At 44.2% G+C, this 288,358-nt stretch overlaps 3 protein-coding genes and 3 long non-coding RNA genes across 10 annotated transcripts; 2 read left to right on the top strand and 4 right to left on the bottom strand.

Annotated features, from left to right (window-relative positions):
- Positions 1 to 34,378: 34,378 nt before the first annotated feature.
- LOC112907149 (uncharacterized) lies at positions 34,379 to 51,932 on the bottom strand. Its single transcript, XR_003232718.2, has 5 exons — positions 49,448 to 51,932; positions 48,693 to 49,299; positions 45,114 to 45,397; positions 42,394 to 42,499; positions 34,379 to 39,569 (listed from the first exon to the last, which is right to left on the bottom strand). It is a non-coding gene; the product is annotated as an uncharacterized lncRNA (long non-coding RNA).
- A 33,439-nt stretch (positions 51,933 to 85,371) lies between these two features.
- LOC112907157 (uncharacterized) lies at positions 85,372 to 125,147 on the bottom strand. Its single transcript, XR_011996386.1, has 4 exons — positions 124,978 to 125,147; positions 92,390 to 92,583; positions 90,236 to 90,457; positions 85,372 to 89,431 (listed from the first exon to the last, which is right to left on the bottom strand). It is a non-coding gene; the product is annotated as an uncharacterized lncRNA (long non-coding RNA).
- Positions 124,360 to 189,090, top strand: PPP2R5A (protein phosphatase 2 regulatory subunit B'alpha). Its single transcript, XM_026001077.2, has 13 exons — positions 124,360 to 124,832; positions 153,700 to 153,896; positions 156,931 to 157,032; positions 171,272 to 171,364; positions 175,260 to 175,390; positions 176,449 to 176,508; positions 177,442 to 177,550; positions 178,238 to 178,291; positions 184,983 to 185,033; positions 185,329 to 185,448; positions 185,530 to 185,657; positions 186,303 to 186,404; positions 187,879 to 189,090. The coding sequence occupies exons 1-13, from the start codon at positions 124,634 to 124,636 to the stop codon at positions 188,009 to 188,011; spliced, it is 1,479 nt and encodes a 492-aa protein (XP_025856862.2). The 5' UTR covers positions 124,360 to 124,633; the 3' UTR covers positions 188,012 to 189,090.
- A 979-nt stretch (positions 189,091 to 190,069) lies between these two features.
- Positions 190,070 to 227,957, bottom strand: PACC1 (proton activated chloride channel 1). 3 transcript variants are annotated; one of them, XM_026001078.2, is made up of 8 exons: positions 227,754 to 227,957; positions 223,423 to 223,519; positions 202,734 to 202,943; positions 201,226 to 201,377; positions 196,416 to 196,558; positions 195,079 to 195,223; positions 192,716 to 192,823; positions 190,070 to 191,033 (listed from the first exon to the last, which is right to left on the bottom strand). In XM_026001078.2, exons 1-8 carry the CDS (start codon positions 227,787 to 227,789, stop codon positions 190,872 to 190,874), a joined length of 1,053 nt encoding a protein of 350 aa, XP_025856863.1. In that variant the 5' UTR covers positions 227,790 to 227,957; the 3' UTR covers positions 190,070 to 190,871. The 3 variants fall into 3 exon arrangements, with proteins under 3 accessions (XP_025856863.1, XP_072589418.1, XP_072589420.1); XM_072733317.1 differs by lacking the exon at positions 227,754 to 227,957 and adding an exon at positions 226,987 to 227,188; XM_072733319.1 differs by lacking the exons at positions 190,070 to 191,033; positions 195,079 to 195,223 and having other exon boundaries at positions 192,712 to 192,823; positions 227,754 to 227,948.
- Positions 227,958 to 234,013: 6,056 nt separating this feature from the next.
- Positions 234,014 to 244,579, top strand: NENF (neudesin neurotrophic factor). The gene is made up of 4 exons (XM_072733316.1): positions 234,014 to 234,230; positions 242,475 to 242,535; positions 243,300 to 243,403; positions 244,265 to 244,579. Exons 1-4 carry the CDS (start codon positions 234,048 to 234,050, stop codon positions 244,439 to 244,441), a joined length of 525 nt encoding a protein of 174 aa, XP_072589417.1. The 5' UTR covers positions 234,014 to 234,047; the 3' UTR covers positions 244,442 to 244,579.
- Positions 244,580 to 244,815: 236 nt separating this feature from the next.
- Positions 244,816 to 269,991, bottom strand: LOC112921768 (uncharacterized). Of its 3 annotated transcripts, none has more exons than XR_011996385.1 (5): positions 269,770 to 269,991; positions 268,626 to 268,669; positions 266,761 to 266,961; positions 247,996 to 249,376; positions 244,816 to 246,053 (listed from the first exon to the last, which is right to left on the bottom strand). It is a non-coding gene; the product is annotated as an uncharacterized lncRNA (long non-coding RNA). The 3 variants fall into 3 exon arrangements; XR_003235308.2 differs by having other exon boundaries at positions 244,816 to 248,244; positions 248,558 to 249,376; XR_003235306.2 differs by having other exon boundaries at positions 244,816 to 249,376.
- Positions 269,992 to 288,358: the final 18,367 nt, after the last annotated feature.

Genomic DNA, 288,358 nt, shown 5'->3' with positions numbered 1-288,358 from the left:
ACCAACTCTGCAGAGTTTATAAAATCATCCCATGAAGAGACACAATATAATGTTTCACCCAGCCAGATTCCCTAATCTTGACCCTGTCACTTGCTAATTCTCTGACCTTCTGCAATTTATCAAATCTTTCTGAGCCCCAGTTTCCCCGCCAAGTAAGAGAAGTATTCACAGTATTTTCCTCATTGTCGTTGGGTAGGGGTCAAATGAACTAGCATGTATAAAGTGCCTAGACAAGTGCCAGGTGTATGTAAAGTTTTTTAACTTTCTGGGGTGCCAAAAATTCCACCTTGAAGAACAAATGGGGAAGAGAGACACCTGATCTTAACAGGATGGTTTGTTGAGGGCTCAGGCAGCATAGAAATTATAAATTTTCAGCAGAGCTCAGCAGTCTGGGAGCAGAGGCGAAGAAAGCGGAGTTAGAAAGTAGCCAAGATAGGAAGTCAGCAAGGAAGAACCCAGGGAAGAATAAAGAAAGGGATCCATGGGAACGGACCAGCAGGTCCAGGCTGGATATGAAGGAAGTGAGAGTTTCCAGGGAGGATGAGCAGATGAAGAAATACTTTGACAGGTAGAAAGATGCTAAAGAAGTTAAATAGGTTGTGGTCCACACGGGGCTATGAGAACTTGAGGTGACAAGCCATTACTGATGCCGGTGTCGAAATTATGTTCATCACAGTGAATGATGGGTTGGGCAGAATTTAGTCATTTGTAGTTTTCAAAGTGATGGTGAATCTAGGGTGTCTGAAGGGTCCCCTCACCTCTCAGGAATAAAATGGCTGGGAAAGCTGTGAGGCAGGATAGGAGGATAGGAAAGTGCCAAAAATCAGTAAACAGTTGGAGAAGGTGGCCTATAAGATGGGACGGCGTGCCCAAGAGACATAGTCTGGAGAAACAACAGGAACTCCGAACCTGGGAAAAAAACAGGTTTTTCTCCAAACTTCAAAACCAGGGGAGGTAAGAAGCGACCCCTTCTGGAGACGACAGGGAAACAAGGCAGATCAGGTTTTCATTTAGGATAAGAAGGTGGAAAGAGTATGTGTTGAAAAGGTGGGGAAGGTAAGGAAACATGTTCACCATTAATGTGCTGTACAGTCCAGGGGCAAGGAGTTAGATGTTCAGTGGCCTAGAAGCAGTTAAGTAGAGCCCAGGCCTGTGGTAGGATTACTGCCTGACAGGAAGGGAGAGTGGGAGGCCAAGTCACGTCCGCACACAGCCCTGCCTGGGCCCACCATCTCAGGACAGGACCCTGCCAGAGGAAAGAACCGTGGCCTGCTGGGTCAGTGCACTAGGCCTATTTCTGTACATTTGGGCTGCTGAGTAATGGCTCCAAAGGCAGTGCCAGCATCTCACAGGGCACAAGGGGAAAGTGAGAAGTAGGGCTTGGCACCTTATTTTGGGACCTGCCGTCACAGGCCCAGCCCTCCAGTTCTGCGTGCCTGACGCTCAGCTGTAGCTCTGACTGTGAGCCTGGATGACCAGCCCCACAGGTCTGGTTGAGATGCCCAGAGAGCCCTCAAGAAAGGAGAGCTCTGTGGTTTCCTCATAGATCAAGAATTCTGAGTCCATATTTCCTGAAGGAGGATTGCCAGTCAGGCCAGTTGGTCAACCCACTAGGCTAGTGCCTCAGCTTAATGGCCCTCAAAAGTGAATCCTGTCTTCTCTTGCTATTCACACATTCTTTTAAAATTACTATGAAATAACAGTGACATGCAGGATACCTACAAACACTGCTCCAAACCTGAGGTATCAAGGTATGCAGTTTGAGCTGGAATATACTTTGAGCTAGATTCCACAGGTGAAGATCCACCTGTACTCTCTCCCAGCCAGTCCCCTGTGTGTCCGTGGTGAGTACATGTGTGACTGCTGGCTGGGGCTCAGTCTAATGTGGAAACAGTCACATACACACAGGTCAAACCTGTGATCCCATGAGCACAGGGCTCTAGCAACTCGCGCTAATTTGCCCTTAGAGGCCTTAGGACAAGCCTTTGAGTTAGTTGCTACTGAACAGATAGATCCAAAGACTGCCCTGGCAATGCTTGTGGCTCTTTAATTGTAAGTCTGGTTGCCTTAAACCTTCCAGCCTCCCTTAGATCCATCCATGGCCTCCCAAGGTGAATTCCCATTAATACCTTGACTTCCTCTAAACTTAACCCCTTTTCTTAAAAAATAAACCTTGTTAATTTCCTGGGATTTCTTAGGAATTCAAGTTTTCTCTTATATTAAATACCTATAAGGAATAAAGAAATTGGGATCCAACAGGTTTGAGTGGTTTGTAGTGAACTCCAGAACTCTACAGCAAAGCAGTGATTAGAGCCCAATGGGAGCTCTGCCTCTTTCACTTGACCCACCTCTGCCTGCTTGCCTCTGGTTTGTACCAGTCTAAGAACCAAACCATTGATGACTACAGGTATGGGATCCTTCTCCATCACTGCCACCTATCTCTCTGACAGTCTTGGGCATCACTGCATCAGGTAGACATTATCATTACACTAGGGGGAACTTTTTTGACACAGACCTCTGGCAATCACTTTTCTACTTTGTTTTTATAAGTTTGGCTTTTTTTTTTCTTTTTCTAGTTTTTAGATTCCATGTGTAGCATTCTCTATTTCACTTTTTTCCCTTAGCAAAATGCCCTCAAGATCCATCCATGTTGCAGGATTTTCTTTTTCCTTATGACCAAATAATATTCCTCTGTGTGTGTGTGTGTGTGTGTGTGTGTGTGTGTGTGTGTGTGTGTCTCATATCTTTATCCATTCATCTATTGATACTTTTATCATTTCCGTACCTTGACTATTGTGAATAATGCTGCAATGAACACGGGAGTGCAGATACTGCTTCAAGATCCTGTTTTCATTTCTTTTGGATAAATACTCAGCAGTGGAATTGCTGGATCAAATGGGAGTTCTATTTTTAAATTTTTTGAGGAACTTGCATATTGTTTCCCATAGTGGCTACAATTTGCATTCCCACCAACAGTGTACAGGGTTCCCTTTTCCCTACCTCCCCACCAGCACTTGTTACCTCTTGTCTTTTTGATGATAGCTGTTCTAACAGTAACAGGTGTGAGGTGATAGTTCACTGTGGTTTTTATTTGCATTTCTCTGATAGTGATGTTGAGTACATTCTCATGTACCTATTGGCCATCTGTATACCTTCTTTTGGGAAAATGTCTATTCAGTTCCTCTGACCATTTTTTAATTGAATTGTTTTGGGACTTTTGTTTCTTTCTGAGTTATAGGAGTTCTTTATGTATTTTAGATATAACCCCTTATATATGACTTGCAAATATTTTCTAACATTTAGTAGGTTGCCTTTTCATTTTGCTGATTATTTCCTTTGCTATTCGGAAGCTTTTAGTTTGATGTAGTCCCACTTATTTTTGCTTTTGTTGTCTTTGCTTTTGTTGTAAAATCCAAAAAAAATCATTGCCAAGACTGATACAAAGGAGCTTAACTCCTGTTTTCTTGCAGCATTGTTATGGTTTCAGGTTTTATGTTTAAGTCTCTAATCTATTTGAGTTGATCTTTGTGTATGGTGTAAGACAGGAAGTCTGGTTTCTTTGTTTTGCATTTGGTTGCCCAGTTTTCCTGGTGCTATTTATTGAAGAGACTGTCCTTTCCCCCACTATAGATTCTTGGGTGGTTAAAAAGTAATTGACCATATATGCATGGGTCTATCCTGTTACCATTGAAGTGTGTCAATACTATACTGTTTTAATTACTATAACTTTGTGATATAGTTTGAAATCAGGAAGTGTGATACTTCCAGCTTTGTTTTTCTCTTACAACATTTCTTTAGCTATTTGGGGTCTTCTGTGATTCCATACAAATTTTAGGATTGTTTGTTCTATTTTTGTGAAATATTCCATTGGAATTTTGATAGAGATTGCAATGAATCTGTAGCTTGCCTTGGGTACTATGGAGATTTAATAATATTAATTCTTTTTTTAAAAAAAAAGATTTTATTTATGTATTTATGAGAGACACAGAGAGAGGCAGAGACATAGGCAGAGGGAAAAGCAGGCTTCACGCAGGGAGCCTGATGTGGGACTGAATCCTGGGACTCTAGGATCATGACTTGGGCCGAAGGCAGCGCTAAACTGCTGAGCCATTCAGGAATCCCCAATATTAATTCTTCTAATCCATGAACATGGAATATCTTTCCATATATTTATGTCTTCTTTGATTTCTTTCATTGGTGTCTTATAGTTTACAGCATACAGATCATTTACCTCCTTGGTTAACTTTATTCCTGGGTATTTTATTATTTCGATGCAACTGTAAATGGGGTTCTTAATTTCCCTGTGATCGTTATTAGTGCATAGAAACACAACTGATTTTTGTAAATTGATTTTGTGTCCTACATCTTTATTGAATTTGTTTGTTACAGTTTTTTGGTGGAGTCCTTGGGGTTTTTATATATAATAATCACGTCATCTGCAAATAGAGACAGTTTTACTCCTTTCTTTCTGATTCAGATGTCTGTTTATTTCTTTTTCTCACCTACTTGCTCTGGCTGGGACTTCTAACACTATACTAAATTAAAGTAGTGAGAGGGCATCCTTGTCTTGTTTCTCATCTTTAAGGAAACACTTTCAGCTTTTCACTGTTGAATATATTAGCTGTCATATATGGCCTTTATTATGTTGAGGTACATTTTCATTATATTACATTCTCATTACATTCTATATTATGTGCTTGTCATATATGGCCTTTATTATGTTGAGGTACATTCTCTGTATACCAAGTTATTGAGAACTCACATAATCTTTACAACAGCCTGCCAAGGGAATCCTTTTATTAACCTCATCTTAAAGATCAGGAAATTGGCCTTACAGCTTACAGAAAGTTAAGTAATTTCCCCAAAGTTTGCAAGTGACAAAGCCAGAACTGGACCCAGCAGTCTGACCCCTCCAAATCCCCTTTTGAGAGCTGAAGTAGAAGGCCATGGTGGAAGCAAGCTTTAATTGTCGCTCCTCCAGCCTGCAGCATGCCCGGAGAAAGCTGTCCTGTGGTGTCTGTGTTATTCATTTAGCCATGGATGATATTGCATGTTATACTATACTTTCCTATGTGTGTGGCTTAGTATTTTTATTTATTTTTTTAATTTATTTTATTTTATTTTTTAAGTTTGATTTATTTAGTCATGAGAGACACAGAGAGAGGCAGAGACATAGGCAGAGGGAAAAGCAGGCTCCTCGCAAGGAGCTCCATGCAGAACTCAATCCCAGGACCCTGGGATCGTGACCTGAGCCGAAGGCAGACACTCAACCACTGAGCCACCCAGGTGCCCAGTATTTTTAAAAATACATTGTGAGCTCCTTGAGATAGGGATCATGTTCCACTATAGCCCTGCACACGTGCCAAGCAAACTGTTCAGTAAGCACACTGTATTTGTCTATTGGGGCTCAGAATTACCCGAGGACAGACACATGCAACACAGAAAATCAGAGCTGTATCTTAAAGATCTTCTAGGCTTAGAGTCTCATTTTACAGTTGACAAAACCAAGGCCTAAAAAGTAGAGTCAGAGGGGATCCCTGGGTGGCGCAGCGGTTTAGTGCCTGCCTTTGGCCCAGGGCATGATCCTGGAGACCCAGGATCGAAACCCACGTCGGGCTCCTGGTGCATGGAGCCTGCTTCTCTCTCTGCCTCTCTCTTTCTCTCTCTCTCTCTGTGACTATCATAAATAAATTAAAAAAAAAAAAAAAAGTAGAGTCAGAGCCATGGGATTCAACACGTTCCTCTGGGTGGAGCCATCCTAAATTATTCTGTCTCCCTTGACCCCTTCCTCTGGGACCGTGCTGGGATTCTGTGTATATCATCTGTGTTAAACCCTCAGAATCCAGTGTCTGTAAAACAGCTAAAGTCTGGTGTTAACACCAGTTTAATCAGATTTATACCCAGAATATATCAGCCTTATAGTCAAAAAGAGCCTTAGAAATCATTTCCATTCAACTCTCAGGTTATAGATGAAGTAACAGGCCCAGAAATGGCAGGCAACCTCCCAGTTCATCAGCTGGCCGGTACTTATCATTTAAATGAGGCTCCTCTACCCAGAGGGAGCAAAGATACATAGGAAATATACATTGGCCTTCTTCTGGTTGGAGCATATGTGTCAGGTGAGGGTGGAGTGTGACTGTCTTCCCAAGCCAGTGTGCTTGGGGAACATTGTCCACTCTTCAGAGTCAACAGTAGCTCACCCTGTGCTAACCCTCTCTGCGCTGTTCTCTAAGCAATAGAAGTCACAGTTTAGGCCTGTGGGGGAGCTGGAACTTGATTCCCCCACTCTTTCCATTTCTCCAGCCCTTCCTTTCCCAGTGCCAACGCTGGCCCAGCCACCAGGTTAGGAATGTCACACATGTACAAATCATTAACTTCTCTGCCCTGTTTCTTCTCCTTGGGTAAAAAGCCTAGACCTAAGGAAAGTAAGTGGCTCCATTCTGTTTTGCTTTTCACAGAAGCAAAGGGCCAGAGGAAAGAGAAGCCCCACTGCTTCTTATAGGAAGTGTTGGCACCAGAGTATCAAGTGGGTAGAGCATTAAAGAAGGCTGTTTTGTCCTCACTAGAGCTTACCAGTGACCTTCCTTGGGAGTCAAGCCCTGCCCCTCCCATGCACTCACAAGCACAGTATGGATCAAGAAGCAGCACATATAAAAAGACCTTTTCTGAAAACTGAAAGGGATTGTTCCTGACAAGCCTGCAGAAACAGCAAAGAGCATATGGGAGGCTGAGCTCTACATGGGGAAATCTGTCAGACTAACAAAAGACCAGCTTTCCTAGGGACAGGAAGTTTGGAAGGTGGACTTCAGAGAAACTCTTTCAGTGGGGACAGAGGAACCATCCTCTTCCCAATTCCCTCCAGCTGTTCTTGGGCAGCTGGCTCATGCCCACCCACCCAGGCCCGCAAGCAGGTGAGAGACATTTTCATCTCCTGTATGGCTAAATTGCAACCACAAATGAAACATTCTGTCTGTTTCCTTCTTGCCTGCACCCAAATATTACTGAAGACAGTCTCACTGTCAGGCAGATGGGTTACTACATCAGGATCACCAGCCCTACATGGGACGAAAGGGTGGATGAAAGCTTATTACTTGTCTCTGGTCAGGTCACACTCCTATCGACAACTTTTTCAAACCTTCCCCACTCCCCTGCCCTTCTGATACCCTCTGCATCAACAAGTCAACATTGAGTCTTTCCTTTGTGTTACCAAATGTTTAAACCTACCCACATATTCACCGTTCCTTCTTGCTTCCTCTTACAATTGAAAAGTTTTTCTTTCTAACTAACCAAGAGCAGTTCCACTACTTGTATAGCCCATCTTTCACCCACATTTTCATGAACCTCATCTGTAATTTATCCAGTCTTGCTCTTGTGTATCTAGTCTTTCCCTCTCTAATAGATCCATCTTATGGTTACTTAAACTCATATCTTTCTCAACAAAAAAAGAATCTCTGAACATAACATCCTCTGTCTGTGGCCTTCTGTCTCTCTTTCTCTACACAATCTAATTCCTCAGAGTAGTTCCACTTTCTCACCTCCCATTTACCGTTCAGCCCACTCCAGCCTGGCTTTTGCTGTTGTTATTCTGCTAAAATAGCTCTGGCAGTGGCCATCAGTAATATCCATGGTCAATACAGTGGTCATCTTCCAATAGTCATCTTGCCTTTTCAGCATTTGACTCTATTGAATTGTTGAATGACCATTGCTTTTTTCTTAAAAAACAAAGCAAACAAAACTTTGCCTGCCTTCTTCTATGACACAATGCTTTTCTTATATCTTTGACCTGATCTTTGACCCTGATCTTGCTAAATCTCCCTTGCATTCTTCTCTACCTAGCCATTAGTTGTTTGAGTTCAAGCTATGGAGCTATCTTTATATCTGTTTATTTGAAAGTGCTTTTAAACATCACACCTTACTGCCTTATTAAAATGTTTAAATCAGGGGCACCTGGGTGGCTCAGTTAATTAAGTGTCCAATTCTTGATTTGGGTTCAGGTCATGATCTCAGGGTCGTGGGATGGAGCCCTGCATCAGGCCCTGTGCTGGGGGTGGAGCCTCCTTAGGATTGTCTCATGCCCTCTCCCCCTTTCCTCTTCTTCCTCTCTTAAAAAAAAAAGAAGTTAAAATCAATGTATTATAAACATCTTCCCATATTTGCAAAATTATTTCTATGAGTGCTTATTGTGGTTGTACCACAACTTACTTATTTTGTCTCCTGTTGTTAGTCATGTAGGTCATTTCTAATATTTTTACTTTTATAAATAGTACTATGATAAAATTCCTCGTCTAATCCTTTCACATGTGGCTAGACAAATGATATTAATATTGATTACTACCATCCAGTCAATAATAAGTTGCTATGGAGAAGTTGGGATATTTGGAAAATATACACTTAGTGTTTTGAAGCCAGTGACATAGAGTACAACTAACCAAGTTTGCCCACACAGCAAGTGCCCACACAGCAGGACAGAATCTTTGACAAAAGAAACTGGCTTGGTCTAGGATAATATATCTGCTATTTCTCTGTTCTTCTGAGCTTTCAACATGGGAGGTACTATCACAGATGATAAGGAGTTCTGGCCAAGGAACTGCTCACTCTGAAAGTCATGAGCTATGTGCCTTATTCCCACCCTATACTTTGGCAGGAGTTAGTCCTTATGGAGCCAGTTGGATCTCAAATGACTCCAGAGTAGTCTGAGGACATGGATTGACTAGAGCAGTTTCTGAGGCCCCGTATCAATCCTGGAACTGATCTGTCAGGCCCAGACTGGGATGGCCACAGGACCAAATAGGTCAGCAGAAGTCAGAGCCAGAAAATCAGCAAGACAGAATGAGGCACAGTCATGGGAGTGAGAGAGAATGGGGATGGAGGAGAAGGAGAGTTAGCACAAACAACCCCAGGGTTCCTCTTTCGTCTCCCAAATATTTAATATTGAAGTGTCCCAGGTCTTAGTCCTTGGACTTCTCTTTTCTACCTATACTTTCTTCCTTGGTGATATCATTCAGACTCATGGCTTCTAATACCATCTATAGAGACTGTTCCCAATTGCATATTTCTAGCCTGATCTCCAACCTGAACACCTGACTCTTATATCCACCTGAAAAGTTGACAGCCCCACTTGAATGTTTAACAGGTATTCAGACTTAACATTTTTAAAACTAAACTCCTAATTTTACTCTCCCCACCCCAATTCTGGTCAAACCTCAGGTAATAGCAATGTCACCCTTCTAGTTTCAGACCCAAAAACTTGAAATCATCCTTGATTGACATCTCTTTTTCTTACAACCTATATCCAACTTAGAATCAAATCCCATTGGCTTTATCTTCAAAATATAATCAGACTCTGCTTCCATCCATGAAAAAAATGGGAAGTACTCTCTCACCATAACCAACTGAAAAACTGGATCAAGGATATGAAGCAACTATCTTTAGACATTGGACAAGAGGCAGAACAGGACTGTTCTGATCCCTAAGGGAAGAGAAATAAATGAGATGAACCCTCAGATGTGGAGGAAATTTTCAGATTACTCAGCCTCCATTACGGCACCATTGCACAAATTTTTATAGATTGGAAAAACCCTAACAGAGCCCAGTGATCTTGCTGAACTGAGAAGGCAAGTGAGAATTTGAGGAAGCTGAGTCAGCTAAAATTTGCTAGATAAATGTCAAAAAGAAAGGAGCTACATGAAGAAAGAGCTCTATATAAGAAGTTTACTCTTTGAATGAACACCAGTCTGTGTGCAAAGGGTGATACTTCACAACTCTAGGCCAAAGAAAAACTGCTGGAAAAAGACTGATTCCTGAGAGCCAAAGGCTGAAAAATTCTTAAGACTTATGTAGGGCTGGGAATCATTCAAATTCTTACCAGCCGGAGTAGAGAGGCCTTATTGTGGCAGATTGTATTTTCCAGTATCTCCCACACCACATACTCTTCTACAACGTGAGTTGCTATACCCACATCAAGAAGTAGAGTCTTTTTTTTTTTTTTTTTTTTGGTCCTTTAATCTGGGAAGGTTTGTGACTGTTTGTACCAATTGAACAAGGTAGTGATACAGTATTGACTTTGAGGCTAGTTTGGAAAGGCAGTATAGCTTCCAGACCAGAGTCAACTACCACATTCCCTCAGCTCCTACTTGGAGACATGAGGTAGGGCTCTTATGATCATCTGATAGAAGAGGAAGAAGCTAAGCTTAGGTCACAGTTGGGTCACACCACAAGTGGACTGGTGCTGCTTTACAGCCCATCCAGGGGCAGCCCTGAAAAACAGTGCTCAGAGGAAACTTTCATAATAGAACTTCCGCCCACTTGTCATTCTCTTGTAAGAAAAGATAAATAGCCTAAGGCAAAGAATATATAGGTAGCGATGAATAGCTTAGCTGTATTGGTCAGGGGCCTGGAAAGGACAAAGCTTGGAAGATAAGGGGCAGGGAGGTCTGAGAAAGAGGCATGTGGCTAGACCTATGGAAGTAGGCTTGAAGTATGATGTATTTTGCCACATATTAATGGCCACCAGAAAGCAACTGCCACCAAACACAAGTAGACGAAATGACTCAGCCAGTTGATCTCAGATAGCTTCTGTCACTGGCTACCTCTGTGCAAACTCCCAGTCGCAAAGGCTAGTCTAGCTACTGCTTCCACAAATGACCAGCCTGCCAGGAACAGAATCTGATGCTCAGCTCTCAATACAGCACCATCCTTCAAGGACATAAGCCAGACACTTATGGCAAGTTGATAACACTGGAACTTTTTCATTTTGAAAGAGGAAACACCAGTTGACTAGCATTAAGACATATTTCATTAACTCAAATGCATATGCATAACCTCATGCATTAACTCAAAATGGATCACAGGCTTACGTGTAAAATATAAAGCTACAAAACTAACAACAACAAAATAACAGGAGAAAATGTTTGGGATCTAGAGCTAGGCCAAGAGTGATCCACAAGGAAAAATGGATAAATTTTACCTTATCAAAGTGTAAAATTTTTGTTCTGTGAAAGATCCTATAAAGAGGATTTTAGACAGTAATTGGGAGAAAACGTTTGCAAAACATACAGCTGACAGAGAACTAGTATCTAAAAATATACATAGAAAAATCTTAAAACTCAACAGTTAAAAAAATCCAGTTATAAAATGAGCAAACACATGAACAGGTATTTCACCAAAGAAGGTATACAGATGGCAGATAAGCACATGGAAGGATGTTCAATATTCTTGCCATTCGAGAAATATAAATTAAAGCCACAGTGAGGTATCACTACATACTTAAATAAGTAAGAAATATGACCTCAAATGCTGGTGAGGATGTAGAAAAACTGGATCACTCACACATTCCTGGTGGGAATGTAAAATAGTCCAGCTGCACTGGAAAACAGTTTGGTCATTTTTTTACAAAACTAAACATAAAATTACCATATGACCCAACAATTACACTCTTGGCCATTTATCCCAGAGAAATTAAGACTTATGTTCACACAAACATCTGTACACAAATATTTGAAGAAGCTTTTATTCATTACAGCTAAAAAACTGAAAACAGCTCAAATGTCTTCCAGGGAATAAATGGCTAAACAAACTGTAGTATATTCATACCATGGAATACTCAGCAACTGAGAATGAACTATTGATGAACCAGACTTGGATGAATCTTCAGGGAATTATGCTGAGTGATAAAAAGCTAATTCCCAAAACTTATGTCCTGTATGATTCTGTTTATAAAACATTTCAAAATGACAAAATTTTAGAAATGGAGAATAGATCAATGGTTGTCAGGCATCAGGGATGGAAGAACAAAAGGAAAGGCAGCTGTGGTTATAAAAGACCAATATAGGGATCCTTGTGGGGATAGAACTGTTCTAGATCCTGACTGGTGGTAGATATTCTAACCCACATGGGTGATAAAATGATACAGAACTAAGTGCATGTGTACAACCACACACACACACACACACACACACACACACGAGTACAAGTAAAATTGGGGCAATCTGAGTTGTACCAATGTTGATATCCGAGTTGTAACATTGTGCTATAGTTTTGCGAGATGTACCATTAAGGGAAACTGGATAAAAGAGTACATGGGATCTCTGTTTTAATTTTTACAACTTCATGTGCATTTACAATTATCAAATAAAGGTTTCATTTAAAAACAACATATTCCTGGTTGATATTCCATATTTGGATTCTTTGGATCCATTCTTGCCCGTGGAGCCTTCGCCAACACCACAGTCCAAAGGCTTACGGAACACTAGATCCACTGACATGGGATCAAGCGTGACCTTGCCTCAGACGGTGGGCCTCACCTTTCTGCAAAGGAGATGTGGGAGTGGACACATGACCATCCCCTAGTTCTATCTCATACCCAGAAGTTACTGGCCTGATGGAGGGGTGAAGTGGCTGCTTAAAGATGCAGCTGAGGCACCAATTTGGAATTGATAACCTGCAAAGTTGGGGTGTTGTCCCCCAGGATGTGATCTCCTCCCAATCAACAATCATTATACAGTACTGTGTCTCCCAATAGGCAGAATGCATAAGTCCAGGAACCAAGAGGAAGAACCATTCACCATCACTCCAGTGGCCTCCTCGGGAAGTCTCTGCTTCCAGTCCTAGCAACTTGTGGCTTTATGGGTCTAGAGGTCCCGGTTCCCAAAGGGAGAATGCTTCTACCAGGAGGAGCTATAGTAGGAGTTCCAGTAAGCTTTAAGTCACAGCTGCTGCCTGGTCACTTCAGGCTCCTCATCCCAAGAGACTGGCAGACAGAAAAGGATCACCACATTGCCCAAGGTCATCAGGATGCTGTGTTACAGGATGCTGGGAGCAAGGAAGACTGTCTTGGGCACTCAAGTAATCTACTGGAGTGTCTCCTGATACTCCCTCTCCCAAGTATAAAGGTAAATGGAAATGTGCAGCAGCCTTAATCTGGGAAGGCATGGTGACCCACTGCTCAGATCAATAAAGGTCTGGGTCACAACACCAGATTAGCCCCTTGGAACAGGGGAGATGCCAGCCAGGGATGAGGAGACTCTAGAATGGGTAGTACAGAAAGGAGATAATGAGTATTGGTTGTGGCCTCAAGACTAGCTGCAGTAGCAGTAGTGGAGACAGGGAGAGGTATGGCTAGTTCATCCCACTAACCTTCCTTAAGTTCCCCAAGGAAGCAGACCAACTATAGTTTCAGAGAAGCTGTTCCCAGATGGAGTGGATTTGAACAGCACAAGAAGTTGTTTGTAGTGGATACTATGAGGCAGCATCCAGATTCCCTCAGCACCCATGAGTGTTGCCTGTTGATGGCTCATAGCTCTGTCGCTCTCTGGACAATGTTGTCAGCTAAAGGGAGCTTCCTTGGTTCATTTCTACACGCCCTTCTAGGAGGCAGCCCACATCTGAAGCCTGGTCACTGGGGCTAGAAAGCCCTGGCCAGTGCTTCAGTTTGGGAATCTTTATCTAAGAAGCATTTCAAAATTAATTCATTCAAAACAAAACTCTTACCGTCCTCTCTGAATCTTTTCCCTTTCCCCATTTCAGTAAATGCCAATTCCCTGCTTCCAGTTTTGAGAGCTTTCCTTTAACTCCTCTTTTTCTGGTTCCCCAGATGTCTTAATATACCAGCAAATCTTGTTGGCTTTACCTTCATATCCCCACTTTGACCACATCCCAGCATCACCCATTGCTAACCCTCTGGTCCAAATCTGTATAAATTCTCTCCTAACCAGCCTCCCTGCGTTTGTGTTTGCCTCCTGCCATCTAGTCTATGCAGCAACCAAAGTGAATATTAAGAGCTAAGTCAGATCATGATACTCCTCTAGCAAATTCTTCTAGTGGCTTATCACACTTGGACTACAAGCTAGAATCTTTACAACAGCCAAGAAGCCCTACATGGTCTGGCCCTGTGCCATCTGTCTTAACTTCATCTGCCACACTGCTCCAGACTCTGGCCTTCATTCTGTTCCTCAAGCTTGCTGAGAAGGCTCTTGCTACAGGGTCTTTGTACTTGCCTTTCTTTCTTTCTTTTTTTTTCTTAAGGTTTATTTATTTATTTGAGAGAGAGAGAGAGAGAGCATGAGCAGGAAGGGCAGAAGGAGAAGGAGAGAATCCCAGGCAGATTCTAAGCTTAGTGCAAAGTGGATGTGGGTCTCTGGAACTCACAACCATGAGACTACAACCTGAGCAAAACCAAGAGTCATTCACTTAACCAACTGCACCATCCAGGTGCCCTGTACTTGCCTTTCATTCTGTCTGGAATGCTCTTCCCCCCAGATAGCCACATGGCTCCATCCCTCACTTCCTTTGGGGTTCTGCTCCAATATTACCTTATCAAAGACGTGTTTCCTGATCATCTTCTATGTAATAGAAACTCCACTCTCACCTTACCACTACCGGCTCTCCCTACCCACCTTTGCTTAACACTTACACCTGACAGAATTTTTTGGTTTGTCTATTTCCCTTCACTAGAAGGTAAGCTGCATGAGGACAGGGATTTGACTTTTTCGTTCATTGCACTATATCTCCAGTTCCTATAACAAGGCTTGGCATGTGGTAAATACTCAAAAAAAATAATAATAATTATTGGATGAACCAACAAAGTTTCAGGTACTTTATAATTTAGGCTTTCACACTGCCCTGGCTCCACTCCAAAACCACCATACCCTGAAGTACAGATACAGAGACCACCACAGAAATAGCCATAGTCACGTGCAACACACAGCCTTCACTGACCCAATAAATATCTTAGGAGAAAAATATCTCTTTGATTGTGAATTCCCTGGCCTGAACCATTTTGACTGCAATGGGACTCAAAGATTCAGGAAAAAGGAAGAGACCCAAACCTGCAGGAATGACTCATGGCATGACACCAGAGCCAATGTATCTATCAGGCACAGCGTTGAGGTCCCATGATACTTTTATGGCCCACAAAAAATATAATGTTAATTTCTGTTGAAATCAGAAGAAAAATGAGTATAATAATAATAATAACGAATAGATGATAATAAACCTAGCTTGGATTATATTTTTTTTTTAAGATTTTATTTATTTATTCATGAGAGGCACAGGGAGAGAGAAGCAGAGACCCAGGCAGAGGGAGAAGCAGGCTCCATGCAGGGAGCCCCACGTGGGACTTGATCCCGGGTCTCCAGGATCATGCCCTGGGTGGAAGGCAGTGCTAAACCGCTGAGCCACCCAGGCTGCCCAGATTATATCAATCTTTATGCCAATGTAGTCATAAAATAGAATTTTTAATATTTTTTATGGACGAAGCAGCCCAGGAAGGCAAAAGGGACACATGAGAGTCATAATGTGGCCCTGTCTGACACAGCTCACCTTTAAGGCTCTGGGGAATATCAAGGGCCAGAAGGATGGAGAGAAGGAAGGGAACTGAGGTTCAGCATACTTTCCCACTTATTTGTCACCCAACCTAGCATTTTAGTCCCATGCTATCAAAGGGGAAACTGAAGCCCTGAAAACTTAAATGTTTTTGCCAAGGCCATTGGGAGAGTAAATGACTGCGCTGGGATTGGCACCTAGACCATTGGAGACCAGGCCACAGGTCAACTTATTGCACTGCAGCTGACAAATGGTGCCTGCAAACCCACAGATACGGAAATGTGGTTAGACACTGCTCAGATCTGCCCTTGCCTGCCAAAGGCTGCCCTACACTGGGTCCTGCCCCCTGAGTCACCCCAGCTCCACCCTGCTCTTTGGGAGCCCGAATTTCCCTCATCAATTTCATCCCCAACGCCAAGCCCCTGCCCCACCCCGAGTTCCCCATCTTAATCACAAAACTTGGGGAGAAATAGGATCAAGTTGAAATGCCCCACCCTATGAATAGGCACGTCTGGCTGCTCCCTCCTGCGTGTCAGTCCTTCCAGAGAACAGTAACTTGGTCCTGAAGGAGAAAAGAACAGCCTGGGAGGGATTCATTCTTATTCCCACCACTGGCTGAGTGCCAACTCCTTCCTTGAGCCCATGGAAAGGTCTTCAAAGACTCTGAGGGCATCTTCTGTCTGCACCTAATCCTCCTCAGCACATGCTTGGGGGTAAGTGAGCTCTTTCCTGAGGCCCAAGCAAAGGTTCTCTAAGGAAGCCCCCCTGTCTGTCTGTCCTCCGTCTCTCTCCCCATTTGGTGAACCCTCAGGTAGGAGTGGCTGGGTAGTATTCAACCATCCAGGAGAACTAGGAAGTGAAGCATGCCTCAGGAACAGAGGGCCCAGTTGAATTCCAGCTATGGATAAATAATTTAACCCCTCCAGGTGTCACTGTAACTTGCTAAACACTAAGAGTGAACAAAAGATTCATCGCATGCTTAATAATACAGATTCTGGAATAGAAATACACCAATAAATGTTAGTAATCTTTTATGCCTGTTGTATCTTCCACTCTAATTTGCCTGGTTTGGGGGTTGTCATATTCCTGGGTTTCTCATTAATTCATGACACATTTATTGAACACTTGCTATCTGTCAATCAGTATGTAAGCATTGGAAACACAACACTGAACAGAAGAAATCTTTGTCTTTGAGGATCTCCTGCTCTAGTAGGGATTGCAGAGAAGAGAACAGTCAACTACAACATAGTGTGATCATTGTCGAACTCTGGATCTCAGGCAATGGTGTTGCCATCAGGGAACCAGAAGCTCAGCTGGCAGAGAAAACTATAAGCCTTCAAAAAGTAGGTAATACGTAGATAAACAAGAAATCAAATCATTAGTACACAAGATGGACCAGGATGAATAATAACAGGACCCTGAAACCTTGAATTTGGCCATTTTATAAAATAAGCAGTGTAAACCTAAGTGTTCCTGGCTATTCCCAAGAGAGAAGCTCCTATTAGGGTTCTGGGGATTTAGCCTTAGGAGTTTTCTAAATTGATAATAGATTATTTTTATCAGGGGTGGCTTCATGAGTAAGTGGAGTAGGTTGCCACCCACGTGTATGTTCTGAGAGAAACGGGAGGCTGCCTCAGCCACATACTAAAATGCCTCCTTACGTCACCATTCCTGGAAGTCCATCATTAGAGTCAGTCCTTAGGGATACTTTTAGCGCTCAGAGTCTTCTTTTAGAGGCATGTAGTCCAGAGAGAGATGAGTCTTTGCTCTCACTGTTTGTTTGCGTAGGTTGCTCTTTTCCACATATTCAAATCCTGTCTGGCATTCAGGCCCAGAACACTTCCTCAGTGGTTTTGTTCCAACCTTGCCTACCCTTGTCTTTGGTACAAGTCTTTGATCCAGCAGGTATGGCCTTGTGCATCTTCTTGGTTGTGTGTGTACACTCTTCCTAATTAGTGTCTATCGATTATCAACTAATGTGTCTATTGTTGCATTACAAACCACACCAAAACTTAGTAACTTAAATGATTATTACTCACAACTCTATAATATGAGCTGGGATCAGTTGAGTGGTATTTTGGCCAGTTGGCTAAGTGTCTCTCATGCAGCCGCAGTCATCTGAAGGCTCAATTGTGATGGGAGATCTAAGAAGGCTTCACTCACATGTCTAATACTTCAGCTGAGGAGATTAGAACCACTGGGGCTGGCTGACCCTACTCTCCATATGATGCCTCATTCTCGGGGGCCTCTCCAGGTAGTCTCCTCTCTAGCAGGTTATCCTGGGCTTCTTTACAGCATGGCACCTAAGTTCTAAAAGGGAGCATTTCAAGAAGTAGAGCTCCAGTATGCAAGTACTTACCTACCTGCTTCATGTGTGTTAATAGTTCTTTGGCTGAGGAAGCCACCCAGCCAACCCAAGAAGCAATGTGGGAAAGGACTTCAAAAGGTACATGTGGTTTATGGTGTGCCACCAATAGCCACAGTTTATAAACACCTAGAGTAGGCATCACATCTTTAAAAAAAAAAAAAAAAAAAAGAGTATACTGGTAGGTGCTAAATAGATATTTATTGACTGACAGGTATTGAATATAGTTAACTGCCAGCAAAGCTCTATAGGATGGGCCTTGCAGGCAAGAGCTGGAGGTTGCTCCATTAGGAAAGCAGAAGCCTAAAAGGAAAGGTTATTGAACATCAAATACAAATTGGTAGATTTTAGTGAATTTAACTAAGGCCTTCCCCATTGATTTCAAGGCCAGAAAAATGTAAGCAATAAATATCATTAGAAGCCAAAGTATACTCAGTTCAGTACTATGTTACACCTCATGAAGAACACAGAAGAAAGCAGAGCCTGTGATGCCACTGAAGAAACAAGCAAAAATAGGAAAACTTAAATATTATAAGACCTAATAATGTCCCTAACAGTATTTAGCACATAATAGACACTCAAGAAATGTTCTGGAAAGAAGGAATGGGATGTGGTCAGAAAGAGAAAGATAGGGTAGTCCAGGTTTGGCAAACTACAGCCCACAGGCCAAATCTGGGCCTCCATCTGTTTTTGTAAATAAAGTTTTACTGAAACATAGGCATGGCCATTTTTTTACATAATACTCATGACTGCTTTTGCACTATCACAGTAGAACAAAGACTCTAAGGCCTGCAAAGCCTAAAATATGTACTAGCTGGCCCTTTACAGAAGTTTGCCAACCCACAAGTGAGTCTAGTGACTCAGTGAATGCTTCCTAGTCAGTAAAACTGATACAACTTTCCTTGATGGAGGAGCAGGTAGTTAAGCACTAGGATAGATGGAAGGTGAAATACTTTGTGCTCAAAACCATGAATAGTTCTGGCCCCAGTGAAAAATGTTTTTTGGGACCCTCCGCAAGGAAGGAATTGTGTTGATGTACAATAATCTCAGGCCCCAGCCCCCTGTTTAGACTTCCACGTAATTCCTTCTGGCTTTCTCCCCTTCTCATCACCCTGTTTTGCATATCTACCTCTACATTTTTGACCTATGGTGAGGCAAGGTATCCAGGTATCCAGATATCAAACTTGGATAGGAGGGAACCACTAACAAGGTAGATGTACTTTCCATTTGGATATATATCTGGGTTCAAAGAAGGAAAGAGAGAACCAAACTCTAAGGAGAAAGGGCTTGGTACCTTAATCCTTATTCCTTCAGCTTACATGGGCCTCAAGAAGTCATCTTGGTCATTCCTCTGTGGTCAGACTTGATGGATTTTAAATCATCTCCTAAATCTAAATCACACTCTCACACACACACACACACACACACACACACACACACACAGGGATACAGACACACACCCCTCACTGTTCCCATGCCCACATGCTTAAAAAGAGCATAGTCTCTCGCCAGAGCTGACTTATCCATAGGCACAGTAGCCACAGTGCCAAGGGTCCCATGAGATTTTTAAGGACCAATAAAAATGTTTCAATTTTAATTTCTTTTAAAACCAGAAGGAAGACTGTATGTAATATCAATGGATATATAATAAGCATCCAGACTGAATTATGCTAATCTTTATACGAATTATATAAAACATAATTTTTAATATTTTTGTATGGAGGGAGAAGCCCACAAAGGCAAAAGTACTGAGGGCCAGCAAAAGCCAGAATGCAGCCCTGTCATCCTCAAGGAACATGTCTCAGGGTTCACAGACTTGAGAGAGAGAGAATGCTTTGCAAGATCTGAGCAGAATTCCTTGTGACCATGTCCTTCTTTGGCCCAGTCCTTGGGAGAATTGAATACAGCTGCCTTTGACCTTTGAGTCAGAAGAAAAAAAAAAACAAAAAACCTCTCTGGGAAGGAAGCGGAGGCTTGCAGCTAGACAAGAAGAGTGCTGGTGTTGATTCAACTGGCCCCAGGGCCTGGCGAGACCAGACTGCCCAGCAATGCCCCCGCCACCAGTGTGTCCACTCCTGGCAGAGCAGAACCCAGCTCAGACCCTTCATAAACAAATATTGCTTCAGGCCCAAGTGTGTTGACTTAAGAAAGCTTCACCTCTCTCTGGCAATGCAGATTGTTCTAGGGGAGCAGCGCTCTGGCTAAGAGTTCTCCAAGGAGTGAGCGCAGCCTGGAATTTGCTTTCAAGCTTGGTCAAGTTTTTAGAGCCATAAGTGCTGCATCTCAGGAGCCAAGGATTCTGTTTGTTGATTAACCAACTGCTTTAATTTTCTTCCGCCCCCGGCCTCCCCACTTCTCGTTTTTTGCCTCATACTGGTCCTTTTTGGAAGAGTAGGGTAACTGAAATTTGCTTTCCTTGGAGTCAGAGCAGCTGATGCCACTTAAAACTCAACTTAAGATTTACCTGGATGATCTTTGTAATGGGTTGAGTTGTGTGTCCCTCCCCCCTCCCCCTGCCACTGCAAAGATGTGTTGAAACCCTAACCCCTAGTACCTTGGAACATGACTTTGTTTGGAAAGAGGCTCATTGCAGGTGAAATCACATTTGGATGCAGTCGTATTAATTTGACATGGTTGGTTTCCTCATGAAAAGAGCACTACTGTGTGGAGAAACAGAGTCACAGAGACAGAAGATGATCAAGGAAAACCAGAAGCAGAGAAAGGAGTTCTGCTGTAAGAAGCCAAAGAAACTGGGGCTACCAGAAGTGTACAAAGCAAGGAGGGAGAGTCTCCTAGAGCCTTCAGAGGAAGTATGATCCTGCCAGTACCTTGATATCAGATCTCTAGCCTCCAGAACTGTGACAGAATAAATTTCTATTGTTCTAAGCCACTGATTTGTGGTACTTTGTTCTCGAAGCCCTAGGAAACTAGTACAGTCTTCAGAGCAAATAATCCACACAGCGAGAGCCTCAGGAATCAGTTGACTGACTTATGGAGCCCTTGGTCAGTGTAAAAACCTTACCTCTCAGAGTTTTTCTTTCTCCATTACCTCATTTTTACCTCATGAATACTTGGTGACCCAGGGCAGATTTTATTATCACTCATTTTACAGATGGCAAAATCTGGAGCTCAGGATGTAAATCATTTACCCCAGGTCATTTGTTAAGTGTCTCTGTAGCTTAGAAGAAAACAGTGAGTAATAGAAATTCAAAGTCAGTTCTGCCCCTGACTAGATGTATAGGGCCTTTGGTGAGTTACCCAATCCCCAAGGGATCTGAACTTCGGAATTTCAAGTATAGTTACATTTGTTTAAAGAATATTAAAAATTACCTTAAATCCTAAAAAAAAAAAAAAGAAGAAGAAGAAGACCATAATTTCAGAATTAAAGGCACGTCTTTTAAATAGAGTACATCTAGTTAATTTTTTTTTAACTCACTACATTGTCCTTCCTTCCATCCCCACCCCCATCCCCCAGAAAACAGATATAAGGATTGGCATTTGGGAACCACTTCTGAAATCTCTCTAGGCCTCATTTAGCTTATCAGAGAGTGTTGGATTTCTCCTTGATTCCCTTCTACCACTTAACATTTTATGATTCTCTGACCCAAGCCCAGATTCTCTTTCTACTAACAAATCTGGAAACAGGAACCCCTGTGTCTGGATGGCGACGACAGCCAGAATGCTCTGGTCAGAGGAATGTCCAGGTCGTCCTGGTTGAATGAGTGTCCCAGGTTCTGTGCTGAGACCACACTATACCCTGCTGTATTCTGAGAGAGAGCAACCAAGAGTTGTTTTGGTGGCGTGTCAGGTAAGCCGTGAGAAGAACTGACTCCCTCTTAGGAAGTGACCCCTTCATATTTGAAGCAAAACAGTGTGGGATTTGATGTGCAAACGGCAGCCTGATTTCTCCCTGCCCCTCCTGCCAGCAGGCTGGTTCTGGCTGGCTTCTCTCTCACCCTGAGCTAGAGGTCTCCTTGGCCCTGCAGGCCATCAGTTCCCCTTGCTGCTCTAGGTCACCTGTTTGGAAAAGCCAACCTGGAGAATCCATGCTTCCACACACAGGCTGCCACCGTGCTAAGCCTGAAGCTTGAATGTGCCTCTTAGGTAAGATCATCAGTGATAATAATAATAATAATCTTCTGCACAGTTTTTGAAGGATTTTTAAATCCGCTTTTTTAAAGATTTTATTTATTCATGAGAGACACAGAGAGAGGCAGAGACATAGACAGAGGGAGAAGCGGGCTCCCTGCAGGGATCCCAATGCGGGACTCGATCCCAGGGCCCCAGGATCGAGACCTGAGCGGAAGGCAGATGCTCAACCACTGAGCCACCCAGGTGCCCCAAAATCCAGTATCGTCTTTCCATGATATCAGTGCTCAGGGAGATCTTCATGAAAGAAATGGGGCCGGAAGGGTACCCTGCAAAGGCAGGCGGTATTTGAACCAGGAGTTAGGGATGGGAAGGATGGGAATGGGATGTGGGGTGGCTGGAGGACAGAAGGAGCTGTGCTTACAGCTGGGAAAAGCCCTGCCTGAAGGAGGCACTGAACTCCCCCAGGGACAAGAGGAGATGAGCCCAGAGTGTGGAGATATCACAGGCTTTGGAGGCAGCCTCATTGGGGGTCAGACCCCCATTGGGTTGCTTACAGGACTGCTTTGGAGGCAGCCTCATTGGGGGTCAGACCCTCATTGGGTTGCTTACGGGAGTGCTTCCCCCTATCTCCTGCCCCCTCGCTGTGAGGAAAAGCTCCCCAAGGCCAGAAAAGTTAACTAATCCTGAAAGGTCAGGAAAGGGCAGGAACAGAATGAGTCTGATAGGGATTCTCTGTATTAAAAAGTTGTTTAGGGCAGCGGTCACACTGACTCCACCCTCTCAATCTTCTGACCTGTTTGGGTCCCTCCATCCCCCCCTTCCCGGCCCCCCAAGGAGAAGTTCCAGAGTAGCAAAAATCCAAGGAAATCAACAGACAAACTTGACCCCTCCAAGGCCATTTGACCAAACCACCAAGCCAAAGAATAGTCCTGCCGCCCCCCCTCCATGATCTCAGGCGGGGTCCACAATAAGGACTGAGGAAGTGACCTGCTCTCAGGAAGCGGGTGGACAAGTGACCTAAGAGTCAGCCCTTCCCTTCTTGGAAGGAACTTATCATCTAAAGAAGGAAAGCTTTAAAATGCACTCCTTTTTCAGTGCAGAAGGAAAAGGAGTGGAGGAAGAATTTAGTGTCCTACAATAGTTTCTAGAATATAGAGGAAAAACTTTTTCTACAAATGGATACCTGCTCCCCACAATCTGAGCGGAGATTCTGCAGCTTTAAAGAGACCTTTCTCTAGGGGCACCTGGGTGGCTCAGTCAGTCCAGCATCCGAGCATCTGAGCCTCCAATTTCTTGGTTTTCAGTCAGGTCTTGATCTCAGTGTCACGGGATCAGGTTCCACATCAAGCCTCGCAGAGCCTGCTGGAGATTCTTCTCTCTCTTGCTCTCCCTCCATCCCTCCCGACCTCTCTCAAAATTAAAAAAAAAAAAAAAAAAAAAAAATTAACAGAGATCTTTCTCTAGAAAATTTACCTTCTACTTTTATAATTGTCCCAATTGAAACCTAGAGGAATTTTTTATCATATATGATGTTGATATGTTTATTTCTTCATCTGTTTTGTTGCCCATCATCTCCTGTTGCAGCTGTTGAGATTCAGACTTGGCAGTATGTGTCGAGATGAGGCGTGTCACCCTAGGAACCAGAGGAAGATTGGGAGCAAACTCCTAATTAATATGTATTTGGTTTGCCATGACTTTATTTGAATTTGCATTTCTTTTGTGAAAGTAATATTTATATGTATACCCCTTTCAACTTTGTGTTTTGATTATGAAAGTAACTTAAGTACCCATTGGAGAGTTTAAAATGAATACAGGTTCAAAATAAAATAATAAAGTAAAATAAAAACTTCCTAGTATGGTCTTGTTCTCCTCCCCAGATACACTCATGGTAATTAGCTCCTTATACATTCTTTTATAAAAAAAAGCATTTATGTAACTATGAGAGTATATCCTTTCTCAAAAACACACACAAATGGAATCGTACTATGCAGATTTTTATACATCTTGCTTTTTTTCACCTAAAAATCGTCCCTGGTGATTATTGTTTATTGATAGTGTGATCATATGTCCTAGTTTGTTTGCCTGGGACAGTCCTAGGTTACACCTGCTGTCCCAGCATACTTATCAATAGAATCCTTTCTACTCTCAAAAGAGATTTTGGTTTGGATAAAGCTTCTGGTCACTCTGCTTATCAGGCCAAATGGATCTTTTTTGCTTTCCGTAAGTTCATGGAATGTTACACCATGGATAGCTCAAATGTAATGAATCACCCATCTGTGGAAACTTAAGTTATTTCTTGTTTTTAATGACTAGAAGCCATTCAGCAGAGAGCCTTCTGTATACTTACCTTCAAACTCTTGTGAAGGCACAAGTGCAAGATAAGTTCTTAGCAGTGAAAATTGCAGGGGCTCAAGGATTTGTGCCTTTTATATATTTTTCTGTGAAAATATTTTTTTTCCTTTCTAAGTGTGGTATTATACTCTGTTATATAAATATATCACAATTTCTTTATCCACTTTTTACATTTTGGACATTCTAGCTAAATACCTCTCCAAAAAGGAGGAACTGCAGGCAGAAAAACCAGCCCAGAGTCACCCAGATCCTCCCACACGTCTTCACTGGACTTCTGACCAACCAGATCATGATCCCCCCTCACCTGATTACAGCAGGCTCTCATCTGACCCATCCTCTCCTCCTGCAAGTACCCAGTACACTTCCTCCAGGAAGCACTGCCTGGCTCCCCAGCTGTGCTCACTGAGACTGGGATGGGGCCCCTTGTACTCCCCAGCATCCACTACTTCTCCAATCACCACACTCATCACATTGAACTATAATTTCTCCTTTAAAAAAAAAAAAGAAGATTTATTTATTTAAGAGAGAAAGGGGTAGGGCAAAGGGAAAGAGAGAAAGAATCTCGAAGAGACTCCCTACTGAGCCTGGAGCCCTACATAGGGCTCGATCTCAGAACCCTGAGATCATGACCTGAGCTGAAATCAAAAGTCAGATGCTTAACCAACTGAGCCACCCAGGCATCCCCATAATTTCTTAATTCCCATCTTCCCACTTGAACTCTGTGTTAGTTTCCTATTGCTACCATTGCAAATGACCACAAACTTAATGGCTTAAAACAACACAAATGTATTATCTTGCAGTTCTAGAGGTCAGAAGTCTGAAATAGGTCTCACTTGGGTAAAAAGAAGGTGTGAGGTGTTCCTTCTGAAGATTCTAGATAGAATCTGTTTTCTTTTTTCCAGCATCTAGATAGTGCTCTTATTCTTTGGATCATGGCTCCTTCCACCTTCAAAGGCAGCAATGACCAGTTAAGTCTCCCTTACATCACATCACTCTGACACTGACTCTCTGTCTCCTTCTACATTTAAAGATCCTGTGATCACATTAGGCCCACCTAAATAATCCAGATTACCCTCTCTATTTTTTTGTTTTAAATAATCTCTTCTCCCAGTGTGGGGCTTGAACTCATGATGTCAAGATCAAGAGTCACATGTTCTACCAACTGAGTCAGCTAGGTGCCTTATACTCTATTTTGAAGTCACTTGATTAGCAATTTTAATCTCCTCTGCAGCCTTAATTCACTTTGCTGTGTTGCATAGTATATTCAAAGTATTCAAGGATTAAGACATGGACATCTTTGGGGGCCATTATTTTGCCTACCACAAACTCCAAGCTCTGCAAAGACAGAAAACATTTCATAGTCTCTGTTGCATCCCCAGTACCTGGAGCAGGTTAAGTATTGAATAACTGTTTCTCAATTCACTGCTTCCTGCCCTGTGTGATTCTTGAGGGTCTAGTCAAGAGAGGTGGCTCTAGGAGTGCCTGGGTAGCTCAGTTGGTTGGGCATCTGCCTTCAACTCAGGTCATGATCCCAGGGTCCTGGAATTGGCCCCACATTGGGCTCCCTGCTCACCAGGGAGTCTGCTCCTCCCTCTCCCTTTTACCCTCCCCCCTGCTCATGTTGCTCACTTGCTCTCTCCCAAATAAATAAATAAATAAATCTAAAAAAAAAGAGAGAGAGCTGGCTCTAGGGCTCCTCTCAAAGTGGGCAAGAAAACCTTGTAGAAGCTGGACAATACTTTTACAAAAGACAGGGGGGCCATCATAGGTGTCGTTCAAGGCAGGGACCTTGTCTTTCATCTCTGTGTTCCCTAGCACAGAGAACCTGGCACACTTTGCAAACTCAATGTGTGTTTGTTGAGTGGGTCAGGGTGGGACAAGTCCAGTTGGGGAAGAAAAGCTAGCAGCAAGGTGTCCACTAGGGCACAGAGTCAAGGTGAGAGAGTTAGAAGTCAGTTGGGGGTCCCTCCTATGTGACCACAGGTTTCTGAGGCAGACAGTGCTATATCAGTGAGGCCCTGAGAGCCACTGGACAGTCAGGTCAGCAGCCAACAGACGAGGGAGTACAATCGTGGTTAGCAAGAGAAGAGACAGGGGCTGAGTTCAAGAACCTGGGCATGAATGTTGGTTAAAATGGAGGGAGCACGTCAGAAGCCTGCAGGCGGGTAGGAGCAAGCCCAACCATGCCAGATTCCTGCTCCATGCCCCCAGGTATGTATACTGTTGTTCTGTGCTGGGAACCAACTCCACCTAGCCACAAGCCCCTGGACGGTGCCCATGACACGGGAGCAGTAGCAGCTGCTGAGGGACTCTAACGCAGACCTGACCTGGGGGCAACACAGCAAGCAGCAGCAATAGTAGATACAAAGCTGAGTATGACAGAGTCATGGCCCTTGCAAAGTCACAGTCTGGGACAGCAGCCAGGCACTAACCCACTATTATGCAAGGTATTAGATTAGAATAAAAGGGGACTAAACTAAAGGTCTTTACAAAAAAACAAACAAAAAGGGTGTCATTTACTCTTCCCAGTAATGCATGTGGTAGATATTATTTCTTCCATCTTGTAGATGAGAAATGTGCAGCTCAGAGAGGGAGGGTAATTTGCCCAAGGTCACATAGCTGGTAAATAAGTGGTAGAACCAAGATACAACCTCCAATTTTTCTTACTCTTAAGCCTACACTTTTAAACTCTGTTCCATAAAAGCAGAGACTGTTTTGCTGTATTGCGGAGCATAGCACCAAACATACCATTCTTATGCCCCAGTACTTGGCACACATTCCTTTTATAGCTCTATTTTAGCTAAGCTCTTGGTAGAATAAGCACATTTCACTCATGCCAAACAGGACTTGAAACAGGATAGCTTTATGTTTCTGAGCTTCCTTTCCTACCAAACTATGAGCTTCTGGGAGAAGGAACTACGGTAGTCCCCCCCACACACACACACCCCTTTTACTGCTTTTTTGCTTTTCCAAGGTTTTAGTTACCCACAGGCAACTGTGGTCTGGAAGTAGATGATCCTCCTTCTGATATATCATCAGGAGGTCAGTAGTAGCCTAATGCTACATCACAATGCCTACGTCATTTATCTTGTTTCATCTTACCACGTAGGCATCTTATCATCTCATGTCATCAGAGGAAGGGTGAGTATGATACAATAAGGCAGTTAGAAAGAGAGAGACCACATTCACATTGATTTTAGTTATACTGTTATAATTGTTCTATTTTATTATTGGGTAGGTTGTTAATCTCTTGTGCCTAATTTATAAACTAAACTTTATCATAGGTGTGTATGTATAGAAAAAACAGTATATACAGAATTCGATAATATCCACATTTTCAAGCATCCACCAGGTGTCTTGGAACATATCCTAAATGGATAAAAGCAAGCTACTGTATATCGTCTTAACCTTTTAGCCTAGCACACAGTAAGTGTTCAGTAACTGAGTATGAGTAAGTGGAGTTTAACCTGATAGTGTTGTAAATCTGTGGACAGGAGGGGTACAAAGGGGATCTGGGCTGGAATGATGGGGCCCCTCTTTTTCTTGTCAGTGTTAGTACAGTGTCTGGCACTTTAAAAGTACTAGTAAACATCAGCTACAAAAATGAACAGATGAGTGAATCCTGAATGTACCCTAGTTCTAGTTTATAACAGTAGAATCCTATCCACTCTGGGTAGTTCTAGAACCAATAGAGATACTGTTTTACATTCTGGGGACCCTCCCCAGCCCAAAGAATTTCACACTGTGTCTATAGAATCCCCCCACCTCCAAAGAAACTACATTTCAGTTCCAAGTAGTTGTACCACAATCATAAACATAACCACAAAGAATGGAAACAAACCACCAAAACACTACAAGTGGGAGGCCCAACTCCTCCCAACCAACCAGTCAAGAGTGTTTCCAAACAAACACAAAGGGGTTTACACCTGCTTCAGATCCTGCCAAGAGAATAGAAAGGAAACCCAAGAAAGTCAGACTGGCACCAAGTGAGAACCCAAACAGGATGTTTCCTAGAAGAGGAGAGATTCCAGGGATTAATAGTAGTAGGATATTGACCTAATTCTACAATCTTTAAGGGATATAATTGCATAGTCCAATGAATCATACAATTCAGGCACATCGTACAAGCAGAGATGATAATAACAACGGACTTTTATTGAGTGAATATGAGGTTCAATGCTAAGCACTCTTTAACATTAGCTCACTCTTCACGGCAGCCCAGAGACCTGCTAAGACTGGGCATTGAGGTAATTAAATCATGTGAACCAGCAAGGTAGGTGAGAGAAAAGTGAAGGTGAGCACAGTGCCACAGCTGATGGCAGGAAGTCCAGATGTCCACAGACGAGAGACCCAGTACCAGTATCTGCCAGACCTCCAACACTTTAAGCTGATGACTCCCAGACACCAGAGTCCTCTGGGGAAGTTTTCGAAAGACAGCTTTCTGGGTCCCTCTCAGACTGACTCAATCTGCATCTCTAAGCAGGGCTTAGAAATATATATATTTTAACCTATATTTTTAAAATCTATATTTAAAAATCTCTATTTTTAAAACAGCCACCCTGAATTCACTCTCATTCGTGTGTATGTTTGCAATATGCATGGGCCCTTAAGGAAAGTGCGAATGTTAAAGTAGTTCAGGACCCTGGACTGGCTTATTCCCAACTACTTTCCCTTAATATACCAGTTTTACCTGGTCCTGTGGCCCCTGGCTCTGAAACCCCAGCATTTGGGGTCCTATGGAGTTGGCGTTTCTCTGGGCTATACTGAGTTTTTGAATTTGAGTCAATTTGAAACTCCCTGGGACTAACTTGGCTCCCTTTGACATTTACTGCTACTCGGGTGGCTACGTCCTCCCACCCAGCTTTTGCATCCAGCCAAAGCAGTGCTGAGCCCTGTTAGTGAGGATGAGGGAAGGGACAATTTGAATTCAGAGTAACAACAATCAGAACGTCTCATAGTAAGACGAGGCCAACCAGTAAGAACTGGCCCAACCAAAGGCTTGAGATCTACTTTCTATTAGGAGAGGAATGAGTGCAGTCCTGAGCCTACAGAGAAGAGGATGCAAGTGAGGAGGACAATGAGAGGCCTGAACTTGAAGGTGGAGCTAGGACCATCTCGACAACACTCCCAGGTTCTGAGTCCTGTTCATGAGCCTTCATTTTGTATCAGTAACCATCTCCACCAACCCCTGTGTCTGGTCTTTACTACAGGTAAACCCCTCTGCTCGTTGTTGGCAACCAACCATGACCCACAGACAAAAATAGACTAGCTGGCCTCTACAAGCACTTTGCCTTCACTGATGAGAAACAAACGCCCATTTGGTTTACTTTCCCTTCAAAAGTCCAGGAAGCCTCTTGACAGAAGGTACTGGGAAGGTTTAGTGAAGGCCAAGGGTTTAAGTTTTGAAATCTAAACCATTTGACAGGTTCTGTAAAGGTGATGAAAGCCAAGAAACTTATGGTCAAATTGAAACCCTCCTACTTTATGTCTCACTAGATGTGGTAAGACATTCATCAAGAATGCTTACATGCAGAAAAATTCATGTGCAGTGAAGCAGGCTTGTGCTCCACAGAAAAAAAAAAGAGCTTTCTAATAGAGCCTTCTATCAGATGAAGAGTCAGCACTGGCAGGTGTGAAGTCATTTTTATTGGATATAACTCCAACTCATATCTGTCAGCCATGCCACAGGTAAGAGGTTGGAACAAGATGACATTTTGAGATATCTTCCAATCCCTACATCCATGACTCCGTGATCATTATCACCATAAACCTTGAAGGCTTGCCTGAGTACCTTTCCCAAATGGGCCTTGCACCAGAATACAGAGAATAAGTGGCTCAGGAAAGGCCTGGTTGAGAAGCAGAACTAGTCATATTTTAAGGAATATTTCTGCAAAATGCTAAGCCTATGATAACTTACCAATATATAATCCTAGGAATATTTCTGGATTTCAGTTATTGAGAATCCAAGTAGCCTCAGCTCTGAGCAATGTCTGCTCATCAGCTCTTTTTTGAGAAGAGTATCTGTCTTGTACATGTTCTTCTCCCTGTCTGCAAACACTTGGACCCTAGTTATCTGCATGTCTTGCTCCCTCTTTTCCTTCAAGTATTTGTTCAGTTGTCACCTTTGTAGTGAGGCCTTCCTAGACCATCCTATTTATCAGACTATCTTTTAATGGTAGTATTTAGACCACTTATATTTAGTGTAATTTTTGATACAACTGGGTTTAAGTCCAATCTGTTGCTACTTATTTTTAATTTATCCCATCTGTTCTCTGTTCCTTTTCATCTTCCTTCCTGCTTCTTTTATATATAGAAAAACATATTTTGTGTTCCATTATAAGTATTTCTCATGGGGTCTTGTTTATTTTAGTGGTTGCTCTAGAAATTACGATATACATTCATAACTTATCATAGGCATATTTTTGAAATAACATTATAATATTAAATCACTTCATGAATAAGATAAAAAAATACATAATAATACTTATTCCATTTCTGGCTTTCATATTATTATAGTATATATAGTACTATATTATAGTAGAGTATAGTTATTTCTACATATGTTATAAGCCCCACAAATTGTTAATATTTGGTTAAATGTCAATTGCATAGACTCATTGAATTTATACTCAATGACTTATAATCTATTATTATTATTATTATTATTATTATTATTATTATTTTGATCTTAAAATTGTCCCCCATTTGGTCAGTAGAAATCCCTTCAAGTTATCTCTTGTGTCCTTTTGGTATGTTAGTACTTTGTTACTTTTGGTAATAGGCCCTAGGATCATCTTATACTTCTCTGCCCTTACCCTGAAATTAGCCAATTCCCTTGATTCATTTTAATGCAAGGTGATATTCAAAAACCAGGATCTGGGTGTTCACTGTGCTCCTTCCTACTAGAGTCTCATTCATTGCTTCTAGGCCCCTGTACTCTCAGTGGACAGAACTAGGAAATATAAATATAATTATAAATATAAAGAAAAAACCACACATCTATATCTATTTCTATCTATTAAAAACCTTGAGATTTCACCAATACCTCCAATTCCAATCCAACATTGCAGGATTGATCTCAGCTTTCCCTTTTCCATACCTGTAACTCCCTTCACTAATAGCGAGAAATTGGCTTTCATTATCCTCAATATATTACATATATGCATAATCCACCAAATGTAACCAGTATCCTGGCTACTTTGGGGCCAGTCCTTGGTCCTGCAGTCCCACTGATTCCCACCAGTGACATCCTTGTTCTTGAGCTGCTCTAATCCCTGTTGGTCATGTTGGGGCAAAAACCTGTGCCCTATGAAGGGCTCAATAGCCCTGACATAGAACAAAAGAGATGGTTGCATTGTTTGAGACTGACGACCTGTAAAGAAGATGCACTGGGAAAATCAGGGACCTTGGATGCTAAGAATGCCAGAGCATATGCCATCATATACATGCAGGATGTAAAAGAAAAATATGTTAGGAGGTGTGCTGCATTGGTAGAAATGGAGGGGTGGAAGCACTGGAGATCCTGATAAAAATTAAGTTCTCTAGAGAACCCAGTCATTTCCAACTAGCTAGCCAAATGTCTGATTATATCTACACATGAACTGGGCTACAGTGATTCCACTGGAACTTTTACTGTCAAGTGGGTCACATCCGGGAGAATTGCCATTACACATTTTTCCAAACGGGCTACAGGTGCTTCCCCTCCAGTAAATTAAATCCTTAATAGCAGAACTAAAGGAAGCACATGTACACTCATACACAGACTGAATATAATACTGGCCCCCAATCAAAAATCATCAGGAAGTCAGACTTCAAGGCAAGCTCCTGTCCTGAAATGACTCTTTCATGATCAGATAGTGCAGGTATCAAAGAGAAAAGGCATAGATGGAGCTTTTGCAAGTGCCTGAACCCAGAAGGGATGAGGTTCTGAGAGACCAACTGGAAATCAGATCTGTTAATACCTGAATAAGTAAGTAAATGAGCTGGGCCTTGCAGACTAGGATTTCTGTAAATGAGAAGGAAAAGGAGTAGAATTCACATGTGAAGCAACTAAATCATGGATCCAGAGCAAGCCACAAACACACCAGAACTGTGTGACAGAAGGGTGGATGTATCTGCTACCCTAGAGGCAACATAGGTCAGGGCCTTGGCAAAGTCACATCTCTATCCGAAGCTAGTGTTTGGTACCGCTTGGTAGTAGCTGTGTTGTTAGTTTCCTTCTTCATTCCATATGGTGGCTAGTCGATATCTCCTCTCTCAGAAGACATGAACGTCCTCAATCTCCTGCCTCTGCACCTACAGAGTGTTGCATTTTTAAAACTATTTATTTATTTATTTATTTATTTATTTATTTATTTATTTATTTATTTTAAGTGATCTCTACACCCAACATGGGGTTCAAGCTCACAACGCTGGATTAAGAGTTGCATATTCTAGGTGGCTCCGTCAGTTAAGCATCTAACTCTTGGTCTCAGCTTGGATTGTGATCTTGGGGTCGTGGAATTGAGCCCTGAGTTGGGCTTTGTGCTCGGGACAGAGTCTGCTTGAGATTCTCTCTCTCCCTCTGCCCCTACCCCAGCTTGCCCTCTCGCTCTAAAATAAAAAATAAATAAATAAAAGCTTTAAAAAATGTGTGAGATGCATGCTCTACTGGCTGAGGCAAGCAGGTACCCCTGAATTATTGCATTTATACCTACTCACAACGTTTTTCCTTCCTTTTTTTTTTTTTTTAGAAGATTTTACTTATTTATTCCCGAGAGACACAGAGAAAGAGAGGGGCAGAGACACAGGCAGAGGGAGAAGCAGACTCCATGCAGGGAGCCTGATGCGGGACTCAATCCTGAGACTCCAGGATCACGCCCTGAGCCAGAGGCATATGCTAAACCGCTGAGCCACCCAGGGATCCCCAACTTTTTTCCTTCTTAATCACAGGAAGACATATCCTGTCCAAGGCTGATTCTTCAAACTGCACTCAGGCTCCCTTCCCATCTCCCCCACCCCCACCCCCCCACACACAATTATCACACTCAACCCTTTTAGGCTTTTTCAAAAGTCATGAAAGGCCAAATGTCTGTCCCATAAGGAGCACATGAAATATCAATCTTCTACAGTTTAGCACTTGCCCTTTTTAAAAATCTTTTCTTGAACAGCAAAACTTGTGTTGTTCTTGTTGTTAAATATCATCTTACATGTTTCTCTAATTATAAAGGTAGTTCATGTTCATTATAGAGTATTTGCACAAAACTGTACTGAAAAGAACCTTTGTAATCTTGCCACTCATTGGTGGATTTCCATGTGTATAGATCTATGTCTAACACTTAATAGCTGACATTTCCCTGAGTGCTTTCTGTGTGCCAGGCTCACCAGGATCCAGTGAGAGACATGCCCCCAGTTGTACATCGAGTCAGTGGCATAGTCTAGACTCAGTCCTAGGAAGTCTGGCTCCAGAGCATAAGCTCTTAAATTAGCTCCTTATGCCTCTACTTTTCACCCGAATCAGAATCATATTATTATAAGTAGAGGGAACATTATTCTGTATCACAAAATGTTTTAGAAATGTGATTTCTAAAGCATAACCAAGATTTTTTATATAATAGCTGGTCAGTTTCCATTCAGTCGTCAACCCACTGCACTTTTGCTCCCAGTCCTCACCACTCAACAATATAAACTGACCTCACAAGTGTTAAAGGTAACTTCTTTGATGCCATGTCCAATGGACAAGTTAAAACCATTCCCTTTCTTGACTCCCTGACAATATTTGACACCTTTATCCCTTCCTTCCTTCTGTAATTTAGTCAATAAGTATTTACTGAGCACCAATTATGCTCCAAGCACAGTGCTAAGTATCAGAAACCTCCTTCTCTATTGATTTCTGGGATATGTTCTCTTTTGCTTTCCTTCTCCTTCTCTGACAATGTTTTTCTTAGTCTCAAACTTCTTGGTCCTCTGGTCCTCAGCCCTGTGTTGGAGTCTTCACTAGTGTCTCTCAGCCCTGGCTGTGCCTTAAAATCACCTGTAACATGTGCCTGGAGATTCTGGCTCAGGGTACAGCCTAGGCATCAATATTTGAAGATGCAACATGTCCTTTACTCAATGGTTGCTCTTCCTCCTGTGTTCCTCATCCCAGGAAATGGCCATACCTCTCCATCCACTTATTGAAAGCTAGAAAACTTGCTTTCCCCTCCTGTTCCTTTTTTTTTTTTAATTTTTATTTATTTATGATAGTCACAGAGAGAGAAAGGGGGGGGGCAGAGACACAGGCAGAGGGAGAAGGCAGGCTCCATGCACCGGGAGCCTGATGTGGGATTCGATCCGGGGTCTCCAGGATCGCGCCCTGGGCCAAAGGCCGGCGCCAAACTGCTGCGCCACCCAGGGATCCCTCCCCTCCTGTTCCAATCAGTCACTATGTCCTGTTGATCCTACCCACATTCCACATCTCTCCATCTCCTTTGTCATTACTTGTATTCAGCCCACCATCATCTCTTGCCTGGATTATTAAAATGCCTTCCCAGGTGATCTTGTCTGCAACTTCACCTTACCCCAATCTCTGTCATTTTTTGTTGTTTCGAAATGAAGACAGCTTTGCTGTTTTTTTTTCCTGATTATATAAATAATACAGCATTAATATAAAAGTAATACAGTCATAGAAAAATAAGGATAAAAGAAATGATCACCTGAAATCTCACTACCCTGAGATACTTCTACTCCTCCATCAACTTTTGAATGTTGCTCAACCATATGAGAGAAGATTCTGAATTTGTTCCTTGCTGGGATTCAGATGCCACAGAGTGGAAAGAGTGACCATCTAACTGTAAATAAATGGGATAATATCATAGTGCTATTTTGTTTTGAATAGAGGGCACTTTTTAAAAAAAAAAATACTCTTTTCCATACCTTCCCTCCTCTCTTTCTCTACTTCCTGCACCCCACCCCCACCCCACTTAATCAAAGCTAAGAACTTGGTAGGTGAAAAAAAAAAAAAAAAGAACTTGGTAGGTGTACTTTCATACCTTTTCCTCATGCTCACCTAATCGTATACTGTGCTGGGCTTCTCATAATAGTGACCCAACTACAGAGGTTTAATCTCTTGAGAGTTTATTCTAGGTATGAAGTCCATGGCTCCATAATGTGATCAGGGAGCCAGGTTCCTTCAAACTATTTGCCTTGCAATCTTTCACGAGTCATATCTTCAAACCCATAAAATAGCTGTCAAAGCGGCAGCTCTCATATACCCCTCTCAGATAAGAAAAGGGGAAGGCCGCTTTCCAGCTACATCACTCCCTATGGTATGTGCACTTTAATTTATTCAGTCATTCCCCTAATGGTGGGCATTCACTTTATTTTCAGTATTTTGCCAACCACAAACAACACAGCAATAAACACCTTTGTACATGTATCCTTGGTACCATGATTTATTTCTACAGACGAGATGGCCAGCAGTGGGATTGCTGGGTTGAAGGACATAAGTATTAAAATTGTTATGGTCTTTCTCTGATTGCCAAAAAGTTTTGTAGCAATTCACATTTCATCCAGCAATGTTATAAGTATATGTTTCCTCTTCATTTTCACCTGTAGTATGTGTTATCACTGTTCCTAATTTTTACCAATCCAGAGGGTTTAAAGTGACATCACTTTACTACTTTAATTTTAATAAGCATTTTAAGTGTATTTATTGGACATTTGGATTTTCTCTTTCATGAATTGCATGTTCAGATTATTTGCCCATTTCTATCAGATTTGCCTTTTCTAAGCAGTTTCTGAGAGCTCTTCGTATATTACGGATATTAATCATTAATTAGTATAGTGCACTTTGTATACTAATATACTATATAAAAACTTTATTGGATTCTCTTTGCCTATAGAATTAAATCTAAGTGGTTTAACAAAGCCAGGTGTGTTGCCTGAGTGGGAGATGGTATTTAGATGCCTTTGATAAGAACATTTGGGCAACTCCTTTCTCTCTATGTATATATTTGCATCCTCTGATTTACACAGAAGTTGAACAGTTCAGCTGATGAGGAAGGGTCTGAAGCTTGTTCTTGGCTGGATTTCAGTCATCCAATGGACTGGGGTGGGGAAGGGGTAGTGCCTGAGAGAGGCATGATGATAAGTAGCAGAGGCCCCAAGAGTACTAAGTCATCATAGAGAAGAAGGCATCTGGCTCCTTGAATCAAATGCAGCATTTGGGCCAGAGTGCCCAAGGGGAATGGTATTCTGGGTTCAGGGTGGACGCTAGCACTGGAACTTGTCTCACTAACCACTTTGGCAGCAAGTGTGGCTCCTGGAAGAAAGGCAGCTCATGTGGAATTTTCAAAAGCTATTACAGTGCAGTCAAGCAGCCTCACTGTGGAAGCTTTATTTGACCTGTACCCAATAGAAGCATTTCCCCAGAGCAGTGGCAATACTTTCGGGTCCTCCCATGCAGCAGTGATGCTCCAATGTCAACACTACAAAGCTCAACAGACTGCTAGGTATTTGTACCAATGACAACATGAGTCTTCCAGCCTTAGGTTGGCACTCTTGTTGAAGCATGAAGGCCTGGGACTGCAGAATTGTAGCCTGGCTAGCCATGGGCAAGTGATAACCTAGACTATTTCATCAAAACAGAGAAGTACTCCCTAATGAGTTCCCTAAATACGTGGTGAAAAAGACCCTGAAAATATCTTTGATTTTCTGCCATGATTTTGACTTCCTTTAGTCAAGCTGGCAGGATGCAGAGCTTGGGAGAGCGTGATATTGATGGTGGGGTTGCCCTTCCACACACTGACTGGTGGGAGCCTGAAACTGGTCACCTTCATTCTTATTGTACATCTCATGGCCCCTGCCAACTCTCTGGCCTTACCTCCTGCAGTTTCTCTGTCCTTCTCTGAGTTCTGAATGTGCTAAACCAGGAGAAAACTCCTCCAAGCACCACACTTTCTTTGTCTGACAAAACTTTGCAATTGCAACTCTCTGCCCCTGAAACACTTCAGTCAGATTATTTATTGGCTAACTCCTGCCAGCCACTATCTCCTTCAGGAAGCCCTCCTTGATTCTTCCCATTTGGGCCTCAGGTCTCTCCGAAATGTCCTCAGAATATCCTGCATGTTCCCATACCCCATGCCTTCTATCAGACTGTGAGCTACTTTCTTCAGCATTGAGTACAGTGCTTGACCCATGATGAATGCTCAGTAATGTTTGTTACCTGAATGAGTTAACTAATAAAAAATTAAATGTCCACATGTGCTCAACATTGTACTCATCTCTTCTAAGAGAAATAAAGGGCATGTCCCCTGCGCTCAAGTGACTGATAACTCAATTGAGGAGACAGGTTTTTTTTGTTTATATGTTTTTGCTTTTTTCTCCCCAAAATTAGTAAATAATTATATGTATTTAATATTAAATGTTTAGGAGCAATGAGGGCTGGGAAACTGGGACATAATGGAGCCATATACATGAGGAAAGGAAGGAACACCCTATTCTGTTAGGGAACATCTCTTTATGGTTCAAAAATAGCCCCCAAATGTGTCAAATATTGACTATGTGAAGCCCACTGTACCAATCACAGAAGCTACAAAGAGGGAAAATTACTGCCCTTGCAGACTAGTTGGAACCACCTCAGATTTTGTTTGGAAGTAGGCAGGGTGAACACAGGAATGAAACAGATAACAAACAAGTGCCATAGCTAGAAAGACAGGACAAAATAGTTACATAAAAATAAAGAAAATCCATTTTCACTTATTTAGAGAGCAAAGATAAGGGGCACCTGAGTGGCTCAGTTAGTTAAGTGTCTTCCTTCAGCTCAGGTCCTGGTCCTAGTGTCTTGGGATGAGGCTCTCTGCTCAGTGGGGAATCTTTTCCCGCCCTCTGCTCTTACACTCTTACTGTCTCACGCTCTCTATACCCCTCTCGAATAAATAAATAAATAAAATCTTTTTTTAATAAAAGAGCAAAGATTAAAACAGAGATTAAAAAATTTAAAAATTAAATAATCATAAAAATAAAACAGATAATATGCAGCCTTGGTGGTGGTATGGTGAAATGAGTACTATTGCACACTATTCGTGGGAGGGCAAATTGGTACATATTTTCTGGAGGGCAATTTGGCACCATATATCAAGACTTTCAAAAATACTCCTACTCTTTTGACCTACTGGTTCTATTTCTAGTAATTTATGTTAAGGAAATAATCAGAGGCATGGACACTTATGTACCAAGGATATTAATAGCCGTGTTATTTTTAATGGAAAAAATAAAAACAGTCTAAATGTTGAACAATAGAGAATCAGTTAAGTAACTTATGATTCATCTGTGTGATAGACATTTTACAGCCATTAAAATCCATGTTTTTCCCAGAATTTCAGCATTACGGGAAATTTCTCATGGCATAACATTAAGTGAAAAAGCACACAAAACTATATACATATCATCACCCACATTTTGTGGTTGTGAAAAGAGATACACCCAAAATGTTAGCAGTGGTGGAATTATAATCTTTTTTTTCTTCTTTGCATTTATTTTATGTTTTCTGTATGTATTATTTTATAGGTAGAAAATGGTTTTAATCTTTTAATGAAAGAAAATTGGTAGGTAATTTATGCTAAAAGCAAGATAAACAAGTGACCATAAAGTCACATTCACACAGAATGGCCAGGAATTGCACCCACTCTTGGTTTTCATGCCATGTAGCTATAGCCTTGTACTCTACAACCTTTGTAGTGTTTGAGAGGGGAATGCATGATGAACAAAGCAGAGAAGGGACTTGAGAGATTCTCCATGAAACACTTGTCATATTCAAGGGCAACTCAGAGGCCGTGCAGTTAACATCCCATACCCCGTGCCCCTGTGTCCCCTTTTCTTTTATCTTGTTTTCTTTTTCTTTTCCTTTCTTTTCTTTTCTCTCTTCACCCCTGTTGAAGAAAAGGCTGGAACAACCCAGAAAATTGAGAGGGTTTGCAAGGTAAGGAGAAAAGACTCTCACACTCACACCAGCGAGTTGGGATCCTCATGTCTGTCCCCAGGAGTCCATAATGACCATTCAGGAATATCTGACCTGCCCCAGGCATAATGAGGTCAACAGTGTCTCAGTTCTCTTGACTGATGGAGGAGGGAGACTGAGGTAGAGATTGAGGAGCAAAGAAGAAGGAACAGGTTCAGATGTTAGTGCAGGAGGTCAACCTGATAATTACAGACGCTTCAAGCAGATGATCAATGTATGTTTGGCAAGCAAAAGCTAGCTTCCATTTGTGTCACTTTGGCCCCTGGTTCATTAAGGGCTTTCAACATTCCTTATTTTATGGATCCTAACCACAACCCTGTGAGGCACTAGTCCCCTTATTTTGCAGATGAGATCACTGAGGTTCAACAAGATGAAAGGATCTGCCCAAGGTCTCTCTTGGTTAATAGCACTGGAGCTGGACACTGGGACTTCAGATTCCTCTTTCTTGTTTGACACACTAGGCTGTGTGAGACACATTTTCATATAAGAACACACAAGTAATATTGAACAATAAGAAGAAAAATGAAAGTGTTGCTAAAAGTTCGTGCTTGTGATCTTTGAAATTATTTTTCATTTCTCAGCCTCTCTCATGAATGCAAAGGAGACACACCACAGACAGGCCCAAGACACCGCCTCTGGTACTTAATGCCATTTTGTGTTGTGTTGTCCAAGCACAGCTGCAGAGCCTGGGCTTAGGGGGAGTTTCTGGGGATGGCCCTGTTTGCCCAAGGCACTGCTGAAACACTGGCCATATGGCTCGTGTGTGGTGGGCTCAACATTGGTTCTATGCAGAAGAGTCTCTGGACAAGCTACCATCTTGGATAGGCACCCTGGGTTCAGGTTTTCGTCCCTCCAAATGGCACCTCATTAGAGGAAAGCACAGTTAAGGCCCCACATTGGGCACACCTGTTTATCCAGCTCCATCTCAGGTCATGCCCTCCCACTGTGTTTGCTTCTGACATGCACAGAAATGAAACACCTGGAGCTACTTTTGGCCTCGTGCTGCATATTGTCACATTTAATTCTCAGGCCCATCCAATGGAGTCTCCATTTTATAATTAAAGATCTTGTGGAATCAGAGAGGTCAAACAACTTATTCAAGGAAACATGACTAATAAGTGGCCCAGATAGGACTGGAGCCCAGTTCTTTCTGTCAACAGAACCCAGGCACATTTCAGTGTGTGACCCAGCCTCCTCGGACAATGGGCGCTCTCTCACCTCAGCTCACTGTGATCTATCAAAGGAGATTCGACCAACTTGAATGTTTAAAAGCTGTACTACCACTGTCCATCAGGCGAGTGCACATGAAGAAGCATTTGCAGATCATGCATGAGACAGAATAGAGCTTTTTTTTTTTCCCCATCAAGGAGATTCGGAATCCCTGTTTTCTGGAAAACCTTCCTGGCCCTACCCGAATCTGCTTAACTTTAGAACACCATACCTCCCTTCTTCCCTGTCTTAACCTCCAAATGATTTTCCCCTGAGACAGTTATGGAGCAGTTGCAGAAACATTTCGGACCAGTCACACGGCAGCTGCCTGCATGTTTGCATGGGGGAAACTGTCACAGGATTTGGGCCCACAGAAGGCAGGGGCCTGAGCTTCCTGCATCACTCTAGGTAAGGCAGTGAATCCCAAATCAGCCCTGAACCATCTGCATCTACCCACCCCTCCCTGCCAGCTACCTTTCCAGGGGGCACAACTGAGTCATCTTCTCAGACTTCAGCAAGTTCACATCTTGACCAAAACAATAGCAGAGTCTCTCCTCGGGAGATTTTCAGCCTCAGGTGAGAAAAGAAGAGTTCTTTTCATAGAATTTTCTCCTTCCGATCTGCTCTATAACCAGCTTTTTGGACTTTGGATTAGAATTGCCTGCCTGCCTTCTCCCACATGTGCTCAACACTTGCCCTCTGTGAACTGTGTGCAGTCTTCAGCCCTCCTGTCAGTGGTTCGGGGCTTGACCAAGGTCTGCGATGATCACACATAAGGCAGAAAGTGGAGGCTTGACTCCATCACTACTTTTCCTGTTGCTTAGCATTTGTACATTTTCAACGCATGCTAATCCAGTCTCCTCCAATAAACCGGAAGAGCAGAATGTTAGAGATGGGAGGAACCCTAGTTCACAAAGCACCTCCACAGCCTGCCTGCTCCTAGACACCTCCTGGGTCTTTGGCATTTGACCCAGAACTCTCCCCAATCACTGCAGCAGTTCCTAGGGGAGATGCCTCTTCTTTTCCCTTTGCCTCCCAAACTGTGGCAGGTCTCTCACTCCCAAATCAGTGCTCAGTGTTCATGACCAGAGAAGCAGAATCTTATGGCTCTAATTACCCTCAAGGGACCTCTCAGGTTAGCCAACAGAACTGCAGGTGTGGGCATGGCTGCTTGACTTGATTTTGCAGTGCCAAGGAAGGGCAGGCGTGATTTCTCTCTGGGGCTACAAGCCACTCGTCCTCCTCTAGCTGCCACTCCTCTGCCACCATCACAGCCTCCCCCCTGCCCTCCCTGGACTAAGCTGCCTCTGTTCTTGGGAGCAGGGGAGTGGGCCTCCAGCCTAGAGGCTCCTCTATATCCTTTTCTGGACAAATCTTGCCTGCACCCGCCAGTGCCCCATCCCAGCCTGGGAATCCCAGCAGTGCATTTGTGCTCACTGATGGCTGGGGTTGGCTATGGTACTGACGCCCTGAAGAGGATTAACGAGCTTCCCGGGCCTGTTGGTCGACTCTGCCTTGGGAAGCCGTCCAATCCAGAGCAGGGTCTATCCCCACAGCACAGCATGCTTTTCTATGACTCAGAACTTGCAAATGCTGAAAATACTACCACCATGTTCCTTGGGATGACAAATTCTCCCAATTGCCATCACTACGGACTTCCTTCCATGGCAAGCTTCACACTTGGTCTGCAAATCAACATAAGCCCTAAGACTCTGAGCATCAGGTGAGTCCATTTGTTGTTGTTGTTGTTGTTGTTGTTGTTGTTGTTACTTCCCAGTTATTCCTGCTAGGGAAATCGCCAGTGGTGTGGATAATCCAAAGAGACAGATTATCTAGAAATAATTTAATTCTCTCCCTGGAGTGTGTTAGGTGATTTATTTGTTTTAGGCAGAGCATTTACCTTTGTAATGATACTTAAAGTAGGGTAATGAGGGAAAGAAATGGCATTCCATCATCCCAGATTAGTTAGATAGGCAGCTCTGGAGGTGTGGGAGAAAGGGGAACCAGTGGGGCAGGGTTATAAAACAATGTGTTCAACATCCACCATGGCCAGAGGAACCCCCCACTCACTTCTTACCTAGGCTGTTACATGGGCTCACTGTTTTTGCTCCCAGGGATATGTCCACACATCTTGCCATCTTCCCATTTTGCCATCTTCCCATCAGCGTGGAGAGGCCTGCCATCTTGGGAGCCACAGAGGAGCAAATCAGGGAGGGAAAGAAATGCTTCTTATGTCCAAGAAGTTGGGAGCTGTACCCCCAAATAAAAAAGAGTAGGCTGGAATGTTCCTTGTCCAGTAAATATGGGAATATACCCTTGAGAGAGTGAGAGAAAGAGAGCAGGCTCTGGAGTTCATGGATGGCTGACTCCCTATTGCTTATTCTAGGATCTCAGAACTCTTGGCCCTGAACATCAGGACACCAAAAGACTCCAGTGAGCAGAGAGGGGGGAGGGAAGGCAGCTAGAGTGAGAACTATACAGAATTCAGATTCAGAAGAAAAGGGTTGCCTCTTGTTGGCTATGGGATCTTAGGCAAGTTATTAACTGTTCTGACCCTCCATACGCTCATCTACAGAAATTAAAACAACAACAATAATCAGAGTTAGAGCTTACAGATGAGAGGTAACTAAATAATAATGTTTATGAAAGTATTTTGGAGCTGTAAAGTCCTGTGCCAATTTCAGTTATTACCATTCCTTTGACTTGCTCAGTGAGATCTATCCACAGACCTGGATATGCAACTCAAGGAACATGCCACATTAGAGTGTGAAGGACTGTGTTCAGCACATAGGGGCATATTCAGCACATAAGGGGCATATTCAGGTGTGTTCAACAGTCCTCTCTTATTCATGGGAGATTTGTTCCAAAGACCCCCCCAGTGGACACTAGCAAGCCAAACCCTCCATGTACTGTTTCTTTTCTACACATACCTACCTATACTGAAGTTTATAAATTAGGCACGGAAAGAGATGAACAACAATAACTAATAATAAAACAGAACAATTATAATAATATATCATCATGAAAGTTGTATGGATGTGATCTTCCTCTCGGAATCTCTCATTGTACTGTGCTCACACTTCTTGTGATGATGTGAAATGAAAAAATTTCTCTGAGATGAGAAGTGAGGGGAATGACAGACATTGCAACGTAGCACTAGGCCACAACCAACCTTCTGATGACGCATCAGAAGGAGGATCATCTGCTCCTGGCCCACAGTTGGCAAAGGATAACTGAAACTGTGGAGAGCAAAACCATGGATAATAGGGGGACTACTGCCCTTAATCACTGCTGTTCTCACTCTGACGTAGGTAGAGATAGCACAAGAATCCAGCCTTCCTGCACGTAGTCTTTTCTCAGTTTCCTGACATTTGGATGAATTTGTTAATGATTCTAGATCTCAGCCTCTTCAGAAATGCTTGGCAGTAGAATTACCATCTACTTTGGGAGCCAGGCTGGAACCTGCCCGGACTGTCAATAAGAGGGTACTTCTAAACACTCTGTGTGGGGTCCTTTGTGCAAGATCCTTTCTTCAAAGGATGGGGAGGTGGTAGGGAGATGGGGGGAATGGGCAAGAGTAGCAGGAGGTAGGGAGGGGGTTGGGGGAGTGATAGCCACTGCTGGCCTGAAGGTTTCCCATGGATGTCATCTTTTCCCATAGAGGAAAGAGAAAAAAGAATCATGACTGAAGGGTCAATATGCCTGTGATTTCCTTCCTGGTCTGAACCCTCATTCCCCTCTCTTATTTTGTCTCCTTCTTTCTTCTGACTGTTGCCCCCACCCCTGGCCTTAATGTTTCTGTTCTCTTGTCCTGTTAAAGCCACAGGGCCTCTGGGCTCAAATGGCAGACTCCTTCAGAGGAAAATATGAGATGTGCTCTGGGACCAGCGAGGTAACCTGTAGGCTCTCATTGTCGCTGAGAACAGGGGCAACAACTTCACGTGGATATTGTCAAACGGGCTACTCTGATTTAGGTGAAGTCTGGCTATTCCTAAATCTTCACAGACTTGTGTTCCTTACCTGTCCAAAGCTGATGGAATGTTAATCCTCCTTCTATGTGTGGTCATCAGCGACAACTAATCCTTCACCTCAGGACCTTTAGTTATCCTTCAACCACTTACCCACCACCTCCCAGTGCTTTCTACCCTTCACGGTAACTTGGCAAATTTCAGATTGTCTTCAGTAAACATAGTGTTTCTATAAATAGAGTTCTATTTTTCTTAGGTTTATTTATTTATGTTAGTAATCTACATTCAGTATGGGACTTGAACCCATGACCCCGAGATCAAGAGTCACATGCTCTTCTGACTGACCCAGCTGGGCACCCCTTTACAAATAGAATTCTTAATTAGAATTTAGTAAGTCAGAAACTTTCAGAAGGTTCATATCCTGTTGTAGGCTGACCTAATGTGGAGATTCTTTTGCAGGTGACTTTTGGGGAGAGTGCTCTAGAAGAATCATGAAAGGAGAGGGGGGAGCAGGATAGAGAAGGAGAGAAGTTATACAGGAATGTGGTTTCAGGAGAAATGTGGTCTCAAACTGGTTCTTCTGGGAGCTTTGGAGTATAAATGGCAGCACAGCTTGTCCTGCACTGAGGCAAGGAGGTGGGTGCCTTTGTATCCCCTCACCAGTCAGCCACTGGCTGGTAGGCTGTGGAGAGGTGTCATTCTCAGGCACACGGGGAGATGGTTCTGGTGGGTCAAGGTGTGAGTTGTCAGCAGCAGTGCAGGGGTTGGAAGAAGGACAACTCTTACTGTAAAAGGGATCCCAGGGGTACCAACAGCCTCTGCTACATACCCTCTGACTCTTTAATTCCAGTTCTGGAACTCTGCCATATTGAAATAATTCTAAGTATAGAAGATAAAAAGAGAAAACAAAAATGTTTAATGCAGTGTCATTGATGATAAAGCATTTCAAAATGCAAAAACCTGGGATCCCTGGGTGGCGCAGCGGTTTGGCACCTGCTTTTGGCCCAGGGCGCGATCCTGGAGACCCGGGATCGAATCCCACGTCGGGCTCCCGGTGCATGGAGCCTGCTTCTCCCTCTGCCTGTGTCTCTGCCTCTCTCTCTCTCTCTGTGACTATCATAAAAAAAAAAAAAAAAGAAACACAAAATGCAAAAACCTAAGTTTCAATAGGACAAGAATAAGTTAATTTATATAGTGGTATAATTAAGTAAATAAATAACACACTTGCGTGGTATACTTTGCCACCACAAAGCCTCTGCCCCTATCTCTCTCCCTGATTTTATCTGGTACTAGTCTTCCCCCTTGCTCACTGTACTCTAACCAAGCAGATCTCCTCTGTTCTTGTGGTACGCTGGGCTTGCTATGTCACTGGGGCTCCTGCACCTGCGTTCCCTCCACCTAGAACACTCTGTGCACAGCTGCTCCTAAATCAGTCAGAGTTTAGATTCCAGATCTCGGAGATGACTTCCCTAAACACCCATCTTTAATAGCTATCCTTGTCACTCTCTAACATATTGCCCTGTTTTATAGCTCTTATTACTCTGTGGTTTGCGCATTTATTTCTTATCTCTTACCTGTTTTCCCTCCACTAGAGTAAAACCTCTGTGAAAGTGGCAATCTTGCCTGTTTGGTTCAGAGCCTGAAGCATAGGAGTTACTCAACAGGTAGCTGTTTGATAAGTAAACAAGTGTATACACAGTTTAAAACAATGTTTACCAGAATCATACAATGAAATGGAAAAATGGCCAAGATCTACTGTTAAGTGAAAACATAATGATTTAAAATGTCATATATTATATCATTATATCTGCATGGAGAGAACTTCTGCTTTCTGACTGTAATGGAGTAACAGGAACTCCAAGAATTTACTTAACTTCAACAACTAAAAATCTGGACAAGCTATGACACAATGGTTTGGACAATAGTCAGCACATGACTGTGGTCCCTTAGAGAAGGGAAAAACAAAAAACCAAGGTCAGTTCCACGACTGCTTCAGCCTACTAGCTGGAGACTGTTCCCAAGCTGCAGTGTCAGGAGAAGAACCCAAGCGCCTGGGGGTCTTACTGAACTGAGAGATTGGAGTTCAAGGAAACCAAGATGGCTTGGGAATCTTGGGGGAATTCGTAGTTTGGGAGGCAGCATATCAGAGAGGACAGACCTCCCTGAGTGAGAGCGCTGAAGGTCTGTAGATCAAGTCTTTTGCTGAGTACTGATTCACACATGTATGAGAGAATCCTACATGAAGCTAATGGGGGAATGGTTGGAGAGGGGGGCCCAACAGTGGAAAGCAAGAGCCCCCCAAATTCCTGGAGCCCACAGAATTCTATTCCCCTTAGCCAGAATTGATATACCTCATAATACACACAGTGTCAGGGAAAGTCCTCAGAAAGGCATTGTCATACCAGTGGTGCTAAATCAGCTCCAAACTCACTGTCACTGAGGATCCACCCCTAACAGAACTTAAAGCAAGCCTTGCAGGAATCAACTGATTCTAAGTAACTTAACTGAATGTGTACAAGAACAAGATGTGTACCATTTCAAGGATTAGAACAAAACCCAATGCCCAACAATGTAAAATTCACTGTATCCCACAACCAAGCAAAACTTACCACATATGCATCAAAGTAGGAAAATACTATCTGTAACCAGGAGAAAATCCAGGAGAAAAATCCATTAGTAGAAAAAGACCCAGAAATGACAGAGATGATGGATTTAGCAGACAAGAACATTAACACAGCTGAGGAAGATAGAGAGAAACATAAACACAATGAAGGGGAAAATAGAAGATGCAAAAAGGGCCTAAATAAAATTTCTAGAGAAGGAAGGTGCAATATCTAAAATATACTGAATAGGATTAAAAACAAATCAGATAATATAAAAAAATCAATTAATTAAAGACATAGTAATAGAAACAGTCCAAAGGAAAAAAGACTGGGAAAAAAAAAGAGCTTCAATTACCTGTGAGTCAGTATTAAGTGATGTAATGTATCTATAATTGTATCTATAATTTGAGTTCAAGGAGAGGAAGGAGAATAGAAAAAAGTTTTTGAAAAAATTACAGTTGAAATTGTCCCCAAATTGATGAAAACTATAAACTCACAGATACAAACAGCTCAATAAATCCCAAGCAGAATAAACAAAAAACTGTATCAAGACACACCATAATCAAATTGCTAAAAGCTGGTGATAAAAATTAAAATCCTAAAATAAATAAATAAATAGATAGATAAATAAAATCCTAAAAGTAGAGGGGAAAAGGATGTACAGAGGAGCAAAAGACAAGAATGATAGCACTCTTCTTATCAGAAACTTTGCAAGTTCAAGACAGCAGAACCTCCTTAGGATGCTAAAAATAAAAATATCTACCTCAGCAAGAGGTAGAATTCAACTTAGAATTCTATACTTGATGAAAATATCTTTTCAGAAACAAAAACAAAAATAAATGCTCTTTAAGACAAAGAAAAGCCAAAAGAATCTTTTGCCAGAAGACTTCCACAAGAAGAAATGTTAAGGGAGTTTTTCAGGTGGAAGGTGATGGAAATTTGGATCTACACAAAGGAATAAAGGGCACCAGATGTGTCAAATAGTAGGGCAACTATAGAAGAAAATTTCTTTTGAATATCTTTAAAAGATAATTGATTCATGTAAAAATAATTACAATGTATCTTGGGGTTTAGCCTATGTTGGAGTAAAATGTATGGCAATAGCACAAAAGATAGGAGGGAAGAAATGGAAGTAAACTGTTGTCAGTTGCTTTCACTATACATGAAATGATATAAAATTATAAAATTATTTGAAGGTAGACTGATAAGATGCATGTTGAAAACCATAGAGAGCAACCACCAAAAAAAAAAAAAATTTAAGAGCTACAGCTAATAATCCAATAGTAGAAATAGAATCATTAAAAAATCAACCCAAGAGAGGACAAAGAGGAGAAAAGAAACAAAGAATAAATGGGACATGTGGAAAATAATAGGTTGAACTTTGCAACCAACACAGGAGAATGATATCTCTCCCAACCTCTTGATTTGGGGGAAGGAAAGCCACTTGGTTCAGCCTGAGCCACACTTGAGGCTCTCAAGTGGAAAGGGAGTTATGGTGTGAATCACGGCTATACCAGACCCCCACCCTGGCCACCTTCCTGAACACCATCCTAAAGGATACCACGAAGGAAAACAACCTTGGACCTTCATTTGTCAGCCAGAAAAGTCTGTCCATCAGCCACCCCATCAGGCAAATAGCTGCAGTGAGCACTGCTTGTACAGAGAGAATAGCCAGCGTGCCTGGACAGACCAAGAAGGTCCAAACCACTCATGTGCAGAAGTATCTGCTCCAACAAGGTTTCCTCATGTGTCAGTCTTCTAACTTCATAGGCACTAGAGGGGTATGGTAAGAGGGATGTACTTACCAGTAAGTTTTCTGTGTTGCCAGGAAGCCAACAATTGTGGGCAAGAAGGTTACAGCAGGAAGAGGAAATTATACCCTGAAGACCAACACTCTTGTTTCAATTTGCTCTTGGGGCTAGTCCTGTTGAGGTTTTAATGATAGTAGTGTGGTGGTTCGTAGTCTTTTTCAGCTGGAGGCATGTCATTGACTACTAGAACTTGGAGTGAAATATTTGGGAAAAAATAAGACTCAATATGACACCAAAGTCAGCAGTGATTTTTACCTTCGGTCATTTCTAGAACACAGCAAGCCCTCACAGCATCTCCGACAACCATAGACAGAGCACTCATGTTTGACCCTTTGGTCCCCTTTACATCATCATGTCGCTGAAAAGAGCCTGTTTATACCATGTCTTACATAATCCTGAGATGAAGTTCTCATATGTTCCAGTCAACACTGTAGATTTTCTTGGTTGTTGGTGTTTCATGGGTTTTCTGGGAGTAGGGTGGGAGGGTAGTCTCTGGCTCCATGTCATGCCATTCCTCTTTCTAAAAGAAAGTCTGCATCCCTCTCCATACCCTGTGCACGATCTGCTTGACTCAGCATTCTGACGTATGCTGAATCCTCAGCTGTAGCCAAAAAGAAAAAAAAAGAACTTTATGCATTAACCAACATTTGGCAGCACCCTAGGAAAAGATCAAGAGGAGCAGAGAGAGTAAATAGGAAACAGAGTTCCAGCCCCAGGAAGTACGACTTGATTCGGGCAAGGCTACCCACCTGCCACAGCCAAGGCCTCGAGCCTGAATGGGTCACACGGGATGGGCTTCTGTCACTGGCAAGAGCTCTTCAGCCTTGAGGCCTATCGCTGGGCTGGGGCACAGCCAGTTGCAAGAAAGGAAATCATTTATGTACGTCAGGGATGTGTTTTCTCTTTCTCCCCGCTTTGCGGAGATGTTCTTGGGAATTCTTTGCCAGGAAGTTGGTCACTTCCTGCCCCAATGATGAGATTTCCGAGAGGCATAAATAGCTTCTCTTCTGTGGCCCCAGCAGCTGGCTGCAGACGCCTCCACAGTCCCGAAGGCGGGCCTCAGGGAGGGCGCTTCCCAGCGGTGGGAAAGGTGAGCAACTCGGGAGCACGTGAGTGGGAGTTGCAGGCCCGGCCTTGAGGACTGAGGAAATTGCCAGAAGTGTGGGGAAACACATGAGAAGAAAGAAGAAAAGATGAGGAAGAGTAAGACCATGTGTTTGTAAGGAAGGGTCTCAGGAGACACAGCCAAGTCCCAACAGGCGTGTCAGGAACCGGTGGGTGAGGGCCACAGGGGGAGCCACACGCAGGGAGGGTTCGAGTGCTCAAAAAGGTCTAGAAAACAATAGCTGCTAGGACAGAAAGCTGTGACACTCGCCTGTCATGATACCTGGTCAGACCAGATGGAAGAACTCCCCAAGTGTGGGCTGGACACCACGTTGAAATTTGTCTTACACATACGTTATTTTTGTGCAACCTAAATGTGTGCTAAAGTTCCACTGGAAGTTTATCCATGTCGATGATTAAATTATTATAAAATACATCTTATTTCTCCCAAAGTGTTAGCCTACCTCGGCAAGAGGAACCCCTGCCTTGGGTCTATGCTTTCGAATTTTTCCTCTTCAAAGTATGGTCTTGTATCGGGAGGGTTGGCATCACCTAGGAGCGTTTAGAAATGCAGAATCTCAGGCCCTACCCAGACCTACTAAATAAGATGAGTCACATGCACATTAATGTCTGAGAAACATGCTTCCTCCAGGCACATCTCTCCTCACTGGACGGGGAGTCCTCAGGGCTAAGGAGATCTGGCCACCCAGAGCCTACCTCCTCTTTTAGACCCTGCTCCTGACAGAGGGGAGGCCAGAATCCTTTGCACAAATAGCCCTGCCCAATCCTGCCTCCAGGATGTGCGAGGCTTTCCCCCAGACCCATCCTCCTGGGGTCCACCTCCCTGCCAGCGTGAGATCACCTGAAGGGGTGGCCTTGGAGCAGCTGCTTGCAGGGATGGGTTGCAAGCTGGTGTACACACAGGCTTGCACATGAGGTACCTGAGAGAGAGCCAGGAACAGGAAGAGAGAGAAGCAGGGACAGATGGGATGGGGAGGGAGACGGGAGTCATCATTCCCTGTGCCGCCCCACTCCAGAGCAGAACTCCAAGGAGTTCAAGCATTCCAAATTTGAAATTGTCCTCCTCCATCATTATAAAGGTATATTTGTCAAAGTAGGAGGATGAAACATACCTTACTCAGCAGTTTATTCTCTCGATGCATCACTTAAATATTTAGGTTTACGTATATGGGACTCCATGTCTGGTTTTGCTTGTGCCCCACCAATGTTTTTGTTGTACCCAAAACGCACAAATCTGGGAAGAGCCAAATGACCATGCTCACGTTAACTGGTCCCCAGGCAGGATGGGACCGTCCCTGAACAGATCTGTCTATAGGCCACCTACCTGGCTGGTGATAAAGGCAGAAAGTATGCTTCAGAAGGTGAATAAGGGTGTTATAAAGCAAAATCTGGAATTTAAAAAAGATTTTATTTATTCATGAGAGACACACAGAGAGAGGCAGAGGGAAAAGCAGGCTCCATGCAAGGAGCCCAACGTGGGACTCGATCCCAGGACTCCAGGATCATGCCCTGGGCTGAAGGCAGATGCTTAACCGCTGAGCCACCCAGGTGTCCTGCAAAATATGGATTCTTGAAGGTAGAACAAAAACAGAGCAAGAATCAACCATCAACAGAAGTATAAATAGAATATCCTTTTAGCCCAGAGGAAAATGAGATTATTTCAGCCAGAGATGTTTCTATTGTGAAAGCTGGAATGTCTGAGATGAATTAGGAGTAGTAATTCTGGTGGAAACAAGGTAAGAAAGGGCAGCCTGTAGCTCGGTCCAGCTAGAGAACTGAACATATATAGAAAGTCCCAAGGACTAAGTCTGCCACAGTGAGAGGGACCAGGCCGTAGAGGCTCTTGATTTAAAAGATCAAGGGTTCCCAAACTGCTCTGCAGCCATCTTCATGCTTTGAGAGGTTACTAGGATGTTACCAATATTTTTCTTACAAAATTTCTTTAAATATATATATTAAAAAGATACTATGTAGGACAACTCTGAATCTACCTGTGAAAAAAATTTTAATTTAGACACTGACCTTATACTTTTCACAAAAATATCATAGAACTAGGGACGCCTGGGTGGCTCAGCGGTTTAGCACCTACCTTCAGCCCAGGACGTGATCCTCGAGTCCCTCACCAGCCTCCCTGCATGGAACCTGCTTCTCCCTCTGCCTGTGTCTCCGACTCTCTCTCTCTCTCTCTGTGTCTCTCATGAATAAATAAATAAAATCTTTAAATAAATACATCAAAGAACTAAAGGTAAGACCCAAAACTGTAATATTCCTAGAAGATAACATACAAGAAAACCTGGATGAGCTTGGGTACGGCAATGGTTTTTTAAAATACACCACCAAAGACACAATTTATGAAACAAATAACTGATGAGCTGGACTTTGTCACAATTCACAACTTCTGCAAAAGACAATATCAAAAGAATGATCCAGAATGATCCAAGTCACAGACTGGGAGAAAATATTTGCAAAAGACATCTGATGAAGGACTCTTATCCACAATACACAAAGAACTCTTGAAACTCAACAATAAGAAAACAAAACTCAACAATAAGAAAACAACCCAATTTTTTAAATGGGCAAAAAAATGTGAACACAAGCACTTCACCAAAGAAGATACACAGATGGCAAGTAAGCATATGTAAAGATGTTCAGCATCATATGTCATTAACAAATTACAAACTAAACAATGAGATACCACTATACCCCTATTAGAATGGCCAAAATCCAGAACGCTGGTAACACCAGATGCTGGCAAGGAGGTGGAGCAACGAGAATTCTCATTCAGTGCTGGTGGGAATGTAAAAATGGTATTATCACTTTGGGAGGCAGTTTGACAGTTCCTTCAAAAACTGGGGCAGCCCCGGTGGCTCAGCGGTTTAGGGCCACCTTCAGCCCAGGGTCTGATCCTGGAGTCCCGGGATCGAGTCCCGCATCGGGCTCCCTGCGTGGAGCCTGCTTCTCCCTCTGCCTGTGTCCCTGCCTCTCTCTCTCTCTCTCCCTCTCTGTCTCTCATGAATAAATAAATAAAATCTTAAAAAAAAAAATACATATACTCTTACCATAGGATCCAGCCATTGTACTCCGTAGCATTTATCCAAATGAATTGAAAAGTTATGTCCACACAAAAACCTGCACACAAAGGCTCATAGCAACTTGATTCATAATTTCCAAAATTTGAAAGGAACCGAGGTTTCCTTCAGTAAGTCAATGGGTAAATTGTGGTACATCAAACAATGGAATACTATTCAGCACTAAAAAGAAATGAGCTATATAAAGCCATAAAAAGACATGAAGAAATCATAAATGCATATTACTAAGTGAAAGGAGCCAATGTGAAGAGGCTACGTAGTATACAATTCCAGTTATATGACATTCTGGAAAAGACAAAACTGTAGACAGTAGGAAGATTAGTGGTTGCCAGGGTTTGGGGGAAAAGAGATAAATAGGCAGAGCAAGAGGATTTTTAGGGCACTGAAAATATTCTGTATAGGTCCACAGTGGTGGAGGATACATTTCATTATACATTTATCAAAATCCATAGAATGTACAACACTAGCTCTATGACCTTGAACCGTTTAGTCCATGCCAGTCTGTGCCTCTGTTTCCTCGTCTGTAAAATGCGAGACATTTATAATATCTATTTTTCAGGTTGCTTTGAGGATAAATGTCAGTATATATGAAATTTGTTTATTTATTTTAGAGAGAGAGGGAGAGTGCACAGGCGGGGAGGGGGGATCAAAGGGAAAGGGAGAGGAGCAGAATTCTGTGCTCAGCGGGGAGCCTGATGTGGAGCTGGATCCCAAGACCCTGAGATCATGACCTGAGCCGAAGCCAAGAGTCGGAGGCTTACTGACTGTGCCCCCCAGGAGCCCCAAAGCCAGTATATAGGAAGTGCTTAGAACAGTATTGGCAAGTAAGTATCAGCAAGTGCTTGCTATTATCTCCAGTATTATGATGTTGTTCAGGAGCTGCTTCTGGGATTTTTCTCAATATCTTATATATAAAAAGTGTTCTGAAGTCAGATGATGTCGGAGAGATGCTGCCACAATGGGGAAGCTTTTTTAAAAATGTCTCGAGCAGGGAGGGTCTGCCTCTAGAGTTCAACTACCTCTGCAGATGTGCCCATCAAAGACACCCGGCCCGAGTGACCATTTCCTTCCTTTGTTCCTTACCTCATTTGTCTGGCTGGAATTTTATGTTCTTGGCACGTTGTGACTTTTAACTTAGAGAGAAAAGAATGAAGTCACATAGTCAACTGCGTAATATTATCATCCTCGGCTCCGCCTCATATTCTCTTTCAAAGGCAGAGAATTACAAATAAAAACAGACATCCAGTGAATCTAGCACTTAGTTATGCATTCGATCCCATTGGAATTCCAAGTACAATTTTCGTTTCTTAACAAATGCCTAACTTTAAACCATACTTAATTTTAGTGGTTATTCTTCCTCCTGACCTAACTTGTGGTGTAGCACAGTTACCGGCTCCCCTTGCCCTTCAATTAGGCTGAAATAGCTTCAACCATCTTCCACCCTAAGTCTGTTCGCTCACATTTTCCATTTTCAACTTGCTGCTCTTATTTTAATGCTTGATACTGTAAACAGACTGAATTTTTTTAAGTTTTTAATTATAAAAATGCACGTAATGAAAAATGTATCATCTTAACCAAGTGTACGGTTCAGCCCAGACTGCATTTTTTCAAAGGTTTTATTTATTTATTTATTTGAGAGCCAGGTGGAAAGGAGAGAGAACTGGGGGTGGGGGGGGGTAGAGGGGAGGGAGAGGGAAAGAATCTCAAGCAGCCTCCATGCTGAGCACAGGGCCCACTGTGGGGCTTAGTTCCAGGACCCTGAGATCATGACCTGAGTTTGAAACAAGAGTCAGACCCTTAACCGCCTAAGCCGCCCACGCACCCCAGCCTGGACTGTATTTTTATTGTTAATGCTTGTTTTTTGTGTGTGTGTGTGGTTTTTTTTTTTTTTTTTTTTTTTTTTTTTTTTGTTAATGCTTGTTTTATGAACCTACCTCATTTAACTTGTGGACTGTACAAACACAAGGTATACGTAGTTTTGGGGGTTTTGTTTTTTTAAGTCCTCAGATGTCTGGTAACTAACACCTCTAGAAGAAAGCTGTGGAAGGTTTTTCTTTATTTCCTGGGTTGGTTTTTGTTTTTGTTTCTGTTTTTGCTATTATTACTATTTTTTTTAAACAGTCCAGCTCTGTTCAGCAAGAAAAGGTTTGGTTTTCTAAGAAAATCTTGGTAATCTGGATAATGTAATTGCTATCATGAACCTCCCTAAACAGCTGATAATAGTTTGTTTCCCTTATACCTTATCTCTTAAATAAAATGATAAACATCTCTTTCTCAGCCTTCTGGTGAGGGAAAAAGCAGGACAGGTGAATGTGGCTCCTGTCTGGCTGCAAAGGAGGGAGGCAGGTGTGGAGTCAGAGAAGTGCGGTGTCCCAGGCTGCGCACACTGGGCAGGGAAAGCCCCGGGCCACAGCCAGTGGAGAGCCCGCTGAGCTGATTTCTTCTAGAGAGCTCTGTGCTCCGCTCAGCTGGACACATCACGCACACTCCACCCAGCCTGTGCAGGGTCTCCAGCCAAGCCAGGAAGGTAAGGTGCACATGTATAAATATAGTAAGAAGCAGCTCGAGGCCATATTTAAGTGACAAATGAACAGTACAGATGGTAACGGCAGAAACTCTGTGTGTTGGAGGCACAGAGAAAGCTTCTTTGGAGAAATTGGCTTTTGCCATTTGCAAAGGCTGTTTTTTGCTTCCACCTGTCCTTGAAACCCTCCGGCAACCTCCAGCATGTACCTTTTTACATTTTTGTGGACAAAATAACCAGATCTTTTTGGACATTGGCTTCCTGAGGGTAGAGGTCATGGTCATGATGTGTGTTGTGGCTGGGAGAAAAAAAAAAACAACACACAAGGATCTGCTCTTTGCATCCAGCCATGCACTGAAGATTAGACTTCCCTCCTGGTAGGAGATGCCTGGGAGTAGTACTGAGGGGTGATCATACCTGCAGACACTTCTGTAGATGGCCCATTACTAGCTAATCTTGGGGAGAATGTCTTCCAGCACTGACTTTGAGCTTCTCCATACAGAGATCATGCGTAGTGTCCGTGACTGTGTTTATTCAACAGCAGCACTGACCAGTCTGGCCTCAGAGTCAGGACTGGCTCAAGTCTGGACCCTGGAGGCATTGATCAACTTTGTGGTCTCTCTTGACCCTCTCGGATCTCAGTCTGGTTACTCAACGTATCCTGGTCATGTGGGTCAGCCAAGAAGAAAGGGCTTCTGGGCAGAATGCCATGAGGAAGATTGTCCCTCAGGAAACAACACACCCTTTTATTTATGGTCTTTTACTAATCCCCCATCAAATCAGATTTTGCTTTCTCACACTGCTGAGGTGAAAGAGACAAAGACTTGTATTTAATATGCAAAAGCAGTAGCTCACATCCAAATTGCTATTATTCCTGCAAAAAGGCTTCTTTCAGGGCTTTACAATCCTTTTGCTATTTACTTGCATTGCATGGGTTACATTTACCTATTTTTTTTGTTGTTGCAAGTTTTATATAGCATAATCCCAAGGGAAGGGAAGCAGTTCTAGACTATTTCTTTTCCTAGCCAGCCATCCCATTGAAGTTTTATTTAAAAAGAAGGAGAAGGAGGAAGAGAAGAAGGAGAAAATTTTACCTGGATTTCATGTAAAAGAATTGCATAATATTTGAATTAAAAATAATTATTTTTTTCTTATTTTTTATCTTATTTTTTTATCTTACTTGCCAAGACAGACAAGAAAGTTAATGACACATGCAAATGTCAAAGCACTATAATGCCTTCAATTTCTTTTGGTTTCCTCCTCTATAAAATGAAAGGTTTGCCCTGAATAAATTATTTTTAAGTTTCCTTCTAGGTTAGTATTTATGATTCTACAGGAGGATATAATGCTGTTTTTAGAAATTCTTTAGAAATTCAAGATGGTAATGTCATTTTTTAAAACACACAAAAACTAGCAGGAGAGAACAAAATTTGACCTGGAGTAGACTGGTGACCATTACTTAAGGCCACCCAGATCTACAAATGGTTGGCATTAGCATGGACAGAAGGGTCAGCAGTCCTTCCATGGAGTCCTTCCACCTGGAGTTTAAAATTTGCAGCTAAGGGGTGCCTGGGTGGCTCAGTCGGTTAAATGTCCGACTCTTGATTTCAGCTCAGTAGTGGTCTCAGTACTGTGGGATGGAGCCCTGCATCAGGCTCTGCACTCAGCGTAGAGCCTGCTTGAAATTCTCTCCCTCTCCCTCTGCCCCCACCTGGCTCTTGCACACACCCATGCTCTCTCACTTGCACGCTCTCTCTCTCAATAAAATCTAAAAAAAAAAAACAAAACAGAAAAACTTTGCACCAAGGGTTGCAAAATGCCTCCTGGGTTTTGAGGCAGGTAATAAAAGTAATGGAGTGTGAATCCAAGAGGAATGGTCAGAGCCCCAGTCAGTAGGATCACCTGACCTGCTACCTAAGAGTATGTAAATATATAAATTCCATAACGCTGTGCTGCCAAAAGACACAAGCAAATCTGTGCCTATATCTGGCCTATAGGCTAGTAGTTTCCCGTTCTTGAATTCTAATTTAGCCAATCTCTTTATTTTTTAAGTAAAACCTGAGGTCCAGAGAGGGGCAGTAATTTGCTGGAAGTCAGGTTTGATTCCCCCAACTCAGTGTTCTTCCATCTGATTATCCCCTAGCTTAGATCTGCTCCAACCAAGCAAGTTTACTGATCATCCAAACAGAGAATGGATTGTGGTCTTGCTGCCCTTATCTGAAAATTTGTTATAATAATATCTACTTCATAAAGGTAAAAGGAGATCTATGTTAAAGTCACTTTTTAAAAATTCTGGCATGTTATTAGTCATTATTAAGTTATGAACAGCACCATCTACCACTCACATAGGTAATTTTATTTTGTTTTAGCTTAAATATTTTATTTATTTATTCATGAGAGACAGAGAGAGAGAGAGAGAGGCAGAGATACAGGCAGAGGGAGAAGCAGGCTCCATGCAGAGAGCCCGGTGCGGGACTCGATCCAGGGACTCCCCTCACATAGGTCATTTTAAATTGTCTGGTTGGGGATCCCTGGATGGCTCAGTGGTTGAGCACCTGCCTTCAGCCCAGGGCATGATCCTAGAGTCCCTGGATCGAGTCCCGCATCGGGCTCCCTGCATGGAGCCTGCTTCTCCCTCTGCCTGTGTCTCTGCCTCTCTCTGTGTGTCTCTCATGAATGAATAAATAAAATCTTTAAAATTGTCTGGTAACCACATTAAAATAAGTAAAGCCAATATATCAAAATATTATCATTTCAACTTGAAACACATATAAAAATTATTGAGAAATTTACATTCTTTTTTTCATACAAATCTTCAAAATCTGCTATGTATTTCATGCTTACAGCACATCTCAATTTGAACAATCACGTTTCAAGTGCTCAGTAGCTACTGTGGCTACCATATTGGACAGTGAAGTTCTGGAAGTTTCCTTGTTCCATTCTTACCCTGCTCACAGCCAACCAAAGAAGAGCAAAAGTCCCCAGAGGTTTATCTGTTTCAAGCCTCTTATTGCTGGTTAATTAAATCTCTAAGCAACGACTGAGTCACTTGCAAGTGCAGAACACAATTTAAGAATCTGTCTCAAAGCCAAGAACATAGCTCCCCACACACACACAAGGAGGGGAAGGCAAGGCCTTTGGGCTAGATGCCTTGAAGGAGGAAGAGTCTGCATTGAATCAGGTGCTCCTGCAGGAGAGGAGAAGATGTCATTGAGAAGGGGAGAGGAAAGCAGGGAAGAGAAACGGGTCTTATTTAGGTCATCATTTCCCTCCAGTCCACTATAAAGGAGAGTCTGCTGTGCTTTCCTCGCTCAGTCCTCATAATGGTCCATGAGGCAAGTACTATATTATTCCCATGTTATAGAAGAGGAAACGGAATCATAAAAAAGATCAAATAGCTAGTAATCAGCAGAGCTAGTGTTCAATCCCAAGTTCTTAACCATGAAGGCTATGCTTACGGTGTTCTCACACCATCTCCAAATACACACGGGGCATGTGAACATTGATTGACAAGTTCACAAGATGTGCATGAGTGTTTGGTGTTCACATATAATTTATTATTGTCTACATGACTAAATGGTCTATTTTCAGACACATTTCAAACTAAAACAGCACACTGCTTCCTAATAAAAGTGGTTGTTTCTTAATTTTTCTCTTTGCTATTCCTTTTCCCTCACCCACTGTTTCTGGTGGACTCCTGGGAGCAAAATTGTATGAGGGGGCGACACACAGAGCAAAGAGGAAGGAGGTGAATGCCAAGAACCAGCAGAGCTGGCTATCAGCAGAGGAGCTGGCATATCTATAGCATCGGAGAAGAGGACAATGTCAAAAATCTTGTTTATTAATTTTCCCTCCCGTGATATTTACCGTTAGAATGGACACTGATACTTGAAATCACACAGTGTCTATGATCCATATGTGGCTTCAGCAGAGATTATACTTGGTTATTTTTCAACATGGGTCGTCCTCAATTTAAGATGGTTCAATTTAGGATTTTTCGACTTTATCACAGATGAGAAAGTAATAAGCATTCAGTAGAAATCACACTTTGAATTTTGATCTTTCCCCCGGGCTAGCAATATTCAGTGTGATACTCTCTTATAATGTTAACATTGCCACAATCACGAGAGTAAACAACCGGTACACTTAACCATTCTATTCCCACACAATTATCCTGTTACTCATTTTCAGTAAAGTATTCAATCAATTACATGAGATATTCATCACTTTATCACATAATAGGCTTTGTGCCAGCTGATATTGCCCAACCATAGGCTAATGGAAGCTTCTGGGCATGCTTAAGGTAGGCTGGGCTAAGTGATGATGTCCAGAAGATTAGGTATATATTAAATGCATTTTCAACATATGATGTTTTCAACTTACAATGGGTTTATTAAGGTGTAACCCCATCCTAAGTCAAGGAAAATTTGTATTCCCAGAGATGGTGGCCAGCTCTGGCGTAAAGAAGGGAACCATTCACAGACTCAGCCTGGGGGTGTCCTGAAGCAAAATGGGAATGACTTGGGTGTTATTTATAGCTTCAGACTCCACAGGATGAAAGGCTATGGGGTGCTTTAGCAGCAGAAACATCCAGGACACCCCCAGACTGGGTGTGGTCTGTGAATGGCTCATTTCTTTGAATGCCTTCAATGTATTCTTTTCACCTCTCAGTTATGAACTTATTGAAACCCCTGGCATATAGTGGGCATCTAATACCTTTGAATCATGACACTTGGAAGCCACTAGTGAAATCACTTTATAAAAAAATAACAGTTGTCATTCATATACTTCATATATATTTGTGTATTTATATATATATATATATATATAGGCTATATATATATAGGCTTCACACCCAATGTGGGGCTCGAACTCATGACCCTGAGATCAAGACCTGAGCTGAGATCAAGAGTCAGACATTCAGTTCAGGGACGCTTGGGTGGCTCAGTGGTTGAGCATCTACCTTCTGCTCAGGTCATGATCCCGGGGTCCTAGGATCGAGACTTGAATTGGGCTTCCCGTGAGTAGCCTGCTTCTCCCTCTGTCTATGTCTCTGCCTCTCTGTGTGTGTGTCTCTCATGAAAAAATAAATTAAAAAAAATAAAAACCAGAGTCAGACACTCAACTGACTGAGTCACCCAGGAGCCCTCATACACTTCTTGATAGAGCATTTTCATAAACCCTATTTGTGTAATTGTCACAACTTCTCTGATTATGAAACAGGAAAGAAAAATCTTATTATATTTTCCTGTAAACAAGTAAATAATCAAGCTGGAGTTCAGAAGGCTTAACAAAATGGCCCAAGGTTCATGCAGTTAGTAAGTAGAAAGTCTCTTTTGAATTTGGGTTTCAGGTTCCAAGTCCTAAGTGTTTCAGTTGCCTGGAAGCTGGAGGCCATGGAGACCATGGTTTCAAGCTGGAAACCACCTCTTGTTTGCCACTTGCCCAGTTAAGCCAGAGATGGACAGAACCACCTTTTAGAGAAACCTTAACAGAGCTGTCCCTCTCTAAGTGAGTCTTGCTTCCAGAGCAGTACCAAGCCACCCCACTTGTTCAGCACCCATAACTAAAGATGGTTCTGGTGCCAAGTACTATGCTAAGTGTTGGGAATGTGAAGAGGAATAAAGCAGGTGAGAAGCTCACATTCCAGAAGCGGTTCCTCGATGTTTCTGGGGCACATCTGACACAGAGATGGGTGTGTCGGCCTTGGAAACAGGGCAAGAGGCATCAATCATCAGAATAAAGGCAAAATATCAATAAAAGCACCAAAGCAAGAAAAGTTATAATGTGAATAACAAAGAGACAACAGCAAAGAAACTGATACTGACTTCCGAGCTACTCCTCTTCCCATCCTTGTTCCCAGTATCTCCTGTTAGAATGTCCTGTGGCTAGAAACATATTGGTAAAGACTGGCCATATCTTGAGCTGATTGACAGGAGAAGTGGGGGAGATTTCTCCTTTGAAGGCTTCATCCTTGCCTGGACAAATGGGGGCATTACTGCTGGAGTGTTGAGGCAGGATCTGGGAAATGGGGAGGGGAGGATTGCTTGGTCTTTCATCTCCATGAGGCCAAAGAAGCCTCAGACCCTCTCTTCTTCTGGCTGTGTGTTACTGGTTTTGCATCATAATGTGTGTGAAATCTGTTTGTGCATTTAATGCTGAGAATGAGATATCTCATGACAAGACTGTAACTCAAGGAGTGAGTGGAGGGAGACATCACAGGGACTCTTCCCCTGTTTTTTTTTTTTAAGATTTTTATTTTATTTATTCATGAGAGACATGGGGGGCGGGGGTGCGGCAGAGACACAGGCAGAGGGAGAAGCAAGCTCCTTGCAGGGAGCCTGACGTGGGACTCGATCCTGGGTCTCCAGGATCTGGCCCTGAGCTGAAGGCGGCACTAAACCACTGAGCCACCCAGACTGCCCTTTATTATTATTATTATTATTATTATTATTATTATTATTATTCCCCTGGTTGAGTAGAAGGGAACACCATCCACCACCAGCGACAACCACAGAGCTCACTTCTCTCTTCAGCAGGGTTCAGCCCAGATGGTGCTTTGTAGGGAGGGAATGCCTAATATGAAGCTCTTTGCTTCTAGAAATGGACCGGAGCTTATTTTTTAGTAATGTAGAAACTAATGAACCTCTCCCCACTGCCTGTCACTGCCCACCCGCTAGCTTCCCTATTGCTGGCACCAATCCTCGGTGACCCACATGCCAGGAACTCTGACCAGCAACGGGCAGCTCTTCCTCCTGAAGAAGAAAATTCAGTTTCCTTCAATGCCTAAAGGTCAGCTACATGCCTAAAGGAACAGCTCAATAGCTGCCAGAGATGCTCCCAGAAGCTCCATTTTCCATCTTCTCAGAGGGCGTTGGTGTTGAATAAGTCAGGGCTCCATCCTGAAAAGACAAGTGATGCTAACATTGGCTGACCACCAGTCACTGCTGGGCCTACATTAATCCTCACCAAAGATATAATGATCTCTACTACACAGACGGGGAAACTGAGGCTCAGAGAGATGAAGTGCCTTCCCCAAAGTCACACAGCCAGAAAGCGACTGGGCCTAATTTCATCACAGATCTGTCTGGCTTCAAAGCCCACACCTTTCCCACCAAACTGCCTGGTGCTATGGGATTTGGGGCACCCCACAGGTAACTTAATATTCTGGTGCACCAGGGCCAGCCAAGACAGGGGACAATTGTGGCTTGTCTATTACCCCTTGTGTCTTGAGAAAATAAGTCTGTCCAACCTCTAGCGTTTTCCATTCGGTGCAAGGCCTGTGCCCTTGTTTTTTAACAAACTTCGCCAGTTCCAACGTGAAAGCCTGGTCAAGGACCACTTAAAGAGGCATTCTCTAACCCCACACTGCGTGCATCGTTGGACTGTTGAGTGCTGAGGGTCCAGGCACTCTATGTTCCTCATCTCATTTAATCTTCCTGAAAAACAGGTAAAGAGTTTCCCAATCAGGTACATTTCAGTAACCTGCACAGGTGCCACAGCTGGAAAGTGGTAGGCTAAGGCCTCAAGCACAGGCAGTCTAGCATGAGAGGCTGCAGGCTTAGCCGCTACCCCGTGTGGCTTCCCCACTTGTCCTGCTACATTTTAATGGGGAAAAAGGAATTGACTAGTGGGAATAACTCACTATCCACAGGGCTGAGGTTGATAGGACATTTTGAGACAAACTAAATTTTCAACATTTTCTTTCTCTCCGCCCCCAAGTCAGATGCCGAAGATGTACCAACTCCTCTGCTGGGAGTCAAGCCCTCTGATTCTTGGCATTCACCTTCTCCTTTGCTCTCTCTGTCTTCCCACCATACAGTTTTGTTTCCAGGGGTTCAGCAGAAAAAGTGAGCAAGTGAAAAGGAACAGCAAAGAGAAAGGTTAAGAAAATACTGGTTTATTGGGGAACGGTGATATTGTTTTATTTTTATATTTTTAATAAGATTCTATTTATTCATGAGAGGCAGAGACATAGGCAGAGGGAGAAGCAGACTCCCTACGGGGGAGCCTGATGTGGAACTCGATCCCAGGACCCTGGGATCATGACCTGAGCCAAAGGCAGACACACAACCACTGAACCACCCAGGTGCCCCGGTATTGTTTTAGATTGAAATCTGCCTGAAAATAGACCATTCAGTCATGCAGACAGTGATAAATCCTGCTAGCTAAGACTTGCCTTTGCCAATGGGCCAGGCATTCTTTCAAGTGGTTTACAAATCTTAACTCATCTAATCTTTACAAGAGCCCCACCAGGTAGGTTTTGTTACTAGCTTCATTTTCCATAAAGGGACACAGGAGCACAGCATGTTTGAGTAACTTGCCCCATGTCTCTCAGATTTGGGAGATGGAGCCATGACTTGAAGCCAGGTAGTCCTGCCCTAAAGAAAACTGAGCAAGCCTCTACGTCTGGAAACAGCCTCTTGGACAGTGGTGGACCTGTGCCCAGAAGGAGGGACAGCCCTCTGAGTAACAGCTCATGGATCACCACCTCTTCTCCAACTTGCTCTCCGGGATTACCTGGTTGTTAGCGGTTTTCCAAGGGTTGGAAAGGAAACTTTCCATTTTTTTGTTCTATTTTGTTACACTTCTTCTTCTTCTTCTTCTTCTTTTTTTTTTTTTTTTAGATTTTATTTATTTACTCATGGGAGACACAGAGAGAGAGAGAGGCAGAGACACAGGGAGAGTGAGAAGCAGGCTCCCTGCAGGGAGCCCAATGTGGGACTCGATCCAGGGACCCCAGGACCATGACCTGAGCCAAAGGCAGACACTTAACTGACTGAGCTACCCAGGTGTTCTGATACTAAATATATTTAATTTATATTCTGCTTGGATGATTCCAATATCTAGAGTCTTTGTAACATGATTCTTCTGTTGACTCTCACTCACAGCATTTTATTTCCTTGTGTGTTTTGCGATTTGTTTTTTGAAAACTGCAAGTTTGCATTTATTAGATCTTTACCCGATGGAATTCTCTGAGGCCTGGTTGAGGGTGGTGTCTTCCTCCATAGAGGATTTGCCTTTGCTTCTTCTGGGCACTCAGAATCACTACTTAGGATCCATGTGTTTGTTTATTTTTAAAGATTTTATTTATTTAGTTGAGAGAGAGAGAGAGAGCACAAGTAGGGAGCGGGGTAGGGAAGAAGCAGGCTTCCCACTGAGCAGGGAGCCCGACCAACGACCTAGACCTACCGATGGTGGTGGTGGTGCGGGGAAGGCTTGATCCCAGGCCCCCAGGATCATGGCCTGAGCTGAAGGCAGACACTTAACTAACTGAGCCACCCAGGTGCCCCTGCCCACGATCAATTTAAATGAAATCCTCAATTGGAGGTTTTCAGCATATGCAAGTAGAGAGAATCTGGACCTCAAACTGAATTGAGGGCTGCTTTATGGTGACTCATATCTCAAGGAGACATTTTTTTCTCTCAAACTGAGAGCAAAAGCCAAGACAAGTGATTCTTTGTGAAGTCCCTTTGTAGGTACGCCACTCACACTGGTTCAGCCCTTCAGAAGCCCAGTCTCTGCTCTGATCCTTCAGCTTGCGTGGGCTCTGTGGTTGCTAGAAATTGAGAGATTTCCCTCAGGGTGCTTCTGGCTTTAGTACTCACTTACCTCTTTAAATTTGCTATTGCTTTGATTTTTTTTTTTTTTTTTTTTTGCCTTTCAGTTTTTCCTTTTCTTGCTGTGCACCATGTGCACACACACACACACCAAAGCATATCAGCTCAGCAGTACATTTTCAAAATTTAAAATTGGGGCACCTGGGTGGCTCAGTTGGTTAAGTGTCTGCCTTCAGCTCAGGTCACCATCTCCAGGTCCTGAGATCAAGCCCCACATTGGGCTCCTTGCTCACTGGGGAGTCTGCTTCTTCCTCTCCCTCTCCTTCTGTCCCTCCCCACCTCTTGTACTCCCTCCTTCTCTCTCAAATAAATAAATTTTAAAAATAATAACAGTTTAAAAATGTTTTAAGTATTTTTTGATATTTTAGGTATTTGGTAGTGATGGGATTTTTAAGACTATCTGGCCTACCTACAGCAGGAAATGGAAGTTACCTGTTTTTTTCCTAACGTAGTAGCATAAGATAATAAACTAAACCTGGAATCTGGGCTAATTTATTCAAAATGGCTACTATGTGCCAAGCACTGTACTAGACACTGGCAAACAAAGTTCTGCCCTTGCCATCAGAGTGCTGGCTGGTTCCATCTTCTTCATGAAGTCAGAACCAGATTAAATTTGGGCTAAGCTAATACCAGCTAGATTTCCTTAAATGCACTTCTTAACCTATAAAAAAAAAGGAGAGAGATACCTCATGGGCAGTGCTGAAGACTAAGTGAACTCACCTATAAACACCAGTTGGGATGACTTCTGACAGAATTGAATCACATGACCTTGCCCAAGCCAGTCATTGTCAAGGAAAGTGGAAATATCATAATTAGCTTAGACCAATTAATATCTAGCTTTGGAATTGGAGATGGGTCATCTTTCTTTGACCCTCAGAAGGAAAGAATTGATGAACAAAATTGGGGGTCAGCTAGCAAGGAAGAAAGGGAGAACTGGAAGTTGAGTAGGCCGGCCACCAACATGTCCTGCTACAGTCTGCAAATGCCCAGGACAATGGTGACTACCCCGCAGTTAAACGTCCAAAAAATGTTAGTTACCAGTTCTCTCAACTGCACCCAAAACTAACTTATCCAAACTGGTTTGAGGTCAATACCTTAAGACAATTCTTCACCCAGAAATTAAGTTACTTGACAGGTGCCAATGAAAATCTCTTCAGAAGCTTGAGACTGACCGCCTCTGGTAGCGGATGCCAGCTCCTCACACCGTGCTCCATGCTTCACAGCACATTGCCCAGCAGGTGTTCTCGGGTTGGCCGGTTGCCTCTTCGGCTCTCCTCTGGGTTGGTGGATCCCTTGAACTTCTATACAGCCTTCCTTCTGCAACTGGCAAAAAACGTCTCCTCTGGGATAGAGGCCCCACCACACACACACACACACGCCTGCGAGGGATGACTTCCAGCCCTGTCCTTTCACTTCAAATAAAATATAATAAAGTAAAACAAAAGAGAGAGACAAAAAGCAGAGCAGACTTGGAAAGACAGAATAAGGAAAACATATACTTTCAGAAAAGCAAGAGAGAAGAAAAGGAAGCAGAGAGGGAAATATCTGTGTCCACTTGAGCTGTGGGGAAACCAGATTTTTAAAACTATTTTTTAGATTTAAAGATTTATTATTAATCATTCCCTTCCTAGTAACCCTCTTTTCAGCAGTTTCTTTATTCTTCTGGAAGCAGAGAGAATGAATAAAGGATCTTTCCTTCTCAAGAAACACTCCCCCCGCCTTCCTTGTCTCCACACCCCTGCCCTAGGAATCCATGATTCCAGGAAACGTTTTCAGATAAAACAATTCCAGTTACTGGAAAAATCTTAAGGCTTTCCTCTGTGGGTTTATAACGGCCTGGTCTCTGACTCACAAATAAAAGAGATTTACTGAGTTAGTAACACCTTTTATGTAGGCTCAAGTCGCTTTATCTTTCCCAGATTCACTCCTTGATCACACAATGATGAAGATAGATGAATGAGTTAGTGGTTTTCAAACTGCACATGTGTGCGTGTGTGTGCATGTGCGTTCATGCATGCGTGTGTGTGCGAGTACATGTTTACTTAACAGAACATCTTTTGGGATGATGATATCTTGTGTAAAACGCCACCATAAAAATCAGATAAAAACAGATGTGCTTTGGTTGAAGGGAGGGTGGGAGGGATAAGGGTGGAGAAGGAGAAAGAGGGGGTTTTATTTTGTTTGTTTATTTATTTATTTATTTATTTATTTATTTATTTATTTATTTTTAAGAAGGGGCCTTTAAAGGCCCCAGCAGCACCATGAAGTACTGCCCAGGTGAGGCCTTCCTGGGGCTGTGAGACAATCACTGGCCTAGCTCTTCTCTACGGCCCCTTGGTCTGGTCTGACTCCACTATTCCTTCTTTCCTTCCCTCCTTCCTGCCTTCTTTTCTTTTCCTTTCTTTCCTTCTTTCTTCTTCTTTTCAAGGGTGTGGAGACAAGGAAGGCGGGGGAGTGTTTCTTGAGGAGGAAAGATCCTTTATTCATCTATCTTTCTTTCTTTCTTTCTTTCTTTCTTTCTTTCTTTCTTTCTTTCTTTCTTTCTTTCTCTTTTCATTTCTTTCTTGATTCTTCCCTTTATAAATTCACCCAGTAGCACAGCACACCTTTCATAGCTATGAAGTAGGAGAAAATACATTCCCTTCCTAACCTTTCCCTTTTTTTTGGTAATTTTGAAAAAAAAATTAATAGAAGGAATAGTATATATGCAGGGAATAACGTAATTAACACTTACCATCCACTGAGCTGATCCCCTCAGTGGAATGAGTGTTCTCTGATTATATTGCCATGGTCCCCACCCTACTCTAATGAGAAAATTACAATTTGATATATTTGTCTCAAAAAGACTTTTTTAAAGCAAAGAAAGAAAACCTGGCAGACAAAGGTGAGGTTCTCTTATTTGTCTCTGCAATCCTCCTTTCTCCCTCTCCTTAGATGAACTCCATCATAACTGAATAATGCCCCCCGCCAAAGCTATCCTTGTGCTTAACTGTGGATATATTACCTTACATGGCAAATGGGAATTTGCAGATGTAATTAAATTAAGGTTTTTGAGATGGATTATTCTGGATTATCCATCTGAGCCCAATGTAATCACAAGTGTCTTTATTAGAGGGTGTGTCAGAATCAGAGAGACCTGATGGTGGAAGCACAGGTTGGTGGGATGTGGCCAAGAGCCAAGGAATGTGGGCAGTGTCTAGAAGCTGGGACAGGCAAGGGTTCTCTCCTAGAGTGCTCAGAAGGAACACAGCCCTGCAGACCCTGTGTAGACTTCTGAGCTCAGGAACTGTAGGATAATAGAGTGGTGTTCTTTCAGGTTTTTAAGTTTGTGCCAATGAGTTAGAGCTGCAATAGGAAACTGTTACAATGAATTAGACAGGTTTCCATCTGGTCAGTGTTTTTATACTTGGACTAGATAGATGGATGGATAGATAGATAGATAGATAGATAGATAGATAGATAGATAGAAATAGAGAAATTTTGTGTAATGTATTCTTTATATTCACCTAATGTTTTTGAGGATCTGTCCATTTGATACATGAACAGCAACTTAATCCAGTTCAACTGCTGTATAGTATTTTGTCATGAATATATCACAATCTACCTATATAATCCTTCAATATGGGAATTAGGATATTTTAAGTTTTTCATAGCCATAAACATCCTTGTGTTTATCATAAACATCCTGACACACGTACCTCTTTGTACACAGACACAAAAGTTCTGCTAGAACACGAACCTAGCATTTGTGATTCTGTCTTCACCCCAGCTTCCAGATTATAAAGTTCAAAATCTTTAGCATATGTTCCCAGACAGTAGACAGGATTACCTCCTGGAAAACAAATAGGATTTGAAGAAAAGAGAGGGACAAAAGTTTTCACATTCGCCTTAATGTTTTGATGTTTGACTTTTTTACAGGCATGTATCACCTCAGTAAAAAGCAAGCAAACAAACAAAAATCTAGGTATTTGAGACTTAAAATAGAGTTTGAAAACAGAGGTCCTCAGACTAGATACAGCTGCCAGACATGTTTTGTTTGGCCCACACTGGTTTTTAAAAATATGGCGATATTCATTTATGTGAAATAATGAGGAGATTTCACAAAGAAATGCAAAGTTTCAACTTTGGAAACATTGGACCTGCATGTTCACATAGCAAAAATTGGCACCAGCAAAGTTGAGCTGATCCCCTCAGTGGAATGAGTGTTCTCTGATTATTTTGCCATGGTCCCCACCCTACTCTATTGCCTTACACCTGCCCGTGTTACTAATTCATTTTATCTCCTAGTCTTCTAGAGGCAGTTGAGTTTGCCACCCTAGCTAGAGTTGCCAGATAAAAACCAGAACTTCCAGTTAAATTTGAACTTCAAATAAGCAACAAGTAATTTTTTTAGTGTAAGTAGGTCCCAAATGTTGTTGAGCACCCTGTAATTTCATTTGCTTAATCTATCAACTCTAACCCCAGGTTTCCAGCTCTCAATAGCCTGGCCTCCCCCCACCGTTCCAACTTTATCTCTCATTGATTTCCTTTATGCTCTGGCCAAACCAGACAGCTCGTCAGTTTCCTGAACATGTTGTTTGCATTCTTCTTCTGTCTTGGAGATCACCCCTCTTCCTCTCCAGCTACCTAAGATTAAATCAGTGCCCTTTAAGACCAAGTTGAAGGTCCAGCTCCTACAGAAATTTTCTCTGCCTTGGGGATCACTTCTTCCGCCTTATTCCCATGGATAGAACTCACCTCGCATTTTTCATTTTGAACTGCAGTGTTACTTACCTTTTTACAGGAAGGTATATACCTAGATTATAATCTTTGAATTTTTATTTTTATTGTACACCTAACAAATGCTTTGATTGTAAGAGACTGTTGGTTGATAGGAATATATAAGATCTGAGATGTAAGGATAATGTATCAGTTAGCTTTTCATACCAACTACTCCAAAACTTAGTGACTTAAAATAACAAATATATATAACAAATATATATTATAGTTTATGATTCTGTGGGTCAGTTGGGTGGTTCTTCTGGTCTGGGCTGGTTTTTTGGGGGTTAGGTGGTCTGGGATGGCCTCACTTATATATCTGGGAGCTTGAGTGGAATGCTGGACCAAGGGTGTGGCTAGAGCCTCTTTCCATGGGGTGCCTCTCATCCTCAATGAGGCAGGACCAGGCTTGTCCACATGGTGATATAGAGTTGCCATCAGCAAGCGCCTCTACAGCGTCAAATTTGCTATTGTCCCATTTGCCAAATAAAGTCATACCGCCAAGCCCAGATTCAACAGATAGAGAAACAGACTCTGCTGCTCATGGGAAGAGGGATAGAGTCACATTGCAGTGGCATGCATTCAGGGAGACAAGAACACATGGGAGGCTATTATCATGATAATCTACCTCACATGATAATAAGAACCCAGTTCCAATGTGCTTAGAAATTCATCTCAATTAAAGAAGTATGCTTATTTTCTTTTATTTTTTTTAAGTATGCTTATTTTCAATCTTGGTCTCTGCATATCAGTAAAACTGGACTTCTAGAATGCCAAACTCCCCTACCCCCGTCCCTGGGGCATCTCCTATGCTGTTTCCTCTGCCTGGAATGCTCCTCCCCACCTCCTTGCCAGGCTAATTACTACATTTCCTTCAAGTCCTTTCCTAAAGTCACTTCCTTATCAGGAGCCTCCCCTGACTCTTCCGACCAGTCCAGGTCTCCTGTTCTGTGCACTCAGAGAGCACCATGGGTGCTGCTTTCACAGCACTCACTGCCACTGTTATGAATTACTTTGTTGTGTACTTATCTAATGCTATCTCTCCCTCTCAACAGAAAGAGCTCCTGGCCTATCTTGTTCGATGTTGAATCCCTGGCTTCCAACACCATGCCTAGCATATAGTAGCTGCTCAGTAGTGGAAGAATAAATGAATAAACATACAAACACATGGCCTACAATTTGCTCAGAGTGGAATAGAGCTGTTCAGAGCACCCTGAACTCTGTCAGAGTGGAAGGCAGGGGAAACTGCTGTCAATTGGGGAGATAAGAATGGGTTGCACAAAATTATCCAAGAACGACTCAAGACTAAATAGAGGGTTAAATGCCAGGTGCTGGACTGTAGTTGCTATGGGAGATGAAGACGGAGAGATCATGACAGGCCAGGTGGTTACAGAAGGTTTCATATAGGAGGTAGCATGGGAACTAGGTCCAGGGAAGGAACAGGATTTAGATGTGATGAAATTAAGGAAGGAGTCTAATAAGTCAAGGTCATGAGTTTGAGCTTCTGTAGCTCCAGTTAGACTGGTATCATCATAAGCAATTACTCACAAGAAGGAACAGGCAGGAGCACGAGTGAGGATGGTTAGGCGGAGCCATTCCCACAATCACTGCACCGGCTCTAGAAGATGATGTTTCAGAGAACGTTGCAAAGTTGAAAGCCGTCTACACACATAAGAAAACAGCTCATTCAGAGATCAGACTCCTCTGAGCCAGTAAAGAGAACAACAGTAAACATCTGCTTCTGTTCTTCTGGAAACATTGTGGTCTAGATGCTCTCTCTCTTTCTCTCTCTCGCTCACTCTCTTATGCGTGGGCTCCCTCGCTTTTCCTCTCTTTCATGTTTGACTATTTATTATGACAACTTCCAAACATAAACAAAGAAAAGAGTACAAGAAACCCCATCCCAACTTCAACAAGCATCAATACTTTGCCATATTTCTTTCATCTCCCTTCCTCTCCAACCTTTTTTCTTCCCTAAAGCATTCTAAAGCAAATCCTAGATACTGTGTCATAACACTTCTAAATAATTCAGTATGCATCTCTGAAAGAAATCAGGGTATTTTCTTACATCACCACAATGCCTTTTACACACCCAGCAAAACAAAGCATGATTCCTCAGTATCATTTAATACCCAGTCTATAGTCAATGTTTCTTGGTTATCTAAGATGCATCTTTTTACAGTTGGTTTATTTGAATCATGATCTAAACAAAGTCCACACATTAATTTGGTCAACATGTCTCTTAAATCTCTTTTAATCTAGACTACTGTCAAATTAATTAAACAAGGAGGCCATTAGACTTACGTGGCTCAAGTGCCCTGGCAGCCTAGGAAAGCAAACCAAAATCTAAGCCTGTAAATACCTCAAGGTTATGAAATCAAAACCCTAAGGACAACCAATTACAAACAGCCAACTAGGCCTTAAGCTATGGACAATCAAATAATTTTCTTTGTTTTTGTACTTTTACATATAAATCCTTCCTCCGGCTCCTGTTGGTGGAGCACTCCTAACCACTTCTAGTTTGCCGCTGCCTAATCCAAATTGATCTTTGTTTAAATAAACTCCTAAACATTTTAATATGCCTCAGTTTATCTTGTAACACTATGGATGTTCCCCTTTTCATTGAGGCATCTCTTTGCCCACCTCAGCCTCACTGCCTTTTTCTCTCTCCTGGATGGGCAGGGAGTGGAAAGATTAAGATCTCAGTTTGAGAAGAGGATGGGAGGGATGGAGTGAATATCAGAGTCAAAGGCCTTATGAAAAAAATTCTAATTGGCTTCAGGGGAAGCAGATTAAGATAAGAGACTCAAAAACTGGAGTTGACCTGCATGTTTTTTTACCACCTGAGAATGAGCGGAATTTACAGAAATATTTTTTAGATTTTATTTGTGTATGTATATATGTATGTATGTATTTAGAGCATGCAGGCAGAGGGAGAGAGAGAAAGAATCTCAAGCATGCTTCACGTTCAGTGCAGAGCCTAACCTAGGGCTTGATCCCAGGACCCTGAGATCATGACCTGAGCAAAATTAAGAGTTGGACACTCAACTGACTGAGCCACCGAGGAGCCCTGAATTTACAGAGATAGGAGTCTGATTCAGCTGCAGGCAAGAAAGGGAGGGTGAGTAAAGGGAAATCCAGTTGAATCTGATGGACAACATAGAAACACAGGCAGGATCAGCTACATCATTTGTAGGGCTCTGTGCAAAGCAAAGATCCCAGAACTCTTGTTCACAAATTATTAGTAATTCCGAGATGGCTGCAGAAGAGCATTAAACCAAGCACAGGACTTGTGTGACTGCATAGCCACATGCCCCCATGATGCTGGCCCTGACATAGTCCAGGCCCAGGGAGGAGTTCTACAAGGCAATGCTTTATCAAGTTTTGTCTCATTTGTATTTAAGAAATGTGCAAGGGTAGTAGGAATCATTTTCACATCTGGTAGCCACTGCCAGCATCTCAGACTTACCAGGATGCCTCAGAGTAGTGAATGACTTCTGGAAGGTCATAGAGATCAGTGCTACATAGCTCTCAAATCATGGATAGTGATGGGTCTGGATCCCCTAGAGGCTACTCCAATGAGCATAAGCTCTAGAGCCAGAATGCCTTTTTTTTTTTTTAACCAGACTTTATCATTTATTGGTTAGTATGAAACCTTGGTCAAGTTACTTGACTTCTCTATGCTTCTGTCTCCTCATGTATAAAATAGGGCCAATAAAAGGACCCATCTTATAGAGTTGTTTGAGAATTAAATTAGTTCATTCTGCTGGACCTGTTTATTGAAATAAATCCAGAGACTAGAGCTGGAAGGGTCCAGACAGAGCTCTGGTAACAGTGCTACCTGCAGGACAAGGACTGACTCTGCTCTTCTATAGAAGAAGGCATCCTCATTGTTCTCCCTAAGATTTTACACAAGGGTAATTAGCTAAACAAGTATTCAGCACCTCCTGTGTGTCAGGCACTTGCTGAGTGGAGAGCAAGCCGCATGTGGTCCTTGTCCTTCTGATGCTGGTTGTCTAGAATAGGGAGGGCTCCACCTGCAGAGTCAAGGCCTGCCCAGGTCTGTCACCAGGCCTTGCTCTAGATTCTCCACTTGTAGCCCACCACCAAGGCAGTTCTGCAGCTAGTGAGCAAGATTGAATTTCAGTATCCTGATTCCATGTTATCAATCTGCTTTGTAACATTCTGTTTTCACCAAGCACAAATTCAGCATTCTGAATTTGTGATATCTAGTAGTTGATCTCCTGCCCCAGAACCTAGACCCCTAGCTTGAGGTCCCATACTTGTTAAAACCCCAAGATGCTGTTAGCCTCCTGGCTGACTGCCTAAGAGAAGCTCCTGGATTCTTGGACGAGGTTGAGCCCACCTTTGGTTAAAGTTAACCATCATCATGTCACATTGGCCTTTGTAGGCTGGCCTGGACCCATGTGTGTCCATCTATCAAGCAAGTAGTCCCAGACCTCACCCTCTTATTCTCAACTCCTCACCACAGCATGACTCTGAACAGATGTGTGGATTTGGATTCCCATCTCACCAACACTCAATTCTAGGATGTGAAGAATATGGGCAAGAGAGGCTGTGGGAGGGAGCCTTAACAATGTCAGTCTGACATTGAAACCAGACTCCTTCCCATCATACGTGGCCCTCTACCAAAGCCTTTGAGGGGCAGTTTGTGTCTGGATGGCTACAGAGCATAAGTCAGGGTGGTAGAGGTGCAGGGAGAGTGGTGATAGAGACCAGCTGCTTTCCCTCTTGCCAGCTCCAACCCCTAGGCCACTTTGATCTTTTCTAGCTGGCAGTCCAGGATCACTGTCTAGGATACCACCATCCTGACTGAAGGCTTCCAAGCAGCTGGACTCTTCAGGTAACTGGTGATACAAAGAAGTGGCAAGTGGAACCTAAGGGAGAGTTTTTCTATATATCCTTCTCCTTCCCCAGATCTGCATTTTAGGATTTCTGAAATGGTGAGACTAAAACAAAACAAAACAAAATAGTTTCCCCGGGGTCACTTTGAAAGAAGTCATGTATATGAATTTCCCGCCTGAGGGCCGTAGGGCCGTGGTAAAGTTGAGAGCTACCAGTCTTATCGATGAAGTATTATTGGAACAGCAGAGAACCAGACACTGAAAGGATTATCCCCAGAAAAATCAAAGAGGACTTCAATGTGTAAATCTGAATCCTTTGGCCCTGGGAAGGGAAACAGCCCAGGCTGGGAAGGGGCCAAGCAAAAGGACAGACAATGGAGAAGGTGGCCAGGGCACAGGGCCAGGACTTCTATCCTATTAGCCCATAGCTTCCCTGAGATTTCTGAATATAAAGCATTCATCGTACAGAACACTGGGCTTCTTAACAGAGGATAAATAAAGAGAGTCTTTTGGCTACATTTTCTCTATAAACTAAGAGACTTTAAAGAATTAGTATTGATGTCTTAAAGCACCAGTTGACAAATTAATTAACAATATTTCCTAAACAAAACCAAAGGCTGGTTGGGAAAGAGAGGAAGTCAAAAGTGTTACTTCCTGAAAGTATATGATAGTTTAGAAAGATAATGTTTTCAATCCTACAAAATACCAAAAAAAAATTTTTTTTACGAAGAGAGAAGTAACGATTTACCGACAAATAAAGGATACAGCATTCTGAGGTGGCAGGAACGTTTCCTGTCAGGCAGGTATATCTCAGAAGACTTAGGAAAGGCGGAATTTGAGCCTGGCCTTGCTGGCTGGGGAGGATCCAGATTCCTTCCACATGATGAAGCACCTACTGGGTGCCAGGCACTGTGCTAAGAACCAGAAGCACAAAGACGAGCACTGTGTGGACTCTGGCCTCAAGGAAGGGTTCATAGTCTATGTGGGCAGCAGATGTATGAACAGAGGGCAAAGCCAAGCCCTGGAAAAAGGTGTGATGTTTGGGTGGCTGGGAAAGGAAGCCATGGAGAGAAAGTGTGTGTGTGTGTGTGTGTGCATGTGTGCGCACACGCACGCAGGGTATCTAGTGTGTGGAGAGAGAAAGAAAGAGGGAAAGAGGGAAAGAAGGTAGCTCTGGATGGGCTCCATTGAGGATGTAACATTTGAGCTGAGTCTCGAAGCTTCAGTGTAGTCTGTGGACTCAGAAGGGAGCAGTGAGTGAGAAGGCATGGACGGACACCACTCATTAGAGACAGGGAGAGAATTTAGAGCAGTCTGTGTAACTGGAACAAAAGAGGTGTGGGGGGGTGTAATAGCAGGTGAGTCTGGGAAAAGAGGGCAGGAGAAAGATCCTGAAGGCCTTCAGTGCCAAATTGTGTGTGATTTGATCATGTAGGGGGATCTGGGGCCAGCCACAAGTTTTAAGTAGGAGAGGAATGGGCCCATGCTTACCATTAGAAAGATCACTGAGAGAAAGGAGTCTGGGAGCTCAGAGAAGCCAGAGGAAGGCGACCAGTGTTGGGGGTTGGTGGGTGGGGTGGGGGGCACTGAGCAGCTGCTCATGGGATGCTCACAGCTGGGCAGCAGGCAACAGGGGTTCAAGGCAAGAGAACTAGCTACGTTGAGGGAGACTTTTAGGGGCAACGCCTAGTGAAAGCCATTTGTTGGAACAAATAGTTTTCCATTGTTCCATTTCTTCCCCCAGGAGCACCTTTCATTTTGGAATTGTTGAAATAGCTGTCAGTTCTGTCGTTTTCTGAAGTTTCGGGAACGGTTTCCTTTTTGTCTCCGTTGAAATGGAATCTGCCTCACAGAAATATCAGAGTTGACCTCAACGTTTTGTCTGCCAAGGGCTGTTTCAGAATGTGTCACCCTTGTTCTGGGGCTGAGGGAAGGTCTGTGATTGTCACACTGCTCTGAAGTTTCTGGAAACATGTACTGAAATCAGTTGGCACAATTGTGTGTGCCGAACAACGATACATTGCCCAGAGACAGGCCCCAAATTCTGTACAAGGAGCCCCTTTGCCCCCCTGCATAAACAGTGGGTCCTGAGTTGCTCAGGACACCCACCAGACAGAGGTTTTCTGAGGGTAGCTCTGTCCTCACCTCTGTCCTCCAAGCTGGGCGGCGTGAAAAGGGCACTGGAGGAAGTGACTTTTGTTCTAATGCCAAATCCCTGGGAGACTGGTGTTTGCAGAGTTTACATTCCTTTTGACTTTTTACATGATTTCTCTAACTCTTATATTTCATACACCAAGAGCAAAATAGAACTTGACCCCCAATTTACTACACGGTCAGTCTACCAGCCTGGCCTGGGGCCTGCGGCTTTGCCGTGCGCAGGGCCTGGTCAGGAGACTGGAGCAGAGGGCAGGTAAGGTCAAAGTCATGGTGGAAATTCCTGTAGAGGCCAGTAGGCTGTGCCTAGCCTGCCCTTCACTCTCTCTGGCTCTGCTCATAAGGCGGTAAGGGGGTAACAATGACTCAACCCAGCCCAGCCTCGCTCTCTTAAATCACATTGTGTGCCCTGGATAGTGGGTCAGTAATAGGAACTTCAGATATAATTAGACCTTGATTCAGAAATTCTTAGGGAAGGGACACCTGGTGGCTCAGTTGGTTAAGCATCTGCCTTTGGCTTAGGTCACGATCTTGGATTCATGGGATCGAGACCCACGTTGGCCTCCCTGCTCAGTGGAGACTCTGCTTCTCCCTCCCCCTCTGTGGCTCCACTATACTCTTGTTCTATGTCTTTCTCTCTCCCAAATAAATAAAATCTTTAAAGAAAGAAACCGGGATCCCTGGGTGGCGCAGCGGTTTGGTGCCTGCCTTTGGCCCAGGGCGCGATCCTGGAGACCCAGGATCGAATCCCACATCAGGCTCCCGGTGCATGGAGCCTGCTTCTTCCTCCGCCTGTGTCTCTGCCTCTGTCTCTCTCTCTCTGTGACTATCATAAAAAAAATAAAAATAAAAATAAAGAAAGAAACCATTAGGGAAGAAAACACCATTTTATATCTCCCCTCTGATATTTTTTCCAACCTTCAGTAGTAATGTAGAACGCCATTGATTGTGGCAACTGTTCCACCGAACAGAAAATACTTTGTTGCTCCAGACAGAAATACCTGCCCAACAGCTTGAATTTGCCCCTAAACAGTTGTGGGTACACAGGGTTAGGCCATGCTTCCGCTCCCCACTTCCTCTTTCTCTGCCCTTTGCTCCCTCACCAATGGCCTCTCTTCCCCTGGCAGCCCCTGGAGGCCCTTCTTCTCTCTAACAAAGCAGGAAAGGCTCTTACAATGGTTGTTTGTACTCATGGGTTGACAGATCGCCCTTCACGGCAATGATTTCTGTCGCTATTACTTCAACCCGACATTGCATTTCAAGGTGTTCCCGGGAGGCCGTGGGTGGAGAGCAGCAGGGAAGAGTGGGTAGTCTGGACCCAGATCAAAGCCAGGTCGGGATCTGGTGCTGACAGTCACCAGCTGTGTGACGTGGGACAAGTACTTCACCTTGCCAAGCCTCGGTTCCCCTCCCTGTAAAGAGAAACCCTGTCATGCAGTGTCGCTGTGCAGACTCAGGGAGAAGACCTGTGTCAACTCAGAATTTCCTGGCACGCGGGAAATGTGAGCTAGGGTTTATTTTTTGGCTAATTGACACACAAATGACTTTATTCTACTGAAGTCCTTAGTATAACAGCCAGCAGGTGCTGAGAGTCGTCTCAATTGTTTTTGCCACGAAAAGCTTCGAATGTGTAGAAAAGTTGAAAGACTAGCACAGTTGACGCTCCCATCCATCTCCTCAAGGCTACGATTGTTTATTCTACAATTGTTTACATTTTGCCATACATCTATATTTTTGTCTTAACCGTTTCAAAGTAAGGTGTAGACATGACTCCTAAATACTTCAACGCCTATCTCTTGAAAAATAAGGGCATTGTCCTACATATTCACAATGATCTTTACTAAAGAAAATTGGTGATAATGGCCTAAATCGCGTTAATTCCCAGTCCATATTAAATTTTCCCAGAGGTTATAGGTCTTCTAATAGATTCTTTTTCCAAAGAAGATCCAAATCAAAAGTCTTACACTGAGTTTGGTTGAAATGTCCCGTTGTCTTTTAATGTAGAGCGGTAGGTGTGCAGAAATTCGAGAATCACCTTGTTACTGAAACCAGCTATGTGAAGGGTTGGCTGCCAGGTGGAAAGGGCCACGGCTCCCCGTGAAGTCTGCTGGCCCTGGCAGGTGTAGTGACACAGGCCCTGTGATGCAACACCATTGTTGGTTTATTGGATGCGTAGGTTACTAGTTTTCCTACTCAGTCACTTGAAGTTAGTGACTTCTATTTTCGTCGTATTCCCTTTACCTGCTCTGTACCTGATACTCTGTACCTGATGGTCAGTAAAAGCGGATTGGCAGGAAAAGAGGCAGGGAAGGAAAGAGGAAAAAGGGGGAGAGTGGGCAAGAGGCTGGCCCAGGTAGGCATCTGCATCCGTGCCTGCAAGGTGCCCGAGGGAGAACAATCTGATCTCCTAGAAGCACCCATTCTCCTTTGAGTCCCTTCTTCCTTCTTCTGCTCCTTTTCTCCTTTTCCTGCCTTTCTCACCTGAGAGCTGGGTGGGCTCCCGAGAGACACCCTGCTAACTAGTTTGGTTTCTTCCTCTCTTTCCAGGAACTAGACTAACAGTGGACAGTATTCTAAAAAGTAATCTGTAGTGGGACACCTGGGTGGCTCAGTGGTTGTGCATCTTGCCTTTGGCTCAGATTGTGATCCTGGGGTCCTGGGATCGAGTCCTGCTTCTCCCTCCGCCTATGTCTCTGTCTCTTTCTCTGTGTCTCTCATGAATAAATTAACAAAATCTGTATTTAAAAAGTAATCTATAATAACTTATCTTTTTTTTTCTTTTTTTATATATGTTTTCATTGGAATTCAATTTGCCAACATATAGCATAACACCCAGTGCCCCCCTCAGTGCCCGCCACCCAGTCACCCCAACCCCCCGCCCACCTCCCTTTCCACTTTTTCATTTCCCAGAGTTAGATGTCTCTCATGTTTCATTTCCCAGAGTTAGATGTCTCTCATGTTTCATTTCCCAGAGTTAGGTGTCTCATGTTTTGTCACCCTCAATGATATTTTCACTCATTTTCTCTCCTTTCCCCTTTATTCCCTTTCACTATTTTTATATTCCCCAAATGAATGAGACCATATAATGTTTGTCCTTCTCCGATTGACTTATTTCACTCAGCATAATACCCTCCAGTTCCATCCACGTCGAAGCAAATGGTGGGTATTTGTCATTTCTAATGGCTGAGTAATATTCCATTGTATACATAAACCACAGCTTCTTCATCCATTCATCTTTCAATGGACACCGAGGCTCCTTCCACAGTTTGGCTATTGTGGACATTGCTGCTGTAAACATCGGGGTGCAGGTGTCCTGGCGTTTCATTGCATCTGTATCTTTGGGGTAAATCCCCAGCAGTGCAATTGCTGGGTCGTAGGGCAGGTCTATTTTTAACTCTTTGAAGAACCTCCACACAGTTCTCCAGAGTGGCTGCACCAGTTCACATTCCCACCAACAGTGCAAGAGGGTTATAGTAATTTACCTTTTCCTACAACTACATTCATTTTTCCAATGCTCCCCTCCTATGTGATTTTACCCTCAGTAATGAAATTCCTGCCCACAAAGCGAATCGTGGACAAAGCCCATTCTTTGTTCAGAGAGATCTCATGGTGTTACTAAGAAGTCATGCTCTGATGAAAGGAGAGGACACATGGATTCGCTCCCAAGCCAAGTGGAATGGTCCTCCAAACACAACCAGCAAAGTTTAGTTCAGATTTCAGGGTCAAACTATTACTTCTCTTCAGTAGAGAAGAGAACAATGACCACAATGAGTGGAATATTCCCAAGTTTGTGGAGCGAACTTTCTCCCAAACTCACCTCTAATCCATCTCTAAAATTCTAAGATAGACAAAGGCAGACAAGATATAGAAAATTAATGCGAGAAACTCAAATTATCTGCGTGGCGGACCGACTAATCTTCATTCCGGGCTGATCGTGTCGATATGCTTCTCTGTCACCTCTCTTTGCTGAGCAGTTGGCTTCTATTCAAGGTACACAGGGCCATTTAATTATTAATCGGAGCAAAACAGTATTGGGAAAGTTAAACTTTCTTGAGTGTGTCTGTGTGTGTACATATGTGGATACTTTTTATGATTAGCTGGCTGTTTTGTTTTGTTGTTTACCTCTCTGGGCCCCTGCTTTTCTCCATTTGTGGCAATATCTATAAAGTTATGACCAACAGGGAATTCCTAAAGGCTTGTTGGTCCTCCCCGCTCCCCGGGATGTGCGTGGAAATGTTTGTCAGCTGTGGAGGGCTCACGTACACAAAAAGTGGCTGACCTTGACCTTTGAATGGACTGTGTGTCTGTGACCAGGAAAAAGTGCAGTGTTTGTGTTTGATGATGGTTTTATGCCCTGCTGTCAGTAGAGAGTCCTTTACAGGGCTTGCTGATGGCCAAGGGCTCCAGGAACCATCATGATTATTTAGCCAACTATTTTAATGAGTGTATATAAACTCATTCTATTTTTATGTTAACAGGGAGGGAAATGTTGGAAGATTAAATATGGGGGAGGATGGGTTTTAGCTTCCCTGCTCAGGGCCCCTGGGGATTCTACAGATTTCAATCCAGCCTGTTCTTACCATTTTCTTATTCCAATGTCTATCATCCTTTCTTCTTCTTCCTTTCTTCTTCTTTCATGCTTTCTGTCTTTTCCTCCCCTCCTCCTTCTTTCTTTCTTCAACATTTATTGCATGCTTACTATGTATTAGACACAATGCTAAATGCTGGGGATACACATGCCCTGGCCCTCCTGGAACTTGGTTTAATGGGAGAGGCAGACAGGGACACAAATCATTCCAATGCAATGGGTAATGATAGAGGTAAATTCAAGGGAGAGGTCCTTGGCTTGGGGAAGAAGGCAGAAAGCTTCCTGAAAGAGATAATTGGGTGATTGATTGAGGGAGGGAGGAGCAGGGTCCAAGGCCAAGCTGTACAACATATTTTGATGTCACTGGGTGTGGTTAGGACCACACAGGAAGGGTGGAAATGATTCCTGCTTCTACTCTGGTAATATACAGGTGACCCCCCATGAACTAATGGGAATGTATGTTCCAAGGTGCCTGCTCAGATGGCTGGCCCCAGGGAATCCTGGCAGAAATGAAAGCTAAAATGAAGGAAAGATCACCTTGAAGGCCAGTGCATGACGTGTGCTCAGGGATGAAGAGTTATGTAAGGGGAAGCCGGCAGGTACTGATAAAGAGGTATGGATGAGGATCAGTCCTCACCAGGGTGGAACAATGGGGGTTGGTGAGGTGGGGGAGATGTCCTGGCCTCCTAGCAAACAAAGCCTACCTCATGCTGCCAGCTTTATGGGGAGCTCAGGATTCAGGAGGAGTCCTTCCAGCCAGTAGTCAGACACGTGGCCACATTAGTTCCTAGACTCTCCAAGGGCAGAGCCCTATATTGGCTGCTCCATGAGACACAGGAAGCAGGAGACCTTTTATAAACTCAGGAAGGTAAGAGGGAGTTTATTGAGGGAAACTTAATTCCTGCTTCTTAGAGATCTCAATCTAATGGTAGAAAGAGCACATATGAGGCAAAAAGACCTTAGTATCATGTCTAATATTAGCAACTGCAGCAAAATAGTAATAGCCATTTTATATTTAGCATCTACTCTGCAGCAGGGCATTGCATGTATTATTTAATTTAATTTTCACATGACTATAAAATGATATATAACGATAGAAGTTATTATCATTCCCTCCATGTTATAGATGAGGAAATCAAAGCTTGGAGAGGTCATAGGTAGGAAGCCCTAGAATCGCATTTGAACTCAGATCATTCTAATTCTAGAACCTCTGATCTCAACTGCTTTCTTGAAAATAGTATGGCTCATTTTTGACCGGAAATAGTGGAATGGAGAGACGTTAGGGACCGATGAACAGCATTTCTATAGCTCTACTAGTTGTTAGGAAGATGCACAACTTTTAATTTTTTATTTCTCTAATTAGTATAGTCTCAGTATACTTAAAAGTATTAGTATTAACCAAAAACATATCATTCAAGGGAAAAAATGCAGATTTGAAAATAGGTTCTCTGAAGACTGTTGCATTGGTAGATGTTATGGACTGAATGTCTATGTCCCCCCACCAAATTCATATGCTGAAGTCCTAATCCCCAGTGTGATGGTATTTGGAGGTGGGGCTTTTGAGAGGTCATTAGATTTAGATGAGGTCATGATGGTGGGGCCCCATGATGGGATTGGTGGCTTTACAAGAAGAGAAAAAAGACACCAAAGCTCTTTCTTGACATACACACTCTGAGGAATGGCCATGGGAGGAATAGTGAAGAAGTAGCTATCTATAGAATGACCTCACCAAGAACTGAATATTGCCAGCACCTTGGTCTTGGACTTCCTAGCCTCTAGAACTGTGAGAAGATAGATGTCTGTTAGGTATCCCCCCTGATCTGTATTATTTTGTTGCAGCAGCCCAAATGGATCAAATCAGTAGTTGATATCAGCACCTGGTGTAGACATGCTCCTCATGTGTGTGTTCATGAACTAGATCCTCACAGTCAGGAGGATGTTCATCATATTTAGAGACCCTTCGCTCCCCATCTGAGGTTTGGGTGTTCTTTTTCTTATTGACATTTATGAATAATTTAAGCAATAATGACTTCTGTAGATCCTTCTAGGAAAAATATATGAGTTGCCCTATAACCCTACAACAAAGGAGATGTTGGGTGCTACCTGCTGTCTATAGCCCCAAGATGAATGAACAGGGAGAAATGTAGGCGGTTCTACGGAGGGAAGAGGGCTAGGATCTATACAACCCATGGACTGCCTGCCTCACTGCTTGCTCTGGGTGTGTCTTTGATGGCCTGAGGGAAACACACCAAGGGGACTGCAGCTGCAATCCCTCTGAACATGCACCAGATCCCCAGGAGACCACCCAGCTTGAGAGTCTGGTGTGTGTTCAGAGGGACTGCAGCTGCAGTGTCTTGAGGTGGAGAAACACATCCTCTAGAAACAGACAAGTGGAACGCTGTGGCTTGGGAGGGAGCATCAGCATGCCTCAGACTTCCTTAGTAACCAGGTCCCCCTTGGGATGGGGGGGCCCACTGCTTCCCAACTGGAGCTGGCCCATGAAATCCTCAAGCAGAAGGAATCTGCAAAGGTCTTTTAGTAGAGGGCTTCTCTGTCCGTTAGGTACCTGTGTTTCCCCTGGAAACTTTGTGAGAGGGGAGATTCTTATTCAGCAGGTCGAGGACGGGACCTCTGAGTCTGCATCTTCAACTGGCTCCCCGGTGAAGCTGATGGTTCTGTCTGGGGACCACACTTTGAATGCCAACGAGTTACTCTATCCCTCTGTGTCAAGGTAGGCTGAATTTCAGTGACCATCTCAGCCAAATAAGAACCCACACAGCTGCAGAGAAGGAAATTGTCCTGTTTAGCAGCTCTCTGACCTTTTAGAATTTCCTACTCGGCCAGGCCAAGTCCCTTCATTCAAGTGGATGGAGGCCATTTTGTCAAGCTCTGTTCTTGCTAGAGATGGAAATCCAAAGGAGCCCTCTCTCATATCACAATCCTCGGTTATTTAAAGACTACTAAGTCAGATCTATTTTTAAAAGCACTGCTTCTCCCTCCGTTCTTACACCTGCATTATCCCGAGTGGTTAGGAGGAGGGAAGCTATTGGGGCACGGTTGTCAGAGGAATTGGCAGTTGGGAGTATCGTGGGGCTGCTCATCCAGCCAGCGTGTCCTCACACACCCAGATGCTATCTATCCTCCATTCTCTATAATAAAGGAGAGGGTGGAGTTATGAAAGTTAAAATCTGAGGAGAAAAATGAAAATCTCGGTTTAACTTTTAGCCTCATCGCTTATGAACTTGATCATATTGTTCACAGGTCACAAGTGATCTAGTCCAGCCAAAGACCTTTTCTCTCCCCACCCCCACCTCCTGCCCCGGCTTTGTATTTCTCCCCTTGAGAGACTTGGAAGCAAGGATTCAGTCATCTACCCCAGCCACACAAAGGAGCCCGAATAATCCACAACGTGAATGAGAGTCAGTAGGTTGTATTTTAAGTACCCAACAATCTGCGGTAGATGCCAAACCTCTTCTGCCCCTGTTTTGATTTCCCTGATTTCTGTCCTGTTTCTGTCCCAGGAAGGTCTGCCAACAGCTTTTTGCAACTTTGTGTGACTTTAAATCAACGTATTTCCTCTCTTGGGGGCACCTGTATTTTTAGACTCTTCTCTCTGAGTAAGGGATGAGAAAAATCCTTTGTTACAGAGGCTAACAGTCTCCTAGTGACAGGTTATGCTGTGCACCTGCCTGGATGGCATAGTGGGGCTCCTGCACACATTGCCTACGGTAAAGACACCTTGGCCACTTCAGGTTCACACTGATCTCCTGGGTGGGGCGGCGGGGGGACACAGACTCTTCCAGTAGAATGTGAGGCTTCCAGCAGAGCCTGCACAATTTCAGGTTTCCAGAGAGCAAGAGTATCCAGAAGTCTACTGTTACCCTGGCTCCACCCTCTGCAGAACATCCTTCGTCATTTCAAGAAGGTAAAATGAGACAGGCAGAGCGGGGGACGAGATGGCAACTTCTGGTTTATTCTGACAGCCAGTGTGTAGGGTGCTCTGTGTGGGAAATATGACTCACCAGCCTTGGTCATGACTCCAGGCCCAGGATTCACAAGTGTTCCAAAATTAGCCACCAACCTTGTACACCCACAGAGTAGTAAGACACTTCCCATTGAAAACAATCAATGGGTAAATACATGGAGAAAGAGAAGCTTAAAAGAGCTGTGGATTATTGTAGTTCTTTTGGTTAGTCTAAAGCATTTTCCTAGAGAGTATGGTCTTCTCTGCTTCACCATTTGTTACCTATTCATTCACCCATTCAAAAACTTTTTACTGAACACCTCCCCTAATGCCTAGCACTGTTGCGGGGCCGAGGGAGGCAGCAATAATAAGGCAATCCTTTCTCTCGTGGAGATCACAGTACAAAGGGGAAACCTTGGGAGAATGACCTAATCTCTTATAGTTTCTTCACCTGCAAAATGGGAATAATAATGTACTGATTCATTGGAGAAGGTGTGTAAACAAATCATCAGAGTGACACTTAGCAGACATTTATCTAATGCTGGCTGTTAGCTTCCGTTGAGAAACAACTGACATGTGATTAAGATCATCCGTGTCCTGGGGCACCTGGGTGGTTCAGTGGTTGAGCGTCTGCCTTTGGCTCCGGTCGTGATCTCTGGGTCCTGGGATCAAGTCCCGCATCAGGGACTCACCACAGGGAGCCTGCTTCTCCCTCTGCCTATGTCTCTGCTTCTCTCTGTGTCTCTCATGAATGAATAAATAAAATCCTAAAAAAAAAAAAAAAAAAAAGATCGTCCGTGTTCTGACGTGCCATAGTTCAATCTCCCCGCTGGGAGCCCAGGGCCTCACAATGCCATAGCTGTGGCCCCACTGTGGATGGGACTCAGCTTTGCTGAGCTCAACATAAGCCTCCAGTCCACTGAACCAACCTTCTCCTCGCTCTCTCTGAAAAGTGCTGGGTAATCAATTAGTGCTTGCTGCTGGTAATAGCAACAGTGATGATAAGAATCTGTGAAGTATAACTCCATTTTATAGTCACCACTCATTTCCTCTTCAGTGGGGGAACCTCCCAATCAGATGACTGCACGTGAGAATAAAGTCTTACAATGCCAAGGTGTGTCACTGGTTATGTTCCCCCAGCCAGAAAGGGGAAAGTGGGATTGCAAAACCAGTGTCACCTGCCCTCAGCTGATAAGCCCTACTGCCTTCCAGGCCTGCAGTTTCTCTAGGTCTCACTTCTTTTCCCCGGGGGGTCAGGTGTCTGGGAGCCTGCAGGCACTGATAGTTTCTGGTTTGAGTGTTCCCATAAAACCGTGCACAGGTATCTGTTAATACAATTTCATGGTATTACCATGATGTATTTGTGAATTTTGTAATAGAGTCTATCATTTCTGTGTTCCTGGTGACCTTCCCAGACCTCCCTCTGATTTGGAAAACGTGGGTTAGACCCTTTGGCCTTCCCCAGTGAGGACCTGGCCGCCGCTGGTGGCGGTGGTAGGAATTGACAGGCAAAGCCAAGTCTCCAGAGGCATCTGTCCCTTCAGCCTCCTTTATCCAATTCCAGGCAAGCGCCTGAAATAGCTCTGCCATTAGCCAGTTCCTCAGTCCCTTTAACAAGGGGGCAAGTCTTCTTCCTCAGGGAGAAATGGTTTCGACATACAATGAGAAGCAACCGTTGCTTTAAATAGCCTTAACAAGGGGCATCAGATCACCACTAAGGTTCCCTCCAGTTCTGTGGTTCTAGAATCTTAATGATCATGAGCCAGACACAGTTTGAAGGGAGACTGAAAAAACTCAGTGGGGAGAGAAAAAAAAGTTAGATGGCTTAGAACATGAGCGTGGAGAGTGAGAGCAGCTTTGAAATTTTTCCACTTGGAGTTGTGGCTGCGTTTCGAGCCAGTTTTCGGCTCTGCTGGGTTCTCCTTCCTAAAAGGCACGTCACTGTGGGACTTCAATCAGCCCACCCAGCTAGCTCGCTGGTATGCCCTGAAACCAGCAAAGAACCAGGCAGTCAGAGGTGTGGCTCCTTTGCCGTGCCTGATGCTACTCCCAGCAGACCCGACCTGCAGTCGGTGGTGCTCTGGGGTCTCCAGGGGCTTCCTTCCCAAGCCCACTGAGCGGTCTCCAGTCCTTTTACCTGGTCTTGTCTGTGTTGAGGTGCCACACAGCCAGACAGGCCTGGTGGCAAAAATCCAGCCCCTGTGACTTATGTGACCTGAACATGTTTCACCTCTCTGGCCTTCAATTTTCTCCTCCATAAAATGGGCCCACGCTAACCTACGAGCTATTACGAGTTCCTGTGAGAACTAGACGTGCACATGCATACATGGCCATACTTCACTGTCAGTCAAAAAGCTTTAGGAGTAGCGATGAAGTACGTGCCCAGGTGGGCCCCTGGGTGGCTATGGGAACTTAGGGAAGTTACTTGACTTCTCTGTGCCTCAGTTTCCTTGCCTGTGAAATGGAGATAATAGTACTATCTACTCCAATGACTTGGGGTTAATGGTTATTAAATGAGAAAACACATGTAAGATGCTTAGGATAGTAATTGGCAGATGGTATGAGTGTGTGTTAGCTATTACTATTATTGTTATTAGTACTACACAGCACACCCAGCCTAATGCTGGCACAGGGAAGTGCTCAATAATCCCTGACACCTTTATACTAAACTTGCTGCCTGTCCTCTGGAATTCCTGACTTTCTAGTCACCCGGCTCAGTTGAGCCTCTCTCCAGCTAATATCAATCCAGGGCTTCAGGGGCTGCTCAGCAATCGGACATTAAAGGCCCACATTTGGTGGCCTCCATGGGTGAGCAGGTGGGGCTGGAGACCAAAGAGGTGAGAAGGACCAGCAGTACTCCAAGAATAAACTAATAATAGCAGGATATTTGAAGTCCCCAGTGTGTCCTTGCTGATATCGGTGACCTGGAAGCCTCCTGAGATTCCTGAGACTGTAGGTAGGGCAAACCGTACTGGCAGAGCCATAATCATAATGGCATCTGCTGTGTACCAGGCACGCTTCTAAAGGCTCTGACATCTATTACCTCATGTAGTTTTCACAGGAACCTTTAGTAGTAGGCCTTGTCGTCCTTATTGTCACATGAGGAAATCCAGGAACAAGAAGACTAAGTAGCCTAAGATCGCACAGGTAAGAAGTACAGAGCCAGGATCCGAACCCAGGCTCCAGAGACCACAGCTTTATCCTCCTTGCTACACTACCTGGAGTCAGGGAGGGGGAACCCTGGGAATCATGCAGGAAGAGATTTCTTCTTCCCCCAGGTGGTAGGAAACCCACTGGTTACTTCAGTGCATGGGGTTTTACCCCACAGATCCATCCCCGTGCCTGCCCCTCCTACGGAGGTCACCTGCCTGTCATGCATTCAACACCCGGAGGGAGAGTCTGCTCAGTTAGCTCAGCACCACCCAGGAAAGGAATCCCTCTCCAGGGCGCAGGACTCCTGCCAGGCCCCTCATAGGCTTTTGGCTAGCCTCCAGATGGCTGCCTTTGCAGAGGAGAGGATGCCAGTCCAATCAGTTGTGACCAGGGTGGTGGGAGGTCATGTGGTACAGAGGAATTAAATGCTTCCCTGCGACCCGAAAGAGCTTGACTAAGACGGGAACCCACAAGGAAGAGTGTGGCTGCTTTGCATCCCTAATCATATTGAATTGTACTGTCTGTTCACTTAGGAGTCTTAAAATAAAAAAAAAGTAAAAAAATTATACACACATACAAAGTGTATATATACATACATATATATGATTGCTTAATAATAATGAAAAATAAAACTATCCAGTCGTAGAAGATTGATTGAATAAATTAAGATCCACCCAAACAGCAGATTGCTATACAGCTATTAAAATCAATAGCTGTATAGCTATTGAATAGCCTGGGTGGCTCAGCGGTTGAGGGTCTGCCTTTGGCTCAGGGTGTGATCCTGGGGTCCTGGGATTGAGTCCCACGTTGGGCTCCCTGCATGGAGCCTGCTTCTCCCTCTGCCTGTGTCTCTGCCTCTCTCTCTCTCTCTTTCTCACATGAATAAATAAAACCTTTAAAAAGAAAAAGAAAATCAATGCTATGTAAGTGTATTTATTAGCACAGAAGGATGTTTTCAATATGTCAAGACCAGCTTGAAAAACAAAATGGATATTCTGATCCTGTTTTCATAAAAAGTGTATATATGTGTACAGAAAAATTTCTCATTTACACACACAAAATGTTGAGGCTATCTTTGATAGGAAGTATGATAACCTGAGTTGCTTCCTTTTTACTTACTTATATCTACATTTTCTATAGTGAACATGTGTTTCTTGCGTAATAAACTCGGTATTTTAAAAATCTAATAGTATGTTGAAATAGCCTTAATTTTGTCAAAAGATCCATCTCTCCTTAAACGTGAGAAAACAAAATTTTCTGAATTTCTTGTTCTTTTTCATTTGTCACTCCTGCTTTTGGTGGAAAGCAAACAGTATTCACTGTGGAGAATGACTCGAGGCCAGGAACTTGCCTTGAAGTAATGGCTTATGAGAGAGAGGGGACAGTTTAGAGATTTATCTAACCCAATTCCTTATTTAACAGATAAGGAAACTGGACCCACGGACTTAGCTAGTCTTCCAAGTGCCTAGTAGCAAAAGCTCAGCTGCAATGCAGGTCCTCAGATGCCTAGCCCAGGGCATACTCTGCACCACCATGACAGGCCATGACATCGGCCCTCTTGATGCTGAGAGGAGACCAAAGTCACTTATCATGGAGATGATGACTCTCAGTATAGGAAGAACTATTATGCTGACCACGATCAGTCACAGTTCTTCGGCTCTACAAAGAGGCAGACGTGGAAGTTGGGTTTAACTTACTATAGATACCATGGTGAGAGTTAAGACATTGTGGTGGGTGATAGGAAGATAATTCTGGTACTTCCTTCTGGAAATCTCCTATCTGGAAAGGTTTTGTGTGATTGCACACGAAGGCAGAGGCCCGGACACAAGTCTGGTCCCCAGATTCCTTCCTCTTCTTCAGTAGCTAGGTCATAAATGCTGCTTGGGATATTTTCATTCCCCTTCCCAATGCTCATCTTTCTGGAAAGTAGAAGAGTGACAGTAAGTCCAGATCAGCATGGTATAAACATTGTTCTTAGCCCTTTGTGGAACCAGTTTTGAGAAGCCGCACTGATAATATTGGTTTGTCAACTTCCCTAGAGAATTCTTGGCATTAGCACTACCACATTCATCAAGATTTTTGGTTGCACACATCAAAAACCCCACTTGACCCAGTTGAGGCAAAAGAGGGACTGTATTAACTCATGGAATTCAAGGAAAGGTTGAGTATCTAAACTATGCAAAGATCAGGGATACATGGAGCTAGGCCTCAGGAATCATGAGAACCGAGGACGTCAGTCCCGGGCAGGCCTTGGTCTCTGCCTCTGGCCTCTGCTTCTCACACATGGTTGCTTCATCCTCTTTCCACTGCAACAGGCTGACTCCACTTCCCATGGCCATACTTCCACCTGACAGTCTCCATCACTAGGCATGAATGTTGCTGGGGATCTCTCACTTGTCCCAAGTTAAGAGATCCCTGTGGAAGGGCCAGTGTGGGTAAGCTATGACCAGGGTGCTGGGACATAGAAATACATGACAATTCCAACGGGAATGCAGTGTTTGTCCTGGAGGAAGAGTCCAGGAGACTAGGAGGTATTTGCTGAGACAAGGATATCCTCTTCCCCCTCCTTAGAGATAAGGGCTTGAGGAGAACAGCCTGAACAATGAGATGGGAGTGGAATCCTTAAGAAGTCGAAATAAAAACTCCCGAGAGGGGAATGTGCCTGGCTAGGGATATCCACCCTTACAATGATTGACATCTGGTGGAAAAAAACCTGGAGCAAATCTCTCCTTGATCGGGCCCCCAAAGAGAGCACCTGGTTATCTTAGGGGCTGAGACAAGTTTCAAGAACTGTGCCCCCCCACCCTTTCCCAACCCACTCTTAGAGAACTAAACCGTGGGGGTAACCATCCTGCCATTTTAACTATATTTATAAATCCCTGATCCTTTATGTAGGGCTTTTTTTCTATTCTGCGCTTAGCCCGAATGTTGCTATTTTCACAGAGGAAATCGGAGGAAAGAGGCTGTAATTATAGGTCAGACACCAGTTCCGGAAGCAGCCAAGGCAGCAGAGAGCCCATGGCTCCCTGCCCTCTTCCGGGCTGCACCCTGGACCTCTCCCCCTCTTTCCTCGGGCCTAGGGCAGCGCTCGTGCCTTTGTCCCCTTCTCGTCTCTTCCTTTGTTCACCAGCTCCACATATCACGGGACGGAAAGAGAAAGTTAGAAATAAAAGCCAGTGAATTAAAGCACCACGATGCTTGGACAGACCTGTCTCTTGGAGATAATTCAAATGGAAAAGAAAAGGGGAAAAAATATAACACATACACACACACATTTCAGGTCATTGGCCTTTTTAAACAGACCGCCGGCAATATTTACTCCTCCCGAAATAGCACAGTCACATGAAATAAAACCGTGTTCGGTAAAGCCCGCAAAACAAAAGGACAATTTACAGGCTGGCACACTTACTGAGAGCCCTCTGTTTGCCAGCCCGGATCAGGGCCTGCAGCTTCCTGACTCTCCTGGCCACCTTCTGCCCAAACCCTGCGGGACATTGGGGGGGTGGGGGGGTAGGGTCAAGGTCACACTGCCTTGGAGACCCTCCTGGACATTTGTCCCCTCCAATAATATGGGAAGGTGGCCGAAGGGTGGAGAGCAGAGCTGTGACAAGGATGTGGCGAATGTGGCCTCCATCATAGAACAGGTGCCTAGAAGTGCAAGTTGCAGACATCACAGGAACAGTGCCCCTCACCAACGGTGGCCCTCACCCTCTGGCATGGCCACCTCTGTCTCCCTTTGTCCCTCCTTTGGTTCTGTCTTCTTTGTTGCCTACCTCCCCCCATCCTCTCTTGACTTTCCTTCATTTACCCCATACCCTTTTTTATATTCCCCCTTTGCCTTCTCTCCTTACCTCTTCGTTGTGCTGGGGCCCCCGGGGGACCTTTCCTGAGCAATCATGCTGTAGCCTGACAGGTCAGTGAGTGGACAGGCACAGGCCAGGTCTGGGCTTGTGGTGACCTCCCATGGGGGCTCAGGCCTCACTGAGGTCTCAAGGAAAGCTTCTCGGCTTCACCCTTTGAAACTCTTCTCAGTTGCCCAAGATTCCTTTTACAAAGCCAAAAGCCATTTGAGAGAAAAAAAAAAAATTCATTAGCTTGGTGAATATGCTTCCCAAAGCCCCTTCACATTCGCTGATGTAATCTTTACATGGACCTCAGGGAGTGTGCAAAGCAGGGGAGGAAGCAGAAAAATAAAGAGGTTCAGTAACCGACCCGAATCAGTCAGAGAACCCTGTTCTCTGCTCCCTGGGCTTCTGTGCACAGAGAAAAAAGAGGAAAATAAGAGCCATTCCAGTTGCCAGAGAGAGGCTCTTCTAGTATCCAGGGTGAGAGTTACACCTCACCTGAATGAGGCCTGAATCCCTGGCTTATCACATGTTGGACACTTGGTTGACAGTGGAGGTCATCACCTGGAACCTCACGAGGCCTCCACGGGGGCTCCACGTTTCCTGCCCTTACATCACAGTCTAGCGGCTGTCACCTTCGTGTGTGTTCACTGCCAAAGCACGTCCAGCGAGGTGCAAGGGGTTAGCCAGCGATGTGCATAACACATACTCCAATTTTTTCAAGTGTTTTGCGGTTGTGAAGAAAATTATCTTGAGGGCTCCAATGAAGTTTGTCTGCCAACTGATCAACCGATCAACCAGTCTAGCTATCATCTAGCTATCAACAAATAGTTGCTGAGTCTCAGCATCATGCTACGTGATAGCATGTGTGAGGTTCTGATGTTTGTGGGGAAAGGAAACCTTAAGAAAGTGAGGGTTGCCGAGCCCATGTGCTTTCACTTCTAACAGCCAGCACCTGTGTCTCTATGTCAAAGGGCTGTCCTCAAGCTGTCAGGATGTCCTTTACCTGGGGACCCTGTGAGGTGAGGGCCTGGACTGTCCACACCCATGGAGCAGCCCTGGACCAGTGACTGATAGGTACAGGGGCATTGGTCCCCAGTGGGACTGAGCTTGTCACTTGATTTCATCCCTGTTTGGCTTCCACATACTCCCCAGGCTACGTTGCCATACTCCTGATTTTTCCTGGAAACACATCCATAAAAACCACTCTCACCTCAATTCTTGTTTTAGGATATGCTTGCTTTGTCTTGGGCTCCATCCCACGTTAATCTCAAGGATCAGAGTAAACGAGAGAGATGAGGGGGGCAGACCAGGCTCTCCTTCCGGCACCAGAGAAGCCTGTCAGTACAAGCTGTAGGTGGGGTCTTCCTAAACACCCAGGGATCAGAGCCAGCGCCCAGGCAGGGAGGGGAACCATGGTCCCAAGTCTGCACGGAGTGCAGCCCCGGGGTGGGGGAGCCAAGGACTGATAGGAAATTAAGATCCTTTGACACCTAGGAGTTTCCAGGTTGAAGAATACTAGAAGACAAAACCGAAACAAGAGAACATCTGCAAAGTGGCCAGAGATGACAGCTGTGAGGCATTTCTCCCAAGTGGCTTCCATGGAGCAGAAGTTCCTGAGCAGACCTGGGCCTGAGCATCTGGGAACTACCATCTGGGATGCCCACAAAGAACTGAGAAAAGGAATGAAGTATTGAGACATTGATACAACATGCATGAGCCCTGAAAACCCAAATGAAAGAAGCCAGACACAAAAGGCTACCTAGTGCACGGTTCCCCTTACATGAAATGTGCAGAAATAGGCAAATCCAGGGAGATGGAAAGTAGATCAGCGGTTGCCAGGGGCTGGGGCAGGAGAGGAAGAGGAGCAACTGCTTCATGCACACAGTTTCTTTATCAGTGATGGTGATGTACTGGAATTAGTGGTGATGATCACAAAAACCTTATGAAAATACTAAAGTCCTATAAACTGTGCACTTTAAAATGGTAAAATTTTGTGCTATGTAAATGGTATCTCAACAAAAGGTAGGGAGGAAGGAAGGAGAGAGGGAGGGAGGAAAGAAGGAGGGAAGGGAGGAAGGAGGAAGGGAGAACAAACAAAAGAACTGGGAACTTTGGGGCAGTGGAAGGAGAGGCTGGAGTCCTCCTTCATCGGGACTGCAAGTTAGTAGAATTTTGGATATTAATGTATTAATGTGTGCTCCTCCCTCCTTTGGCTGGTGATGATTGGGATCATTAGTGTTCTGTAAGTGATGAAGGAGGGAGGACCTCTGTGGCTGTACGCGGTGGCAGTCCTGCTCAGTGATAAATTTCTGTAAACTTCTTCAGCACCTAAGGTCTCCACTGCCTAAGATATAAGGATGAAGGAGATAGAAGGAGACTTTTTTGCCTAATGATTTCATGAGTGTCCATCTCATTTCCCCAACTACAATGTAAACTTCTGAGGGTAGAGATCATGTCCTTTGAGGGAATTGGGGATTCTCTCTTCTTTTCCTTGACCCTGTGACCTCCCCACGCTGACTCTAAACTGAATGTAGACCTGGGGCCTGACGCTAGGGCCCACGCTGGATGAGTCTTCAATCCTCTGTTCTATTGGCTGCTAATTTCTCTACCTTTTTCTCCAAGGATCAGGGATGGTTCACAGTTCCAGAAACTTCCCTCATTTCTGTCCTAATACTTGGCATCATTTGCTCCCTTCAACAGGAAAGCAAATTTGATTTCTGGAGGTCACGTGACACCTGCTTTTTCTTGCTCACAAGACATGCCAACACGGAGCAAGCATATAATGTGACCACCAGGGTAATATATTTGCTATTAAACTCTAGCAAGATTGAGGCTTATGCATCAAAGCCAGTTCAAAAATCACTACACGTTTTCTCTTTCAGTGGAAAAATAAAGAACTTCCAATTAAACTGTAGAATGGAGCTTCTTCCATCCAGTCCCTCCTGTATTTCCTAAACTTCTGGGAATAAAAATAAGTCCTGTTCGGACTGCAGTTAGTTGGTTCCTTTCTACTCTAGAAACTTCTCCACTGTCCTTTGTGTGCTGTGCTGGGGGCCTGAGGCCTCCACTCCTCACCCCACTCCTCTGCCCGGAGAAACAGACTTGTGCCGCCGGGCCAGGCCTCCATGGGCCCACACTTCATAAGGGGGTCTGTCTCCAGACACCCAGGTCAGGTGTTTACTCGAAGACTTGGATGAATAGGAATGTCACTTCCTTGTTTCAGAATTGGCAGAGTGCCTGCCCCTCCCTACCGGCTGAGGGCCAGAGATGGCTTGAGGTCTACACGTCCTCTCTACAGGCACATTCTCTCTCTCTCTCTCTTTAAAGATTTTATTTATTTATTCATGAGAAACACAGACGTAGGCAGAGGGAGAAGCAGGCTCCATGCAGGGAGCCCCATGCGGGACTTGATCCCCGGTCTCCAGGATCACGCCCTGAGCCAAAGGCAGATACTCAACTGCAGAGCCACCCACGCGTCCCTAAGGCACATTCTCAATGTCCCCGAGGCCCAGCTACATCTGGACTCAGAATTTCTGCCTCCTGAGAGAGTATGAGCATTTGTGTATTTTACATGTGTGTTCATGGGGCTGGTATATGCATACTATAGGTTAGAGTGTTTTGGGGACATATGATATATATCTACACACACATATATATTTATACACACACAAGAACACATATAGATGTGATTTTTCATAAGTGATATCAAATGATATATTGGAAAGCTGTTTTTCTAAGCAAATAATAAAAATGGATATTACCGAGTGCTATGGACTAATCTCATTTAACCTTTAAAGCCATTCTGTGAGGTCGGTACCATTGGTATCCCCATTTCACAGATGAGGAGACTAAACTGTGAACAGAGGGAATAAAGTTAGCCTCTGGGGAGCGGCCATACAGCTAGAAAGGGGGCAGAACCTGGATTTGGACTCCTCTGACTCAAAGACTCTGCTCTTGACCATACAGCCCAGCGACAGTAGGCAGCACAGGCTAGCAAGAGTCTTGAAGTTTGTTCATTCATTCATTCATTCATCCATTCATTCAGATAACATTTGCCGAGTGCCTTAACATGGGCTAGATTATGGGAGTAAAAATATGAACAAGACACAGATCTTCTTGAGACTCAAAGTCTTTTGAAGTAGACAAGGGTATAAATAAATCATTGCAGCTCAGAGTAATGAGGCACATTGCAAAGAGAACAAAAGAGAAGCCATTAGTACTACCCAGGGAAGTTATAGATGTGACATTTTAACTGCATCTCAAGAAAAGAAAAAAGAGAAGCTATTTGCTAGAGAGTTAAACTGGAGAAGAGAAAAGCAGGAAAGGCCACTTCAGGCTGAGCAAATAGCATGTGCAAAGTACTAGAAATCTCAAGTGTGTTATGTGGCTGCAGGTAGAGAGTAAGGGAAGGGAGCTCACAGATGAGCATTCAGACCATGGAGGTCTGGACGCTCTGCTGAGAAGTATCTGCTTCATTGTGCCAGCACAGGGGAGCCACTGGGGCAGCATGATCATGGTGGTGTTTTAAAAGGACAGCTAAAAATAAATAAATAAATAAATAAATAAATAAATAAATAAATAAATAAAATAAATAGATTTTTTAAAAAAAGGACAGCTAGACAGCATTCTGGAGGAAGGTTTGAAGTGGAGGCGGATGGGGAGCAGGTGAAGTAGTTATGCATAGAGGCAGTAAAACAGTGGTTCTCAACTCTGACTGCCTAGGAGCATCGCCTGAGGAAGGAGCATGGAGTTCAAGAAATAGGTCTGGGCTGGAGATATTTGGGGGAGAGACATGAACATCTGGGGAGAGCGTTGAAGCTATAGAAGTAGGTAGTGTTTTGATTCAATTGGTCTGGGTTACAAATGGGATAAATGGTAGGCTTTAAAATCTCCCCACTTGATTCTTTCTTTTTAAAAGATTTTATTTATTTATTTATTTATTTATTTATTTATTTATTTATTTATCAGAGAGAAAGAGAGAGCAGAAACAGAGGGAACAGCAGGCAGAGGGAGAAACAGGCTCTCCATTGAGCAAGGAGTCTGACGCCAGGCTTGATCCCAAGGAGTCTGAGCCTGGGATCATGACCTGACCTAAAGGCAGACGCTTAACCGACTAAGCCACCCCAGTTGATTCTAATATGCATCCCACACTCTCCTACATCTGTACAAGGTACTTTTTTTTTCAAAGATTTTATTTATTTATTCATGAGAGACACAGACAGGGAGGCAGAGACACAGGCAGCGGGAGAAGCAGGCTCCATATGGGGAGCCCAATGCAGGACTCGATCTCAGGACCCCGGGATCATGACCTGAGCTGAAGGCAGATGCTCAACCACTGAGCCACCCAGGTGCCTCCAGTACAAGGTACTCACCAGTGAACAGAGGACCTTGAGCAAGTTTCTTAGTATCTTTAAGCCTTTCGATTCTCTTGTCTGTAAAAAGGAAATGTTATTAGCTTGTACTTCAATCAGAGAAGGTATCACATGTTTGAGCACTGCTCCTGGCACATAGTAAGCATGCAGTGCCTATGCCTAGTTAGCAATGATGCAGGAAAGAGATGATGAAGACTGAAACTAAGTCAAAGGCAGGAGATTGCAAGGAGGATATGAATTAGAAAGACATTTCAGGAGTGAAAATACAGAGCTTAATGAATGATTAGATAGATGGTGGGTGAGGAAAAGAGAAGACTTGAAGAGAACTCCCTGACTTTAAGCTTGAATACTCAAGAGATGGTGTCCCCATCTTGGATGATGGGGTGCAAGGCCAGAGGAAGGGATAAATGTTGAGATGGAGAAAATAAATTAGATTAGACGTATTGAGCATGCTAACTGGAGGCATCTAGCAAGAAGTTGGAGTTATAGTCTGGAGCTCAGGAGAGAGATCTAGGCTGTAGATATTTGGGGAGAGCCACTGGGTGAAAAGTTGAAGCTAAAAAAGTAGCTAATGTTTCTCTAGGAGAATATATATAGTGAGAAGAGTTGCGGGCCAAGTATGGAACACGGTGACTGTCCATACTTAAGAGATTGATAAGGGAGTCTGTCCTCCAAGAATGAGGTAGGGGATACAAAGATGAAACAACAGGATATTTTATCATTAGGAAAATACTACTATCTGTAGGGAAAGACATAGGCCTGGTATAGGGAGAGGTCTGGTTGAGAGTTGAGCAAAGTAACAAGTTTTTTTTTTTGTTTGTTTGTTTTTGTTTTTAGTCACTTTGATTCTAGGATGCTTTTAAAAAACTTTCAAGTTTGGGGCACCTGGGTGGCTCAGTCAGATAAATATCCGAATCTTGATTTCAGTTCAGGTCATGATCTTAGGGTCATGAGATCAAGCCCTGTGTGGGGCTCTGTGCTCAGCAGGGAGTCTGCTTGGGTTTCTCTCTCTCTCTCTCCCTCAGCCCCTCCCTCTGGCCTCTCTCTCTCTCTCTCTCAAATAAATAAACAAATCTTTTAAAAAAAAGACTTTCAAGTTTTCTCATTTTTCCCACTCCTTCCTAAGGGCATCTTTTCCATCCATATCTGGATACAGCACTGGAGCAAAAGGCCTCAGCCACATCCTGCCTGTGACTGTCCTATATTGGGGCTGCTGGGAACCCCCATACCGGGCAAAGCTGCATGCATACACATTATATGCAGAGCCCCTGGCGTGAAGCTTTTAAGGATCCAGGTCCCTGATACCCTGTTCCTCTCAAACCTCCTGTGACTCACAGGGTCTAGCTGACCTCTCCCTCCACTGGAGGAAGCCACTCCTCTATCCCACATGCAGGCTCCCTCATCTCACCCCTATCCACCAGAAAACAAGCCTTGCAAGTAGCAATGTCCCACTGAAAGGTATCGACAACCCAAGTCACACACCGAGTCTCAGAAGTAGGTAGCCTTGGGAATCAAAGCTGCATAATGGCCTGGGCCCCAGGGACTGTAGAAGACTTTCTGAAGCTCACATCTCATATTAGTGGTTCTCAAAGTTTGGTCCCTGAACCAGCAGCATCACGTGGGAGCCTGTGAGAAATGCAGATCCTCAGGCACATTCCAGACTTACTGAATCAGGAACCCTGAGATGGAGCCTAGCAATCTAGGTTTTTAACAGGCCCCCCAGTTGATTCTGATGCATGTTCAAGTTGGGAAAACCACTGTCCTGCATAATTAGCAGCACTGAAAACATGAAGGTTAGAAATCCATCTCTTTCTTTCTGTACGTCTCTCTCTAGTACATAATTCTGCAGACAGTAGAGCTCAAGAAAGGCTATTTAGCAAGTATTTATTGAGGATCTGGTATGTGAACAACCCTTCATAACAAAAGTACAAATACATACAGATAAATACACACACACACACACACACATGCACTTTTTCTTTGGGTGTTTGTACTTCCAGCGGAATTAGCAGGACAAAGACAAAACTTAGTCAAAGACAGTGTAAGGCAACATATAAGGGTTGAAATGAGTGGTCTGTAAATGACACCACAAGAAAGTGATCAGCCAAATCTAGAATGTTAGACATTACACAGGATAGTTAACCTGGTCTGTTTATTTAATCAATGGCATGGCGGAAAAAGTGGAGGAGGGACTCTTTTAGTTTAGAAGGTGTTAAAAGAGAACTCACAGACATAACCAAATGCAATGAGAAAGTTCGTTGCTATTTGAATGCTGATTAAAATACACTCAGCTCTAAAAATCATATTTTTAAAGATAATTTAGGGAACTTGAATGTAGACTGAGAAATAGATGGTAGGGAGGAGTTAGTGATTTTATTAGGTGTGAGAATGGCATTGTGGCTGTGTAAAAAAAAGATCCCTTTTTTGAGGTGCATGCTGAGATATTTGGGAATAAATTGACAGAATGTCTGGAATTTGCTTTAAAATGGTTTCCTACCCCACCCACCCACCCCAAATACAGAGGGAGGAGTGATGAAATAAAATATGGCAAAACTTGATGGCTCATAGAAGCCAGCAAATGAGTCTATGAGGGTTTTTTTTATGCACGTTTGGAAATTTCCATGGTAAAAGCTTTGGGGCTTGCTTGTTTGTTTTTTACTGAGTGTAGACACAGATGGAACAGTTCCCAGGCGGGTGCCCATGGTAAGGACTAGAATGGTTGGTGGAAGAGATGAAGCTGAGCGCTTCCTCCCTCCTGGCCTTCCTCCCTCTCTTGCTTCCCATGAGTTAGTATCTGCCCCCCACCAAGCAGGGTGCAGTATTAAAAGCAGCCCGGTGGGAGCAGTGGGTGTCTTTTGGGGAGTGGGGAGATTGCCTGGGGAAGTTGGCAGCCAGAGCACAGAGGAATGTGGGGAATGCCCAGCTGGGTATCTGGCTGGACTTTGCACCATCCGCCCGTGATGGGGCTTCCCTGCAGAAAGGGGAGTGATGAAATCTGTGCTCTGGGTGAATTGATTTTGACACGCCGGGCAGCACAAAATGAGCTGAAGACGAAGTCTGGTAGAGGGTCGTTAGTGAGGTCTAGGCACAAGGAAGTGATAAAGGCTGGGACCATCTGGGGGTGACCATGACGAGGGGGCCCGTAGAGTGACATTTCAGACGAGTCAAGAATCAGCCGAATCTGGTGGCGCCTGTTTATGAGGCTAGCAGGTGTGAGTCAAAGCTTAACTTGAACGGCCGGGCAGATGGTGGTTGTGTTTAAGAGAGATGAGGAGACTGGGCTGATTTTGAAGATGAAGGATTGGTTGGGAATGTGCAAAATCTGAGATGAGGACAGAACAGCCGAGCTCCCATATTTCCAAGAATAAACTGTTCCAAACAATAGACCATTTCATGGGGAGGTGAGGAGACTCAGAGTCAAAAACATTGGTGAAATTTTTCACTTCGGCCTCCCCTCCCCACAACAAAGCCTGATTCAAGTTTGGAAACAGAGGCCCGAAAAGATCTGGAACCACGAGGGATTTAGCAGAGATAAGAGGTGAAACCGAGGGGAGGGTGGGCAGGCAAGTGGGTATTTCCAAGGTGCTGAAGAAATCTTGCTTTTGACATCTTGCTCTCCCATGACTTTTGCTTCCTGTTGTGATAGAACCTTCTCAGGGTTCCACGGGGCACGGCTCCAGTGGGGCACTCAGTCTGCTCCGAGGAGCTGCATCTCAGTTGGTTAACTGATGGCTGGGGAAGGACATTAGACAGGTGCTCCCTGAGGGTGGGACCAGCTCTATGACTCCAGCCCCAAGTACCCGGACATAGCACTTCTTTCTGGAAACGTGGGCTAGCTGCTGATGTCCTCACCTCACAAAACTGAGGAATGCTTCTGCCATGATTATTTAATCACTGAGCTAGCAAACAAGAAAAAAAAAAGTCACACGGGGCAGGATTTCAAGAGCAGAATTACTTCAGCTGCCTGTGGAAATAACACTGGGTTGTGCAACAAGACTTTTAGGGCTAAAAGGGCACATTAGATCTTGGTCTGAGAGTCTGACCTCTCTTTAAAACACAGCCCACTTTTCCTTCTTTGGAATTGCAGATAGGATGCTGGTGAGGCACCCCCTTTGTATTCCCCCCCAAGAAAAGTCAGAGAGAGAGATCTGATATTTTGTGACACCCCAGAAGCCTTGTGTTGGTTTCTTCCTGATTCTTCATTTCCAGAGTATGATACCAAGAAGCCAATAAGACACATGATAGATTTTTTTTCTCAACTGCCTTCCTTCCTGCTGAACCTTCTCAAGCTCTGCCCCTCCCCTCTGCTTACCTTGCTCTCACCCCACCACAAACCCACTTCCTTGGCAGAGTCCTAGCCAGCCCAGTAACACCCCAAGTCTCCCCTGTCCCCTGTGTTCTTCCTTCCATGGCTCCAGTTCAGGGGTCATGCCCAGGCAGCTTGATCCTGGCCGAATTTCTTACCTCACTCAGCAGCCCTGCACAGAGCTGGCACTGCCAAGCTGGGTCACCTTGGAAGAAGGCAGGCGGGAGCCACTGGGGCAGGCAGGTCGGGGGGGGCGGCGCTGAGAGTGCAGCTGACCTGGGCCCTCTCTTGACTTAATCATTTCAAATATGACTTCTTATCATTACGGTTCTTAATGTCATTAATATAGGAAGAAGAGCTACCACTGAGTGAGTGCCTAGCTATATGACAAGCACAGTGCTAAGCACCCACATGCCTTTTCTCATTTAATCCCTTCCCTGCCCCCTGCAAACACATGAAGTAGGTGCTATCACTATCCCCTTTGTAAATTTGAGGAAATAAGGTTTAGAGAGGTTGAGCCACCTGCCCAAGACCAGAGAGCAACTAGGTGGTTGTGCTGGGATACAGGCTAGATATGCCTCATTCTCAATCCCCTGCTCTTTACCGTCATGATTCACTGCTTGAAAGGCATTTCACTTGACTTATTCCCACCTGCTGAAGTGGGGAAGACTATTTCAAACATGAAACTATTTGGGGGAAGAAGCCGGACACCAGGGATCTGGGGTCAGCCTGCTCCAGAAGCCAGAAGGACTTGTAACTGGTCATTTGCAGGGTAGCCTGCTCTTTCACAAGTTTGTGATTATCAAGCTCCGGCTTTGCCAGGCCTCTGGGCCTATTTCCTACTTGAGTGAATGGTAATAGGGCCAAGGTCATATTTCTGATTTTTTTGTGGATGAATTCACTTCCATTCCATCCTGTGGTCACAGATTGTAGTCCTGACTTTGGCCAACATTTTTCAAGTGCAGACCACTGCATGAGAACAAAAGTGGTTTAATATGGCCCTCTGTTTTGAAAAAGAAAATTAATAAGCAAGCCATTAAAGCATGAACCTACAGATGGATGGTCAAGAGTTACAACCTTGTATAAAGATAGTTTTCTATCTGCAGTAGAGACCTAACACTTTAGTGAATCCCAAAAATCCCTTTTAGTGAAAAACCAAACCTCAATATGTACTCCTTCTCTCCCAAAAGGTATACTGGGTAATGGTTAGAGGTATTCCAACCCAGTTGAAATATTATGTCTTGTTTAATTGTTCTAAGCTTGTTGAGGTCAAGACATATCAACTCATCAAACATCCCTGAGACAGAAGTGAAATCTCTTAGTGTTCAGTAGCTCAGCATAGATCCAGTACAGGGCTAGTATACAGTGGACATGAAGTGATACAGGGAAAGCTGTACAAATTGGCCTCTTGCAGTGATGGCTAAGACTGCAGAGCTGTGAATTGTCCCAAACAGGCTTTGGACCAGTGAAGGAGGCAACTTGCATTCTGCACACAGCTCTGCAGAGGGCTCGGTGGAGAGCCACAGCCATCTGTCAAACTTTGACCAGAGTGGAGGAGACAGGGAACATACTCATGCATGCAGAGATAGACTCAGAAACTCGCACCAAAAATATAGCACACATAACCCCTCATGGGGGCCAAAGAGATGAAGCAAAAGAACCAAGTGGGTTTAAACAGGAAACAGATTTCCAAAAGAGGGAAAGCATGGCCCTCAGAGTTGATGTGTCCAAGTCTAGATGGAGAGAATAGTGGGAGTCTATGTGGAGAAGGGCCTAGGTTAGAGAGTGCCCAAGGAGCTTCAGTTTGTGCGGAGAGAACTAGAAACAAAGCCAGCTGAATTCTATGGCACCATGCCAACGCTAGTTGGTTGGGATAGTTCTAGCCCCAATCTATACCTAATCAACTAGTTGAACATTTATTGATCTTCTATAAATGAGTGGCATTTGTACAAGATGCCAGAAATACAATGATAGTTAATACATAGTCTTCCTTTCGAAGAGCTTATGGCCCAGTTTAGTTAGGAAACAGTAAAGCAAAGAGGTGATAGAGGACCCTGTCATGAAGACCATGATGGACATCTGCCTGGGTGCTCAGAGCTAACAGAGGAGGAAGACCAAGCTCAAGGGGGGTATCAGGGATGGCAGCACCTGACTTATCTTAAAGCATAAGCAGAAGATGGAAGGCGAAAAAGGTGGGAAAGAGCATTCCCAGGGAGAGTTCAGCGTGGCAGGGGCACTGAAAGGAGAGAGGTGGGGCAGGGAATGTTGTTGAGAAATGAATTTAAAGGCACAGGCAGGAGGCAGGTTGGAATTTGAATGGCAAACCAAGGATGCAGTGGCAAAAACCTGGAGATGAAAGAGTTTGAGTAGGGAAATCATAGTGTTAGAGTTTAATCCTTCAGCAGTCAGCAGTCATGGATCTAGGGTGAGAAAACAGAAGAGCTTATGGAAAATAATGACAACATCTTCCCAAATGCCCACCATTTCTCCCCAAACCCTCACTCTTACAAAGTTTCTCTCTCTTGTCCTCTTGTACTATTCAGTGTGCATACGGAGAAGATTGGGGAGGGCAGCCTGATTCTACTTGTACTAAGGAACACGAGCAGACCTGGTGTCGAGCTTGAAGGCCTCTATATGAATTTCTAGAATTCATCCAAAGGTGGTCTCCAAAAGTACTCAGGAGACTGAGAAGTGATTTGCTAGGAAGGTGCCTTCAAAGTTCTCACAGAGATATCTCTTACGTGCCATTCCAAAATCCCATGAAAGAAAGCTGGCTCTAGGAGTCGTCATATTCATGATCTTTAATGGTATTAGCCCAGAACAATCTGAGAGTAGGTAGGATACACTAGAGAGAGAGACAGAGACAGAGACAGAGACAGAGAGACAGAGAAAGACCAGTACTAGTTTTTGTATCACAATCCTATCCTGCTACCAGCATTTCTCTTTTTAACACTACTGTCTTCTGTGAGAACTTTAACCTATTTACATATGATTATTCTTCCTCTAAACCCATGGCTAAAATGCCCATTTGGTTTCTAAGAAGCAGTGGGTATTGGGCGCACGGACTAGCTTTTTAAATGGGTTTGTGTCTTTCAAAACAGGAAGCAGCATTGGCCAACTTCATTAAAAATCAGCATTGGAGAACACTTACTGAGGACTTAATTACGTAATCAGATTTCAGCTTGGGGGCTGGGAATAAAGTGAGAAAGAAAGAGAGAGAAAGAGACTGGTTGTACCTGGGAGGATGGAGAGCGCATGAGCAAGTGATGAAGACAGCTCAATGCCTCCCCTGTGAGCTGGCCTCTGTTAGTCACAGGTCCCTGAGCCTGGTAGCCAAGATAACCAGATCGGAGATGTCCTACTTCCCCAAGCCAAGTGGTTAGTGGCCCTTTTCCCTGGGAAGTGTCCATCCCCTTCCAGGTATGATTGTCATTAGTGCATCATACCTAATGGCAATGGTATTTCTGTAGAATAACAGCAGTTTGACATGAGACAGCACCTCTGCATTTTTCAAATCCAAATGGGTTAGTGCCCAAACTCATACTGAAGTTAGTGTTAAGACCTGAATCATGCCTTTCCTGACTCCCACCAGGCAGCCTCCCTTTCCCTTTGCCAGTTTACCCTCACCTTAGAGCATCACAAATGCAAAATAAACTTGAACCTTGTGTTGAGAGTTATATCCATGAGTCATGTTGAACAACAGCCTTTTTTCTCTCTACATTAACTGTATTTTTCCTCCACTGTGGCCCAAACAGGAATCAACCATGTAACATTAGTTCATCCAGTGGTTATGGGGTGCCTGTTATAGGATAGGCACTGTGTTTGGATTCTACAATGACCCGGGCAGGAAGGTGTCTTCTGATAGAATGCCCAGGGGGGATTTGTGAGTGCAGAGGAGAGAAGGTCACCTGAACTCATGCACTTTCAGGTGGTCAGCAAAACTAACACAGAGGGAAAGATTTCCAAACATCTTAAAAACCCATGTGTGGAGAATGCTCCCAGAACGAGAGGAAGAAAGCTCTGGGAATAAACCATCTGACATCAGCAAGGGAACTGACTGGGATGAGACCTTGTGTCTCTTTCTAAAATCAGAGTGGTTAGAAATAGCTGTTGGAGGGTGTCTGGGTGGCTCAGGCGGTTAAGCATCTGCCTTCAGCTCAGGTCATGATTCCAGGGTCCTGAGATCGGCCCTGCATCAGGCTCCCTGCTCAATGAGGAGTCTGCTTCTCCCTCTTCCTCTCTCCCTCTGTGTGCTCTTTCTCTCTCTCTCAAATAAACAAATAAATCTTTTAAAAAAAGAGAAAGAAATAGCTGTTGGATGGACTGTAGGAAGAAGCAGCTGTGTCCTGAGTTATAGGACTGTCCTTTGGATGGATGCCCACTTTGCTCTGTCCTACCCTCTCCACCCTTCTCACTTCCCATATCAGTTCTGGCTGGCCATTTCATGCTTATCTCAAAGTTTTGCTTAAAACTTCCTCTCTTCGGTGTACTCTTTGTTCTTTGTAGAAGATACATGGATCTCCCCAGTCAGAACTCTCTATTCCCCCTAATTTTTCCAATAGCTCCCACTTATTGACCAAATGTTTCTTGAACAGTTATCATGTGCTATTGGGGGAATTCACAAATTATAAAACATTCACTCTAACCTGACCAGAGAGATAACCATGATTACACTAAACAACAATACAAGGTAGTATATGATTAAATGCCAAATATACACAATGGGTGGCAAATATTTCAGGAATTTAGAGGAGAGAGAGAGAGAGAGAGAGAGAGAGAAATCATACTGGGGGTGGAGTCCACACTGAGGGCCTTCAGTCTAGATGATAAAAGGATAGAATTAGGGAGGCCCCAAGAAAGGCTAGTTTAGGGAACAAATATTCGGAGCAGGGGTTTCATGGTGGCAAAAAATAAGAATGATGTTTAAGAACTCAAGGGCACCTAATGGTTTGCAACTGCTTTCACACACACACTGTTGAATTTAAGAATGGTGAGCTGAGCCAGATTACAGAGACTTCTGAATGCCAGCCAAGATCTGAAGATTCAGCAAGCACTTGGTGGTCACCTACCTCCTGTCGAGCAGTTTTACATATGATATCTCATTAGTTCAGGAGGACATCTTGTGATGTAGATGCTGTTGTCACTATTTTAGATTTTAGTAAATTATGGTTAAGGAACTTTCAAGGTCACAGAGTTAATAGATAATCATAAGAATGACAACAGCAACAGCTATTTCACACATGCCAGACACAATTTCCCAGTATTCTTATAACCACCCCTTTAGGTAAGAACTATTATTATCCTCATTTTTTAAAAGGATTTTATTTATTTATTTGAAAGAGAGTAGGGTGAGGGGCAAAGGGAGAGGGATGAGCAGACTCCCCATTGATCAGGTGGGCTGATGTGGGGCTCAATCCCAGGACCTGAGGTCATGACCTGAGCCAAAATCAGATGCTTAATCGACTGAGCCACCCAGGTGCCCCATTGTTCTCATTTTGAGATGGAAAAACACTGAAGCAAATTTGCCCAAGGTACACAACTAGAAGTGTCTGGACTACACTTAAATTCAGGCTGTCGAGTTTCAGAGTCCAGGTTCTGAAACCTCTAATGCCGAAATGTCCATAGAAATATCATGATACAAGGTTGTACATGAATTTCAGCTCAATAAAACTGGAGTGTTAAAAAAAAATACACACTACAAATGTGAGCCACACGTGTAAGTTTAAATGTTCTAGTAGCCGCATGAAAAGGTAAAAAGGAAGAGGTAAAATTGGTTAATTTTAATAATACATATATTTAACCAAACAACTCTAAAATATTAACATTTCAACAATGTAATCAATAACGTCTCATTATAGTTTTCACATTTTTATGTGAAATCTTCTAAATCCAGCATGTATTTTTCAACTTAGAGTACATTTCAATTCAAATGCTAAATTTGCATCAGAAATATTTGATCCATATTTATATTTCACATAATTTATAGCTGAAAAAGTAGATTTACATACCCAAGTTTTCCCCAAACTTAAAACTTTTTCAATAACTAAGTTGAATTCTAAAAATCATTCTTTTAATATTTGCAATTCTAAAAATCATTCTTTTAATATTTGTCAAAACTGGTTCTTGTATTTTAGAAGAAATAATCTGACTTTGAAGCAAATCCTGTGTTTCAAAATTGTTTAAGCTGGAATAATTCACTAACTCTTGTGTCACCTCAGTAGTGTTAACATTGAAATCAGAGTACTACATAAACTAAAAGCAAGTATAAATTCATAAATAATAGTGGAAGGTTCATATTTTTTAGTTTTTAAAATTAATTTACATAATTCTCTTGCTTACAATGAAAACTTTCTGTATATTAACTCATGTTAGAAAAATGGGTTAAATTGTTGTTATTATGAAAATTTTCCATTTCATCATAAATTGCTGTACCTTCTAGCAAATACATTTTTCCTTCCTTGGAACTTCAAATTTAGCTCATTCATATCCAATGTGTTATTCAGTAAGGAAATATAAATCAAACTACTATCTTTTTGTCTTTGATTATTGAATGTTTGGCAGGTAGTCCTTTCACTTCCAGAAAATCTTCAATTTGAGTTAACAGTATGATAAATCTTTATAAAGGCCCTCCCTTACTCAACCAATGAGCTTTGGAAAAGAACAAGATCATTACCTTTATTTTCTATTTCTACAGTTCCACAAGCTGATAATTCATAGCATTTGTACATTAATGGAACAATTTTAACTACTATAACCATAACACTATCCAGAAAACTAAACACAAATGTCTCCAGTATGTATCATATAAAAAGAATGAAGCAATAGAAGAAAGATCAGTTTCTTACATTAACAATTCAGTAAATCCAAACTTTTGACTACATGGTTGGGGAACACATTACTATGATAGAAACTATGTTTTCATACCAAGATGAAGTTTCTCTTTGACAGATAGAAATAACTCAACCTTATCTACACAATGTGTTCAGTTTTTAAGCTGTGAAATAAGACTTTTTTTTCAAGTAAATTTGAAAATCTTTTGAGGCAAAACATATCCAAAGTATTAAGTGGACGGTATCTCTTATATTGCATGATTTTTCCAACACTAAAGAAACCTCTTGCCATGTTTCACACCTTAAATCAATTGAAGTTCAATACAGTAGAAAGATTTTGTATCCAATAGGCAATTGTTTAGAGACTTAATTGAAGAGCTTTTACTTTTTTTGTAAAACGTCTGTTTTACCTTTTAAAAAATACTTTTTCAACAAAATTTTCATAACTGAATTTTATTATCTCTTCATGTAAAAAGGATTTTTTTGTGTATGCAAGAATCTAAGTCATCTTATAGCTGCCAAAGTTAGAAGTTCGAATCCTGCTAAAAATGGTTTTTAGGGGTGCCTGAGTGGCTCAGCTGGTTAAGCATCTGCCTTTGGCTCAGGTCATGATCTCAGGGTCCTGGGATTGAGCCCCATGGAGCGGGCTCCACACTCAGCAGGGAGTCCGCTTCTCCCTATCCCTCTGCGGATCCCCCTGCTTGTACTCTCTCTCTCTAATAAACAAAATAAAATCTTTTAAACATCGTTTTAAAATTATTTGTTGGACATTGAATTGTAATTTCAGGCACCAATATTGATTCTCTTTTGACTGTTGAGAGGAAACATTTTAGCAAATTCACTGTGTTGGCTGAAACTATCTCCTAATATTGCCCACTTTATTATCTTTAAAATTACTTCTTACAAGCAAACAGCTTTTTCACTTTGCTTTGCTGCAGCAAATTGCTATTGTCGTTAACTGTGAAATTTGCGACATGCCTTCTTCCAGTCTCTTTTGTCTTTAGTGACTTATTTAGAGTACACCCTAGCTTCTTCATCTCTATTCAATCCTGCATCAGTAGTATGCTTGCACTTTAAGTATGAAAAATTTTCCAGGGATCCCTGGGTGGTGCAGTGGTTTGGCGCCTGCCTTTGGCCCAGGGCGCGATCCTGGAGACCCGGGATCGAATCCCACGTTGGGCTCCCGGTGCATGGAGCCTGCTTCTCCCTCTGCCTATGTCTCTGCCTCTCTCTCTCTCTCTGTGTGACTATCATAAATAGATAAAAATTCAAAAAAATTTTTTTAACAAAAAAATAAAGAAAAATTTTCCATACTTATTGTTTTAAACCAGAAACATAATTTCTTATATCAAAATTAAAATCAAGTATTTCAATTTTATTACCAATTATGATTTACATAGGTATCATCGTAACTTGCATTGTCTACATAAATTATTCAAAAAACATTTTAATATTACACTGGTGTGCAAAAAAATTATTCAAACCAGTCAATCCATTGATATCAGTTAGATAAGAGGTGTGTTTATGTGTATGCATGTGCCTGACACTTACACAATATAACAATATCTTCTGCAATGTGTTTAATGGCAAAATGATTTAGAGTGCTTCAGGTTTTATTATTTAAGATTTTATTTATTTATTCATGAGAGACAGAGAGAGAGAAGCAGAGGCACAGGCAGAGGGAGAAGCAGGCTCCCTGCAGGGAACCTGGTGTGGGACTCGATCCCAGGACCTGGGGATCACAACCTGAGCCAAAGGCAGACGGTCAACCACTGAGCCATCCAGGTGCTCCAAAGTGCTTGCTCTAGGATTTATTTATTTATTTATTTATTTATTTATTTATTTATTAAAGATTTATTTATTTATTTATCATAGACAGAGAGAGAGAGAGGCAGAGACACAGGCAGAGGGAGAAGCAGGCTCCATGCCGGGAGCCTGACGTGGGACTCGATCCCGGGACTCCAGGATTGCGCCCTGGGCCAAAGGCAGGCACCAAACCGCTGAGCCACCCAGGGATCCCCTTGCTCTAGGTTTTAAATTACAATTTGATTTAATTAAAATTAAATAAAATTTTAAATTCAGTTCCTCAGTCATACCAGCCACATTTCCAGTATTGAATAGTCAAAAGTAACTAGTGGCTATCATATTGGACAACACAGCTCTTGCCTCTCAGCAGAATTGGAGCTATAATTCAAACCCTGATTCTTTTTTTTTAAATTTTTATTTTTATTTATGATAGTCACAGAGAGAGAGAGAGAGAGAGAGAGAGAGAGGCAGAGACACAGGCAGAGGGAGAAGCAGGCTCCATGCACACGACTGTGGACTCTCCAAGTGGAGATGTTCACTAACACTTAGAATGAGGGTCCGTGTTCAGGAGAAAGACGGTCTTTGTGGCCTTAGTTTCTTCATCTAAAAAACAGGAACAACTACGTTTACTTTGAGTAAGAATGCTTTGAAAAACACCACAGTGCTCATAACGGGTATGTGGGACAGATCTGATTATGATCAGTTGCGGTGGCGGTAGCATCAGTAGTAGTTGTACAGTTAGTTCTTCCTTGTAACCTTCTTTTCTCCCCTGATTTCTGCCATGTGTTCAGGAACTAGAACCAAAGACCAAACCTTGCTTCAGCCAGAATTGCTCTTTCCCCAAGATGACCAAGGCTGTATATTGGGTCATGAAGGTGTATTTGCTCCTTGGTCCCTTAAGATAATTCCAGGAGATCTTTCAGCTCCTGGTAAATAGAGTTCCATTGAATGTCTCTTTGTTTTATCTACTGTGTCCAGAAAGAGAAGCTCAAAAAGCTATAACTCTGGATGAATTAATGAATGGAGCTTAAAAAACACATAAAACAGTATTTATTGTTTAGGGGTACCTAGATAGTATATTTATATAGAGTTATATGTGTACACACACATGCACACAAAACTATATATATATTTCTAAACAATAAATAGCATTTTAAATATATAAAAAAAATTCGTAGGAATTAAAAACACGAAATTCAGAAATTTTACTCTGAGTTTTTTCAACAATGGAGTGATTTTCTGAATGGACCAATACCTAAAGGTGCTAGTTCAGGGAGGCAAGGGAAAGATCTGTAAGTTGGAGGTAACTGTACAACTTGTAATGTAAGAAAGTAGAAACCAGCCTAGAAGATACAAATACAGAAAGGTAATAAAGGAGAAGAGATGGGCCGTCTGGAGAACCTGAATATGGGAAGTACCAACATATTGCAGAGCAAGGAGAAAAACTCATGAGAATAAAGGAGGCTAGAATAGGATCTCTAGGCTTCTTCCTTTAAAAAATATTTATTTGTTTGTTTGATCTCCTTCTCACTATAACTTATTTCTGGATGATAGTCATCTCAGAACTGGATTTGGAACTCCATTCTTTTCCCTATCCAGTCTATCTTGCAGTTCACTGCTGGGTGGGTGGGTCTTAATTATTCCCAATTAAGTCTAATATTTCTCTTTGCTTGCAGCCTCTCCTCCCTTCATTTCTCTAACAGCTGGAGGCTAAACATATTATATCCAGGTCTGGTCAATCACTGCCCTGCTATCAACAGCTTCTCACTACTGAGGATTAAATACAAACTCCTTACCCTGGCATTCAAAGTCCCCTGTAGTAGGCCCCCAACCTGTGTTCTACTTTATCTCTTATTACTTTGCTATACACCAGCCAAATTAATCTACTTCCTGTTCTCCAAATATGCCACACATATTCTCCTCTTAGCAACCTTGCTCATGCTCTTCCCCACCTGAGTAGTTCTCTACCTTTCCTCTCCATATCTATCCATTGAAATTTTATGCATTCTTCAAGGTTAATTTTAAATGGCCCACTCCTCCTTCTTATGTGTTCTTCATTCCCTATCGGATCATCTTTCTTCTTTTAGTTGTTTTTTTTTTTTTAAGATTTAGTTATTTATTTTAGAGAGTGAGAGAGAGTGGGGGGAGGGAGAGAGGGAGAGAATCTTCAAGCAGACTCCCAATCTGAGTATGGAGCCTGATGTGGGGCTCGATCCCATGTCCATGAGATCATGACTTGAGCCAAAGCCAACTTAACTGGACGCTTAACTGACTGTGCCAGCCAGGTAACCCTTTTCCTCTTTTAGTTCTAATTGCATTTTATTTGTGCATTTCTTAGCTTAGCTTATACTGTGACTCTCTGTGTTTGACTTCTTCTTCATGAAACTGTAAACTCCAAGAGAACAAAAGCTTTGTCCTCCTCACCTTTATTTTTCTAGCATATGGCATATAGTTCTTAGCATACAGAAGGAAATGACACTATAAATCATGAATTAATGTAGTACTTTCTCTCTTTTGAAGACTAATACTCAATTCATGTTGAAATATGGAGTCCAACATGTGTGAGGACTGGAATCTTATCTTACCCAGGTTACAGTTATTCTCCTGTCTGATCCCATATCCTTGGCCCAAAGTAAGCTGGGAAATACAATCACTATAATTCAATGTGAATGAGTGGGTCTTAGCTACTGAGGCCAAGAAAAGGCCTTAGCCAGTCAAGAAGCTGGGAAATCTTACATAGGCCTTGCTTGAAACTGGAAGGAAATCCTCAGTCATTAGATAGATTTTTTGCTTCCCCTATAAAGGCATTGTGAAGAGATTAGTTTTGTGTGAAGGACACAAGCATTGTAAAGAGATTAGTTTTGTGTGAAGGACACAAGCAAGTGGGTGAGTGTGTGTTTGTGTGCGCACATTGCACATGTGTGCACATATGGTGTTTTTGGAGGCATGACTGAGCTCTCTTTGTGAATAGTGAGGGATGCCTCGTTCCTGATCTTTGGCCCATTGCCGCAGCCGATGCAAGAGGCTGCACTGGGCCCTGGTTCTCTCTTGTGCCATCCCACTGATCATTTGACACTGGAATCTACTGAAGCACTTGACAGGCTACACATCTTTTACCCATTTGTTTCTGTCATTAATTTTTTTTTTCTAACAGAGGAAAAAGAAGCTCATGTTGTTTGTGTAATTTCTTTCTTTGCCCTGGCCTACTCCAGGCTGTCAGCCCAGGCTAATCATCATCTTTCCCCAAATTAATATACAACATGTCATCACCTCTTTTTAAAAATAAAGTCTCAGGTCTCCAGCCCCGACGACCTTAAAAAAACTCTGTTAATTCAACATATGTAGCCTCAGATTCATCTTTGCTTCCTCTTTCCTGCCTTCCTCTGATATTCTTTTCTTCCCCCTCCCACAAAAGAAAACTGGCTTAGCCTTTGGACTTTTTGATTGAGGTCCCCGATCATCTGGCCACCCAAGTCAAAACTTTGCCATCATTCATTACTCTTCCCTTTGACTTGCCAACTCCCTTTAATCAACTTTTTCCAGTGTATCTTTTGTAATGTCTCTCACATCTATTCCCAATGCCATTTTTCATTTAAGCCCATGATCATCAGGGGATGGAGGACAGGGTATGAACAGGGTTGGTGGCAGTGGGGGGGAAGGTTGGATTGTCACCTGTGAATTTTTTCAAAGTTACACTGTAGTCTGAGTAAGTTTCACAGGTGATGTTGACAAACTGCTTAGTACCACTCAGGCAGGTCTTTATCACCTGGACACCTGTTCTCACCTGCAACCAATCTCTTTGGCTTCCACTTCCCAGTATTTTGGGTGAAAATACTACTTTCAGCATGACATCTATTCTTCAAACATTCTTCATTTTCCCCACTGACCTCAGGATACAGCCCAAACCTGTTAACATGTCATCAGTGGATGCTACCTTCTTTCTCTGCAGCTTTCTCAAATATGGGTACCCTGGGCTTTTTTTCACCCTCCTTCATTCTTAGGCTACACACTCTGCTCAGAACAACAAGGGTATTCTTAGAGCTCATCTATTATCTGTTTACTGATGACTCTCAGATCTCTATGTTCAGCTACATCTCTTTCCTTCCAGACGGCACTATCCAGCTGCTCACTGCATATCTTTCAAAATCAATGTCCAACTTATAATGTCCTGTTATATTCCTCCCCTCTTTGTCTCACTAAATGGCATTGCTGTACACCTGTTACTCAATCCAGATACCCATGAGGCATTCTTTTCTCCTCTCTGTTCCTTACCTCCCCACCCCTACTCCCCAGTAGATCGCTATTTCCTTTACTTACAATAACTCCTAAGACTGAACTTTCCATCCTACCTCACAAACCTTTTCAAGTTCTCAGTATTCCTCTTCTGGCCTGCTGGTCTACCTATCTCTGGCCTGGCCTTCTGTAATCAATTTATCCTCTACACTGCCAACAATGTAATTTTCCTAGAATGTATTTGTGATTGTGACACTCGCTTTTTAAAAGCCCTTCAGTATATCCCAACTGACTTGAGAACAGAGTCCAATAACTGCACACAAGACCCTTCATGACTTGCTTTGCCCTCATCTTCTGCCCACTGTAGAAGGCTCATACCAAATTCCCTTCAGCTTCCTGGTGTATCCCCTTCTCCCAAGGCTCTGCACTTTACCTATTCTACTCTAACTTCTTATAATGTTTCCCTTTCTTGTCCTAACTCCTTATAGTTCTTCAGTTCTCAAGTCTAGAACCTTGTACTCTAGAAAGCTTTTCTTGCTTCCCACCCCATAGACTCTGCACTTCTCCTCTGTTGCTTACCTCTGTCATAGTATTAATTGGATCATCTATGCTCATTTGTGGGGGTTTTTGGTTTCTGGTTTTCTTTCCCTTGCCAGAATCTCTGAGGAAAAAAAAGCCTGTGGTTTCCCCCCCTTTCTATTCCCATAACCTAGACCAGAAAATAGCCAAAAATAAGTGCTGAATGTTTGCCGAGTGAATCAATGTAGCTTTTCTAGCTTTCTCCCCACCACTCCTCCAGAAATCACCTTCTTTAGCCAACACATCTAACTTCCCCTGTATCTGCCTCTGCTTCCCCATGCATGCCTTCATATCACTCCTTCCTTGACTGACTGGTAGATGGTAAACCAAGTAGTGACAGAGAGGGGAGGTAGAGGTGGGAATAATAAGTTGGACATTTTTGGGGAGGGGGGGACCCGGACTTGCAGAATAAATATTGATGTGGCTGTGGACCGAAAAAAAAATAAGTTGGACATTTTGAGTTGACAGACACTCACTTATATAATTATGCCCAACCTTCCAGGTCCAGCTTAAACTCCATCTCTTCCTCAACACAAACACCATCTATGAGCTCTCAGAGCTTATGGTCTCCGCTCTCATGAAATATTGTCCTGAATGAAAAGTTATCTTTTCCTGGATACATGCATCATCTCTTCCCCTAAGGGCTCATGCTCCCTTAGAGTTGAGACCATAATATTTAGCCATGAGCCTTGGCTCATGATAGGCCTAATAAATAGATGTCATTGCTTGTTTGGTTTATAGGGTGACCAACTGTCCTGGTTTACCCAGGACTTAGGTGGCTCCTGGGACAAGGGACTTTCAGTGTTAGAACTTGGAAAGTCCCTAGTAAACCAGGACCAGTTGGTCACCCTGTTGGTTAGCTAAACAGCTGTGTACATCTGTGTATTCAATTACATGATGTTTCTTCTGGTGCATATTCTCTGCTTTGTTTTCATAATTGAGCATTAATTAATATGAGCTTTCCCCACTGATGGTGAGTTCCATGCAGACAGGTTTTGTCTCATCCATGGCTATTCTCCAAGGATCTGGAATGGACAGACACATTATAGGAAGTTAATGGGTATTGTTTGAATGAATGGGAAATATTGAGCACTATTATATCTCTCAATAATCTCATTTTTTTCTTGGTAATGGGACTACGTAGTTTCACATATACTAAATTGTTACAGTGCTAGGCAATATTATGGTCATGACAGTCCAATCTATTCAGTATCTTTTTGTGTGTGTGAATGACTCTGTATAGAGTGAATAAAAATAATTTGAATATCCACTGATTTTTACAAAAGAAGAACAGAGGACCCCAGAGATGCTGGGATACAAAAAATTGCTCCTGAACATGACAAGAGTCACTAGGACCAAACTCTCAGGGGACCAGAGAGGAGTGTCACACAGATAAGAGAGACTTTAAGAGAGGATCTTGTTTGATCTCTTTTTGCTGGATTCTTCATGAGAATGTTACCTACAATATAGCAGGTGTTAGTTAAACACACTTATCCATGGCCACAGATGTGTGTGTGTGTGTGTGTGTGTGTGTGTGTGTGTGTTTAAGCTATATCCTTTGGTATAGAAGTCGAAGCTTAGGATCTGAAAATACTGGGGCATTTCCAGTTCAATGTAATACCTGAAAATCCTATACTATTAATATTGCTGCTTTAAATCATAGGCATCACCTGACACTGAAGAAATAATATCAACTTACTGAATTTTTCAAATTGGTTGTTTTTGCAAGTGGGATCCCAAATAGCAAGCCAATAAGAGAAAACATATTGCTGACATGTAGGAGCTAGATATTTTAAGATAGGGACTGTCTCAAAACCTAGACGCTTTTTTCAGGTGGATACAAAGGGAAAACCATTTATAGATTTATATAAAATTCACATATGAGTGGAACATTAAGAAACCATATAGTATTTTTATAATCATTGCTTTGCCAAATATATTCAGAGGGCAGTCGTGTTGAATTTAATCTCTGCTTTTTCTTTAACTATCCACCTCCAGGTCAAATTCTGACACAAGGTGTGGCATAGTTGATTCTGTTGCACTGGAATGTCTTCTTGGCAACATATTGTGTGAAATAAGTAAATTCATTGGTGGAGATATGAAAACCTTCTTAGTGATAAAGAAATGTGGGGAAGCTAATTTATTGAATGGCAAGTTTTTGTTGTTGTTGTTTGTCTTATCCATACGAAAACTGTTTTAAGATTCACTTCAAACATTACTTTTTCTGTTAAATTTTCTCTGGTCCCCGCTCCCAAAACAAACTCGGATCTTCTTTTCACTGTTTTCACACAACACCATAAGAAACACTTATGATGTAGTCTTTGATCATTTGTTTATGTTGCCCCTCCTCACTAAATTGTAAGGTCCATGCTTTATTTATCTTTCCATTCTTAGTGTCTCGCATATTGCCTGGTACCTAGCAGGCACTTGAAAAATGCTTTCAGGGTTGAATTAAAGTGTGGAGAGTTTGCCAACAACAGGTTTTTTTTTTAGTCACATTCTGCAAGGACAAGAGGATATGGCATGAGCTGAGTCCCTTCAAATTCTATCCTGGTTCCTCATCTATACAGATAAAGGTCTGGGTACATCAGGCATTTATGATTAAAGCCTGTTTAGATGAACCAAAAGACCTCACAGCTATGGAAGAGAGATTCCATGATAATCATAACATGTAAGTTTATCAGCATGTTTTGGGAGATTAATAATACCTTCTGCAAGTCCTATGTACTCCTATGTACTCTTCTTCTAAGGTAGATCTCCAATTTAATCCATCTCTACTGCCACTGGCCTTGTCTAAACTTCTGGTTGACCAACACAATAGCCTGTATAACAGACTACAATGAACTGATTTAATAATGATAAGCTTGACTAGAAACAATTTATAATTAAAAAGCAAAAGTAGTGGCAACTGAAAACCATGACTGATCTTGCCCTGATAACAAAGGACCCTTCCTGAAAATTGCAGGAATTCTAATCATCTCAGTGAGCACTTGTGCTTGCACAAGGGCCAGAAAGACAACACAGAACTAGAGTCCTTGAAAAATTTTAGAGAAGTGCTGAGTTTAGTTTATGAAAATCAAATTTCAAGAAGCTATAACAACTTGCATAGTAAGTTATTAGACAATCTCATTGTACATAGAAACAAAAGTCTCCTGTAAGATATATATTAAAAAGGACTTTCCAACTTGGACTAGTTTGCAGCATGTGAGAAGGACCTTCTTGGTCTACCTAGAGTCATGTATCAATTAACCAAACCTGTACTGATCAGCCATTGAGATGCCTTCAGCTTTCTAATTCTGTTGGTGCAGAACATGCAAATATAAATATGTTACATGAGTGAATTAATAAATAAAATAATGAATGAATGAATGAATGAATGAATATGCATAAACCTGTAAGAACTCTAGAAGGCTCACTGAAGTCTGGAACAGTGTGAAACACCTACAATCATGAGCTTCTTAAAATGTGAGTTTATGAAATCTTAAGGAAGTAAACATATCTCTGAAAAAAAGCACATGTAAGAATCTGATAGCTACCTCTGAGGAGGAGAACTGGATGTTGTGAGACAGGGATGGGAGCAAGACTTTTTCCGACCCTTTTACTCCTTCTAAATTTTAAATAATAAGTGTATTTACACAAAAAAGGAGGTATTAAAAATCAACATTTTTGGGAAAACTGGGTGGCTCAGCGGTTGAGCGTCTGCCTTTGGCTCAGAGCGTGATTCTGGAGTTCTGGGATCGAGTCCCACATCGGGCTCCTGGCATGGTGCCTGCTTCTCCCTCTGCCTGTGTCTCTCCCTCTCTCTCCGTGTTTCTCATGAATAAATAAAATCTTTAAAAAATAAAAATAAAAACCAACATTTTTATGACAAATCGGATACCTTCTTGATAGTTTCCATTAAAGTGGTAGTGCAAATGAAATTTTTTTTTTGGAGTTCAATTTGCCAACATATAGCATATCACCCAGTGCTCATCCTGTCAAGTGCCCCCCTCAGTGCCCGTCACCCAGTCACCCCAACCACCCGCCTACCTCCCTTTCCAACTACCCCTTGTTCATTTCCCAGAGTTAGGAGTCCCTCATTTTCTGATATTTCCCACTCATTTTCTCTCCTTTCCCCTTTAGTCCCTTTCACTATTTTTTATGAGAATGAAATTTTTAAGAAAAGTATATAGGACAAATTTTTATTTTTGTAAATTTGGAAAACACTGTCTCTAGTTGATTCTGCAGATAAAGCACATTTGTCTGGTGTTCTGTTAGAGCACAGTTTGGGAATCATGGCTCTTAAGGAAGGAGAATGTTGACAGCCAAAACCTTGCTTGGGTACGTTTTAGAGAATTTCACAGTGATTTGGAAAGAACACTCTCTTTGATGCACTCTTTAAAACTATTAAAGAACCATGATTCTGCTATTGTGGATGTTGTTGTTTCATGAATTGCTCATTTTCCTCAGCAAGCTAGGCATTATGAATACAAGAACGAGATCAGTAACTGTACTTATGTTTATGGACTAAGGAAGTCAAGTCATGTGAGGACAAACCAATCCAAAGAATTTGCCAGTGATGAAGCCTTGGCCTCTGAATCAGTGTCTGCCAAGGGTCTTCACAGATGGGAAGAGGCAGGAGGTCTATGGCATGGAAACATCATCAACACTTTTCTTGCATCAGAGGCTCAAATAGATTAGTACTGCGATTGCAGTTTCCTGATAGATGACTCTTAGTGACCAAATCTCTGTTTAGGACCCAGATAGCTTATTTATTCATGACAGTGCATGAAAAATCATGTGTGTATAAAATTATCATGTGAATAGTTTTTGCTTTCCCAAGTATTTTCTTTCATGGGTCACATTTAAAAATCATGCCAACCCCATAAGGAAGATTATTCACCTAATTTTTTTCCTGATGTACACATGTGGAAACTAAGGCTCTTGAGAGAGTGAGTGACTTGGCAGGATCATACTATTGGTAAATAATAGAGTCAGGCCTTCCAATTCTCGGGCTATTGTTCTTCCCATCTCCCCCAAGATGGAATGTTATCCTTCTCTCTTTTCAGATTTTGACTCACTCTTTCTTTAAAATTGTGCTCAAAATTCTTCCCCAAGGGGCCATTTGGGAAAGCCTTGAGATCTTTGCTGGTTCCACATATCTCAACAACTAGTTTCTGTTATCTATTTCCCATCTATTCTGTTATTTTCCAGTATCCATTATCATATTTCAGGATGAATTTTTAACTTTATTGGTTTGCTTTCTGCTATTTATTTCCCCTTCGTATACTACATAAATTCTCTTTATCATTAATTATACTACCTCTGACTTCTGGACATTTACAACCCTTTAAAGTAATATCCAGAGAATAGTAGTTTCAAACATCCATGTGGATAAATCTAGGGAGCTTATGGATTTCTCAGTGCTTTTCCCATCAGTTCTCATTCTGTGCGTCTGGGACCAAATCCAGGAATCTATATTTTATTTTATTTTATTTTATTTTATTTTATTTTATTTATTTTATTTTATTTTATTTTATTTTATTTTATTTATTTTATTTTATTTTATTTTATTTTATTTTATTTTAAAGATTTTATTTATGAGAGAGAGAGGGAGCACATGCATGGAAGGAGGGACAGATTGAGAGAGGAAGAGCTGAGCGTGGAGCCCACCACAGGAGCCTGAGATCATGACCTGAGGCGAAATCAAGAGTCAGATGGGACACTTAACCAACTGAGCCACCCAGGCACTCTGGAATCTGCATTTTAAATAAGTACCTCAGAAGATTCTGATGCAGGTGATCAAATGACCACACTTTCATTAACCCTGCTCTTGAGAACTAAAAATTAGGTTATGTACTATATGTCTGTCCTGGGCTCAACTGGGAATATGGAGGGATAGAAAGACTAAATTCTTGATCTCTTGGTGTTTACAAGCTCTTAGAGGAGGAAGAGCATAGTGCCATCTCCAACAGTACGTGAGGACAGGCCATGTGGGTGATGCAGACAATAAATGCTTGGGCAATGTAAAGAAGTGAGACATCACTTCCGGCCAGATGACCATAAATGGCTTCATAAAAGATAGGGATTGAGCTGAGGTTTGAAAAAAAGATAGGTTTCAATCAGATGGAGAAAGATTACTTCATGATGTTGTAAGAGTAAAGACCACAGGGTTGCGGGGGTGGGGGTGGAGGGCAGGTCAAGGGAATATAACTACTTCTAGGGGATCAGTATATGGAATGATGTGTCTGACCTGAAAAAAGAGTTTGTGTAGGGACATGGTGGGATTTATATCTTAAGAGGTAGTTAGGAGTTAGCTTGAAGAGAGCCTTAAATTTGGACTCTTTCTTCAAACATATGAATAAGATGTGAATGGAGTTTTAAAAGACCGATCTGGCAGGGAAGTTCAAAGCTCTGAAGTATGTTTGGAGCCAATTGCGCAAATTGTGAGAAGGCCTGGTCTGAATGTTTGTGAAGGTAGATTCAATATGGTCTGGAGCTTGACATGATTGTCAAAACTGGCTGCTGAGATTTGAACCTCCTTGACTAGGAGAGTTGGATACATTTTCACCACTCTTGAATATGAGGAAAGAATTTTGAAGCGATTTAGTTCTCGATCTAGAATCCAACTTCCTACCCCCCAAGCTGAAATCTTCTGTACGTAGGCATCAGGCCACTTTTGCTTAAACACATGGCACCTATTTTTACCAAGTGGAAAGGAAAATGTCTGGAGCTCCTCAGAGAAGGAACCGAGATCTGGGCCCCCCAAGTGCAAAACCCCTAAGCCAAAGGGAGAGACCGTTGCGCTTACGTATTTCATTCTTACAACTTTTCTAGGCTTACATTTAGGCTTAAAGGTTTTCTAAGACTTCTTCCACTCTGTAGGTGCTTATCCATTTTACATACATGACAACTCAATTCACGAATTCCGTTTAGTACTAGCTCAATTCACGAATTCCGTTTAGTACTAGCGTTTAGTACTAGTCTTATAATAGGTTGGAGAAAGAACATTTGGTTCCCTGTGTGTACTTCTCATACAAATCAACTCACTTATTTTTATTAAACACGATACGCAAAGCACTGCACGTACACACACATATATGGTGACCATGGTGGTCTTTAAGAGGTTTCAAATCTGGGGATCCCCGGGTGGCTCAGCGGTTTAGCGCCTGCCTTTGGCCCAGGGCGGGATCCTGGAGTCCCTGGATCGAGTCCCACGTTGGGCTCCTTGCTGCATGGAGCCTGCTTCTCCCTCCTGTGTCCCTGCCTCTCTCTCTCTCTATGTCTATCATGAATAAATAAATAAATGTTAAAAAAAAAAAAAGAGGTTTCAAATCTAGGCGGAATCTCCAAGGAAGAGACCACGATGAGAGTAAAGAGCAAGCCCCCAAATCCACAAGCCACGGATCATGCAATCTGCACTCGTTCCGTGGGAGAAGCTGAAGACCTCCGGCGCAAGAAGAGGTGAAAACGAATGGGACGCCAGGGCACGAGAAACCTCTTCTTGGACGGTGTGGACAGGGGGGATTCTTTGAAGCAGAAGGTGCTACGCGGCCCGCACTAGGCGCGAGAACAGTTCTTGGAGCCACCGAGCCCGAACCCCTCAAGAGCTACACCTAGCTACACCTTTACTCGGCCAAGTACCAATTACGCGATTTAGGGCCAGTGGAGGCCCCAGGGCCCGCCCAGAAATCCAGGGCCCAACTCCCGACAGGACCAACTGGCCTCCTCGCCCTCCCCGGGGCCCCGTCGCCCATTAACCCCACCGCCCGCTTCCCCAACCGGACTTCTGCTCCACCCATCTTAGTGATGCAACACACCTGGCGCTCTTTCCCGCCCTAGACCTCAGACAGACCCCATCAGTCGCTTCAGTCCCTCATTGGCCAGCAGGGAGCACAGGGGAAGGGAAAGGGCCTTCCATTTTGCTCTCTAAAACTACCCACTCCGGTTCCCTGGTCTTCTCATAGGCTGTCGGGAGAGCAATGAGAGCCCCGAGCTGCCGCGCACGCGCGCGGAGGAGCTCGCCGGAGGCGGGGCACTTCCCCTTTCTAGCAGGAGAATTCATCGCGCTGTTGTGACGCAGCGGCGCGCCGCTCGCCGTCCTCACTTACGATTGGCTGTGGCAGAAGCCCGTCACACAGCCACGCCCCACTCCTCAGCCTAACCTCCCCGCTTCAGAGCCCGCCCGGGAGGCCACGCCCCACCCCGGTCCCGCCGCTTAGGCCTGCGATTGGCTGAGAGAACTGGCATGTTTACCCGCCTCCTACTCCCTCCCCGAACGTCCGAGGCCGGCGGGACCCCGCGGAAGTTGTCCGTCGATCTCCTCCTTCCCCACCCCTCGCCCGCCCCTCCCCCGGCCGCGCGCACACGCACACACTCTCCCCGCGTCCTGCCCCCGCCCCCGCCCCCGCCCCCCGCCCCTGCGTGCGCCCTCCACCTCCTCAAGTTGTTCGCGGTCGCTCGCCGGGGCTCCTCCGAGGGCGGCGGAAGGGCGCGCGGGGGAGGGCGCTCGGACCGCGCGGCGCCGCGGGGAGCGAGTGTGTGCGCGCCCAGAGCCCGGGCGGCGGGTCACCGCCCCGGGAGATGAGGGTCCGGCGCTGACAGGGAAGAGCGGGCACCGCGGCGGCGGCGGCTCGGGGGGCCCCGCGATGGCAGCGCCTCGGGAGGAGGCTGCGGGCAGGGCGGGCTGCGCGGGCAGCGCGGGCAGCGGCCGCTGAGGGGCCGGCCGGCCGCAGCGCGGGGCTGAGGAGGGGCGAGGCGCGCGCGGCGTCCGCACCCCCGCGCCGTCGCCTCAGTTGTCCAAACTTCGGGCTCTCTTCCACCCGCCCTCCGCGCCGGAGTCAACAACTTCTTCACCCCCCTCCGTCCCCGCCCTCGCCTCCGTCAGCCCCGGGAGGCGGCGGCCGCGCGGCGGGGACCAGGAGCCGCCGGCCCTGAGATGTGGCCGTGAGGCGGCGGCGGCGGGCGGGCGGGCGGCGCGGAGAAGCTCGGCGGCGCCCGGGAGCCGGAGGGCGGCGCGGCCGCGGGGACGGGGCGGAGGGGCGCGAGCTCCCCGCGCCTCTCCCCCCGCCTCCTCCTCCTCCTGCCGCTGCCCGTTCCCTGCACGCAGCAGCCGGAGCTGCCAGGCGCCAGGGCCGCGGCGATGTCGTCGTCGTCGTCGTCGTCGCCGCCGCCGCCGCCGGCGGGGGCTGCCGGCGCCGCCATCTCGGCCTCGGAGAAAGTGGACGGCTTCACCCGGAAATCGGTGCGCAAGGCGCAGAGGCAGAAGCGCTCGCAGGGCTCGTCGCAGTTCCGCAGCCAGGGCAGCCAGGCGGAGCTGCACCCCCTGCCCCAGCTCAAAGGTAACCTCCGAGGGGGCCGCCCCGGGGCGGGGGGAGCGGGAGTCGCGTCCCTCGCGTTGCCTCCCGGCGCCCGCATCCAACAGGTTTGCTCTGCAGAGTTTGCTGCGGATGCCACAGCCCCCTGCCCACCTGCGCGCTCGCTCACCTGCGCTGGCGCCTGCAGCTCTGCGGCTCAGCCCCCCGCCGGTGGCTCTTCACTCGGGCCCGGGGCGCGCGGCGCGGGGGGGGGTGGGGGCTCCAGCCTGCCCTGCCCTCCAAGACCCTCCTCCGCTCTTCCGACGCTCGGAACTATTCCTCTACCGCCTCAGTCAGCCGGGCGTCTGCGCGCAGCCTCTGCTCCCCTCGGCCGCGGAGGGAGCGACCCCAGGGTCACACGGCGCGCGCCCTTGGGGGCCGTCCTGACGCAGACCGCGACGGGGACTCGGCTGCCGGGCACACCCGCTCCTGAGGAACGGGCGTGAAAACCCGACTAGTTCGTGCGGCGCCTTATTTGCTGGGTCGCTTAGGTTCACGTGGTATCGTTAACTCCGAGAGTGGAGAGAGACTCCGGATACTTCGTTGCCGGAGAAGATACAGACTTAGATACATTCACGTACACGGTGGAGTTGGGGAAGTTGCAAGAGAGTCCATACATCCAGTCGCTTTGCAGCGGATTGGGAACTGGGTTCGCCAAGCGGGGATTCCCGGGGACCGTGGTTCAGATCCGAGTCCGTGCGCGGGGCTCTGCAGGAGAGCTTGGCGCTTCTCGGCGCGCGCGTGCTTTTCCCACAAGGGCTCAGGGGACTTTTAATAAAACGTTTCCCGGTGGTCTGGTTTATTCTTGGTGCGTTATTCTCTTTAAATTTTGTAGTGTTCGTGTCTTCGCTTCTCCGTGAGAGAGAAATTCGCTCGGAACGAGAGGATAACCCTCCTAGGTATTTCAGACAACTCTTAGCACAAAAGAAACCTGATAGAAATCTAGATCATCTGTCTTGCGAGGCCTGGAAATTAAAGGCTCATACTAAAATAGAATCGGTGGTGAGATTTTTCGATCCGTTTCGCCTCCTTCAAGGATAATCTGGTTCTGATTTGTCTTTGGACCTCGCCTGAGTCTGGCTAGGAGTCTAAAGAAAACCCCAGATCGAATCGCAGTTGACCTGCGATAGATCTGGAACCCCCGTTCAGACCCTATACTGCCCTGTCTTGGGGGTGCTTCTAAATCAGGGACCTCCACAGCCAGAATCCAGCTAGCTTTTGAAAGGTTTTATTGAAAAAACGTGTAGCGTGTGTGGCTGCATTTATCATTTGTCATGCAGCATGCAAAAAATGGTTAAAATTTACATATCATAGTCCTTGGTAAACCACAGTGGTAGGCATTGCCAAGATTTTAATTCTTGAGTGATATCATAGCTATAAAAGAATATCGTCTTACCTGTTAGGACATTGGATTGCTATTCATGGATTTCAGTTGTAAACTTAATTAAAACGTTTTTAAGTCATTGATTTTTTTCCATTAAATTGTGAAATTTCTCATTATCGGAAGTTTGCTGCTAGTGTTTTTCATATTTATTAAATTTGCTTTTTTAGTAAGGTATTGTGGGTCCTTAGTATTGTCCTTACTAATGTATTTACTTTTATTTAATAAAAATAGTTGCATATTAAACATGGTTAGGAGATGGAGTTTTAATGCAGTTTTTAAAAGCTTGACAAAAATACGCAGAGCCAGTAATCCTTTTAAATTATATGGTGCATAGTTCAACATGTTGAAGGTGCCATTGAATTTTTTTTTTTTACAGTATTTGGTCACTAGTAGAGAAAAAATAAGATTGGAACTTTAGATTAATTCTGCATATTTAACATGAAAATACAGTGTTCTTTAAAAGGAAAGTTTAGGTATTCGAGGTAAATTTATGCAAATATAATTGTGGAAATAAGACCCTTACTGGGATTACCCACTAATAAGAGCTACTTATACTCCAAATGCCAAAAGGCTTGAAAAGTGCTTTTTAAAAAAAATCCAGTTTCTTCACATGGTACTTGGCAGTGTGCTTGATACCACAAAGTTGTGTGCTTTTTTCTGTCTATAGTAGTTTTTTCCATTTGTGGTCTTAACAAAAACCAGTGGAAAACCCTTTAGTATGTGTATGAAAGAGAATTTTTCTTCCTGCTCTGAAATATAATCTTCCTGTGGAGAGATTCAGATATTTGTGGGCAACCAAGATCTTTCAAGTGTTTATACTAACCTGCTTATGTTACACTTTGTCCACATGGATCTAAGCTGGAAAGGTGCCAGCTATTTTCCTCAAAGCTTACTATGGGTAAGGATTAACAAAATAATCCAACTTTTTCACTATAAGAAGTTTATTTGTGCAAAATCATTTACTAAGTAGGTTGCAGGATTTTAATAGGGAAAATGTTCAGAGAAAACTATTTTGTTATAGAAAGTTTTTAATAAAAAAGCCTTGTTAAAAGGATTTTTTTAAAAATTAGGACCTGCCATGTGGGTCCTGAAAATTCAACTGCCTGATTTGTATAGCTTAAAAAAATTTTTTTTCTAAGCATTTTTAAATGTTCTTGTTATGTTAATTCTATAAGCTCCCCCTGAGAACTATGTACTAGAAAATAAAAACTGAGGCATTTTATCAACCTTTTTTTTTTTTCCTGTTTTTAAATTTAAGTTAATAGGACTTAATTTTTCTACCTTAAACTTTTACTCTAGTAACAACAGTTAGGAAACTTTTAACATTAAAAAAAATCTGTTATTCAAAATAGGGAAGTTTTCCAGCTTGTTTTAACCTATTTTGTTTAAGTCTCTGGAAGAATTTATTTAGTAAAGTAGTAGATACTTTACATTTATATAACTCTTAGCATTTACAAATTGTTTCAGACTTTTTTTCTACAATTATAAAGCAGTATTGTATATAATAAGTGAAACAGTCCAAAGAGGTGGAGTAAAAATAGAGAGTCCTTATTCTTGATATCCCTTGCTTTTTCACACCTATTAAGGTCATGCTGTTGCATGACAAGCCATAGCTAGGTGTGTTTTTACAAACATTATATTTCACTGGGTCATCCCAGCAACTCTGTGCAAAACCAGTTATCATTTACATTTTATTTATTTATTTTTTCATTTACATTTAATTGATGAGAATGTAGAGGCTTATACAGCTTAGTTTCAAGCCTGTGACTATTTATGTGATATTGCAACTGATATGGGTCCTCAGGTCAAATGATTTCAGTATTTTTGCTGTTAACCTATTTTATAAAAATTTAAACCAGTGTTATAGAGTTGGGTTATTGAGGTCAGTCTTGGATCAAAGGTAAATTTCTAATCTTTCTGAGTTGTTTTGCTTATCTGTAAAATGGGCATAATATATCTCAGGATTGTGGGGATTAAGTGAAATAATGTAAAGTATCTAAAAATAGGCAGTGTTGGTTCCCATTCTCTTTGGTATTTGAAAGTCCAGATTAAGAATATTTTTTAATGAAGGACTCATATAAATAGTAAACTTTGCTAGTGTACTTCAAGAATGATTCTATTTTTAACCAGTTTTCAGAAATGATTTATGTGAAGTAAGGTGAAACTATATCATTTTTCAGCATAAGTATGGAACTGGAAATAGGGTGGGGTTAAGATTGTTTAAATTATTAAAAGCTGTAGTTAGAAGATTTTTACCAAGCAAAGTAGTTGAATTAACCAATAGAATTGTATAGATGTGCATTTCTTCTAAGAGACAGCCAGTAAATAGCAAAGAACAATGAAACTGGCTTTGAGATTGAAGTGAAAAATTTCCTAAGTATCACTCAGATTCTTTGTTGGTATATTCTTAGAAACTGGGTCCCAGGCAGCCCCCGGGGGCCTCAGCGATTTAGCACCGCCTTCAGCCCAGGGCATGATCCTGGAGACCCTGGATCGAGTCCCATGTTGGGCTCCCTGCATGAAGCCTGCTTCTCCCTCTGCCTGTGTCTCTGCCTCTCTCTCTGTGTCTCTCTTGAATAAATAAATAAAATCTTAAGAAAAAAAAAAAAAAAGAAAGAAAAAAGAAACTGGGTCCTACTGGAAGGTACCCAGGCCAGTAACAGTGATGCTGATATGAAATGTGCTTACTTTCAGGGAAAAAAAATTTTTTTCCCTTGATGAGGTATTTGGTGTTTTAGGGTAACTGGAACAAGAATGCTGAATGATCTGAAGTTTCTTAACTATCTTGACTTTCTTGTGGTGGAGGAAACACTACCAACTCATCTTTTAAGATTTATAAGTCTTCTCAAAGTTACTATCATTTTCTATAAACCCCAAACCCCTTTTTATAGTTGGGTTGGCTCTAAAGGAGAGTTGAAATTCATCTGAATATATCAAGAAAAATGTTTGCAAAGGGATTTAACATTTTTGTCATTTTAGGATTATTTTCTGAAAGTAATGTCATATTTCTTCTAGAAGACTTATTTTTTAGTTAAATTTTAGAATATGCTTGTTAGAGAAATTGATAATGTAGTATCCTTTGCTGGCATCTACATGAAGGAAAATTTTTCTAATTAACATCTACAGAATTCATATTTAGGGTCAAATTCCTTTTCCCCCCCAGTTTTATTACCTCCTCTGATCCTTAATTGAATTTTGGATTATTTTATGAAATATCTAATTGACTAAAGTGATAATGCAGTAAAATGTGTTTAGTTAAAATAGTGTGATCTTTATTGGGATAGAGTGCTATCCTGTAAATAGTAAACTTGAGTTGTCTTTTTGCATCAGTTTAATCATTTTTATTTATGAGAATTATATTTTTCCGTGATAAAATAACAAAGATGAATTAGTTCTTAATGAGTTTTTGTCCCTCTTTGAATGACAAAGATAAGTTTATCAACAAAAATAATGTATTTGGGAAATAGATTTTTATGCTTTATTTTTGGAATTTTTTAAATAGTAAAAAGCTGGTAATGGAGACTAGCTTATTTTTATTTTTGTGTTTAGCGCTCTGGTTCTCAACCGTGTCTGTATACTTGGAGAGCTTTAAAAAATATCAATGCCAGGCCCATCCTCAAGAGATTCTAAATTAATTGGCCTAAGGTAGGATACAGGCATTTGTATTTTTAAAAGCTCCCAGGGTGATTCTAATGTGCAACCAGGGTTGAGAATCACTAAGTTAGCATTATCTGTCTATTGATTTAATTCATTAATTGAGACTTTGTCCTTTTCTCTGATACTGGTGGCTCATTACCCAGCCTATTAACATTTCCTGCCCTCACTTCACCTCCTGCTATTTACTTTTCACTCTCTTAACTTTGCTGCCCCCTATAGCTAATCAGCTGCTTTCCTTGAAGTGATGTTAGATTCTGGAGTTTTAGGTACGATGAGATGATTCTATAGGATTTTTCTGTAGTTACCATAATTAAAACTCAACTGTTACCATTTTATAATAGGTGGTCCATTTTTCTTTTCTCTGATTTTAGAGCTGCGGCTGAGTAAAATGAAAGTGAGAAGTAAAACGGGGTTTTAATCCCATCATTCAGGGTAACATGATGATTCCTACCACTTTGGATTGTAAAACTGGTATTTGTTATACACTAAAGGCATTGTTCTGCTTCTAGCGTATATGTTGAATATTAGATATTGAACCAATGAACTTTTCTTGAACTTAACTGTATTTTTGGTCATGCCTTGTCCTTATTCAGTGACAAGAAATTTTTTTTGCATAATATATTTTACTTCTATCATCTTAATCTTGACTACAGCTTTTTATTGAAGATAGAACAGCAAGGACCACTTATATTTCATGTTCTTGTTTTGTCTTTGGCCTTTCTGTTATGCAGTTTGAGTAAGACTCCTATTTGTTGATTTGTCTTTTTAAGTCAGTGTTCAGTTATGGAACAATGTTCTCTCTCCAGAATGAAAGACTTTGAAAGCAGATGTCATCTGTGTTTTCACATCCTATTGTACCAAATAACAGTATTCTGTGCATAGTAAATATAGTTCTGTAGTTAAAGTAACTCTTGTCAAATAAATTACCTGTTAGTTGTCTGACCCTCCTCCCTTAACACTCCTCCCCCTATCTAGTTATTGATTTTCTTTCAGTGATGTTTGTTCAGTGAAGTTTGATGCTATCAGCAGATTGGTTGGTTCCCTTCTGTTTTTTGTTTTTAAACATTTGATTTATTCATGAGAGACACAGAGAGAGGGGCAGAGACAATAGGCAGAGGGAGAAGCAGGCTCCCCAGAGGGAGCCCAATGTAGGACTCTATCTGGAGACCCCAGAATCACACCCCGAGCCCAAGACAGATACTCAACTGCTGAGCCACCCAGGCTCCCTCTTTTTTGTTTTTATAGATATAAATATATATCTATATTTTAGCTATATTTGTGTCTAAATATAGTTCAGGGATTTTAAGGAAATAAACTCTGGGCTTTTGATACCATGACAGTAAATAGTAAATGTAGGTTTAAAATGAAGGAAGTTTGCTCTTGTATTTTATGCTTTGCAAATAACTGGTTTAAGTGATAGGTAGGTAACATTATTGATAGATTTCCTACTAGGAAAGGTGTTGTGTAAGGTTTGTGTGGAAAAATAGTACTGAATTGACTCCCAATCTGCACATGTGTATGCAAACATTAAATGAACTCAAATAATTAGTTTGCAGTAATTTCCAAATTTGACTTGCAATCTTTATAAGGATGTCCTTGAAGGAGATGAAAGGAACAGATTTTAAGTATATAATTACTTTTAATGTATTATTGTGTAACAAGGAACCTAAATGCATTGCTGAAAGAGTTTTACATGTCAGAGTAGGTTCATGCAAAATAAATTCTACTTGTCAGAACAGGATATTGACTAATAAGCAGTTTCAAAGCTACTTTTTATGTATATCTGTTTGAAGTCTTTCCTGAAGGAATTTGTTTTTGTGGGCTTTTTCGAGTGAGTATTGGTGAATTTTAGAAATCTGCAATTTTGATCAGAAATCCTAAAGAAATGTATTACGATTTTTCAGAGGAATAATTTGCTGAATATGATAGGCTCACATGATAATATTCAGAGAACCTATTTCTAACTTGGACACCGAAGGCAAGGGATTTCTTGGGAACACACTCCTCCTACTGGAATGGTGATGCTAATTGCAGCTACTATAACCTTACCATATTATATCTAGTTGAGCCTTCTGGTGGTGAATGGGACCTCAGAAGTCATTGTAGTTTAATCTCCATTGGGAATCAGTTTCACTCGTATTCAAAGTAAATAGCTTGTCATTTCATCAGGGAAGCTTTTTTTTAACCTAGGGAGGAGGAAATATGGGGTTTTTAAGCTCTTAGATGTTTTTTCAGATTTTGCTTTATTAATGAATAAACTGGGCAGTACGGAAAAAAGAGGTTAAATGTCTAAAACAAGAATTTTTTAATGGCTGGACTTAAAACTTGTAGTTCAGGAGTATTAGATATGACTTCAAAAATTATACATTTTCTCTTTTAAGTGATTTTGCCTTTGTTTCACACCCATTGGTAAAAGTTAATCTATAATTACAGCTGTTATCAGAAATTAGTGATTATTTGAACACATTGTTAATCTCATGCCTTTAAATTAATAAAGTGAAAAAGATGAAACAGTTTTTGTTGTAAACCCTGAATTTTGATTTAGCAAAACTGAGTGTTTTAGACAGACTTTTCTAATAATAAACACCTGCTGAAGCCATAAATTATAATTTCTGTAGGAATATGTATCTGCTTTTTTAAAAAGATTATTTGAGAGGGGGGGAGACAGGGAGCGAGAATTCCAGACAGACTCCCTGCTGAGTGGGCAGCCTGACACAGGGTTTGAGTCCCACAACCCCAAGACCCCTGACCTGAGCTGAAACCAGAAGTAGGATGTTTAACCTCTTAACTGACTGATCTGCCCAGGCGCCCGTGTATCTGCTTAAAACTAACAAAAAACCCAACTTACACTACCATTCTTCTTTTAATTGGCCAGAGGAAAATTTTTGTTTGCCTGCTGTTAAAACTAGATATATATATACTTGCTTTCACAGTCTGGTGCAGAAATATTTTCCTATTTTCCTCTCTTTGGTGTTCATAGTACTTAAAATTTAGAGATTAAAACTTAAGTGGATAAAATGAATGCTTTTTAAAAAAATTAAATGTCTTTAGGAGCTTGTAGTTTGGTGGGGTATTTAGACATATAAGGCAGTTTGAATTACTATCATGTTTTGTGGTAAGAATAAGCAGTAAGTGGCTAGAGTAGTATACAGGGGACCCAATCCAGTTTTGGTATGTAAGGAGAGAGATCAGGTAAAGTTTCCTGAAGAAAGCAGCAGGTACACTGAGACCTAAAAGAGGTGGTCAGCCAAGACAGATGGGGTCTGAGAGGTCCACCTAAAGGGTAATATGTGTAGCCCTAGAGGTGAATGAGTATAGCATATTTGAGAAACTTCCAGCAGTCTCTGTGGCTGTGATAAAGGATATTGTAACAGGGAACTGATCAGACAAGAGACTGATGAAGAAACAATTAGAGTCTATATCATAATCTTAATGCCATGTGCTGTGTTTACTCCTGATAATAGCATGAAGAGTGTATTGGAGGATGGGAGTAAGGATGTAAGTTAGGATGCTGACACAGTAATTCAGACAAGAGATGACAGTAGCCTTGTCTAAGGCAGGACTTTGTGAGAGGGAAACACCAATGACGATACATTTCTAACTTGGGCAACCTAGAGGCATAATAGCAATTGTACTGAAAGGGAAGAAAAGAGAAAGATCAGATTTGGGAGAAAATGTTTTTTTGTTGGACAGGTTCAAAGTGAAGCTGTCCACTAGGAAGTTAAATATTTGGTCTACACCTAAACAGAAAGAGCTATCCTAGAGAAAACAATTTGAGAGTCTTTAGATTAAAAGTGGCATTTGAAATGATTCACGTAGAAGCAACCACTGAAAATGGTGGAAAGGGAAGAGGCCAAGGAATACCATCATTTAGATGATGGTTAAAAGGAAAGGGGGTAATCTCAAGGCAAGAGAGACAGCTTGAGTGGAAGCAAAGGGAAACCGGTAGAGTAGAGGCAAGGCAGTCATGGGAAGAGAATATTTAAAAGTGGGGGTGGGGGACTAGTAACATTGAAAAAGAGCTGTTGACAAGTCAAATAAGAACTGAAAAGTCTCCATGGGTTTTGTAGTCTTACTATCATTGGTGACTTGAGAGGCATTTCAGAGGATTGATACGAAATTTCTGTAAAGTGAGGAATGAATGAAAATTATTAAATCAGTAAGTATGGACATCTCTTTCAGGAAGCTTGACAAAGAAAAAAACTACATCATTAGCTGTCGGCTGCAGAACAAGATTTTTAGAAGGGGGACCAGTTAGATTATTTTATTGGGCAAGGCAAGGCATGGCATGGCATGGCTTGGGCCAAGGGTGGTAGTAGTTGAAATGAAAAGTAAAGAGATGTATTTGAGATGTATCTTAGATAGGACTTGTTAATTATTTGAGGGGAGATGGAGAAGGAAAGATAGGAATCAAGGGTGAATACACAAAGATAAACTCAAAATGGATGAAAGATCTAAATGTGAGACAAGAGTCCATCAAAATCATAGAAGAGAACACAGGCAACACCCTCTTTGAACTCGGCCACAGTAACTTCTTGCAAGATACATCCACAAAGGCAAAAGAAACAAAAGCAAAAATGAACTATTGGGACTTCATCAAGATAAGAAGCTTTTCCACAGCAAAGGATACAGTCAACAAAACTAAAAGGCAACCTACAGAATGGGAGAAGATATTTGCAAATGACATATCAGATAAAGGGCTAGTTTCCAAAATCTATAAAGAACTTATTAAACTCAACACCAAAGAAACAAACAATCCAATCATGAAATGGGCAAAAGACATGAAGAGAAATCTCACAGAGGAAGACATGGACATGGCCAACATGCACATGAGAAAATGCTCTGCATCACTTGCCATCAGGGAAATACAAATCAAAACCACAATGAGATACCACCTCACACCAGTGAGAATGGGGAAAATTAACAAGGCAGGAAACAACAAATGTTGGAGAGGATGCGGAGAAAAGGGAACCCTCTTACACTGTTGGTGGGAACGTGAACTGGTGCAGCCACTCTGGAAAACTGTGTGGAGGTTCCTCAAAGAGTTAAAAATAGACCTGCCCTACGACCCAGCAATTGTACTGTTGGGGATTTACCCCAAAGATTCAGATGCAATGAAACGTCGGGACACCTGCACCCCGATGTTTCTATCAGCAATGGCCACAATAGCCAAACTGTGGAAGGAGCCTCGGTGTCCATCGAAAGATGAATGGATGAAGAAGATGTGGTTTATGTATACAATGGAATATTACTCAGCAATTAGAAACGACAAATACCCACCATTTGCTTCAACGTGGATGGAACTGGAGGGTATTATGCTGAGTGAAATAAGTCAATCGGAGAAGGACAAACAGTGTATGTTCTCATTCATTTGGGGAATATGAATAATAGTGAAAGGGAATATAAAGGAAGGGAAAAGAAATGTTGGGAAATATCAGGAAGGGAGACAGAACATAAAGACTCCTAACTCAGGGAAACGAACTAGGGGTGGTGGAAGGGGAGGAGGGCGGGTGTTGGAGGGGAATGGGTGACGGGCACTGAGGTGGACACTTGACGGGATGAGCACTGGGTGTTTTTCTGTATGTTGGTAAATTGAACACCAATAAAAATTAATTTAAAAAAAAAAAAAAGGAATCAAGGGTGATTTCCAGGTGTTTTAGCTTGGACCACAGAATGGGTAGATCTACCACCACAGAGAAGGAATACATTGAAGAAGGAACCAGATATAGAGGGAAAAAAATCCAGAATTGCATTTTGGAAATTTGAGGTTGGAGATACCTTTTGGCAATCCAAGTAAAGATATAAAATAGATATTCTTTGGAAAGGGTGAATCGCAGAGTGCCCATTTGGTAATTTCTGTAACTTCTAAACATTAATTAGAAGATTTTCAAGTTTGCCTGTTAGAAAGTGGTCATAGTTTGGGATGTTGGCTACTTGGTCTTCTGGCCTTGTTGGGCTCATCTAGTCACTATGCAGTGGAATGTCTGTGTATACCAGATGGTGTATGTGTGAGGGAGATCACAAAATATGTTGGAACGAATGAATGCATGAGTAAGGTTAGTGTTCTTTATTTAGTGTTTTCTGTGTTTAGACTATAAGTTAAGTGGTTTAAGACCTGAGATCTAGACCTTCTCACCAGCATTTAGGTAGTCAGTTCTTGGTTTTATTATTTATTAAATGAAATAATGAAGCAAAAGCTATTAAATGGACTTAAGGAAAAGCACCATTTTGTGTCATACAGTGATTCATAATTTTATACGGACTTACAATGTTTACATACAACCCTAAGTTTAGCATTTTGTTGTTAAAATCAAAACAGGTGGGTTGTATATTTGTGTAAGTCAGTATCTTATCAGTTAGTTATTGATTCGTCCTCCATAATATTAAACTGAAGATATGTATTGCCTGCACTAAAGCAATATTAACATCTTATTTTCTAACAGTACAAAGGAAAAATAATAGTAATTGAGCTTTGTCAAGGTATTGATTTCTTTTAGGTCCTGGGCAGGTAGACCACTACTGAACATAGTTTTTCTAAGAATCTTCAATGCAGAGGATTTTTGTTTCTTAAATTCCTCTGATATAAAAATATTCATTGATCTTCTTTGGTGTCTCCCTTTTAGCACTTCCTCCTTTTTTTAGAGTAATGAAAACTTTTCATTGGAGAATATTTAACATTTGTTTTATGAATGAGTAGTGAGAAACAAGATGAAGTGAATTTTTAGCACTTTTGTCAGAGCTAGATTTGGGGCACCTGGGTGGCTTTTTTGTCAGCACTTTTGTCAGCTAGATTTATAATTTAGGGTTAGTTACAATCAATAATAAGCAGTTTTAATAAGTTATTATGGGATATCAAGAATTGATCAGACTGTCTACTTGTTTTTGCCTTTCTTTTGGAAAGTTTAGGAAAACTCTCCTACACAAGCTGTGTACACACAGTTTTTGAAAATTTGTATTTGTGGCCATATTAGCGTAGTCTTTCTGATCATCATTTCCCAGTTTGAGAGAGGAAATAAATTGAAGTAAGATAACTGAGACTTGGATATAAAAGTCAGTTGGGCTAATTCATCTATCACTTTACTGATTTTATTCTGTAAAACCTCCAAAAAACAAATTGGATGATGTCATCTCCTTAAGTAGTTTTCCACATAGATTTGTCCTTCTAGTGAATTAAGCAGCCTAAATTTGAATCCAAAGTGGAAATAAAGTAGTAAATGTAACAATGTACCTTTTAGGAGGCATTTAGTTTTAATAGTCATATTTCCTTCATAGGAAATTTCTATCATTCACTTAGGAAACTTAAAAATAACCCAGCTTTTACCTAGCTACTGAATACCCAGGCACTGATGTTGGTATTTTATATATTTTGATATCCTGTTTTTAATTTGGACCACATGGATGACCTTACACATAACATATTTTGATATTTTGAGAACTGCTTTTTTTCCTTTTTTCTTTTTCTTTTTTTCTTAAGATCTAGAAAAGTAGCTTCTCCTGTGGAATAGGAATGACTATTTTAGGATACAATACTTGCTGTGAGTCATGAGTGAGTTTCAGTTTTCATGGTTTTCTAAAATAAACTCACTTAACGACGTGCCATAAGAAATGTCATATTCTTAACTACCCTATTTCCTTTATAATGGCTTTATTATTTTTATAAAAACTTACAGACTTCACTGTTAAGTCAAAAAAGAATCTTACAAAGATAGAAAATAAAATTCCTCAGAGAAAATGTCTCTTAAAATTTTGAGTATCTTTTTTCTTTTTTTGATTTTTATTTATTTATTCATGAGAGACACAGAGAGAGGCAGAGACATAGGCCTCCCATAGAGGGAGAAGCAGGCTCCCTGCGGGGAGCTGGATACAGACTCAGGATCATGACCTGAGCCAAAGGCAGATGCTCAATCACTGAGCCACCCAGGTGCCCCAAATTTTGAGTACCTTTCTATATTTTCCCATTAAGTGGGATTAAATAATGTATGCTGTTCTGTGTGTAACCTATTATTTACTTTAATTGAATATTATCAGTGTGCTTCTGAAAAGAAAAAATTAATTCAGATTTGTTTCTGAATACAGTTTTTATTTCTGGAAATACTAAATCAAATTACTGTAAACCTTGATTAGAAAAATTCCTTATATTAAAAGGAGAGGAAATCATTTCTAAGAACTATACAATCTATAATACAATACTAGATTTAATTTTATGGAGATTATACATGGATATCTTAGAAAACCTGATTAAAGGGATGTATCGTCTTGGAAAATATTATATACAATATTGTGTATATAATTTGGGGGTTCTTTGATTCACCACCACCACCACTCTGAAGCCCATCTATGGTCTGATGGTGGAGGGAAGTAGGAGTGTTTTGTAGACTTTGGGGCCTGTTCTAGAGACTTGAACAACCTTGTTAAGTCATTAGTCCCTTTCCTTAACACAGTAGCAGGTGTTTTTTAGGAGTTACAGGAGGAGTAGTTACCAGATGGAACCTCATCACAGTCATCAAAACTGAAAATAGCTTATAGAGGCATTGATCTGCAAAGATCTGTTTAATACTTCTTGTTCCCCCAAAATTCCAAATGAGAAACAAAATGCTTCTAGAAATCTATTTTATTTAATGAATAACAGGATTTATATTCAAATTGAATTAAGCAAAAACAATGTTTCATAATTTATCAGAGAAAAAACCCAGATACCAAAAAACAAATTGAATTAAGCAGATGATGCAAATATTCCATTTATAGACATAAATCAAAGCTATTGCAGGTTTGATCCCAGACCACCACAATAAAGCAAATATCACAATATAGTGAGTCAAATGAATTTTTTAATTTCCCAGTCCATATAAAAATTAACACTGTCCTATATAGTCTTTTAAGTGTACAATAGCATTGTCTAAAAATACCTACATTAATTTAAAAATACTTTGTTGCTAAAAACTGCTAATCATCAGCTTTCAGAAATTTGTAATCACTGATCATAACTCACTATAACAAAGTAATGAAAAAGTTTGAAATTTTCCAAGAATTACCAAAATATGACAGAGACATGAAGAGAGCAAATACTTTTGGAAAAATGGTGCTGACAGACTTGCTCAATGCAGGATTGACACAAACCTCCAATTTGTAAAAAATGCAGTATCTGCAAAGTGCAATGAAATAAGGTATATACCTGAACTCTCTCAGGGGCCTTTCAGTATTCAGCCTTTCAAAAGTCCCAAGTTTCTACATTCCGGGAAATTCATATAACAAGCCCCATTGGTTTATCTTATTTCTTGTTTTCTACATTATCAGAAGTTATTTCTGAAGACAAAAGATAATAAAGTTAATTTTTTTGAGATAAAAATTGAACAGCACCTTCTTATCCTTCTATAATGCAATAGTTGTGGATGTATTCACATCTGAATAGTAATGGAGTAAAGCATAGAAATATTCTTCAAAGTTTTAGATTGTGTTCTAACAGTTTTCTTAGAACAATATTTGTATGCTAGGATTCATTATCAAAATGGTAGGGTGGATGTGTTCAAATTTCCTAACAGGTGATGCGTCCGGTTTTTTCCAACCATTTTTCAATTTTAATGAAATCATAGATCCTTAATTAAGTCCTATTTGCTAAGCTGTGAATCATTTGTTAATAAATGTTTCTATTGTTCCTTTATAATAGTTTGAGCCTCTAAAGTTTAAAATAAAAGCTGATTTTAGAGTCTTAGTTATTAATGTTCTAGGAGTATTGCCAAAAAAAGCTACATGTCCTATATTCTGTGCCAGTTTCTTAAATTAGAATCTTGGATTGCATCTTCAGCGTGTCACTGTAGTGGTATTGCTGGGTTGCTATGATACGATGCTTGTTCTAGAATTTGTAGCATGAATCCTATATGAGCTCCTACTTTAGATTTCAAAAATATGAGCAGCAGTAATTGGAAATATGACATGTTTTTCCTTTAAGGAAAATTATACCTATAAAACTTATTTCTGTTACAAATTATACTTGATCCTTTATTCTTAGATCTAAAATAGTGAATTAACAATGAACAACTTGAAATAATTTGGTTATCCTTTAGTTTTACCACATTGGCTTTTATGAAAATGGGCAAGAAAAGAAAGGTTTTATGATAATGAGCATATTAAAATCTCATTGTTCTTCTACTTGATATCTGAGGTCTTAAGAGAAATGAGTATAAACTAGATTTTCTGGTAACATGAATTTGAGACCATACCAGCAAAACTACATTACAAAGGAAAACTCCAAGTTATCTTACTTTATGGAACTTATTTTTTTATTCAGTGAACTATTCTTAAAACTAACCGTATGTAGCCCTATTGATAAAATATTCTTTCTCATTTTATGTGGTGGTTTTTGTGTTTCATGTACATATTTCATATAAATTAACATAGGTGGCATAAAGACAAAACAGGGGTATCCTAGGAATGTGTGGTGCATACATTTTTGGTAGAATGAAGTTTTTATTATTATTGGTTAGTAGCATTTGACCTTTAAACCACAACTGATCTTTAAACTTTCACCTCCTTTTAATGCTTTAAACTTTTAATATTTTGCATATTTGATATGAAAGTATTTTAGAGACTAGGACTGAAACAACAATTTTTAACAGCTTTATTGAGATATAATTCACACACTGTACTATTTCCACACTTAAAGTATACAAATCAGTGGCTTTTAGTATATGTACAGATATGTACAACCATCACTAGTCAATTTTAGAACATTTTAATCTCAGAAATGCCATACCATTTAACTATTACTCATCTCATCCATCTCCTGGCCTAAGCAACCAACTAATCTACTTCCTGTCTCTATAGATTTCCCTGTGCTGGGCATTTTATATGAATGGAATCATACATAGTCTTTTGTAAATCTTTTATACCAAAGGCTTCTTTTCACCTAACATATTTTCAAGGTTTGTCCGTGTCGTAGACGTTTCAGTACTTTGTTCCTTTTATGGCTGAGTAAGAATCCTTTGTATGGCTTTAGTACCACATTTTGTTCATTCATCAGTTGATGGACATTTGGGTTTCCACCTTTTGGTTATTATGAATAATGTTGCTATAAACATTTATATACAAGTTTTTGTATGGGCATGTGTTTTAATATCTCTTGAGTATATACCTAGGAATAGAATTGCTGGGTCAAATGTAATTTTGTGGGTTTTTTTCCCCCAAACATTTATTTATTCATTTGAGAGAGAGGGAGAGAGAATGAATAGGGGGGAGGGGTAGACAGAGCAGACTCCCAGCTGATCAGGGAGCTCATTTCAGGACTCGATCCCAGAACCCAGGGATCGTAAACTGAGCCAAAGGCAGAAGCTTAACAACTGAGCCACCCAGGTGCCCCTGTTTTGCATGTAGGTAGTCAGATGTCGTAGCACCATTTGTTAAAAAGACTATGCTTTCAAAAAAGAAAAAAAAAAAGAAAAAAAAAAGACTATGCTTTCCCCCATTAAATGGTCTTGATGCCTTGTTGAAATCACTTGGCATATGGTTTGTATCTGGGCTTTCAATTCTATTCCATTGATCTATATTTTATTGTTTTGTCAGTACCACACTATCTTGATTACTATTGCTTTGTAGTACATTTTGAAATGAGTCTTCCTACTTTGTTCTTTTTCAAGATTGTTTTGGCTATTCTGGATCATTTGCAATGGTAAAAGTTAAGTTACTGATTTGAGATCTTTGTTCTTCTATAGGCATTTACAGCTATAAATTTCCTTCTAAACTGCTTTAGCTACATCCCATTTGTTTTGTTATATTATATCTTCATTTTCGTTTGTCTCAAAGTATTTTCGGATTTTCCTTTGCTATCTTCTTTGATGCACTAGTTATTTAGGAATGTGTATGGTTTGATTTCTACATATTTGTAGCTGTCCCAATTTGTTTTCTGTTACTGGTTTATAATTTCATTTATAATGGTCTGAGGACATCCTTTGATATTACTATTTATATGTTTTTAAATTTGAGGTTGCTTTTATGACCTGGCATATGATCTGTCCTGAGACTTTATGTGCACTTGAGAACATATATTCTGCTGTTGTTGGGTGGGGTATTCTGTAGTAAATATAAATTCTATAGTGTTCTATAGAAGTCTGTTAGGTCTGGTTGGTTTATAGTGTTAAGTATTTCCTTGATCTTCTGTCTAGTTGTTCTTTCTATTATTAAAAGTTAAATATTGAGGTCTCTTCAGCTGTCATTGTTGAATTAGCCATTTCTTTCTTCACTTCTGTTTTAGCTTAATGTATTTTTGAAACTGTTAGTAGGTGAACATATTTTTATAATTATCACATCTTATTCATGGATTAACCCTTTTATCATAAAATGATTCTCTATCTCTAATATAATTTTTTGTTTTAAAATCTGTGTATCGGGACACATGGGTGACTCAGTGATTGAGCATTTTCCTTTGGCTCAGGGCATGATCCTGGGGTCCTGGGATTGAGTTCTGCATCGGGCTCCTCACAGGGAGCTTGCTTCTCCCTCTGTGTCTCTCCTTCTCTCTGTGTGTCTCTCATGAATAAATAAAATCTTTAAAATCTGTTTATCTAATATCAATATATCTATCACTCCAGCTTTCTTGTGTTTGTTTGCATGATGTATCACTTTCTATCTTTTTACTTTCTGTATGTGTCTTTGAATCTATGGTTTATATTTTAGAGACAGCATATAGTTAGATCTTATTTATTCATCTGAAATCTCTGCCTTTTGATTGGGTTATTTAATCCATTTATATTTAATGTTATTTGTTGATATAGTTGGATTTATGCCTGAAATTTTACTTTTTCCTATGTCTCATGTCTTTTTTGTGCCATATTCTTTCTTTACTGCTTTCTTTAGTATTAAGTAAATATTTTTCAAAGCAGCACTTAAATTTGTTTAATGATTTTTTTTACTGTATCTTTTTAAATTCATTTTTAATTGAACTCACGTTGTTCTTGGGCTTACCATATATTTATTAGTAGAATCATCTTTGGATTTATACTAGCTTAGTTCCAGTGAGATCTAAAAACATCACTTCTATGTTCCTCTATTTCCTTTTCCCCTTTATAATACATTATTGTTATTCAGTTACATTACTTCACCATCAGTAGTTATTTCTTTAACCCAGTACATGTTTGCTCCCACCAACTCCTTTGTGCTGTTATTGGCAAATGTATTACACTTCTGTATGGTAATGACTTAAGATATGTACATGTATATATATTGCTTTATACAGTGTTTTTTTTAATCGGTTAAGAGAAATAAGAAAATAAATGCATTAATACTGCCTTTTATAATTACATAATTAACTATATTGGAGCTCTTTGTGTGTGTGTGTGTGTATTTGATTACTTTCTATGGTCACTTGCTTTTAGCCTGATGGAATTCCTTTAGTGTTTCTTGTAAGGCAGATTAGGTAGCCAGTCAATTTTTGTTTATTTGGGAATGTTTCTATTTCACCTTAATTTTTGAAGATAACTTTGCTGGATATAGGATTTTTGGGGTGACAGGTTTTTTTGTTTTGTTATGGGCTTTTTTATTTGTTTTTGAGCAGTCTGAATATGTTTCTTTGTTTTCTAGCCTCTACTGTTTCTGCTGAGAGTCAGTTGTTAATCTTAGCCCTTGTGACTAGTTGTTTTTCTTTTCCTACTTTCATGATTTTCTCTTTGTCTTTGACTTTCACCACTTTTATTTCAGTGTATCTGTGAATCTACTTGTATTTTTCCTTCTTAGAGTTTGTGGAACTTCCTGGGTACATAGGTTAGCATTATTCAGTAAATTTGGGGAGTTATTGGTCATTATTTCTTTTTCTTTTTTTTTTCCTGCTCCTTTCTCTCTTTTGGTATTCCTGTTATGTGCATGTAGTATACTATATGGTGTCCCCCAGATCTCTGAAGTTCTGTTCGTTTTTATTCACCTTTTTTCCTCTAATGAGATTTCATAATTTCTATTTATCTTCAAACTTACCTAATTCTTTCTTCTGCCATTTCACATCTACTGTTGAGTCCTTCTAGTTAGTTTTTCATTTTGTTATTGTATTTTTTAATGCAGAGTTTTCATTTGCTCTTTCTCTCCCCCTCTTTTGTAAATTCTGTTTCTTTATTGATATTCTCTATTTGATGTAACGTTATCACGTCTTTACTTCATTAACTATGGTTATTTTTAGTTCTTTGGATATATATAACAACTTAAGTCATTTTCTATTAGTCCAACATCTGGTTGCTCTCACAGGCAGTTTCTCTTGCCTCTGTTTTTTTTTTTTTTTCTTTTCCTTTGTACATGGGACATACTTTTCTGTTTCTTTGTGTATCTTGTAATCTTTTTTGTTGTATACTGAACATTTTAGATAATGTATTTATTGTATTACAGTACATTACTGCAGTACAGTACTAGGTACCAGTTCCAGCCCTCAGAGGTGGTGTGATTTGTTTATGTGTTTAGTGACTGATCTAATGTTATGATTCAGAGAGATACAGCTTTAGGTATGCCAGTAGGCACCCTGAGATAACAGTACTTTGAACAGGGCTCTATTTATGTTTTCCTAACTACACCCCCAAGTTTAAATTTCAATGACTTTCATCTTGCTTAATTGTTTTCAACAATGTTCTGGGGCATAAATTGTTTTATTATTTTTTTTCTGACTAATCCAGTTAAATTCAGACTCCTCTGAAGGAATAATAGTTCCTGAGGTCAATGTCTAATATTTGTTCTGACACCAGGATGGCTCCTCCAAGCTGTTTCCCTCGTGTTCTCTTGCAAACTAGCTGGTTAAAACCTATTTCTTCATTGAATCTTCCCATTGCCTTTTGCCACTACCTCCACTGTTTTTGAGAACACCCCTAACTTTGAGCTTTTCTGTGCTCTGTTACAAAACTGTCAGTTCTTCATGAGAGACACCTAACTCTGGGAAATGAACAAGGGGTGGTGGAAAGGGAGGCAAGGGGGCGGTTGGGGTGACTGGGTGACGGGTACTGAGGGGGGCACTTGACTGGATGAGCACTGGGTGTTATGCTATGTGTTGGCAAATTGAACTCCAATTAAAAAATATACAAAAAAAAAAAAAGTAAGTTATTTTGGGAAGAGACATAACAGCTGTTTTATGGCTTGCTTCTCCCTCCAGGCAAAATTTCTGAGTTAGGACTCTAGAGTTGGCTGGGGAAAGGGACAATGGTATATTTCTCTCTGAGTGATAACCCACTTCAGGAGCTGAACAGGAGGTGGAGAGGGAGCAATAGCCTCAGATCTTTTTGGCTTGCCTCTTCCAGCATGGAACCCCACCACCTTATAGGCCAGGACTAAGATAATGGCAGCACCAGTATTCCCAGTGGTGCTGCCCCAAAGGTAGAGGCTTTGTTCCATGAGTTGGGCAAGAGAAGGGAGCCCCTCTTCTCAACTGCACTGGCTCAGAACGTAGTCTCAGTAATAGATAGTTGAGGGCAGAGTGAGAAATGCCAGTGTGATGCTTCTCACTTGAAGAAAGCTGTCTGACAAGGAGCTAGTGAAGGGATTCTTGTGTTCTTGGCTGCACCCCTCCAAAGTGAAGTATCTGTCTAGCTAAGTTCAGAGGAGAGAGGTAGCTGTCTTTGTTCAAATACCACACATTCTTGTTGTTCTTAACAAATTTGCGTAAGTATTCTTGGATAGATGTTTCCTCCTTTGCTCTTTGACTTAAGACCATTTCCAGAGGCTTTCAAAGTATGTTTTAAGAATAATTTTCATTTGTTTCAGTGGGCAGTGTTTCAGTTCTGTGGAGGTTTTTACCTTGTCTTGTTAGAAGTTAGAACTTCCTGTGGACTAAAATTTTAGCTTCTCTTGTAGTAATAATCAGTACCTTGCTCTTACCTAGGAATTTATAGCTTTCAAGTATGTAATCATGCCAACAAATTTGAAAAAGGAATTGGGAAAAATAACTTGAAATAAAGAGCTTTCTGAAACTGACACAAAAAGAAGCAAACATCTGAGTTAAATCTTATAGCCGTTTAATTGAATCCTAATTAAGAACCCTGACAAGGACATTACAAGAAAATAAAATTACAGACCAATATCCCTTATGAACTTAGATGCAAAGATGTTATACAGAACATTAATAAATTAAATTTAGCAACATAAATAGGATGATACATCATGATCATATAATATTCATGACAGAATCCAAGGTTGATTTTATATTAAAGATGACTCGCTGGGGTACCTGAGTGGCTCAGTTGATTAAACTTCTGACTCTTGGTTTTGGTTCAGGTCATGATCTTGGGGCTCTCCACATAGCATGGAGTCTGCTTGGGATCCTCTCTCTTTGCCCCTTCCCTCCACCCCCACATGTGTGCATGTGCTCTCTCTCATTCACCTGCTATTAAAAAAATTTTTTTAAAGACTTGCTGTGTAAGCAGATTTAAAAAGTGTCATCACTTAAATGTAAACAGAAAAATAGAAATTTCTTCTGTATGGTTCCTTTCTCTCTAGTACTTTAATATGTAAATTCTAGCCACCATATTAACCCGGATCTCCACTTACTACCTATTTAGCTCAGTAAGGCTGCTTGCTATTTTGAGGCTTCTCGCTGTGGTACAGTCTGGAAAGTGTTAACAGTGTTAACAGAGAGCTGGTATGATTGTGGGCCTCACTCTGTTTCCCTTCTCTCAGGTATCACAGTCCCATATTGCCTGTTTGCCACTGTCTGAAAGCAGTTATTTTACATATTTTGTCCGGTTTTTAGTAGTTTACAGTGGGAACATTAGTCTGCTGGAAGCAGAAGAGTTTCCCACACTTTGTCATTCGTATGCAATGGGTATGAAATGATGTATGGCATTTCATACATAAATTTATAAATATCGTTTTTACATTTTTCTGTTTTCCTGTGTGATTGAATGTCTTTTCATATCTGTTGGTCATTTATGTTTCATGTACCTTTTTCTGTAGATTTGTCCCTTTTTTTGTTTACAGATATTCTTTTGTGCATTTTGGATGCCAGTCCAGAGTTGGTTATAAAATGAGATGTTTTTTAGTTTTCCAATTCACATTTGTTCTTTTAGCTCTCTGGAGGAAATTAATTTTTATAAATGGTGTGAAGGAGGGATCTATTTTTTTCCTTATGAATAGCCAGTGGTCCTAGCATAACTTTTTAAATTAAAATTTACTACTGACTTTTTTTTAAAAAGCCAACTCTATTTATTATATATTAACCTTTTGTTTATGTACACCAGACTGTCCCATGGTACCTTATTTTTTCTTCTCCAGTCTTTTTGTCTCTTCCTGCCCCAAATCATGTAGTTTTAATTACTGTAGATTGTTAAGATTAGTCTTCCCTTCTTCATCTTAGAAATCATCTTGGCACTTCTTGGCTCTTCATTTTTCCTGATGAATTTTAAGAGCAATTCTTCAAGTTCCGACAAAACACCCTGCTAATGGCAGCATCATGTTGCAATTTAAATTGCATTCCCTGTATATTCATTGGGGAAGACATTGAGTCTTTTCATTCACGACTAATGGTATATCTTTGTTATTTACATCTTTTATATATTTCATAAAAATTTTGTAACTTTCGGGATGCCTGGGTGGCTCAGCGGTTGAGCATCTATCTGCCTTCAGCTCAGGGCATGATCCTAGAGTGCTGGGATTGAGTTCTGCATCGGGCTCCCTGCAGGGATGCTGCTTCTCCTTCTCCCTCTTGTCTTTGCCTCTCTCTGTGTGTCTCTCATTAATAAATAAAATCTTTTAAAATTTTTTTTTAACTTTCTTAAGAGTCTTTCTTGTTTTTTGTTAGACTTCTTAAATTCCTTACCCTGGAACTCAGTCACCGTATTGTGAGGAAGCTCCAGCCACATGGAGAGGCCACATATGGGGTTTCTGGCACTAGCCCCAGGTAGACCTTCAGTCAAAAGCTTGAATTAACTATCAGACATATGAGTGGTTTAGCCTTCACAGGATTCTACCTCTTAGCTTTCTAGTTTTCTAGCTGAGGCCTGAGACATCATAGAGCAAAGATAAGTTGTCCTTGCTGTGTTCTGTTTGAATCTCTGACCCAAAGAAACTGGTAATAAGCCACTAAATTTGAGATAATTTTTACTAAGCAATAGAAAATTAAAATACCAAACATCATTCTGATTATGTTTTGGCTTCTTTAGGTCTGCCTAAGGAACACATAATATAATATTCTAATATTGTACATGGGGGAATGATTTCTTATCCTAAATTAATAAATTGGCATTTATTACTGTGTCATGAACTTGGTTAATTTATATTTGTACTGTGTATGATAAAAAGAAACCATGTATCTGAGTATATAAGACAGAGAAATAGGCTCAGACATTAACTTAAAGCTATCTTGGTAGTCTTCCTAAATAGTTTCATAAATTGACACCAAAGAATATAGTGTAAAACTTCCTTACCACATTTTCCTAAAGATTCTAAATCTTGAAAATTTTTTTTACAAAGTTTGCTAGTATTAGATGAGTTACTGTAATCATCCAAACAATATACTCAACCACATAGTTATTATTTTTCTCAAACAGTCTGCTCTATGAACCTTGAGGTCTTGTGTAACTTACCCTGGTTCTTTTTAGGAAGAACCAGTCTCGAAAGTTATAGGCCTTTCTTTTATGACCTAGATTTGGAAGTCGCATACTTCATTCTGCAATACTGAGTCTGTTCTTTAGAAGCAAGTCTCACTAAGTCCAGCCCACATTCATAGGAGAAATAAATTCCACCTTTTGAAGAGAAGAGTGTCAAATAATTTGTGGACAAAATTTAAAACTAGTATACTTGCTGAGCATGAAATTAGAACAAAAGAAATTTTATAAAGAATGGTATTAGGCTAAAATATCCTAGTTCTCTCATAGCAGGGGATATTATCGTGTTTAAACATCGTTAATGGTTCTGGTAGATTTGAAATCCTTTGGCTAAAGTTTTTTCTTATTGGTTAGTGTATAGGTGGGCACTATCTTTATTCACTTCTGAAGAGGTTGAAGAATAATGATGAGAGTGTGCATTCCAACTGGTTCATGTAAATCAGGAAATTTCAAGTGTCAGTATAAATGGAACATGGGGTATGAAAGGGGGAGTAATGGGAAATGAACTTGGAAAGGTGGTGCCTTTCAGTTTCTCCTCTTCTCTTTCACCTTCAACTTTAGTCATCTTTATGTTACATTTTTAAGGTTGGTAACATTTTCTACGCTATAATTTTCTCTAAATTGTAATTCTAAAAGTCGAAAGTGAGCATGACTTATGTTGTGTGACTACATAGGCTTCAGAGCCATATAATGTAATTACATTTCCTTATATAGTTGGTGTTTTTTTGTTTTGTTTTGTTTTGTTTTTTTTAGTATTTCCTGGAGTTTCCTTTTTTTTCCCCCTGGAGTTTCTTTTTTTTTTTTTTAATTTTTATTTATTTATGATAGGAACACAGTGAGAGAGGCAGAGACACAGGCAGAGGGAAAAGCAGGCTCCATGCACCGGGAGCCTGACGTGGGACTCGATCCCGGATCTCCAGGATCGCGCCCTGGGCCAAAGGCAGGCGCCAAACCGCTGCGCCACCCAGGGATCCCTCCCCCTGGAGTTTCTAATTGTGTTTTTCTTGTACTTTTGACTCTCAAGTTTTTCTTCCATGTAATAAGATATCCTATTGATTGATCCTCTAGTAGGCATTCCATGGGGCTTGTTTCCTCCTGTTCTAAATGGCTTAGTTGCTCTCTAGGACTTTATTGCTTTTCTAGATTGATTCCCCTATTCCTAGATTCCATTTCTTTCTCTTTTTCCTTTATTGTTGCATCATGCCCTTAGGTAATTTCCTAAGAAAGGTGAGGGTGTCAATTTTTCCAAGTATTTGCATGTCTGAAAATGTCCTTGTTGAATCGTTATACTTAATTGATAGTTGGCTAGTTACATAGTTCTAGACTGGCATTCAAATTTGAATGCTATAGCTCCATTATCTTCTGGCATCACTCTTGCTGATAAGAAATCTAATGGATATTCTGCCTCTGGTTCTTTTGTGGTTAATTTTTTTTTTAATCTGAAAGCTTTTAGTCTTTTCTCCTGGGCATCTGAAATTTCAAAGTAATATGCTAAATTAACCCATTGCTTGGCATAATTTTTTCCTGATTGAGTAATCAGGAAATCTTTCATGTTTCAAGGCCTTCCTTGACTATCTGGTGATCCTTTATTTTCTGTTAATATTAGTGAACAACAAAAAAAGTCACTTTATAAGTTGGACGGGTTTACTGACTACCTGCTTTTGCTTCGAGCAATTGGTCAGGGGACTAACTAGTAAAAGCTGTTTTTCTCTGGGACAAGTGAGTTTCTTTAGGAAGGCCCACCACCACCAGCACCCCCTTTTTTAAATTTTACTTTTTTGCCTAAAGCATGAATGCTTGACTGTTTTTTGGACTGAGATGGCAGATTGTTCAGTACATACAGATTTTTTAAAAGATTTTATTTCTTTATTCATGAGAGACACAGAGGCAGAAACATAGGCAGAGGGAGAAGCAGGCTCCCTATGGTGAGCCTGATGTGGGACTCGATCCCAGGACCCCGGGATCATGACCTGAGCCAAAGACAGACGCTCAACCACTGAGCCACCCAAGTGCCCCCATACAGATTTCTATAATCTCCTATTTTCAGTTTATGTTTTAATCTCATCCTGTATTTTACCAGGCAGTTTCTAATTTATTGTGTTTAGGTTTTTTCACTTAGCAGTTCTTATTGTACTTTGAGTTTTCCCAAAATTTGCTGAAGTTTTTTGCCTAAAGGCCTATTCTTCTATTCTCTTTGTTATTGTGGGGTTACACACATACACACACATCTGCATTCCTTTTTTTTTTTTTTTTTAGTCTTATTTCAGAGTGAAGAGGAAGAAGTAAACAAATTTGTCATTTTTAACATGCATTGTGAATCTCTAGTTAAGTATTTAGAATATAGCTATTGGAGCAATTGATATTTTTTCAAGGACTATAGTCATATATTTGTTCTTGCATTCTAAGTGATTTGAATCCCATTTTCATTACAGATCTGTTTTGTGATCATGGGCGTGCCTTACATATTGTAAAGTAGTGGCTTCCAAACCTTTTGACTGCAAACTATAATAAACACGTTTTATAAACACTGTACTCATATACATGCAACACATTGATTTTTTTTTTAAGATTTATTTATTTGAGAGACAGTGAAGAGTGTACAAGTGCGAGTGGGGGGATAGACAGTGAGAGAAAATCTTCAAGCAGACTCCCCACTGCCCATGATCCCAAGGACGGGGTGGGCTTGATTTCAAGGACCCAATGAGATCTTGATCTGAGCTGAAACCAAGAGTCAGACTTTTGACTGAGCCACTTAGGTGCCCTGCCACACATTGATATTTTATATACATTTTAAAATTCTGGTCATGACCCACTAAAATATCTGCTCTCCACCTATGAGTTACAATTCACACCTTGAGAAATAGTTCTCTGGAGCAGTATTTCTGTCTTTTTAAAAAATATTTTATTTATTTATGAAAGAGAGAGAGAACATGAGCACAAATGAGGAGAAACAGATGGAGAAGCAGACTCCCCACGAGTGGGGGCCTGACATGGGGTTGGATTCTAGGACCCTGGGATCATGACCTGAGCCAAAGGCAGAGGCTTAACCTGAGCCACCGAGGCATACCAGAGCAGTATTTCTTAAAATGTGAGCCAGATACATATTCACATTGAATTTTTTTTTTAATGCTTAGAGATAAGTACAGGATTTTTGTGAGTTGCTGTTTTTTTGTTGTTGTTGTTTGTTTTTAAGATTTATTTTAGAGTGAGCGAGTATGGGGGAGCATGTGACTGTTGGAGGGGCAGAGGGAGAGGGAGGGAAAGCATCTTAAGCAGACTCCTCACACAGGCTCTGTCTCACTACCCTGAGCTCATGACTTAGGCTGAACCTAAGAGTTGGATGCTCAACGTACTGCACTACCAGGTACCCCAGGGCTTTTGTATTTTAAAAGTTGTGTTAATAATTCTTCAAAGATGAAATGTTTCACTTTCCTAAAATTGTCTTGCTTCTCCTTCTGCCTAAGACCATGCAGTTTTACAGTAGTGAGAATTTTTTTAGTGGTATCAAATTTCAGTCTTTATAAATACATAAAGGTATTACTAACTGAGAAAACTCGTGGGTATTTCCTCTACAGTATGAGTTGAGAAGAAGTCTCATAGCTTAAATAATCACTCCTTTTCTAGTGTATAACACATACCCAATCTAATAAGTTTAACATAATTTGGGAAGCTTAAAAAAAGCAGAGGTATTCGTCTTACACTTTTTCAAACTAAGTATCAATATTAAGTAGACATCTCTGTGATTTTTAAAAATTTAATCTCAGTAGTCAAGAAACTTAGAAGTTGAGCTAATTGTAAACCTTGTTTACAGATGTGAAAGTTCAGGATTGAAGTTTTGTTATTTTTCAAATGTTGGAAACAAAAGGATTTAATATATTTGTTAGAATCAAATCGATATAATGTGCCCATATTTTTGTTAAAAGTAGAAGGTAAAATAATAAGCATTTACTGAGTGTCTATTATGTGCTAGGCACTGTGGTAGATATGAGGTGATTGGGAGGAGGAGGAAGAGGCAAAAATAAAGATCACACTTGTTTCCTATCTTTAGTGGTCTCGTAGTCTAGGTGTGTTGTACATGTAAAACATAATTGCCATATAGTACAATACATACTATGGTAGAGGTACTCACCTAAGATACATTTGGGTAAAAGTGGATTAACCAATTAACTTTAGTTGTTTTAGAGTTTCTGAGGAGGATGTTTCTGCTGAAACTTAATAAATGGGGAGAGTTCCCAGGATGGGAATGTGGGATAAGGGCATTCCAGGCAGAGGAAACTAAAATCTTCACAAGTTGCAGGGAATATGGTTTAACCAAAGTGAGGGTACATGACTGAGAAGTGTTGAGAGATGATTGTTGACAGTAGACTGCTGAATTTTATATGCAATCCTGAGGAGTTTGAACTTCAATTTGTAATTTTTGGAAGATCATTGAGAAGTACTGAATATGATCAGAATGATTCTCCTTTTAGCAAGAGCATAGCTTTTGAGATAGTTTAGAAGATAAATCAGGTGGTGTAGTAGTTATGGGACCAGACAAGAGGAGCAGTTAGGATATCACTATTGTATTTTAGATGATGGATGATGAGGATATTAAAATGACAGTGGGAATGACAAGAAAAGGATAGACTCCAGATATGTTAAAGAAACAGAAGGGATCCCTGGGTGGCTGAGCGGTTTAGCCGCCTGCCTTTGGCCCGGGGTGTGATCCCTGGAGTCACAGGATCAAGTCCCACGTCAGGCTCCCTGCATGGAGCCTGCTTCTCCCTCTGCCTGTGTCTCTGCTTCTCTCTGTGTGTCTCTCATGAATAAATAAATAAAATCTTAAAAAAAAAAATTGGGATGCCTGGTGGCTCAGCGGTTGAGCATCTGCCTTCAGCTCAGGGCATGATCCCAGTGTCCCGAGATCAAGGTCCACATCGGGCTCCCTTGTGAGAACCTGCTTCTCCATCTGCCTCTGTCTCTGTGTTTCTCATGAATAAGTAAATAAAATCTTAAAAAAAAAAAAAAAACAAACAGAATCAGTAACACTTAATGATATATTAGGGGTAGTGAGAGAGGAGGAAAAGTCATTATGTTTCCTGGTTTCTGGCATGAATGATGAAATTAGATGGGTTAATTTTTCAGTGGATTTTTTTTTCCTCACTAGATTTTTGAGAGAAGCTTTATGTGTATGAATAGCATCTATAAAATTAATAACTATATTAAAGGTAATCTCTGAATAGGTAATTTCTAAGTTTTTCTTTATTTTTATTTATAGATGCCACTTCCAATGAACAACAAGAGCTTTTCTGTCAGAAGTTGCAGCAGTGTTGTATACTGTTTGATTTCATGGACTCTGTTTCAGACTTGAAGAGCAAAGAAATTAAAAGAGCAACACTGAATGAACTGGTTGAGTATGTTTCAACTAATCGTGGTGTAATTGTTGAATCAGCGTATTCTGATATAGTAAAAATGGTAAGATTTATATAAATTCAAGTAAGATCTAAGGTGTGATTAAAAATTATTGAGACTGATATTTAATAAATGTGTAATAATCAGTATACTCAAACTGGTTTTAAAATAGTCCATTTGGAAGATTATCCATTCATTCCAGTGAGGCTGTTCTTGCTTCTATTAGATTGAAAATTCAGTAGCCACAGTGGCTGATGGCCGCCATATTGTATAGTGCAGATGTAGAGTTTAAGAGAAAGATGTAGGCTTAAGATTATACAGACTGATAGATAATTATCAGGGGGGAATTGTTACCAAGAAGAATGCCTGAAGTGGGAAGAGAATAAAATACTATGGGACTCTACGCTTCAGCAGTTGGGTAAAGGAGTCAGGTCTGAAAATTATATTAATTTACAATACTTTAGTATATTTATAGAGTCTATTACACTTGAATTTTAATAAAAACTCAGGACCCTTAAAAAGTTAAATAATATAAATAAGTGTATCAAATCTCTGTGAAAAAGAAATTACTGCTAACTTTATTAAACTAAGGTTAAGATACTGTTCATTAATAATTCAACTTATTCTTCATCAAACAGAAATTTGTTTAGGATTTGGGATTTTTGTATGTTGGTGCATAGTAACAAAATACAAAAAATTTAGTTGGAGTAATTAGAGAGTCACTGAGTACATAATTGAAGCTTAAATGTTACCCGAGTATAGAAGGTTATAGCAAGCATAATTTGTAGTTATCTTCATTTCCTTCCCCTTGCCCAATATATGTTCTGGGGGAAGAACAAAACAAAAATTTAATGTAGTTAAATTTGACCCTATTATGCTAGTTGAGTTTTCTTTCATTTCCTTCCCCTTGCCCAATATATGTTCTGGGGGAAGAACAAAACAAAAATTTAACGTAGTTAAATTTGACCCTATTATGCTAGTTGAGTTTTCTTTCATCACACTGTACTAGAAAATTTTTGTTTTTTGTTTTTGAAAAATGAAAATAAAAGTCTTAAAGAATATTTAAGAGATTAGCTGTACAGGGAACATTGATCAAAATAAAATTGGCTTCTAAAACTCTCAGACAGTAAAAAGGGACTCTTTGAAAACAGAAATATTGAATACTGATAAACTTATTTTGTGTTTTGTTTTGTGTTTATCATTAAAATATGTTCAGGAGAAAGCAGTATTTATGTTCAGGAGAAAGCAGTATTTCCATTTTACTGATTTCATATGGTTTGTATTCAGGAATTTTGAAAATCCTGGAAAGGTACTTTATTTTTTATCTCTGTAAAGGTACTGACTTGGGGGGTGGGGGGGGCACCTGACTGGCTCAGTGGATAGAGCATGCAACTCTTGATTTTGGAATTGTGAGTTCAAGCCCCATGTTTTGTGTAGAGATTACTTAAAGTTATTGACTTGGGTATTGAAAATACTTAAATATTTGCATATTGAAAATACTCAATTTGAGTCAAATTATTCTGTAATTTGCTATATAATAATAAACCCTGGGATTTAATTTCTTTCCCCAAGAAAAAAGGTGTGTATGTTTTGTCTTTTTTTTTTTTTTAACTTCTGGTTATTGAATTTCTGGATAAGCATGAAGCCAACTTACCCTGTTGGCCCTGTAAAGCTCTTATATATATTTGTTATATATAGTTACTTCTGTTTTTGGCTACAAGGTTAATTTTATTCTTTTACTACCAATAATAAGTATGATCTCAAAGGCAAATTTTGTCCTCTTATGGGATATTTTTACTTTTCAGATTTTATCTGTGACTTTCTGCCATTCTTTGTGAAATCGATACCCATCAAACTATTTATTGGTTCTGCCTTCATGTACTGGCTCTAGCAATCAAATTCTAGCAATCAAATTCTAGGTTATTACTTTCTAAGTCTTATGGTTATAGTAATTGACTGTTAACAGTTCTTTGGCTGACTCTAGATGCCACTTCATAAGAATAGTTGGCAATTCGCTTGCCCCACCAAACACGTCTTGTCTCATCCTTTATTCCTCAAATAGTTTATCTCAGGTGACAACTCCTTAATGGTTTGGCCTTAAATGTTTACTAAACCATGTGGTCTCTCAGTCTGTTCATCATTCTTCAAAGAATTGTGAGTTGGCACCACAGTCTAATAGAGGAAAAAGATGCGAAGTTTACTTTGGTGGCCTGGACAGTGTGAATGAAGAAATTATAAATACTATATTTCATTGAATCTGAAGTGAAGAATCTCAGTCTCACATCATGATTTCGGAGAGATTTTTTTTTTAAAGGCTCAGAGTAGATGAAATACATTAAATTACATCACCAGTGGGGTATTATAAATTACATCTGTAATAGCAGTGAAGGTATTCTGGCCTCCCCACCCTTTTCCTTAGTGTGGTGTGTATGTATATAAACGGAGGTCTTTTATCACACTCTTCTGGATTGTAAGGTAAATAAATGGCTGGGTTAGAATATGGAGGGAGAAAGATGAAAAGGACCAAGTTAGAGATTGGTAGAGTTAGGAACTTTATGCTTTTCCCCCCATAATTCCCTCCCCTCCTTTTTAATTTTTTTCCATTAAGCAAAACTTGGAAAGAATGACTTGTAATTGGGATCCCTGGGTGGCGCAGTGGTTTGGCGCCTGCCTTTGGCCCAGGGCGCGACCCTGGAGACCCGGGATCGAATCCCACGTCGGGCTCCCGGTGCGTGGAGCCTGCTTCTCCCTCTGCCTGTGTCTCTGCCTCTCTCTCTCTCTCTCTCTGTATGACTATCAAAAATAAATAATTAAAAAAAAAAAAAAAAAGAATGACTTGTAATTTAAGGAAGAGGAATCTAGAGGTAATCTGTATGTAATCTTTGGTAGTTTGGCATCTGAAGAAGTCATAATTGTGAGATGGAGAAAAGAGAAACAAATACCTGCCTTCTTCACATATTGATGAGGTTTATAGGTTTTGAACTAGGTGTATTGTCACAACTTAACTTTTTCCTTAAAGTTATCTTTAAAATATTTTATGTCGTTTAATTTAATTGTACAACAAAGAATATAAATCTAAATTTCTTTTTCTTTACAGATCAGCGCTAATATCTTCCGTACTCTTCCTCCAAGTGATAATCCAGATTTTGATCCAGAAGAGGATGAACCCACGCTTGAGGCCTCTTGGCCTCACATACAAGTATGAAACATACTATATATTGACAATTTTGCATTTATGATATTTTGCTGAAATCATGGTAGTTCTCTTTCAGATCTGAATATTTTTTAAAAAGATTTATTTATTTATTCATGAGAGACAGAGAGAGAGAGGCAGAGACACAGAAAGATGGAGAAGCAGGCTCCTCATAGGGAGCCTAATGTGGGACTCGATCCCCTGACCCAGGATCATGCCCTGAGCCTAAGGCAGATACTCAACCACTGAGCTACCCAAGCATCCTGATCTGAGTGTCTATTTAAAAATATTTGACTTTTAGTATGTTTTCTTATCATTATTTTCTTTTCCCAAAAACTTTTTCAGTTTCTTTAATTTACCATTTAAACCATTTTAAAGTGTACTATTCATTGGTACTAAGAATGTTCACAAAACTGTGCAACCATCACCACTATCTAATTCTAGAATTTTTTTCATCACCCCAAGTGGAAACCCCCTTCACAGCAGTCACTTCCCATTCCCCTTTCTCTACAGTTCCTTACAACTACCTATCTACTTTTTTGTCTCTGTGGATTTGCCTGTTCTGAATTTTAATATAAATGAAATCATATAATATGTGGCCTTTTGTGTCTGGGTTTTTTATTTAGCATAGTATTTACAAGGTTCATCAGTGTCGTTGCATGTGTCCATACCTCATTCTTTTTAATTGCTGTATATTTCTTTTTCTGGATATACTATGTTTTGTTTATCCATTAATCAGTTGATGGATGTTTTGACTTATTATAATGAGAACTATTATGAACATTGATGTACCAGTTTTTGTTTTAATGTTTCCCATAAATTTTTGATAAGTTCCCTTTTTTTTTCATTCACCTCAAATATTTTCTAATTTTCCTGTGACTCCTTCTTTATTATTTAGGAGAATGTGTTTAATTTCTACATATCTGTGACTGCCACATTTCTTTCTGTTACTTATTTCTATTTCATTGTAGTTAGAGAATATACTTTGAAAGTTTTCAATCCTTAAATTTATTGAGGCTTGTATTAGGGCCTCACATACAGTATATGATCGAGAAAGTTTTGTGTGTACTTGAGAAGAAAAGAATGTATATTCTGTTGTTGGGTAGAGTGTTCCATAGAAATCTGTTAAGTCTAATTGGTTATTGACTAACGTTATTCAAGTCTTCCATTTCCTTGTTCTTTTATTTACTTCTATCCACTATTGAAAGTGAGTTGTTGAAGTTTTCAACTATTGTTGTTGAATTGTATTTCTCTCCAGTTCTGTCAGGTTTTGCTTTATGTATTTTGGGGCCCTGTTATTAGCTGCTTATGTTTATAATTATTATATCTTACTTATGGATGGATGGTCCTTATCATTATAACTCTAAAAGGTTTCATAAGTTTATTTTGTCTGATATTAGTATAGGTACTCCACCTCTCTTTTAGTTACTGTTTGCATGATATATCTTTTCTGTTATTTTACTTTTATAATCTGACTTTTTTAATCTAAATTGTCTTGTAAAAGTTGGATCATGTTTTTATAATCAGTTTTGACAGTCTTTGTCTTTTGATTGGAGTGTTTAATCCATTTACATTTAAGGTATTTACATTTAAGGTATTTACAGATAAGGTAGGATTTACTATTTTCTATAAGTTGTATGCCTTTTTGTTTCTCTAGTCTCCATTACTGCTTTTTGTATTAAATAGATATTTTTTTTAAAAAATAGATATTTTCTAGGGTACCATTTTAACTCCTTTGTATCATTAACTGTGTTTTTTATTTTCTTAGTAATTACCCTGGGGATTACTGTTAGCAACTTAAAACAATCTAGTTTGGTTGAATACTAACTTAATTTCAGTAGTATGCAAAGTTTTGGTTCAATATACCTCCATTCGCTTCCTTACCTCCTCTTAGTGGTTATTTATGATATTGTTGTCATACAAATTAGATCTTCCTTTTTTAAGATTTATTTATTTATTAGAGCATGTGCACGAGCACAAAAAGGTAGAGAGGTAGAGGGAGAAGCACACTTCCCACTGAGTGGGGAGCCCAATACAGGACTCAGTCTCACAACTCCCAAGATCATGACCTGAGCCGAAACCAAGAGTCCGATGCTTAACTGACTGAGCCATGCAGGTGCCCCACAGATTAGATCTTTATACATGCCCATCAATGTAATTATTCCTTTATGTGGTTGTCTTATAGAGCAGTAGAATAAATGTGTTATAAATAAATACATTTATACTGTCTTTTATATTTATATATGAATAGTTGACCCTTGAACAACATAAGTTTAAACTGCATGGGTCTGCTTACATGCAGATTTTATTTGCTAAATACTGTACTGTAAATGTATTGTTTCTTCCTTATGATTGTAAAAAAAAAAAATTTTAATTCCAGTATAGTTAATATACAGTGTTAATGCTAGTTTCAGGTGTGCAGTGTAGTGATTGAACAATTCTGTGCATTTACTCAGTGCTCACTGTGATAAATTTACTCTTAATCCTCTTCATCTGTTTCACCCATTCCCCTCACTTATCCTCCCTTTGGTAACCATCAGTTTGTTCTCTAATTATAGAGTCTGTTTTTTGGTTTGTCTCTTTTTTTTTCTTTGTTCTATTGTTTTGTTTCCTAAATTCCACATATGAGTGAAGTTATATGGTATTTGTCTCTCTCACTGACTTATTTCACTTAGCATCATACTCTATAGATCTGTCCATGTTGTTGCAAATGGCAAGATTTCATTCTTTTTTATGGCTTAGTAATATTCTGTTGTGTACACACATATACCACATCTTCTTTATCCATATTCATTTATCAGTGGACACTTGAGCTACTTCCATAATTTGGCTGTTGTAACTAATGCTGCAATAAACATAGGGGTGCTACATCTTTTTGAATTAGCGTTTTTGTATTTTTTGGGTAAATATCCAGTAGCGCAATTACTGGATTGTAGAGTAGTTCTATTCTTAATTTTTTGAGGAAGCTCCATACTGTTTTCCACAGTGGCTGCACTAGTTTGCATTCCTCCTTATGTTATTTTTAACATTTTTTCCTCTAGCTTACTTTTTTTTTTAACAATACAGTATATAATATTTATAACACATAAGATACGTGTTAATTGATCTGTTACCAGTAAGACTTGCCCTCAACAATAGACTATTATTAAACTTTGGAGGAGTCAAGAGTTACACGTGGGTTTTTGACTGAATGAGGAGGGGTCAGTTCCTTTAACCCTTCCATTATTTAAGGTTCAATTGTATGTTCTTTATTTCTTCTTGTGGATATCCTTTTATTTCTTCATAAAGGAATCCCTTTAGTATTTCTGGTAGAGTAGGTCTGTTAGTGAATTCTCTCAGTGTTTGTTTATCTGGGAATGTCTTAATTTCCCGTTCATTTTTGAAGGACAGTTTTGCTGGATATAGAATTCTTGGTTAACTGCACTTGTCCTTCAGCACTTAGATTATGTTATCCACAGGTCTTTTGGTGTCCATGGTTTTCTGATGGCAAGTCAGTTGTTATCTTATTTAGGACCTCATGTATACAATGCTATTTTTTTCTTGCTGCCTTGAACATTTTCTTTGTTTTTAATTTCTGTCAATTGGATTGTAATGTGTGTAGATGTGGATCCCTTTGACTTTATTCTGCTTGAAGTTCATTTAGCTCCAGTAAGAGTTCATTGTGTAAATTAATAGTTTCATCAAATCTGAGTTGGTTTTAGCTATTATTTCTTCAGATATTTTTTCTTCTTCTTTCTCTTCTCTGAGATTCCCATCATATACATGTTGCATGACTCATGGTGTCTCTCAGGTCTCTGAAACTCTGTTCCTTTTTGGTTCATTCTTTTTCCTTTCTGGCTCTCAAACTGGATAATCTCTTTTTTAAAAAAAGATTTTATTTTTTTATTTGAGAGAAAATGAGAGAACAGAACAGAAGAAGTGGTAGAAGGAGATGGAGAAGCAGGCTTCTCACTGAGCAGGGAACTCAGTGCAGGGCTCAGTCCCACGACTCGAATCAGGACCTGAGCTGAAAGCAGACACTTACTGGACTGAGCCACCCATGGACCCCTGGATAATCTCTATTGATCTACCCTCACATTCACTTATTCTTTCTTAAGCCAACTCATACTGTTTTGGATTGTTTTTGTGGGTCAGCAAGTTCACTGGAGTCCTTAGTCTGCCATTCAGAAGTCTTTCTCTGAAGCACGTCTCTTTAGTTGAAACTGATGGAAGGATAGTCTTTCTGACCTAAATGCCATTGTGTGACAGTTCACACCTCAGATATAATTGGAAAATTGGTAATAAAAACCTATTATGTAGGCAAAACCAATTCTGCCATTAAACCTTCCCTGTTTCTATCTAGCTCTAACTGCTTCATCCAAACATCCCCTCAAATATGTGGCTTTAACATAATGTCATCTAGGGTTCACTCAGTAGAATCACATTAGCACTACCTCAGTTGATACTTTAGTAACTAGAGCTCTTTAGATAGGATTCAGGGTAGATCATCTTACAGTACTTACAAACTGTTACAAAGATTCCATTATAGCCATAAAATATTATACTATACACACATCTGTATAGTGTTTCTTTTGCACATGTTTTTATATAAACTAGCCTATGGTCATGGATTTTTGTTTGTTCCCTAGTTGTTTAGTTAAAATATTCTGAGAATATTCAAATGATACTCTTTATTTTTAAACAGGGCTCTGTGGGAGAAAGTAAAAGTTCAAAGGACTCTTGCCTTAATGCTTCAAATAAATTTTATACTGAAAAAATAATATTAATGACCTGAAATCTGGGGATCTCAGGGTGGCTCAGCGGTTTAGCGCCTGCCTTCGGCCCAGGGTGTAATCCTGGAGTCCCGGGATCGAGGTCCACATCGGGCTCCCTCCATGGGGCCTGCTTCTCCCTCTGCCTGTGTCTCTGCCTCTCTTTCTCTCTGTGTGTGTCTCTCATGAATAAATAAATAAAATCTTTTTTTAAAAAAATGATCTGAAATCTGCAGGCAAGCACAATGATGTTTATCTAGAGAATTTTTTAAAAAGATTTTATTTATTTATTCATGAGAGACACAGAGAGAGAGAGAGAGGCAGAGACACAGGCAGAGGGACAAGCAGACTCCATGCAGGAAGCCCAATGTGGGACTCGATCCCGGGACTCCAGGATTACACCCTGGGCCGAAGGCAGGCGCTAAACCGCTGAGCCACCCAGGGATCCCCATATCTAGAGAATTTAATTAATATGTCTATGTATGACCAATAGTACTCATTTATAAGACTAGCTAATTATAAAATAGCAGTACCAATAACTATTGAGCACTTACATGTTTCAGAGATAGTGACAACTGCTTTTTATACACCATCTCATTTAATCCTTCTGGTTACACAATAATTTTGTTCATATTTTAGGGTAGGGGGATGGGGTAATTGGGGCAGTAAGGGAGAGCACTTTTTATAATGAACACTGAGTGTTATATGCAACTGATGAATCATTAATTTCTACTCCTGAAACACTATATTTTAACTAAATTAAATTTAAATAAAAATTTTTAAATATTGTTCACATTTTCTAGATAAGCTTATATGAAGCTAAAAGAGATCAAGAATCCTGGCCAAGATTATAAAAGTAATAAGTGGCAGAATTAGGCTTACCACTCAAGTATTACTCCTGAGTACTTGCTCTTAATTTTTAAAAGCTTTAGTGCCTCTTCTAAATATACTTTGTGGCCCGAAAATAATACAGACCAATTCTTAGTGAGGCTTATTAATTCATATATTTTTAGCTTCATTTTAACACCATTGTAGATTAGATCTTCCAAATAATTCAACTAGCCATACTTTTTCTTTTTTAGCCCTCATAGGTGAGTTTTTAAAGGTGTTACTATATAGGTACAGATGTACTTTGGTTAAATGGAACAAAAACTTATGTACTACTAATTCTAACAAGTAAGAGAATTATTATTACAAAGCATGGTGAAATGGAAATGATCCTTGGCTAAGCCGCTTAACTTCTCTTTATCCTCCTTTATAAAACTGGAATAAAATAGGATTGGATTGTATAAGGATTGAATGGGATAATATATGCATAGAACCTAGTACAGTTTTTAAGACTATACTATTTTCTCTTCCCTTGTTTTCTTAAAAGATAAGTACTTTTGGCATGTGGGTAGAAGTATATTTTTGTTCTTATTGTTATCTTTATGCTGATACCTTTATATGGTACCCTTGATTCTTACAGCTAATTTATTAGTTCCCTAAAATGAACAATACTGAAATTCTCGAGTAGTCTCACCCGCACTTCCTACTTCCCTAGCATCTAATGTAAAGTAATAACCCATTTATTCTCACAGTAAATACCTTTATAGACATTCAAAGTTTCTACTTTCCTTTTTTTAAAATATATTTATTTGACAGAGAGCACAAGCAGGGGGAGGAGCAGAGGGAGAAGCAGGCTCCCCACTGAGCAGGGAGCCTAACATGGGGCTTGATCCCAGGACCCTGGGATCATGACTCGGGCTGAAGGCAGACACTTAACCAACTGAGCCACACAGGCACCCCTCAAAGTTTCTACTTTTCATACACTCTTCTCCATCCCCTTCCTCAACTTTATATTTTTATTATTGTATAATACTTACATGGTTAGAATGTGTAATTGTATACTACTGTTCTGTCACCTTTATGCCCTTTGCTTGTTACTAGTTCTACAGGTAATATGTTTAATTTTACTGCCAATCCTTATATCAAAGTTCCTCTTTGGTAATTTCTTGGTAATTTGGAGCTCATTCTTTTTTTTTTTTTAAGTTCTCATTTATTGAAGTAATCTCTACACCCATTGTGGGGCTCAAACTTGGAACCCCAAGATCAAGACAAGCTGAGCCAAGGAGGTGCCCCTGGAGCTCATTCTTTATTAGAATGACTCATAGGAATATTATTCCTTGAGTTTTTGCATGTACAACAGCAGTTTGTGTGTAGCTTTAATTTTTAAACATCAACTTGATTTGATATGAAATCTTTGATTCATTTTAAATATTATTCCATTGTCTTGATTTCAGTCTGATTTTCTTTCCCTTATATAACAACGTGGGTTCAAAAAAAAAAAAAAAAAAAAAGACGTGGGTTTCCTGTTTGGATCCCTAAAGGATGTTTTTCCTTTAATGGCCAAGTGCTTTACTGGTTCCACATAAGTGTTGATTTTTCTAAATAAATTTTCTTAGTTGAATCGTTACTCTTTCCTTACAAAAGCCCACTTTTATTTCTGAAAAGTTTTCTTCAGTATTAGTTTTTAGTATTTCTTTTGCTGTACTGCTTTGTTTTTCTTCTTTGGGGATGCTAGCTATTCATATGTTGGCTCTTCTTTGGCTCTCTGTTTCTCTTAAAATCTTAATATTTAATCTCTTTTTTTATTGTGTTGGATTGTTTTTCATCTTTCTTATTTCTATTCCCTTTTTCCTTTTCTCTAGTTAGTTGTAAGGCAGCCTGACAGTGAGTATTAGAGACAGGCAAGAGGAAGGGAATGAGTATTAGTCAACCAGCGATGCCTGCCACAGGCTAGAATCATTGGAGGGAAGAGTCTGTTTTGAGTAAAATGAAAAATAATATATTTTTAATGACAATAGGTTGGATAATCAGCAACATCAGCTATTTTTTATATAGTTCCTGGGAGGTAGAGAGGAACCCTGATTTACATTTGGGTGCTAGCTGTTCACTTCCAATTACAGTGTTGATTTTTATTTTGCCAGAACTTATCTTTTTAGTGGTCATTCCATTTTATGTTAAAAAACAAGAAAAAAATTTTATTCTGCACTCTTGGGGACGCTTTAAGTAATAGTATTCATTCATTTATTTATTTTGTCTAACATATATCTAAAGTGGAAGAGGAATCCTAGGATTAGCAAAAGCTAATAAAAATTTTAAGATTTATCAGCATGTTAGAGCTTATAGAACTAGAAAATCTGAAGTGGAAAATTTTTTAATAGTGTACACCAGTTCATGTGAAATTTGAGACCATAGTTGATATAAAATTAATGATATATTTAATAATACAAAGGTTTTAGAGGCATGAAATTCTCCTTAGCTGGTTAGTTAATGTCTTTTTTTTTTAAATCACAGGTAGTTGGATAATCTGAAAAAGTTTCCTCAGTCTTTGAATTTCTAAAAATAGTATCTCCGTTAAGATATTTTTATATGCTCATGGAAATTAACAGTGAAAATTCAGCCAAACAAACATATTGTTTGGCCTCACTGGAAATTTCATTAAAATTCCCTGAAAATAGCAGTGGGTGCTATTTTTAACATTTTAGGTGGGTGGTGAGTTGCTATCAATTATGATTTTTAAAAAATGAGTCTTCTCCCAAGACAGAATACACAGAGACATACAAGAAATTTTCATACCTCCATGATCCCCTGATGAAAAAACTCTGTCCTAGGTATATATGTTTATAGTTTAAAATCTTTCTAGTAACTAAAACTTGGTATACAGTTTTTAAATTTGGTAATTAAATGGTCTAGGTACATCAGAAACTACTAAATGCTGAGTGAGCTGATTTATAGGATCAGTCAAGAATATTGTTGCCACATTATTTAAATTATCATTTTTTAGGGTGGAATATATTAAAGCTGCTTTGGTAAATGAGATTGTAGACAGTTGTAGCATTGAGGAAATTTGCTCAATGAAAGTTTTTCTGTTGTTAACATACTTTGTATCAACTCACTTGAAATTTTTTGTTCTGTGTTAGAAGTTTACATTTGCATTTAGCTTATCAGAAACTCGATTTTAGAAATCGATTTGATAGGATGAAAAATAAACATTAAATTAATGGGGGAAAAATCACAAGTAATTTCAAAACCTTTCAAAATTTTGTTTCTTCAACCCTGTTCATGAATTTCCTAAAAATGTGCTAATTTTTTTCCACACCGTAATGGAAATACTATAAACAATGGAAAAATGGAATAAATGAAATAAACAAAGAAAAAAGGGACAGAAGAAAAACTGTTTTAGTAGTGGGTAACTAGTCATATTTTTTAATTTATAAAATATTACTATATGGTGATTATTAACAATTACAAATTATTTTTGTTTTCTTTCCTAAGTATTATTGCTTTGTTTTTATTGAGGACAAGAAAGATTATAATTCTCTGTATGCTGACTTTTAGGTAATTAGGGAGGCTTGGCTGCTGTATTAGCCTAGAATATAGGCAGATTATGTAGTATTTTAATTTTTTTATTAGTTATTTTCTTTAGTGGCACAGATACCTAAGATGTAATTATGTAAGGTACAGACTAGAATGTAGACCATTTTAGTAATAACCTGTATTTTAGGGAATAGAAACTCTTCTTTGTGACCTCTATAATTAGACATGTAAACTGGGAACATATACATTTTACACTATACACCTTCACATTCAAACAGCTCTTAGATTTAATGTTTAGACACTTAATATGAAGTATCTCATTTAGTTCAGTATATGTTAATTCTTACATGAATTCTTTCATACATATTTTTAAAAAGATTTTATTTATTTATTCATGAGAGACAGAGAGAGAAAGAGAGAGAGAGAGAGAGAGAGAGAGAGAGGCAGAGGAAGAAGCAGGCTCCATGCAGGGAAGCCCGACATGGGACTCGATCCAGGGTCTCCAGGATCACACTCCGGGCTGAAGGCAGCACTAGACCGCTGGACCACTGGGGCTGCCCGAATTCTTTCATATATTAAATCAGTTTTAAAACCCATTTCAGGGCAGCCCGGGTGGCTCAGCCGTTTGAGCGCCACCTTTGGCCCAGAGATCCTGGAGACCCAGGATCAAGTCCCACGTCGGGCTCCCTGAGTGGAGCCTGCTTCTCTCTCTGCCTGTGTCTCTGCCTCTCTCCCTGTGTGTCTGTCATGAAAAAATAAATAAAATCTTTAAAAAAAAAAAAAAAAAACAATGAGTTTCCTCTTAATAGATTTTGGAAAACATTGGGCCACCATATTCCTTGAAGAGAGCCTTTTGTGTGTATACAGTTCATTAAAGTTGGTTCTTGGTCTTTTGCCTCTCTGGGCCAAACATTTCTGGTTTCTTTAGCTTTTTTGTATAGATCTTATTTTCAGACACTTAAATCATCTATGTTATTTTTGCTGTACCTTCTTATAAAGTCTTCTGGTGAAGATCAGAATTTTAAATATTTTATTTTAACTGCCTTAGGAAAGTACGGTCATTATGAAGTAGAATGGTAAGATTATCCTTTTTTGGTTATCTTTTTGTGCTTTGTACTTTTATCTTTTAGGATTTTTTGTTTGTTTGTTCGTTCACAAAAGGAGGACCAGCCATATGTTGAACATATGATGTTTGCCATTTTACTAGAGAAATTAATCCATTGCTAAAAGTATCTATTGTTCTTTGCAGCACATTTCTTAGATTCTTAGAGCAAATTATCTCTTCATATAGAAGAATATAGAGAAAGTTTAGTAATTACACAGTCACTCATCAACTATGATTTTTATTCAGTAAATGTGTTCAAGGCATTGTTCTAAATATTGGAGATAAAGTACTGAACAAATAAGCAAAATCCTTTAATTCTAGTGGAAAAGAATAGTAAATAATACTATGTCAGGGTGTGATAAATACAAGAAAAAAAGTAATGCAGAGAGAGTGACAGTGGGGGCAGGGTACAATTTTATGGAAGCAAAGTCTTAATTTTTGCATCCTGAAGATTTTCAGCTCAGATCACTAGTGTTTGTTTTACTTCTGTTTGACATTACTTAGCATGTGTTTATTAGATAACCTTTTGTTATCATCACTTTAGTGGTGCTAAGTTGGCTGCATAAAAGCAGTTTGCTGCTAATCTTGACTGGTCAGGTAATGTTCATTATGTCAGGTAAATGATGTAGATGAAAACTATGTAAGAAATAATGTGATATCTGTGATAGGCATAGGTTTCAACTGAATATGTGATTTAGGGGATTCAGCTTGCTGTCATGCAAGTCTCCCAAAAGGCATGCGATTATTCTTAATAGTATTCAGCTTTAAGCCCTATATTTCTGATGCAGATCTTAAGAAGTAAAGCATATAGGCTAATGCATGCCATACTTGACTCATGTTTAACTTTAACTCATGTTAAACTCATGTTTAACCCATCTTACCATGCATCTTAACTTCTACTGAACTAGGATCCACATAAAGATTGAGTCTCTGATTCTATACCCACCAACCCATGCCCTACACCATCTGCTTCTCAAGACATCTCCTACCTTTCTATAATAAGCCCTCTTTCTTCTTGGCTGATCCAAAATCATATCAAATGTAGGGCTCAATTGCACGTCCTCCTTAAAACTTTTCTTACTGACTTTATTCCACATTGATACAGCCTTTTTCTAAATGTCTCCTCCACTCATAGTCTGTGCCATATAATTCTTTTTTTGTGTGTGTGCCATATAATTCTTTAAGATTTTATTTTTTTATTTAGAGAGAACACAAGTGGGGGCAGGGGGAAAGAGAATCTCAAGCAGAGTCCCACTGAGAGCAGAGGCTGACATGGGGCTTGATCTTATGTCCCTGAGATCATGACCTGAGCCGATATCAAGAGTTGGATGCTCGACTGCCTGAGCCACACTATATGTAGCTAAAAGGAAAACTTGTTTCCTTTATCCATAACACTTTTGACACCAAAGGTGTGGATTTTCCACACCAATAAATTCTCCACTTCTCTGCAAACACCAACTGAGTTGTCCTATAATTTATTCATTTCTAACGCTAATGACTCAGAGTTACCATAATTACCATGGAGAAGGGGTTCCATGTACCACCCTCCCAGCACCTTGATATGTTCACCAACCCAGGAGTTCTCCAAACCCCTTTGCCGGGAATTTTGATGGTAGTCCCCTTAGGTGAACGTGATTCATTAAATCACTGGCCATTGGTGAATTGAACTCAGTCTCCAGCCTCTCTTCCCTCCCTGGAGGATGGGGAGCAGGGGCTGAAAGTTTCAACCCTCTCATCATCACGTTGGTTCCTGTGATAACCAGCCTTCATTTTCCTAGTTATCACATTAGCTTAAACTCAAGCATGTTTGAAAGGGGCTTCTTAATACAGAACCAAAAAAAAATGCATCTCTTACTTATCACTCAGGAAATTCCAAGTTTTAGGAGCTTTGTGCTAATAACCAGAGAGGAAGATCAAATATATATTTTCTTATATCACAATAGGCAAGTATTGGACATGAAAAATAAGCAGGCACTGAGTAGGCTGTGCCAGTGAAATTGTGTAGCAGTCTGTGAGACTGTACTAACTCTTCAGAGGACTCTGATAATTTTTGTGTCTTTTTGCGTGCAACCCAAACCAAAATTATCTGTATAGGTGGTTGATTATTTATAAATTAAAAACTGATACCATTTTCTGTTTTTTTTTTTTGTGTGTGTGTGTGTTACAATGCATACTTACTTAACAATAAAAAGTTAGATAATAATTAAACTGATAAGTATCACTCCTTTGGATAGTTGGGCAAAGATGCATCAGACAAAACCAATATTTATTAAGCTCCCAAAACTGTTGTTAAGCTTAGAATATTATTGAACTCCTAGTAGAAAAATTTGTTATTCTATGGTGAATGATAAGTCCCAAATCTGGTAATGCTTTTTTTGTGTGTGTATTGTAAAGTGTGTACGTTTAGTGTAGCAATTTTTCCCCCTTCTATATGTGGCCTGACTACCTAAATGTTTATTGAATGACTGTTTTTACTTTGGGATGTAATCTAACTTTTTTATTTTTAGGGCACTAGATTAATATGTTGTTTGATAGCTAATAAATTAAGGCACAATTTGGGGCTATCCTCCTGCCCTTTATAGCTGTTGGTTTACAATAAAAAAAAACTGTAGTGTATTTTCCTTTCTTCTTAAAAGATAGATATAGGTGTGATGGAGGCAAGTTGAACTAAACCTTTTTTTTTTTTTAAGATTTTATTTATTTGAAAGAAGAGAGAAAGAGCATGAATTGGGGAAGGGGAGGGACAGAGGGAAAGGGAGACACAGATTCCTCATTGAGCAGAGAGCCTACTTGGGGCTCAGTCCCAGGACCCAGAGATCATGACCTGAGCAAAGGCAGGTGCTTAACTGACTGAGCCACCCAAGCACCCTAAACCTTACTTTTAATTCTGATTTGTGGCAGCAAGTGAACATTTCCTATTTTAAGATGCTTGGCACCCATATATATATGAAAAGATATATATATATGTAATATTTATATATATTAATGTATATATATATATTTTTTTTATAAATATATATACACACTTTTTTTAGAGAGAGCATGCATGGGAGGAGGGGGGAGGGGGCGCAGGCTCCACGTTCAGCACGGAGCCCAGTGAGGGGCTTAGTCTCAGAACCCTGTGCTCATGACCTGAACCGAAACAAGAGTTGAATGCTTAACTGACTGAGCCACCCAGGGGCCCCAAGATGCTTGGCACTTTTTTTTATTTTTTAAAGATTTTATTTATTTATTCACGAGAGACACAGAGAGAGACAGAGACATAGGCCGAGGGAGAAGCAGGCTCCATGCAGGGAGCCTGATGTGGGACTTGATCCCAGGACCTCGGGATCATGACATGAGCCAAAGGCAGACGCTCGACCACTGAGCCATCACAGTGCCCCTGCTTGGCACTCTAGGTAGAAGTCCTGCTATGACTTGTAGTTTATTCACTGTGGTAAACAGACATTGCTTCTTGAACCCTGAACTTACATAACTTAGTTCATTACTTCCCAAATGTAAATATGGTATGCTGGGGTTTTTTTTTTTATTGATTTAACTTTTTCCCATTATAGTTTTATAGAAGAGATACGAAGTTTTTTGCTTTTTATTGTTATTGATACAGTATCCTTTACAATCCAGTTTATTCTTATCTGGTGGTTTCTGATCTTGTATTTAAAGAACTCTGGAGATTAAATTAAGGTGGATTAGGAGATCACTGGAGCAAGAACTCATTCCCAGTGAGTATGGACTGCAAAATAGTCTTAGTTAAGTATTTTTAGGTGTTGTTTTTATTTTTTAGCTTCTATAATTTCACAGTTTCAACAGGTGATATGAAGCAATAAATCCCCAAATTTACTAGCGTAGGAGGCCAAATTCTGAATATGTATTTAGTTTTTAAAAACTGATAACCAACTCATCACATTTTCTAACGAGATCAGAAATCTCCCTCCTAGGTTGATAGAGAAGGTATGTTTGATATGAAGTGATAAATTAGGGTAAAAATTTATAGGTATCATCTTAGCTTTCATATGACTTTCTTTCATAGTTGGTGTATGAATTCTTCTTAAGATTTTTGGAGAGCCCTGATTTCCAGCCTAGCATTGCAAAGCGATACATTGATCAGAAATTTGTACAACAGGTAAGGAATATTTAGTGTCTTAAATTTTCTTACATTCATCTTAGCAATGATTTATTAATTTGTGATTAGAATACTTTTTCAGAACTTAAATGGTTTATTTCACTTTAACAGCATTTAATACTCTTGCCAGACAGAGTAAAGATGAAGTAGCTTTGAGAGTGAGAGTATTTTAATCAAGAGTGAGCTGCTAATGAAGTTGAGTCATTTTATCCAATGTTGAATTCTCATAGTAACTTTATAAAGACAAGGAAAGCAAGCCTTTCTGGACAATCTGAATGACTATTCAATCTAGCGGCAAGAAGCCGCCTCTTAAATTTTTAAATCTTTGAACTTCGACATATGTTTTAAGCATTGTGACTTTGAAATGACAAAGAAAAAATGGAAATGGGATCATTGTTAGGAGTTTGGGCCTTAGGCTCCTTTCCTGTTAACAATTACCAGTGACCTTTCCTTTTTCCTTTCCCCTTCCCACTTTAGGCATTCTAGCCATCCAGTTAAGGAGATAGAGTGAAACATGTGATAACCTTTTTTTTAACTTAATTTTTTAAACTTGTTTTTTTTTTAAAGATTTATTTATTTGAGAAAGTGAGCATGCACAAGTAGGGGTGAGGGACAGAGGGAGAGAGAGAACCTCAAACAGACTCTCTGCTAAATGTGGAGCCTATGCAGGGCTCAATCCCAGGACCCTGACCTGAGATCATGACCTGAGCTGAAATCAAGAATCTCCTGCTCTAATGACTGAGCCACCCAAGTGGCCCCTTTCATTTTTTTAATTGCTTTTTAGCTGTTAAGTTTTAGAACCTATATACTGAAAATTAACTTCTCAGAATGTGTTCATTTTTATTTTCACAATCTTTTTTTGTTTTAAGATTGTATTTATTTATTCATGAGAGACACACACAGAGAAAGAGAGAGAGGGAGGCAGAGACAAAGGCAGAGGGAGAAGCAGGCTCCATGCAGGGAGCCTGACGCGGGACTTGATCCCTGGTCTCCAGGATCATGCCCTGGGCCGAAGGCAGGCGGTAAACCACTGAGTCACCCAGGGATCCCTCACAATCTTTTCAACAATGTAAATGCCTCTTTTTAACTGTGGGAATTGGTTGGCCCTAGACAAGATTGTGAAGTAGACCAGATCTTTCTAGGTTCACTTTTTCTCTGGGAAATACTTACCAGTATGTAAGGTCACATTAGGAATTGGATGCTCTCCTCTTCTAGAGTTATTTGCATTTTCAAAAAGATTTGAAGATGAGTGAGAAGGTAGTGATGAACCCAGTGTTGGTAGGATTAAAATCATTATGAGAACCTTTCCTTCCGTCTTACTACACTGTATGGTAAAGATTCTACAAACATGAATTCCACATATTTGGAGTTCATTTTTGGTCATTCATAACTACCTCTGACCTCACATGAAGTATTCTCACTAGTTGCTGTGAGTGTATTGATTGATGGAGAATACTGTCAAGAATATGTTCTTCAACCATTCAAGCAGCTCCTCATAAATTATGAAGAAATACTAGATTTGTGCTAACAGTAAAATTTACATTTCATTCACAAGTAAAAATCAAATTAAATGGAGCTTTATTATTTTGGTAATTGCAAATGAATGCATATTTATTTTCTTCTGTAGCTCTTGTGTGCTACAGAAGGAATATAGTGTATTAAGGAACTCTAGTAATACCATATTAAATTATGTTTAAGATAAAAGCAAGTTAAGGGGAACAGTTACTTTAATGCTTCTTCAGTCTGGAGCTTGAGGTATTTCTGCTGCTGAATTATTTCATAGGTTTGAGAGGGAACAAGAAGAAAACTGGTTAGAGTGGGACCCATTTTCTACCTTCTCTAAATACCTGAGTTTAGAGAAACCAGAGCCCAGTAATTTGTTCTTAGCAGCTTAAATGACTATGCTTGCATAGATCACTTCTCCTAGTTATTCTTTTTTTTTCCCCTCCTAGTTATTCTTATGTTACCTTTGTATATAAGGGAATTCTCAGCTTTTAGTATTTTGAAATTATTTGATTGCATGGTAATTTTTAGAAATATGGGAGAAAAAAACCCTAAGTATAAATGTGGACATTCATTATTTCAAAAGAATAAAACACTTGCATAATTCCAAGTTATGTTCAAATTCTAGGATTTCAGAAGAATAAAGGAAACTAAGAATTATTGAGGGTGTACTTTTATGTGCCAGGCACTGTCCTTATATGCATTTATATAAAGAACTAGACCATGTTTAATTCCACACAGCTAGTAGATGGGACAGTCAGAATTGGAACTAGACCATGATATTACGTTCACGTAAAAAAAACAAGATTACTTTCAACCTTACTCATTTTATCAATGATGAAGAATGACAGAGGTTATGATTTACCTTTTAAAAGCGTAGATATAAGTATCAACGCCAGAATAAGAAACAATTTTCTAATAACTAGGTTTGTGTTTATTATATGAATTTATATTGATTTATATCTATTTGTATTTCTAAATAGATTATTTTACTTATATTAATACTTCAAAATAGGTTTCTCTAAATAGATTTGACACTTGGCTAATCGCTATTCTCTAGGTTAATATTTTTCTTCTGAGGATCAATTTATACTAGATTCTGTTCTTGAATTAAGCAAGTTGGCCTTAACAATTAAGAGCCCCTTTTATTAATTTAAAAGCTTATCTTCTAAGTAAACCCAACATCAGAAACTGATTTGAGTGTCTCAAGTGAGTAGTTTAGCCATTTTTAATTACAATAATTTGAACTGAATTTATTAAGTATATAAACACAAATTCTTGTACTCTGGATATTTTTGGCTGGAGCCTCATTCAGGACTTTAATAACCTAGTGAACAAAGAATGCAAACTATAAACAAGACTTTTGTTTAGGGGTATATAAATATGACTAAAGTCATCACTGCCTTCCACTCTAGTAGAAGAACTGCATATGTAAACAATTACTTATAATTCAAGACAGAATGGGCAAAGAACTTTGATGAGGTTCAGAGCTTGCCATCTTGACTGTAATTATCAATATCAAAGTACAGAACATAAAATTTCTTGATGACTTCATATAAGTAATTATATTGAGAGGGAATATTTTTAAATTTTTCCTAAGAAAATCCAATGTTTTATTTAAAATACAGTAATACTATTGTTTGACAGAAGAAATTCAGTTTCTTCAACATTTAGAAATGGAAGTTTGAGCTTTTGACTTTAAATTTTTCAAAGACCTCTTTATCGTGCATTTGCTGAAGAGTTGTGCAGAGAGGTATAGGAAAATGGTGATTTGGCCAGTTTGAACTGGTTTAAAATTTTACAGCCGGTTGCTAAAGTGACTTTAAGTAAAAATGTGTGGTCTTTCTCATGTTTGATTTCATTATTTCATGTATGTTTTTTATTCTGTTAGCATGTATATGCTGACTTGATTTTTTATTGTAAAACCACAAAGCAGCTTTGGTTTGTATAAATCTTTCTAATAAATTGTGAATACTCATTTACACGTGTATTTTTTAAACTTCATTTATTTAATGACATGCAGTTTGCAAGCTTAAGGTTTTTGTGTGTAGTTTTGAATTATTATCAGAAAGCATTAAAAAATCTCTCAAATTTCAACATTGTATAATTATGAGCTATGGTTAGTAGCCAAGAATAGGATAGAATTTTAAAATGAATGGCTAGGAAAAAAATCCCACTTTTTTTTATATTGTTGTTTTTGAAACAAAATACTCCTTAAGCTTTTCTTTAGCTTCATTATTTAGCAAGAATAAAATCAATCTAAGCCAGAATCTCTAAGAATCTTTAAAATTTTTTTAAAGATTTCATTGGGTTATCTCTAAATCAGATTAATATAAAGTGAAGTTTTAGCTCAATTATTTTTAAAAAGTAATTTCTCAGATTTTTTTTAAAGCTCCTGGAGCTTTTTGATAGTGAAGATCCCAGAGAACGTGACTTCCTGAAGACTGTTCTGCACCGAATTTATGGGAAATTTCTTGGATTAAGAGCATTCATCAGAAAACAAATTAACAACATTTTCCTCAGGTAAACTGGTCATATATTCATATGTAGCACTTTCCCCCCCCCCTCCATGTCTTTTTATTCTAGTTCCTTTAGATTAATTTTTAGTATCAGCTCTGTTAATCTGATAGTATTTGAGTCATTTTTAGCCTATATTGTGGGCGTCATTGGATTGCATGTAACTTTTTACAAACTTGTAACCTACTTCTCATGTTAAGTGGATAGTAGTAATGAAGACAGTTTTTAGGACGTAATACCAACACTCATGTTTAAGATTTATTAATTTGTCTAGTTACCTATTTGAGCTTCTTTAAAAAGGTGTATAAATACTATTTAAATCAATAGCTCTTGAAAGTACTTTCATTAGATTTTCTGACAAAGCTAATTAAATTTATATGGAACCTGTATTTTGACTCCTTTATAAATGATAATCTGTTAAGCAGTTGCTTCTTCTAATTAGGAGATTTTGCTTTAATATACCCACATTTCAGGTTTGGTTTGTTTTAATTGGAAATCTGGCAAAATTCGGCTAGCATTGTAACAATAAGAAAACACATTGTAACAATAAGAAATCAGTAACAGCTGCCTCCTCTAGAGAGAGCATCTTTCTGCAGGTCTCTTCCTCTCCTAAGTCCACTTATTTAACACCTTCCCTGTCCTGTAGTCATTTATGTGCTTTAACAGCAAGCCTAATCTTGGAAAGCTAGGCAGCTGTGCAGCTTAGGTTTAATGAAGCTATGAATAAAAGTGGCTTTATTACATATGGGTCCTTCTGTCTTGGATTTTCCTATGGGTAGAGGTTTTCCTATTTTGAAAAGTATTTGCTTGAGAAAACCCATCTTTCTTTTACATTTTTAATAAATAAAACTTTCCAAGTGAAATAATCCATTATCTTTATAGCTAATTTTAGCAAAAGTAGTAACTAATTTGGGACAAAATAGCTTACAGAGAGTTCCTGAAGGATGCTTGTATATTTCTTATAGTTGCCCTTAGGATTGATTTCTTTACCTTCTTGAGTCTCCTCTCATTTTAGTTTTCTAATGTTTGAGTTTTCATTACATCTCTCTTTATTTTAAATTCAGGTTTATATATGAAACAGAACATTTCAATGGTGTTGCTGAACTCCTTGAAATATTAGGAAGGTAGGTCAGTTTTTTTGTTTTTAAAGAGTTAAATAACTTTGAATGTTTTATGTATTAGAATCTTAGCTGGAGTTGGAGAAAATATTTCGTATTTAGAATTTAAATATAGAGCACAAGACATAGTTTCTCAACTGAATTCTTTTTATAGCTTTTAAGCGGTCAGCATATTAAAGTACTTGCCATGCAAGACATCTGTTTTAGAATAGGCTTCCTGCTTTTGAAGCTGTGGCATGTTTTATGCCTGATCTTGCCAGACTCCCTTAGAAATTTCTAAGATCTGATTGGGAAGAAATGAAATAAACTATTTTGAATGTTTGATGAACTTATAAGAGTTCTTGTTGAGATATTGATAGGCCATTCCAAACCCATCTGTTCTTTTTAGAAGAATCTATAGCCTCAAAATTTATATAAACATTTTGCCTTCCTTTTTTTTTTTTTTTTTTTTTTTTTTTTTACATTTTGCCTTCCTTATTCATCACACAGCAGTATTAACTTGAGAAGATTAGGCCCCCTCTATTTCTAGTTAGAGAATGTTTATGGAGAAAATTCTTAATTTCAGATCTTTCAGCAAAGTAAGAGAAACTCCAGACTTCAGAAATGTTTTTTGCTTCAGAAAATATGGAAAGTTCTAACAACGTTGTGATATTGACACTCCTGTGGCTTTAGGTAGGAGAATAAAGGCAGTAATGCATAAATAAAGTGATAGGCTTTATAGAAAATTAAGATAAAAATTACTTTGTGGGACTTTAATTGGCAGTCCCAGTTTCTTTTGGGATCATGAATGACTTAGAGGAACAGACTAGTTTGAAAATGGGTAAGTCATTCAACACCAGAATTAAAGCAGAACACTGATCCTTATGTACTCATGGATATAATTTTTGGAAATAAAGTAGTAACTACTTAACCCTTCCCCCTACCTTTTTTTCCCTCCAGTATTATCAATGGCTTTGCATTGCCACTGAAAGCAGAACATAAACAATTTCTAATGAAGGTTCTTATTCCTATGCATACTGCAAAAGGATTAGCTTTGTTTCATGCTCAGGTAAGTTTCAGACAGATTTCAAATAAAATGAATATTGTTTCAAAGGCTGATATAAAGGCAGAGAAATTGAGGAATATTAAGGCAGCAATTTTAGATATAATTAAACAATTTGCTTTGTAAATTGCTTACGGTAAATTTTCATTAAAATTTAAAAGTATTACAATAATTAGCTTTATTAAATAAGCTCAGTACACTTCAAGTGTAAATATAGGAGAGGTAATACCAAATTTTCTTCCTTTTTTAGTCCAAGCCTTGACTTTGAATGAGTCCCACGTAGCTATAGAATGTTCCGTCTAGCCTTGATAGCGTAGTTGGACGATAATTTTAGTCTCTATGAAAATTTAGAGAATAATATCCTATCAGCACAGGTATACATGCAGAAATTCGCTAAAAACTAAAATTAGCTTTTAAAGTGTCAGTCTTTAAATTTATAAATAAATAAATAATAAAGTGTCAGTCCCATTTCATGTTGTATCAGAAGTTACTACTGAAAAAAGAAATCTTTTTTGACCTAGAAGTTATTTTCAAGGTTAAAATTTACACAGTTGTGAGGATATTCATGTTTATATATTGAGATAGGGTAAAACTTATTAAAATGACGTAGTCATTTTTGTTACCTAAATATAAACTTCTTGTATCACTGTTATTTCATTCAGTAATATTTATAAACTGTCCCCTGTATTTTAGCTAGCCTACTGTGTCGTACAGTTCCTGGAGAAGGATACTACACTAACAGAACCAGTAAGTACTCTATTTCTTTTTGTCTCTAATCTACGTTTTAGCATTTTGTTGTAGCCTTCTTTAAACCCCTATAAAGTTATCAAACAGTAGTACTATACTTTAAAGTCATTTAGAAGGAATATTAGGTTAATCTGCATTCAAAGAACAGGGTGGAGTTCCCACAAGTTTTAAGTTGTGTCTTGAATAACTTAAATGTAGATTAATATTAAAGTATCATAGTTGAGGGCAGCCCCGGTGGCTCAGCGGTTTAGTGCCACGTCAGCTTGGGGTGTGATCCTGGAGACCCGGATCGAGTCCCACGTCGGGCTCCCTGCATGGAGCCTACTTCTCCCTCTGCCTGTGTCTCTGCCTCTCTCTCTCTCTGTGTCTCTCATGAATAAATAAATAAAATCTTTAAAAAAATAAATAAAAATAAAGTATCATAGTTGAGATGTGTGATGACAGGATCCAATGACTGCAGTGAAATTTTGTATACATAATATCTTCACTAATAATCTTTTTATTCTTCATTCACCTTTTGTTTTTTTTAAGATTTATTTATCTTTAGAGAGAGCATGCATACAAGCTGGGGGAGAGGCAGAGGGAGAGGGAGAGAATCCCAAGCAGACTCCCTGCTGAACACCAAGCCTAACATGGGGCTCAATCACATGATCTTGAGATCATGACTAGAGCCAAAACTAAGAGTCAGACACCCAACTGACTGAGCCACCCAGGCACCCTCTTCATTCACTTTTTAAAATTAAAACATACTGTGAGGGTCCTTGGAGTTTTGTTTTGTTTTTAGAATAGGTTTTTACTTCTTATTAATGTTAAACCACATGATAGGGATTGAAAACATTTCCTTGCCTTTGGTGATCAAGATGCAATCTTGGAATAAAGGTTATTTATGAATCAGCATAGCAATTCAGTCTTTCAATTCTGCTATTTGCCTACAATGAGAAGATTCAGGAGAGAATAAGAATGTTATTATGAAAATTGAAGATCCAAGAAAAACAAGGTAGGGAGAAATAGAAAAGTCTGAAAGCAGAGAAAACAACCTTTTAACATTGATAAAGTATTTTGAGAGAATGTTTTCAAGGCATCCTAAATCTAAATATTTAAACTGAGAGTTCTTAAAGAATACAAAGGATTTGAAGGATTTAAATAAGATTTTCTTTATTATGAGTTACTGATGCTATCCCTAGGCATGCTTAAAAAGATTATGAACTTAATGTTCTTCCTCTGTCTTGAGCATCCTGTAAAGGTTAAAAAAAGATATCTTTCCACTCCCTAATGCTTAGAGTTTTTGAACTTTTAGACTTGCAAATCTTTCTGGAAACAGCTAAAAAAAAAAAAAAACAGTTTTTAAAGACAAATCAGAATTGGAAGCCTGGTTTTTACATGAAACCATATAAACCTCTAACGTTAATTAAAACTTAATATAAATCCATGGTACCTCTCCTCAGAATTGAGACAAAACCCATAACATAATAAGTCATGGTTCATAATTGAATTATAGACATGTAATTTAAACATAAGTTAATATGAGGTAGGTTGAGGAGAAGATAGGTGATTTCTTTTTAAAGAGTAGATTGGGAAGAGGGATGATGGCCAGATGTCTGACTTAGGTGAGCTGAGTTAATGGAAATAGAAACAGGATGAAGAGGTAGGCAGGTAAATATCCAAGATGATGAAGGAAAGTATTTTTCAATTCAAAATGATCTGTAGATGTATAGATCTTGCAGTTTCTACCATAGGCCATTCAGCACCCAAATTATGGCCATAATACTTGGGTTTGTGCCTTCACATATCAGTCTCTAGAAACCTGTTATTTATATCAAAGCTTCCTACAAATTATAAATAAGTCAGAGCTTTGGCTTTTTATTACATTATTTATGTACCTAGATGTTCAGTTGAAATTTTATTTTCTAAAGTGGAAGTAGCTTTATTGTTACTGCTATTTATGAAAGTAATGTGTAGTTCACATAAGATAAAGTCATAAAGTACAAGGTGGAGTAAGTTCCTTAAAATCTTGTCCCTTAAAAGATAACCGTATAATTTGGTGAATATATTTCTAGAAATTTTTTAAACTTTTTTTAAAATTTTTATTTATTTATGATAGAGAGAGAGAGGCAGAGACACAGGCAGAGGGAGAAGCAGGCTCCATGCACCGGGAGCCCGATGTGGGATCCGATCCCGGGTCTCCAGGATCGCGCCCTGGGCCAAAGGCAGGCGCCAAACTGCTGCGCCACCCAGGGATCCCTCTAGAAATTTTTTCTATGCATATATGCGTGTGTGTGTGTAGGTTAAACAGTGGGACAGTGCTGATCAGGTTTTTTCACTTCTCAATATAATGTGGCTACCTTTCCTATTAATCTGTTTCATTATTTTCACTGGTAACATCAAATTCCATTATATGGATTACCATAACATATCTTCAGTTAATGGACACATGAGTAGTTGAAACATGTTGCCGGGTAAGAGGATGTTTAGTGTGTTAGAATTGTTCTGTGTCCTGTCTGTGGTGTTAGAAAAAAAAAAAAAAACTCTCAGAACAGCATACCAAAAATTATTATTATTATTATTTAATGTGATTTTTTTCAAGTATTTAATTTTTAAAAATTTTAATAATCTTTTACCCAATGTGGGACTCAAACTCATGACCCTGAGATCAAGAGTTGAATGCTCTACTGACTGAGCCAGCCAGGTATCCTGTGTATAGAAATGTTTAAAAATCATTACAATTAAAGCCATGTTGCTACATGGAAATTTTAACATATTCCATCCAAGTTGTCTTCCAAAAAGTTTGAACAATTTAATATTTCAGTCCAGAGTCTGAAGATACATTTCCTTCCCTCACCCTGGCCAATGTTGAATATTAAGCTCTAAAATTTTTGCTAGTCAAATAGGTATGAAATATTTTTTTTAAAAGATTTTATCTATTTGAGAGAGAGAGCCTAAGTGAAGGGAAGTGGCAGAGGGAGGGGGACAAGCTGACTCCTTGTTGGGCAAGAAGCCCAACTTGGGGCTTGATCCCAGGACCCTGAGAACATGATCTGAGTTGAAGCCAGACATTTAACTGACTGAGCCACCAGATGCCTAGTATGAAATAGTATTTTAATAGGCTTTTTAAATTATTATTACTACAAGGATTACACCATCCTTTTATACAGTTATTGGTCATTTCCATTTCTGTTTCCTTTGCTTACTTTAATCATTTTCCTGTTACAGTTTGCAAAAGTTTTTATGCATTTGGAGTTTTTAAATTTGAATATAGTTTTTAATCTTTGCCCTAAACTTTAAAAAAATTATGTAGTGGAATCTAATCTATTCATCATTATGGTTTCTGGCCTTAATGCCATGTTAAGAAAAAAAAAAATTTTTTTTAAGAGCGAGCTTTGGGGATTGGGTGGAGGGACAGAGGGAGAGGGAGAGAATCTTAAGCTGGCTCCACCCAGTGCAGAGCCCAATGTGCTGCTCTGTCTCATCCTGATATCATGACCTGAGCCAAAATCAAGAGTCAGATACTTGACCAACTGAGCCACCAGGTGCCCAGAAAAATCCTTTACTTTTTGAGATTATAAAAATGTTCTCCAGTATCCTATTTTTTGGATTTAGTTTTTACCTGTGAAAACTTTATAGGTAGAATATTAGTAATAGTTTCCTAGTGCTACCATGATGAATTACCACAAACTTGGTGTCTTAAAATAACAGAAATTTATTCTCTCAGAGTTCTGAAGGTCAGAAGTCCAAAATCAGTGTGTCAGCAGGGCATCCAGCAGGTGCTCTAGGAGAGATTCCATTCCTTGCTTCTTCCAGTTTCTGGTGTCTCCAGTCTTCCTAGCTTATGGCATGGCTCCAGTCTCACACTGCTGCCTCTTCTCTCATGTCCTGTGTGTCTTTTTATAAGGACATGTCACTGGATTTGGGGCCTGTCCATATAGGGCTACCATATAGGGACTACCCAGATAATCCAGGATGATCTCATCCTGAGATCTCTAATTAAATTTCCAAAGATCCATTTCCCAAATAACTCATATTCATGGATTCTAAAGATAAGGACATGGACATATCTTTTTTGGGGCCACCATTTAACCCATTACAGCATTTGAAATTGAAATGTGTGACACAAGTAAAAAATATATTAGTATTTTTGGTGTATAACAAATTATCACAAAATTTAGTGGCTTAAAACAATAAACATTTATTATCTTATTCTGTGAAGCAGGAATCCAGGGATTACTTAGCTGGGTCCTCTGCTTTTAGGGTCTCTCATAAGGCTGCAGTCAGGGTGTTGGCCCAGGCTGGGGTCTCATAGGAAAGATTATGTGAGGAAGGATCTGCTTCTGAGTGCATATGGTTGTTGGCAGAAATCAATTCCTCAAGTGCTGTTGGACTGAGAGCCTCAGGTTCCTAGCTGGCTCTTGGCTAGAGGCCACCCACAGTTCCTAGTCATGTGGGCTTCTCTAGCATAGCAGCTTGCTTTATCAGAGCTTGCAAGATAAGAAGGCTCTAGAGAGTCAGCTAGTAAGCTGAAGTCACAATCTTTTGTAAACTACTCATGGGAGCTATATTCAGTCTTTTGCCACATTCTGTTGGTTAGAAGCAAGTCACTAGGCCAGCCCAACTTGTGGCAACAGGATTACACAAGTGTGTGAATTCATGAAGTAAGGATCATGGAAGATCATTTTAGGAGTCTGGCTACCAATAGAACTACATTTTTTCTAAGTGGTGGGACAGTAGCCAGATACCACCACTTAACTGGCTACTTCATCTATTTCCCAAGGAATTGAAATGCCACTGTTGTACTAAGCCCCATTTACACGTGAGTGTAGATACTCCTCTATTTCATACCCCCCATTTTAATCAAGTATGCTTTACACCCAGCATGGGGCTTGACCTCATAACCCCAAGATCGAGTCGCATGCTTTTACTGAGCCAGCCAGACATCCCTATTTCATATCTTTTTGTCAGTTTCTTTGCTAATATCTTCTTGTTTTAGTTGCTGATATCAGTAATGCAGGTTCCATTCCATTAATTTTCCCCTCCCCCCACAAAAATTCTTAGTTATTTGCTTACATTTATGGATTTTAGAATAAATATTTCTAATTTCAGAAAGTAATCCAGTTGGGGATCCCTGAGTGGCTCAGTGGGTTTAGCCCCTGCCTTCGGCCTGGGACATGATCCTGGAGTCCCAGGATCGAGTCCCATGTCAGGCTCCTGCGTGGACCTTGCTCCTCCCTCTGCCTGTGTCTCTGCCTCTCTCGCTGTCTCATGAATAAATAAATAAAATCTTTAAAAAAAAAATAATTCAGTTGGTATTTGATTGAAATTACATAAAATGTAAGAAAAGTACATGATATTGAATCACGTATTTGAAGTGTTACATGATCAGTAAACATTTCTTGCAAATTTTATTCTTTACATTAGTTTTTGTTATGAAATGCATCTTTTGGGATCCCTGGGTGGCGCAGCAGTTTGGCACCTGCCTTTGACCCAGGGCGCGATCCTGGAGACCCAGGATCAAATCCCACGTTGGGCTCCTGGTGCATGGAGCCTGCTTCTCCCTCTGCCTATGTCTCTGCCTCTCTCTCTCTTTGTGTGTGTGACTATCATAAAAAAAAAATAATAAAAAAAAGAAATGCATCTTTTATTATTGATACTTTGTTTTATAAAGGTATTGATTTTTACATATTTATCTGGCCACAGATAAATATGTAAACTTTGCTACTGTTAGTAATTTTTCAGGTTTTTTAAATTAGGGGGTATATAGTCATTATATATTTAGACAAATAAGTGTAATTTGGTATTGGTATTCCTGTCCAAGATTGTTCATCACATCCTTTTTATCTTACTGGATTGTCTCCTGAACTGTGTTCTTCCCAATTTTAATTTGAACAAGTGTTTATTACTGAACCAGGCTATAAAATATAACTGGACTACAGCTATAGAATAATCTAAAAGGCTATCAAAGATTATTTCTACAAAACTACCTGGCCCTGACGGTTTACAGCCTACTTCCAAGAAATCATTATATAAGAGGACTGCTGGTTTCTGAGACATCTTCATTCTAGCTTTAAATTTTTATCAGAATATATAGTCAAACATACCAAATAACTGTTCAAAATCTTTTGAGATGATCACAGTTTTTCCCTTTTAACATAAAGCTTGTAATGAGTTGAACTATCCTGGAATTTCTGGAGTAAGGCATAAGGAAGCAAGTAGTTCTGTTAATATACTGTTAATGTTTAACGTAATACAAATTTCTGCAACTGGGCTCCACTTAAATTCATAATCCCTTCCTTGTATTTTGGTTATCAAGATGGTGCTAGCTATGAAATAAATTGGGAAGCTTTCTGGTGCCTCAGATGGTTTTAAGTAACAGGAATTCTTTGTGCCTTAGTTTATCCTTACAATAACTTCCTTCCTTCAGCCACACCCCATCGTCGTCATCATAGTTTCCTTTATTTTCTTACAAGTAGCATTTACTATTAAAATTACTTTTGTGTTTAATGTATAATTCCCATTGGTACTCAGTAAATATTTGTTGAATTATTAAAAGTGTAAAGCTGAGCAGAAAATCTGGGGATACACTGAGATATTAAATAATACTGATCTACTTCAGAATGATTATTGATACAATAACAATTTTTAAAAATTTCCTGGTATTAGCCAACTTCATTGCTTGTGCTAAACTTTTTCCTTTTTGCAGGTGATCAGAGGGTTGCTGAAATTTTGGCCAAAAACATGCAGTCAGAAAGAGGTAGGTTTTGTTCAATAAAAATGGTATGATTTTTTAAAAAAATTCCTTCATCTTAGGGCTTAATTATAAACCATGCCTCTTTGAGCTGGCTATATTGTCTCCACTACAGAGTGTAAGATATGGTCTTTGGGGGGTTAGAGAGGGAGTTAGGGGGATAGCTGAACATTATAGTAAATTGCATATACAACTTCTTGTCCACTATGTTAATTTGTAAATTAACCTTCTCCTTTGTAGTTTTCTATGTTAACATCATATAATTTGTCATGTTATGTTTCTTAAAATTTTTTTAACCTAGGTGATGTTTTTAGGAGAAATTGAAGAAATCTTAGATGTTATTGAACCCACACAGTTCAAAAAAATTGAGGAGCCCCTTTTTAAGCAGATATCCAAGTGTGTATCCAGTTCTCATTTTCAGGTATGATATTTTCATGAAGCCATGGTTATACTATTATTCTTTTTCCTCTTTTAGTTTTGACATTCCTAAATGTCTTTTTAGGTTGCAGAAAGGGCATTGTACTTCTGGAATAATGAGTATATTCTTAGTTTGATTGAGGAGAACATTGATAAAATTCTGCCAATTATGTTTGGCAGTTTATATAAAATCTCCAAAGAACACTGGAATCCGTAAGTATCTTTTATGTTGATTGTATTATTGTGTTTGTGCTGTTTGTCTTTCGATCTCATAATTCATACATGAAACCCATACAGATTTGGAGCCTATCCCAAGGTTAACATCATAATTCTATTGTGTATTTGACATACATATAGTTTTATAAAACTGTAAATATATGTATGTTCTTAATTTCTATTTAAAATTGCAAATCTCTCTGAAGGGAGAACTATCTTGTGTGACATTCTGCACCGCTGTGTGGTCAGACCCAGTTGGGGAGACCAACCCAGCTCTGGGTTAGTGCTCTCCCAGGGAGAAGTTGAAGTGCTTAGAATCCTATCAGCAATGTTCAGATTGTGCAGACTGAACATCCTTATCCTACTTTGTTTTTCTCACAAGTTATGGTAGGTAGTTCCTTTTCATCTTTTAATACTGTTAGCTTGAGAAAGTAGACTGTAGAACAGACAAGAAGGTAACATTTTTTAAGAGCTTAAGCATAAGACAGACGTGAATTTTGGAATTAGATAGATGATCTCTATCACTACTGGCTGTGTGACATCTTGCATCTTAGTTATCTCTAAAATGGATTGAGTCAGCCACCATTTAGGGATGATAATGTTACATTTTCTGTGACCCAACACTGTTTATTTTCATTTTAGGACCATTGTAGCACTGGTGTACAATGTGCTTAAAACCCTAATGGAAATGAACGGCAAGCTGTTCGATGACCTTACTAGCTCATACAAAGCTGAAAGACAAAGGTATTGGGCATTTTTAATTACCAAGTTATCTATACATTTTAAGTTAGTTGAATGTGATTTAGTCCAATAAGGTAGCTTACCTAAATTAAAATTATAATGTTTAAGTCAGTTAGAGACTTTCAAATTGTAATACTTAAACTTTTAAGTAATTTCTAAATAAAAAACTTACCCTACCGGTTAGATTATAATTTTAATGTGGATTATAAATCCTGTTTATCTCATTCACAATTTATGCCAGATTTATATAACAATTTCTTATGGTTAGGTATTTATGAAAATTGTTTTTTTTTTCAGATGGGCTTCCATAGTGAGCTTTACTCTTCAACTGCTCTTTGCACGACAGTTTGGGAGTGTCAGGTTGCCCATTTTTACAAAGTGGTATCTTAAAGTCTGACATAGTTCTTTTTCAGTCAGAGGGAGCTCACATAATATTTTGTTACTTGCAACAGTATTTAGAGATGGTAGCATGTAGCAGCATTTACAAACCTTCCTAAGTGATCGCCTCTTTTGGAGAACTTCATATATAACCATCTTAAAAATCGCTTCTCATTTATTTCAAACATTAGATGGGTAGTAACCACTGTACCTGAGCCCACCCACCATTTGAGGATAATAGCTACCATTTACCTCTAAGAAGCTTATTACCTATTGTTGGGAAAAGCTGGTCTCTCTTGACTAGAAGTTCCTAATCAGGGTTTTCCTGTGGCAAGTAGAATATCTTTAGGGCTATCCTAGTCCATCAATAACTCTAAAAAAAAATTAGGTACCCAGTACCTAGTTTAACCCTTGGGAAGCATAATTATAATCACAAGAAACTTGCGTATTTCACGTCACAAAGAATAATCATAACTGCAAAAATTAGTACCTTTGTCCCCTTAAATGGTATTTAACTACAAAACTGTAAGGCCTTTTGTTTTTATATGTTCATATAGTCCTTCAAAATAGTTTGGTCCAAGTTACTCAGAAGCATTTTCCTTAGAATTAAAATTAAATAGTTGAAACATAAATATTTTGAATTTTTTTTAAAAATCAAACTCTAGTTCTTATTTGATATCAAAGATACAGACTGGTTAGTGGCTAGAGAGGTGATTCCGCCAGAAGTGGCTCCAGCCTGACCTCACAGCCACCCTTCGGTTTCTGTAAAAGGTGACCATCCTAGCTGTGGTAGCTGTAAGAGGGGTTAGGTGAGAGTGAGTGTAATAGAGTGTGAATGACAACAGTGGTCGTGGATGTAGCAATATGTAAGGGAAAGCAAGGTGTAACTGAGTTGGTATAGGAGACCCACAGACCTAGTAATCACAGGAGAGTGACAGAGAGCAATTAGGTGCTCCTGGTAATTGGCCTTAAATACTTTAGTAAATGGATTTAAGTGAAATGTGGGCGAACAGTGCTCTCCTGCAAACTGCCAAACAGCAAGTTTCTTTAGGTTCTAAATGAAGGTTTTCTGACCACAAAAATCTTGGTTTATCTACAGAGAGAAAAAGAAGGAACTGGAACGTGAAGAATTATGGAAAAAATTAGAGGAGCTAAAGCTAAAGAAAGCTCTGGAAAAGCAGAACAGTGCTTACAACATGCACAGTATTCTCAGCAATACAAGTGATGAATAAAAAAAAGCCCACCGCCTCTGTTGGATAGGCAGTTTTGTACACTTTTTTGAAATATGTAAAATTATGAAACAAACCTCTCAGTATAATATAATTAAAAAAGGCCAACTTTTTTTCTGGCAACTGTAAATGAAAAATATGGACTAAACATAGCCCTGTGCTATATCATGTCCATAGTATATTGTAACCTTTGTCTAATCATGGATTTATTGTGTCACTTCTGAAGTTTCACAGAAATGAATGAACTTTATCATCTATGATATGAGTGAGATAATTACGGGAGTGGTAAGAATTATGACTTGAATTCTTTGATTGTGTTGCACATAGATATAGTAGTCTGCTCTGTATATTTTTCCCTTTTATAATGTGCTTTTCACATTGCTGCAGACCTTAGTTACATCCTAGGAAAAAGAATATTTCCTAAAATAAAACTAAGGTATAATCCTTACCCTCCCCTCTGTTGCTCCCAGAAGTACAATGGGGAGAGTTACCTGCCCTAAGCCTTCCTTCCTTCATTAGAGATATAACTGCACTCTGGAATTTGAGCAGAAACTTAAATCTCCAGACTTTCTAAAGCACAAAATATAAATAAAAGCTGGGAAAGTAAACCAAATTCTTTAGATTGTTCTTCATGAATATTCCCCCCTTCATCTGCAACTCCCCAGAGTGATGAGCCCAGACTCCTGGAGGCAGTGCAGGTGAACACTGAGCCTGCCTCTCAGTTCATTCCTCCTCTTCCTCCTGAAGGCTGAAGGCAGGGCCCTTCCAGTCCTCACAACCTGCCCTTCATCCAGTCCCTCCTGACCCAGGGAAGGAGGCTTTGAGTCCCACAATGTGGTGACGCAGAACGCTCACTGTCACTGCCTGGCTTTATTTAAAGGAAATGCGGTAGGCTGCCCCTGTAGAGTTCCTGACTGTAGCGAGGTCTTGTATGTTTTCACTTGGTCAAGTATTTCTCACATCTTTTGTTATGAGTACCATTCCAATCTCTTTACTTGCAGTTGTGTGGAAAACTGTTTTGTAATGAAAGATCTTCATTGGGGGATTGAGCAGCATTTAATAAAGTCTATGTTTGTATTTTGCCTATGTGGTCTTTGCTTTCTCCAGCTCTGAGGCATCCAGAGGCAGCCTGCTGCCCCTTTAGGTTCATACAAACATACACGTGTGTACGTAGAAAAGACTTCAGGTTATGTGCCAGAGTTGACCACTACGGCCACAAAGTACATCCGTTTTACAGAATCCCTGCATAAAATTCTAAATTTTAGGATACCCTTTCATCTTCCTGCATGTCTGTGTTCAGAGAATAGTGGTTTAAATTACCTTAAATGTCAGTTTCAATTAAAACAGACCCACAATTTATAATAAATAGCGCTTCCCTGGGCGAGGTGTCCAGGGAAATTGTGGCAGAGTCAGAAATTAGACAATATTATAAACTTCCCACTCTTTTGCATTCATGAAAAAACTCCAGCCTGGGCCCTGCACACGATTCCTAGGTCAAGGTAAAAGCAACTCCTTTCACCCACTGGGGCCCCAGGACAAACTCTTCGTTTCGGTTCACAGCTCATATTGTAGCGTCTCAGGTAGCCACCTCATTGCGGCCACCCGGATCAACGTGCCCTTGCCAAACCCCCCACGCTCCCCAGGGCCAGCCAGTGTTCCTGACAGCTGGCGGCGGGCAGCGGGCAGGGCAGAGCGAAGGTTAGGTCTGAAGGTCTGTGTGGTGGAAGGTTGTTTCCTTCACTGAGGAGCAGCCACAGTGGATTCGGACAGGCTCGGTCGGGCGACTTTGAGGGTCACACCTGAGGGTCCCTTTCTCAGATGGTGCTTTTGTGGGACAGGAACAGAATTTTTATTTGTGGGACTAGATCCGTCATTGTTCCTATCTGCCATCAATCCCCACTCCCAGCCTGCCCTTCCTTGGATGCAACCATGATGTACCTCAGGAGTCCAGATCCATCCATCTTAGGAGTCCAAGCTCACATGGCCACTTACTGGGACGTTACAGAATGAAAGCATACTGGTGCCTCCTGGTTTAGCAGATACTCACACTGGCAAACTGACTTTTTGCATGAACCTAACTTTTATTTACCTGTTAACAAAATCATGGGGGTCCACTGCATAGGCACCTCCTAGGTACACATGTCCCGGTGCTTCTGCAGGTTACTCTCTCTGCAGTCTCACACCTTCATCAACAAATACTCTAGCCCGACAGGTAGGTGGCTAGTCCATCCACAAGAAACCTTAGTACTACTTTCTAGTAGCTTTAAAAATGTCTCACTTGGAATTTAACAAATGAGAAAGCATGTTGGAGGCTGGATAATGTAACTGGCAGATGACGCCAGAGACCAGGGATTTTGCTCTCGTGTGCAGTGTGCGGAGGCTTCAAAGCATAGCTGCACACCTGCATAGTCAGGATGTGGGGGGGGGGGGGGGAATCAGTCTCTTCCATCGACCTGAAAACCCTCAGGGGGGGGAAAAAAAAAAACCTAAGGTAAAACGTAGAGCCTTAATCATCCTGTTAGAGTTGAACTATACACCAAACAGGTAAGAAGGGCGGCTTCACAAACCTTCAGAACACTTGATAATCCAATTCCGCCTTCCACAATCCCTATTCACATGTCCAAAAAATGTTCGTTAATAATTTAAACACTTAAATAAGGTTTTATGTTATCCGCTGGATCTGTTCCATCAGGCTCTAAACATCCTGTTTTGGGGGCCAGGTCAGAAGCTGTGGTTTCGCAGACCATTCCTCCCAGCGAGGCCCGTTTCAAGCGACCACAGCAGTGCTGGCAGCTCTGTCGATGCACACAGAAGTGAGAACTTCCATCACCGCGGACAGTCTTACGGACGCCACAAGGCAGCTTCAGCTTATGTGGTTTGCTGCCTGACCTCTTTTTTTAAGGTACCTCTTCCTAATTTTGATCATCCATTTCACACTCAGTTTGGCAAACTCTGCTGCTTTAAATAACGCCAAGAAGGCCCCACAGAGAAGGGCGATTGTGTTCCAAGGGTTGGCGGTGATGATCTGGAAAACAGCAGCGAACACAAGCTCATCAGCTGGCTTCAACTCTGATTGCTGGGTCCTATCAGCGTTACTGCCGAGGGCCTCCCACCCCCAGGTTACTGGAGCAACACGAAAAACACCTGGGTTCTACGATGGCCCTAACTCCACTTCGTTCTGACTGTACCTTTAGGATACAGAGCTCGAGTCTGAGAAACAAGATACTAACCCCTTCCTCCCATAAAGTCATCCAGGGAAAAAAGTTGTGTTTCTCAAAAAAAGCTCTGCACAAATCAGATGTTCCATACTGAGGTTTAGATTTCTGGCCTAATAATGCCCAGTAAGTGAACTGGATTTGAAACAAATTTCCCCCAAAACCATACCCACTCTGTTGGGTCAGTTCCTCTCGTTTTCTTCCCATCTCACAGTTCCTCAATCTTGCCTCCACCTGGTCCAGCGACGGTCTCACCTCCTGGACTCCTGCCTCCTGGCTGTGCCCTCATTCCCCGGCCCGGGGTGCTTTCCTGCTACCGAGCTTACTGATCCTTCCCAGCTCCTTGGAGCACGACTCTGACCACGAAGCCAAAACCCTCTTGACTTTGGCAGAGACATTTATCCCACAAGCTCCTCTGGCAGCCGCTTACTGTCTGGAATGCGTCCCTGCACCGCTCCCAATCATGCTCCCACTAAACGTTAAACACTTCTAGGCTGAGGTCACGTCGTGGATTTCTGAGTCCCCAGCACTCTTAGGTCGTTTAGCAGGGTGACCTTGGACAGTCTCAGCGTCGGGGCTCCCAGATGCTAAATGCTTACACCGGCACCCCTGTTCAGGGCCGTGAAGAAGCTAAGTGACCTCAAGGGGAAGGCAGGCCTCTTTCGGGCGGGTGTCGGCCTTTACTCGGCTCGATGGGCACCTCCTACTGAATAATAGCTAAGTGAAAACTGGCTCATCACACGCTTTACATGTAGAGCTGAAGGCGTTCCTTCTTCCACCCAGAACCCTGTTGGGTAAGCGGCACGTGCCGCTGTGTACAGAGCCCTGCCGGCCCACGCTCACGGTGGTGCTCAAAGATCATGGAGCAGCTCGTGTTACAGAGGCCCTCCATGTTTGGGTCTCAGCCAGGAGGGGTGCTTCCCCTATGCCACAACCACATTGGGACATTCTGGAATTATCTAAGCGCCCATCCGTGTTAGATCAGGGACTGGCTCTGGTTCCCTGGAATGTTGAGCAAAGCTGTCCTGGCATTCCTCTCCTCCAAGACTGAGTCTGAGAACCTGGCATTCACTGATGCATTGTTAAATTTTTTTATGTACCTTTCTGCTCTGACAACAAATAATAAGGAATATTATCCAACAGATATTCATTAAAATAGAATGGCTTCCAACAGCCATCATCCAGACAAGCTTCATGCAATCCATGCTTTCTGCTCGGTTCATTGACTCAACATCACTCTGAAGCAAGTACTCTGTACTAAGCACTCTCCCAGACGGCGGATAAACGATGGTGAAGAAAAGATGAAGTCCTCACCTTCGCAGGGCCAGCTGTCTAGTGATGGCAGGGCCAATTAAGCACAAACAACCCAGAACGTGAATGTCACCAATGACAAACTGATTCATGCCATGAGACAAGACAAGGACAGCCTGCAAGGATGAGTCAAAATACCTCAGGCAGGGAGTCTGCTCCTGTAACCTGCAGGAATACTCACATCTTGGACTTTCTGGATGAAAGGATCTTTCCATTCAAACACCACAAAAAACAACTGGGCACTTTTTTCGGCAGCTGGCCTCTGGTCAATGTAGTTAACCACACTGGTCTAGGTAAGAGAAGAGAAAGGAGGATTACCACCTGTGCCCCTCCCTGCCCTGGGTCACAGGTGGGAGAGGGTAGTTAGGGGATCTTGGACCTTGGTTCTCCCCACACCAGCTTCTGGGCGGAGAAAGCCAGACATCTCATAAACAGCATCCTGAAACTGGTACCAGAGCCGAGACTCTACCCTGGTTTCCAGTTCTTTGGGGGCAACGAACAGGATCTGGGATGTATAACAGGTGTTCTGGATTATCACCACAAGGTCCGTTATGTACCTGGACTCGGGATTAAACCATTCTCCACGTGTTATGTTCAGGCATAATCAGAAGTCACAGAAACCTCAAATTTCAAAATACTTGATCTTAAAAGCTGAGTAGTTCAACCCTTCGGGTCTACAGGGACAAAGTGCGACCTCACAGATCCACCCGGCTGAGCATTCCCTGGAAATATTTAGTAGGCGTGCTTGGGAAGATCGGGTTATCAATCACGAGAAGCTCTGCGAGGTGTCACGGAGAGCAGACGGGTGCCAGAAGCCGAAGCCCAGCTCCAGCAGGAGGGCTGGGGCCCCCGCCCCGTCTAAGCCCTGCTCTGCTGCTCGCAGATGAAGTGCCTACACCACCGAGGTGTGTCGGCATCAAAGGAGACAATACGTACAGAAGGACCTTAAACTTTAGAACATGATATAAAAAACCTTGTAAACTTCATTCAAAAAAGTTCACGTCACCCACCAAAAGACTTCTAACTGAGGCCCTAACGAACAGCACAAACATTCTAAAATCTATATACGGGTTGGGTTCGCCGGGATTTGGGCCCCCCTGGGTTCTGGTCATGGGGGAGCTGCGGGGAGACCGGGCAGCGCAGGGTGAGCGCAGCGAGTCTCCTCTCCGCCACTGACAGGCCAGGGCCAGATGGGAAGGTCCTGGGAGTTCCCAGAGGAAAGTGTGGAGCAAAAGTCTGGGATGTGACAGTTCTCTGACAAACTAGGAATACTTTAAGGACCCACTGCCACAGGGGTCACCACATCTTAGGGGACGAGAAAAGGCCTGTCCTCTTGAAGAAAACTGGCTTTAAGCCCTTCCCAAAGGCATAAGATCTGCAGTGGTCCAAGGCCCAGGGACAGGGCAGACCCGGACGAGGACATGGCTTCTGGCCAATGAGCCTCGTCGGTGGGAGTCAGTCCTAATTTAACCGCCTTTCCCGATGCTGCCCCTCAGAGTCCAGCCCAATGAAACAACTCCAAGGAAGAGCAAAATTTTCTAGAATAGACTATCTCCTCACTGCCTCGGCAGGCACCCAGCCACCAATATGTGGGATGGCTGGCTCTGGGCGTGGATGGGAGCAGGGGGCAGCCACGCCAGAATGGAAGTTCCAAAGGTAGGGGTGCGGCCTTGCTTTCGGGGGTGACTGACAAACAGCCCTCTCCCTCCATCCCCACCGCCAGGCCTCTGCCCAGGTCCCCTCCCATCTCCGGCCGGTACCGTGGCTAGAAGCCCCCCGCACATCTCGGGGCTCCAGGCCGGTGGGCTGAAAGCCCTCACATTTCCCACTGGTAACACACTTTGGGCACATACCCAACATATCGTGACTTCCTTAGAAGTGACGTAACGTCACTCTTACTGTTCTGTTACACACTTTTCAAAGTATTCAGAAATAGAAAAAGGAGGAGATAAAGAAATTAACACAAAAAGAAAGCTAGTGGGCAGCCCGGGTGGCGCAGCGGTTTAGCGCCACCTTCAGTCCGGGGTGTGATCCTGGAGACCCGGGATCGAGTCCCACGTCGGGCTCCCCGCATGGAGCCTGCTTCTCCCTCTGCCTGTGTCTGTGCCTCCCTCTCTCTCTCTGTGTCTCTCACAAATAAATAAAATCTTTAAAAGAAAAGGAAGCAAGCTAGTATTTGCCCCAAGCATCTCAGTGGATCCTCCTGTGCACAGCACAGCACTCCAGAGGCCCGGTACCTGGTCTCTCTTCCCTGCAAATCACCGATCTTCCATGCGGCCTCTGAAGGCCAAGGTCATGGGCTTCATGGGTGGGGGGTCAGTCACCTGCTCCTTCAAGTGGGGCATCTCTGTTTGGCCCACATGTTTGCTGAGGACCGACGGTGGCCCAGGGAAGGGGGTGCAGAACACGTCTCCCCCCAGGCACGGGGCCCCTGCTCACTGTGAAGACTGCCCAACGCTCATCTCTTCTGCACAGCTTCTCTCCCTGCCCCCGGGGCCAAGGGTGGAAGGGGCCGGCCCGGAGCGCAAACCCAGCGCCACCTACCTCCTGCCGGAACTCCACCGCTTCCCGCCCGTCCTCCTCCTTGGTCTTCACCAGGGACATCTTGACCCAGGTGCGGAAGCCCCCGGAGAACTTCCAGCTGGAGTAGGCGCTCTCACAGGCCTGCATGAAGCCCACCCTGTCTGGGCTTGGAACACAAAGAAAGGGCCACGTGAGGCCGGACGGCAGGATTCAAACTCCAGCCCTTGCTTCCAGCCGGTTGCTTGGCTGGCACCGCCAGGATGCTGCCCACTTCCTGCTTCCTTTCCAGGCTCTGCTTCTTGGTTTTCATACGGAGGGAGAGTTGTCACCCACCTGGAGGGTGGGGGAGTCCCTCCTCCCAGAGCGCTGGCCCCGTGCCTGCGGGTGCGTCGGCCAGCCTCACGACTCTGACCTCGGTGGCCCCGAGGAGCCTCGCCGGCCTGCCAGCCTCCTCTGGGAGGCCCAGTAGGGGACCACACGGACACCCGTGGCATCAGCCCAGCCAACACCTCCCCCAGGGGGATCTGGGCGTCACACAGAGCAGAAGAGACCACGGCAGAGGCTGCAAGCTCTGAAATGGAAGGATGGAGCAGCAGGATGTGAGCCAAGGGGAGGTGGTCCTTGGCCACAGCCAGGGGAGCGGCCCCTCCTCCGTGGTGACGGCCACCTGCCTTCCCTTAAATGGAGCCCTGGGCTCTGAGGGACCTGAGGCAGGCGGGCTCGGGGAACATGCAGAGAACGCTCCCAGTCCCAACGAGCACTCGGCCCCAGAGAGGGCACCAGCGTGTCCCCCAGGCAGACAGGCACTTTCATCCCCATATTAAACACACTCGACAGGGATCCCTGGGTGGCTCAGCGGTTTAGCACCGCCTTCGGCCCACGGCATAATCCTGGAGACCTGGGATCGAGTCCCACGTCGGGCTCCCTGCATGGAGCCTGCTTCTCCCTCTTGCCTGTGTCTCTGTCTCTTTCTCTGTCTCTCTCTGTCTCTCTCATGAATAAATGGATAAAAATCTTTTTTAAAAAATAATTTTTTTTAAAAGATAAATGAATAAAAACATGCAACAAACCCACACTGAGCCCACACTGCCCCTGACACCGCAGGGGAGACCTGGCCGGAACTCAGGGGGCTCACAAGGTCCCAGCAGCGACAGGACCAAGCCTCTCTGCCTGTGGGTCCCAACACTCACCACCCAGATCTGCTTCGCTTTGTGAAGCCGGGTTTCCCGGAGCAGCTGAGCTCCGGGTCAGTCCCCAGGCCCAGGGGTCACCTCCGCCCCAGCCCCTGCCCTGCCCTGGGATGTGCGAGCTGGAACGGGACTGTGCACGGCAGGCCCGCTGCGGACTTGAAAGGCCACCTGTGCAGGAACTCCTGGAAAGACGAGAAGAGGAGGTAATCGATGGCACTGAAGTCCTCGCTACTCTCATTCAGGCGGAACTGGAGGAAGACCAGCTCCCGCTTCTTCACTTCCCGGGGCCCCTGCACAATCAGGGCGGATTTCTGCAGAGACAAAGGCCAGAATTAGCCCTGGGGGAGCCCAGGGTGCTGTGCTCCTGCCCCCCACCCCTACCTTTGTGAGACCCCCTCCCGCCCCAGACACAGAGTGTGAGTGGAAAGCTGCTCGCCCCGCAGACCCCAGACGAGCACAGGCCACACCGACCATCCCCTGCTCTCTCCTCTCACCTCTCCAGCTCACCAGAGCTGAGAGCCATTGGCCTCCGTCCACTTTTCTCAGTGGCTCCCTGCACTAGGGGGCCCTTTACTTAGGATGCTGGTGGCTCAGTCGGTTGAGCATCTGAATCTTGATCTCAGGGTTGTGAGATCGAGCCCCGAAGTCAGGCTCCCTGTCTGAGATTCGTTCTTTCTTTCTCAAATAAATAAATAAATAAATAAATACAAAGGATGCCAGCTTACATCCATTGCACATACAAATGTTCTCTTCCAGTCTGTCGCTTTTCCATTACCTTTGCTTCTAATGCCAGTTGTTACATGAAGCTTTAAATTTGATACAGTAGTATCTGTAGATATTTTTCTGTGTGGCTTCTGGGTTTTTGTTTGCCAAGGAAAACCAGTATGACATCAACGTTCTGTATTTCTTTTTTTTTTTTTTTTTGAGAGAGAGTGCGTGTGTGCCCTTGAGAGAGCGTGGTGGGGGGTAGAGGGAGAGATTCCCAAGGGGGCTCCCCACTGAGCCCCACCCCAACACCCTGAGATCATGACCTGAGCTGAAACCAAGAGTCTGACACTTTTAACGGACTGAGCCACCCGGGTGCCCCTCTCTCCTATATTTCTTTGTAACACTTAAACTTTTTTTACCTTCAGACGCTTTATAGGCCCCACTTTCAGTTTTATATCTGGTGTGAAATAGGGATCTACCTTCCACTCCCCAGACAACAAACAGAAGAGGGTTTGATCCCCGCGGGTTTACATTGTCCCGCCACGTGTCCCAGCAAGTCCCCCCCATGGCGCCGCTCCCCGTCCCCAAACCCGACGGGGTGATAATATTGTACACGTGCTCTTCTGAAAGTACTTTTTAAAAACTAGATTGTTAAATTCCTTGAAAAAACCAACTGGGACTTTTAACTGATGAGACTGGATTTAGACATTAATTTGGAAAAAAAAACCTTTACATCAATAACTTTTATAAATGCTCTGCAGGTATTTGAAGAGGCACAAAGTGCTACCCACACACTCACTCTACACTTCCAAACTGTGCTGTTCACTTTTTATCCTTTCTCCTTTGTGTCTATTTCATCTGTGGACGTGGGAGAGAAAAGTGCGAATTTAGTCACCCTTTAAAGGCAACAGGTATTTTTTATTTCTAACAGGTTCTGCCTAAAATATACTAATGGAATGCTCTTTTGCACATCAAGAGTTCTGACTGTTAAATCACAGTGGAGAGTCCTACCTTCTTCGCTCCGTCTCACACGCCCCTCCTGGACCCCGCGCCCGGTACAGTCTAACGCCGCCCCTCACTTTTCCTGCCGCGTGTTGCATTTTCCCGAGAGATCTCTGTCCATTTTACTTTCCACCTTTCCGTGACAGGCCGAGCGGCCGAGGATGCTAACTGTTCCCACTTCCTCCCAGGGAACTAGAACCACTTCCCCAATCCCAAGTTTTCCCAGAACGGCCACCCCCCTGGAGCCTCATTTCTGCCCCAGCTGCGGCCACGTGAGGAGGTTCCCGGAACGTGCACCGGGCCCGTCACACAGGGCACCCTCCCGGGGCAGGCCCCGGGACCACACCCTGGGGACGGCAGTGACAGGGGCCATCGCTGGCCACCTGCCCCTGGTGCCCACCACCTGCACGTCCAGAAACACGCTGCCCTCTGGTCTCAGCCGCTGTGTCTGTTCTGGGCTTTTCTGCACAGCAGCTCGGCCCATTCTCTGCCCAACGCACGAGCTGTTTTCTGGAACTGGAACATTCCAGGAACAAAGTGAGAGAGGCAAGGGCTTAACATCTGGACCCTGGGAGTGCGGCCAGCGGTGGGGACGGGACCGGGTCCCACAGGCTGGGAGGGCGGTGGCCTGAGCAGTGGCAGAGCACAACGTGCTACCTGATGAGGGCACGACAGGGGCGGGGAGACCTGGAGGCTGGCAGAGCAGGAGCGGAGGCCCTGCTGGGCGGCTCCACGCGGCCGCGCCCGCTGCCAAGGGCCTGGGGCCTACCCACCACCGAGGCGCCTACCGGAGCAGGACAGCGGCAAGCCAACCTCCAACTCCGGGCGGTGGGGCTGGAAATGCTGGAAATGGGGGTCGAGGTGGGGGGTGTATTTTCTTGCGTCCACTCCAGGCTCAGCCCCGGAGGACCTCCACCAGGCACAACCTGCCAGCGGCCACGGCCAGGGGCCACGGCGGGCACAGGCGCCTCCAGCAAGGTGTTCCCTGGGTGCTTGCAGGGGCAGGACCTGCCGCAGGCCGCCCCCAACAGCCTCACTGGGGGGGGGCACTCCCCTCCTTCCCCGCTGGAGCTCTCCTGCGCTTCCCTGCCCCTCCCACTCCTCCACGGCCATGGGCTTGGGGACACCTGGCACCCAGAGAGGACAGGACTCCTCCCAGTTCATGGCTGCAGAGACCAACCATCACCCTGAGCTGGAGGCGGGAACTGCCTTCCATGTAGTTCCCAAAGGAACAACTCTCCTTTTGTGCCCTTATTTCAGGGCTGTTTGTAGTATTTAGTGAAATGACATCCCAAGGGCGCAGCCTGGGTGGCTCAGCCACTTAGCGCCGCCTTCAGCCCAGGGCCTGATCCTGGAGACCCGGGATCGAGTCCCACATCGGGCTCCCTGCATGGAGCCTGCCTCTCCCTCTGCCTGTGTCTCTGCCTCTCTCTCTCATGAATAAATAAATAAAATCTTAAAAAAAAAAAAAAGTACAAGTGGCACAAAGGGGCCTGGATTGAAGGTCAGGGGCTCAGGGGCAGCGCGGCTCAGCTGGGGCACCAGAAGAGGGGTCCCCAGAGAGCCCGCGCACAGCCGGGGCCCAGCTACGCGCCCCAGGGCAGCCAGCAGGAGCCGGGACCCCGCTCGGCGCTTCCAGGCTCCATCCACTCTTCCTTACACTCTAAAACCTCCTTTCCTCTTCATTTACACCAGCACCTGGCCCCCTGTTCCGGAGGCCGTCCGTCTGTCCGTCCGTCCATCCGGTCCTATCCGTCGATGCTGCTGGCTTCACATGCAAGTGTCTAGCCAGCCTTCGTTCCCCATTCCCACTGCTGGCGGCCGGGCCGGGGTGCCTAGCCTGGGTGTGGGGTGCCGGTGCCCCCCCAGCAGTTCGCGCTTGGCCTGCGCTCGCCTGGGGCTGATGGGCCTTGGCAGTGGGCAGGGAACCCCAGCAGGTGTTCCTCTTCTGGGAAGAGACTCCCCCCAGCACCTGTCGCCCACTCCACCACGGAGGCCCCAGGCCAAGGCCTGCTCCGTCTCCCTCTGCTGCCCCAGCGCCCAGGCAGGGCCCTCCCTGGACTACACAGAGAATGTTCTTACCCAGACGCCAACGCTCTCCCTGGCAGCTCTGGGCACCCTGGGAGGGCAGGAAGCACGGCAGGTCCCGCCATGAGGCGGTCTGGTGACAACTGTCCCGTGATGACGGCCCTGCGCAGGGCCCTGCCCTCTGAGCACGCCGACACAGAGCTGGGAGCCGCAAGGAAGGCTTTCGCCTCTACCAAAGCGTCTCCTGCGCCTGTTTTAGGGTGTGGGATTTCTCTGCTCTGTTTGCTCGGTCCACCCGACCCGATTTACATCTCACACCAGTTCAAAGTATCTCATCCAGTGGCGGAACCTGTGGTGGCTTTGTGGGGCATCACAGCAGCTTTATTTTACTCTAGTTGCTGCAGGAGAGGAATCATTTCAACCGGATCTCAGGAGGAAGCCTCGAAGGCACATCAACAGAACCATCTCGGCCGGACTCTCAACCTCAGACCCACCCCAGGAGCACGCGTGGCTGCACACCAGCCGTTGTTCTGTCCGCAGCTCCGCCTCCCGCCGCTCCTGGGGGGCACCTGACCCTGCGGACACTGTGCACAGACACACGTGCAGCACGCGGCCTCCTCCACCGGGACACCCTTCCTTCCTCTCTTTAATCCAGAAAACCTTTACTCAGCCCCATTCGATCCTTTCTGAAACAAGGATATGGGGTGCAAGAGAGAAGGTGTAAATAAATATAAAATTCCTTTCCTGCCTTCAAAACCCTGTGCAGGTGCCGCCATGGCCGGGGACCCTTGTTCCCAGACGGGATTCTTTATGTTGGCATATTTATTTCAAAACACGGATTCTCAGATCCCCCTCCTGCCCGGCCCATCCCCAGGAGGAACGATTCGGTTGGCCCATGTGGAAGCTGGAAAGCTTTATTTTGCAAACCTACCCTGGCAGTTCTGTTGGGCACTCGGGTATAGGACTCGCTTAACTACGTCACACTGGCCTCACGCCGCGGCCCTTCGTCCGTCCATCAAGGACAGGCTCTAACCACGCTGTCAGGAATCCCTGAGGATCACTCAGAAAATGCTGAAGCCCTCACAGCCCTTCCTGGTGCAGGTCAGCCAGCCGTGGCCATGACTCCACACGGGACAGGCTCACAAAGGGAGTGAGTCACCCCGCAGCAGGAAGAAGACTGGAGCCCACGGGCCATGGCACTGCCATGGGGCACAGGGTGGCACAGGGCGACGGGAGTTACCAGGGTCTGGTTGGAGAATGGGTCCGGGTAGTTGATCCTCTGGGTGGTGCAGTTCATGTCGCCCGGCTGGCCAGGGCTCCTCAGGGGTGGAATGACCTCGTAATGGTGCTTGCAGCTGAGCAACTGGGCCTGACCCGGGTACAGAGCAATCCCTCGGGGGCACAAAGGGAGGAAAGGGAGTGTCAGAGTCACGGTCCCTGATCGCACCCCTCAAATTACATCACACGCTCTTTTCACACCCACCAACAACCCAAGTTCAAGACTCCCTACTCTAACGATAGACACAATCCCCTTCCCAGAAGGCCCCTCTCCTGGCTTGTGGTGCAGCCTCCCTGGTGCCTGCATCAAACCCCACCCTCCTTCGCAGTCCTGCTCGGCACACCCGAGGGTGCCTCAGTGACTGAACCTGGCAGCGCCAGCCCACTGGCACCACCGCCCACCTGCGGATTCACTGGGAGAGGCCCTCACTGTGGTACTGCCCACATCTCACCTTGCCTCTCACCTCCTGCTCTGATCAGGGGCCCCAGGTGTGCAAGTCACACCCCAACGGTCCCTCCCTTCCCCCACCCCCAGCACCTCATTCAAGGCTCTACTGATGGCACCTGTCCAACCTCCGTGGCAGAAACAGGTGATAGCAGCACGTGGCACCAGGCACAGGCACAGCTCAGAGAGGCCCAGAGATCAGAAGAAGAAAGTAAAACCCACTGATAAAGGGACCAGAGCAGACACACAGAGAAGAGGGACAAATACAAGATAGGCCAAGATGGGCAAGGAAGCTGCAGGCAGCACCCTTTCCAGAAGCCCAGGCAAAAGGCACCTGGGCCTCTGGCTTTGCCCTGTGGGCAGGCCATGCAGAGGGAGACTCAGGCTCCCTGTGGGCAGAGCCCATGCACACAGCAGGTGGGCACAGCCGGAGGCCTCAGAGCCCAGGCCTGCTGGTTCTCGCCCACACTTCCAGAGCCCAGTGCCAGCCTCACCCTAGAGCAGAGATGACCGCCTCCTCAGGGACTGGCCTCCCACTGGGCCAGGAAAGGTAGGGAGCCCCCTACCCCTAGGGAGGGCCCCAACACCTCTGATTGGCTTTACCTCCCCTGCCCCCTTTCACTCTCACTGCTCCTCATCACCGGCCTCTAGCTCCAGGCAGGCTAGACACGTCCTCTATAGAGATGCCCTCTGTCTCCCTATGCTCACCTTTGCTCCCGCTGATCCCCCTTCCAGAAAAACTCTCCCCTCATCTATCAAAGCCCCGCTCACATCCTACCTCTGACCTAAGCCTTCCCTGCCCACCCCAGTTATGCAGTGACCGGGCCCCATCCGCCCCTCTGCCGGGCACAGGACACTCTCTGCTGGGTACAGACGGCAGCTCCCCGGGTGTGGATTCTACACCTAGACTGTGCTCGGGGTCCTCTGCCTCTGAGGTGCCCAGCCCAGTGTGGGAGGACAACGGGGCTCGTTGGTAAGCCGACGCCCAGACCTGGGCCCCGATGCCCGTCCGGGGCAGGCTCTACCTGGGGCGTCATAGCGATCCACCTCCTTGTAAGACACCGACATGACAGGGTGCTTGAGCTTCTCACGGAAGTCGGTGATGGTCTGGTAGACCAGGAAGACGGCCACCGCCATGAGCAGCAGGTAGATGAAGATGAGCAGGACCGAGAAGACGTTCTTCAGGCAGGCCTTGCTGAAGCGGAGGCTGCTGGAGGCGGACTCGCTGTCCAGGCCTGAGCGACAGCATCACACGGGTGACCTCCAGGCCCTCCACCTGCTTTACCGAGGAGGCGAGGCCACCCGCAAGTCCCACCTTCCCACCTCAGCCCCCTCCCCCGAACCCTAAGGCATGGTGGGGTCGACTTGCACTGTGCACTTCCTGTGCCAGAAAGGGGGCTCCAAGTGCAAGGAGACAGTTCCTCTCTTTAAGAACCTCCCAACTGGAAGACAGAGTTCCAGTCCAAGAAGGAAACCAGCCCCAACCTACTTTTCTGGCCTGGTCCCTTCCCACCCCGCTCCACTCCCCCAGCCCCTCCTGCTCCAGCTGTGCTAAAGGACTTTGTGTGTGTGTGTCCCCCGCCCTGCGTGCAGATCCCCCCTCGGCCCTGGGCCCCTCCACATCTGCCGTCCCCATGCTTGGCCTGAAGCACTCTTCTTCCCCAGCTGACTCCTGACTCATACTTCGGGCTCTGGTCTAGAAAGGCCTTTCCTCAGGAAGCCTTCCCTGACCCATAAACTGAAGCCAAGCAGAGGGGCCTCGAGAGAAACCAAACCTGCCAACACCTTGATCTCGGATTCCCAGTCTCCAGAACTGAGGAAAAAAAAATTCTGGTGTTTAGGCTGCCCAACCTGGGGTACTTCGGTAGGGCTCCCCCAAGCCTGAGACATTCCCATGGGCTCCCTGCGCTGTCTCTATTCCTTGCTGAAACTGGCGCTCCCCAGGGGAAGAGCTCTGTTCCCTCCACAGCGGCTACGCCCAAGGCTGAGGAGACGTGTGAGTTTAAGTTCAAAAAGGTAGGGGATCCCTGGGTGGCTCGGTGGTTTAGCACCTGCCTTTGGCCCAGGGCGCGATCCTGGAGTCCCGGGATCGAGTCCCGCGTTGAGCTCCTGGCATGGAGCCTGCTTCTCCCTCTCCCTGTGTCTCTGCCTCTCTCTCTCTCTCTCTCTATCATAAATAATAAATAAATAAATATAAAAAACAAAAACAAAGGTACACGCTCGGCTTCTGGCTTCCAACAACGACCCTTCTACAGACAACAATTACAGAATTAAGACAAAAGCCTTAAAAATCATGTGAAGGCACTGGAGAATGACCAAAAACAGGCAGAAAGGAGAAGCATCCATCTTTGAAGGAAAAAAAACTGCACCTGATCAGATTTATAAATTGGCATGTTTTTGCCTGAGGGTGCTCACCATCCGCATGAGGCAGAGCAGTCAGAGTTAAGGGGAACCTTGAAAGGGATGGGGAAGGTGAACCTGCAAATCTGCAAATAAAATAGGTTTAAATTCTTGGCTGGAGACACCAGAGGACCCAAGAAAAAAAGCAGCAGCTGGAAACTAGAAGAAGCGAGAGGAGATTTCAGCTGCTGCTAATATAGGGAACCTAGGAGTTTGGAACTTGAGTCTCATAACATTAACTACCTGCTAAGACAAAAATCCTTCAGAGGCTTGTAACAGAATCCAGAATCTCCATGATGTACCAGCATCATGTCTAGTGTTGAATGAGAAATCACTAGGCATGCAAAGAAACAAGAAAACGTGACCCAGGTATGCCTGGGTGGCTCAGTTGGTTGGGTGTCTACCTTTGGCTCACGTCATGATCCCAGGATGCTGGGATCGAGTCCCACACTGGGCTCTCTGCTCAGCGGGAAGTCTGCTTCTCCCTCTGCCTGCTACCCTGTCTACTTGTGCCCTCTCTAATAAATAAATAAAATTTAAAAAAAGAAAAGAAAAGAAAAGAAAAACGTGACCCATGCTCAAGGAAAAAAGTAGTCTATAGAAAACCAAAGCCAAGATTACTCAGATGTTGCAATCAGCAGACAGGAACTTCATAGCACTTGAATGAGCTAAAGAAAAATATATAGATACGGAACAGACAAAGGGAAAATAGAGAAATGGAAATTATAAAAAAGAACCAGGGACACCTGGGTGGCTCAATCAAGCATCTACTTTTGGCTCAGGTCATGATCTCAGGGTCCTGGGATCAAGCCCCAAGTTGTGCTCCCTGCTCAGTGGGGAGCCTGCTTCTCTGTCTTCCGATGCCCACCCCCACTCATACTCTTTCTTGCTATTTCTCTCTCAAACCAATAATTTTTTTTTAAAGGACCAAATGGAAATTCTAAAGCTGGAAAGCAAATGAAATGAAAAATGCACTGCACTGTCTTAATAGCAAAAGAAGCCAGAAAAAAGAGTCAGTGTATTTGAAGTTAAATGAACAGAAATTAACCAATTTGAAAAAAATAAGCAAAACTGGAGGAAAAAATGAACTAGATAACTGTGCAACAATATCCAGCAGTCTAACAACATGTAACTGAAGAGAGAAAATGGGTCACAAAGAGTATTTGAAAAAAATCATGGCCCAAACATCCCAAAACTAGAGGAAAAAAAACATCAATTTGCAGATCCCAGAATCTCAATACATGCCAAGCAGAATAAATAAGAAACCACTTCTAGGCAAATCATTGTCTAATGCAAAAGCAAAGTTAAGAGAAAAAAAAAATCTTGAAAGCAGGGCAGCCGGGATGGCTCAGTGGTTTAGCGCCGCTTTCAGTCCAGGGCATAATCCTGGAGTCCTGGGATCGAGTCCCATGTCGGGCTCCCTGCATGGAGCCTGCTTCTCCCTCTGCTGTGTCTCTGCCTCTCTCTCTCTTTGTCTCTCATGAATAAATAAATAAAAATATTTTTTAAATAAAATAAATAAAATCTTGAAAGCAGCAGAAAAAAAAAGACATTATATGCAGGATATTATATCTAACGATAAGTAACTTTTGATCAGAAATGATGGAGGCCAAAAGGCAATGGAACATCTTTAAAGGGCTGGAAGAAAAAAAATTTGTCAACCCTGAATTAAAGTCCAGCAAAACTTAACCTTCAAAAAATGAAGGTGAAATAAAGACATTTACAAACAGGGCAGCCCAGGTGACTCAGTGGTTTAGTGCTGCCTTTGGCCCAGGGTGTGATCCTGGAGACCCAGGTTCAAATCCCACATTGGGCTCCTTACATGGAGCCTGCTTCTCCCTCTGCCTGTGTCCCTGCCTCTCTCTCTCTCTCTCTCTCTCTCTCTCTCTCTCTCTGTGTGTCTCTCATGAATAAATAAATAAAATCTTTAAAAAAAAAGATATTTTCAAACATAAAAGCTGAGAGAATTCATTGCCAATAGATCTGCACCACAATTCTCACTAAAGAAATTCTGAAAGCCAAAGGGAACTAACACTAGATAATAACTCTCAAACGTACAGGAAGGAATAAAGATCACTGAAATGCTAAACAGGTGGGTATATATAAAAAGCTATGTCTTTTTAAAACATAAGACTTTCTAAAGCAAAAATTATATAACAATATGATATGGTTTATAACTTGCAGGAATGAAGAAATGGAGAAACAAAAAATACATGCAACGAAGAGAAACCAGCAGAATGGTAGAACCAAATCCAACCATATCGATAATTCCATTAAATGTAAAGACACTGGGACCCTGGGTGGCTCAGCAGTTAAGCGTCTGTCTTCGGCTCAGGGAGTGATCCTGGAGACCCGGGACCGAGTCCCACATCAGGCTCCCTGCATGGAACCTGCTTCTCCCTCTGCCTGTGTCTCTGCCTCTGTCTCTCTGTGTATCTCTCATGAATAAGTAAGTAAAATCTTTAAAAAAAAAAAAAAAGTACAATCTCTATAAATAAATAAATAGATAAAATAAATAAATAAATAAAATAAATGTAAAGAGACTAGAGGAGGGGCCAAGATGGCAACATAGGAAGACTTTGAACTCCTGTCCTCCCATGTCACGCCAATTCCACACCCACATATAGAGCAATTCCTCCTGAAGAACTAATGGCTGATCGAATAGCTTTTGCACAACAAAAGAAAAGGGACCAACAGAGAAGGGCATGAAAGATGGGATAACAGTAACAACAGACACCCCTCCCCTGACACTGCAGACTGTAGTAGAGGGGGACCACACTGCAGAACCCTTGTGCAGATTTACCTGCCCTGGGGCAAACACACAAAAAAAGCTATGGTTTAAAATGTTTAAATGACTAAAGATGAAGGAAACCCATTCACTAACCCTACAGCATCTGACAAATGGTGGGGAAATTGCTAGAATCTTCTCTGGGGTCAGAGGTACTGGTGAGCACCACTGTTTACATTTCCCTTCCACCTTGGTAGCACAGATAAGAGCAGAGGCTGGATGCTCTAGCCTGTCTACTACCTCAGTGAGACTTGGATCCCTGGCCCACACCAGCTCTAGCCATATTCCCAAGGTGCCCCCCAGCCACATCTACCCAAGCACCGGCTGACCCACCAAGATGCCCCTGCGGAGAACACCTAGGGACCCCTAACTGGCACCCACTACAGCTTCAGTCAGCCAACCAAAGCTGCCAGGCACACACAGTCTATGCAGGTAAGTTCCTACACAAGGCTACTCTTTCAAAACAGGAGAGGTAGCTCTTTCACCTAATTCATAGAAACAAACACAGGAAGTCAAACAAAATGAGGAGGCATATAAACATGCTCCAAACAAAAGAACAAGACAAACCTTCAGAAAAAGAACTAAACAATGACAGAGATAAACAACCTACCTGATAATAGTCATAAAGAGACTCATCAGGCTTAAAAGAAGAGTGGAGGAACTCAGAAACTCAACAAAGAGATAGGAAATATAAAAAGAACTAGCCAGAGTTAAAGAATATAGTAACTGAAATGAAAATACAGGAGAGGACATCAACAATAGATTAGCAGATGCAGAACGGATCAGCAATCTGGAAGAAAGAATAATGGAAAGTACCCACTGAACAGCAAAAAGAAAAAAAATGTAAAAAAAAATATGGACAGATTATCAACAGATGAATGAATAAAGAAGATGTGGTATATATATATACAATGGAATACTATTCAGCCATCAAAAAATGAAACCTTGCCATGTGCAACAATGTGGATGGAACTAGAGGATATTACACTAAGTGAAATAAGTCAGAGAAAGACAATTATCATGTGATCTCACTCATGGAATTTAAGAAACAAAACAGAGGATCATAGGCTAAGGGAGGGGAAAAAATAAAACAAGACGAAATCAGAGCAGGAGACAAACCATAAGAGACTCTTAATCATAAGAAACAAACTGAGGGTCCCTGGAGGGGAGGAGGGTGGAGGGATAGGGTAACTGGGTGATGGGCATTAAGGAGGGAATGTGATGTAATGAGCACTGGGAATTATAGAAGACTGATAAATCACTGAACTCTACCTCTGAAATGAATAACACCTTAAATGTTAATTAACTGAATTTAATTTAAAAAAAAAACAAAATGGGATATAGCTGTCATAATATTAAAAATCTTAATTGAGGGGAGCCCCCGTGGCTCAGTGGTTTAGCACCACCTTCAGCCCAGGGCCTGATCCTGGAGACTCAGGATCGAGTCCCATATCGGGCTCCCTGCGTGGAGCCTGCTTCTCCCTCTGCCTGTGTCTCTGCCTCTCTGTGTGTGTGTGTGTCTATCATGAATAAATAAATAAATAAATTTTAAAAATCTTAATTAAAAAAAAAAGAAAATAGATCCTGTAACGGATCTCTGAGATAACATCAAGTATATTAACATTTGCATTATGAGGGTCCTAGAAGAAGAGAGAGAAACAGTGCAGAAAACTTATCGAAGAAATAATAGCTGAAAAGTTCTCTAACCTGGGGAAAGAAAGAGATATCTAGAGAGTCCCCAACAAGATGAACCCAATGAGTTCCATATCAAGACATTAAAACATCAAAGATTAAAGGTAAAGAGAATCTTAAAAAGAGCAAGAGAAAAGTAAAAAACTACTAACAAGGGAAACCCCATTAGGCTATTTTTGATAGCTGATTTTTCAGCAGAAACATTACAATGGCAAGATATATTCAAGTGCTAAAAGAAAAAAAAAAAAACTATGACCAAGGATACTCTACTCAGCAAAGTTATTATTCAGAATTGAAGGAGAGAGAAAAGTTTCCCAGACAAGCAAAATTTAAAGGCATTCATTACCACTACCTGGCCATTAAAGGGACTTCTTTAAGCAAAACAGAACATAACTAGAAGATTATGAAAGGAAAAAAATTCATGGGTGAAAGCAAACATATAGTAAAGATAGTAGATCACCTACAAAGCTAGTATAAAGGTTAAAAGACAAAAGTAGTAAAATCAATTTTTTTTTTAGTAAAATCAATTCTATCTAAAACATCAATGAAGGGTGTTACAACACAGAAAGATGTAAACTCTGACATCATATACAAAAAATGGGGGGAGTAAAAATTTAGTGCTTTTAGAATGCGTTCAAATTTAAACAACCATCAACTTAATATAGATTGCTATATACTCAGGATATCATATATGGGCCTCATGGTTACTATAAACTAAAAATTTGTGATACACACACAAAAATATAAAGAGAAAGGAATCTAAACAACACCAAGGAAAGTCACCAATCACAAGGGAAGAGAGCAAAAAAGAAGAGAAAAACTACAAAAAATCCACAAAACAATAAACAAAAAGGCAATAAATACATGCCTATCAATACTTTAAATGGTCTACATGCTCCAATCAAAAGACACAGGGCAACTGAATAAAGAAACAAGACTCATCTAATGCTGCCTACAAGAGGCTCACCCTAAACCTAAAGACACATAGAGACTGGAAGTGAATGGATGGGAAACACATTTACTATGCAAATGAAAGCAGGAAAAAAACCAAACACACACCAGAATAGCAATACTTCTATCAGATAAAATAGACTTTAAAACAAGACTGTGTAGCAAGAGACAACAAAGGCAACAAGAGGATATAATAATTGTAAATACCTATGTCAAACACAGGAGTACCTAAATACATGAAGCAAATATTAACGGACATGAAGAGAGAAACTGATGGTAATACAATGCTAGTTGGGCACTTTAACACCCCACTTTAACCAATGGATAGATCATCCAGGCAGAAAATCAATAAGGAAACAGTATCTTTAAACAACACTAGACCAGATAGACATAACAGATATATATAGAACATTCCATACAAAATCACCACCAATACACATTCTTTTCAAGCACACATAGAACATTATCCAGAAAAGATCACACTAGGTCACAAACCAAGTCTACATAAATTTAAGAAGACTAAAATCATATCAAGCATCTTTTCTGACCACAATTGTATGAAACTAGAGATCAATTAAAAGGAAAAAAAAACTAGAAAAAAGCACAAATACATGTAGGCTAAACAACAAATGAGTCAATGAAATCAAAGAGGATGGATACACACACACACTCACACACACACACCTGGGAACAAATGAAAATAGAAACACAACAGTTCAAAAATCTTTGGGATGTAACAAAGGCAGTTTTAAGAAAGAAGTTTATAGCAATACACGCCTACCTCAAGAAACAAGAATAATCTCAAAAACTTACCCCTACACCTGTAGAAACTAGAAAGAGGAACAAAGCCCAAAGTTAGTAAAAGGAAGGAAATAATAAAGATCAGAGCAGACATAAATTAAATAGGAACTAAAAAAATAAAAATAGAAAAGATCAATGAAACCAAGAGCTAGTTCTTTAAAGGATAAACAAAATTGATAAATCTTTAGCCAGATTCATCAAGAAAAAAAGGGCAAGAACTCAAAAGAACAAAATCAGAAATGAATGAGAAATTAAGATTGATACCACAGAAATACAAAGGACTATAAAAGACTAATACAAAAATTATACACCATCAAATTGGACGACCTAGGAGAAATAGATATAGAAACATATAATCTTCCAAGACTAAATCAGGAGGAAATAAACAATCTGAACAGATTTCTGTTCAGATTACCTTGACACCAAAACCAAAGACACTACCAACAAAAAGAAAATGATAGACCAATATTCCTGATGAATACAGATATAAAAATACTCAACAAAATATTAGCAAACCAAATTCAACAATACACTAAAAAGTTCATTAACCAAGATCAAGTGGGATTTATTCCAGAGGAATTTAACCATGGATGGTTCAATATCTGCAAATTAATCAATATGATACACCACATTAACAAAATGAAGGGTAAAAACCATATGATCATCCCAATAGATACAGCAAAAGCATTTGACAAAATTCAACATCCATACATGATAAAATCTCTCAACAAAGTTGGGTCAGGGGGAACATACCTCAACCTAATAAAGGCTATATATGACAAACCCACAACTAACATCATACTCAATAGTAAAAAACTGAAAGCTTTTCCTCTAAGATCAGGAACAAGACATTCTTGCCATTTTTATTCAACACAGAGTAGCAAGTCCTAGCCATAGCAATCAGATAAGAAATAAAAACCACCCAAATCAGTAACAAAGAAGTGAAACTGTCACTATTTGCAAATAACATGATACTATATATGGAAACCCTAAAGACTCCACTAAAAATCATCAGAACTAATGAATACAGTAAAGTTGCAGGATACAAAGTTAACATACAGAAATCTGTTGCATTTCTATACACTAATAACAAAGTAGCAGAAAGTGAAGTTAAGAAAATAATCCAATAAAATTTTTTAAAAAAAGCAATCCCATTTATGACTATATCAAAAAGAATAAACTACCCCAGGAGAAAATTTAACCAAGGAAGGGAAAGACTTGGTCCTCTGAAAACTACACAACACTGTTGAAAGAAATTGAATACCAAAAAATGAAAAGATAGCACATTTACGGGTTGTCAGAATTAATATTATTAAGAAGTCCATATTACCCAAAGCAATCTACAGATCCAATGCAATCCTTTTCAAAATACCAATAGTATTTTTCAAAGAACTAGAACAAATAATTCTAAAATCTGTATAGAACCAAAAAGACCATCAATAGGGCAGCCCGGGTGGCTCAGCGGTTTAGCGCCGCCTTCGGCCCAGGGTGTGATCCTGGAGACCGGGGATCAAGTCCCATGTCGGGCTCCCTGCATGGAGCCTGCTTCTCCCTCTGCCTGTGTCTGCCTCCCTCCCTCCCTCCCTCCCTCTCTCTCTCTCTCTCTCTCTCTCTATCTCATGAATAAATAAATAAAATCTTAAAAAAAAAAAAAAAAAGACCATCAATAGCCAAAGCAATCTTGAGAAACCACAAAGCTGGAGGTATCACAATCCCAGATTTCAAGCTATACTAGAAAACTATATAGTAATCAAAACGGTATCTGGCACAATATACAGACTCCTAGGTCAACAGAACAGAACAGGTAGCCCCAAATAAACCCATGTTTACATATGGTCAATTAATCTACAACAAAAGTGGCAAGAATATACAATAGATAAAAGACAGTCTCATCAACAAGTGGTGTTGAAAACACTAGACAGCTACAAGCAAAAAAAATAAAACCAGACCATTTTTGTACACCATACAACTTACATCATACACAAAAGTACACTCAAAATGGAATAGAGACCTAAATATATGGCTGGAAACTAGAAACTCGTAAAGGAAAACATAGTCAGTAATCTCTTGGATACTGGCCTTAGCAACACTTGTCTGGATCTGTCTCCTCATGTAACAGAAGCAAAAGCAAAAACAAACTATTGTGACTACATCAAACTAAAAAGCTTTTGTACAGCAAAGGAAACTAACAAAATGAAAAGGCAACCTACTAAATAATGATAACATTATTTGCAAAAGATATATCCAATAAATGGTTAATATCCAAAATGTATAAAGAACTAATTCAATTCATGTAACACACCCAAAAAATCAGATTTAAAAAATGGCAGAGAATCTGAATAGACAATTTTCCAAAGAAGACATCCAGATGGCCAAAAGACACATGAAAAGATGCTCAACATTCCTAATCGTCAGGGAAATGCAAATCAAAACCACAGTGAGATATCCCCTCACATCAGTCAAAATGAGTGGTACCAAAAATACAAGAAGTAAGTGTTGGCAAGGATGTGGAGAAAAAGGAACCTTCATGCACTGTTGGTGGGAAAGTAAGTTGGTACAGCCACTATGGAAAACAGTATGGAGGTTCCTCAAAAAATAAAAATAGAAGTACCATTCCACTACTGGATATTCACCCCAAGAAAACTAAAACACTAATTCAAAAAGATATGTGCACTCCTCTGTCTATTGCAGCACTGTGCCAAGATATAAAAACAACCCAAGTGTCTGGCAATAGATGAATGGATAAAGATGTGGAATATTACTCAGCCATTAAAAAGAATGAAATCTTGCCATTCACATGGACAGACGGACCTAGAGGGTATTATGCTAAGTGAAATTAAGTGAAAAACAAAACAAAACAGAAACAGACTCATAAATACAAAGAAGTTGAAGGTTGCCAGAGGGGAGAAAGGTGGGGGTGACAGGCAACATAGGTGAAAGGAACTAAGAGATTCAAACTTCAAGGCTTTCCGGCGATGACAACCTCCCAAGAACGTGCCTCTTGCAAATGACTTCCTCTATCCCTCCCTGGAAGAATAGAGAGGAGGCACAAGAAGCAGAGCCTGGTGCAGAGCTCTAATTCCTTCCTCATGGATATAAAATCACCACCATCTGTAGCCATGCACAAATAGCAGTTTTATGTATTGGCTGTCCTTTGCCAACCTATAGGGAAGAAAAGCAAAGCTTCCAGGATGCTCCTTCAGACAGAAGCATCACTAAAAGCAACTTGAATCAAAATGAGTGGAAGTGGAAAACCATCCCAATAAACACATTTTAAATTAAAAAAAAAAAAGGACACAAATTGCCAATTATAAAGTAAGTAAATTCTGAAGATGAGAAGTACAGCATAGAGAATATAGTCATTAATTTTGTAGTAACTTTGTATGGTGATGAATGGCAATTTATTGTGGTGAGTATTGTTGAACACTATGTTGTACACCTGGAACTAATATATTAGTGTACAACAAGGTCAACCATACTTCAACTTAAAAAATGTAAATGGACCAAACATTCCAATTAAAAGGCAGAGACTGTCAACCTGGATTAAAAACAAGACCTAACAATATGCTCCCTATAAAAAAAAAAAAAAAAAAAATGGACTTTAAATCCAAAGATAGAAGAGTATTTGCCCATAATTATTTCATTTTCTTTTATTTGAAAGCACAAAAGCAGGATCAGCACAGACTTATCATAGGGTTTTAGGTCAGAGAAAAGTAAGTCATTCATTTCATACTTCTACAAACATGCACTAACACCAACTCTGTGTGCAAGACTTTGTGCTAGGTGCTTCAGGGAGATACCAAGAGAGAACTGATGGTCTGTGCTAAAAGTGCCACAGAACTCAGAAGGACAGGAGGATGTAAACTGTGAGATTTCTTTGCTTGGGCTGAAGTATGGATGTAGGGGAGAAGGGCAGAGATCAGCCAAGGCTCTGTGGAGGTCACATAGCCCTGTGCCCAAAGCACCAGGAGGTTCTGACAAAGTAATAATTTGGTGTTCATTATTCAATTTATTTTCTGAACTGAAAGTCCAGATACCCAGTTGAGTGGTTAAAAGCATGAACTTTAGTCAGGGATCTGGACTCCAGCTCTGCTGCAGACCACTCTGAGACCCAAGACAAATTACTTAGTGCTCCTAAGCCTCACTTTCTTCATGTGAAAAGGAAATAATTATTTCAGTGTTATAGGATGTCTAAAAGGAATGAGAGAATGTTGCAAAATGCACTATATATATAGTGTTTGCTTAATGCATTAATGTTCCTAGAGAAATGGAATGTACCCTCTACCCCTCAAAAAACAAAGCCTTCAATGATGAAGATAGCAAAAATGAAGAGCACAGCACTACATACAGTCTCTTAATAATGATAAATTAGAAAAAAATAGGCCAAAGATAAAATGAAGGTGAGGCAGAAAACAGTATCTTTCACGTAGGAGGCATGTAATGTTTCCAGGTCCTTTTGATGACTGAATGACCCAAATAACAGAGGGACTAAAGTCTTACAGTGCTAACAGCTACCTTCCATCTGTAGAACAGCAGTGCACTGCAGGTATGTGAAACCATAAGGCAACTGGTGTGCCTTGCGATTCATGGCGGAATGCTTTAGAGTTTTTACATTACACAGAAGTGCAAGTTCCCAGAAGTGTCTATGAGGTTCCTTCGGGCAGTAAAGAGCAGGTGAGTGCAGGCAACAGCCACTGACAGCCACAAAGAGAAGTGAGGAACCAGGAAGCCCTAAGGAAGCCCCTTGGGCAGCTGAGCACGAGCCACCATGGATGGGGACAGCTCTAGTTCTCCAAGAGGAATGAAAGTAAGTCTCTTTTTGAACTTTCGTCTCTGATTCTACTTTTACCACTTTCTTACTGTTATTAGCGACAATGTCCATTTCTGCTCCCTGGTGGCTTCGCTACCTGCCTGCTCTCCATGTTTCTCTAGGACTTTGCTCCACTGCACCAGTGAATTCCCTCTCCCGGAGAGTATCCTGTATAGGGTGTCCTGTCACACACATCACAGGACACTGCTGTCCTTCAGACCTAGTCTCTTGCTGCTTCCCCTTAGCTCAGGCGCTGATTCCTGATCAGTCATGTGTAGCCGGGCTGCAGGGTCACAGGACTCAAGGTGTAGTGGCCTGTGTACACACGGACCTACTCATAGCTGTTGTGCCTGGAAGGCACTCCCAGTTCCCATGGCCCATGTGGGATCACAGGTTCACTTCAAGACTTTTTATATTTTTAAGTAATCTCCACACCCAACACGGGGCTTGAACTCAGAACCCCAAGACCAAGAGTCCCTACTGACTAGGTCAGCCAGGTGCCCCCCACAGGTTCACTTCAAAACATGGCAGGACTAGGTCAGCCAGGTGCCCCCCACAGGTTCACTTCAAAACATGGCAGGTCAAAGAACATTCCCTGTCACGAGCTGCTCATAACTGCGGGGTCAACAGGGATCAGTTTTCGACATCCAAGCGAGGTTTGAGAAAATCGTAAGACAAACTGAAAGAACTCTGAAGTGGCTGGTTTGGTGTATAACATCTGAATAGAATTTTTTTAAGAGTTGGCAGGGACCTAAAAGTCCATCTGGTCCAAACCCACTCTGTGCAGTGATCCAGGTCCCAGAGTCTATAACCAGCACAGAATAAAAGCCCTGGGGTCCCACCTTCTAGTCCGTGTTCTTTCCCTACACGGCAGTGAACATTAGTACTTAGTTCCAGTCACTAGCAATGACAAAAGGAGATCTGATTGAAAGAATATAACTTCATGCCAAGTAGAAGCTCAGGGCATTTTCAGGTAAACTGTATCCTTCATCCTGGCTAAACCATGCAATGAAGAGGAACAATAATGGGCATCTGTGGGCTGGTATTCACTCTATCATAAGCCACATAAACATGATTTGCAATGGTTCCACCTTCATGATGCCTTTGGTTAGGGAAAGAGATGAATCTCCCCCTACATCTTCTTGAAAATTCTAAAAAAACTAACTGAAGGCAGAAAAAGGTCACATGACAATTTGCATCCCTTGGATTTGCTTGGCAGAGCTACCTGGACAAATTACTCTCATGGGAACACTGTCCAAGTGCCTCCTCTGCGTCTCTCAAAGAAACCAAGGTGAGCTTCTCTACCACCTTTTCTTGATCCATGTAAATTAAATAAATTAATGTAAATTAAATAAAAACTGTAAAACTCTTTATCATCCACACATGCTGTGGCACTCCAATTCTGAAACAAGACACCATTATATGTTACCATTAAAAAAAAAAAAAAAAAGATGCTGGACATTTGAAAAAAATGTCCTATGCACTCTGCAGTCAGAAAAACCAAACACCGGCTTTCTGTGGCAAGCTGGAGAATTGTGTTTTAAAAGTATACATCCTTTTTAAAAAAAAAAAAAAAAAAAGATTTTATTTATTTATTCATGAGAGACAGAGAGAGAGAGGCAGAGACAGGCAGAGGGAGAAGCAGGCTCCATTGGGAGCCCGACGTGGGACTTGATCCTGGGACTCCAGGATCACGCCCTGGGCCCAAGGCAGACGCTCAACCACTGAGCCACCCAGGTGTCCCAAAAAGTATACACCCTTTATATGAATGCAAACCCATGACAGTAGGAAGTAAAAAATACAGGCGCCTGGGTGGCTAAGTCAGTTAAGTGGCTGCCTTTGGCTTGGGTTATGATCTTGGGGTGCTGGGATCAGGCCCCATGTTGAGCTCCCTGCTCAGCGGGGGAGTCTGCCTCTCCCTCTGCCCCTCCCACTTGTGCCCTCTTTCTCACCCTCTCAAATAAATAAAATAAAAATAAGTAAAATCTAAAAAAAAAGTCAAAAATAATGCACAAGATTTTCTTGCAAAAGGTAATCTAGGAGTTTTACAAAACCCATGACAGCACTCCTTCAAAAACCCAGACTTGCCTCAGAATGTAAGTCAGCCATCAAGGGGGTGTGTGATGAGTAATCCAACTGCTGAAAACCCAGTGGGACCTTTACTCACAGGAAGGGGGAACTGATGGTCTACTGTAACTCTGCAAAACTCTACCTTGCAAACAGCACGGGGATGCATCCTGAATGCAAAGAAGGAATGAACGGTTTCTCTCTTTTTTTTTTTTAATGATGTGGTCAGTTTGTTGTTATAGTGGGGTTTTTGAGATATGATTTACATACCATAAAATTTACCCCTTTTAAATGACTGTATTTAGTTTTTAGTATATTCATAAGGTGTGCAACCATCACCACTATGTAATTAGCAGAATGTTTTCATTACCCACAAAGAAACCCCATACCCACCAGGAGTCACTCCTCCTTCCTCCTAGTCCTTGGCAATCAATAACTGGCTTCCTGTTCTATGGATTTGCCTATTCTGGACAGTTCGTGTAAATGGAATCACTCAACACGTGACCTTTGGTGTCTGACTTCTCTCACCTAATATAACATTTTCAAAACTGATCCATGATGTAGCACACACATTGGTTCTTCATTTCTCTTTATTGCCAAATAATATTCCATTGTGTGACTATACCATTTTATTAATCCATTCATCACTTGATGAACCTCTGGGTTGCTTCCACTTTTTGGCTGCTATGAATAGTGCTGCCATGAACATTCATGTACAAGTTTTTGTGTGGATGTTTTCATTTCCCTTGGGTATATATACCTTGAAGTAGAATTGCTGGGTCACATGGTAACTCCATATTTGAACTTTTAGGAATTGCCAGACTATTTTCCACAGTAGCATATGCTGTGGCACTCCAATTCTGAAACAAGACACCATTACATCTCACCACTGAAATTTTTTTTAACCAATTTACATATCTACCAACAATCTACGAGGGGTCCTAATTTCTCTACATCCTCACCAAACCTAGTCCATCTGATTGATTGTAGCCATCATCATAGGCGTGAAGGCTACAGAACGATACATGTCTCCCTGCAGTTTAGATGTGCGTTTCCCTGATGATGAAAGACGTCAAGCATCTTTTCATGTGCGTATCAGTCATCTGTGTTGGAGAAACATATTCAGATTCTCTGGTCATTTTTCTACTTGGGTTGTCCTTTTATTATTGGATTATAAAAGTTCCCTGATCAGATCTATGATATGAAAGTCTCTCTCATCCTGTTAGGCTGTCTTTTCATTTTCTTGGTAGTATTCTTTAATGCACAAAAGTTTCTCATTTAAAAAAAAAAAAAAGTTTCTCATTTTGATGAGATCCAATATATTTTTTCCTTTGGTTGCTGATCTTCGTCAATTCTATTAATATACAGCTGTTTCCACGGAGAATGGACTACAATGACTAATTAGCCAAGTGTCTTCCTCAATTTTATTACAAATGTGATATAACAAACTGCTTATTCAGTTAGCATGTCTGCTCTCACTTCTCCCTTGGAAGAGAATAGGTGGTTGTGATTCGTTTGATGGAGAGGAAACAAATTGAGGCTTTCATATTATGGATTGGAATTATCCATCTCAGAGAGTAAAATTGGGAATATAATCCTGAACGTCCAGGTGCTTCACTTGAACTTCTGCTGCCCGATGTCAACAGGCCCGACATCCTAGTACCCTCCTGTCCTGCAGCTCCCACCTCCAGGCCCCCAACTAGGGCTCCGGCTCCACCCTCTCTTCTGGCCCCCCACTGTGACCATTCCCCAAGGTTATCTCCACAGCCAGCTCCCTCTATATGCCGTCCCTGGCTGTCTTCAAGGCTACTACTTTCACTAGGCCAGTCCTCACCTCCCTCTGCCCCTGGGCCCTACCAGCCCAGACACCTGCAGCACAGAAGCACCTTCTCTTCGAGCCACTGACCCCTCTGGGCTGTATGATGTATATCTATCTTCTCCCACTCACCAGGCTTCAAACCTCAGAATCTTCTTTGATTCTTCCTTCTCCCGCTCCCCCACATCAATGCCACCTACCAGAGCAGCCTCTGACCCAGCACGGTTCTCTCTCCACCCTAATCCAGCCCTAGGGCACTGCCATACTGTTCCTCCTTGAATTCTCGTTTCACTCCTGCTCCTCTGCTCCAATCCCATGGAATACTCCCTGCCACCTAAAGCCCTCCGTAATGTTACTCAATCTGTCCTTCCCACCTCATCTGCTTCTACTTTTCTCATCACCAACCCTCCACTCCAGCCACACCATGCTACCCACTGTTTCCAACATGCCCTATTTCTATCCTGCAGGACGTCTACATGGTCATGCATGCCATCCCTCCTCCCTGGCCAGCCCCTTCTTTTCCACCTACCAATCTGCCCTCCTCAGTTCAATCCCGCTTCCTTCATTAACCCGCCCCTCTCCATTCATTCCTGAATCACCTGTCTCTACCATTTCCTGGACCCTCAACCATTCATTCTAGTTGCTCGGATGAGATACGTTCCTGTTCCAAAGCCCCACATCCCCCTGAGGGTACAAATAAACACTGAGCACCCACAGGTACTCTGCTAGGCATCAGAGCTACAATAAAGGGAAGAAAAGACAAAAATTCTGGGATTGCCTCACAGAACTCGGGGGCAGGCCCAAGGGGTTGGTAACGACTAATTAAAGAATTATATTCAAGGGGTGCCTGGGTAGCTCAGCTGGTTAAGGGTCTGACTCTTGATTTCGGCTCAGTTCATGATCTCAGGGTTGTGAGATCAAGTCCTGCATCAGGCTGTGCACTCAGCAGGGAGTCTGCTTGGGATCCTCCCTCTCCCTTTGCCTCTGCCCCTCCCCCAGCTCGGGTATGCTCTCTCTCTCAAATAAATAAATTTTTAAAAAAAAGTTATATTCAATAAATGTGCTCTTTCAACTGTGCTAAATTCACAAAGGAAAAATACTGAGCATCAGGAAGGCACAGGGCAGGGAGAAAAGGCCCTCATTAGTTGTTCAGGACAGGCTCTGCAGGAGGAGGGTAAGTTCTTCTTTAGGTAACCTGCCTTCTCTCGCTACATGTCCAGAGTTCCTGGAGGTAGGCCCTGCTTCATTGGCCCTCTTAGTGCTCTTAGCACATGGCATAACAGGTGAAGGAATCCGTGAGTGACTCTGGTACAGGAAGGGGAGGATTCTGGAGCAGGAAAGCATATCATCCGGAAACTAAACAGACCAGGAAACAGCCCTGGGTTCAAATCCCAGCCCTGCCACTCATAAGCTCTGAGCATATTATTTGACCTCTCCATGCCTCAAAACTAACCATCTCCTCACAGAGTGGCCGTGAAGACTCTGTGTAAGTATATATGCAAAGCCCTATGCAGGCCTAGTACATGAAAGCACCCAATAAACAAATGGTGGCTACTGGCATCCTTATCATTATTTGTATTATTGTTAGAGGACTCAAAGGCAGGAAATGAGCTCTGAGAGTCATAGATTAGGTTATCAAATTTGGGCCAACTCACTACTGAGACTTCTTCTGAGTCTGGATTTTCTATGGTCTACAAAGGCAATGTGCCCAGGAGGGTTTCCCTGAAAGCACGCAAGGCTCTTGCCGGTCCATGATCTCCCCAAAACTTGCTCTGCTTGAGGTCTGGTTTCCTGTTCTGACTGACTTCACACTTTAAGGCCCCAGGAATCTGAGGAAAAAGAGAAGCTAAGGCCAAAGGTCATAATGGCCACTTCCTAGTTTGCCTGGCACTTATCTATAAAAGGAAACACAAAAGAACGCTTCACCCTTCCAAATCTGGCCGCTCTCTTCTGCTGGCTGTCTCCATCCATCCTCCCCCGAATGGGGGCAAGAGGGTAGTGCAGGGTACAGCAGGTGAAATAACAGCCTGCCAAAGACGCCCAAGTCCTGTTTCTTAGAACCATACATATGTCAAGTTACATGGCAAAGAGAAATTAAGGCAGCAGGTGGGATTAAAGCTGCCACGCACCTGACTGTAACACAAGGACATGTTCCTGGGTTATCCAGGTGAGTCCAATGCAATCACAGCGTTCTTCAAACGTGGAAGAGGAAGCAGAAGTCAGTGTCAGAATGATATAGGAAAGACTCAACTGGCTACCAGTGGCTTTGAAGATGGAAAAAGGGCCATGAGCCAAGAAATGTGAGCAGCCCCTAGAAGCTTGAAAAGGCACTGAAATGGATTTTCCCCTAGAGCTTCCAGAAAGGAATTCAGTCCTGCTGAAACCTTAATTTTAGCCCAGTGAGACCCATTTTGGACTTCTGCCCTCCAGCGCTGTAAGATAATAAATCTCTGTTGTTTTAAGCCACTAAGTTTGTGGTAATTTGTTATAGAAACAACAGAAACTAATACACAGAGCTAATGCAAATAAATACGAATGTACTGTTCTCTCCCTGGGGCTTTAGGGCTTCAGAGGCAATGCCTAGAGTCAGAGTGGGGGCAGCCAGTAAATGCTACTACCTTTTACGCAACAGGCTTTAATAAAAGGATGCTTAAAATACTTCTTAAGAGGCACTGGTGCAGTAGAAAGAGTTTGAGGGCAGGCGGAGCTTGATCCAGTTTATCAGCTATGTGAGTTTTCCATACTTTCCTTAACTCCCCTGGGCCTCAGGTCCTCATCCATCAAAATCAGGATGACCACCCCACAGGAGGTGAAAGTTACAAAAATTAAATGGGGCCCTGGGAATGACAGAGCTTGGCCCCAAGGAAGCAGTCAGTAAACAGCTACTCTTCCAGCCTCCTTCCTTCTACAAAGTCTCAAGGATTAGGCACACTCACAGAATGTCCTAGCTCATTCCTCTCCCTTATAGATGCAAAGATAGAGGAGCAGAAGCCCATCTCCTTCGACCTACCCAAGAAGTTGGGAGTCAGGCTGAGGCTCCATACACTCATTTATTCAACAGATCTTTATCATAAGGCCAGAGCTAAGGTGGCAAGCAAAACGGACTGGTCTCTACCTTCATGGAGCTTACATGCCAGCAGAACCGACGTTCATCAAGTGCCAGGCAAACAAATACACGGTCCCATCACGGATAGATGGCTACAAGGGAGAGGTGCGCAGGCCGTGAGGGACGAGATCAGAGGGTGGATGCGATCTAACCAGGACGATCTAACCAGGACGTCAGAGATGCTTTGTGGAAAACAGCAGAGGAGCTAAGAGCTGAAGGATGATTAGCGTTAACTAGATGACACAGGGATAAAACAAAAAGGCCCGATGGTGAGGGTAAAGCCTAAATAAAAGAAGGCCAGCATGGCTGGGGGGTAGAGAGAAAAGGGGAAGAAGGGAAGGAAGGGGAAGAAAAGAGTTCTCTGGTTTGACTGGCTGGGTGATGGGTTCCATTCCCCAAAACAGGAAACACTGGAAGAGGGCCGTGCTGGAGGCGAGGGGGGGTGGTGGATCATGAGGTCAGTTGCGGTTGTACGGGGTTTAGGTTTAGGGTACCTCTGGGACGTCTCAGCAGAGCTAGCGCCTGGGCATTTGGATATATAAGATACGTAAGTTTGGAGTTTACATGGAACCTCTGGGCTGGGAGTGTAAACCTGGTGTCACATGTGAGCAAACAGTGGTGGAAGCAGAGAAGGGGCCTGGGTAGGACGGCCTACTAGAGAGACAAGGAGGCCTCTGACAAACATTTAACACCCAAAAGCTGGAAGGTGACTGCAAAGGCAGCTGCAAGGAGCAGGTCTGGGAAGCAGAGTGTCACATCACATATGAGAGCACAGTGTATCCAGGAGGAAGAAGTGGTCAACATTATCCAACATTACCATAAGATTCCGTAAGACGCCACCTGACTGATGGGACCCTGCTTGCCCAGCTAGGTGACAATACTGGGGAGACCTGATGTCCAGGAGGTGAGGCCTATTAGATATTCTCCCTGGGAAGTGACTCAGATATTAAGAAGTTCAACTGTTACCTGCTTCCTAAGGAAAAACAAACATCAGAGCAGAGACCTGTTGAATCCAATGGCCTGGCCTCAGGAACTGGCTCAAACCAGAGTACAGGAAAGAGCAGATACTGGCCTGAACACATCCCCTGTCCCAAGGCTGGTTAAATATGTATAGCTTTAAAACTAGGGCAATACTTGAGACCTGACACCGGGGCGCAGGGCAGGGGGCTCCTCCTCTTCCGCAGGTACCCAGCTGGCAAGGCGCCTGGACTGGAGCCTCCCACTGAAGCAACAGCAGAGCCCTGCTTTCCAGCCCTTCTGCCCCCAGCACTGAATCCACTTACCTGGTAAGACTCCTGGACCTTGGACTCTGTCCGTCTCCTTTTCCTGCTCGTCTGCTCGCTCTGAGTTCTCAACCACCTGATCCAACTCCTCACTCAGCTAAAGGGGGAAACAAAGAGGGCAAACCGGTCAGCTATAGCAGCCTTGCTGGTCGGGACTGGAATGAGAAAGCAGAAACTGCCTTTCAATTGTCACACACACACACCACGATGTAGGGTGTGTTATACCAATTCTACAGATGAGGACACTGAAGCTCAGAAAGTCACGTAACTTCCTGTATGCTGGGTTCCCAGGGCTGCTGTAACAAAGCACCATGGGCTGCAAGGCTCAAAATAACAGAAGTTTATTCCCTCACGGTCCCGGAAACTAGAGATCTAAAATCAAGGTGTTGGCTGGGTTGGTTCCTTCCGAGGGCTGTGAGGAAGAATCTTTTCCATGGCACTCTCCTAGCTTCTGGTAATGGTGGGCAAGCCTCAGCGTTCCTTGGCCTGTAGATGCATCTCATCTCCAATCTCTGCCTCCATCTTCACACGGAGTCTCTGTGTCTCTGGTCTCCACACGGTCATCTTCTTACAAGGACACCATATTAGATTGGGGCCCACTCTATTCCAAAATGACCTCATATTAACTAATTACATCTACAATGACCCTATTTCCAAAGAAGGCCATTTTTTTAGGTACTAGGGGTTAGCACTCCCCACATATCTTCTTGGAGGGACATAATCTAACCACAACACTTTCCATGGCTATAGAGCCAGAAGTCAAATCCAAGTTGGTCTAGTTCCAAAGCCTATGATCTTAACGGCTTCCCAGAGGAGGAGGAAACGCAGCTAAGAGTCTGCTGAGAGAGAGGAGGAAACTGCAGTTGGTAGCAGGGCTCTGCAGGACTCTGGCTCATGTCCACCGACTCAGGCTGCAAACGACAGAGCAAAATGGGGAAGGCAGTCCATTCCAGAGATAGATGCTGATTAACAGCCTGGTGGTAGGCAACTTCAACCTCCCCTCATCAGTGTTCTCACCTGCCAAATGGGGGAAACACCACTGAGAAGGGGGGGGCGGGGGGTGTCTGTGGGTGGCTCAGCAGTCGGGCACCTGCCTTCAGCCCAGGGCGTGATCCTGGAGTCCCAGGATCGAGTCCCACATTGGGCTCCCTGCATAGAGCCTGCTTCTCCCTCTGCCTGTGTCTCTGCCTCTCTCTCTCTCTCTCTTACTCTCTCTCTCTCTGTGTGTGTGTCTCTCATGAATAAATAAATAAATAAATAAAATATTTTTAAAAAAGAGGATAGAGGGCAAAAAGGATACAATGATAACCAACAATTCTTGCAGCATTGAGGAGGAAGGCAAAGGAGGTCAAGACAAGAATTTAGGGGACCTATCAATGATTGGGAGAGGGGGGAAGGGGATCACTTTCCTAAGCATTTTCTTAGGTTCGCAGTGTCAACACTTAACGTATCAAAAATTTTTCAATAAAATTAATCTCTGAGAGACTTGGATTAAAATAAAACTCTTACGTATCTACTATATTTCCATCTCTCCCTCTTTTTTTTTTTTTTTTTAATTTTACTTCTACAACTCCGATACTGGGAGTCCCATGATCTACCAACTGAGTCAGCCAGGCGTCTCCATCTTCCTTTCTATGCCTCCACTGCTGCCCCTTAGAATCAAGTAAAACCTCCAGTTTAAAGACTTCTAAGTTCACAAGAAAACCAACAAGTGGGAGAGGGCTGGTAGGCTGGGGAAGACGCCATGAGATACAGGCAGTGGGAGCACTGCAAGAGGTTTCAGGAGCTCTCCTGGACAAATAAAGGATGTCAGTTCTGGGAAGGCCCAGAGTTCTTTGATCCAAGTCTCACCCAGTTTGGCCCAACCCAGTTTCCTTCCTGACTACATGCAGCCATAATAAGCCCACTCCTTGCCTGCCCCATCCCCAAAGCCAAAATCTCCCTTCAGCAAAGAAACGTTAACTCAGAGCTAGGTCCACTCTCAGAAGGATCCAGGCTAGATAGATGCAGGCCACTCTCTGGGAGGCCTCCTTCTTCTGAAGAAGGCAAGAGACAGGGACTTCAAAACAAGCCACTGAAGAAGGTAAGGGGGAGGGTCCTTCCAGTGTCTTCCATCTTGGAGTGCCCCCAAATAGAAAGTTGACTCCACCTTTGGCTTTGCCATAGCAGGATAACTACTCATATTTTAATAAGCATTTTGGGAGCCCTGCTAGGGAAGGAGATACTGCAGGTTATGTATGGATGGCGAGCAACGTGGTCCTACAAACCAGGACCCCAAAGCTCCCCAGAAGCAGGAGCTACCCACGTCCTGTTAACAAGAGCCATCGTTCACTGAGGGGTCACTCCCCGCCAAGCACTGAGCTAAGCACTTTCCATATACCAACTCACTGGTATATGAGATAAGGACTATCACTATCTTCCTCTGCAAATAAAGAAACCCAAGGCTCAGGAAAGTTAAGTGATCTGACAGATGGCCAGAAGCAGAGCCAGAATAAGAACACAGACTTTCTGACTTCAAAACAGTATTTATCCACTATGCTCTACTTCCTGTAAACCTAAAAACTTTCAGAGGAAAGACACACTCTTTCCTCAGAATTCCCTCACTGTCTAGGGTATAGAATCTAGGAGCCCACAGAATCCACAACACTGGTTAAAATTCATCTGGTTTCTTTTGGATAAAGGAGAGAGTAGGAAAAATACAGAAATTTGTCCCAAAGTCAGATTCCAAACCAAGTCCTGTACTAAAAATTAGCAAGTTTTAGGTAAGTCCCAGCTGCCTTCAATCCCAACTAAGCCATCTGCTTTCTCTAATCCAGAGTATTATTTACAAAGGGAGGAACGTACATCAATATTGGTCAGTATTGATCAATATGGCAGGAAGTACAAACGAGCAAGATCCGCAAAATGCTAGTCTGATCTGGGAAGTCAGTCTCTGTGGAGCGTGGGGCACTTAAGATCCCTCCCCGAGTAATAGTGGGGGAGGGGGGAGGGCAGGGATTTTAACCAATGGAGTTTGAGAGCAAGTTAAAGAAATGGTGTGAGAAAGGGGAAAAAGGGACAGGAAAGCAGGTGCACGTTGGTAAACGGTGAGTTTCCAGCATGGTTTGAATATAGGTGGGTGAGAAGATAATCCAACATACAGCTCTGAGCTGTGCAGCTTTGAAAGCTGCTAAGAAGTCTGGACTGTTGGGGCAGCCTGGGTGGCTCAGTGGTTTAGCACCTGCCTTCGGCCCAGGGCATGATCCTGGAGACCCGGGATTGAGTCCCACGTCGGGCTCCCTGCATGGAGCCTGCTTCTCCCTCTGCCTGTGTCTCTGCCTCTCTTTCACTCTCTCTCTCTCTGTCTCTCATTAATAAATAAATAAAAGAAAAGAAAAGAAAAAAGAAGTCTGGACTGTTGCGGGTAGATCAAGGCAAGGCCAGCATCAGGGGTCTATTAAAAGGGATGTGGTAGGATCATGGCAGGGCCTCAAAACAAACCTGCACAGCATGGAAGACACCAAAGGGAGAGGTGGTAACACACAGCATCTCTCAGGTGGCCGGAGCAGACATAAGGACACAAACCTGAGGGCCGAAGATGTGGAACTGACCCAACTTGCAAGTGAGGGGACCACCGCGCGGGCCACGGGGGAAGATGATCACCAGAGATGACCAGGGTGTAAGGCCAGACAAGAGGTGGAGAGCAGGTCACTAGTTCCAGGGAGCCAGGAGGTCGGCGGGAAAGCTGGAACCCGTAGCTCAGGACCAACAAGAAAGAGACAAAGAGCTGGAAAAGTGATAGTAAAAGTACTGGGAGGAGGCGGTTGAGGGCTGGTGAGAAAACCCGAGCACAGCGCGGAGCCCCTGGGTGGCGGGGGCGAAGGCACCTTTCCAAAGTCGCGCGGCCCCCGAACAAGCCCTGCTTATTCCCGGCACGTACACCTGCAAGGGGCCGCGAGGCCCTGGGCTAGCAGAGGGGCTGATACCCCGGCACGTCCGCTGCAGCCGGGAGCGGGGCGCCGGTGCCTCCACTTGTTGCAAAGCACAGCCGAGGTCAAGGCCGGCGCGCCGCAGCCCGGGCAGCCCGGGCCCGACGCCGCTTTAATCATTCACCTGCCGGTTACGGGTCGCGGCTCCGGGGCCCGGCTCCATCCCGCGCCCGCGGCATCCGGGGGAGGCTCGGCGTCCCGCCTCCTTCCCGCTCCGCGGCTCCTCCGCACGCGGGGACCCCCCCCCCCCCCCGCACTCCTCGGAGAGCGCGCTCGACCCGCCGCGACCCCCCCGCCCCGCCCCCGGGACCCGGCTCCCGAGCCCCACGACAAACTTTGCTTCGCCGCCCCATTGCCTCGTACCTCCTGGTAGGATGTGGAAAGCTCCTGCCGGATCATGGCACTGACCCGAGCCGAGGCACCCCCGACACCGCTGCGGCCCGGGAGAAGCCGCGGGGCGAGCACCGCGACCGCAGCCTCCCGAGCTGCCGGCTCCGCGAGGCGAAACCGGTTCGGAGGTGCGGCCCGGAGACCAGGCGGGGCGGCCCTCCGCGCCTGCGCCTCGCTCCCGCTGGAGCCGCGAAGGACGCCGGGAAATGTAGTTCTGGGCGAGAGGCGCCTCTCGGCCACCCCGGAGCGGCACAGCCTGAGCCGCGTTTAAGCCGAGGGTATTCTAGAAGGCACGTGCTCTCTCTCCATCTCTCACTTCCTCTGTTTGTTGGAGGAGGAGGGACGGAGGAAATGAGTGGAAGTGCAATAAAGAGGTCAAGTCAGATATGTGGGAGAGCCTAATCTATAACTGCAAGAGGCAGCCTGGTGGTTTATAACCACTAATAAATGTGTGCAGGGCACTTTTTATCTTACAAAGCACTTTCACTCATATTATTCCCTCGATCCTGCAAGGAACTGTGTGAGCCGGACATCTTTCTCCCTGTTTTACAGATGGGGAAACTGAGGAACCTCGTTTCAGAAAGGATTTGGGAAGGGCAGCAATGAAGTTTTGGTGGTGGTTGTTTTTGTTTTTGTTTTTGTTTTGAAGTGAAGGTTATTTAATCCAGGAATGGACTCTACAGGATCCAAGTGCTTTTCATTATTCCTAGGGCAGACACTTGGAGTCAGGATCCCTCTGTTCTTGGCCAGGCCCCCAGCCTCTCTACCGCAGGTCTTTTTTTTTTTTTTTTTTTTTTAATCTTTTTTTTTTTTCTTTTAAGAGCACTGCTTTATTTATTTATTTATGATAGTCACAGAGAGAGAGAGAGGCAGAGACACAGGCAGAGGGAGAAGCAGGCTCCGCGCACCGGGAGCCTGATGTGGGATTCGATTCCTGTGGGATTCGATTCCGGGTCTCCAGGATCACGCCCCGGGCCAAAGGCAGGCGCCAAACCGCTGCACCACCCAGGGATCCCTACGGCAGGTCTTGTAGTACCCTCCTCTCTTTGCCTAAACGGTGCCCTGCTCACAGGGCCTTAATGAGCCTAAACAGATCATGCAACAAAACCCCAAAGCGCTGTTCCCTGCAGCAGAAGCCTTCTGTCCTGAACATGGTGGAGAATATGGTGTTTGCCTTGTAGCCCAGTAGATCTGAGGATGGCATCTTCCAGTCCTCCCACTGCCTGAAGGGCTATTCTGTGTGGCCACCCCGGGCTGATTAGTGGTGAGGCAAATAGAGGTCGCTTATGCTTTGGTGAATGCTACTCTGTGTTCTGGCAGCTGCAGCTCTGCAACGCCCTGCATGCAGGCCACTTGGGGCCCCTTCCCTCCTCAGCGGCAACCACAGTAGCACCAACCACATCAAAGCCCCCTGGACCTCCAGATCATTAATAGTGGGAGGCCTCCCTCCCCTCTTCTGACCACCCTCCCCATCCTGGGTTCCTAGGTCTTGCATCTTTAATGGGACTGTGTATATATTTATAGCCCCTAACATATTGAAGGTGCTCAACAGTGTTCAATTTATGAATGGAACACTTATTCCAGCCATCTAACTGTTGTTTGTAAATACAAATGACAACAAGCAACTCATCAAATTCCTAGCCATATTAATACAGTTTGGTTGATAGAATGGGTCACATAATCATAGATTTTTAGAGCTGGAAGGAACCGGAAAAATCTACTTCAGCCCTATCATTCCTTTCTACTCTTTGTTGCTGTGGCCAAACTAGGAAAGTACAGAGTCCCACCTTTGAAGGAGATACTGGTGCAACAACATTTAACATGGTTTTACAAATACAGCACTGGGCACTGGGATAGAGAAACAAATGGAATACTCTCAGGTCTTTGTCCTTCTGGCTCTTCCATGCCAGAATGGAGAAACCATGAACACATAAATAGAATTTTCTGTATTAGCTTTTCCTAAATCCTTTCCTCCCTTTCTTTTATGAGCACATACGCATCGATCAGGCTTTCATCCTCTCCACTCCACAGAGATATGCTTGTCAAGGTCACAAATGACCTCAGAGTTGTCAAATCAGATGTCCATCTCCCTATCCTCCTCTTTTCTAATTTTTTTTTAGTATAGTTGTAACACAATGTTACATTATTTTGAGCTGCACAACAGAGTGATTCAACAAGTTTATAGGTTGTGCTGTGCTCACAAGTGGAGCTACCATCTGTCACCATACAATGCTATTATAATATCATTGATTATATTCCCTATACTGTGCCTTTTATTCCAGTGGCTCATAAGTTCCATAACCACATCTCTCACTCCCCTTCCCCCATTTTGTCCATCCCCTCTAGCAATCATCAGTTTGTTCTCTGTATTTATAGGTCTGATTCTGCTTTTTCTTTGTTCATTTGTTTTTTTAACCTCTTTCTTGGTCTGCCAGCGGCATTGGCCTCAGCCGCTCCTCAGCTCCCTGTCTCCTTTCCTCCTCTGGCTTCCAGGACCCCAGATGCTCCCATTTTGCCTCCTGTCTCACTCACTGCTCTCTCTCCAGGCTCCTTTGCTGTCTCTCCCCATCCACTCAATTCTCCAAGATGGCATTCCCAAGCTAGGGCTCTGATCTCCCTTCCACTCACTGCCTAGGGGAGAGTGAAATGGGCTCCTCTCTAGTCTCATGGTTTGAATTACCATCTGTATCCCAAAGATTCTTGTTATGGGTTGAATTGTGTTCTTCAAAAAGATATGTTGAAGTCCTAACCCTTGGTATCTCAGAATGTGACCTCATTTGGAAATAGATTGTTGTAGACATGCTAGATACAATGAGATCATACAAAGTAAGGTGATCCCTTCATCTGTTATGACTCAGGTCTTTACATAAAGATGGAAGATGATAGGAAGATGGACACACAGGGAGAATGCCCTGTTACAGCAGAAGCAGAGATCACAATGATGCGTCTCCCAACCAAGGTGGGTTTAACTATTCAACTGCTGCTTACCGATGAAAACGCATTTTTCACAGAGGGCAGAGACTGGCCCTTGGCTGGGTTTCCACTGAATTTAGTTAAGAGGAAGCATTGCTCGGAGATTGGAGGGGGTCAGGACAAGAGAGAAGCCAGGGTTCTTCTTTTCCTGGCTCCCTGTTTCTAGAAGTTTCCCTTCCATGGCTCCAGCCCCTGATGCAAAGGCTTTTTGTGGTTCTAGCTGGTGACCCAGGTCCCCAGACTCTAATACTACCACCCTCTCCCTTCTAAGGGTAGGATGATGTTAACTTTCCTGCTGTTTCTAATCTTCTGGTTACCTCAGGGATTCTTCTCAGCCTCTTTCAGCCCCTGTGCAACCAACTGTCTGATTAAAAATCATTCTGTTTGGGACATCTGGGTGGCTCAGTCAGTTAAGCGTCTGACTCCAATTCAGGTCGTGATCCTAGGGTCCTGGGATCAAGCCCCACATCGGCTCCCTGCTCACAGGGAGCCTGATTCTTCCCTCTCTTCCCAGCTCATGCTCTCTCTCTCTCTCTCAATAAATATATAAATAAAATATTTTTAAAAAAACAAATCATTCTGTTTCTCTTAGAACATTCTGTATTCTCTTTGCAGGTGACTGATTCATTTGGGAAGACGAATCTGGGTTCAAGTAGGAAAGGGCAATCAGAGGAATGCCTAGAAAAATCCAAGGGCATATATGAGCATGCTATTAAATCCTAGACTTATACTCAGTATCCCAGAGAGGGGAAGCTAGATCTGATCAGTAGAAATTATACGGAGTATCTTCTGGCTCAAAGAAATTACTAACAAATAGAACTGTAGAGAGAAAGGGCTCAAGCAAAGAAGCAGCACACTATATGGCAGGGACATTATTAAGGAGCATGATGCATCAGGAAGGGGATGATATTCTATTCAAGGGCTTAGAAGGGCCTCTTCTTACCTGAAGATCCTGTGACACAGTGTAACATAGATTCTGCACGCTGCAGCTTACACGGACTTTCACATCCATTATCATTTTTGGTTTCAGCACAATTCCATCAAGGAGGCAGGTTGGTATGTTACTAATATGGAAATTAAGATTCAGAGGGTTTGTGATAGATTCTGTTCAGGTCGCTCTGTACTAGAATCTCATTCTGTAAATAAGTAAATGTATGAAAATTTGGTAGTCATTGAGGGAAGGTGTAGCCTAATGGTTAAGGGAAGATGCTGGAAGGGGGCCTGGGCTTAATTCTTGGCTCTTTCACCTATCTGCGATCTTTGCACTGTATTTAAGATCTCTGCATTTTAGTTTCATTATCTATAAAAATGAGTGATAATACTAGTGCTTCATGGAGTTAAATCAAAGATTAAATGAGTTAATACTTGTCAAAATGCTGAGCCAATGCTTGGCACATGGTAAGTCCTTCTTTGCCAGTTCTCCCACCCACAAAATGTTGGCCAGGGCCCAAGAACTCAGTCCTTGGTCCTTTCCACCTTCCTATCTACCTGCATGTCTTTGATGAGCTCATCCATTCTGTGGCTTTAAATACAACCTACATGCTAATGATCCCATGATTTTTATCTCTAGCCTGGAACTCTTCCTTCAAATCCAGACTCATATAGCCACCTGTCAATTTGAAACTTCTATTTCAATATCTACGTGTTCTCATACTGAACAAGGCTGATCTTGAGCTTCTCCTCCCAAACCTCCTCTTCTCACCATCTCTCCTTATCTCAGTAACTCCACCCTTGTGGTTGCCAAGGCCAAAACCCTCTGGGTCATCCTTGACTCTGCTCTGTCTCTCTGACCCCATGTCTCCTCTCATTTGTCAGCAAATCCTGCCAGCCACAGCTTCAAAACACATCTGCTGCTCACTACTTCCCTTGCCAGCACTCTGGTGCAAGCCACTATAACCCAGCATGGAGCCTGCTTCTCCCGCTGCCTGTGTCTCTGCCTCTCTCCCTCTCTCTGTGTGTGTCTCTCATAAATAAATAAAATCTTAAAAAAAAAAGTATTTGCTGAATAAATGAATGAAGGAATCTTTGCACAAATATTAGCTATTATAGCTTCAGTGCAGTTCTGCGCCATGCCCTACCCTTTGCAAAAATCCCATTGGGGACACAACTGGGAAAGAAAAGAAATCAGCCAGAAGTAAAAGGGAATTTTTAAAAAGACTTTTAAGTAAACTCTACACTCAGTGTGGGATGGAACTTACATACACCCCACCCCCCATCAAGAGTCTCATGTTCTACGACTGAGCCAACCAGGTGCGCCCCAGAAGTAAGAGGGAATGAATAAAGCTGGGGTCTTGGGTGATGAAGTTTTGGAATATAATTAGTGAAGTACGGAGCCGATGACCAGGAAAGAAATTTTGAGATGTCTTTGGTGCAAAATGGTGGTTTTATTAAAGCACAGTTTAGGACCCGTGGGCAGGAAGAGCTGCTGCCCCGGGCCTGTGAGCCTGGCTGATTGTAGACCTGGGAGTTGGGAGGGGTCTGGGGATAGCTTACTCTCTAAGGAGTTTTGGAAGCAAGGTTTCCAGGACCTTGAGGGGCCTAGCTATTGTTGGGAAAAGGTCACTTATTACCATCTTATAAAACCGGAATCATGAGACTCTTCAGATGTGTATTGGTGGGCCATGTGCTGGGGGGATGATTGCCAGCACGTATCCTGGGGATTTAGAGATAAAGGACATTTCTAAAGGAATTTTTACATGTTAAAGTAGACTTACAGGATCCTGGGGTCGGGCTAAGATTGCCTTCTGCCCTTAGCAAAGTATGAACATCGAGGCAGTTGAGTCTGTAGAGGAATGTCCCTCTCCCTGTTTCAAGGACTTGTCCATGTGTTTTGTCCTCAGCTAGTCCTCTGTTCCATCACTGGGTTTATACATAGATCTTCCCAGGTGGGGCTGTGTCGCCCGCGTGTCACCTGCTCAGGAGCTACTGTAACATATAGGTCGCTCTCTGGCACAGCTTCCAGCCCGTGACTGGGGAGTCAGAAACCCCGGGCAGGAGAAACCAGGCTCCCCGCCTCCAGCGGCGCGGCCCCGAGGGCGCGGTCCCGAGGTCCCGAGGTCCCGAGGTTCCGGGGCGGCGGGGCGGCGGGGCTGGTGGGCACCGGCCCCGCCTCCCTGCCCCGCGGGCCCCGCCCCCATAAGACCACGCCCCCATAAGACCACGCCCCCGGCCCGCCCACGCCGAGGGCCCCGCTCCAGGTAGCCCCGCCCCCAGGCCACACGGGCCCCGCCCCCCGGCAGCCCCGCCCCCGGCGGCCCCGCCCCCCCGGCCACCCGGCCCGGCTCCGCGCGCACCATGGCGGGCCCCGCGCCCCCGCGGCGGTGGCGGTGGCGGCGGCTGGCGGCGCTGGCCCTGCTCCTGGCGCTGGCCCCGGGGCTGCCCGCAGTTCGAGCCGGGCAGGCGCCGCGCCCCGCCGAGCAGGGGCCCCCGGTGCGGCTCTTCACGGAGGAGGAGCTGGCCCGCTACGGCGGGGAGGAGGTGAGGCGGCGGGAGGCCTCGCGGGAGGCGCGGGCCCGAGCTGGGCGCCGGTCCTGCGGGCCTCCTCTCTCCCGGCCGAAGGCCGCCCAGGGCCTCCGGGAGCCCTGGCCCCGGCCGCGAGCCCGCACACCCCGCCCGCGCGGCCCCCTCCCCCGGCGAACTGCCCCTCCCCCCCCCCCCCGGCGTTGGGCGGGGGTCCGCCCGGGAACCTCGGACCCTCAGGGGTCTTAAATGGGGGTGAGGGCGGGAGAGAGGGAAGTGGGAAGTGGGGCAGGCCCAGGGGCGATCCGGCTTCCTGCCGGGACTCCTCAAACCCACTTCTAGTGCCTGTGCTCTTGGCTGAGCTGGAGCTGGGGGTGGGGATGGAGGTGGGGGTGGGGGAGAGGAGGTTGGAGGCAGAGACAGCCATGCCCCTCCCCCCAGCACCCCCACATCGGTCAGTAGTCTGGGGGTGTCCAGGAAACTCCTCACCCCGCGTCCGTTTGGGCTGCTGGGGTCCGTGTGATGCCCAAGAAGAGCGGGAATGAGATGCTGCACGGGGGGCAGGGCCATAGCGGGCTGATGTGGGAAGAGAGGGGAGCAGTTTGGTGGGGAAATCACACACGAGGAAACTGAGGCATGCCACCAATTAGTGGTAGAACGACGAAGAGGCCCAGTGTTGTCTTGTTAAAACCCTCCAGCCTGGGCTCCCTAACCGTAAGTTGGCTAGCCCTTGGATAGACTGGGTTCGCAAGGGGGGAGGGGTTCCCAAGGGGGGGGTGCGGTCAGAAACTTGGCTCTTAGGCAGGGATGGCTGGTTTGAGTATCTCTGTAAAGAGATGTTGTTTAGAAGCCTGAGTGGAAGAGAACATAGAGGGAGGGAGACAGGGATGTGACTAGACGTTAAGGGACACATCTCTCAGGGCAGCAGGGAAGCAGATAATACAGGATCCAAGGAAAGGAGTTAACAGGCCTACTCTCCTTAGAAGGGCCTGCTGGCAAGAGCGGCTGTTGGCTGATGTCTGGAATTCCAGGGTGTTCCACACTTCCCTAATGGAGGAGGCTGGCTCAATCTGGGCTCTTTATACAGTGTATTTATGTTGAACACTGCTAAGCAGAGAGGGCCTACGTGGCCAGCTGCCAGTAAAAACCTTGGGCTCTGAGTCTCTAATGGGTTTCCCTGGGTGGAAACATCGCACACGTGTTGCTGTGTTGTGTTGCTGGTGGAAGAGTGTGCTGTGTGTGACCCCTCCTGGGAAAGACCGAGCATAAGGAAATCCGCCCATGGATTCTTTTAGACTCTGCTCGTGTCCTTTTATGATCTGGCTCTGTATCCTTCTCTAGGGGTGTAATAAATCTGAGCTGGAAGTACAACCGGATGCGAGTTCTGTGAGTCCTTCTAGTAAATCTTCAAACATGGGGGCGAACTTGGAGGACCCCCCCCCCACACACACACACACAGAACCCAAGAGAAGAGAGAGTTCAGGGTCGAGGATACTTGCCGCAACAGCTCCAGGGACTGCGGGGTGAGGATGGAGAAAAGATTTTTGGCTTTTTTATGCTGACATTATTGATTGATACTTAACTAAGGGAAGGGGAAAGGGAAACTTGAGATGGAAACAAGTTAAGGAGAGAATTGTTTTGGGTGTCTATAGGCAGAGAGAGGAAGAGTCAGGTAGGAGAGTTGAGTGCAGCTGAGTAGAGCGTGCTGTGCTCTGATCCACCCTAGATGGTTCTGGTTTATGCCTGTTGCCTGGGAAGAATTACTAATAGCACCCCCCTTCACTCTCAGAAGTGTGACTGTCTATATAATACATGATACGGTATCCTTGTTAGAGCCTTACACATTTGGATCATGCCGGGCTATGAGTCCCTGTTCGACCATGTGACTTTGGGCAAATTACTGAAGCTCTTGGCATCTCATTTTTCCCCACATCTATAAGATGCTTTTATTAGTCAGAAGTCCACCAGAAATAGAACCTATATTTGCTTTATTGCAAGGAATTGGCTTATCTAATCATGGGTGCTGGCCAGACAAGTCTGAAATCCTTTGAGCAGGCCAGAAACCCCTGGGCAGTAGCTGATGCCCCAGCCCACTGATGGGATTTCTTCATCTTCTACAGGGAAACCTCAATTCTGTTCTTAAGGCCTTTCAACTGATGCAGTTGGGCCACCCAAGATTATTCAAGATAATCTCCGTTGTGTAAAGTCAACTGATTGTAGACTACAGAGTATCTTCATAGCAACACCCAGATACTGTAGTTGCTCAGAGTTGGCACATCAAATTGACCATCATAATGGCTATCATAAGAGTTCCTACTCTATATAGGGGTTGATTGAGGATTAAATGAGATAGTGAGGGACTCCTGGGTGCCTCAGCGATTTAGTGCCTGCCTTTGGCTCAGGGCGTGATCCCGGAGTGCCCGGATCGAGTTCCACATCAGCCTTCCTGAATGGAGCCGGCTTCTCCTTCTGCCTGTGTCTTTGCCTCTCTCTCTGTGTCTCTTGCGAATAAATAAGTAAAATATTTTAAAAAAGAAAAAATGAGATGGTGATATGCAAACTGTAGGATAGGCCTGCAGTAATCTTAGCTGCTATTTTTATTAGCTTATTATTAAAGTTATAAGGAAGAGGCAGTATAACAGGTCCATAATCATTTTATGCAGTTCAAAAATCAAATAAGCTCTGAAACGAGATGGATTTGTCTTTTTCTTTGAAGATTTTATTTTTAAGTAATCTCTGCACCCAACGTGGGGCTTGAACTTACAACCCCAAGATCGAGAGTCACAGGCTCTCCCAACTGAGGTAGCCAGGTGCCCCAGAAGAGTTGTTTTTGTTTTTAATAAGTCATTTAATAGCAAAACCCTATCTGATCTTAACTCCTTTGGTGATAGAACCTTGCCAGAACTGACTCGAGTCTACTTATCATCTTTACATATTATACTTAGAGTGAATATTCATGTTCATTCTTTACTGTGGCAATATTAATATAGTTGATTTGGGGTGCTGCCTGGGACCTCCATAGGGAAGATGAGGTGACTTTGAGGATTCTCTTTGGTTCAGAGGGGATGTCATCCTCCACATTCCTAGTGCAACATGATTTTTACCATCAGAAAAATGTATTTTTCTGCCTTAATTGCATTGGAGGCTATCAAGGGCAGAGAGGGTCACCCCGCCTGCCCCCACACCCACCTGACTTCTGGGCCTGGCACAGATGTATGTATTTAACTCATATAGCACTAACTCTGTCATGCTCTATCCTAACCACCTTATTTTTTTTTAAAGATTTATTTATTTATTTATGATAGACATAGAGAGATAGAGGCAGAGACACAGGAGGAGGGTGAAGCAGGCTCTATGCCGGGACCCCGATGTGGGACTCGATCCCGGGACTCCAGGATTGCGCCTTGGGCCAAAGGCAGGCGCTAAACCGCTGAGCCACCCATAGATCCCCTCCTAACCACTTTAAAGCACCAATTCATTTAATGATGACCACAGGTCCATGGGGTAGGTGCTATTATCTCATTTTTCAGGGGAGAAGGAGGCAAGGGGAGGTTAAGTAACTTGCCCAAGGTTACACAGCAAGTGAGTTATAGAGGTGAACCAGGCGCTGCTCCCTCTGGCTTGTACAAGGGAAATGAACTACCAAGAGCCCCCCCCCCCCCCCCATGGCTTCAGGCAATGACCTGCTCCAGGGGGATAGTGGTTCTAGAAGAAGGTATCATATCAGAGTGCAAGCGTGACCAGAAATGTAGTTTAGCCTCTGGAGTGTCTTCAGTGTGATGCTGGGCCCTGAGTTGCCAAGGCCCCCTCGGCTTCATGGTTATTCCTCAGAGATAGAATTTGTCTGTGCTCAGCACCGGCTCTCCTTGGAAATCTGTGCTAAGGTGGGGAGGCGGACAGGGTGACATTTGTTTTCTGCTTTTCTAAAACTTAGTGATAGTGAAGAGCAAGACTGTACTTCCTCCAAAAGGATCGTTCTAGACAAACAAAGATAATACAGGCAGTGAAGGCTGTGGGATGGAGGCTGGTGAATAAAGAGGTGAAACCACCATCTCTAATAGTACAATCAAGTGATGGCTTGTAGACGTTTGGCCTGTGTTATGTAATACATTCTCCATCCTCCCCCTCGTACACACACAGACACACATACACAACAAAAGTTCCAGAAGACAATGCCTTTTCTTTCTATGTGTGATGCACTTCGACATTTTCTATTTTCTGTTCTATTTTAAACTTTTCTTTTTCTGCTTCATTACACAAAACTTGGTTAATAAATCACTAAATTAATCCCGTGATCCACTAATAGGTTACCGATGCCAACTGTAGTCAGAAACTAACCCGGCCTCAGATCCTAAGAGGGCCCCATTATTTCTGCAGAAGAAAATATCCGCAGCGGTTTCGCTCTTTACCAGCGAGGCCCTTTGGCTCTGTCCCCAGGCCCTGGTGCAGGGTCTGAGGCTCAGGGGCCCACCTTCCTGCCTGCACCCAGGCTCCTGACCTCTCCCTCCCAGCTGTGGGAGAGTCCCTCTTTCCTCTGCCCTGCTGCTTTCATATGCCCTTCCATGTAGTTCCCATGGCACGCTACTGGCCCTGCTTGACTCTAAGCAGGGAGGAAGGCCAGGTGGTGAGGCGAGCCCAAGACCCAGAGGAGAGAAAGGCCAGGTCTCATTCATGCAGGTGGTTCCCTGATTCCCCCTGGGTGCCTCTGACCCACCCCGTGTCTCACCTGGTGGTCCTGAATCTCGTGGATGAGTTTTCCAGGCCACCCTCACCCTCCTGGTCCCAGGCAAGTGTGTTGTCCTCGTGCTGTGTGCGCTCTGGTGGAGCAGGCCAGAGACTGGAATGAGCTTGGGTTCCAAGGCTCTAGGTTCCAGAGACTGTTCTAATTCCCTCTGTGACTCTGGGCAGGTCTCCTAATTTCCTGGCCTGGAGAGCTGCAGCTGTAACATGAAGGTGTTGGATAGATTATCTTCAAGGCTCTTTTAGTTTTAAAATTCCTCTAGAAGCCTTATTTGTCCCTTGGGAATTGCATTTTTTTTTTTTTCCTCTCTATCTTTCCTTTGGGAAGATCTCCAGTCTTCTTCCACTTGGTTATCTGATTCCTCTTTGATCTTATAACTTTCAAAATCTGGAGAAGGATCCAGGGAACTAACATTTATTTCCCCAAACTGCAACGTGCTTCATATCTCTTGCCTTGGTTAATCCTGACAATAGCCTGGTGGATACTTTCATTATCGTCCTTGTTACAGAGGAGAAAACTGAGGCACAGAGAGGGTAAGTCATTTGCCCAAGGCATCGCAGCTTATGAGTGGTGGCTCATACCCAGGCCTGTTTGACTTGAACACTTGTGCTTGGAGTCACCACTACTCCTTTGGGCTCTTGGAAAAAGGCAGACCCTCTGTGCAGACAAAAACCGAAGCATCCTTCCAGGTGGATGAGAAGGTAGGGGGCCAGGGTGTGAAGCTGGTGATGAGCATGTGTGCCTCTGTCGTGTCTGTGGACATTTCTGTTTCGGGGTCTGCATTTATGCTCCCAAGGCTTCTACTCACCCTCTACCTTCTCAGTTGCCACCCCCGGGGCCTGGAAACCATGCCTGCTGCTCTGCTGCCCACGGACACCCAGCTCCACAGGCCAGGAACTACCCCCACGCCCACCCCCAGCACACTTGAGGTTTTGATAAAGCCATTCCTCTCTGTGGAATGTCGGTAACAACATTCCTGTCTACCCCTTTGCAGGGACTTCCTCTTAGCACTTAGACCTTCAAAGTATGGTTTCATGGGGAGATAAGCAATGTAACTGTTGGAGAAATTGAGGGTGTGAGTGATAAGATGCACGAGTTTATATTTTATACGTATGTGAATGTCACGTTTATATGCCTCTTTGCACACAAAAAAGGAATAACCTATCAAAGGAAAAGCAACAGAATGAGAAATATGACAAAATGCCATGGGTAAAATTATAATATATGTTTTAAATTGAAATGATATATAACCCCATTTGATAAGCAACTGAAATCAAGATATAGATAATCACAGTGAAAGAAAGGCCGTAAAGAAAAATGCAGGCTGCTGGCTGGTGATTTTAAAAGGCCATTTACAGCAACTCTTACTGGGGCGCCTAGCTGGCTCAGTATGTAGAGCACGAAACTCTTGAACTCGGGGTTGTGCGTTTGAGCCCCAAATTGAGTGTGGAGATTACTTAAAAATAAAATCATTAAAAAAAACCAACAAGAATTAAAAGGAACACCTGGGTGGCTCAGTGGTTGAGCATCTGCCATTGGCTCAGGTCATGATCCTGGGGTCTTGGGATCGAGTTCCACATCGGGGTCCCCGCAGGGAGCCTGCTTCTCCCTCTGCCTGTGTCTCTACCTCTCTCTCTGTGTCTCATGAATAAATAAAATCGTTAAAAATAATAATAATTTAAAAATTAAAAAAAAAAACCTCTTAGTTGAAGTGGAGCAAGCGTCCGCCAAGTCAGCAGAAGTTCTGGGGACTACATGTCCGAGCTAATAGGGACTATAATAACCAGCCATTTACTGAGCTCCTGTGCTGGGCCTACCGTGTGTGCACGTACACTGTTCCCTTCAGTGTTCCTGCAAGGCCAGTGGGTGTTAACCGTATATAACGGTTAGAGAAACTGAGGCCTGCAAAGTTATGTGACAGTGAGATGTGTTTCCTTGGCCACGTTGCTTACCTCTCTGAGCCCCAGCTCCTCTTGGTTAAATGAGGTCATGAAAACACTTGGCTTTAAGCTCCACGGAGGGTGAGAGCCTAAAGGCCCCTCCCAGAGAAGACCAAGCCATGTGCTCTTAGAGATCCAGAGATTCTTGAACCCCCAGCTGCAATGCCCCCCTTTACCCCAGTCTATGAGCCGACTGGTTGGTGGCCCTGGACCTCCAGGGGGGCCAAGACAAAGGAAACCTGGGCTTGTCTGTCCAAGAACTGTGCCAGTCGCCCCAGCCCCCAGTCCACCTGGATAGAATCTAGAAAATTCTTGCTGTTTTTGTGTAATTCTCTTTGGTCAGGGATGGGGGGTGGGGGTAGGAATCTAAAGATAACATTTTATACCTACAGATATAGCAAAAAAATACAGTATAAGATTCACTTAGTCCTTTGGGGAAACAGCATTGCTTGTGTGTTTCTGGCACTGTAAATGGTTTTTTGAAGAAAAAACTGGTTAAATTTTTAACAAAAGTGATTACATCATTCATATACTTTGGTCCAGGAATTCCATATATCCCATGCTGCAAGGGAATAACTCACCAAATTATAAAGTAGCTTATAGAAAGATATTCATAATCCTTCCATATATTTATAGTTTTAAGGAATTGGAAAGAACACAAATACCCAAAATAGAAGAATAGCTAAACCAACAGGTACACAGTATGGCTAATATAAGAGACTGCTGTTTCAGTGACAACCATTTTGGTTATTTCAATACATGGGAATGTTTGTATGAAGCAATATTGCCTGTAAGAGGCAAGATATAAAATTGATCATTTAGGGGCACCCGGGAGCCTCAGCCACTTAAGCATCTGCCTTGAGCTCAGGGATGGAGCCCAGAGTGGGGCTCCTGCTCAGCGGGGAGCCTGCTTCTCCCTCGCCCTCTGCTCCTCCCCCTGCTTATGCACACACTCTTTCTGTCAAGTAAATAAAAATTTTTTAAAGATTGTGTTTATTTATTCATGAGAGACACACAGAGAGGGGCAGAGACACAGGCAGAGGGAGAAGCAGGCTCCATGCAGGGAGCCCGAGGCGGGACTCGATCCCAAGACCCCAGGATCACGACCTGAGCTGAAGGCAGATGCTCAACCGCTGAGCCACCCAGCCATCCCATAAATAAATCTTACTAAAAAATAAAATAAAATTGATCGTTTATATTGATTGCTGCATGTAGGTGCATTGACAAGGATAAAAGGAAATTTAGGCTGATTTAGAGAATTAATCATTTTACATCCTTTGAATTTTTATCTGTGCAGAGTTACTTCAGTCCCTGGGTTGTTCCCCCCCCTCCCCCAGAATGGTATTGCCATGCCCTTTGTCAGGATACTTTATCACCTTTCCAAAGTTTGGGTGGACATGACATTGGGCAGGTAGGGGCAAGCTCCTAAGAGTGACCAGCTTGCTGAGGACCCGCTCAGGCTGCTTTGTACCTTCAGCCACTGCCGTGTGCACAGCCTGTGGTGGGAAGAGATGCTACTAACTTGGGCTAGAGGAGCAAAGCTCTTGGGCTCCCCCTAACAGTTTCTCCCCTGCTTCCCAGGAGGACCAGCCCATCTACATGGCTGTGAAAGGAGTGGTGTTTGATGTCACCTCCGGAAAGGGTAAGTGGCTCGGCTTTACGAATCTTTACTTCTGGGGAGCTCTGCAGCCAGAGTGGGCACTGGATGCATGCAGAAAGGGAGGGAACGCTGGCTAGGTCCTTTACCCTCAGACTGAGTTAACAGTCTTTGTCAGTGTTGTACTACCACAGTTTTTCTAATAATGCCATGCCCCTGCTCAAGAACCTTCCATGGCTCCCCACTGCCTAATGGCATCAAATTCAAACTTGATAATTTACCACGGTTGAAGGAGTGAGAGGAAATGTGTTGCTTTGCAAGGCTCTGGGGTCATAGAACATGATGGAACATATTCATGCCATTCCATGGTTTCTCCAGTGGTGACGACAGATGATATTGTGGAGGTAGTTTTGTTGTGGTTCATTGTTTAGCTGATACCAAACAAAAGGTGTTGAATGGAAGTAGACTTGGCTTCCACCAACATTTAAGAAGACTGAACACTCTTCTTGTTTGCATTTTAAATGTTTTTAAGAGATTATTTTCATTCTGTATATATATGTATTTTTAAATCACCTCTCAGTCCAGCGTGGGTGACTTAACTCCATATTCTGAGTTAGTGGAATCCAGACAATGGCAAAGGGTGGCTTATTGGGCTTCACATCTTCACTGCTTCCCCTCTCCTTGGGCTTGGAGGCTTTTTCAGCATTGGATTGGATCTGAGAAGCCCCCGTCCCTCTGCCCTGTACAGACTCCTGCCTATTTCGCACGCACATCCAGGCTCATGTCTTCTTCCTTCTCCTCCGCTGCAGAGTTTTATGGACGAGGAGCCCCCTATAATGCCTTGACTGGGAAGGACTCCACCAGAGGGGTGGCCAAGATGTCCTTGGATCCTGCAGACCTCACCCATGACACTGTGAGCCACATTATGAGCTTCTGTTAAAATGTCCCACCCCTTTGGCCATGGCCTTTTTGACCCCTAGGCAATAGCAAAGCTTCCTAATTAGCATATTGACATTCCAGTCCTACTCAGGACCCTTCCATGACTCCCCAGTACCTACAGAGTCAAGTCTCCAAACTCTTGTGAACTGGTGATCACACTCAGTGATCTTCACAGTTTGGCTCCAGCCTGCCTTGGCAGCCCCATCCCACTTGCAGTCTGCACCCGGCACCCCCAGCCTCTTGTAGGTTTGCTGGTTGGGTCTTGGATAACCCACTCCCCAGGCCACTGAGCATGAGCAGGGTTGAGAAGCAGAGTATCCCCTCTGTTCATATTTCTTGGGAAGGAGAAAACAGCATTGGCAAAAGCCATTTCAGGGCCTCAGTAATTCTAGCAGAGGGGCTGGCACTCACGCCGACTGTGCTCAGATGAGTCAAACTCCTAAACCACAGCATTACAGAAACATTTAGGAGTCAAGGAGCGGGGAAGGTCGCATGCATCTGTACTGGGAGGGGGGCAGAGAGCCGTTAAAAGGAGGTGGGTGCAGACTGCGCAGAGTGTACCCCACCCTGCCCCTGGCCTGGTGTTGGTTGGAGTCTTGAATTCCTCCATCAGTCAAACCGCAAGCCCTGATGAGGCCAGGCCTGCCCCTGGCTCCACCGCCCTACCCACAGACACTCTTGAAAAGTCAGTTGATTAGCTGAGATACTTTTTGGCTGGCGTTAGGGGCGTGCGGGGAGGTGGGTGGGGTGGTGAGGGTCCAGTGTGAGGCACGACTGGCTCATCCCACCCCCTGCCCCATGTTGCTTGGGCTTCCACACCCACCCCCCACCCAAGACGGGCCTGACAGCTGAGGAGCTGAAATCCCTGGACGACGTCTTCAACAAAGTGTACAAAGCCAAGTACCCCATCGTGGGCTACACAGCCCGGAGGATTCTCAACGAGGACGGCAGCCCCAACCTGGACTTCCAGCCTGAAGACCAGCCCCATTTTGACACAAAAGATGAGTTTTGATGTTCTTTCTGCAGAAGCCTGTTCCTGATATGTGGGGGTGCGGGTAGGGAGACCTCATGTGCCAAATATGCAAAACAGGCCACCTGAGCCAGCCTCTGGGCTCCCCGGACCTGAATAAAGCCGATGTTGAACCCGGGACACCGAATGCCTGTTCTTGCGCTTGGCTGAGGGTTCTGTCCCCGTGGCATCCTTCCCACACACTGGCCAGATGGGGAAGGATGGCCGAAGCAGGGAGCCCTCTGGTGTCACCACTGGCTATCTGGGCAGTGGAGTTACGTGGGATTTACTTTTTCTTTAGATTTCTCTTTTTCTGTACTTGCCAAATTTACCGTGACCAGGTTTACTTTAGAGTGAGTGCAAAAATACACTGTGCATTTTGTTTTCTTTAAAGATTTTATTTATTTGTTCATGAGAGACACAGAGAGGTAGGGAGAGAGAGAGAGAGAGAGGGAAAGAGAGACAGAGAAGCAGGCTCCATGCAGGGAGCCCGATGTGGGACTCTATCCCAGGTCTCCAAATTCACACCCTGGGCTGAAGGCGGTGCTAAACCGCTGAGCAACCCAGGAGTCTCATTTTCACAAGAGAGCACGCCCTCTCCTTGAGGCCTTATCTGCTCCGTGGGGAGGGGCAGTCTTGTGCTTGGGCCACCCCATCTCCGTCCTGCCTTGCCTGCCCCCCGCCTGTGAGGGACCGTCCCCAAGCTGGCAGAAATGGGGAGGATGCGCAGATGTGGTAGGGAACAGTAAGGGGGGTGTTAAAGGGTCTGGCTTTATGCCACCTCCAGGAGAGCATGACCATGTGGATTGGCTTCAGCCCATCTGCAGCTGGAGCAGTGAGGAGGCCGCAGGCCGTGTGGCCAGAGTCTGGCCTGGAGGTCGTCCTGAGTGTGGGAATGCACGTACCACACACAGGACTAGGGTCAGACCTCCGCCTCCTAAGGATTTCATCCCTTTTGAGGGGGGATTTTTTTCCCTCTAGTGTCCAGAGACGTTAAACTCAGGGCACAGGATAGCCCTCCCTCCCCAGACAAACAATGATCTGGCCCAGCATGTCAAATGTGCTGAGCTTGAGAAAGCCTATGTTAAACTCATCCTGGGAATTTTATAGTAGAGATGAATTTCTTTGACATAAAATAAATAGCAACCACTCCCAAGAGAGAATTTTTACATTAAGCTGAAGAATCTCCTAAGGTGACTATTCAAAATGCTGATTCTGGGTCCCACCCTCAGGGCTCTTGATTCCATATTTCTAGAACATGGCCTGGGAATTGCATTTTTAATGACTGCCCTCCCCCTGCCCACTCCAGGAGTCCATATGGATGGGCTCAGATAGACTTTGAGAAACACTACCTTCCGCCTTCCGCCTTCCCCCTCACCTCAAGGAGAACCCAGCCAGAGCCTTTCTGAGAACCAGGTTTGGCCTATGCCTTACTCTTTTGTGCGTCCAGACTAGAGATTCTCCTGGTGAATTCCTGGGTCCCGCTCAGAAGCTGGGAGCTTGGTAGCCACCCGCCCAAGAGTAAGGGGCCTGGAACTTAGCAGATGGGATCCTTTGGCCTGGAATTCAGAAAGTCCTTCACGTGGCCAAGGCGGTCTGTACTGGGACATGTGGCCTGAAAACAAATGACGCGTGAATGAAGACAAATGGTTACGAGTCCTTGGAAACACCTGAGAGAGGACTTCTTTTCCATATGTGCCACGCACTCCCCCCATCATCAGGCAGTGAGAGGGGTAGGATTCCATTCCTTAGAGCCTGGTCTGCAGGGTGGGAACTTCCAGGACCACTGTTTCCCCCACTCCCCTCTTTCTCTGCTCCTGCCCCCTCCCAGCAAAGCAGTTTTCCCTCAGGGCCTCAGGCTCCCCACTCCTGGGGCATTTATGCCCAGTTCACTGCCCTACACCCCAGCAAGGGGCTTCTCTGAAGCAGAATGCCCCTCACTTAGAGATTCCAGGATAGAGCTCCCAGAAACCTGGGTGGCTGGAAGGGGCTCCACATAGGATGTGTGCATCTCAGGGAAGGAGAACGGGCCTGCCTGGGGACTGGCATCATGGGATGTGCACAGGACCCAAAGGCAGATGGCCCACCGACCCCAACTCCCGCATTTACCTATCATCTTTTCTTTGCTTTCAAGTATTATATCCTTACAAGACTCTGGACACAAATCCTCTGGGGTCCTCCATAGCTTCTCACTCACCTGCTTGGCTCTAACTGCCTGCTTACAAGCCTGCCACCCCCCAAACAGGAGGACCTTGGGGCCCAGCACAGACCCTCACTGACAGTGGCTCACCTTCTTCTGCACGAAAGCCCTGCCTCCCAGGAAACTCAGTGTGGAGCAAACCCCAGGGGACCAAGCCATAGCACCTGCTGAAGCCAGGCCTCCCAGCGGAGGGGCTGCAGACATAATGGGGAGGCTTAGTGCCAGCTTGGGATGAAGAAGGGAGGAAGGAGCTCTGCGCCTTTACCCAGGAGAAGAGAGGGCTGAAGGAGAGGCATTGGAGAGTGGGAAGGGGGTGGGTTCTTAACCAGTCCCCATACAAGTTCAAGTTCAACCTCTCAGAGGGGCAGCTCCGGCCTGGTCTAAGGTAGGTGCCCCTCCCCGCCAGTCCCCACATCGGTGTGTTGTTGATGCTGACATAATTGGTTAATTCCTCTCCTAAATCTAAGTTCCTTCCACAGGTGCAGCCCATCCACAGCCTCTCTCAGGGGAAAGGGAGCAGTTCCTGCGTCATGTTTCCCTGCACCCCGGAGTGTTGCCCAGTTCCCTCCCTCTCTGTGCTCCAGGGTCTGCAGCTGCAGGATCTTCCTCCCAAGCTGCTGGCACAAGCCAGCTCCCTTGCATAACAGGGAAGAAGCGGCTTAAAGGCAGGAAACAGAGCCCTGTTCTCCATTTGGAAAATAAGACCGCCAAGTATTGAATGTTCCAGAGGGGTGAGCGCTGGAGCTCACCAGCAACCCAGCTCCTGGAGGCAAGGTCATGCAGAGGGCATCTGGCCCACGGTCCAGCCTCACCCTTGGTTGGACAGGACGGCCTCCAGACTCAGCCCTCAGTCCTTTATGCATCTGCTCCTGTGGGTGGGGGTGCTCCTCACCACATCATTAGCTTCTAGGAGAAAAGCTAAGGGTCTGAATAAGCAACCTCACCCTCTGCATTGGCTGCCTTCAAAAGGCTACTTCTCAGAGCCCCTGTCTCCAAAGAGCATGGCCTGCTGGGGGGACTGTCGGTTCTTGCGGTTGCTTCTACAAGGGCCTAAAGCTGGAAATCCATACCTGGAGCCCAGTCTCCACCAGGCAGTGAGTGCCCAGACCCCGGGCCTCCCCCAAGGATCCCTGTAATTTCTAGAGACCACCTACAGGGCCCAGCTCTGAAAGGTCTCTGCTTTGAGGGCACAAAGGCTTGCTTTAAGCAGGCCTGCAACCGCACAGGCTTTTCCAAAGAGGCCAGGCAGGCTGCCTCCCGGGCTGTGGGGAAGTTGGCTGGGCCGAGGCATCCACCCAGGACATCACACGTAAGCGCCGCCTCCAGACTTATTTAATACCATGGACATGCCACTCACCTTTTGTGCTCTAATTCGCTGCCTGTCAGCCCGGCCCACGTGGTGTAATCTCTCAGCGCCAAGTTCAGCATTTTCTTCCCTGGGCTCCTGTGCCAAGCGAGCCCTCTGAGCCACCCTAGGGCATTCCAACCGGCAAGGGCAAGGAGCAGCGAACATCCCCCAGGAACAACCCTCGGCCAAGAGGGGCTGGAGTCCGCAGACCACTGCCACACCCCAGGCTCATTCTGCAGGCTCCCGAGGAAGCACCTCCTGCACACAGTGGTAATCAGCTCAGTAACCCTCCCTTGAACTGGCTGAGCTTCCTTCCCCGTGTCATTCTCCCCAGTGTCCTGAGCCGGAGCCCATGGATCATGTCCCACATGTGTGTCCCTGCATACAAGCCCCTACCCAGTGGGGGTAGAACCCAGGGCAAGACACAAGCTTACTTCCTCAGACACCAACACGATCGCCTTACGCCAAACTCAGGTTTACCAGTAACATCTTCCACGTGTAAGCGCTGTACAGTTTACAAAGTCTCATTCCCGTGACTATAGCTGTATAAGTGATTACCCCCGGGACTTACTGTTATGAAACGGCTGTTCCTGGTGCTCTGAGATTCTGTGGGTCAGTGACTCTGGGAGGTCCCAGTGGGTGGGAATGCTTGTCCACCCTGCTGCTGGGGCCTCTGCTGGAATGATGAAGGCTGGCTCACTCACGTGTCCAGCAGGTGGAGCCGGTTATTGGCAGGGAGTTCCACTCACTCCTCTCCACGCGTGACTCCTCATGGCTGGGTGGCTGGGCTTGTGCCTCCTTTTATGACCCCACCTCTAGCGTCAGGCAGTGTCACTTCCCACTCACCATGGCAGCCACAAAGTCCCGCCCAGGTCAAGGGACACCAGGCCGATTTGGGGAAATACAATCTACTACAGGTCCCTTGCACATGATCTCATTAGATTCTTACAGAAGAACCTGCATCTTTCCAGGTTTCCAGTGTTTAGCTTGATGCCTGACACATAGCAGGTGGGCAGTACATTGCATTTCTCTTGCGGAGAGGGACAGGTTTTAGGGTCAGACTGACGTGGGTATGAGTCTCGGTACCAATGCTTACTGTCTCCATAATCCCGGACAAGTTATTTAGCTTTTCAGAACCTCAGTTTCCTAATGTTTAAAATGAAAGCCCAAATTCCCATTTCACAAGACTGGTGCTAGCACTGCATGTGTCGTGCTGTAATGGGCCGAGCAGACTGTAATACCCGGTGGGTGCCCATTTTCTCGGTTTCTTCCCCTTCCATTCCATTCCACCGCCACCTCAGGACTCAACGCTTCTTGGACTTCCCAGCAGGTTTCATAGACCAACAGCAGAAGAAATCTTCAGTTATGCGTCCAGGGTCTTGGGAGCAGGCTGGGTGGAAGAAGTCAGGGTGACCGGTTTCAGCATGCTCGCTTCCCCTCCCCGGACACTTGCTGCTCAGCCCAGAACTTTGAGCAGTAACCCAGCTCCCCTTATGGCATCTCCCTCCCACACGTCAGGCTCTTTGGTTTCTCAGATGGCCTGGAGATTCTCCCAGAGTCCCAAGGGCAGTGGGGAAACCTGCCCACCTCCCCCAGGAGCAATGCCTGGACTGCAGTCTCCCTGCCAGAGGCCTAGTATCAGGTGTACTGGGGTGTACCCACTGTGGTGCACCACCTCCTACCTCAGCTGATGGTCTGGGTGCCTGCTTGCCATTCACTTCCCCGGGGTTGGGCCATACCTCGCATTCTAGAAGTCAGGTGACTTCAGTTCCAGAAGATGCTGTACTTACAATGTCCCCTGGGCCCTTGCACATGCTGTTCCTTCTGCCTCGAATGCTCTTCCAACTAACTGCCTACCCCATGACTTTCCTCTTGCCCGCATCCCCTACAAAACCTTATCTTGGCTTAGGTATCACCTCATCAAGGAAGCCTTCCCCGACCCCTCCCTGCCAAGATGGCAGCCCGCACCCCTGGCAGCACTGGTCCTGCTGCCCCAGAACTGTGTGTTACTGTGTGTCCGTCCCTTCACCACCTGGCACAATGAATGCCCAGCAGCTCCTGTGCTTGATGAGTGAATGAGAGAATGGGTCCGTTCTCCCACAGGTGGGGTACCCCTCTCCTTGGCGGCCCCCCTCCTTCGCCACTCGGGGACACAGGTCTGCATTCTGGGCCCCATCCTGGGGTACCACAACAACTTCCCACCCCTCACCAAGGTCCCCAGTAGAGCCCGCTGGGCATCACCTCCAGGATCACTCCTGGACCAACCATGCCTGAGCCTTTCCAAAGCCTCCTCATGTGGGCAATGAACAAAAATAGTAAGTGGTTCCCCTGGCAACCACCACAGCAGATGGTAACCAGCACGGACAGCCTTGGAGAGCCTTGAGGCTGGCGGGGGTGGGGGGGGGGAGCCCACTCCGACTGGTAGCTCTCCGGACTGGGCCGGGCAGGGGGCCATCTGAGCGGCCTCTCCTCCTCTCTCGGCTTCCTGGGGACCACCTGCTCCGAGGCCCAAAGGGAAAAAATGAGTTGCAGGAGCTGCCCATCTGCCCTACCATGCATCACTGTCATTCCCCGTGTTGTTGCCTCTGTCCCCTCCCTGTGGGGTCAGTGAGGTCCTCCGCTGGCCGCCCTGCCCTGTCCAGATGAGGCTCCCACCACGAGGCTCCTACCAGGTGTGTCCATGGTGCCAAGCTTGTCCCCGGCCTCACCTGGAGTGTCTGGGTCTCTGCCCAAGCCTTCGGCCCCCGGGTCCCGGGTCCTCCCCCAACCCTCCAGCTGGGCCCACAGCTTGGGTCTTGGCAGCCCTCCCCGCTGCTCCGCCCCAGCCCTGCCTGAGCTTTGCTCTTGTCACCACCTAGCTCCCCTCTAGGATGAGTACAGGCTCCACGGACTGAGGTTCTGGAGGCACCTGGGGTGTGGGAGTCGGGGGGGGCGTGGGGCAGGAGCTGCCGAGGGTGCCAGGGAAGGCAACAGAAAAGCACTGCCAAAGGGTGAGGCCAGCGTGAGCTGCAGTCTGCAGGAGGCTGGGCTCTAGGGGAGGCCCCCCTGAGGGGGGATCCCAGCTCTGAGAGGAAAAGGGGGAAGGCAGGACCCGGAGTGAGCCGCTGGGGTGCTGAGGTGTCTGGACGGGGAGCCCAAGGTTTCCAGGGTGGTTGGTGGCCGTGGCCCTGGGCAGGGGGTATGGGGGCCGGCCTGGCCATCATGCTGCAGCTGTGTCTTCCCTGCGGGTGACTGAGCCAGCCTTTGGCCGCCCTCTCATTCCCCCTCCTCCTGGGACATTGACTTTGCGGTGTCCTGCCAGCTGTGGTCACCTCGACTCGGGCAAGCCCACGCGTCTACCCGCCCCTCCCGCTGCCACTGCCTCCTGCCTCCTCTGCCCACTCACCGGCTGCAGGCCCCTTGCTAGCGTCCCCTGCTCTGTTGGTGACGTAGCAGATGTGGCACGTCGTGAGCTAGTAGGCACGAGCCCCGAGCTAGCACCGCTCACTTGCTACTTCATTTGACCTTCTGGAAGGAGGTGTTAACGTTCTACGTGTGACAAACCGGGTCTCGGGAGGAGCACGCATGGGCCAGAGAAACCAGCCCTCTGATAGCAGCCGGGGCCTGGAGCTGGGACCCCAGCACCAGTCTTCCTTCCATCCTGGGTTCCTCCCACTCCGACTCGTTCCACCTGAACATCGAGTCCGCGAGGCGAGGCCCGGCCCAGGGCAGGTGGAAGTGGGAGGCGGCGGGCTGGCCTGGTGGCAGAGACTCGGAAATCCTTGAGGTTCTCTCGAAAGAGACTCCTTTGGGCCAAGGATGTGTGGTAACAGGATCAGGATGCTGAGCCCCATGGCATCACCCCAGAGGGAGGCTGGGTGATCCAGGAGGAGCTCATAGCCTGACAGTGGCAGCCGCGAGCACCCCGGAAAGCAGGAGAGGCGAACAAGCCACGCGGGCAGCAGCACCCACGCAGAGGGAGCCGAGCCATGGCTGGGGGCCGCTTGGGCTCGAGCCCCGTATTCCTGGGGCTCCTGCCCTACGCCCTGACCTAAGGGTTTGCCGTCAGCATTGGGAGGCTCTCACTAGCTGGGTCCCAGAAAGACATCTGTCCCTTTCCCGCCTGCCTGAGCCCTCTCGGCCCCTCTTCCCATTTAGCCACGACCTTCCCCTTAGCTGTCAGCAGGAACCCTCAGACTGGCTCCCGGCCCCGTGAAGCTCGGGCAGTCTCCTTTCCACAGTGTGTGACTGTCCCCAGATCTCACACAGCCGTTCACCCGGCCGCCGTAGGTGTACTTCGTGCCCACTGTGTGTGGTCTTGGGGCTGGGGTCAGGGAAGAAGCCAGGAAGATAAATGGGAGGACTGGCCGGGCTCTCAAGGGTCTCCGAGGAGGAGAACAGTGGCTTGAGCGGCAAAGCGGTTTCCCTACCCCAGGAGCTGGTGATCTGCGGGGACCCTAGCCACAGGGTCCCGAGTGTGACAAAGCTGGGACGGGGGTGGTGGGGGGTGGTGGGGGGCAGTCCGGGTGGCCCAGCGGTTTAGCGCCGCCTTCAGCCCAGGGCCTGATCCTGGAGACCGGGGATCGAGTCCCACGTCGGGCTCCCTGCACGGAGCCTGCTTCTCCCTCTGCCTGTGTCTCTGCCTCTCTCTGTCTCTTTCTTTCTCTATCTGTGTCTCTCATGAATAAATAAATAAAATCTTAAAAAAAAAAAAAAAAAAGCTGGAGCAGGAGGTTGCTGAGGGATGCTGGGATTTTCATGGAAACTTCTGGCCCGCCCGTGGCCACTTGCACGGGGCGACAGTGCCTCCTGGTGGGTGATTCGCAGCGCTCCCCAGCAGCTGTTTCCCTAAAGCCCAGAGGATTAAGCTCTCCTCAAGAACTTCTATTTTGGGTTCCCAATATTTCCACAGCGACAGGCTAAGGGGAGCAGCCAGAGGGCTTCTCAAGGCCCCGGGGCAGAGCCCTCCAGCCCTCTGGCCGCGGGGCTCGGCCGCTCTTGGTCTCAGGTGCGAGGCTCCCCTCCACGGGGCTCGATGAAAGGGCCCAGGACCGGGCCGTCTGTCCTTCCCGCCGAGTCTGGCCTCAGGGGGAATGCCGTGTGCGCACCGGAGTGACGTGTTGCAAAGCACCCCGGGTCCGGGTCGGGAGGCCTGGAGGCTCACCCCACATCAGCCGCTACCCCGCTACCTCGCCGTGAGACGATAAGCACAGGAAGAGCTGCTCTTATTCAGTATTTACCGGGTCAGCCATTGCAACAGGAGCCTTAGGTATGTCACATTGATCCTCACAGCAAACCTCTGAGGTTGGGGTCATCGTTCCCATTTTATAAGTGAAGAAATCGAGGCACAGAGAGGGTAAGTAACCTTCCCAAGCACACAGTGCCCGGCAGTCAGGGCTCAGGCTCACGCTTCTGGAGACCCACCTTGCTACACTGAATTACGGGCCTGAAAGAGTCAGGAACTGGTGGCAGGATCCACAGAGTCGTGTTTTTAGATGTTCCCCAGGTGATCATGATGTGGAGCTATCCTCGAATCCATGGAGTCCCTCCAGCTCCAGCATTCAATGAGGCCATCTGGGGTTCCGGAGGCGAAGTCCTGATGAGGGAGGGTGAGGCCCTAATCCTCTTGGGTGTACAGCAGAGCAGAGGCACAACAGAAACCACACGGAAGGCCCAGCAATCCTCCTGCCTGCCATCCTTTCAACGGAGGGTGATTGCCTTCTACAGCATTCTTCTCGGAGAGTTTTGTCACAAATATTGCCAATTCATCGCCAATTCACCCACTGGTTTACCACAACTCATCTAGAACCATTTTTTTTTAAAGAGAGAGAGAGCGAGAGCATGCAAATGGTAGGGAGAATGGCAGAGGGAGAGAGAATCCTAAGCAGATCCCAGGCTGACTGTGGAGCCCGAGGTGGGACTCGATCTCATGACCATGAGATCATGACCCAAGCCAAAATCAGATGCTTAACCGACTGAGCCACGCAGGCACGCCATCTGGAACCATTTTATACTTTTGAGGTGATGCATTTCACCTACGCTTATTGAGACCTACTGTGTGCCAGGCACTGGGCGAGGTCCCAGGCCTGTGGTGGTGAAGGAAGCCGCATGGCCCTGCCCTTGCGAGTCTGCTGTCTAGAGGAGGCAGGCAATAAACACACGATAATGAAAAATAGAACTGCGCTTCATGACACGTGCTCTGATGAGAATGACAACGCACGGTGATGGAGAACAGCAGGGTGGCAGGGGGCCCTAATTAGAGCGGGCTGCGAAGATCTAAGGAGGTGATGCTGCATTTTTAGCTTGTACCTTCCATCGGTGAAGGATTTCCTCTGTGTTTACTAGGTGCTGAGCAAGGTAGCCCAGAGGGTACTTTTCTCTGAGCTCCTGGGATCCTCGTGCAGGACAGTGGGGCAGGCATTATAACATTTCTCTGCTGGATCCCTCCAGAGATGAAGGGTTTGGAGCTTCCTTTGGACAGATCTCCACGCAGGGCCTGTTTGGGGCGAGAGGGTATGGGGCCCAGGGGCTGGCAGTTCAGAACAGAGAAGTCCCCGGCAGCCAGAGCCTTGAGGTTTGCTGACAGCTCTGACACCCACGGGGCAGGACTCACAGTCTGTTGGCAGGGAGGGAGCTTATGGTCTGCGTGTGCGTGCACACACACACACACACACACAGGTGCATGGGAGCTGACCCCAGCTCCAGCTCACCGGTGTGCCCATCTTTCTTCTCACCTCCGTTCTGTGCGGCTTCAAGCCACTTGTGGTTTTGCCAGCTGCTGCCTGTTGGTGGGTGCCAGTAGGAGGCGCTAGAGGGCGCTGGAAAGCTGGAGGGGACACCTGCCGCCCCCTCCTTACCTCCCACTCTAACACCTGGGAAGCTTTGTCACCCCCTCACCCACCCCAGAGATGTCAACACCTGCAGGCACGTGCCCCCACCTTTGAGGCCTGGGTGCGCCCCTGTTTCTAAGTTTTCAAAATTCCAAATGCTTCTTGTTATTGCCTCGCCCGGGGGGGGGGGGGGGGCAGGGGCAGGGTGGTGCTTCCATGCCACCTGTGTGACACATTTGTAGCATTCTCTGACATCAGTGTCGGGGGCCCAAACCATCTTCTGGCCTCTGGGAGCCTTTCGTGCCAGAGTGGACTCGGAAGAAGAGCAAAACCCTGCAGGTGATTAGTCACTGACATCCCCTGAGAAAGAAGGGCCACGTTGTCCCGAGAGAGGTCAGAGTCTGTTCTCAGCCCCAGTGCAGGCCTCTGCATCTCCGGGAGAGGGGACAGTGAGGAAAAAGGGGAAAAGTGCCGTCTCAGGTCCAGGTGTCTCTGGCACACCTTACCCCTCCCCTGTCTCTTTGCTGCACTGCACCTTCCTCCCCCCCCACGCCCACCCCTGGCCTGTCCTGTCCACAGAGCACTCCCAGGAGACCAGGCCGCAGGCTTCTCTATGGCTCCCAGTGTCCTGTGAAGTTTGGGGAAGGGGTGGTTGTTCTGGATGTCCCTCTGTGAGTGTGATGTGGTCGTGTCTCAAGCCCAGGCCAGAGCAGAGGGCTCCAGAAGATCTGCCGTAGAGCTGAGGCACGCGGTCACCCGCCCCTGCAGCAGCCCCACGGGGTTGGCCAGCCAGCAACCGTGCCCTGAAGAGGTGGACTATTCGGTTCCCGTGTTGGAAAGTTCCAACGGATCATAGAAGCTGAGCTAGCTGAGGGCACTGAGGGGGGAGTTCTTGAGCTAGGTGGCCAATGCCAGCAGGACTCCGAGCAGGGGTAGAGGGAAGCTGGGCAGAGCTGGGAGACGGAGGACAGACTGATTCTGGGGCCTTTCCGGGAGGGACAGAGGCTGCTGCCTCAGCTCGTCAAGAGTTTCTGTTTCCCATTCGTGTCTTTCTTGCCAATAAAAGCTCTTCCTGCAGTAACTTGACTTGCCACCAGAAAAGCCCAGGAGGTGGAATCTAAGGGGAAGGGGAAGGAAGGAAGAGGAACCCAGCATTTAGACACCGAGGACCTGCCACGTAGCAGCACCGTCCCGGGAGCAGCTCCCATTGATGGAGGTGACTGGGGAGATACAGTTTCTCAACCCAAAGCAGCAAAAAAAAAACCACTGTGAAAAATATACCCCTGTTGACAGAAAGAGCAGGCAGGTGGTGTGGGTAAACACCGGCTGGCCTGGGTATCGGGCTTCTGGGAGAGGAGGGACATTCCGGGCACACGTCCTCCACCAGGCCTGGCCTCACTGCAGAGATGCACCCGAAGGACCCACGCAGCTCCGGCTCATGAGGGCCGCCACCCTGCCAGGGGATGTTTCTGAAAGGACCGATATAAAAAGCCCTTGCGTTGTCTGGCTCTTTTGGCACCTCTTCAAAATCTTTCATAGCTACCAGCCCAGCTGATTGTCAAGCATCTGGGACCCCCGTCTCCCTAGCTGTGCAAATCTGGAGGGAAAATAGAAAGGTCACATGAGGGGATCCCTGGGTGGCTCAGCGGTTTGGTGTCTGCCTTTGGCCCGGGGCGTAATCCTGGAGACCTGGGATCGAGTCCCATGTCGGGCTCCTGGCATGGAGCCTGCTTCTCCCTCTGCCTGTGTCTCTGCCTTTCTCTCTCTCTCTGTCTATCATGAATAAATACATAAAATCTAAAAAAAATTATTAAGAAAAAGGTCATGTGAACAGGAGTTAACAGTCTTTCTTGGGCTTTTGTGCCTCCCTCAGCTCCCTCAGAAGGTGCTGCATCAAGCGGTTGTGGGAGAAGGATGGGGTGGGTGGGATACTGCCCATGTGGGTACCAGCTCCTACAGGGTGAGCCAGGTGGCCATGGTACATGGCACCCTTCCTTGAGGGGAGACACTCTGCCTCTGCCCAGGGCCATATGTCAGTTCCAATGCTGGTGGCTTTGGGGTCCCTGGGTCTCACCAAGGTTCTTAGGCAAGCAGCCTTCATGGTAGTCCCCTCAGGTGCAAGTCCTTAGGGCCAGGCTAGAAGCCAACGTGAGTGGCCGACACCGACTGGTTTTCCAAGTTGTCCTTCCTCCTTTTCCTCCCTGGGAATGTGCTAGTCTTGGCCAAGACCATCTGCCTTTTCCCTTGGGATGAATTCTTTCTCAAAAGACACCAGTGGAGTCCTGGTATCCGAGCTCACAAGACACATCTGACCCTCAGAGCAAATCCAGCCAGGTGTCAGTTCTATTATCTTCGTGTTATGGGTGGGGAAACCGAGTCCCTGAGTATCACATGACTTACCTGAGGTCACAGAGTCTTCAGAGCCCTAACACCTGGTCAGTCCTATGTTCTGCTCCCCACATGGTGCTACGCATGCATCGCCTCCCAGTTGGATGGAAGGTTGTTTTGAGATGGCCACCCTGACTGTCCAAACCCAGCAGGTTTCACACGGTGCCTCGAGGCGTCGCAACAGTGGCTCCCACCCAGACCCTGCGTCTCTTCTTCTTTTTTTTTAAATTTTATTTATTTATTCATGAGACACACACACACACAGAGAGAGAGAGAGAGAGAGAGACATAGAGGGAGAAGCAGGCTCCCTGCAGGAGCCCAACGTGGGACTCGATCCTGGGTCTCCAGGATCACGGCCTGGGCCGAAGGCGGGCACTAAACTGCTGAGCCCCCCGGGCGTCCCATATAGTCTCTTCATAGTGAGTGAGCACCTTCTGAACCTTTGCCCCTGGGGATACACAGCGTTGGGTTCCTGCAGCCTCTGGACACGAACTTTTCAATCAATAACCTTGTTTTATGTGCGTTTTGGTTGAGAGACTCTGTCACACGTATTGCGATTCCTTAATGCTGCACCCACAGCCCAAGGCCCTGTAATTCGTGCCTGCCCGAAGCTGCCGAACACTCCCCCTTTTCTCCGCAGCGCCTACCACAGCCGTCTTGTGCTTGGCAGCACCACACAGCCCTGCAGCACCGCCCTGGTGTAATCACCAACGGAATCACAAAAATAGAAAAAACCCAAACAGAAAACCACGTCCCTGCTGAGACTGTGAAAAGGACCCTTATTCCCAGCCTGGGCGCGTCATCTCGTGCCCTCGGCTGGGAGTGTCCAGAAGGGCAACTCAGATTTTCGCCACTCTGCGTGTTGGCCACGCATGACCACAAAAGAGCCCCGAGGATTGATTTGGGGGGTGACGAGTTTTAGCGAGCAGGTAAATCTGCAGAGGGAATCCATGAATAGTGAGGATCCGCTGTCTTTATAGCTCCATTTGCCCAGCGAAGTGCTGCGTCTGAAGGCAACTGGCAGGGGAAGTGGGAAGGGGGTGCTAGAAGGTGCAGAGGACAGCAGGTGAGGGGGTGCTCCGGAGGGTTGGGAGAACAGCCTGGGCTGTGTCCACAGAGGGCCTCGAAGCCAGCCGAGCAGCCCCCGTGGGATCTGCGCTACGACGCTGCCCTCCCCTCATACCCAAAGCACCACAGATCCTGGACTTCCACGTCTCTGCAAGCTGCTGGCTCAGGATTCAGAATTTGGTTTCCCTGCAGAAATCATGTTCGGTAGGTTGGTCCTCAGCCTAGGTCACAGAGGCCCATCCCGCCTAGTTAGGGAAAATGGTGGCATCGCAGGGCACTGACCCAGCCCTCACCACAGACCCCCACTCACACCCCAGCCAGGCTCCACACGGGGCCTGGGGCCCTGAAATGCAGTGGATGGGGGGGGGGTCCTCCAGCAAGGTCTCAGGTGTGCTGGGCAGGCAGTGGGAGAGGTCTGTCTTTTGTGAGGTGGGGTGACAGCCAGGGTTAGGCTTTCCAGTAGGGAAGGAGCCCAGGCATCTGGGGATGGAGATGGGAAGGGGGAGTAGAGAGGAGGTCCGTGAGGACAGGCCAGGGAAGGGACATTCTGGAGCCCCAAGCCTCCCTCCACTTGCTGCCCACTGTGTCACGGACAACCTCTAAGGTCACGGGCATGGGCCTGAGGGCCTCCAGCAGCTCTGAGGACATTTCCAAGAGGGGGTTGTACAGCTGGGCCCGTGTTAGAGCTGAAGCCGAGGCCAAACCTTGTGCTGCTCTCACCTCCAGAACAGGATCTCAGGGGAGTTGGGACACCCCCCTCCCACCTAGAGCTGACACATCACTGAACACCCCCCGCCTCAGACACTCTTGTTTGCCCTGCCCCCCGCTTGCTGCCCAGGACCAGCTGAAGCAGGGACGGGGATGGGGCAGAAGGAGCAGCAGGCCCAGCCTACGGAGTGGGCCCCAGAAGACACAAGCTACCGGCAGACCTAGAACCTTGCTCTGTGTGACAATGCGGCTTGTCTTCTACACGTATCTCTTCCGTAAGGTACACCACAGCCTTCTCACGCTTAGGGACAGCCCTGGTCTGATGTGCCCCTTGCTTGCCACAAGACAGGAAAGGGTGGAGGCCTGACCCAGCCTGTTCCAGAAGCAGGTTAAACAGAGTTCACAGTCAAACCTTGTTTAGGAAGCTCTGAGCCTAGAGCTCAGAGGAGGACTTGGGTCCAGTCAAGGACTGCTGAGGAGTGGCCTCAAGTGACTAATGGCTGATGCCTGCTTCTAGGGGGATGAGGGCTTTCCTGCATCGAAGAAGAAGGAAGCGTGAGGGTAAGAAGGCTCCTGAGCTGAGCTGGGGAGGGGGATTCTGAGACTGAGCTTTGCACGCCAGCCTTACAATCAGTGCCTGCCCTACCTGAGCCTGGCCCATGCAGGGAGCTCGGCATCCTGCCCACTCTCTACCTCTGGTTCACTGGGCTCCCAGCCATGTGTGTGGGAGGGGAGGTGGCCCTTCTGGGGAGCCCTTGCCCCGGGTTATTGCAGCTTCCAGGAGGATGACTGGGGTTGAGAACCTGTGAGGACAGCAGGCATTTGGAGCAGCTCCTGGACTGATGCTTCTGAGCTGAGCTTTACGGGACCTGGAGAGTCACCAGCTCAGTTGTGGGCGGGGATACGTTTGGGAGAGCACGGCCACATCCACCATTCTTGGTACAGTTGGGCTCTTAGGAGTTTTTTTTTTATTAAAGATTTTATTTATTTATTCATGAAAGAGGCAGAGACACAGGCAGAGGGATAAGAGGCTCCCTGTGGGGAGCCTGATGCGGGACTCGGTCCCAGGACCCTGGGATCACGACCTGAGCCAAAGGCAGATGCTCAACCACTGAAGGTGCCCCGCTTTTAGGAGTTTTGTTAAAAATGAAGTGAGTGTCCCTAGACACCCTGAGAGGGCTCTAGGGCCTTTGGGGACAGCAGGCATAACACTGGGCCTTCAGAGTCAGCCTCACGACAGCAATTTTCACTTCCACCCTTCAACCAACTAAACTAACCTCCCTGCCTTCCCCCACCAGTAGAAGCAGGGCAAGATGTGGCCTGTGGGGTCCCGGACCACTACCTGAGTGGGAGGTCCGGAAGAGGGGGAGTTTCGGACACAGGAGAAGCTCACGTCAGTGGCAGGGTGAAGGATGCCTCCCGAGAGAGGGGAAGGAAGCAGGTGGCACATCGGGAGTGCCTCATGGCAGTTGGAGTGACCTGTAACGGAATGGGAAGTAACAGATTGGCAGGTCCCAGGAGGGGAGTTGTGGACATGCAGACCTTGTGAGGTCTGCCCCCGTCCCCACCCCAGCCCTACATTCTCGCTTGTCCACCCAGAGAACATCACAGAGAACCAGGGGTCAGGAGAACAGTGAGTCCCAGGCTGCACGTACTCCCAGGGCTGCCCTGCCCACAGGCACCTTGGGAATGTCTTTGTATTACTGAAGTCCTCCATGCTTGTGGGGAAGAATAATGGGAACAAGAAACACATGAGAAGGAAGGTTCTCCTCCCTCTCCACCAATGGCCTCTGGCCACTTTGAAGCCAGGCCCAATCATCCCTCACTTGGGAAAGCCAAGGATGTGAATTAACGTGTCCTTATGCCTGTGGGTGTGTCAGCAGATGTGTATTTCCATGTGACAGCCTCGACTCTTCCCCCAAGCATGTGAAACAAAGAGCTCAGGGCTTGGTGTTCGGTGAGTGGCATCAGGGACTGAGATGACCCAAAGCAAGTGGTAATCTCAAGCCAGTTCACTGCGATGTAGGTTTTTATAAATTATTCACTTCAGAGTTAGCTTTACAGCTATGCTTGGTTCTGGCTGAAGTGGAGTCTAGTTGGGATAAACTGAGCTCACCCCCATCAGTGGGGTTGGGTGGGCAACCTGAATCCAGAGGTGGTGTTCTTGGGTGGGTGTGGGGTGGGCATTGGTGGGGAGGTGGGAGTGAGGACTCAGCAGCATGAAATGAGTTGAAAGGCAAAGGTCAAACCATCCCCAGGTGTCTCTCTCTATGCCCAAATCTCTTCCTCTGGGTGAGTAAGGACCAGCGTAAAGCCAGCTCCACGCTGGCTGTGTGACCTTGAGGAGGATGGTGAGCTGTTCTCCATCATCGCTTCAGCTTACCACCCCATCCCTCCAGCCTCACTCTGAGCCCCAGGAGGCCGGCTCAAAGCTGCACCAGTGGGCTCCCTCCTCCTCTGGCTTGGCTAGATGAGAGGAGAGTGAGGTCCTAGAGGCTACAGCCCGGCCTCCCTCTTTGCTGGGCTGGGGTGTGGCAGTGGCTGATTCCTCTCCCGAAGGCCCCCATTTCGCATGGGCTGTCTGCCCCTACAGCTACAGCACACACCAGATTCTGGAAACTGAACCCCTTGCTCGTCCCATCAGGCCTAGGGCAGCTTTGCTGGCTCCGGGTGCCCAGCAGCCCTCGCTGACCTCTGACCTGCCCGTGCTTCTGTGTGGTCTTTCCTTGAACCTCTTGCGGCATTTTGCATGTGCCTCCTGTGCTTGCCAGAACTGCCCAAGACAGGGCTGGATGCTCTGAGCCTCAGTTTCCCCATCTTTATGTTGGGAAGGATGATGACACCTGCCTTACTCACCTCTGTAATCCTGGGGCTGGACTTTTAGGATGTGCTCCCCTTTGGGAGGAGCTGGGGAGGTGTACAGCTGAGGGTAACAGGTAACAGAGGAGACAGGCAGGGACAGAGATTGGCCATGGGGTACAAAGCTCATTAGTGTGCTGCCTAGGCCTGTGCTCGGATGACCACCAGGGTGGGGTGCTTGTACCTTGGGATTAGGACAGGTGGGACCACATTGCAGTCCATCCAGGCTGGGAGGGCTCAGAATGCCCACCCTCCAAAAGCCCTGCTCTTGCCACCCTCTGAACACGATTCCCAGCCCTCCTGTACTAGGGGGGTGGGGTGGACAGAATAATGGCCCCACAGTGATGTTCCCATCCTGATCCCTGGAATCAGTGAGTATGGCAAAAGAGACTTTGCAGACGTGATTAAGTGAAGGATCCTTAGGTGGGGAGATTATTCTGGATTTTCTGCATGGGCCCTAGATGTAATCACAGGGTCCTTGTACAAGAGAGGCAGGAGGGTCCAACAGTGGTACAAGTGACAGAAGCCGAGGTAGGAGTGACAATGTGAGTGTCCTGCAGACTCAGTCCTGCAGACACCTTGAGTTTAGCCTGGTGAGACTGGTTTAGCCTGGTGAGATCTGGCCTCCAGAACTGTAAGATAATAAACTGGCATCGTTTTAAGCCACCACGCCGTAATTTGTACAGCAGCAATAGTAAACTAAAACGGGGAAAAGTCCAGGCCCCCAAGAAGGGGAGACTATAATAAATTCTGGGTTTTGCTCCAGCTACAACAGACTCCCTTCCAGGAGCAGCTGCCCACTGGGGGCCTGACTATAACTTTACAGGGCCTCAGGGTCCTCATTTTGGTCAAGGAAGGACAAGGTTCCCCCCCACCCCAGGTGAAATGTTGACACTAAATTACTTTCTGTCTTAAGGGTCTCAAACTCCAGTGTCACCAGGAGCTGCAGTAACCCTGTAACTTGCCCAAGCGAGTGCCCGGGTATAAGACAATAGGGGATAGTGGGGCTTGAGGCAAACCGGAGAATGCACTCCTTGCTTAAAGACATCAACAATAAGTAACAACAAAGGCAATGGACTGGCTATATATTGGCTTGTGGCCTCGGAGTTTCAGGTCCCATATGAACCTGCTAGTTCCTGGCTGACCCCAAAGAGAGGTTGTCCACAGGGCAAAGAACAGCAGTGGGTGTGATGAGCACCTCTCAGCCCTAGCTGCTCCTTGGAGTCACCCCCAACCTCCACCCAAATCTCTACCACTGCTAACTTATGTTTTCTAAAAGGGGATTTTGATACAGAGCCAGGAAAGACCCACTGGACCTGGTGGCCAGCAGCTCTGCTTCACCTCCCTCATCCTTTCCCACCTGCACAAAACCCTCCAAGCCCACCCTGGGGACACTGTCCCTTTAGCTCTGGGGCATCCCCTCTCTCCTCCCTCTCCAACAAGGGAGGCCCCTTGTGTGAAACAACCAAGAGGATCCTACTCTTGAGTCAAGGTTTAACCTATACAAACCACGGGTGGGCATGCTGGAGACTCAGAGAAGAGGGACACAGTCCCAGAAGATGAGAACACGGATGTCATGAAACACATCAAGGGCTTTGGAGTGAGGCAGACATGGGTGAGCCCATCACCACTTACCAGCTGTGTGACTTTGGGCAACACACTTCACCTCTCCGAGCCTCAGTTTTCCCATGTTTAAAAATGGGAATAATACCTTCTTTGTATTGTTGTGCAGGTTAAATTGGACAATGTAGGTGAAGGGCAGTATCTGGCCGACAAGAGGAGCTCTGCACACAGATGCAGGACAGGGACAGGATGCCTGGGGTGAGAATTCTCCTTAGTGAGTGCATGACCTCGGGCAAGCCATTTCATGTTTCTGTGCAGAATTTCCTCATCTGCAAAACGGGTTCACGGATGTTCTCATAGGGCTGTTGGGAGGATGAAGTGGGATAGGACACGCCAAGGACTTAGACCATGCCTGGACTCCGTAAAGTCTTCATAAGCATGTTCATTAGTTATGAAGCCCACCCTGGCATTGGTGAGCTCATGTCTCCTGTGCCTGCAGGGCCCTGGGCTGTGCTTCTGGGAGGTGGATTGAAAAAGTTGGAGCCTGCTTCCTGGCTTTCAGGAGAGGTTGACCATATTCTCCCCACATCTGTCTGCCTAATTCCTTTCTCTTATTCCCCAATCCTGGATATTCCATCATTTTCACCTCTGCCCTGTTGTCTGTGACCTCCCCAGACATCTCTCGAGCAGCCTCTGGTGGCCTGGGCCCTGGTGTGTGTGGGAGGCACTTGGGGCTGCCCTCTGGGTGAGAAACCCCATTAGTCACCACAGAAGATGAGCCCGGAGCTGCACACCCTCCACTGGCCAGCACACATGCCAGGCGGGCTGGGATGAATCACTTCCCACGCTGTGTTGTCATCCAGGCTCGAAACAGAGGCCCTGTGTGCAGCTTTTGTGTGTAGTGTTTCTTTCCATTCCATGATTCAGAAAATGCCACTCACTCAGCCATGTGATCCCCTAATCGTCTGCCAAGGAACTGAGTGCAGAGGGTTGCTGGAAAACCCTTGAAGGACAGGGGAGGGTGGCTGTGTTTGTTAAAAAAAAAAAAAGTGGACTGTGCCCAGAAAACTGCATGGAACTCAGGAAACCATCATTGGAAAAAGAGCACTGGGGGGCTCAGGTATTATGAGACCAGAGACCCGCCCATGAGAGCATTTGTCGTTGTGCAAAGTCCCCTAATGTGGTTGTCTACAGATTTCCACCTGCTCCATGCCCAGAAAAATAATGATTATTTTCTCTGATTATGAATGTGAAACTTGTTTATGCAAAAATTCTGATCAATACAGAAAACTAGGGATGTCTGGGTGGCTCAGCAGTTGAGCATCTGCCTTTGGCTCAGGGCGTGATCCTGGGGTTCAGGGATCAAGTCCTGCATCAGGCTCCCCGCAGGGAGCCTGCTCTCCCTCTGCCTGTGTCTCTGCCTCTCTCTGTGTCTGTCATGAATAAATAATTAAATCTTTTTAAAAAATACAGAAATCTATAAAAAGGAAAGGACTTATGTCCTGTAGGCTATGACCGGACATTGTTTTCATCCCCTGAGACATTGTCCATGTGTCTTCAGGCTCAGAACCCCCGGTTTCTGTCTGGTGCCTTGTGCTCCTGGGCCATAGCCTGGGTCTGATCCTGGCTCCTGCCCCAGTGCTGGGCCACTGCACCTCCAAACGCATGGGGAGGTTGGACAGATCTGGACCCCAGCATTTGAGTTCTAGGCCCAACTTGGCCATTAGCTTGCTGTGTGCCCTTAGGCAAATCACTCTGAGTCCTGTTTTTCTATTCGGTTAAAAAAGGGATAATAATTGGACTGATTTGTTGAGAGGATGAAAGGCTTGAGTGGATGTGAAAACTGCAAAGCCCCCAAATCTCTTCAGATATAAAGGGAGTGCTGGCCTGATGCGGCTGCTGTGGCTCATTTAACCCCAGGCTAGTACTCTGCCCACATTGACCAAAGGCCTTCCCCAGGCACCCTCAGGATTGGCTCAGAGCAGGGATGTCTCAGGTCAGGGGCCCCCAATCATGGTGGCACCATGCCTGGACATCCGCCCAGCACTGAGGCGGGCAGGCACCTAGTTCAGAAACATTCAAAGCCCTGTTTCGTCACCAGTTTTGAACCAAGATAACTCTCTTCCCTCACCTCCCACAGGGATACTCATTGTCACCAAGACTGGGCTGATCCTCAGGGCCATTCCTGCTCAGACGCACTCTCTGATTTCAGAGAGTGGATCCCCCAACTTGTTGCATCATTTTTACATTGTAAATGAATTTTAGTAAAGTCCTTAGCTTGAGAGGAGATTGTGCGCCTACACCAGCGACAGTAATGATAATAGAAGAACATTAGTTTAGCTTGCTCCCAACTACTTCTTATATTCATCTTATGACACACCAGGAACCTGCCTATTGGGGACATTCCTTTCCCATGTTCTGGAAGAGTTAAAGGAGGCTCAGGGGATGTCCTCAAAACCCCAGACCCCACTTCCCATGTCTCTGCCTCCCTGGCTTCCCTCCAGCAGAGCCAAGAAGCCCCAGGTGGCCAACAGCCCCTCCCTACATAGCCTCCCGGGGCAAGAGGGAATCCAGGTTGACCACTGCAGCCTATCTGTTGGCACAGTGCTCACAGACTGTCCCCGTATGGATTCCAGACATGGCAACCCATCAATCACCTGGGTGTGCATCCAACCTTTTCTCATGAAAATAAGTCCTGCCCGGTTCACGTGTCTGGGTGTTGACCTCAGTGCCCTTGATCTGCGGCCCTGCTCCCACTGTGTGTCCCTTTTCCCCTCCAGGCTCCCTTGAGCCCCACAGGAGATGGTCATGGGTTGAGAGCCTGCCTCCAGTTCCACCCCCACCCCACCCCCAGTCCCAGTTCCTTCCCTGGCCTGCTGTGAGCATCCATCCGCTGCCACATACCTCAAGCCCTGGGCCTTGCCTCACTGGCATGACCCTCCCCCCAGCCCATCCTCATTCACTCCAAGCAAACAGCTATGCCTCCTAAAGGGAAGCAGCAAAGTGAGGCCTCGAACCCGGGTCTTGTTCAGTCTGTGGTGAGGACTGAGGACCCAGCATCCCTCAAAAAGCCAGCCTTGGAATGGAGGAAGTGCAGCTGCAGGTCGTGGCCATGGCCAGGTGAGACAGGGGGCAGGCAAGGGGCCCTGCAGGAAGCCAGAGGCCTGATAGTGGGGAGGGCAGCGGAGGGTCGGAGAAATAGACGCTGGGGTTAACCAGGAGGGGCCTGTGTGGCTCTCAGATCTCTGGCCACTCTGGGGCTGCCCAGGGCGCTGTAATGATAAATAATACATTGTAATAATCATAACCACCATGACAGTGGCAGGTGATACAGAGTGAGCACTTACTGTATGCTCAGTATGGGGCTAACATGCCTTACCTGTATCACTTCATTGGCTCCTCAGAGTCACCTGCCCACACAGGTGTCATCGGCATCCTCCGTGTTACAGATGAGGCTGCTGGAGCTTGAACTGGTTCAACAATTTGCCCAAAGGCATTATTTCATAAGCAGAAGATCTGGGATGAGAGAGTCCAGGCTGTCTGAATTTGTATTCCACTCTCTCTGACTTCTTAAGATCTGCTTCTTGAAAAAAACAAAAACAGAGATACAATCCACCCTGCCCAGAAGGTGGCTCAGTGGTATCAGGTTTGTCGAGGAAAGAGGAATGTGTTACAGGTGTGTGAGTGTTTATCTGGCTTCAGCACCGGGAATCCCTGTGATCCCAGGGTCTCGGATGCTCTTGGGGGTCTTGCTAGTGGAGGTGGGCGTGGTGGGAGGGGCTCCCTGGGAGCAGCCAAACCAGGCCTGCTGGTTCCGGGCTGGTGAGTGGTGCCCACACCACTCTCCCACCCACACCCCCGTGCATTTGTATCTGGGATACGGGGAGGAAGCCCAGTAAACTATGCCAGGACTGGCTGGAGAGGATCAGGGAAGAATAAATGGCAAATTCATAAACTGGGTTTTTAAATTAATTAATTAATTAATTAAAAAAGGATTTTATTTATTCATTCATGAGAGACACAGAGAGAGGCAGAGACATAGGCAGAAGGAAAAGCAAGCCTCCTGTGGGGAGCCCGATGCAGGACTCAATCCCAGGACCCCAGAATCACGACCTGAGCCAAAGGAAGATGCTCGACCACTGAGCCACCCAGGTGCCCTAAACTGGGTTTTTAAAATATGTATTTTATAATAGGATTTGAATGACAAATATCCACTGGGAAAGTATAGCTGAGTTTGGCCTCCAACAAGGTGTGTTAATTCAAACAATGTAATTCACTGACAGGCCCCAGGGTTTAAGTGCTCGAGTTAAGCAGGTCAGGGGAGCGTGAGCTGGGCCATCATCTGTGTGGCTCCTCTGCTCCTGCACGGGAAGTGTAGACCAGCTGATTGAAACTCACTTTTACTTTTCCAGTTGAAAAACTGCTGCAAATAAGTGTTGGAAAAGCAAAAGGGGAAACATTTAGACATGTGGCTCTTTAATCTTTCTGACTGCACTCATGGTGAGAAACATTTCATATCAGCCAAGTGCACGTGCACACACACACACACACACACAGGTGCACGCAGCTAAAACAAATATCCCTGAAACAATTTTTAGCCATAGTACATGAAACGCACCCAATATTTCAATTTTATTCAATTTAATTTAAATTTTACTTTGTTCAATTTCACTTAAGTAAAATTTTATTTTACTCGATTTAAATAAAATGCGGTTTGAGATGTACTAAATTGTTTTCATGACTCCCAATGTGTGGCAACTCACACAATTAAAAAAAAAAAAACACACACACACACACACAAAAACCTAGCTGACCACACTGATAGCAAGAAAAAGGAACAGACTGGAGTTTTTCTTGACTCCTCAATCAAGATCTGGCCCCAGATCAGAGACTGGGCCTCCCATTAGTCCTAGTGGGGACTCTGCACCCATGGATCCTCAGAAAACACAGACACTGTGGCAAACGCTGGGACTCTGAGCAGATGGGGAAGGAGGTTCCAGGGGAGAAGGCAGAGGGGCCCTTCCAGAGTCAGTATTTAATTGGGATTATGTAGCCATAAAATGACCTTCAGGGAGGTCATTGAATGGAGGTGGTGAATGGGATAGAGGGTGGTGTAAGGTAAAATGCTCCCCAAAGTAGTTTTGGGCATCCTTGTGTGATCAGCACAAAGGGGGGGCGGCGTAGCATGTGGTTAAGAACAGAGACTGGGGAGCCAACCTTCTACTCCTGCCAGTGCTGCCTCACCTGTGCGACTGCGGGGTGCCTCTTCTGTGCTTCCATTTCCTCATCTAGAAAATGGGGACATAATAATATTTAGTCCTTAAGGCTGTGACGGATCAACATGCTGCTGGTGCTAAACAAGAAGGCCGCTGACCTGCCCACACCAACCAGGCTCCAGCTGCTGCCTGCGAAGGTCAGTGTAAAGCATAGAAGAGCTCATGCTAAGTGGTGTATAAGGGGTGGGGAGTCCCCGAAGCCCCACAGAGGTGGCTGCTCCCAAAGAAGTCAAAGGTGGGAATCAAAACACTTCCACCCAAAGTTGGGGCCAGGGGTTGAGCGTCTGCCTTCAGCTATTTAGTTATTTAGTTATTCAGTTATTTGTTAATCAATAAATTAATATTAAGAGCCATCATTTTGGGGGTGCCTGGATGGGTCAGCGGTTGAGCGTCTGCCTTCAGCTCAGGTCGTGATCCCCCGGTCGCGGGATCCAGTCCCACATCAGTTTCCCTGCATGGAGCCTGCTTCTCTCTCTGCCTCTGCCTCTGCCTCTCTCTGTGTGTCTCTCACGAATAAATAAATAAATAATATATATATATATTTTTTAAAACAGAGCCACCATTATGTAAATCCTACTTTTTGAGGGTCACCTGCTTCCTGGGCCTGGCTATGTGACAGGAGTTCACTGCTTTCCAGGCCTCACCCCCGCTGGCCTCTCTGAGGCTCCCCAGGTCTTGGACCAGCCCCTGAGGGGCGAGCACAGGGATGGTGCCACAGTTGGTTTGTGCCCAGTCTTCCCGCACAATCTTTGCTCGGCCCAGAGGTAAAGATCCCTTGAGTGTCTGTGTATCTCAGGGCCAAGATTCTCTGGCTCAGCATGTGGGCGGGTGGGTGGCTTCCTTCCACGCTGCATCAGGCGGGGGTGGGGGGTGTATGCGGGCACCTGGGGACCCCAGCCTGGCACACCGTCCCTGGCACCCTGTCTAATGAACCAATAAGGAAGGGACAGAGGAGTCCCTTTTTCAAGTGCCAATGTGATCCTGTTACCTTCCTTTCTCCCTGTGTGACACCCCCTGGGATCCCTGGGATCATCGAGCCACGGGATGACCTTCAGGGAGGGGGACACAGGCTGAATGAAGGAGGCGAAGGTAAACCGCTCCCCTCGGCTCACCTGTGGGCCTCACCTCCCCCGCTGCTCTTCCCGAACACCTGGCCTCGCTCCCCCGCCTGCGCGCTGCGGGCCTCGCACCCCCGGGCCTCACGGGCGGGCGCCGGGGACAGGGTTGCCCCGAGTCGCCACGCTCGGTGGAGGCGCGGGCCCTGCGGTCGCGGAGCTCGGCCTCCCGCTCCCACGCGCTCCCGGGACCCGCCGCGCGGCCCCGCGGCCTAGACGCGCTTCCCGGCTCCGGCCGCTGGGGGGCAGTGCGGTGCAGGGGCGCCCTGAGGCCGCGGGCGCCGGGGTCCCTGCCGTCCTCCCGTCCTTCCGCGGCGCTGCTGGGCCTTGCCATCCCCCCTGGGACGGTGCCCAGCCCCTTCGCCCGGCTCTGCTGCTCCCCTTCGCTCCTTTTTTTTTTTTTTTTTAAAGATTTTATTTATTTATGAGAGACAGAGGCAGACAGAAAAGCAGGCTCCATGCACTGGGAGCCCGATGTGGGATTCGATCCCCGGTCTCCAGGATCGCGCCCTGGGCCAAAGGCAGGCGCTAAACCTCTGCGCCACCCAGGGATCCCCCTTAACTAGTACTTTTATCCCTTTTCCTTTTCTCCCCGCCCCCCTTCCTCCAGAACATTCAGTAGCTCCTTATGCTTTCCTTTTTTTAAAGATTTATTTATTTATTTTTATTTATGATAGACACAGAGAGACAGAGAGAGGCAGAGACACAGGAGGAGGGAGAAGCAGGCTCCATGCAGGGAGCCTGACGCGGGACTCGATCCCGGGACTCCAGGCCAAAGGCAGGTGCCAAACCGCTGAGCCACCCAGGGCTCCCCCTCCTCATGCTTTCCTTTCCATATTAACCCCAAACATCTCATTCTGGGAGTTCTTTTGTTCATTAAAGTGTTGCCACTTCAAGAACAATGAAAAATGAAAGAAAAATAATTCCTAAGTCCATTCCATGATTTTGTTATGTTTTGCCCTCTCTTATTCTGCGTGTGTCTATACATACATATATATGTGTATATATATATATGCACACACACGTATATATTTGTTGCTGGGGTCAGAGTATCAATACAATCTTGAATTTAACAGTTTTCTCTTATTTTGAAATTATAGACAATTTTTCAAATTACCATTTGGCTGCATAATATGCATCAATATGTCAATATGCAGGAATGTCAGCTTGGGGCTCCAGGCTATGCTCTCCAGCCCACCATTCAAGCCACACCAGTCTCCATTCTGAGGCTGGTCAGAGCCAGCCCTCAGAATTTGTGTGGAACAAATGCGGGCAGCTCCAAATCTGGCCGATAACCAGAATCACAACTGTGTTAATGGGACGTGGAAAGTGCTTCAGTCCAGGCTCCCACGGTGGTTCAGATCCAGGAGGTCTGGGACAGGGCTGGTGTATCCGTCAGGATGGGGTAGGTTCTGTGACAGTAACAAACAACCCTAACTTCTCCTGACTTGACATAAGGGAAGTTTCTTTTTTGCTTACTCATTTCAAATGATCACCTTGGGTTAGCTAGGAACTCTCACATGACTTGTCCTTATCACAGGTTCCAGACTGACAGAGTGGCCACTATCTGGAGTGTGTCTGACCTCTGTGATGGGGGTAAGGAGGGGGAACGTGGTGATTATGAGCTGGCTTTTCACACCAGTTCCTCCCGGAAGTGACACTCATCACTGCTACTTGTATTTCTTTGGCCTCTGATTCTCCCATGATGGGGAGTGCAATCCTGTATGAGGCCCCTGGAGGGTCCTGTACTTCTAGTTTTTAGAAAGCACTACAGTTTTGGGAACCATGGGACAAGGTAGCTCCAGAGGAAGATCCTGGTTTACACCCTTTAGCACAGAGTCATCACATCTCTGACTGGGTCTCCGTACTCACCAGGGCACAAGGAAAGGGAGCAATGACAGCAAGGGTGAGCCCTGACAACCTGCAGGTTTTACCTGGGAGTGCTCTTGTGCCAACAGCAGGAACTCAGCCTTCTTAATGAGCTGATGGGAAAGGATATTGGGTGATTCAGAGAACTAACTAGAAGCCTGGCAAACCAGGTTCAGTGAAATGGGCAGGGTACACCCAAGGGAGGTCCAGCAGCTGAGAGCCCGGTCACAGACAGTCTGGTTAGGACACCAGTGTAGATGCTGCTACTGGTCCTGTGGATTGCTGACTCTTGACCCTATCACGTCACCTCTAGCTGTCTGTCTGTCCCTTTAGGGTCAAAGCCCAGAGCATGAGCATCCCAGGGGCTGAGTCTGCATCACACACAGGCTTAGAGGACTGTCTGCCCCTCTCTAAGACCACACACTTGTGGATCTCCCCCAACAGGGAAGGGAGCTCTGATGTGGGCAGGCAAAAATCAGCAGACATTGTCTACCGATAGTTACCTGTTCCCTCTCCAAAATGAGCTCATCTGGAAGGCATTCAGGAATTCATGTGCTTCTCTATGGAGCCCCTTCACTGTTTTTTTTCAGGGGGAGTGAAGAGAGAGAGGTATGCATTTGCTCACCATCTCGGCATTGGTTCCACAGGGACCACCAGTGTCCACCCAGCAGAACCAAGCTAACTGGCTTGGAGGTGGTTGCTCCTCTGCCCCAGAAGGATGGGCTGGGAAACAGGAAGGAAGAAGGAACACAACAGCCCCAGCTCCATCGGATGCCTTCACAGAACAGCCACAACAGTGAGAGGCGAGGTTCCGGTGAAAACAAGGTGTGAAGCAACCTATGTTGGACTTGAAATGGTTGGGTGAGCGGGCCTAACTGCTTGTCATAAATGGTGGCTATGAATCAAGTTATTTTGACCCATTTTTAGCAATAGCCTTTCCCCACAGCCTGGGATCCACAGCCTGGGGCATGGATGCTGGGGGAGGAGGCCTCGGCCCTGCTTAGGAAAGCAGCTTCAGAGATGGGAGAAGGAAAACAATATGGGGGTCATGTCTTTTCCTAAAACAGTGTTTCATAAGCAGGACTGCACAGCCCCAGGAAGCCCCCGGGGTTCCATGTGTGCACAGGCCTGGGTAGAGAGCCACCAGTTAAATATAGGACACTCAATTTAATTTAAATATCAGATAAACAAACAATTTTTGTTTGTTTTTTTTAATTTTTATTTATTTATGATAGTCACAGAGAGAGAGAAAGAGAGAGAGGCAGAGACATAGGCAGAGGGAGAAGCAGGCTCCATGCACCGAGAGCCCGATGTGGGATTCGATCCCGGGTCTCCAGGATCGCGCCCTGGGCCAAAGGCAGGCGCCAAACCGCTGCGCCACCCAGGGATCCCAACAAACAATTTTTGTAATGTAAGTATGTCCCATGCAGGTTTGGGATATACTTATACTTTAAAAATTATTTATTTTTCTGAAATTCAAACTTAACTGGACATCCTGTATTCGTACTTGCTAAACCTGGCAACCTTACTTGGGTGTGCTGCCTTTCTTTGATGTGCTTTGGGGCTTACGTTAGATTTTTCTTGGATTTAAGATTTCGCTGCCAAAAGCATGAAAGTGGCTAGCTCTTCATGTATTTTTTTTTTTCATACTGAAAAACTTAGGTGTAGCGAAGGTTTAATTCATTATTTCAACCCATACACAGGTTTTGGAGCCCCTCTGACAGCCCAGGTACAGTTGTAGACAGCGGGGCTAAAAGAAGGCAGAGATGCTGCCCTCTGAGAAGTATCCCGAGTCACCAAGGGAGACAGAGCCAACCACTGATCTCACATGGTCGACGTGCAAGGTGCAGCAGAGAGGGCTTTAACACCATGCAGGTCTTGGCAGAACAGTGAAGAATAAAGCAGATAGTGAAAGGGACCATAAGGGAAAGGAGGGAAACCGAGTGGGGAAAAATTAGAGAGAAAGACAAACCATGGGAGACTCCTAACTCTGGGAAACAAAGGGCTGCAGAAGGGGAGGGAGGTGGGGGGATAGGATAACCCGGGGACGGGCACTAAAGAGGGTGCACGATGGGATGAGCACTGGGTGCTAGGCTATATGCTGGCAAATTGAATTTATTTTTTATTTATTTATTTTTTTAAGATTATATTTATTTATTCACGAGAATACACGGAGAGGAGAGAGAGAGAGGCAGAGACAGACAGAGGGAGAAGCAGGCTCCATGCAGGGAGCCTGACGTGGGACTTCGAAGGTGGCGCTAAACCGCTGAGCCCCCCGGGCTGCCCGCAAATGGAATTTAAATAAAAATTTAAAAATAAATAAAAAATTTAATTTATTTAAATTGTAAATAAATAAATAAATAAATAAATAAATAAATAAATAAATAAAGTAAAGCAGAGCACTAAAGAGACGCGAACCCGGGATTGCCACTGGCACTCTGGCTGCCACAGGTCCAGGGGTTGAAGTTGATGCGCGCAGAATGTGGGGAGACTCTGATGCTCTGGGACTTTCCTTTCTCCCCTACCTGATAGTTGAATAATGACTCGGTTGAGACTGATGAAATAGTAAAGCAACCACTTTGTGTTTGGTTGACTTAGAAAAATATGACACCGGCAAGACATTTCCTAGGTCTCTAGGACGGAACACCGGGGCCAGGCCGCGGCCTGCTGCTGGTCTGGGCTGCAGGGGACGTGCGTCCAGGAGCCCCCCTCAACGTGCCCTTGACACTCTGCCCCCTGCCCTTACCTGTAACCACAACGTGGCCCAGAGAAATTAAGAGACTCTGAAGAAGACAAAGGTTCAAAGGGCAGAAGAATGCTCTTCACCTTGTTAACTCCTGAGTAAACACCTCCCCGAGTGTGGGTGAGTCAGCGCCAAGGAACCCCGGTCTGTGAGGGGCAGGCGGCTCTCTCGCCCACGGAACCCGCGAGGGTAAAATGAGAGTCCAGTTACTGTGAACCTTGATACTTGTCCTTTTTTTTTTTTTTTTTTTTTTTTTTTTTTTTATCATTTGAACAAACAATTTCCTTTCCTTTCCAGAAGTCTCTCTTTTCTGGGAACTGGGCCTGGTTTTCACACCCTCAGGTCTGACCGGGACCCGAACCTGGGCATCACGGGGGCTCCCGGTGGCTGGACCGTCTGAGGCTCAGGAGACTCAGCCTCGGAGCTTGGCGACTCTGGCCCCGGGGCTCAGCAGCAGCGTGGGCCGTGGAACGGGGCCCGGAGACGGTGTTGTGAGTCTGGCACAACCTCACATCGCCCAAGGATTCGAGAGCCAAGCGCCAGCCTGTGGAAAGAACGGCCCTCACCCTGCTCCCACGGGCAGCTCGAAATAGCACTCTGCCCTTCGTCCTGAGCAGCTGAGGCAACTGCCTGGTGGGTGTCCCTGACCACAGGCCCCTTTGTTCCTCTCGCCTACATGGTCCCTCTCCGTCCCTCCCCCCTGGCCTTAGCTCACAGCTCAAGGACCCTTGGGCCCACGCTCAGGGCCACCGTCTGGCACCTGGGCCCAGGTGCTTTGCCCACTTGGACCCTGGGGCCCAGGCTCAGGCCCACCGTCTGGCATCTGGGCCCACGTGCTTTGCCCACCTGGACCCCGGGGCCTGTGCTCAGGCCCACCGTCTGGCACCTGGGCCCATGTGCTTTGCCCACCTGGACCCCGGGGCCCGCGCTCAGGCCCACTGTCTGGCATCTGGGCCGAGGTGCTTTGCCCACCTGGACCCCAGGGCCTGCACTCAGGGCCACCGTCTGGCATCTGGGCCCAGGTGCTTTGCCCACCTGTACCCCAGGGCCTGCGCTCAGGGCCACCGTCTGGCATCTGGGCCCAGGTGCTTTGCCCACCCTGGGCACAGAGAGCGTGTCTGGAATGTGCTGCTGATGAAAGCAGCACAAGCGTCTCCTGCCCGGTGTGGGCACTGCCGCCCTGAGCCCTCTGCAGGTGCACCAACCCTGACCTGGGGCCATGCCCGAAACTTTGGCTGCTTCCTTGGAGCAACCTCAGTGTTAGACACGTGCATCTAGGGTTTTAAAAACTTCAGCAACTGGGAGCCCCGGTTAAGAAATACTGCGCATCCTACACCGTGTCCCATGCACACATCAGGCACCCGATGGCCTCCACGCGTGGACCCCATCTGCGGCTCTCTGCTTTCAGGCTTCCCCAGGGTGCAGCTGATGGGAAGCCCTGGCAGGAGCCGGAGACAAGAAAAGGGGCGAAAGTAAGTATTTATTCCCCCTGGAGGTCAGCCCAGCCTGGCTGGCAATGCCCTGGCTGATGAGTGCAGCTCCTGTCTGCACCCTTTCTGCATCTCCCTGTCTCCAAGTTCTGGAAACACCTTCCTCCTTCGAGCCTCAAGCCTCAGGGTGATAACAAAACCCTGCAGTTCCTAGACCTGGCTCTGCCCTAGCTCTTGTGATTCCCTACAGCCTGCCCGCGTCTTTGTAAATAGTCCCTCTTATTAATGCCCTTTAAATAACCTGATCAGGGGATGCCCGGGTGGCTCAGCGGTTGAGCATCTGCCTTCGGCTCAGGGCGTGATCCCCAGGGTGGGGGATCGAGTCCCACATCGGGCTCCCTGCGCAGAGCCTGCTTCTCCCTCTGCCTGTGTCTCTGCCTCTCTCTCTCTCTCTCTCTCTCTCATGCATAAATAAGTGAAATCTAATAATAATAGTAATAATAGAAATCAATGACCTGATCGGAATGTGTCATCTTTCTATTGCCACATCCATGTAGTGTGTGTGTCTATACGTATAACACACATACACACACATCCACACAACACACACACACACCCATGAACGCAGAAGACTTCTGAAGTAACATTGACCCTTACTCCCTTGATACACTCGGATGTGTGTGATTCTATTCTAATTGTTAAAAATGCTCATCTGATCCACGGAGCTAATTCCATGACCCGCTTCGGGGTCTCCATTCCCCAGTGTGAAGAGCATTGCTTAGGACTGGTCGGCCCCGTGGAGACAGCTCTCAGCTGGCCTGGCCTGGATATGGCGTCTAGAGGTCAGCATGGAACATGCCATGGGGGCCATCAGGTGACCGCAGAATGGATGTCATGTGGGACTCCCCTTGCCAAAGGCTTGACTCTCCTTTGAGGGTAGTTCCTTTCTGTGGTCATCATGTTCCAGTGCTGGGTTTCCACTTCCCAGGCTCGGCTCTTGAGTTGGTCTCAGAAGCCTGAGAGATGGATGTATGTGTTCAGGGGTGACTCACTCCAACGCGAGCGTGAGCACCAGTGCTGAGTCAGCCACTCACAGTGAGGATACAGCCCCGAGTGGGCTGATGAACCACGTTCACCCATCAGTGCTCTCCCTTTGGTGGGGAATTTTATCCAGAAAGCCAGGCTGTCATCAGAAGGGGCTTGGGCCCCCGGGGGCAAGGGAGGTCTTAGGGGCCCGGAGCACACCTGGATGGCCTGAGCACCTTCTCTCTGAGACGTCTGCTTCACTGCCTCTCCTTTGTCCTCACACTCTTGCTGACCCATGAACTTTCTTGTTCTCTTCCCTTCTATGTCTGACGACTGGGGCTTCTTATTTCACTTCTTGGTGGCAGTGGCTGGGGGTGGCTGTGTCCACCGTGGCCCCCCCATGGCTGCTCAACAGGTAGCCAGCACCTGTGTTTGGGGGGGAGCAGCAGGAGCTCCCTCTGCTCCATCTTCTAGGTGGTCCAGAGATGTGTGGGCAGCGTCTAGCCAATCAGCAATAACCATAAATGCGTATTTCTGGAGTGCTTTGTGGAAAGCTAGGTACGGTGCTGAGCGCTGCATTGGCACAAGCTCATTCCTCTCCTATAACAGCTGATGAGACGGTGCCGGTTTCCTCGCTTTGTATAAAAGGAGACTGGGGCTCAGATAGGTCAGGTATCTTGGTTGAGGTCATAGCATAAGCCAGTTGCTGGGCGGCCCTAGAAGCGTGCTCTGGAAGGACGGAGGATGTCCTCTCTCCCCATGAACTGTCACTCCCTAAAGGCAGGATTGTGCCCCCTTCAGTAGTTCCCTCCCCACCCTGTTTGCCACCTGCAATGTTGGGGGGGGCACCCTGTCACCTGCGCTTGTTGACAGATGCAGTCGCAGTCCGGGGACCAGGCTCCAGGCAGAGGGAAGGCCATGGGAGCCTCAGACCACAGGGAAGTGACTCCGCAAACACACCAGACCGTGGTCAGTGACTCAGCCGCCTGGCTGATGGACGGCGCATGGACGTCAGTCCTCACTCCGTGGCCTTTCCGTTTTCTCCCCAGAATAATCACAACTCCTTGCTCTGGGATCGGGTTTCCCTAGGAAAAGGAAAACATTTGATAACATGGGGCCTTTGGACAGGTGGGCCGAGTAGGTCCAGATGAAAACAACCCTCTCCTGCCCTTTCACCCCGAACCCAGGCACCTCCCCAGTTGGACCTGGTCAGGTGAATAGTCAGGGGCAGGGACACCACCCTCTGGATTGAATGCCCTCGTCCGACCCAGGAAGTCTGTGTGCCCGTGGGATCCGGCCCAAATTCCTGCTGGAAGCAACTGGATCTCAAGCACTCCTGTCTGCTTGGGAGACTGAGTATCACACGGTGTGCCCCCCCCACACACACACCTGCTCGCGTGGACCCTGTCCTGGGCTTGGGGAGCCCGAGGGAGGGAGACACTGGCCCCCATGCTCAGAGAGCCCCTGGTCTGCTGGGCACAGGGCACACACCTGTTACCTCAGGAATCACCAGGGAGGGAGGGGCTGGGGAGGGAGCCCCAGGGAGGGGGGGTTTCAGAGGAATGAACTAGAACTCTTCATTCCCAACAAGCCTTGCTCAGTCACTTGCCCCTGAGGGGCCATGGACGACGACCGCTGGGGCCAGGGGACCGGATTCTCATAGGGGTTCAGCCACCTGCACCTACTCAGGCTGCCGCTTCTCCGTCCTGCCGCCCTGCCCATCACTGGCTCAAGGCTCACTGGGTCCCTCCTGGAGGATGTAGCTCAGATGCCTTGACAGTGATGCCCTGTGCTCCCCAAGATTGAACAGGTTCACTGCCCTCCCCCCCAGTGCAGCCTCTCCCCTAAAGCACCAGCATGATTCATTGTTCCAGCTGTTCTCCGTGTCCAGTGGCCAAGGTCGGCTGAGGCTCCGTCCACGCGAGTCTCTCCCACGGGGTCCTCCCTTTCCTCCCTGCGCGGCCACCCTGGGCCACCTTGCATGTGACCCCCATAGCCAGCTCCTAGATGTTCTCTTTGTGCCATTCACACTTTCTTCCCCAGTTTTGAAACCTGGAAAGCCTGCTGCCGCCCCCATCCCTCCCTCCTCACCCCTCCTGCTGCTGGGGAGCAAGGCCTGTGCCCCTCCGCCCAAGAATGGCTTCTGCTGGCTTCTGTTCTCCCGTCAAGCGCCTCGGTGCCGCTGTGCCCTCTCCCTTCTCTCTCTCTCCCCTTCTCCTCTCTCCCTCCTTCTCTCTCTTCTCTCTCCCTCCCTCTGTCCCCCTCTCTCCCTCTCTCTAACCCATCCCTCTCTCCCCCTCTCTCCCCCCTCTCCTCCTCTCTCTCCCTCCCTCCCCTCCTCTCTCCCTCTCCTCCTCCTCTCTCTCTCCCCATCTCTCCCTCCCTCTCTCTCCTCACCCTCTCTCTGCCCCCTCCCTCTCTCACTCTCCCCCCTCTCCCTCCCCCCTCCCTCTTTCTCTCCCCTCACCCACACACATGCACACACCACACCAGCCTGTCTCCGTTTCTTGCCCTCTAGTAGCACTGTCCCATTCTTCATGTTGACCCTGCCTGAAGCCCCCTCACACCCCCAACTCAGGGAACCCCCACCCTGCCCCAAGGCCCAGGTCCAGGGCAGAGCTCAGCATTCCCTGGCCAGTGCACCCACAGGACCGAGCATTTTCAATGCCCAGCAGAAATCTTTGTATCCAGAGGCGTCTACTCCTGGCCGGTGACCCCGGTGCTGAGGCTGTCTCTGAGGCTGTCTCATTCCTCTTGGCGCTTTAATCCCTCTCGCTCAAGCCAGGTGCTCCGGGAAGGCGGCCCAAACCCAGCACCCACTGTCTGAGCCCTTCTTCCTACCTGGCGCTCAGCATCTGCCTCAACCTCCCGAGCTCTATCTGCAGCCTCCCGAAGGGGGCGTAACGGGAGCTCAGGTACAGGGGCTGCAGAGCTTGTCACCTGCTCACAGAAGGGCCAGGTGACCTTCATGAGGGATACAGGGCCCAGTAGCCCCGCGCACCAGCCCTGTTCCATCCTCCCATCGGTGTTTCTTCCCCTAGACTGTGGGTCCCCATCACCATCCCGAGCTGCTTTGTGTTAGTCACTGCTCCCAAATGTTGGTCAGAGTGTTGGACCCTACCGTTCCCTGTGCAAAGCCCTGCGGTGGCTCCCTGGGGCCGGTGACAGGCTGGGACCTCAGGCACACAGGGAGGCTCATGGCAGGGCTAGTGGAGTTTGTGCTGCTGCTGCGGGACACAGGCCCCGGCTGGAAGGGTGGTCCCCTGAGCTCTCAAGTCAGCCACCCCAAAAGGAAACCCAGCCACTCGCCGGCTGGTGACCAACAATTGCTAGAAACTTCCTCAGCTCCCTCCTCCCCAGCCCTCAGATGCTTCCTCCACCTTCACCATCCTTCCTTCCATCATTTCCATCATCCCAAAGGCAGAGACTTCACAACTGCCCCCCCACAGCCTCCTCCCACACACACACCCCCGCCCCCTCTCACCAATTGTATCTTCCTGCATTTAACCTACAGTCTGGTTTGTCCATCCCCTCCTGGCCCACATACTCTGCAGGCAATCACCCATGCAATTTCCCTTCTCTGGAACCCCTCCCTTCTTTTCTCCACTGATCCAAATCTATGGCTCTGGTCTCCCCCTTCTCGTGAATTCTCTGACGCAGAACTGACTCCCTGAGCCACATTACAATCCTGTTGCAGCCGGCAAGCATTGCACCATTTAATATTTAATTATTCTTTGCACTTAAAAAAAAAAAACGCACATCAATTTTCCTTCCCCACCTCATTTTTAAGCTTCTACGGGGTAAAACTATTTTGTATATTGGGCGAAGGCAGGAGAATGCAGGCTTTCTCTAAACTCTCTCAGCTTCTTGTCTGTGCACCTGATCTTCATAAGGTCATCTATTAGGCATCTGGTAAAATCTTTCTTGGGCAACTCGGAAAATTCTGTCACAGGTTACAGGAGGCCTCATGCCATAGGCTTCCCAGACTGAAAATTTACGGACCAGAAGCCCCACTTCCTCATTCCGCTAGCTCGTTGGGAGGGTTCTCTGAAGGTTAGAGAAATGAGGACCTCTGCCCCGTGGGAGGAACGGTAGCCCTCCTCGGTGGCAGCTGAGGGGGGCTAACCATGAGCTGGAGCAAGGCCGCGAGGTGTCGTGACCCTGGCACCTGTGCCCCAGGGAGGGGAACCACTTGTTCCTCCACTTGACCCCACAGAGAAGCCCCCCCTGGAGCAGATGGCAAGGCGGCCGTGAATCCGGGGACCTTGTGACATCCCACCTGGCACCGGGCCCTGGGACCGCCCCACCGTGAGCTTTGGAGAGAGGCTTTAGCAAGCTGATTACAGTGAGAGAATCCCTGGGAATTTTTTTTGACATAACCTGGCCCAACAAGGACTTCTGTCAGGTCAGGCTTGTGTGTGGCCAGGCCGTGGGCAAGCCCAGGAGCCCCTGGGGCCCTGGGAACATGCATGGTACGAGCCTGGCATCCAGGAAGGGCTTGGACTCAATGTCCAAGGCTCTTTTTTTCTCTTTCTCTCCCTCACTTCCCCTCCAGCTTCTGCACCTGCATCCCGTGCACCTCACATTAGCTCTTTCCTGCCAAGCTCATGGCTCCTTCAAGCCACACCTTCTCCTCCCCTGGAGCTCCCCATATAGTCACCCGGGGAACTGACTCTTCAATAACCTCTACCTGACTTATCTGGGGGCCACCCTACCCCCCTCCCTGCTCTAGGAAACTGGACTTCCCAGAGGCCACCGTGGGAATGACTATGGGCCCTGGAGTCAGCGAGGGGTGGGGTCTCCTGGGGCCCACGTGCCTCAGGCCACGGCACACACTGAACCGTTCACTGAGCACTCAGTGTGGGTTCTGGGGAACCATGGGTGGCAGACACGTGGTGCCTGGGCCTTGGGATGTGGTGGGGCCACAGAGGATGTGGCCAACGAGCAGGCCACTGCCATGTGCTGTGGTGCTAGGCACAGAGGGGAAGCCAGGGCCATGATGGGGAAGGTGACCCAGGGGAAATAATGTCCAAGGGGAGGCCTGGAGAGAGACTGGAGGTCGGCTATAGGCTTGGGGGAAATTCTGTTCTACACAGGGAGAAGTCAGACACAATGAGGGTTCTCAGGGAGAACCGCTGGCAGGTTGGGATGGCTCGGAAAGGAGTGAAGAAGAAGGGGCAAGAGGCAGGGGAGACTCAGGCAGCAACCTCGGTTCATGAGAGGAGACTGGACTCCATCCAAGAGCCCTGGGGAGTTGCTGCAGGGCCTTACACAGGGGGTGATGATAATGTTAAGTTTTTCATTTCGAGTCACATAACGGGGGGAATTCAGAGAGAGGCCTGCTGTTGCCCAAGTTCACGTTCAACGAGCAGATCGAAGAAGAGAGGCCTGGAGACCTGCCCTAGGCCTTCAGTGGGCAGGGCCGAGCTGGCACTGGACCCTGTGCCTGTGTGGGGGGAAGCAGGGCAGTGGGGGTGTAGGAAGAGGACAGCAAGCGGAGAAGCTGAGGTTCTAAGGTTGTAGTTGATGGAAGTAACCAAGTTGATTTGACTTACACTGAAGGGGACGTTGGTTGTGAAGCTGCAGGTCCAGGACAGGATGACAAGAGGAGCCCTGATTCAGAAGTGGGGTATCCTCAGGCCCCTCCCTCCCACGTCTGCCTCTGCCCATTTATGTCATCTCTTTGCACCCGTTCCCTTGGTCCTGCTTGCCCCATAGCCCTTCAGGTGGTGAGTCATAGGCTGGCTCTGGGTTGGAGGTCCAAGTTCTCAAGAGAGAGGCTCTGAGAGCCCCCAGAGCTTCTAGCATAAGCTGCTATGGCCAGCGGTGTCACGCGAACAAATCCAGGTGCTGGGGCTCATGATGGGTGCTGAGGATCACCCCCAGAAGACTGTACTAGCAGGGATCCCTGGGTGGCGCAGCGGTTTGGCGCCTGCCTTTGGCCCAGGGCGCGATCCTGGAGACCCGGGATCGAATCCCACATCGGGCTCCCGGTGCATGGAGCCTGCTTCTCCCTCTGCCTATGTCTCTGCCTCTCTCTCTCTCTCTCTCTCTCTCTGTGTGACTATCATAAATAAATAATAAAAATTAAAAAAAAATAAAAAGATATCTCATGTAATAGGATCATGTAGTATTTGTCCTTCCATGACTGGACTCTTTCCCTTAACATAATGTCCCCCAAGTCCATCCTTGTTGTTGCATGTGTCAGGATTTCCTTCTTTAAAGAGAGAGAAAAAAAAAAACTGTACTAGCAGACACCCCCACGCTGCCAAGCTCAGTATGCCATGCTCTCCACCCTTCCTGGGTATATACAGAAAACTTTCTAATCTTGTAGGAAGGAAATACACAGATTCCTATAATCCAACCTATAATATAGGTTCCTTTGTTCCAAAAATCCAAAGGATTTTAATGACAGTAGCTGATATCTTTGAGCACTTACTCTGTGCTGGTTACTTCACTGACTGATTTACACATATTCTCTTACTTAATTCTTGTGGCCCAGAGAGGCAGATGCTATTATTGTTTCCAATTTATAGGCAAGAAAACATAGGTACAGAAAATTCTGGTTGAGCTTTCCCGTCCAGTTTCTGAGGCATAACACCTGTCTCAGAGTGCAAAGGAAGAGAAAGGCTGCACTTTTATCCAGTTGTGCTAGTTAATGTTCAAAACCCAGCAATCTGGGGGTGCCTGGGTGGCTCAGTCAGTTAAGTGTCTGACTCTTGATTTTGGTTCAGGTCCTGATCTGAAGGTTGTGAGATCAAGCCCTGTGGCTGGGAGTCTGCCTGAGATTCTTTCCCTCTGCACCCTCCCCCCTTCCCCCAAATAAATAAATCTTTAAAACAAAACAGAACACAGCAACCAGCAATCTGGAGAAAAAGCTCTGGTTTGTAGCATTTGCTGATTTCTAAAGTGTAAATACTCCCACCATGGCTGATTTCAAGCTACCAACTTCCCAGAGCCAGTGACGACTGGTCTGGTGGGGCTGTGCCCAGGAGCTATGGGATTTAGTAGAGCAGTGGTTCTCAGCGTGTGGTCACCAAAAACTTGCTAGAAATGCAAATTCTCTGTTCCCACCCCAGACTGAATGATGAGAGACCTTGGGGTTCAGGCAAGAGGAACAGGACTCTGTGTCTTCACAGCCCTCTGGGAGCTTCTGATGCATGCTCAAGTGTGCAGACTGCTGGAGCCAATGGGTAATGTGCCCTCTTGCAAACCTGGCTTGTCCCAGTCCTTATCCTGCGGTAGGGAGAATGGGGCTCATTTCCCACTCCTTGGCAGGTGGGCAAACTGAGGCCAGAGAGGTGAAGGTGCTCTGGAAACGGAGGGTGAGTGAAGTGGGTTAAACTGTCACCCTGCCCACCTCGGTCACCTCTCCCAAAAAGTAACAGTGGGGGGATCTTGGCAGAGTGCCTCAGCCCTGGCCCTCTACAGCTCTGTGAAGAGACGTGCCATGGGCCCAAGAATGGGAAGGCTGAGCTCTGACTCCAGGCAAATGGCCAGGGCAGAGGGAAGGAGGGGACTTCAGGGGCCTCCGGTGCTGGCTCCTCTGAAGTAGGGGAAACCAGGGAGGAGGCACACAGAAGCACCTGGCTCTGGCCCTTCCAGGCTGGCCCCAATCTGCAGTAAGTCCTGATTCAGGAGGGGCTGGCCCAGCAGCCTCCAGCCTCAGATCTGAGCCGAGAAGACCTGAGAAGGTTCCTGGGGCAGGGATGGGTGGGGAGCTCCTGTCCAAGTCCCAGCAAGCTCTCTGTGGGACCCGTCTCAACAAACTCCCTCAACCCCAATCCAGATTAACTATTAACCAAAGGCAAACAAATCCAGAGCCAAGTATCAGAAATGATGCAAACACCATGTCAGCCCCGGGAGGCCTTGAGACACCTGGGCAATCAGCAAGGGTGAGAAATGCTCACTCACCCGGTGAGGACAACAGTCATGTAATGTCTCCTGTGCAACCGGTCACATGGGGGGTGGGGAGGTTCCCCACTGACCTCCGTGTTTCCGATGAAGAACCAAAACACAAACAGAAACTGTCCTGTCACGATGAAATCTGTAAGTCACGTGAGTTTTTCTCTTCCAGAGTTTGACACAGAGCGAAGATCCAGAGCAGGCGTTACTCAGCAGAACCAGGCCCTGCTGGGGTGCTGGCCTGCTTTGGCTTGGCCGGAAAGTCGGAATTCCAGTCACTCTCCTTTCAGGAAAGAAGCTATGCATGACAGTTTCCTCCAAGGAATCTGCTCTAGAATTTCTTTAGTGAAAATCCTGGACCCAACGCCAGCCTTCCCCTCCTGGGCTACTACGTCTCCACGTTGTCCCATCCGGGTTTGGCCTCCGTGTGGGCCCCCGGGGAGAGGCAGGCTGCCCAAGCTGGCGCCCCTTCCTCCCAATCCAGAGTGGCCCATGTGGGGAGCTTCAGATATTGCTGGTTTAAATGCTAAGGGAAGGTTTGGCCTTTCCACAGACAGAGCATTCAGCTGAGCAAATGCTGAGCAAATGCCTGGTGGCGAGTTGAAGGTTTTGGGTAGCAGGGAGGTATGCGGAATCAGAAAGGAAAGGGCAATGGCCCCCTCCATTCTCTTGCCCCCATTCTTCCAGGCTCTCAACCAGCAACTGTTGATCACCTGGCATCCTGCCGCTGGGCCATGGTGTGGGCAGTACGCGAGTGGGTAGCCAGGTCCCTGCCCTCCAGGGGCTTACATTCTATTTAGGAAGATAAAACCATCACAGGCCAGCACAAAAAGCAGCACTAGGGAACAGCATGCACCACAAACGCAGAGCACTGAAAGCATGGATGGTCCCTGCGCTAGACACACTGCATCCGAGTTCTAGCCCTGCCACTCCCTAGCAGCTGTGTGACCTTGGGCAAGTTGTTGAAACTCTCCAAGGCCCAGTCTACACATCTGTAAAGTGGAGATAAAAATTCCCAGCTCAAAGGGCAGTTGCGAAAAACGAAATAATGGTTGCAAGACAGCTGATAACATGCGCTGCACACAGTAGGTACTTGATAAGTTTTAAGTCTCCTTAATGCCATTTTGGACCAAGATGGGCTGTAAAAGATGAATCATTTATGTCTGAGCTCCAAACTTAGAACAGATTAGAAGCAATAAAACGAAAGGAGGCTTTAAAAGAACAGGGAAGGGGTGCCTGGGTGGCTCAGTGGTTGAGCCTCTGCCTTCAGCTCAGGTCGTGATTCCAGGGTCCCGGGATCAAGTTCTGCATCGGGCTCCCCACAGGGAGCCTGCTTCTCCCTCTGCCTGTGTCTCTGCCACTCTCTCTGTGTCTGTCATGAATAAATAAAATCTTAAAAAAAAAAAAAAGAACAGAGAAAAATGAACATTTGAAGGCCTGACAGTAAGAGAATATCTAGAAAAAGTATAAAAGCAGATGAATAAACAAAATAGTGCCTGGGGACCCCACAGTGTGGAAGCAAACAGCCACCTCCACTCCACAGCCTCCAGGGCCATCAGAATAGATGATGTTCACAATGAAACCATGCTCAATAGCCTCGAAGAAGCCAGGGATGAGCATAGTGTGTTTTAAACATATTTTCATCCAAAATGTTTACCATTTTTAAAAAAAGTGTGGGGTTAGTGCATTTTCAGGTGTCTAGAAGAGCCACAATATCTCAGCGGTTGGATTAGCTGGGTTTTCATTCTACTTTTCATAGATTTGTCAGAGATCTTAGAATCATGCTGAGCACATTATGGGGGCTTAGCAGACTCCCATTTACTGATAAATCCATGCAGAGTTGAAATATGGTTTGCTCTGTTTGCCATTTTCAGCCGTTTTATTAACTGAAGTTAGGGCTAAGCTCCATCTTCTCTTTGAAAAGACAATAATATGCCCAGCCTCTCCTGACACCCCCACCAACCTGTCCCTCCTTTTACACTCCAGATTTTTATTTTTTAAAGTTATTTTATTTTATTTTTTAAAGATTTTATTTATTCAATCATGAGAGAGGCAGAGACCTAGGCAGAGGGAGAAACAGGATCCATGTAGGAAGCCCGATGTGGGACTTGATCCTGGGACTCCAGGATCTCGCCCTGAGCCAAAGGCTCAACGGCTGAGCCACCCAGGCGTCCCTATTTTTCCAGATTTTAGTTAACAGGACTGTCACCTACCAGACAACAGTATTAAGTTCTCCGTTCATGAGATTAGCAGGTAACTGCAGTCCCAGGTCCTGCCTAGAGGGGGCGCCCCAGGTGCACCCTAACCCCTAAACTTCCAAAACTGAGGTGAAACCTGAGGCCCTAGGATTTCCCTGGTTTGGGGACTCCAGTTCTGTTCCACTTGAGCCACACAGACGCCTCGGAGGACAGGAACGTGGCCCCAAGCAGAGAGCACTCAGAGCTTTGCCAAGGGTCACCTCGCCACGGGTGACAGTGTTCCCAGGACACCGAGCTGCCAGGCTTTGTTCCTCACATGACCTGCCTCCCTCCCCCCAGCTCCAGGCAGGTGACAGACTCTGCTGGCTGCTGGCCGGAGCAGGAGGGACTTGGTGGTGCCTAGAGCCCCACTGCTCCCCTGCCCTGCTGCTCCTCCCAGCCAGGGGCCGGCCTCTTCCTCTGTCCCTTGCCTTGCCCCTGGGGTTCCCCACAAAAGGTGCTCTCATCCCAGGCTTCCATGTGATTTTTGACTTTTACTTTATGCAAATGCCTTTTCTTTTTTTAAAGTGTAAAATAAATTCTTCTGAAACCAGCCATAGGTAAATATCTTTATGTTCAAAAATTGCCACTTGGAGCAATCTGGGAATCTCTATTCCCTATTCCTCCCTGTCAGGGTCCTGGTCTGGATACACACTCTCTGGATCTTTCTTTCCTTCTTTGCAGAGGCATCCTGAGATGGGAGGTGAGCCTGGAGGGGAGAAGGGAGTGTGGTGGAGTCCGGAGATTGAATCTGGATGCCATTTACTAGCTGTATGACACTGAGTGAGTTATTGAACGTTAAGCTTTGTTTGCCTTATCTCTAAAATGGGCGCTGGAACTGCTCCTTCATGTGGGAGGGTAACAGGAGAAGCCTCCCTTCCCCTACCTGTACGTAGGCAACTCATCTGATCCTACTGTGCTCTGCTTCTTCACGAAGTCTTCCTCGATTATCCCAACTGGGGTAGAGATAGCGAAGTACCCACTCCAACCCTACTCCCCCCTTTCCTTCACGAACAGAATCTCAATTTTTTAAATTTATGGGCAGCAACGTGCCCAGCTGAGAAGCTACATTTCCCAGACTCCTCTGCAGTGAGAGTGCACATGGGTCACACGTAGGCCTGATGAGATGTAAGTGATAATCGCTGGGAAAGGCGCCTTAAAATAGGCAGACTCAGCTGTGCTCTTGTCCCTCACTGTTTCCCCTTTTCCTTGGCTGGAAGGTGAATGTGATGAGCTGAAGTCACAGGGGCCCTGTCACGTGACCACATGGCAGCCCTGAAAACAGAAGTCACATGCTAAGTATGGCAGAGCAAAAGAGTAGAAGGAGCCTGGGACACTCGAAGGCATGGTCCACCGGAGTTCAGGGCTTATGTCAC

Source organism: Vulpes vulpes, chromosome 13, assembly GCF_048418805.1.
Source record: "Vulpes vulpes isolate BD-2025 chromosome 13, VulVul3, whole genome shotgun sequence".
NCBI classification, from domain to species: Eukaryota; Metazoa; Chordata; class Mammalia; order Carnivora; family Canidae; genus Vulpes; species Vulpes vulpes.
This window is presented reverse-complemented; position numbering and strand designations above follow the sequence as displayed.

Bases quoted from the DNA above. Each gene is read 5' to 3' on its own strand.
- PPP2R5A (XM_026001077.2), top strand. From the start codon at position 124,634: ATGTCGTCGTCGTCGTCGTCGTCGCCGCCGCCGCCGCCGGCGGGGGCT. The intron at 177,551-178,237 runs GTAAGTTTCAGA...CCTGTATTTTAG, and splicing joins TAGCTTTGTTTCATGCTCAG to CTAGCCTACTGTGTCGTACA. The intron at 185,658-186,302 runs GTAAGTATCTTT...TTTTCATTTTAG, and splicing joins TCCAAAGAACACTGGAATCC to GACCATTGTAGCACTGGTGT.
- PACC1 (XM_026001078.2), bottom strand. From the start codon at position 227,789: ATGATCCGGCAGGAGCTTTCCACATCCTACCAGGAG. The intron at 196,559-201,225 runs GTAACTCCCGTC...TTGTCTCTGCAG, and splicing joins CATTCTCCAACCAGACCCTG to AAATCCGCCCTGATTGTGCA. The intron at 191,034-192,715 runs GTGAGTATTCCT...GCTGTTTTCCAG, and splicing joins TCATCCAGAAAGTCCAAGAT to ATCATCACCGCCAACCCTTG.
- NENF (XM_072733316.1), top strand. From the start codon at position 234,048: ATGGCGGGCCCCGCGCCCCCGCGGCGGTGGCGGTGGCGGCGGCTGGCG. The intron at 234,231-242,474 runs GTGAGGCGGCGG...CCTGCTTCCCAG, and splicing joins CCCGCTACGGCGGGGAGGAG to GAGGACCAGCCCATCTACAT. The intron at 243,404-244,264 runs GTGAGCCACATT...CCCCCACCCAAG, and splicing joins CAGACCTCACCCATGACACT to ACGGGCCTGACAGCTGAGGA.